Raw genomic sequence first — 288,358 nt, forward strand, 5'->3', positions numbered from 1 at the left:
TCATGCACAAGAAGTTTCGAGCCACTGTTATGGTGTTAGCTGTTGTGAGCAACAAAGCACATGTCAAAGACATGCCAGATAGTTTTTATGAGGAGTTTTTCCATGACAGACCTACACTCAGAGGTTTCCCATTATGTGCCGAGGAACGAACACATTAGTAACTTTTTTTCCCTCATCTGAGTCCGGGATTTCAAATCTGTGCACTTCCGATTTGTAGTCACGCATTAGATACTGCCTATAAATATCAATAGATTTTTTCATGCTTTTTCTACTTAATTGGCGCGATAACCACCTGCGCGATTTTAACAAAGCGCGCCAGTCGTTTCTTTCTCGTGCCAACCGGCGCCAGTTGGACACTCCTAGTGAAGCCTAGTACTTCTCACCTGGTCTTTCTAACGCAGAGGAGACCTTCCTCTTCCTCTGCTACCACCAGCTGATACCGTATCAATTACTTTCAGAGCCGGAGCGTTTGTATCCATTCGGATGACATGACCCAGCCAACGTAGCCGCTGGATCTTTATTTGCTGCGCTATGTCTATGTCGTCGTAAAGCTCATACAGCTCATCGTTCCATCGCCTGCGATATTCGCCGTTGCCAACGTGCAAAAGTCCAAAAATCTTGCGCAGAATCTTTCTCTCAAACTCTCCAAGATCCGCTTCATCGGATGTTGTTATCCTCCAAGCTTCTGCGCCATACGTTAGGACGGACATGATGAGAGCTATGTAGAGTGTTAGTTTTGTTCGTCGAGAAGGGACTTTACTACTCAGTTGCCTACTTGTCCAAAGTAGCACTTGTTGGCAAGAGGGAGAATCTCTCTCTTGGATTTCAAGGCTGACATTATTATTGTATAACATTGACAGTGTTAATGCTAGTTCCTAAGTATACGAAGTCTCTTACAACCTCGAAATTATAACTGTCAACAGTGACGTGGGTGCCGATAAGCGAGTGCGCCGACTGTTTGTTTGAAGACAGGAGGTACTTCGTTTTGTCCTCGTTCACCACCAAACCCATTCGCTTTGCCTCTTTATCCAGTTTGGAGAAGGCAGAACTAACAGCGCGGTTGTTAAGGCCGATGATATCAATATCATCGGCATACACCAACAATTGTACGCTCTTATAAAATATTGTGCCTGAGAGATTAAGTTTTCCGGCTCGTACGATGCTCTCCAACATCAGGTTAAATAAGTCACACGACAGCGAGTCATACGTTTCATCTAATTTTCGAAGCACTTTTTTCACTCAAACTAAGATAATTCTGAACGAATAATTTGAAAGCTTAAACTATTTCTTCATTAACTATGCATAATTGGTGCTGACACCCTTTTCTTGGGTGTTTAAACTGCTTCTTCAGGCATCGAAAATCGTTGGTCTTGAATTTTATTTATAATCTGCGAAAATTTATTAAGAAATCAGTTTCATAATTTGAGTGCTCAAAAATTCACTGGCATGAGTCAATTTGTTAGAATCAGAATCATGTTTTATTTTAAGCCTATGGATATACAGAAAATGCCAGGAAAAAAAGAACTGCACCAGCTCAAGGCCATCAGCTGCGATTTGTGAGAGTTTTCCTTGATGTGGTAGATTTTAGCTCGTCTTCTGCAAATGGTTTCCCTTATTTTTCCAAACACTTTTGACAAGAAAGCAACTGAGCGTTGAGGCCACGCACTGTATATAGCCCATCCCTTTGAAATCCTCGCATATACGAGAAAAAAATATGAGTTTTGAAGGCCTTCACGGCAACAAACGACTGTATTTAATATGTCTAGATCACAGACCCAGTAGAAAACAGTCGCCGCCACGCGAGTTAATGAAAACTTTGCATTTCTTATCCAGTAAGTTCAATGTTTTGCGTGCTGTATGACAAGTGGCATCTCCTTATTGAAACTAAATATTTCTATCCCTACTTTCCATGAAAAGTTTTTTATCATCGTCTGTTATCGATTGCCATTGATAGTACGCCCTGTACTTTGCGTAGCTTCGAAGAATTCAACCGTCAACTATAAAATCCACATCAAAAACAAAGACTTTCACGGATTGAATAGACACCTGAAAAATCTCGCGTCGATTTCCTTTCGCTCCAAATCAGAAAATTTTGTTTGTTCACCGGATACTCCGCAGCCGAATTGTGCCTGCTCATTTCACACGTATTCACACACTCGTCCAATCAGTTGTTCCAATCAGACGGCAACGAAGCAACGTGAGCGGAGACTGTGTTGCTTTTTTTCGTATATCACCAACGCAATCTCAGTTTCTTTGTAAACTAATCAATGTGGTGATCACAGTGACGTTAGCCAATCAGCTGATTCTTTCAAATTCGCTGAGAACCACTTGACGCTCTGCTCTTGACCACACCTACGGAATTCATTTCTCCATCAATCGAATGAGCCTCTTTCCAAACTATGTAATAGAGCATTAATTTTGCTTTTGAATTTTTACCATTTCAAGAAGTTTTTGAAGTGTTTAGCATTTCATGGTTAAATCTCGAGTTTAAATAAGTCTTTGGGCCAAATTTGACACCTGTAGCCAATTTAACCGCTGTACATATACTTCCAAAATTTCAGCTCACCTATTGAGAAATCCTGCATTACTTATATTTTATTTCCAAATTGTTTTATGTTTAGTTTTAATGGATTTTCTTCGACTTGCTCCTCACGCTTTCAACTTATCCTATAATTACTTGAATTGAAATTTTTATTCACAATTTTGTTTTATAATCTGTAGATAATGCAAACTGGTTTGCAAGCCAAATTTGTATGTTACTTCTCATTGGACCCCTTGCATTATCTGTTTTTATGGCCAAAAAAAACTAAAAATTTGAACGCACAAAATTTTAATATCTGCTTGCGGGTCTGCTGGATATATCGAAGTTCCCGAGACACTAGTGAAACTCTGAATTGATAATGTACGCGGGCGACAGCCCTTATTGGCATATTTACGATACGATTGTGTTGATCGCCTGAAAATTTATTTTTTTAATTTAGTTCGAACTTTGTTGCTTTATTTTCTTCCAAACCCAGGTTTTTTCTTTTTGTACGAGCTTCTACTTTTGTTAGTCTTATCTCTTTAATAATTTATTTTTATGAATGGTTTTATTCAAATGACCGAAAAATAGTGAAAACAAATCGTTTCACTTAATCACGCAATTTTCGGCGCTCTGTAGCCGAGCAAATTTCCCTACTAGAATGCTCTTCAGCTGAATGATAGCTTGAGTAATACCGTTACTTTTCTGTGAATTTGTTTGGTTAGCGCTCTGCTTTTTGCAAGTGCAATTCCAACTGCAATAAGTCAACATTTCACCGAAACGACTTCGAATATTAGTCACGAGGCGCCCAATTATCGGGTATTCCATACATAACCTCTCCGTATGCACTCTTTAGTAAACTAAAAATGTCGTAACTGTTGAGCTGCTCACTACCTTTTTTTCAAAATTCAAAACACCTGATCTAGCAGGCGATCTCAGCATACTAATTGACCACAGCGTAGCTAGCTGTGAAAAGTAATTCTTGGAATTTGGGTAAAAAACTATTCATGAGCATGATTTTTAAGCAAAAAAAGAAAAATTCGAGTGTATCCAAGGAGTAAATTTTGTGTTTCGTTCGCATATCGAGCCGCCAAAAAATTGTACACTTCCAAGAATCTGAATGTCATGCATCCAGGCTAAAAATAACAGTTACGTTTGAAATTTCATTTCAAAAAGTCAGTAGACAGAAACTTGTCTATTTAATTTTGTATATAGCAAGCGATGCGAAGTTCTAAAGTTTTTAAAGGATATGCATGTTTTTGGTTTTAAGAAATGTCAATCATTTTATCCAAAATAACAGTTAAGTTTAAACTTGTATTTTGCCGGTCAAATTTCAACTTTGATTTTTGCCCAAAAAGATAGAAGTCAGATTTTAGCTTTTACTTTTGACAGGAGAAATAAAAGCTTGGTTTCAACTTTGTGTTTTTACTGAAAACATATTGGTGAAAAGTAACAATTTTTTATTGACTGCCTTGAAAGAAAGCATAACAGTTACGGTCCTAGAATACTAATGTGGGCAAAAAGTAAGGTGAATTTATTTGTCAAACTTCGCGGGATTAAAATTTCATGAGTTGGCATCACTGTTAATAACATCTGGGCCAACTTTCATGAGAATGTCATTATCAGTAATATATTTGCGCTTGTGTTTACCAAACGACCAAGAGTGCATTTTTCGATTTTTACAATGTCTGATTTGATTGAGCAGAGAAGTGCCATCAAATTTTGTTTGGGGAATGAAATTTCGGCTGCGGAAACGTGTAGCATGTTGCAGAAGGCATTTGGTGATTCGACCATGTCGCAGAAAAATGTTTATAAGTGGCACAAAGACTTCAAAGAGGGTTGAGAACGTGTTGATGACTTGAAGCACTGCGGGCGACCATCGACGTCAACAGATGACCAACACGTCAATAAAGTGAAGGAGTTAGTGCTCAAAAACCGTCGGTTGACTGTTAAAGACCTTACTGATATGATCGGAATATCAGAAGGATCTGTGAAGACCATTTTGAAAGACCATTTGGGCCTACGAAAAGTCAAATCTCGTTTGGTACCGAACACTCTCAATTTCTTGGAAAAAAGTCGTCGCGTTGATGTGTGTGAAACAATGCTTTCGGACTATCAGAACAAGCTCAAATGCATCATTACGGGAGATGAGACTTGGATTTATGCTTACGACCCTGAAACAACCGACCAATCAAGCGAATATCGTGCTAAAGGCGAGGTCAGACCGAAAAGAGCACGTCAAAGTCGTTCAAAAATAAAGGTCATAATGACAATTTTTTTTCGATTTTCGTGGTGTGGTGCACTGTGAATTCCTTCGTCTAAAAAGACCAGAATTATGGGCCAACAACTCTTGGTTTTTGCATCACGATAATGCACCGTCTCACACTGCACTCGTTTACAATCAAATTCACCTTACTTTTTGCCCACACGCTAACCATTATATTTTATTTTTATATTTTTATACTTTTTTTCCTGTGGTCCGTTACTTTAATATAATATATATTATTTTATTTTATTTTACTTAATTCTTTTCTGTTTTTTCATTTCATTTAAGTTTTTTTATTATATTACATTTTACTTTTTTTTACTTCATTTTACAAGGTTTTATTTTATTTGAACAAATTTTTTTTTATTATTGTATATTTTCTTTTATTTCATTTTATTTTTTTTATTTTTTATTATAATTTGCTATTTTTTTTTTATTTGAGTTTAAGCCATCAGAGCCGGAGATTACACGTCTCCGTGAAAATTGTCAAGGGATTGTGCTCTGGTGAAGCGCAGTCGAAGTTCTACGATCAGGCGTCTAGTATGGCCGATTTCTGCATGTCTTCTTTTTTATTTTTATTTTGCCTTTGATATCATTTTATTTATTTATTATTTATTTTATTTTACACTATCTTATTTTCTTTTGTTTCTTCTTTTATTCCATTTTGTTATTTTCATTTATTTTATTTCACTTAATTTTATTATATTTTGATTTTTTCTTTAGTATCATTTTCTTTTTTATTTTTTGTTTCATTTTATTTTGTTTTATTTTATTCAATTTCAATTATTTTATTTTATTTTTATTTATTAACATATTATTTTATTTTACTTAATATTTAATTTTTTATTTCATTTTGCTTTATTTAACTCAATTTTTTTAATTTTTTTTTTTTATTTAATTTAATTTCAAGTAATTTAATTTTATTTTTGTAATCATTTTCTTTCTATTATACATTGTTTTATTTAATTTTATATTATGATATTTCCTCTTACTTCATTTTTTGTTATATGCTTTTATGTAATTACTTTATTTTACTTAATTTAATTTATTGTTTTATTTTTATATTTTGTAATTTTATTTAATTTAATTTCAATATACTTCAATATACAATATATGTATTGTATTTAATTGAATTTTATTAAATTTTTGTATATGGTTTTATTTCACTTTCTTTTATTTAATTTTATTTTTTATTATATTCGGTTATTTTTTTCATGTTGTAATATTTTTAATTTTAATTTGTTTTTTTTTTGGGTTATACGTTATTGTATTTTATTACATATTATTTTATTTTATAGTATTTCACTTAAATTCATTTAGTTTATTTTATTTTATTTCCATACCTTTTTTCTTGCTTTTCCTTAATTTATTGTAATTCAAATTTTTTACTTTATATTTTTTATATTACTTTAAGTTTCCTCTTCTGTTAAGTACTCCTCTCTCAGACACCCTTAAATTGCGCATTGAAGAGTTATCATTTATGTATGTATGCATTATGAAGCATTCAACCCTCTCAACTCGATATCAAAACGATATTTTATTTAGATGCAGTCCTAAATATCATTTCACTTGGCCAACTGTCGCCCCGCTTCGTAATTTCACCACCTGCGCAAGGCACTCACATTACTTCTGCTCGTGAAATAATCGAAACGCCAACTTGGCCGGGAGAACACAAGCAAACTTGCACGCTCTCTGCCATATTTAGAATTTCCCCCGACAGGGCAATTTGAATATTTTCGTTTTCGTTGCACGCTTGAACTAATAAATTCACCATTTAGTTTGCTCAGGCAGCTTTGTAAGTAACTTCAGAATTGGAAAAAGGAAAAACAGTTCGGTTGTGAATAAATATATTTTTATTAATTTTACGTTTACAAAAAAGTTTTTTAGTCTATATTTCCTATAATTGGTTTTTGCAATTTTGAAATTGAAATTTTTTTTACGATTTGCAAGGCGTCTGTAAAGCACGAACAACTGATAGCAGTCAACAAGAACAACAGAACCCAAATAGGCAAGCGGACTGAACAGTTAACGAGCCACGACGAAGAAGAATTAGAGAAATGAGTGAATTCGATGGTAAGAAATTCTATGGATTCTCGCTGCACAATGATCCAGTGCTGAGTACGACAACAAGAAATTTTGAATTCAAGGTAAATTCCTCCGAAGTTAATTTTAGGTTAGAAATGTCACAACGAATACGCGCTAATGATTCCCTTTTTATTTTTCACATGCATCATAAATCATAATTGCACTTCTGTTTTTCAAACTACTTCCGCTCAGTATACACGCGCTGAACATTTAGAGCGCGTCATACAGAAGGTGCAACACAGCGAACCGGAGCATGAACGGCATCGCAAGAAGGACTTATTCAATCGGCTGTCTAGGCCAAAGAAAATAACAACGAATACCGAGGTGAGTACACCATACCGACGCGACCCGGATGTCGAGACACATGTTTCACGCTCTGATGCGGCTGGGCGTGTGCGCAATTTGAGTGACAATGAAATCAACCAGCTGATCACTAAAGTAAAGAGTTACGGTGACCTTCGTAAGCATACTTTGACCGATACCTGTGCAAGAAGTAAGGATCCTATAAAGACAATGAGGTCGACATCGATATCGAAAGGCTTATTGCGGCCAAACGGATTTCCTTTTGGCGGTGACATTAGCGACACTTATAATGCTTGCGGGGGCACAATTCGCATGGACGATTACAGCTTTGAGGATGAAAACAGTTGTGATGGAGAAATGTTGGGTACGGATTCCACCTCCGAGGATCAAACACCCTCTAATCCATTCGATATGCCACATGAGTCGCTATTTGAAACACACACCATGCATTTGCCACATGTGCGACGTGAACTTCACAGCAAGCTGCCCGATGTGCCAGAGGAAGATGAAATATTCTCATCGAAAACAGTAATGCCGATTATCGTTGAGGAGTTTCGGCAACCGCAACCCAGATGGGTGGAAGTTTGTGAGACAGTGGCAAAGGAGACCATTGAGGTGGGTGAAATCAAAACACCGCTGGACACCGAAGCTGATAAGCTAGCACAGCAACAGTCCACCTCCGAAAATAACGAGCGTTTACCAACCAATGTCACCTATACGAGGCATTCACTTAAGTTACAGTTGCCGCTTCAGATCAGCGCGCCGGAAATGATGCTGCCAAACCAACCACCATCGCCTAGTTTGCCAGCCGTAGCACTCACCTATGGGCAAAGCAGCTTCGAAGACAACCCACCGACGTACAATGTGGTGGAGGACAGTGATCTCGAGTATGAGATGATTGGACGCGCGGAATATACAAAACTATGCGGTCCACGTCCAAGAACCGAGGAGTTGACATATAATTCGAATAATAGCGGAGGCCTGGCGGAGTTTGTCGAAGTCGAAGGCGAAGTATATTACCTAAACCGACATAAATCAAAGATACTAAACTCTATAATTTTGAAAAATTGTATCGATATTTTTTATAGAAGGAAACTCCCTGCATCAATTTAAGTTTTCTGAAGAACGTTTCCCCAATACGTTACTCCGACTTGACCGATGAGCGAGAGGAGGATAGAACCACCGAATTAAATCAACCAGTGAGAAAAATTATGAAAATTAATTGATGTTTTAAACAATTTACCCTCCCTTTCAGATGAAAGTGTACATCAAGAAACGCGCCATTAAATCTGCTTCCCCACCGCCAGTTAAAGAGGCAACGACATCGGACAAAAAGGAAGCAAAGAAAAAAATCATACAACCAAGGAAGAAGTCGATCAATGAGCCAAAACCAAGTCCACGCAAAAATTCGTCAGCCCGGGCTGTTGATTCCTCGCCAGTGACCGAAAAGTCGCCACGTACGCCACGTACGCCACGATTAAGCGGCAGACGATCTGCATCGATAACCCCAAAACAACCCAAAGATCGCAGCCGTCAAACTCTCAATTCCAACGAGTTGCGTGCTATGAAAAATATTATACTAACCAAATCAATTGAGGATCTGAAAATGGAAAAGATGGCAATATTTGCGAAAATGACCAGTATGCAGGAACGCATCATCGAAACATTGGACAAGTTGCGGTAAGGTTAGATAAAATGTAGAAAAATGTTAGTTTGGCGAGACTAAGGTATTTTAAGTCTTGTGTGGGGGAAAATTTAAGCGTAATACCTCTATTTTCAAAAGTCATACAAACATTTGGTAAAAGACACGGCAGTAGACCAATAACGCAGATGGACGTTAGCGGCTCTATCCGGATAGGGTATTGGTTTTAAGCACGCGTTTTTGCCCAAGCCATCATAAGATGTCAGGAACACCTTTCTTAATGTTATCGCAATCGATGAAAATGAATCTAGTACTACTTTAGGAAATGTTAATCGTTGGTCTTAACCTCAAACAGCACACCCAAAAAATCAATTTATATTGTCGTACATTTAAACAAATAATCAGAAGTTGGCGGAAAAAAAATTAATTTTATTATAATTCCGGTCAATGAAGATAAATCTGATATTTTATTCGATGGAAAATGTTGTCCGTTGAACCTAACCTCAAAAACCACACCTGCAGACAGCTGGTTGGACTGATGATGGCCACTTTCTGTGGGCAAAGCACATGGAAAAGGTTGGCATCTCAGACAGTGCCTTCTGCCCTGCTTGTGAAGAAGGGGATGCGACGGCGGACAACTTCCTGTGCGTCTGCCCCGCCTGGGCTCGAATCAGGTTTGAGGTCTTTGACACTGATGTGTGAAAAATATTAATCTACATCATCGTAAATTTAACCAAATCTCTATAAGACGACGAGCAAAATTTTCGTGCAATTTCGGTCGGTAAAGACGAATCTTATATTTCATTCGATAGAAAATGTTGACCGTTGACCTCAATCTAAAAAAAAAAACGCCGAGAAGCTTGTTTATATTACCTTACATTTATTCAAATCATCATGAGATGGCTTGGAAACCTTGTTTTTATATTTTTATTTTGATCAATGAATATACATCAGATAGTTTATTCAATGGAAAATGTTATCCGTTAACCCTAACCTGAAAAAAAAATACATAGAAATTATTTTATCGTACCACACCCAAATTATCATAAGACGATGGGTACAACTTCTTTTTGTGTAATTTCAATCGGTATAGCTGAATCCAATATTTCGTTCGAAGGAAAATGTTGTGCGTTGACCTCAACCTCAAACAAACACCGCCTGGAAATATGTTTATCTGATTTTACATTTACTGTAATCATAACAAGATAAAAAGATAATTTTGTTTTATAAAATTTCTTATATTTCATTCATCGGAAATTTTGTGCATTGACCCTAACCTCAAAAAATAAAAAAATACACCGAGAAAATAATTTATATTGTCACATATTTACCCAAATCATCATAAGACGATGGCAAGGCTTACTTTTGTATAATTTTGATAAATGGACGGGATGTATGTTCATATTCATGGAAATTGTTATGTTCATTGAAATTGGTACGCCTTGACGCTAGCCTCAAAAGAATTAAAATTCCAAGCCAGTTAATCACAATCGCCCATTGCCGGGTCTGCCAATTTTACAAAAGAACTTTGCCAATGCTTGTTACAAGAACGGTAGTTAAGTAGATGAAATGGTTGAAGTACCACTCTGGCACTCCTCAAGTAGCACAAAAGGCCCGTTTTGATACCATTAAGAGACCTCCAACAGGGAGATATCTACAGCCAGCCAAAGCTGTGGATGTAATAGAGAATACTGATAGGATTTAGGTTGGCGCACTGTCTCAGGCTGTTGAACGAAGGAGCACCCAGTGACCTTAATCGTCTAGCTGCCAAACCTGGACATTTATAGAGAAAGTGCTCAATAGTTTCCTTCTCTGAAAGGTCGTCACAGCTTCTGCAAAAGGGGTTAAATGGTAAACCTAGCTTTTCCGCGTGTGTGCCGATCGTCCAATGACCGGTAAACACAGCTGCGAGTTTGGAAATTGAACGGCTTGGAGTACCCAGGACTTTATAAGGCCTCCATTTATGGTATTGAAGCCAAAAATTTTCGAAATAATACGAAAATAATAAATAATACGAAGAAACGGAGCTCCATCCAAATAAATTGCGCAATTCTCCTTTAACAGCAGTCATTGAGATGCCGAGGGTAAGAGGTCTTTGAGATACAAAATGTAGCCCTTTTCCTGGCAAGCGCATCAGCAATTTCAATTCCCTCTATGTGTCTATGTCCTGGAACCCAGATCAGAGAAATGTTTCCTACACAACCAAAAGATTTTATCTCCTCCTTACAGGAGTTTACTAACTTCGTTCTGCACCGTGGCGTCATCAGAGCCTTGATCGTGGCTTGACTATCGAAGAAAATGTTCGCTTAGAGAAAACCCCGGCTCCAACTCCCGATTCCGTCTTGGAGCCGTCAATGAAGACCGAGGTACCAGCTTCGCTGCAGATTTTCCGCTCGTCCCAATCCTGCCTACTTGGAAAGATTACTCTGGCGCGATCCACAAACTCCAGTTTGCGGATAGAGAGATCTGTACGAAGTTCAGAGAAATACGGTGGTAACTGCCTAAAAACTACAAGAAAACTCTGACACACATTTTTTCGCAACTTTTCAAATAAACAAATAAGAAGTAAGAAATTTGTCAATCTCTACCGCTATAGCTGCCGCCGCTCAATAACAAACATAGACAAAGAGTACCTAATAAAGATATCCCAAAGCGCGTAGGGTTAACACCAGGATAAGATGGCTTTATTCGTATCGTATCTTTTGTATTGTGTCTATTTTTTTTCTGTATAGCCAAGTGATCCTACAAAGCATTTGTATTGCCAATTTCTATTTCTGTTTTCTCTTTTTCCAGTATAAGTTTACTGGAGCTCTATGTGCCGGATAGTCACTACGATAAGACCAGACGTCAGAAGAATGCCTTCGAGTTTTCTGTAAGATTCTCACGCAATTTTCTGTATCCCTTGAAAGGAATGGTAAGCCATTTAGTCTTTTTCTTATTTCCATTTTTTTCCTCAATATTCGTTCTGTTATTTATCCACAGATCGAAGATCTTCGCTTGGTTTCGGTGGAACAACTGTGCAGTGTCTCGTCGAATGAGTCCACACAACGTGTGCTCAACATTTTTTCGCTCATCCACCAGTCATTACAGACTTACTACAAGCAGCTGCGTTACTTTTTGCTCGATCAGGTGCCACAAAAATTGAATACGCTCATTGAGTTGGCAGCCACAACAGTCAACATTTGTCTGGAGAAGCAAATTTTCGATCGGAATGATGCGATTATTGAGTGTTTGCAAGATCGGTGCACAAAGTTTTTGGGCTTTCTGGAGGACATGCATGAGCAGCGATTTCTCACCGCACGCGATAATTATCGTAAAGCAAGCTTTGAAAAGGTGTTTTAAGCCAAACTTTCTCAAATGACAATTATTGAAATATGAATTAATATTTACTTAAATAATGTATTTCACTCCATACTCCCACCCACACACACACACAACTTCCAGACCGCCTCCAATTATAGCCTGAAAATGTTTATGAATGACCTGAATATGTACGAGCCGAAACTGGTGCCGAAGAATCACTACAATTATCGTCGTAAGCCGAAACAGCGTCGCGTACTCAAACCCAGCGCAACCAATTTGAAGGCGAAGATTAGCAGGGAAACCGCTGTCACTCCTAAGACATCTCACATGGTCATCACAAAACCGGATGGTGATCAAATTTCTACGCATATCAAAGAATTGGCTAGCAGCTCGGTAAATTGTCTTTGCCTGCTTAGTTCACTAACTGTTCGCTAAATTTCGTGCATCTTCCCTCCACCACCAAGGTTCTCATCCATAGTATGGCCGACGAAGCAGCACCACCTGCGGAGCCTAGTGTGGATACTGAAGAATTGCCCCACTTGAATAAGGCTCTTGTCGAGGCTTTGCGAACTGTTACCAAAGAACAAATACGTCAAGTGCTTCAGCCCATCATGCAGACGCTGGGTTCGGTGCTCGAGAAGAAGGTAAGTGCACAAAATCAGTGACGATGCTACGCTCCTGGGCCATTTCCCTCCTAAGTAGTTGATTGTATTGCCGCACAAACTCCACGTGAACTCCTCTATTCTAGAAATTTAAACTAGAGCGCTTAATGCCACGTCCATCATCTCCAACAACAACGGTGAAATATACATTTGAGTTGGATCAGTCAAGCGCCACGGCAAAGAAATAAGTAACGGAAACTGAATTGTAGTAACCAAACAAAAAAAAACAGAAACAAAATTATAAAAATGTGAAAAAATTGCAAAGTAATTCAAGTGAGGTATCAAAATTTTTAGAAAAAAATTCCAAAAAGTGATATTTAACAAATATAAAAACGGCGTTAGTGAGATCGACTACCCTATATGGTGGAGAGTGAATCGTTGCATAAAAATTGGCTCGGAAAACGGTTGCTGTAGCAGTTTATTGTAAAATTATGTAGCAAAGGGTTGTTGTTACCCCGTTTGCGCACAGCCCAGTCTTGAGAGTTGTTTTTGTTTTGCTTAAATATCTAAAAAAAATTAGGAAATGTCTGAATAAACGAAATCGAATGTGTCAAAAGTAATTTTTTGAAATATAATTTAAATCAACACTTTAAGAGGCGAATACGAGGGTCAAGGAGAATTCATATACGGTGACATCGGTAGTACAAAAACAATATTTGCTTGCATTTGCGTATAAGTCCCGAATTACATAGGGAAACATTTTGTTCGTGGGAGTAGGACGTACAGGAAAGAGAGAGGGGTTTTGAATACTCGTCACGCTTTGTACTTCTTATTCGTATTTGAATGTTGCGTGTGACCGATGTCTCTGTGTGTAAATCGAGACTAAACAATCGAAATCATGCGGAAGGATGAAAGAAAACTGCATATAACATAATAACGATGTCCAGTAGTCGACTGAGGGATTGATGAAAACAAGTTTTTCTTAAAATCAGTTGGGCATACATATCTATAAGTACTTAGTACTCAAGCTTAGAGTTCCGTTATAAAAAAATTGAAGTGCAGCTAAATAGGCTTTCAGCTGTCTCCATCTCAGACATCGGTGCCTTCTTGACCCTTGTTGAAGGGAAACTGCACAACTTCTTTGTTAAAAAGTACTTAAAGTGCTGGGTATTCCTCGCTTTTCAATTTCCAAACTATTAGCAGAATCCTTCTCTCAAACACTCCAAGCGTCGCTTCATCGAATGTTGTCATCGTCCACGCTTCTGCGCCATACGTTAGGACGGGCATGATGAGAGCCTTGTAGAGTGTTAGTTTTGTTCGTCGAGAAAGGACTTTACTACTCAGTTGCCTTCTTAGTCCAAAGTGGCACTTGTTGGCAAGAGAAATTCTACGTTGGATTTCCAGGCTGACATTGTTATCAACATGGTTTACAAATCGTACACTGGTATTACGAAAATCGACACTCTGTGAAAAGTGTTCATCGCGCGCTGAGGCCAACTTATGGTGGGCATAACCGTTCAACGACGAGGCCCATTTTTGGCTTAATGGCTACTTGTATAAGCAAAATTGCCATATTTGAGCTGAAGAACAATCTGAAGCTATTCAGGAACAGCCACTACATCCATTGAAACCAATCGTTTGGTGCGGCCTATAGGCTGAAGGAATCATCGGCCACATATTTCTCCAAAGACGAGGCTGGCGCTAATGTAACAATGAATGGCGAACGCTATCGCGCCATGATAAACGACTTTTTGGTGCCGATGCCGAAAATTGAACCCGTGATCTCCACAAGGTTTCGTTCCAACAAGACGGCGGACAGCGCTACTTGCCATATCACCCGTGGAACAATGGATTTACTGCGTCGTCGTTTCGATGAGCAATTTATCTCTCGCCTCGGACAAGTGGACTGGCCACCAAAATCGTGGCCACCAAATCACTCCTTCGGATTTTTATTTGTGGGGTATTTAAAGTTTGAATGCTTTGTGGATAAATCAGCTTCGACTCGGGCATTGGAAGCCAACATTACCAAAGTTATTCACGAGATACCGACCGAAGTCCTCCAGTGAGTCGCGAGTCATTCAAAATTGGTGTTTACGGAGGGCCGAATTACGGCGCAGTTGCGACTAACATTTGAAAGGGATTATCTTTAAAAAATAGAGATCAGGAATAGTTCCACACAAAAATAATAAAGATTTCTCAATCAATTTGAATTTTCGTTGTTCCATTTCAATTTAAAATCTGATACATTCAGTCTGCTCGCAAACAGCTGGGCTTCATGTAAGCTTGAACAACTAGCAATTGCAGCACGCAGACATTAATTAAGTCCATTGTACTATCTTTTAATTTTCTTTAAATCTACCCGTTCTCCGAAGAAATCTGAGTAGATCTTGTGGTGCCAAGGAGCCAATATGGTCGCTTCTTAACACATCAGTGCCAAAGACCTCAAACCTGATTCGAGCGAAGGCGGGGCAGACACACAGTCTCATCCTCCTCTTCACAAGCTGGGCAGAGTACACTGTCTGAGATGCCCAACCTTTCCATGTGCTTCGCCCACAGAAAGTGGCCCGTCATCAGTCCAACCAGCCGTCTGCACTCCCTTCTGCTTAATGACAGGAGGTTTTGCGTCAGTCGATCGGACATGACAGGTGACATCAGTTTTGTCCATCTGCAGCCTCCCTCAGCCTGCCAAGCTCGCTTGTGGGTTGTAGTAACCCATTTGCTAACCGTGGCTTTGATGGCTGCAGAAGGGAGTGGCAAAACGGGCTCTGAGTCAAAGAGAAGTTGGCCTCAGAGCCCATCTTAGCTAAGGAGTTAGAGGTCTCGATACCCGCGTGTCCCGGGACCCAGGCTGTTATGTAATAGGAGTAGTATGTCTCATAGCTCAGTCTGGATTTACAGGACTCGACTACCCCTGATGTGGTTGGGAGCTGTCTAAAGCCATGAGCGCTGCTTGGCTGTCGCTGCAGACACATATAGGTCTGCCTCTCCATCTGTTTTCCTCAACAAAGTTCAGCGCTTCTTGAACAGCATACACCTCCGCTTGAAACACAGATGCATGCATTCCAAGAACAAAGTGCAGTTTTGTGAGCGCCTGGTGATTTTTCTAGCCATGTTATGTCCTAAAGTGCTTCAGGGAGTTAATGATTGCACGCCGATTAAAGGAACTTCTTAGGCTAACGAGGTTACAACGCGCTGCAATGAGCAGAGTCTTCTTAAGCAGATCCCTGTGCGATAGTTGTTAGGAAGTCGGCGGCGTGAAATGATGTCGTCTGCTGCCCTGCTTTCGGCTGAAATTCAATTACGTATACCCACAGCTTCGATATTTCCTTGATATTTTAGCTGCATGCTCGAGAATGCGAAATGCTGCTGGATTAGCCGCTCTTGATCGCCAATAAATCAGTCGAGTTGATCCGGCTGTGGGAATGTAATGAATTTTATTTTTTTACCGCAATCAAAATATTTCCAACAAACGAAAAAATTTGTATCCTTCATTTCTGTGGTTTTGATTTAAAAAAGTTGCGTAAACATTTATTTGTTCTTTCAATTTCAAATTATTCTGCAAATGCTACTTCGTAATTTATTTATATGATGAAAGCGTAAAAATTTGTTCGAACTTAAAATTGCTATTGTATTATGTTGTTGGTTTTATTATTTTTATATAATATTATTATTATTAATTCTTTATATAGAAATACATATTACATTTTCAAAAATAATTTATAAGTATACATTAAAAGTTTTAATTACATTAATTTTGGAATGTTAGGAAATATTGTTCACAGGCGACCTACACACACACACACATACATGCATGTGCGTATTGTATGTGTGTCATAGACTTCGGCATTCGCAGTTGTTTTCCAAAAGCATTTGATCAGCGCAGTAGTTTCATAAATTTTCGTAATGTTTTGCGAAAACTTATAAAACCAGGTGAAGATGCCAAAGGCGTTCTTGAAGACAGCTTGCGAAATATTTTCTATATCCATTTCCTACTTTGAGTTTTCAAGTTATCCACATGGCTGTAGTGTTTTTTCTGCGTTTTGTAATTTGTGTAGTGGATTTTAGTTGTCAATTTTTTCCTGATATCCAAATTTGACTCTTTCGGATTTATGTACATTTACTTTCTGTCGGCAAATTTTCAAAATTTTAATTCACAATTTTAATTTGCATTCAAAAAGCGAGAAGGAGAGTCTACCAAAGGACACATTTTTTTTCTTTATCAAAACATTATACATTAAATTTTTACTTCATTTTTTTTTTTTTTTTGTTTTTTGTTAGTAGCAGATAGTTGAGAAGAAAATGAAAATCGCGAAAATGCAAAATAAAAAGTTCTGTTACTTAGCAGATTAAACCATTGAAATTTACATAATTTTTAATGCATATTTTGTAGAAAAAATAATCAAAGTAATAAAAAACAATTAAGCTTAATTTTTTTCTTTATCGAAGAAACGAAGCAAAATAGAAGGAAAAAAATTCTTTAAACGAATCAAACGCAAATAGAATCTTAAATAATAAATTTGCCTGCAGTAATTAAAAAAAATGTCAGTACGTTAACGGTCGATCGCTTTTGCTTGAGGGTTTTAAGAGCAGCAAAGAAGGCCAAAACTACTCCGAGAGTAGTCCAAAATGTCACACAGCAGCTTTTTAGTCTGTCCGGCAGTTAGTCGTCAGTCGGGCGTGTACAACGTTCAGTGAGGTGATTTGTGTGTCGGCGTATATGGACTATAGGGTGTGTAAAATGTGGATTGTGTGGATCGTGTCTGAATATTAAAGTGTTGATTATCTGAATAATGCTATTGTGTAAATCTGCGATGGTCTTTCTCAGCTTTCTTGTTGTTTTTTTTTCACGGTTAGTGGCGCAATAGCGAACACAATTAGCCGAAAAGTATTTGTAAAATTTTGAATTATTTTCGACTAAGTTAACATTTTTGCAATTACGAAGAATTAGAAGTACTTTTTAGCTGCTCAAATTATTTGCTATGCTTGCTTTGTAAAAGGTATTATTTAACTTGTATCCCTTTTTTGTTATTTGAGTTGCTTTTTATAACTAAATTTTCAGGTAATTATTCGCTGCGCTCCCCTCTCCTCGCATATCCATTGTTCATCGCATTCACATTACTTATTACTTCTGCTTCTTTGCTTGCTTGCTTGTTTCTTTCTAGGCTGAGCACTCCGTGCAAACTGGTTTGTTCTCTTCAACTGCGAATATACTCGCTGTGATTGGATTGGCGCATTTCTGTAATGCGAAAAACAAATAGTGAATTAGAGAAATATGTAGCTCTTAAATTACTCTTCTTTCGAAGTGATCGCGCTCACCTTGCATTTGAAGCAGTCCCGATGCCATTTGGCATCTAACGCCACAATGGCATTCTCTGTGATCGGTTTGGCGCAGCCAGCGCAACGGGCTGCAAACAATTCCTCAAAGTCCGTTTTACAGTAGGCGCGTCCGTCACGCTCGTAGAAGGAGGTGCCCACTAGGGGCTTCTGGCACGGTCCGCCACACACAAAGCAATCCTCATGCCAAGTTTGGCCGAGCGCCTTAATCGTGCGCTGGAAAGAAAATAAGGATATTATTTTATCAGATATTTATATAAATCTTGGAATTAGTATCGTTAGATTCTATTTTCCCTACTCTTTTTTTTATGTTCTTGGTAAAATTAGGAAATATTTTTTCACGGGAATATGCATTTAATGGGAGTCTTGCATTACCTCAGAAAGTTCTGCTAATATGCAGCTGCATGAGCCTCAATAATTCCAAGGCCCATACATTAAAGGTGATGGCACTAAACCAACAACAACGTTTTGTACATTGGAATGTTACGAAAAAAGCAAGTAGAAAAGAAAAAGGAAAGTACGAACTAAGTTGCACAGCGAAATGCAGTTGGAGCTAAAAGCATACGACGACAATGCCAAGAATGATAGAAACAAGACTGTGCCCATCAGAGAGTGCGTGACGTCGCATTAGCTGAGTTGTGCAGTGCTGCCAACCACTTGCTCTTCGCAATAAATTTAGTGCTTTTTTATGCCTAAAATGCGAAAATTTTTAAGTTTGGTGTTTGTTTCTTTTTTTTTAATTTAAAGCTACCGAAACTAAATTAAAAAAAAAAACTTTGTTATTAAACAAAATAATGTTAAAATAGGTCTCGCTGGGAAGATTTTAGTGTAAATGAAAATTTGTTGGTTGAAGTGCAAATTATTTTTTGCTCCTTCTAAGGTAATGCAAGAATATTAAATGTCCCTCTCTCAACTCTTCTTAACATATAAAACCTTTTTAAACATTTTACAAAGCGTTTGAATTTTCTGGATGCGAATTAAAACCATAGAGGCGTAATCGTTCCTTCCGGTCCTCAATCTTTAGTGAGACATAGGGCATCAAGAAATGTATTCGTAGTAAAAATAAGCAACAAAACCCAGAAAATACTGAAAAAACCATAACGACATTTTTACAAAAAGAGTACTTTATCTTGTCACATAACCTCAAATATAGCAAAAAAGTCGTTCCCTTAACAAAAGTTTCTTTTAACAAAAACACTCATAAATTAAATTGTACATAACCATAACACATTTATTTAAAAAAAAACGCACATTTTAAAGAAAATTTGTCACGCATACAAAATTCTTTAAGTAATTCAATAAAAATTTGGTATTTTATTTTCTTTAAATGGGCACATTAGTGCGTTTTTATATCCAAAGCTAGGCAACACTGCAGTAGCGCGAGAGAGATTTTACTGCTGAAAGCTGAAGAACACCAACAACAACTGCAATCGCGGGCAATGCGACCAGATGTTAAAAAAAAAGTAAAACTAAATAAAACTGAGTGAATTGTTGAACTAATCACGGAAATCGACTTTGTTGCTTCGAAGTTGAGTGGCGAAAATGCGTGCGACGATGATGAAGAAGATGTCGATAATCAGCGTCGAATCATTATGTCTGGGGATTCAATATCAACCGCAGCTCATGAAGAAATCACGACATCCGAACCATCGACAAGCACTGCGGTTTCGGTCAAAGACCTCCGCCTTGCATTGACATCGGTAGGTCCGCTGAAACTTGGCACGCCAGTTAAGAAGTCAAACCGTGGTCGCAAGCCAATGAAATCAGCCGTCTTGACATCGCCAGAATGTGTAACCGAAATACGTGAAAAGGCTTAGAAGAAACAGGAGAGATTATCGGAGAAAGGCGACACACCAGCAGCAAAGAAACGAAAAAGCACACCAGCAACAAAGAAACTAAAAGGCCGTGGAAAACCAAAGACTCCTCTGAAGAAAATACCGTCTTCTACTGAAACCGACGATGAGGAAGACATTGATTTCTGCATAATTTGCATGGAAAATATGCCCAAGAAGGAGAACCGCCGAAACACGGCCCATTGCATCGCCTGTGATCGAGGTGTTCACTTGAGTTGCGCCGGAGAGAACCCCAATGCATTTACGTGTGTTCAATGCGGTCCACAATAATATTTCTTGTCAAATTTCAATTTATTTTGTAAATTAAGTCTTATTTTTTCATTTTCATTCTCAAATAAAAGTTTTCGAACAATAATTTAAATTTTCTATTAATTTACGAACTGTCCAATAATTCCCCGAGATTTTTGAAAATCGCGAAAATCGATATTTTGCGCTAACTGATATTAACTGTACAATATCATACCATTTGATCAAGTTGTCATACCAAAATGAAGGTTATTTCTCGTACTTTAAAACTAAGTTTTCGCATTTTTAGAAAAAAATTTTTTTTGCGAGTTTTCGTACAAAATGAAAGTGTGTCCAATAATACCCCGACTTCCCCTATATTTTACAAATTTATAAACATTACATTTTAATTAGAATAAATGGGCTAGAAAAATGTCATGAAGAAAGAACTAAAACGCCGAAACTAAATAACAAAAAAATGCTAAATCAAGTTACGAAAATGGTAATCTGGCCATACTGGTGCTAAAACCACGTAACACATTGTCAAATTCGCTGAGCGCAAAGCCATCTCATTATTCTTTGCATCATGCGATGATGCGATTGGAACGACTTTTCATAATTTCATTTTATGCTGACACCCAAATATTCATGGCGAAAGAAAAAAAAACAAATCAGCTAGTCTACCTAGAGAAAAAGCTTGCAACTATCACTTCATTTCAAAATAGATCTGGCTTTGCCATCAAAAAACGAGGACCCGCGGTTCTTACCAGTACGCAAGGTTCCTTATATTTCTAACTCTGATTTGCTGATGAGATTTTTGAAAGTTCCCTGAAAAATACTGTCCTAGCAAAGCAGCAAATCGATCGAAGCGTTGCTAAGTGCATTCGTATCTGCTTACTCGGTACTCTCACTGGTTCACTATAGGTATTTGAATATTCCCTATGATCAGAAAGTACCGGGAATGTTTAAATAAAATAAAACAGAGTTAAAATTCAGGCAAATTTATTTTATCTCCTTCAAAATATGACTCGTCTGAAGCAACACACATGCACCCCTGGTAGGCCGACGAAGGGATGGCATTCAGCTGCTTCCTCGTATTCTCTTTGATCTCCTCTATCGATTGAAATCTCCTTCCACGAAGTGGTAATTTCAACTTGCGACACAAAAGGAAGTCGCGCGGGGCCATATCAGGTGAATGCAGTGCTTACAAGATGGTATTTACTTGGTGTTTGGTCAAACAATCCAGCACAATTTGGGCTCGGTGCGTTGGCGCGTTATCATCTTACAAAATCCAAGAATTATTTACCCACATTTGCGGCTGTTTGCGGCGTACAGCATCTTTCAAACGCTTCAAAATGGATAAATAATATTCTTTATTGACTGTCTGGCCCAATGGAGGATACTCATTGTGGACTACGCCTTGTCAATCGAAGAAAACATTAAATTAAACATTCCCGGTACTTTTTTATTATTGAGTAACTCGAAAAGTTATGGGAATCCTAATATGAAACTACCAGGCATGACGAGGAATTTTAAGCATAAGTTCATAAGTATCAGTTATTAATGAAAAAAATATTAAAAACCCTGACTGGAGTGTTTTACAAAAATTAAAGAAAAAACGCAATGCTTCCCCAAAAATTTTGAAAAAAAAATTAAAAAAAAATAAAATATTGTAAAAAAAAACAATTAAAATAAAAAAAATTTGTAAATAAAACACAAAAATGTCATGAATGAAATGAGCTTTACTTTTCCCTCTATAAGCTAAGCAGATTTCTCTTATCAGCTTTCATCATGGCGTTTCTCCACCCACCTCTTTATAGTCGAAGAAGAAACGGCTGTCGCGTCAATCATCGTACAGGAAAATTCTTACCTCCTCATATTTCTTTTATTTCATAACGAAAGTGATCGCTAAGCGAAACTATTTCCAAATTGTTCTGAAAAATTTCCCCGCTCTATGCAATCTTGTTTGGCATTTCAATGGGCTTGCATCACCACTCAGCTGAGCTTACAAAAAAACAGAACAGAAAACAAACTTACACTACTATCGGTTAACAAATGCTAATTGAATGGCACACATTGGAATGTGTGTATGTATTATATGTATTTATGGATATAAATGTATGTGTGTGTATTATATCGGACCTACTCCCTCAGCCATCAATTAAAGCAGTGTTGACGTAAATCACGCGCTTACTCAGCTTTGATTTCGATAGTAGGTAAATGAAACCCCCCTTTAGCCAACAACTGACAATTCAATCTTTTAAATTACGTTTACGTTCGTGCGAGACTAGCGCGCCCACGTAAATATAACCGAATCTTCCGCCTACACAACCACTTCGACTATGCAGGCACTCAAACGAATTATTTGTATGCCTGTGGCGCATGAGCGCGTGCTGCTGGCCATGTGGTCATTGCAGTGAGTCTGCGCGAAATCAGCGAATATGGAAATTTGTATATGTACGTATGTATGTGTGTCCGAATGTATGACTACGCACAAGGTGGAGCGAAGCTTGATTTTTAATAACTTTTTTACTCATCTTTATTCTGGCCTCTACAATGGAGCACATTGGTTGTTTGTTTTGAAATTGCAATTTGAATAGGTGGAGCCAAGAAGCACCAAGAGATTTGGTGACTCCTAAAACACTCAGGCTAAAAAGACCATTGTATTTATAGCTCTGGAAAGTGGGTAGATATTCAAGGAGGGAAGGGAAAAGTATCAGAGAAAGAGATAGAAAAGAATAGAGACAGAAACAAAGACAGAGGTAGTTAGTCTTGTGAAAATTTTCCAGATTCTTTGGTAAATCTGTAAATAGAATTCTTTGGTAAATCTGTTTTAGAGAACGAATATTACTCATTCCCTCGAAATCGGAACTCAAAATTCGTAGCCTTGCTCTAGTAAAGGCAGAACACTCACAAAGAAAGTACTCAGTGCTATCCGCCTCCCTCAAGCAAGACAGGCACATCGGCTCCTCAATGATTCCAATGTTGGCCATATGCTGACCCCATGGGTTGTGTCCTGTAATAATACCGACCATCAACCGAATTGATGAAATCCTTCCGATTTTTAGTAGAAAGTTTGACAGTTTTCTGTTCGGACTTGTAACAAAACACTTTTCAGTTCTGCAGCTGTGTAATGTGTATGTAAATGGCATACATAATCGCTGATCCCATTCATGATTCCTACGGAACTTTGTCAGAAACTGTTGTGGTTCTTGTAGCGGTTCACTGGGCGCTGCCAGTGCGATGTAGACACCGATCGTCATCGACTAACTCATCTCACGGTAGGCCCAAGAAGCGTGCTGCTTCGACAGGGTGCAGAGAGATAAGAGTGTTAGGTGAGTGTCTGTGTCATATGATTGACGTATGACGCCATTTGCCAAAATTATAATTCTTCCGATAGGATGATTAATTTGCGCCACCTTGTATACTCGGTATATATTGATCGCAGGCGTAGTTTGTAACACAAGTGACACTTTTTATTCTATTTTTTTTTCTTTCTGTTTGTATTTGTTCTTTGCTATTCCATTTCAAATATTTGCATGATTACGCGCGCACATCAACGGACACGAAACAACAGCGCTGATGACAAACGCAACCCAAACCGCTGCGAAATCAGCATTTGAGTAAAGAATTTGATATGGAAGATGCTGCCCTTGATCGGCTGTATTGAAATCATTACGAAATAGGCAGCGAATCTGCAGGAGGCCGGCGGTTGTTTGCTGTGGCGCGACGTGGTGCGATATGCGAACCGCAACTGCGTCACTTCGCATGAGTCGTCGAATGCGTTGCAAACTACATACATACATGCATACATACGTGTACGAGTAAAGAATTATTCGTTTCGTACTACTTTGTATTCCTCAATGGAAGTGTATAACCTGCAGGAAAAACAAATGCTAAATTTCATACGCTTTTTATATCATTCTGATGATAGATTTTCTAGGCAAATCTGTTAAAGGTGGTATCCCAGGCGAATTGAGTATCTACGGTGACGCCATTAAAAAACAGTTACTTCATTTTTTGTGATTTTGACAAGTCTGACGTCAGCTTAGTGCGCAACACAAAACAAACAAAAGTAGGAAAAATTTCGTGTTTGTGAAAATTCAGCGAATCGCTTGGTAGTTTTGTGATTTGTGAGATTTAAACTGATCAAACTATTGAAAACGAAGTGCCGCGTGTTAAATTGTGAAAGCACAAATTAATATAAAACCTGTAAAACTGCATTTACGTTTTTATGCGGAAGACGCCGTGGCAAGAAAGTACAGGGGGCGCCATCTTTTGTGTCGGTATGTAAACGCTGAATAACTTTGTCATTTACCAATCGATGGACTTCAACATATTATACATATTTTCGATACGTCAATTCAGTACAATTTCAACTATGGAAATTGATTGACAAGGTGATGACAAACGCAGAAACAAGATCGCAGTTTGTGATTGCTAATAAAGGTGGCCACTTAACTGATATAGTATTCAAAAAATACTTTTAATAAATTCTAAAAAACCAAACCAAATAAAATGTTTTCATACCGACATAAAAGATGGCGCACGCCGACGAGATCGAGGACAAAATAAACAGAGACCTGCTGGATCGGACAGTGTTTATACAGACATTAAACGACATTCACCGGGAGACTGTTACCACTTTCATAAGCTCCGCCCAGTAAATGCCGTAATCGGAGTCCAACCACCACCTACGGCAGATGAAGAGCTGCAGCTTCCTCGGAGACCCTCGTAACACTGGCACAATTACGTTCTGGATACTGCAGCAGGTTAAACTCTTACTTATCCAGAATTGACCCCGACATACATAACTTATGTCCGGCAAGTGAAGGCACCCCGCACGACATTAACGACCGATGATATACTCTACACTGACGGGGCTTCTCTTACTGCTACAACAACAACATTGCGCACTCTGTATGTGTGTGCGGGATGCGCAATCGTTATTCTATCATTCTTGGGTGGTATCGGTAAATCAGCTGACTTGTGTTTTTTTTTTCTTTCGCCGCGTTCATGTGGGTGTCAGCCTTCTTTACTAATACTTTGCTTTGTTTTCTACTTTACCAATACTTTGCTTTGGCAATCAAACGTACAAAGCATTGTTGTTGGTCTAGTGCCACCACCTTTAATGAATGCGCCTTGTAGATTTTCCACATACTAAATCCGGTTATTTGAAGTAGTTTTTAACTGAAGTGAAGTTTCTTTCAACAAATAATACGAGGTCTGGCTATTAAAAACGGTTCCGGGGCTGCCAAACACACAGAATGATATCCAAGAGGCATGACGTGACAAAAATCGACTTCAATTATTGTTCTCATTTAATCTCTACCGCATATTTTCTAAAGAACTCGCGTCTAAATACTCTTTAAGAAATTTTTGATCTTAGGGTAACCTTTGATTCCACTTTTGGGTTTCTTAGGTATTTGTATTTTGTATCCTAGACTGGCCTTCTTTCCGCGTCTTGCTTCCGATTTTACGCATCCATACACTTTAAAGTAATTATTTACTCGCACAGTCTAGGCTGCATTATGCCGTGTTTATTTGGAGTTCGTATCATCGGTGCCACAGATCAATGGACTTCAACGCTTCTTCGTTTTGCACTCAGATCTTTAAACTTCGCAGATCCGATTCCTTCACACAACGCAAGGTGTTCGTTATATATATATTGGTTTTTGGGTGTTTGTATACTTTCACCCTGCTTTGTTATCGATATTAGAAATGGCTCGCTTTTACTCTTACAGCCCATTCATCACATACCTTTAAAAAATCTTCGGAGTAATGATTTATTCTTCCTAGAGCGGATTAGTTCTGGTTATGCCTAGAATGCACCTTTTATTAGAAAATTGAAAGGTTAGATTAGGTTAGCCTGGTTGGAATTGAGCCACGCATAGACCGTTCCCTAGTGATACCAGATGGAGACCGACCTCTATGAGTACTGAAAGTAGACATCGTGTAGGATGTCAACGTTTTTGGCGAATCTAAGCAGAGCTGGGAGATCCGCTTTTGAGACGTCCTCCAGACCCTCCCAGGCATTTTAAGGACGTTTTAATAATGCCGGGCAAACGCACAGAAGGTGTTCTAAAATTTCCTCAACATCCTACTCCATTTGTCCGTGTTAGCAGTCACTATCTTGTACGCATGTGCAGGCAGTAGAATGACGGAGTTTAACCAGATTTCTAGTTCATGGAATTTTGATTTATCGTTATTTAAATATCATTTCTAATTATCACTCAACTAGTTTTTAAAATAGTTTTCTGTAGTGTGTACGAAAGCTTGTATTCCTGGATTTACTAAATGAATAAATAATACATCCTACCAACATCTTATAATAATAACAATTTTTTTTTGTCGAAAAATTATACTTAGTTTTTTTCGACATTTTGCATTTTTGTTGACCTTTTTATTTCGGCTATATACGATTACGACATTTTTCGCTTGGGTGAGGTATCATCTCAAGGTTTTTAAGATTTTTTAAATTTCGACATTTTTAATTTTAACGCATCCTATATGCCCCCACACTTGTCGAATAGGAAATGTAGTAGAACTAATTAGGCACCACAAACTCATTCTAGCATTGAGTGCCTATTTTTTAAGCTTATTGTTTTTTTTTGTATAAATAAATTTTATATATGTAGCAAAAATAATATATAATATAAATTTTCCCTGCTGGGTTGCTGCGAAATATCTGTATGTGTTTACATATTCAATGGAGGTTAGCTCGCATTCTTCACGCTCTTGACTGCTGTTTGGCTATGCCTCAATAATAAATTCTAATTAAACTTAAACACATTAAAGCGCAGAATATTTGTATATTCTTATTATATTTTTTTCATTGTATTTACTTCTCAAATACGTGCATTTTTCCCATTGTTTTGCCGGTGTGAGTCACTACTTCACTTGCTACTCCGCTCGAAGCCTGTAAATTTTTATTGCACAAAACTTTAGTCGGAGCTTTGTAGAGTAAATAAAATTATTTATAATTGTATTTGTAGGCGAATTAATTTACAATTTAGTGTTAACTGCGTTACTTGAACTCATAATTCATGTTTCAATGAGACAAAAGAAATTAAAGTCTAAGCGAAAATCCTATTCGATAATTAACTCTTCGATTAGTCAAGAAAGTCATAGTGAATATATATAAATTTAAAACCACCAGTCACAGATATTTTATTTCAGAGTATGAATACATATTAACGAATTAACTTAATATGTTTAATGGTGCTCACACTCACCAACGTAAACGTACGCCTGTACGCCCGTATCAGCTGACACGCTGAAAGAATGATCTGCGATACTACGGAAGGGAACGATGGTGAGAATTCATTTGCATGGGGCTCTCATTAGTTTAGTCGTGTCAGCTGATACGGGCGTACGTTTACGTTGGTGAGTGTGAGTACCATAACACGCTCGACCATGCAGAATGTAAGGAACGTATCTAGTAATAGTTCAGAACAAACCGTCGCGAGAGTTCGCCACACTGAACGGACATCGGCAAGGTATTGGGCTCTCATGTCTCCTCATTAATATTGCACTTGAAAAGGTTATCAGAAACTCTGCCGTGGACACAAAGGGGACTATTTTGTTTAAATCGGTTCAATTGCTGGCTTACGCGGACGACATCGACATAATCGCATCCACGCTGTAGAGTTTGAAAGAAGCATTCGCAAGTATTGAAAGAGCAGCAAAATGTATAGGTTTAGAAGTAAACGAAGCCAAAACTAAAGCGCTAGTTTCAACTACATCGGAATCCGTCAGACACAATGTGGATCAAATACTAAAAATCGGTGACTATGGTTTCGAAGTAGGGATTAGTTCGGATTACCCACCTCAGCAAATACTCTTCGGTAAATGCCATAGACAGAGAAGAAGGAGGCGCCCGCCGCTTAGATGGATTGATGATGTAGAAGAAGACGCAGGCTTATTGGTATTTCGGACATGGAGGACACAGGCTTTGCGCAATTTATGTGGAACAAATTTAGTATTCAATGTCAATTTATTTTGTGTTTTTCCGACAGACAACCATTTGGGACTTTGGTGTATATTATTTAATAAATAACACAACCGGAAATAAGTCGCTCCCATGACAGTCGGTTCTACGTAAGCGGAACGACCCGGATTTATATATGCGGCAAATGACTGTCACTTCAGAAACATTCCCCGTATATGCATGGGGTATGTTTATGCTGCTACAACAACAGAAACAACTGCGAATCAGTAATCGTTCGTAATCCACAAATACTCATCCCCAACTCGGCAGATTATGAGTAGGAATTTCTTAATAAAAACGAGCAATTTATTGCCGATCGCGTCAGCGACTTTTCATGTCTCAGAAGACTTATTTGATGCTCGTGTTGAAGATCCTTAGTTTAGTGTTTCGGGATATAACATTGGGGTCCCAGAGTTTCTTTAGCTTGAAGAAGTCTGTGGGAGCCACGTCAGCATCTGCACCGCCATCCTGCGATATCACACTGCCCAGATAATTGAACCGTTCAGCGTGATAAACGGTTCACTAAACAGGCTTAGTTTACTGGGGCGGCAACCCATGTCGGGAAAAACGCGAGTCATTCCGATAACGTAGAACCAGCTGCCATGGGAATGTTCAACGTCATCAATTACTATAGTGTCGGCACCCAAATGGATGACTAGAGGTTCTGAAAACGTCGGTTCCATGCGCATGAGTTTTGTCTTGGACACGTTTACTTTCAGCCCCACCAGTCTTGCATTTTCGACGAGCTTTTCCAATTTTTTCTTTGTTCCGTACAGTGAATGGGAGAAGACATATATCATCCGCGTAGTCCAGGTCACTCAGTTTTTGACAGGGATTCCAGCAGGAGCTTCAACATCGCTTAATCATCTCTAAAATGTTGTTGCTTTCACTTACAAAATGTTTCACTTGGCCAACAGAGAAGTGATGAATTGAATGCAGCAGTTGCATTTCCTGGACTTATCCTGGACCCATTCGCTAAATCTATCAAGAATTAGTGCTGTCAAAATCGCAAAGATACCTTGGAATTCTTCCAAAGATGCTTAGTGAATACTTCCCTTCGCTCACGCGAGTTTCATCAATTTGATTGTGTAGAACGGCCAATGGAGCTATAGCTCAGGTGCACATACAACTCAGCCAAAAATGTTGAACTTTACGGCCCTGAATGTTCACATAACTACTGCGGAGCTCTTCTTAATGGCAACGATCGGTCTATAAAGGAAGCTCAGGCTGCTAGCAGTAAGAGGGTGCTCATAAAATTAATTGAAAATAAAGTATTTCATAATTTGGTTGAGAATTGCAGGTATGTGGCTAGGTGAGTGAAATAATAAGCAAATAGCCACAATTGCTTAAACGTTGATTGTTGAAAATAGCAGCCAAAAGTCAAATTTAATCTAAAAATTATTCTAATCGGGGTGAAATATTTTGTTTGAGGCATCAGTTAGATAAAGCCAGAAAGAAAGGGTATTAAAAAGCTGTATTGACATAATTCAGTACTACAAAGTCAAGCCTATGAGTGACATTGTATGACCCTGATATAAAAAATGTTTACTCTTTTCAATTCACTATAAAATAAAAAAAAAAAAATAAAATAAGATAAAATAAAATAACATAAAATAAAATTAAATTAAATTCCTAAATTAAATTAAATTAAATTAAATAATAATTAAATTAAATTAAACTAAATTAAATTAAATTAAAATTAAATTTAATAACATTTCTAGCGCAGTGGTGAACAAGAACTTTTAGAAAATGGTTAATGCAAGAATAATAAAGTTTTCACCGTAACAGTTTATGCTTATACCTTGTTGGCATTTTCAGTTTGCAAACCCTTTTTTCTCAACAAATCGTTTAAAATTAGCACTTAATACCCACGTCTCGAAGGGGCTTTAAAATTTATCACAAAAATTGTTTTGAGTTAGATTTTTCTTGACACATAAAAACCTCTGCATACATTTGTGCATATGTACGTTCTTACGTCAATAAATAAATTCTTAAGCCTTATGATTTTATTGTAAAGGTCACCACTATTGGCACTGCCCACTCATCGAGTAAATAAGTAGAAAAAACGTACACAAATTAAGACAGACTTGTTTGTAAGTATCCATAAAATACAATAAAAGGAAATTCTAACGAGCTCATTATTTTTATATTCGCATCCAACCAACTGTAATGACTTACAACATATGGTTGTATGGTTGATGCCATGTCTCAACTTGCATTGTCGTCAGCAACGCAATGAGATTTTTATACGGCCCACGCAGCTAACTGTATAAGTGAGCATTTCAAATATATCAGGTGTATTCCGGAGTAAACCGGAATATTTTTATTTTAATAAATATGTTAGAAAATATTTTATTTATAGTAATAATGACTTAAATTTAAAAAAAAAAAAAAAAAACCATTCCCACCGCTTCAGCAATATGTGAGTGCCCACAAAACAAATTGTTCGTCTTTTAAGGAAGTTGAGTCAAGTATGACCTCACATAATATCAATAAGCATCGGTCCATCAAGATATTAACAGCAACAAAATTTTTGACGATTTATTAATTTAATTTTTTATATAAAAGCATAGATCCTTACTACCTCAAAAACCACATAACGCAAAGTTTCAAATTTTTGTAAAATATTTTATAAAATTAAAAAAAAAAATCAGCGAAAAACAAAACAATAATAAAAATTGCAAGCTTTAAGTTAGAATTTTTATAAAAAAAATTATTTATTTTTATTTTTTAAAATTGAATCGGGTACAAAACTACATGCTCAGAATTTTTAATTTTTCTTTTTTTTTAACAAATTTAATAAAAATACCTTTTATAAGCATTTTTTTAAATAAATTTTATAAAAGTTTTTTTAAATAAATTTTATAAATCAGCGAAAAACAAAACAATTATACAAATGTCAAGCTTTAAGTTAGAATATTTATTAAAAACATTTTTTATTTTTATTTTTATAAAATTGAATAGGCTACAAAGCTACATGCTCAGAATTTTTAATTTTTCTTTTTTTTAATAAATTTTATAAAAAAAAATTTTATTTTTAATTTTATAAAATTGTTTAGGATTTTTGATAATTTTTTTTGTTGACGATACTTCCTTCATATAATGAATTTTCTTCAATATAACGAGTGCTCGACTCTTTTTATAAGGAGCAAATGCCCAATGCGAAAAAAATAGTTGTGAAAAATCAACGCGATTTTTGAGCAACTTGAAGAAGCTTGTACTTTATTACTTCTAAATTCAATGTGCTTTAAAACTGCATAATCGATATTATATTAAAAAAAAAATCAGATTGAAGATCTTAAAGGCTACACTTTCTTATTTGGATGTTAGGCGAAGAGGGAGAGGGTGTTGTACCCGTTCCCATGACAGTCGATTCTACGCTACCGGATTTATATCAAGGACTGTCACTTCAGCACCATATATGTATGGGGAATGTTTATGCTGCAGGGCGTTTTACCGCCCAGGAAATATATTTGAATATATTAAAGCAGAAGTGTAAACAGTTAGCAAAGAAAAGGGGCATTATGCTCAGCTTTAAACTGTGCCAAGATAATCCCTAAGCTCTATAATTGGTCAAAAGTTATTGCTACCTCTCCCCAATCAACTGATCTAAGCCCTATAGAAGACTTGTGGGTGTACGACAGAGACCAGTTTCTTCTCCCAGGGAACTAAAAGAAAGGAAGAATGGGGAAAATTAGGCCGGATTATGACTTCTATCTAATGAAAAAAAAAAAAATTTTTAAATTTTACTTAAAACTAATTCAATTCAAAATTAAAGTTGCCCCCTGTATATATATTTCAAAAACAAAAAGCGCCACAGTCAAACATTATACAATAATTTCACTATTCACTATCCATGAAGGTGAACTTCACTCATTTTAAAAACCACAAAAGTTCTATCGAACTTAGTTTTTTTATTTTTCGCAGCAAAAAAGTGTCTGTTCTTTATTTCTTTCTTAAAATATTAGCATTTACTCAATTTAAATTTACTATTCATAAAAAAGTATATTTTAAGCTTTTTGAAAAAAGTGCAGAATAACGACTCTTCAGCGGTGAAAAAATTAAAAAGTTGGCGTAACCCGTCTGCGTGAGAGTGTTGGGGTCCGTTGACCTTCGGAAAATGAACACGCTCAGGATCATATCCTTCAATCAATATAATTTTTATTTCTATTACTGCAGTTCAATGGAACATAATTCTTTCTCTTAAACCATAGCAACCGCAAAAATTGCATGACACCGTCAGCTATCGTAGATTTAAGGTAAAAACAAAATAAAAAAATAAAAATTGATTTTCTCAACACTAAAAACAGTTAGGTATCATAACTGGTCTTCGATTCATCACTTCTCTGCTCGCCATATTTGGGCGCTGCTCACTTAAGGAAAAATTTGCATGTGAAAGCAGCTATAAAGCTATCGAGCAGAATTTGCTACTAGCCAGCTCCTTTCCAGTGCTTTATGCTTTATGCCAGTTGCATCATCCATTCAAATCGAACGCGCTTATACTCTATTGTTCTTAAATGCAGGGTAAAAAAGCAACTTTACGTTTAGAAAACAAATCAAGTTTCATAGGACATAACTTCTTTTGGGCTTTTATTATGAGAAGTGTAAGCTGTCATTTGCTTTTCGTTTCATCACACACGTTGAATCCTGTTACCCTTTGTGATTGGCGCTTATATTCTTTGTTGGTTTTTTGTAAGCTGTAATTTGTTTTTGGTTTCATCGAAAACGTTGAATCCTGTTGCCCTTTGTGATTGGAGGTTATATTCTTTGTTGGTTCTCCTCCAATATCATCAGAAATACGCTAAGAGGATTGCCATCGCCTGCTTATGACATGGCTAGAAGTCCATGGATTAAAGCTGGCCACAAAAAAAACAGAGCTTCTAACCAACCAGAAGTATATATACAAATACTCGATGCCACTTTATCGACAAAAAGCGTGGTCAAATACCTAGGAATGTAATTAGATACAAGGCTAATTTACTGGGCGCACATAAATCATGCTGCCACAAGAGCTGACAAAGTAAGCGGCATGTTAAGTAAGCTCATAGCAAACCTTGGAGATCCAACACAGAACAAGCGAAAACTTTTAATGGACTCGAGGAACTCGATTCGGACAGATTCGCTAAGAGTGCAATGCCGGCGGAAAATTCTTTAATCCGTGCAACGCACCTGCGCTCTCAGAGTGGCTTCTTCATACAGAACAGTATCTGAAGCAGCGGTTTTAGTTATCAGCGGAACAGCACAAGAGCAAAAACGGAGATGGTTGGCAAAAATCTCAGTACCACCCTTCTCCGATATCAGAGTTCAAACGCTCACATTTTGGCAGGCAAGATGGCACTCTGAACGGTACGGTAGATAGACAGCGAGACTAATACCCGTTCTAAAAAAATGGGTAGAAAGAAAGCACGGTGAGGTTAACTATTACCTCACACAGTTTTTGTCCGGACAAGGGTCCTTTCGCAAGAATTATATTTGTGGCGAATGCGAAAAGTGAGCCTACCAAACTGCATGTGTGGAGATACTGGAGAGTATGATGATGTGGAGCACACCTTCGTTAAATACGAGAGGTGGAACATAGACAGAACAGGTCTGCAACGAGCTATTGGTGTATTTACACCTAAAGAAATAATCGAGAAAATGATAATGCACGAAGGAAAATGGAATATCGTCGCAAAAACGTAAAATCTAAAGTTATGCTGAAGAGCATTGAGCATAGGTTTCTCAAAACATGCGACCATGCACGCAGGGTGGGTAAGTAAGTGTGCTTCTTAGAACGCCGTCTTGGCCCTCTACCTCGAAGCAATGCGGAAGCAGTCCCGGGGTGGAGGGAAAAATCCAAGGGAAGAGGAAGAATATTTTTAGTGGAATCACCACTACACACGTAGTAGTGACGGTTACTATGTATATGGTGCGAAGGCATTTTTAACCCAACCTCACCGCAAAAAAAACCGTTTGCTTATGGATGATCGCAAATACAAGAAAATTTTTTTTTAATTTTGCTGTTTACTGATCGCAGGGTCCACACTATTACCCCTTCAAATATTTAACATTGCGTTTTAAGCATTCTGCTACGCATATATTTCATTGAAACCACTTCTTCTTGAGTTTATTAAGCAGAAAAAAATTTGAGTGTCGAAGTTTCTACTAACTCAAGCGATACTTTTTAACCAATTTTGTTTCTATTTTTACTTCCTTTTTTCTTTCTGAATTTTTTCTTTCACACTTCAGCCAAATCTTCATTGCCGTTTTCTACTTTTCGCACCCCTTCGTCAATAAAGTAACTTTCAATTTCAATTTATTGTCTTTCAAGCTTCACTTCAGCTTCATTCGAAACTCTTCACTGCTGTCATTCCACTTCAATTCACTTAAATCTTATTAATCGTATAACTTCATAATTAAGTTTCTTAGCTGTTTTGCCTTTTGTTTGTTTTATTTTTCTTGCTTAACTGCGTTGCGTCAGACAGTTTGTCTTTCGATTTTATTTGTATATGAATACGTATATGCATACATATGTACATAAATATTCATTTATAATTTTTAATAAATCTTGCACACTTATGTTTTCTATCTTTGATTTTTTGCCTTAAAATATTTAATAAATATTGTTTATGTATGTAGGTATGTATGTACCTGCAGTGGCACGATTTTAACATCACTTCATATGACTTACTTTTTTATAAGCATTTTTTGACCTACCCATTGCTTGTTCATTGTGAAAGAGTTTGTGACGAAGAAAGGCACTCTACCCTAACTGTCACCATCTCCACCCTATAGCCTCGACGATATCGCTCGCTACGAATGCCTCTTATGCCCCACGCTGAGGTCGCACTTCAAGAGAGGTCAACATGGCAAGCGGGCTGACCGTGAATGTGTCTACAATCATTGAAGCGGCATTGGAATCGTCGTGTAGAGTTTGCGCGAGATTATTGTGAAGGTGGATACTCAAATTTTGTGAGCGTAACTTAATTTGCTTGGCTTTTGTTGACAAATGGCCGAAGTTAATTGGCAAACCTTGTAAATATGTATGCATGGATTTTTGACATTAAGACTTATACCTAAAACCGCTATATGCAGTTGCTATGAGAAAGGAGTTGCCTATCATGAAAGCGCAAGAATGTGTGTGCGTGTGTGTTTGTAGCTCATGTCCACCACTGCGCCGCCATACATACATACACACATATGTATGTATGTATTCTAATATTATGTAGTAGGTGCATAAGTGCTCATGTTTGCGTGTTAAGACTTTTATTTATTTTTCAAATTTCATATTTTCGTATTATTATTTATTTGGTCATTCCATTTGCTTTACTTATAAGTATTCAAGTGATTTTATGGCACTTCACGGATGATGGCACTTGTGCGCATGCGCAACTTTTTTATTTAGTCTCTATGAGCACCACATTTTGTTGGTACCGTTTGGACTTTCGAAGTCATTTCTCATCAAATTTACTTTCTTCTCAAGTGTTGTACAAGAAAAAGTGGTAGGAGCGTATTTTGCATATAACGTGGGCTTGAAAGTTTTTATTTTATTGGGAATTTTTGTTTAACACACGTAATTTTTTTAATAAAAAAAGAGACAAAGAGAAGTGTTACAGTCACACGAAATAACTAATAAGGAAATATTTTTTTTTTCAAATCTGTAAAAACAAATTTTTTCGCCATTCTAGGGCATTAATTTACGCCCACGCTAATACATAGTATGTATGTATGCATGTATGTATAGGAGCTTAGCAAATCACGTTGACAAATATGCTTCGAATATGGCTAAATATTTATTTTTATACTTCGTTGATTGTATTAGAGACGAATTTGAGATTAATGATGCTATAAAGATGAAAAGTTGCGAGAATACTCAGAATACTCAATTAATTACCCCTTGGGAAGTCACACAAGAACTCCGTCAAGCAAAAAGGCTTTTAAAACCTTTTGCCTACAGTTAGGAATTTCATAGCTTGAGTAAAGTATATCAGGTCAGTCCATAAATTCGTGCGTTTTTTAAAGATGGTTTTAAAATTAATAAAAAAGATGTTTAAAGTATTTATTAATCAATAATATATTTTCCTTCATCATTAACAAAGTCTTCCCACGTTTAGGCAAATTTTTAATTCCCTGCTCAAAAAATTGTTTGTCCTTGGAGCCAAAATACACTTCGATATCTCTTTTTACAGCTTCTTTTGAGGAGTAGTTCTTGTTACTCATATGGGATTGAGGTCCACGGAAAAGGTGATAATCACAAGGTGCAAAATCCGGAGAGTATGATGGATGCGGCATTAGCTCCCATCCGAGCTCGTTCAGCTTGCCTGATGTTTGCCTTGCGGTATGAGGTTTTGCGTTGTCGTGGTGAAACAAAACTTTGCGTCTATTCACTAGAGACGGTCGATTTTTGTTAAGTGCCTCATTCAGATTTGATAGCTGATGGAAATAATAATCAGCAGTTATCGTCTGATTTGGTTCCAGAAGTTCATAATAAACAATACCGGCCATATCCCACCAAATAGACAGGAGAATCTTCTTGGGGTGAAGGCCATTTCTAGGGGTCGATTCTGGTGTTTCATCTTTATCTAACCATTGTCGTTTGCAAACAGGATTATTGTAAAGGACCCATTTTTCATTACCAGTAACGATACGGTCCAAAAAACTTTCATTTTCAAGCCGTTGAAGCAGCTGAGAACACACATTCACTCCCTGCTGAAGGTTGGAGACGGAAAGTCTATGCGGAACCCATTTTCCCAGCTTTGAATCCTTTCCGAACTGAACCAGGTGCCTGTTAACTGTTCCATGCGATGAATTTAACCTCTGAGCTATCATATCGACTGTCAAATTTAGCTCAGCTTCCACGAGTTCGAACAAGGCGTCGGAGTTCCTCTCCGTCGTCATCCTCCACGTCGCAGTTACCACTTCGGAATTTTGAAAACCACTTTTGCGCAGTCTTACACTCACGGCATCCTCTCCGTGAACAGTGTTTATTTCTGCAGCAGCAGTTGCTACATTTTTACCACTTTTATAAAAAAAAAATACAAAATATGCCGTTCGAATATTCCATTTTATTTTTTAACAACACAACACAATATATCAAAGAAAATATAAATAGTTCCGTTATATTCGAAAAATTTTTTGTATGCAAAAATCGTACAAAAGTGAAATTCTGGGTAAAATACGTACGAAGTTATGGACTGACCTGATATATTATATATATTGAGAAGGCTCGCACCAAATTTCAAGTAAATCGGTTAAGTAAAACCTGAAAAATCAAGGTAAACATTTTGAAATAAAGAGTGGTTAAGGTTGAAGGGCCGGTGTTGATTTTGAATAAATACATTTTTTAAGAAGTTATTGTCATTTCTCTTTATTTTGATAATATTGATGGCTCAATTACGCATGCATGAAAATATTGGTCAAATGGCCACCGCGGCCTCGACGGCACACCTCCATCCGATGGTCCAAATTTTCGATGGCGCTGAGGCATAATTGAGGTTCTATGCCGTTAATGTGCCGAATTATCTCATCCTTCAGCTCTTGAATTGTTGCTGGGTTATCAACGTGCACCTTTACACGTTTTGTGATGCTACCAGTATCATTGTAACGAGTAATGGTGTGATAAACAAAAACTTTATTTACTTTAAGGTGCTCGAGCTCACGAACAATCGCTGGTTGTGATTTTCTAGCCAAATATAATGCAACCGCATTATTACGTTTTAAATCCTTTACAGATTTCCTCTTTTCGCGTTTACTCTCGGCAAAATGTTTCGCGCGCTTGTAAACAACACTCTGGACTGTAATTTAGCCAGCTAACAGACAGCTGATGGCCGTGCATCAGATGCGCGAGCGGTCTGAAGTTAGTTACACTTGAAGTGCCGGACCCTGTAGACTACTTCTTGTGTGGTTATTTCAAGTCATTATGAGTAACCCAGACTCTCTTCATGCTTCAAAAGCTTATATTTAACTCGCTTTTCATGACATACACCCCATTTAGTAGAAAAGCTATTGAAAATAGGATTCGTTCCTGCAATTCGAGCCGTGAAGGCTTTTTGAATTGTGTTGCATTCAAAACTCAATTCTATAGATTTTCTTCACATTGAATAAAAATCTTTTAAATTTGCTCACAAATTATTAAAATTTCCACAAAGGAAATGGTATCACGCTTAATGAAAAACCCTTTACAAAACAATGAGTCAAACTTGCGTAAAGCCGCATGCCACTCGGTCTAATAAACTTAATTGTGTGATTGAAGCGCTTAATCTCATAAATCGTGCAGTGCGAGCACTTATTTAATTTGAACTTTTCCATAACAAATTAACTTGAAGAATTTTTACTTAAAACCTTTGGCTTGCGCTTTGTTTCGCTGTTTCGCCATGAAGCAGTGAACGATATTATTCTGTGTACTCATCAACGTTGAGGTAATTAAGGTCAAAAGGTGAGCGGGGAACAGAATGTGAATCTAGATTTTAAGTGAAGCAAATTGGTTAATTAATTGACTAATTGAATATAAAGCAAAAAACCAGTTTATGTAATATATTTATATGCATATGCTCTGCATATTTCAATTTATAAAGATTTTGAAAAAAATATCGATATGCTGCTTCACTGTTCCCACTTCAACTGCACTCAGCGCAAGAATTCTAACGAACACTGAGTACTACCAAATTTTTCATCCATTATTGAGTTATTGGAAGCTAAAAATAGTAAATTCACTAATTCATGAAACTGAAAAACAACTGTGCTAAAAAAAGTGTGCCCCCACGTTATATGACTGAGTATGTCCGAGTTCTTAATGCTTGATCAAAAAGTTACTGAAACAACAGTCAGGTGACGTTCTAAGTCAACTGATTTGAGTTCAGTTTTTTTTTTTTATTGTTAGTTTGCCACATCTGTGTTTAACATTCCTACCATTCTTGGGTAAATCTACCTTTGCACGTGTTTTCATATAATTTCAAAAATGGATTGGAATTTGCAACATTTGTATTAAATTTTGCGTTGAAAATGGACTCAATGGTGTGAAAGCCTTATTAGAAATGTTGGAAAACTGTTTCGGTAATGATACTCTAAAGAAAAGTGATACTCTACGAGTCGCATGAACGCTTAATAACATATCGTGAGTCCATCAACGAACGTAGTGACAAGTCGTCGACATCGAAAACTGATGAAAACATCAATAGAAAGAGAGAAAGGAAAGATGATAAATAACCGCAAATTAACCATCAAATAGCTGGCAGAGGATTTGCACATTTGAACATTGCTCTCGGATCCATTCAGGACATTGTAGTGGGTGTGATTTAGGTTTGCGCCGTGTTGCTGCAACGTTGGTCTCAAAGGAGCTAAATTCCATGGAAAAAGGGACCGCTTTGGCATCACCAAAGACATGATTTCAAAGACCAAAGACATGATTTCAAAATCCGACACAAAATTCATCAAAAGCATCATTATTGGAGACTGGAGACGAGACGTGAGTTTGAGAGTACGACACGCAATCCACACTTCAGGCATCAGGAGAGTGAGTGAAGAGCTCCGAATGAGCCATGACCAAAAAACCACGTCGTTTTCAGTAAAAAAAAATCATTGCTCACAAGTTTTACAACGGTATTGTAGACTAGGAATTTTTGGCAGAAGGTCAGACAGTTTGAGTATCAGACCTTGGGCGTTGTGAGACGTTTACATGAAGCATTTCGCCAAAAAGAAAGGATTTGTGGGAAAACAACTCATGTACTTTGCATCACGATAATGTACGGTCACAGTGCCGTTATTAGCCGTAAATTTTTGACCAAGAACGAAATGAATACCATCCAACAGCAATCGAAATCGCCTGATATGGTTCCTAGAGATTTTTTTTAAATTTACACAAAGTTTTAAACTTCTATTTGTATAATTTTTGTAACAGAATGAATTATATTTTAATATAAAAATGATTAGAACTAAATGAGAAACAAACAAAGTGCCCAAACATGAAAATAAGTCCCTGATAACTCATAAATCTAAAGATAAACTGTGAATGCTCACGGACATTCTCACAGACATCTGCATAGTATTGGGATATGGTCAACTGACTCTTGTTGCTTGTGCGACCAATCCCAGAGGCTCCAATACACCTTCTCCTTAAGTGTAGCGCTATAGCGCGGAGAAGTTTGAGACATCTCGGCCGATTGCAGTCAGAAGAAAGGCACGTACGATCAGTCCAACTCAGCTCTATCTTAAGTTTAGTAAGGAACAGGGTCTGGATAAGATACTGTGATGAGTAGAGAGCACAAAAGACCATGAGATTGAAGTGCAAACCTCAAATTGAATCTAATCCAAGTCCCTAAAAAAAATACAATTGTGCGTACACTTCTGTTAGGTGTTTGGCCGATTTCCTCCTAGTATTTGTGACGCGCGTCTTAATATTTTTCCACAAATGCTGACATCTACAGTTTTAAGCTGACTCCGAACGGCAATGGTTTTTTATGAGAAGCTTTTTCATTGCAGAAATATGGCGACCTAAAAAAAACTTTTTCTAAATATCATTTTGCTGTTTCATGCACGTAGATTCGAACCTACACACTATTGAATAGTAGTAACACACCTATTACTATAGTTTTTAACGCAGCGTATGTAAATTACAGTACACATTTTCCATTTTACAGTCGAATTTTGTAAAAAATATTTTCGCGGTGCATTTTAGCCCAATATATCCGTCTATTCTGAGTATTTTTTACCCTATCTCAAAACAGAGACAAAAACACCGTTCTAACGAAGAGTTAGAGAGATAAAATGTTCCACAAAATTGTTCTCCGTTATTTTTTACATAGAACTTCTGAACACATCATGTCTCTAAAATGTAAGGATGATATAGTTCCCCATACCGCTTTACCACACCAATGAACTATGTTCTTCTTTCTATAGAAATTCAGTTTCCTTGCTCTTTTTTACTCACCTCCAATATGGGTTGCTTACAGCCATGACATGTGCCTGAGTAGTTTTTCAGAAAGCATTTAGAACAAACCGGTTCGCCGTCTTGTATATTGAATGTGGCCTCCTCGATGGGTGTGTTGCAATCCTTGCAAGCAAAGTGCTCTGGATGCCAGGTCTTACCGAGCGCTGTTATGATGCGCTTTGTAATAACTTCGTTGCATTTGTGACAAACCGATTCCGACTGAAAAGAAATGTAGAGCGAAAACACAAATATCAATGAAGATGAAAGGTTACAAAAACAATTGCAAAATAGTACTCGTAATGTTGAAAGTGATAACGAAAAATGATCTTGAAAACTGTGTCTCTTCACACACGTACATATGTATGTATGTATGTATGCGAATATGATAATTCTTTGTTTTTATTTGCATTTCTATTTGTGCTTTTCCTTTGTGTAATGAATTTTTAATTGCCATACAACGGCAAAGGACAAGTCCATAAAAAACCAACCGAACCATCTACGTCCAACCAAGCGAATTAAGTATAAGAAGCACGTCAACTGATTGTAAATATGACACGGCATTCGATATGAATTTATTGAATTATGTATATTAATTAAAATGTGCAGGCGTTTGTGCATGTGGGTACATATAGACATGCATGTATGTATATGTTTTTATTGTTTGAAGTGGCATTCCATCATTTTTATTTTTAAAATTTATAGCAAAAATTCTTTATTGCCTCTGTTCTGTATTGATTTATTTTCATACGACTATAAATATGCACACATACATATGTATGTATGTATGTATGTATGTAAATTGTAAATTTGTTCATCAATATTTTCTGTTACAAACTTTGCTCCATCGTCGCATAGTTAGTCAAAATCGAAGTTTTGCACGAATTATGTCAATGCGTCAATTAGTCTGCCATTTAGGGGATTGAATGCTTCGTTGGGCTATAAAGTATGATGGGCGGCCGCTATTATGTATGTACGCCACGTACGGTCTATGTAGTAATTAATTTTTTGTAAAACAAATTTTAAGTGTCTGAATTTTGGCTCTTAACAATCGCCATTAATTCTTTTTTATTACAATTGTTGGTAACACTTTGAGTGTGACATCAGTGTGCTGCCATTTTCGACCCCCACTTCTACTCCTACAGTATATGTAGTGTACAGTTTTAGTCAGGCAGCTATAAACAAGACTCAAAATTAGACTCATTTGAATTACGACTACGTTCTTAAAAAATAAATGCTTCTCATTATTCGTAACTATCATTGCCATCGTAAAATAATCGGCGCTGGTATTTATGTTTGTATGTTTTTATGTGCATACACACTTACAACTGTAGACATATAAATGAATTATTGTTTTGTCAATATTTTTTGCTACCCTACATGGGGGGCCTGTCATCAAGTTGTGCATTTTTTCTGATGACGTCACGCCACTTACACTCGTATTGACATAGTTTCACATACTGGCACATACTTATAAATACTTAATATTCGTTAGCTTATTCTTTAATATTGAAAACATTTTACTTCGGCTTATTTTAAATATTTGTTGATTTCCAAAAACATATTTGAAGGCACAAAGTTATTTCTCACGCAGTGAAGGTCGAGTAGCTAATAATAATAATAATAGTATTAATTATAATAGGCGTGACGCTTACACTCTTCGTTGGGTGTTTGGCCGAGCTCCTTCTCGTATTCATTGTGTGTGTTCTGATGTTTCCACAAAATGCAGGGGCCTACAGTTTCAAGCCGAATCCGAAAGGCAGAGATTTTTTTTATGAGACGCTTTTTCATGACAAAAATACTCTCGGAGGTTTGCCATTGTCTGCCGAGGGGCGACCGCTATTAGAATAATAAATTGTTTCTATCATATGGTGTTTCACGCCCAGAGTTGTGAACCGGTACACAACTGAATGGTAGTCACGCACCAACCCATTCGACCACGCCAGCCGAGTGGGGTACGGTACACTAGACAGGGCTACTTTACTGGGGCGGCAGCCCTTGGTCGGAAAAAATTCGAGTCATTCCGGTAACGTAGAACCAGCTGCCATGGGAATGGGCCTACCTTTAGATGAGTTAGACGTACCTGCTACAACAACAACAACAACAACAACAACCAGGACAGCCGGCTAAGCTGCCGATGTGATAATCTTGCAATAGCGCCTGTTCCCTTAGGGGAATTCATTTATTCACCTGCACACCACAAAAAGCAGGAGGAGTTCGGCCAAACACCTAACAGAAGTGTACTTGTATGCGCAATTATATATTTTATTTTATTTGAAATAATTTCTAAAAAGAAATTTTACTATTTGAAAAGGTAAAAAATTGGTTTGTTAAGCCAGCCAGGGTCCTCATCATAAGCCCAACGATTGCGATACTCCCGCCCAACCGACAAGAGAGGAGTAGAGTAGTCCGCAAGACTTATGGGTTATATTTGTTTTGGCGCTGAGCCAAAAAAGGTATGAGTTTGTTAAGCGTTGAGATCTAAAATTGTGAAAAGCGATCTCGATATATGAAAAGTGCTTGAACGAGAGAAATTTATTTGTTTTTTGAAGAAAAAACAGTTTGGCGGCATTATTAAAGGCGGAAAGTGTTAAGTTATAATACGAGGGTCGCTGTTTGTATATCTGGTCTAGCAATAAAAAATTGAATATTGGAAGCGCTTTTATTGCTTTTCAAAATATTTTCATGATGATCAATACATTTTTGCTTTCCTTTGAAACAATTTTCGAATCACTTTATCCAGTTCCGTTTCTAGAGCGTTTTTTTAATTTCGCGTGATTCAAAGCACTTTTTTACCTTCTCATCAAGCTTAAATTCAGGCTACCGGACCGTTGTAGTATTTCCTAAACGGAGGTAGCCGCAATCGTAGAATCAATGGATTGGTTGCTTATTTCTGTAATTACTGTAAAGGACGTAAATATCAACGCCGACAGCCAAACGCTTCTCTCTCGATTGCGTCCGAATACTTCGATGTTAGGCTCATCTCGGTTCCCGGTCGCAGCGTCATAGAGTGAAACTGCTGGGCTGATGAGCTGGCTAGAAAGGAGACCCTGAAGACGGTTTCTTCGCAATACGAGTGGCTGGGGCTCCCTTGAGAACCTGTGGTCTACTTCAGGAAAAATGGGACTCGCTTCAATTCAACGAGCGCTGGGTTAGTGCGCAAACGTGCACAGTCGCAAGATTATTCTGGCCACGGGTAGATTTGGGGCGCTCGAGGGGACTTTTAAGACTAACAAAGCCGCAGCTCTCGAATTTGATAGGTATCCTTACCAGACACTGCCCGTAAGGTATCCATGCGGTGAGACTTGGAATTGCTTCAAGTCCTTTATGCAGTAGCTGTCTGGCGGCTGAGGTGGAATCATCTCAGCACCTCATTTTCAACTGGCAAGTAATGGACCTATGCAAGTGGCATGCATTCGAATGAATGATAGTTAAAAGGAAAATTTACTTAAGATTTGATAAAAAACATTACGAAAAATTTTGGCACTTCAAAGGAATGTGCAACGTAAAATTGCCTCCCGAATGGAGGCAACAACACTTCTTATCTCTTAACCAAATATTGATTAATTTATCATTCAAGCTGTCAACCTAACTAACACTTTTGAACTTCACAAAGTTGCAAAGAAAGTGAAAACCCATTAATTAAAAAAAAAAACAATAAAGTGATAAAGCGCACAATGGCAGAACAAGAAAATTGATATGTCGAAGTGGGTTAGTGGGTGGGGTGTATACACAAACATATTTAGTAGAAGGTGTGGATGTGGGGTAAATATGAATTCATATATGGTACAGTGCGTTTCATAGTTATAGCACAAAGACTTTTTGATAAATTATTTGTTTGTTATTTAATTTTAATTATATTTTTTTTAATATAGTTAATTTTACTACAAAAGCCATAAAAATCCAAGTTACAATCCTTGCGAAAATTAAAAAAAAATACACCAAATTTTGCTCAAAGTTTCGGACTTTTTACCACGAGTTTTTAAAAAAAATTCGGGTACGTAGCTTTATAAACTATTGAATTTTGGTATAATAAAGTGCAAGCTTCAAGTAGTTAAAAAAACGCGTTGATTTTTGAAATTTTTTCTGCTACCGGTACGTGTTTTCTTCCGTCCAAAAAATATGTGGAGTAGGCGTTAAATAGAGAAAATGCACAATACCGCGACCCAAAAAATTTTCCAAAATTAGTGCACCAAAATTTAATGAACTATAAAATTGCAATCTTGAAATTCTCTCAGGCCTTCAGCGTAAAAAGTTTGAAATGTTGATGAAAATTTGTCTAACAAAACACGAAACTTTGCTTTAAATGTTTTTCTTTTTTTTGTGTGAATTGTGTTTTTATAAAAGAATAATTGAAATTATAAAGTAAATAAATAAATTGTCAAAACTTGTCAAAATAGCATTTTGTTTGGACGTTGACTGCATGTACATACAGTTGCGGTCAGAATCTTAGTAGTACTTATGGTTCATTATATTATATTTAAGTGGCCACGTTTTTTTTATCACAACAATTTTTCGCCGTTAGATTAAGGAGGTATTCTGGCCTAGAAATTCGAAAAAAATGGATTATTTTTTTGCATATTTTCAAAGTTTAGACCTTCAAAAATATGTCCTTCAACGGATTTTTCAAAATTCGAATTATTTTCGGAGATACAGCGGATTTTGTGACGTGGCGTCTAAGCCGGCCGAGTGGAGCGAATCGCACAATGATCGACAGATGTTACCAGACGACTTGAGGACTCGTTCTTTTCAGAAAATCTTTTGTATCCCACACAACCTTTATTTATTCTATACATATATATATACTTTATATGTACTTCTATAATATATACCTGGAAATATATCGCCGATTAATCCAAAGTGAGTAGTAAATATTATGATCAAAGTTATTCTATTGGAATTGTTGCTCAAACTTAAAACGCGATTTTCTCAAAACTACTTTCTTTGAGATGGTCGTCGTGATATCTCAAGTTTTACTTGACCGATCGCTTTGAAGTTTAATAAGAATTTTTTATTATACATCTGTCTATCGCGCCTGCTTCGGATTTTGAAAAATTTAAGTTTGAAGTATTTTTTAAAAATTTGAAAACGTAAAAAAGAGGGTAAAAAAATTTTTGTTTTTTCAAGTTGACGCCATTTTGTGATTTTTTTTTTTTATTGATTTGGCGTAATACGATAGCGACAAGAATTTTTTAAACACCATAAAAAAAGGATAGTGAAAATGTTTTCTCCATTTTTTTTATCTTAGTTTTGAAAATACCTAAAATTAAGGCGCCTGGAGTAGAAGTCGTCTTCAAATGCAATCACTTGTTGAACTTAACCTGTTGGTTTCCCTAATTTTGCATGAAATTTTAGTTACAACGTCTTTTTAGTCAGTCAAAATCTTAGTAGTGCATGAAAAAATGTGTGAGAAATTAATATTATCGCGACTATTTTTGTAAAAATTAAAAACAAAAAATGGTGAGATAAGTTTATTTAATTAATATTCTGTAGCTAATGGCCAAATTTTTATTATCCCTCATTCAGTAATGTCCAGAAGGAAAAATTGCACACCCGAGAAACGCGCCCTCATAAAAAAATTGATTGCTGTCGGAAGAACTTATGTGGATGTGCAAAATATCATTGGTTGCTCACCCACAATGGTAGGTACGTAATGCCATAAAGTACAAGCCAAGTGGCAAAAAGCGTGGAAGAAAGCTAGCAATGTCGGCAAGAGAAGTTAAGTCTATCGTTAGATACTCAAAGCAGTTTCCATTTGCGGCTGCTACTGAGATAAAAGATGCCTTAAATGTGTATTCGAGCATTGAGACTGTTCGTCGGCATTTGCGTGAGCACCACCTGGGTGCCCACAGTCCAAGAAAAGTGCCGTTGTTGACAGAAACGCATGTAGAGAAGAGACTTCGATTCGCAAAAGAACATATAAACTGACCTTCGACCAAATGGCGCAACATTGTATGATCGGATGAGTCGAAGATTGTCTTGTATGATGGGAAGGGATCGCGTCAATATGTAAGACGACCACCTAACACCGAATACCAGCCAAAGTATACAACAAAAACAATAAAGCATGGTGGTTATACCATTATGGTCTGGGCATGCTTTTCTTGCATAGGCGTGAGACCCATTCATTGGGTTAAGGAAATGATGACTGGCTCTTCATATGTTGATATACTCAAGGACATCATGCTGCCATATGCCAGAGACGAAATGCCGCTTGTTCGGACGTTCCAGCAAGACAACGACCCCAAACACACGTGCAAATTTGCTAAAAGATGGTTTGAGGAGAGTCAGATCAACGTAATGGAATGGCCGCCACAGTCACCAGACATAAACCCCATTGAAAATTTGTGGGTTGATGTCAAGGAGGCAGTAGCCCAATGCAAACCACCATCTACATAATACGCAACTATGGGAAGCTGTAAAGAGCGCATGGGAGTCGATTTCGATTGAAAGATGCCAAAAACTTGTTGACTCAATGCAACGGCGTTGTGCTGCAATTCTAAAGAGTAAGGGTCATGCAACAAAATACTAAACAAAATCCCATGTAAAAATAAAAATAAAATCACCGTCATATAAAAGGTTTGTCAAAATTTTTTGTTACCATACAATTTGTTACACTACTAAGTTTTTGACCGCTCAAATTCGCTGCAGTTTTTATAAATATAATTTTACCTTACCTAATAAGTCAAACATGGGTTTTTGTTTTTGGGATTTGAGGGAAATATTAAAATTTTTTTTATAAAAGCGATTACACGCACTTCTTTAACCCATTCCATTTTACGTTTGTGCACTACTATGATTTTGACGGCAGCTGTATGTATGCATGTAAATGTAAATTTTTGCATCCGCATTTCTCCACATGCGCTGACTATCAATTAGGATTCATTGTCATTGCTTTAAATAAGGAAACAGAGTACATTAAATTACATAAAAAATATCGAAAAGTGAGGCTCACCATCACCTACACCGATTACACCATCAGTACGATGACGTTATTTGTTTTCTATCAACTGGTAGCTACATATCAGCCAACCATAATGCAAAAAAGATATACTTTTAATCAACTAACAAACAAATAATTGGCAAACAGATAAACAAAGGCACACAGGCACATGCACAGACATACAATCGGAGCACGCAAAAAAGAACAAAGTTCTGTTAAAATCAATATCGGTGTGCATTACAGTTACAAATGTATAACCTTATCGCTGTGGCGACAAAATTCCATCTAAAACCATACAACAGTGACGCATTGATAAAAAAAATATCCGTAAAAAAAAATAATTTCGTATTGTATAAAAATAGCAAAGAACAAAACCACCCAAACAACCGGCAAGCTGGCAACGGGAAGTGGGGCGCCACTGTTAGAACAATAACACATTTTTTTATTTAACTGCTTGAAAATTAACGCATATTTCAAATGCTGTCGTTTTATTTGTGATTTATATCGTTGCATTCCATAAAAGTGATTCCGAGAATCCTTAGTGACTGTGGCACAGAACGTGATTTTCTGCTCATTGAAATGCTAGATATTTTTTTTTATTTTTATTGAAAAGTTGACTTATAGGTTTACGCAGCTAGACGAGTATTCGAAATTTCCGAAAAGTATGAACAAATTTTTTATTCACGTATCCATAGGGTGAGTTGTGTTGCTCCGATAGGCTCCTTACCGTGGAGGTATGGGTTGTAGTAGCGGTTGGTAGTGTCAGCCTATTGCCCCCCTGATAGCCGTTGAGGCATCAGACGCCTGTTGGCGGGAGCAACACGTAGCCACATACCGTGTGGACCACTCCATATGAAACTTAAGGCCTGAACAGGTCTTGAGGTAGCTCCACCCGGTGCACTTATTACACCTAACCGAGGTGGAGTTCAGGTGGAGCCGTTTATGGCATACGCAGCAATAGAATACATCTGGTTCATGGTTGGGCTCAATACCAGCCCCGAGGAGGAGTATTTGGAGCAAGATTGTTGCGAGGAGTTTCGCCTGTGACGTAAGAGGTGGGGTGATATATTGTTCATTAGACAGGGATAGTTTACTGAGGCGGCAACCCTTGGTCAGGAAAAACCCGAGTCATTCCAGTAACGCAGAACCTGCTGCAATTGGTCACAAAAGCTGATGGAAGAGTATTCTGCGTGGAGCTCCCCATGAAGCTCAAATTCAGGCTACCGGACCGCTGTAGTGTTTTCTAAGCGGAGGTAAGCGCAATCAAAGAAGAAGTGGATTACTCACGAACTTACGTACCAGCGATCGAATGGGAATTACTGAGAGAGAGCAAGGCATTTACTTTGACGGACTAGCGACAATTAGGGTCCTGTACTCGTTGTAGGTGCGTTCGGAATTAGTAGGGAAATGCCTGACTTCTCTCTCGACTGCAAAAGAATATTTGGATATTAGGCTCAGTTGGGTTCCCGGCGACAGTGCCACAGAGGGAAACTGCTGGGCTGATGACGTAACTAGACAGGGGACCCTAGAAACGTTTCCGCCGCAAAATGAGAGGATTAGGGTTCTCTCCAAAGCCTGCTGTTTGCTTCTGGAAAGATGGGCTAAGTCATGCACTAAGACGTGCAAAGTCTCGAAATGTTTGTGGCTATGTATTAATTGGGGACGCTCAAAAGAACTTCTAAGGCTAATAAAGCCGCAGCTCTTCAATTTTGTGGGCATCCTTACCGGACATTAGGTATCCATGCGGCGAGACTTATTATTGTTTCAAGTGCCTTCTGCATTAGCTCTCCAGAGGATGAGGTTTAATCCTCTCAGCACCTTCTCCTCAACTGTCTTGCTCTCGCTGGGATAAGATTGAGTCATCTGGGATCTCACTTCTTTGCTACAACTGCGTACATAGCAGGCTTAGTTATCACACACTTGCTGAATTTCATCAGTAGCTTGAAGCGGTTAACGCAATTTTAGTTAGCCACCGTTTGCTCGTCATCCTCCTCTAATCCAAAGCCCACTCTTCCTTTTTCCACTCTGTTCTGTTCTCCTCGCTCTGTTTTCCGCTGTTTGGCATCACAATGGGCACATTTAATTCTTTGTCTATGTGGTATCTTACACCGACAGACATTTAACTTTACCTAAGCCACTTAAAACTGTTAAGCTTACTTCAAAACTCAAATGTAGGGATTTCATCCTTGTGATTTCATCCTTGGCAGAAGTAAACTTTGACCCACGAACCCCCCTAAAAAAATCAGGCTTAAACATCAAAAACGGCATTTGACAGTTGTTATTTATTGAGCCACTTCAGAAAATCCGTTGGCGGAACCTGTTATTTTGCGAAAGGTTTGTTTTTGTTATACAGTGTTATTCATCGACCGGCGGAGTAAAAAAAAACTAAGATGACCCGAAGGTGAACGGGCTTTTCAGAAAGAAATAAATTAAAATCCATATTCATAACCGATTCAATAGTCTAATCAAATCTGGTTCTAACAAAATGCAAAAAAAAAAACAAAGGCACAAAACAAATTATTAACAAATTGAATGATGAATGACAAAATATCCACTTGCTTAATCCACTTGTGTGGCAGCAAACACACACTCACATATCAAATTAAATATACAAGTAAATACTGACACTGACATCTTCACTATGTGATTTGCATATCTATAGAATATATGTTAATGGCTTACCACTTAGAAGCACAAATTACATGAGTAGGTATGTATATACGAGTAGGTAAGAATATACGAGTGTGGATCAATTAATCCATCAAATTGTAGAGAAGCAAAACTTTATTTGGCAAAAACCAACCTTTAATTCTTCAGATTGTTCTCTTTTGGCTCGATACTCTCCATTCAACGTTTCTCCAACTTTTTTGATCGCGTCTAAATAATACGATTTTCAAGGCCATCATTCGACCCAAAACTCTTCATATCTGGAAACTGGGAAAAGTCGGAAAGTCTAAATCTAAATAGTATTAGAAGAGAAATCTTTTCTTTCACAAATGCGGCAATTTTTGCTTCAAAACAGTTCCAAACTGATCCAAAGATCTTAATTTTACATTTTTCAAGACAATAGATTAGAACAACTGCATACATATCCCTAGAACCTGTTGTCATAACCTTGAACGACGCTGTATTGACTGTTCTTTGGTACCTGCTCTATAGTAATGGTAATGGTTGTACGGGTTAGGCTAAGGCTTTTATGCACTGCGACCAGATTGATGTATTATGTTCCCCTAATTAATTACAATTATTTAGTATACCGAGGAATCTAACCAGCTCCTTAGGTAGGTCTTCCTCGTCTAGTATCTAGGTACGAGCCCAGGATTCTGTGTCTCCTATGGCCTAATGCCTTACAGTTGGTGATTAAGTGCTCCATAGACTCCTCTTCATCATAGCAAAAACTGCATGATCTTGTACTAGATAACCCTATTGTGACCTGTACGTGCTCCACAGAGTAATCTGAGGCCCTTTTTATCTAGAGTTAGAGCAGATTTTGCATTGAAGTTCAAAATCTTTTTGGAGTCATTAAAGCTGCTTGTGCCGTTCCAGTGTTCCCTGATTTTTGTTTGGCTCCATTTTTTGGTTTGCTGTTTTATATTTTTAGCGCTGTTTTAGCTTCCTCTTTTATATAAATAGCCCTTCTGTCCCTTTTTTGGCATAAACGTCTGTGCTCTATAGTAAGGAACCTTATTACCTAAGTCAACAGTTACATAACAGAGCAAAAACTCAAGCGCATTGAGGGAGAAACATTTACGGTTAGCTTGTTTACGTTCAAATACCTAGTTGTACATAACAGGAATCACTGATGACTTATGAGAAACTGGTAGGCTTTTCAAATTTACACACAGAGACAATCGAATAACATATCGTAAATTTTATCGAATGTTTCCGGTGTAGTATGGTGACCACAATTAGGCTATCATCATCTAACGGTAGGCGCAGGAAACTTGCTGTTTTTACACGTTGGGTTCAGAGGGAGAGGGGTGTTAGATGAGTGGGTTTAATGGGGCATGCGAAAAGGTGGTCAATGTCGTGTGGTCTCTGGGCCTTCACATGCAGGACATTTGTTTAGTATGTCGGGGTGAATTCTAGATAGGTATGAGTTTAACCTGCTACAATATCCAGAACGTAATTGTGCCGCGGGTCTCACGGGGAATCTGGAGCTCTTCATCTGCTGTAGCTGGTGGTTAGACTCCGATGACGACATTCAGAGGTCGGGAGTTTAGAAAGGTGGTAACTGTCTCCCGATGAATGTCGTTTATTGCCTTCTGTACACTGTCTTGTCCAGTAATTGTCGGTCTGTTTTGTCCTGGATCTTGTCGGGTTAATTGAAGAGGTGCCTCCTGACGTACCTGGAAGGCGGCTCAGGCTCAGGCAGGTGTCTGTATGGGTGGGACCTACGGTAACACCCTAACAGAAACTACTAGCTGAGCAGTTTGTTGTGCTTCCTCACGGGGAGCATCTGAGCCTCGTCGTGTAGATGTTTAAGTGGAGACATCAGTAGACATCTCGTCGCAGTCCGAATGGCCGTGTTTTGTCAAGTCTGAAGCTTCGTTCACTGCAAATCACTAGTTTCAAGCGACCAGACAGGTCCAGCATAGTTTAGAACCGATCGGTTGTCGATTGTCTTAAATATCGATAGCAACATTTCTTTGTCTTTGCCCCAAGTGCTGCCGACAAGCGATTTGAGAACCTTCTTGCGATTTTGGGCTTTAGAGGAAATAGCGGTTGTATGCGTAGAGAAGGAGAGCAAACTGTCGCAGGTTACACCCAAAATTTTGAGATTGTTAAGAGTCGGAATTGATGTGTCGTCGGCTTTTACTTTCAGTTGCAGTTCGACCTCCTTTGTCCAGGTGATGAAAAGGTTCGGCGGGGACTTCGTTGTAGGTTCCTCGCAGTGAAAAAGCGAGAAAGGCAGGCAAGGTAGTCATTTACTTCTGGCACAGGCTATCAATGTCAGGCCATCAATTTACATTCCCATTGTAGCCGGTCCTACGTTACCGGAATGCCTCGGGTTTTTCTCAACCAAGAACTGCCGCCCCAGTAAACTAGTCCTGCCTAGTGTACCATACAGTACCCTCAGAACAATCGGAATTATGTACTAACTATAGTATGGCCGCACTAATATTGAGAAAATAAGTGGTAAATGGTTCCAGTTGATGGTGAAGAGTTTTCATAATATTTTTCAATCTTGATTTAGTTTTTGGTAATTTTCGCTTTTTTTTATGAGGGTTGGCGTTTACATATTGCGCCCCACCTGGAGAACACAGTACAATATTAAAGAGAATAACTTTATTGTTTTTCAAAATATTCTTCTTGGATGTCAATATTTCTATATTCGCTTGAACCAATTGCAAAGCACCTTTAGCACTCAGAAGTGGAAACTTTCAAAACGATCTATTTAAAGGCTTCAACAGCTTTTTCAGGCGTTGAAAAACGATGATCTCGCATTTTATTTGTGATGTTTGGGAACAAAAAGAAATCATTAGGTGTCAAATCAGGGCTATACGGCGGATAACCCATTAATTCGAACTTTTGAGGGCTCAAACAGTCTCTTTTGTGAGCCGAGACGTGAGAGCTTGCATCGTCTTGGAAATGATGATTCGACTTCCGCGGTTGGCTTTCCTTAATTCTCTGAAAACTTCTGGCAAACAAATGGCTGAATGTTTCAAGTTTCTCTGATAGTGCTTGTACATTTGCTAAATTATGAGATTTTCTGAAAAAAACAGTTGACCATTTGCTTTGAGATACTTCTTCTGCGAAAAACTTTTGTTCGATTGCCATAAGTTCGTCTTAGAACACCCATACTGTAGTTTGCTACTTTGTTTCTGGCTCATACGCATAGATCCCAGATTTGTCAGCAGTTACGATGTCATAGTCATGCCTTAGGGTGCGACCAGAGTGAACGCTGATGCCGAGCGGAGTCGAGCCGAGCTTATTGACGCTTATTTTCATGCGAGAAGAAAATTTGTATATAACACAGTGAATGCGAGAATCAGCGCTGAAATTCTGTTTATTCCATGTGTTTTGCTCTTATGTCATTTAATTTTGTTGTTCATTTGTGTTTATAAAATTGCTGTACACGGTAATGGATTCATCTGATGACGAGTATTTTGCTTCTCCTAGTGTGATTAATGCAATTATTAACACAAAAGAGTTTGGAAAACATCAACAATCCAAAAAAGCGAGCAAAACGCTTTGAAACTGTTTTCTCGTACTCATCGGCTTTGCTCTCTGCTCTTGTCGGCGCTCACTGTGTTATACACAAGCTTATTTGTATTGACTTGTATGTAATCAGTTTTATCGCACTGACAATATTTATCGCACTGACAATCTCGGCTCGGCTTTCAGCGATCACTCTGGTCGCACCCTTATACTACCGTGGCTGAATTTTTTCAACAGTTCCAACAATAACATGAATCGACACGAGTCTTTTTTTTGGACCAGAAATCTTCTTGACGAACGTTGATGCAGTATTTAATATTGATTGTATGCTGCATCAACCAACGGACGCGGATACGCTTATCTCGCGATATGCCACATGAAGATCTTGCGTTATCAGTTAAGGTACAACATCGCTTTTTTCTGGCATAACAACCATTTGTGGCCGGCCTTCACGAAGTTCATCCTGCAGCGAGCATGACCCAGTTCGAACTCATTGTACCAGCATTGCACAGTGACAAAGTGTGGTGCTTCAACGCCAAAAGTTGAAGTAAGTTAATCAATACACTCCTGTATCGATAATCCACGTCGGAAGTCGTAATAAATCATAGCACGAAATTTTTCACGAGTTGCAAAGGCAAACGTATATATGTGATAAGCTGTAGTTTGATGTTTTTAGATAGAAAAGTTTGGTATTTTATACATACCTACTTTATTTGTTCTTTTTTTAATGAATCGAAAAAGTCATTTCGCTAAAAAGCTGAATTAACTCATGAAAAATTTCTCTCTCAACTCTATTATAATAATTGCACGTTCATACGAGTATATGTATGTATGCGCGAAGAAGTCAGTTTCAACTACCATTCAACCGATTAGTTAAAAAATTACGGTGTATTATTCGGAAAATACTTCTCGATAAGCAAAATGTTTGTTTTGATATGGTAAATCCACTTGTTCTAATTTTTAGTAATTTATTAGTAACTTAATATTTCAGTGACCTAATATTTCGGTCAAATTTCGTTGTTGTTGTTCTTGTTGTTGTTTTTCTTGTAGCAGCAATACTAAATGTAAAATTTCGTCTTCTTCCACTGTTGTCTCCAATATCATACATACACCCCACCTATATAAATACAAGTGTGATTTAATTTTAACAGCGCGAAATGCGTTGTCGTTGTAACAGCATAAAAATTACCCACACATGTTTGCTGATTGCTGCTGAGGTGACAGCCTTTGGCCGAATATAAAACCACTCCGTTAATGTTGGAACGAGAGAGGTTAATTCGTCGTTAACTCAAATTGTGTTAGAATTATTATACATTTAACAGTGTGGATAAATCTCCCCTCCAACTCTCTCCGCATGCTTCTACGTTAGTACCGGCCTTGAAATTCGCATTTAAAACATCTAGTAATTACTTAAAAACAAATTTTTTTTTTTTGGTCGTTTTCTGTCAACCAACATTTCATGATCTTCGTGCTTAGCAGTGAGCAGTAAAATGAGTGTTAATTTTCTTTCAAACTTTAACTTATAACTTTATCTTTTAACTAATATGTTAGATAAATAATAAAATGTGCACATCGTCATCATATACACGCATATGTGCACTTCCTTTACGCAAACATATCTATAAGTATATACTCTAATAGTACTCGCTAACTCGGTTGCTGCAATCCATCTAATACACACCACATATTGTTTACCTCACTTAGCTATTATAGAAAAAATGTGCAAATGTGCTACAAATTTTCTTTTTTTGCAAAAATATGTATTTTATTGCTAGCAACGCAGTCATTTCCAACATATGCATGTGCGTCTCTATGTTCTACATACAGTAGCTTAAAGCCAAAGTCGAACGTCACTGAAAATATTTTTCCTCGCTAAAAAAATAGGTGAATTGGGAAAGTAGATAAAAATTTCATATATATGTATGAATAAAAACTTCGCAAAGGTTTTCAGCATCATCAAAGAAGAATTGTTAAGGAAATTGATACATAGCTAAACTCGGACAAGGACTTTTTCTTGGTTGAAAAGTAAAACATTTTCAAAGGCTGGTTCTTCGGGTGAAAAAAATTATTTTTTATATTTTCATGACTTCATGGATCGTTTTGGGCAGAACCCCGATAGAGACGAACGGGATGAAATGAGATTTGCCAAAAAATTAAGATAGTTGAAAAACTAATAATGTTTGCGGAAACCCCGTATATGTATGCTGCTACAACAACAACAACCACTCTTTCCGTTTCTTCTCTTCGGTGCCCATACATTCAAGTGACCTCTTATCAAGATCAGCCCGTCTAACCCAACTTAGTTCAGCTTTGGCATATTAAGAAAAGAATTTATTGGTCAACTTTATGGAACGCAGTCTTGTTAATACTCATTCAGTGCTTCCAATAAGAGAAGGCGTTGCTTTTTCTTTTTGTTATATTGGTACACTATTGATATGAACGTATGTGAAGTCTCGTTTCAATCTATCAATTCATTCTTTGTTTACAAGCCATTTAGTACCGAGGTGTCACAGTACTTTCTACAATGGAAAAAATCGAGTATTCTACAGTGATTGAATTTTTATTTTTGGAAGGAGTAAAAGGAATGGAAATTTATGACTGAATATTGAAAGTGTATAAACACTTTTCGCCATCAGTCAGTACAGTAAAAAGATAGGTTGTTGAATTGAAATGTGGTCGTTCAAGCCTTGAAGATTATCCACGTCAAGGACGTACAAAAACAGCAACAACACCAGAAGTCGAAGAAAAAATACCGGATATCGAATTGGAAAATCGTCGAGTGACTGAAGGAAATTTAGTAGCAACCCTAGGCACCTCAGTGGACAGTATAAGCAATATTTTGACTGAAGTATTGGCTTTCAGAAAGCTGTGCGCACAATGGGTGCCGCATTCGCTAGCAGTGGAACAAAAACATATTCGAATACGACTTTCTCAGCAACACTATGGATGAGCTTTGGGTCTATTACCATGATTCTAAGTCAAATCAAGAGGCTTAAGAGTGGTGTATACCTGGTTATTCAGCTCCGAAACGAGTTTCTGGACAAATCGGTCAAGATGGTGTTAGCATCAGTTTCTTGGAATGCGAAAGGAATTTTCTTTGAGGATAACTTGCAAACTGGTAAAACAATAAGTTCTGAATACTATTGTAACCTTTTTGAAAAGCTGAAGGAAAAAATTCGTAAAAAACAGACTCAGTTTGCAAAAGAAAAAAAATTACTTTGCCTTCAGGACAATGCACCCTGCCACAAGAGCATTTGTCGTTCCCACAACAGTCGGTTCTACGTAACCGGACCGACCCGGATTTATATCCGGCCAAGGACTGGCACTTCAGCAGCATTCACAGTATATACATTAGGCCGGGTCGATTTGTGGGGAGGCAAAAAAATCGCCCATTGCTCTGTGAAAATCATATTCTAGGGATCAAAATAAGAAACTTTGCCGAAGGAACCATACCTCTAAAACGAATTGTGATGTCCCCCAATTTGGGTCAAACTTTTTAGTTTCTTTTCTCATGTAAAGGCCAAAAATGGTGATATTTTGAAATGATTGTATGGGGCACCCCCCAAGGGAGTTCCAGGGGGTGTGCCACTGGCATAGGTGGATCGGCCGTCCAAAGTTAGTGGGGGTCGGTCATACATTTGGACTCGATTGGAGCACTCTAAATGGGTCAAAGTGGGATTTTTCGTTCGACCCAAATTGGGGGCCATCAAAATTCGTTTTAGAGGTATGGTTCCTTCGGCAAAGTTTCTTATTTTGATCCCTAGAATACGATTTTCACAGAGCAATAAGCGATTTTTAAATCGGCTCGCCCTAATACACATATATGGGAATTGTTTATGCTGCTACAACAACAACAACAAGAAAAAGAACATTTTGACAATGGCTAAAATGCCTGAATTAAAGTTCAATTGTTGGAGCATCCACCGCATTCACCAGATTTGACTCTCATCTGTTTCCAGACCTAAACAAATTCCTGCGTGAAAGCGTTTTTCAGCAAATGATGCGGTCATAACACCTGTGGAAGTGCATTTTGCAGCCCATCCAAATTCTTCAGTAATGGAATTCATAAATTGGAAGCTCGGTGGAATGTTCATGTACTGAATAATAAAGTGCATTTGAAACCATTTTCTTATCGAACCGCAAAACTTATTGAACTAGTTTTTTTTTATTCTTATTATTCCACCAGAATAAGAATTAACCGCTGTTCTCTTTACGAGATGGTTTCTATTAATGGTTTCTAGTTCACGAAGGGTAGAACGCTGTTTCCTTCCCATTGCTGTTCTGCAAATGCTTTTCCTGTCTTTTCTGAGAGTGTGCCCGATCCATCGCCATTTACGACCACTTATCACCCTTTGTATTGGATCTTGCTCGGTGATCTGCCACCAGTCCGTATTTCTGACTTTTCATAGTGTTCGGCCAAAAAACTTTACATATTACATTTGTGAAGCTTTATAGATTCGGCGTAATGCTTCTCGACACCGGCCACGTTTCACTGCCATATAAAAGTGTGGATTTTACGCATGAGTTGATTTTTAGTTTTCTGGCTGAAACCGTCCAAAGGCTGACCTAGCTTTATGCAGACGGTTTTCTGCGTCTTCTTCAACTCCACCATTCGTTGAAATTATGCTACCGAGATAACAGAAACTTTCAGCATACTGCACCGCTTCTCCCTCGATTACAATATTGTGGGGATTTGTATTATTGATTCGCATTACTACCGTTTTCTTGCTGTTTATTTCCAGACCAACGTTTCTAATTTGGCTTGCATGTCGGAATGCCTGTGTGAAAACAGGCATAGTCGAGGTCATGTAGTTGGCAGGATAGCGTCCAAGTGATGCCTTGGCTCCTTTTTTCAACATATCGCATCACTTCGTCAAGTGTGACCGCGAAAAGAAGTGGCGACAGTGGGCAGCGCTGGTCCACGCCGGATGTTGTTCTAAATATTGTGGAGAACTGTTAGCTCTGCAGTACAGTAGTAGAGTGGCTTTATAATCTGCACAATTTTTGTAGGAACTCCTTTTTTTCTAGGGAAGACCATGTGGCAGTGCGCTTGATGGTATGAAAAGCCTTCTGGAAATCAATGAACGCGATATAAAGTGAGGTGTTCCATTCAAAAGATTGTTCAATTATTTATCCTCAGAGTATTCGCTTGATCTACGCAACTTCGGTTGGGACGGAAGCCTGCTTTGCTTGTTCATCGCCTAATAACATTTCGACCTGTTGAAGTCTGTCCAATAGTTGCGACTATTTTATAAATAGTGTTGAACAATTGCCGCTTTCCCGAAGGTCGCCTTTTTTCACCAACCTATAGCATAAATATTTTCTTATAATGATTTTTTTTTTTTTTAATTTATTGATAGCTTCAGAAAGTGTAATGAAACACTTTCATATGCATTAAAGAACTATTTAAGTATTTATAAACTTTCTTTAATTCAGCTGCTCCACTTTGGTTTGGATCCACTGTTGTAGGTATGTCAAAATTGCGGTTGTAGCTTTAGAAGCTATAGACATTTCCTCACTTCACGCTGCCCGCCCAGCCATCGCCCAATGCCTTTGAAACTATTCTACTAAATGCTGTTGTACACAATCATCGCACACTTTATTTATTATTATTTTTTGCCTTATTTTTATTGCAGTTAGATCATCGCCAGAGTTAGCAAAGAAACATACACAGAGGCAAATAGATGTATAAGTAATATACATAAAATAAGAATTAAGAGAAAATAAGAAATATAAAAAAATGGACTCGTAGAAGAGTAAATGGAAGACAACAAACAAATAAACCAAATGAACAAACACCGGTTATGAAATTTTGCTTAGCAATCAAATTTTGGAAAAGAAAACAACAACAGTGTTGTGTCCGAGTGTGGTTTTAATTTATTTTCTTTTTTCTAAATGCGCCTCTGCTGCTATTTTTTTTGTTTTTTTTTTTTGGTCTACCACTTTGAGTGCTCCAATAAAGTTGAAAGTCGAATTGAATAAATCATGTGCCAATACATGGATCATTCGCTGCTAATCGTAGATATCAGACAAAATGAAAAGAAAGCAAATTTACGAATTTGAGTTCAAATGTAGGTGCAGATATATACATACGTATAGGCACTACCACAGACACAAAAGAGTAAATTTTTATAATATTCTACAATAGATCAAAAAAGTGACGAGTAATAGAGAACTACAGTAGTGTGCTAAAATAAATGTATGACGTTGTCTACGCAAGCAGCGGCAACGGGGAATACGAGCAACGCTCCCACGATAGTTTATTCCACGTTACCGGAATGAACGGGCTTTATTTTCGGCCAAGGACAACCGCTCCCGCAGCATTCCGTAAACCTTTATTAGACATTATTCTGATATTACAACAACAAGGAGCGCGCATGCCTGGAAAAGAAGGATGTTATATGAAAGGTGCTCTAATGAAATAAGGTTTGTGAAGAATAATGGGGCTTTCGTTCCTAGGAAAACATTTTGCCCTTCCCCGGTGTACAAATTGTTCAATGTTGAGCTCAACCCTGCAAAAAGGCTTGTTGGACCTATTCAATCCGCGAATGTGTATGTATACTCGTATATCTTTGACTGGCACACGCATTTCTAAATACGAACGCTTTTAAGCAGTCAGCGGATTTTCAGGGCAACCAACTCTCTTAACAAAGTTTCAGGAAGGTAGAAAATTTGCCTCCTTTGAATTGGTTGACAGTGGCATTTTTAGAACTCAACTCAGAACTTTCTCGCCGGATACACTTATTTTAGAATCGAACATGAAAAAGTAGGGGGTAATCAAAATGCAAAATTTTTCAAATTGTTCGCAGAAACGAAGTGGTCATACGAAAAAGTGTTGCCAAGTGTTTTAAAGTAGGAAGTAAAAGATTACATTCTGATGCTCTACAGGACTACATTAAAAAATACTACCTTATAGGTACAGTTGCGAGCATAACTGAATGCATAATTATAACTATTTTTCTTTTTGTCCTATTAAAAATGTTTTAAGGGCTAAAAGTTTTTTTTTTTTGGTTTTTTCGTTTTGTTGAATTGTTTTATCACCTTTTATCCAAAGCTATACAAATTTAACTTTCGAACTTTATACCAAATTAAAAAAAATTCAATAAATTTCATCTAAATTTTACACATTTAATATGATTTTTTAGAAAAATTCATACCAAAAAATTCATTTTTATATGGAATAAAGTTTAAAAAAGCTTCTAGAAAATCCAAGCGAATTTTAGCTGCTTAAAATTTCATGGATCATTTTGGTTTTTTTTTTTTGTTTTCCTTGTCCACTCCTACAGGGAGCATAGGGCCTCGACAAGACTCTTCCATCGTACACGGTTTTGTACAGTTGTTTTTTCATCGTCCCACGAGATGTCGGCATCTACTAGTTCGCGCCACATCAACCTTCTGCAAGTGTTTTTTGGTCGACCGCGACCTCTGCTCCCTTACGAATTCCAGTTCAGTGCCATTTTCGTGATGCTATCTGTTGGTTTTCTCAATGTGTGACCTATCCATCGCCACTTCTGCGTTTAATTTGCCTAAGGATGGGTTCCTCGTTCGTTAATCTCCACAGTGCGTCGTTACTGATGATGTTTGGCCAGAATATTCTTCAGATGATGCGGAGGCATTTGTTGGTGAAGAATTGTAGCCTCTGGTGATGGTGTTAGAGACCAGCCATGTTTCGCTTCCGTACAACAACGGACTTCACGCATGAGCGGAATATTCCTAGTTTAGTGCGCCTCTAAATTTGGGAACTCCCCGATAGTGTATGAATTCGCCCGAATACCGCCCTTGCTTTGTTTAGCCTGCAGTTGACATCTTCATCTGCTCCACCATCTACCGTGATGATACAGCCGAGGTAGCAGAAGCGTTCGACAAACTCCACCGGGTATCCGTCAACCAATATCTATCTTGCGTTATTGTGGTTAACTCTCATAGCTTTGGTTTTGGCGATGTTGACCTCCAGTCCGACTGTTGACCTCCAGTCCGACAGAGAGTTTGTGAGAAAGGAGGTAGATGTCATCGGCGAAGTCCCGCTCCTCAAGATGTCTGGTAAAACTCTATACGATGCCTTTTTTGTGCAGGATCAGTTGACTCATAACTTCATCAAGGACGATGCCGAAGAGAAGGGGCGACAGGGGACAACCTTGCCTTACGCCTGCGTTGGTAGTGAATGGATCGCTGATATCGCCTTTGTGAAGTACTGCCAGTTCGGTGTTCTCGCAGAGGACTTTGACGAGGCGGACTATCTTGGCGGGAACTCTCTTTCTACTCAGTACCAGCCATATTGCGTCTCGTTTGATAGTGTCGAACGCCTTCTTATAGTCTACGAATAGCATGTAAAGCAGGAATCGCCACTCAACTGATTGTTCTATATTACTATAATCCGAAGTGTGTTGGCTTGATCAACACAGCTTCGGTGAAGGCGAAAACCAGCTTGCTCGTCTCTTAAGGTAGTTCGATATCTTTGAGCTTGCTTTGTATGATTACGGCTACAGTTTTGTAGATGGTGTTAAATAACATTATTCCTCGCCAGTTGCCGCAGTCACGTAGGTCGCCTTTCTTGAGCAGCTTCACGATGATGCCTTTTGTCCAGAACGGAGGAAGCTTTGCATTGCTCCAGACGGCGGTGATGTTGGGATGAAGAATTTTAGGAATTCCTGTTCCTATTCTTAACGACGACAACTGTTGAATTCACCTCACTAAGCTGAAGTGTGTGTACTGCCACAACAACTATGACAAAAACGTGAAACAGTATTATCTCCGCCAAAGACGCGACATTTCTATCTTAATGAGTCTTTCCAGGACTTCTTAAAAACAATTTTTTTAACCTTTGGAGAATTTAAGTTACCCAAATTAGGGAATTAGAGTTCACCCAAATAGCATTACTATTGGACGCTTGGTTCCTCCGATGTGCCTCTCTACACTCTCGTGGAGAACGGCTACCACTGTAATCTAACCTACCCCACCCAAGCTATGTTGGGTGGCATAAACTTTTATGTACTTTTAAACTCCAAATTATTTTTGGGAAGTAAAGCTAGGTTAATAGGAGAATAAAGGTTACTTTTTACTAAACTTATCAACTACTCAACTTGTCGCACACAACACGCAAACCAAACCAATCTCAGCCGTCACCATTGAATTTTCAACATTAAAGCTACAATTAGAAATAAAGCAGCAAAACATAACACGAAATCATAAAAACTTTTTCATTTAACTTTTGAATGAACTATCGAGGTGCCTAAGTAGACAACATTATTAGCAGTAAAGCACTCAGACATGAATAAAAAGTAACTAACCTAGTTGGCGTACCCTTTACAGTGACTGCACTAGTTATAAATCATCCGAATGAAATATTTTATGAGATTTTTATTTCTCAATTCAATAGCTGGCATTGAAACCTAACACAAACAATCGCTTTAAAGAACTAAATCTTAAAATGACAGTTAGAATGACACACCGTCACTGTGGAGTTAATCTGTGCACCTGTGTACAACCCCACCCCCTTGCGCAACACCATCAAGGAAAATGAAAAATCAAGGGAATTTTTTAGCAACTTTAAACTTACATTTTATTGCAGTAAGATTTAATAAGCTATAAAAGTGCATACCAAAAATCTTTTTAGATATTCTAAATACAAACCGTAGAATTGGGATGGGAAGTTTGTGGTATTTTTTTTTTTTTTAATTTTTGGAATACATCTTAAATCGGATTTATGTACATATATGGTTTTTTTAAACAATGAGCTATACTTTTATATAAAAAATATGAATATTAGAATACAGAAAAAGCATAGTCTAAATGGGCAATGGCACCAATGGCAAACCTCCCATTGCATTTCTACCATGAAAAAGCTCCTCATAAAAAAATATCTGCCCTTTGAAATCTGCTTAAAACTGTAGGCCGCTCCCATCTTTTTAATGAGTTAGTGCGTTGGAAGTTACATCCCTAACTGACTTCCAGTGAAAGCTTGGTGGCATTCGGTTCAGTGGAAGCGAAGTTATTGCGTCTAAAGTGTCAGTCTGTTTGTGTCATCGATACAAAAATGAGTTTCGAACAAAGAGCTAATATCAAATTTTGTTTTAAAATCGGTACAACGATTACCGAAACATTTGAATTGATGGAAAAGTTTGTGGCGATGATTCCCTATCTCGTGCCAGAGTTCATGACTGGTATACACGTTTCAGAGATGGTTGTGAGGACATAAATGGCAATGAATATACGGATAGCCTAAAATCAGTAATCACCGAAAACTCCATCGAAATGAACTGAAATCGTGATTAAAATTCATGGAATTGGAGCTGAATATCTCCAAAACATCGATTTATCGGATTTTAACTGATCATTTGGGCTAACGAAAGGTCTATGCACGTTCCATTCCGCACAAGTTAACTGAGGACCAAAAATTCTTCAGAATTCAACATTTGAAAGACCGAATTAAAGAGGCGAGAAAAGACGAGAAATTCCTTTACAACAGTGTAACTGGTGATGAAGCGTGGTGTTTCTAACAAGAGCCTGAAACAAAACACTAAGCGTCAAAGTGCCGAATGGAAGGCCCCAGACGAGCCTCCACCCAAAAATTCCCGTTTGGAGAAGTCAAAAATCAAGCCGATGCTCATTTTATTTTACGATTCCAAGGGAATTGTTCAGAAGGAGTTCGTGCCAACGGGCCAAGCCGTCAAGGCAAATTTTCTATCTTGCTATTTTGAAGCGTTTATTGCATCGCATTCGTCGAATTCGCTCTGAATACCGCGAAGGAGGAAGCTGGCGCTTATTGCATAAAAATGTCTGATATTTTTACTAGAAATCCCATTTTAACCATCAATCACTCATCGTATTCGCCTGATATGGCTCCCTGTCACTTCTAGCTATTCGGAAAATTGCATTTGGTCATGACAGAAAAACGTTTTGCGTCCATAGAAGCCATCCAAAAGGCTTGTATCGACATCCTGAAGGACATTCCGGTCAATGACCTTAAACACCCTTTCGAAAAGCTTTTAGATCGCACAAAATAGTGTATTATCAGAAATTATCAGACCAAAGCTCCTTTTGTTTCTATTTTAGCTCAGTCTTGTTTAAACTAGCCCTGTTTAGTGTACCGTACCCCATAACTTGATTTGACAGCTGAGCAACTGGCTGGCAAACTGTGTTGACATTTCTGTTCAGTAAGGTTTGGCAAGTCATCATAAATCGTTTAACATCAAAGTAAGGCTTCCAAATTATGAAAATTTACTTTGAAAAAAAATCTTCAGATAACGTCGTTATCATTGAAAATTATTTTGCATGCTATTAGTCCATAAAATTTAAAAGACAAAAAAAATTAATTTTTTATTTTATTTTTATTTTAAAATTTGAAAGGCCTTACAATAATTTTGAATGTTTCAAAATTGATATTCGATATTTTCGTTATCGCTTTCATCGTCACTGCTTTCATCGCCATTTATTATTTATTTTTTTAGGCTTTCCATTTATTTATTAAATTTAGGCTTTTCTATGTCAAATTGTCTCAATAAATAAAATTTGTGATTTTATCGACATTTTGTTTAACATCAAAAATGCCTGAATGAAACGAGGAAACCAAAATTGCACGTAATAACTTTTGCAGTATCGGCACTATAAACACCATTCACAATTCCAGCGGCCTGGCTTGAATTTGCGCCTTTTCGCCTTTAACAAAGAAAAATTGTAAAATATACCGCATTATCTCTTTGTTGACTTCCATTGTTAGCACCCTGTAACTCACAACTGGATGAAACAAATTAAAAGCAGCAAAAGAATTTGTTTAATGTGAAATGTCACCTTGACCACGAGTGAATTCAAAATTGTTTGATTGATACGTTACGAGATATCGATCACTACTGTCATCTACAGAGGAAATAATGGATTTATTTTTCCCCAAACGAATACTAAGTGCAGGTATGCAGGTATGCAGGTAGGTGGGTATGCATGTATATGTGTTCGACTTTATTAATTCTATACGTCAACCAATTACAACAATAGCCAGATTATTTCTACCATCACTTATCGTTTTCGCCAAAATTCGCAGAATAAAATTTTATTGATCAGAATTCAATTTACGGTACGTCATCGATATTTAACATGTTTGATATGTATGTGCATATTATAGATAAAGTTGTTTGTGTACAGGGTGTATTTCATGGACAAGATCGACATTTTTTGAATGATTTTCAAATGAAATAGAGTTTTGTATACTTTTTTTTCAATTTAAATTTTTCAAAATGTCATCTCTCAAATTTCGTGGGCATCCTCACGGGGCACTGTCCGCGAAGTATACATGCCGTGAGACTCGGAATTACTTCAAGTCCTTTTTGCGTCAGCTGTATGGAGGATGAGGTGGAATCATCTCAGCACCTGCTCCTTAGCTGCCTAGCCTTCGCGGGACTAAGATTCAAGCGTCTTGGTTCTCACTTCTTTTCTGCGCCTACTGATATAGAAGATGTTGATAACAAAAATCTGATGAACTTCATCAGCAGCATAATGAGGTTAACACAACCGCAGACTAGTCGCCGTTCGTAGTCCACAAACACTCACCACTCCCCATCCCTTCCTTTTCTCCCCTTCTTTCCTTCACCCTCCTGCAATGGTATCACAAAGGTTGAACCAAACTTTTTCGTCCAAGTGGGCCCTACTCTCTGGGCAACCATCACTACCTAAGTAGAGTATCCCTATACCAATATTTTTGTATACAAACTCACTACAAATTGCTAGCTAGTTTTAAATATTTTGTAATTTTCGTGATCAGCGACGGGACCGATGGGACACTAAACCGAGTGGCAAATTAACCGCAAAACTTATTACATCAATTAATAAATGTGTGAAGTGAACTACTTCTTAACTCAGTTACTCTCGGGCCACGGATACTTCCGGAGATACCTATACCGCATGGGCAAGATAACCGATTCCAAGTGCCTATACTGCGAACCACTGAGCGTTGACGCTGAACACACCTTTTTTTTTCAGTTGTAACAGATGGCTCGCGGAAAAAAATGCTCTGAGGGAACAGATTGGCGACATTGCACCGAGCAGCATACCCAGCAAAATGCTCGAACGCGAGGGCAGCTGGAACGCGGAGAGAATTGGAACGTGAATAGAATTGGTCCTTCATGGATGCCGTTCTGGACGCTCCCGAAGTAATATAGAAAGCTGTTACGGGAAGAGTGTCTCCCGAGAAGGAGAGGAGGGATCGTTTTAGTGGACACACCACACGACGCAGTCGTTCCCAGGACAGTCGGTTCTACGTTACCGGAATGACCCGGATTTATATCCGGCCAAGGACTGTCACTTCAGCAACATTCCTCAAATATGTATGTATGAGAATGTTTATACTGATACAACAACAACAACAACAACAACGCAGTAGACGACGGTCGCTGTAAGTGCGAAGGAATTTTGAGCCCTACCTCACCCACCAAAAAAAAATGTATATATTTTGTAACTAGTCACCAATTAAATAAAATGACCAAAACTTTTGCCCCAAAAAAATTTTAAAATTCGCGGAGTGTTTGCAATGAAAGATGCCTGAACATTCAACAATGCTCTGGATAACCATTTCTCTGTTAATGCCAACTTTTATGGTATACCTTGGTTCAATTCTCGACCAGTCTTAACTTTAACTCCCAGCGAAGGAAATCTCTTGAAAAAAATTTCTTCACATATGAAATTATTAATTTATTTAATTATAGATACCAAGAAACTCACAACGGCATTATTTAAATAAAATGATTGAATCTATGCAAAAGAAGTACAAATGTCATTGAAATCGAAATTGCAACTAAACAAAATCAAACTGGCTCATAAAAAGCACCCTTTAAACACTTCGCTACATATGTACATACATATATACATATACATATATGCATATGTTATGAGGCGCTTTTAGTGTGAGAATTCAAGATAAGAAATAAAAATAAAAATAATAAATGCAACCGTTGGCTGCTCTACAAATACAGCAACGTGTTTATCATCAATTAACAAAACATTACTAAAAACTAAAATCGCTTGTTTAGATCGAAAAATGTTAAACTGAATTATTAAGAAAAATTAATTTTTAACGCATAATGAAAAATTCTCTAAAATTACGGATATGAGAAAGATCAGCTGAATCTCAGCTTACTTCTAACTGAGTTGTAATTAAAATAAGATGACCAAAGAACTATACAAAAGCACAAAGACGCGCCTAGATGTTGTTTTAAAATAAAGTATGTAAAAATTTGGACTATTTATTTAACAATTTTTATTCAAAAAACAGCTCCTAACAATTATATGTGAAAAATGGCATCATTTAAATGCCTAAACATAAAATGCGTCAAACAGTGAATTCCCGAATGCCTAATTGTTAAGAACGTCGGGATATCTGCGTTGAAGATTAAAGGTTCTTCAGCAACATTTTGCGCTACAGCAGCATAAAGCGTCCAATTTTTTAGTCTGCTAGTCTATCTGCCTTTTTCTATCATCGACAGAACCATTTCTTGACATTTTTCTCCCATTCTTTCAATTGGCAACTTATTCGGACGATTCACGTCACGATTTCTCCTGCTAACCGGCACCAGTTGGACACACCAAGTGAAGCCAAGTCCTTCTCCACCTAATCTTTCCAGCGCAAAGGAGGCCTTCCTCTTCCTCTGCCCCCACCAGCTGCTACCGCAACAAATACTTTCAAAGCTGGGGCGTTTGTGACCATTCGGACGACATGACCCATGACCCAGCGTAGCCGCGAGATCTTTATTCGCTGCGCTATGTCTATGTCGTCTTTAAGCTCATACAGCTCATCGTTCCATGGCCTGCGATATTCGGTGTTGCTAACGGGCAAAACTTCGACACTAGAGAACAAAAAAGAAAGCTAAATTAAGTTAATGGAAATCTGGTCACACTTATGTGTCCTGCACTGGGTGACGTCACGAAACTCAGCTGATATTGTCAAGCTCGCTGAGAGCAAAGTAACGGTACCACGTTAGGCGTCACATCACTAACCTCTCCATCGAGATGCATGTATGCTCTCTTTTGACGCTGACTGTTCATGCATATTAGATTGGTGGAGTAGATGTATTAAAACTGCAAAAGCCCGCATTAATGTACAAATCGCGCCAAGTACATAGTTTACCCAAAAAACTGAACAAATATTTTCTTCTTCGTAAAACAGCAAAGTTGTTCTTATTTGCTATTTGAAACAAATCAATAAAGCAGCAATTTTCGAAATAATTTTAGTTCTTTTTTTTTAAATTTCATACCTTTATATTGTACTTTTCGCTTTATTCTTTTAACCGAATTGCGTCACTACTTTTCGCAAATATTGGTCAATTTTAGAAATTCCGCTCAACTTGAAATTAAGTGATTTAAATATTTATTTTCTCTTATTTGTGACTCTTTTTTCTTTGCTTTAACTTTTTCTTTGTTTGCATATTGGCATTCGAGTGTTAATTTATTTAACACTTTAAGCCGATAATCAACTATTGGTCAAAATTGCGAGTTTGCGTTGTGTTGCCAAGCGGTTGACAGTCAAAGGTAAATGGATTGGCGTGAAAAATTGACCTAACATGATTTCTTCAAAAAGATTTATGTTAAAATAAAAATATTTAATTCAATTGGAAGCGGTTATAGCTGATAAAATCTATCATTAAACCACATAAAAGGCTTAGTTTGAATGTATTTGAAAGGAGCCGCTGATCAATTGTGGGCTTATTACAATTCAAAAGGGCTTTCAGAAAGGGCCGATCAAATTGAAGCATTTTTTATGAGTTCTTTAACGCAGCGTATTTCTGAAGCAATATTTCGCGAACTATTTTCTCTGCAAATGCCTGCCCTCAATAAAGTATCGAGAATGATACAACTTACCAGAGGTCCGTGGCAATCAGTTTAAACAGCTTAAAACTTCCCGCTTTGGTCGAGTATTTCCTGAGTAGCAACTAAACTCTTATGTGAAAGTGAGTGATTTATGAGAAGGCGAGCAGTAGTGTGACCTCTCCGATCAGTTTGGTTGGAAAAAAACCACTGAGTGTGCATTGTTTGCATCGTCCAGCAGATAAAAGCCTTGAAGAAACGACTTTTATAGCTTACGACCTCCCAAGTAATAACTAACAAAAAATTCGGCATGACAAGTAAAAATTGATTGGCCACACTTTACGGAAACCCCAATGAAGACATCTCCAAAGCGGCTCTAGACTGGAGTCCACACGAAAGTTACAGATGTGGCTGGCCATCGAGCACGCGAAGGTAAATAGTTGAAGCAGAAGCGCTACAAGCAGGACGCTCTTGACGGCAAGTGAAGTTCCCAGTTTTAAATAAATCCAATTTCAAATTATTTATTGAAGCCCTATGCTTCATCTAAGAACGGCAGGAAAATATGTATGTATGTACATATATATATTACCAGTGAATATACAAAGTGACGTTGCTCAATACCAGTGAGTGATCGTAAGCGATGGGAGAATGTGCTGTATGAACTTTTCCACCGAGAGCCGAATGGAGCAAAGGGAAGGTGATTGGAAGATACGATATCGAAATCTAAGCCGATGGTTATAAGATGAACTGTGGTGTGAGAGCTGGCTTCCATTCGCAGCCGCTCAACCTATCTCGGTCAATTCGTCTTCCTGATTATGCTAGCATGTTCCAGGCAGAACTGTTAGCGATCAGAGAAGCATGCAAATCACTAAAACTCTACAAGAAAGTTGGGGCAAGAGTAGCTATCTTCTCAGACAGTCAAGCAGCTATAAAGGCCTTAGACTTCAACTCCATTTCATCCAAACTAGTCTTACAGTGTAGAGAAGAGCTTGAAATGCTTAGTTATTGGCTTGAAATCAGTCTGATATGGGTTTCCGGTAACATGAACATACGGGGTAATGAGATAGCGGATGAGCTAGCAAGAAAAGGCTCGACACTACAAATAGCAGAGGCGGTAGCAGTCTCCATCCCACTCAACACAATAAAAGCATCCATTGCTTCACACTATCATGCTTTAGCCGAAAGAAGATGGAAGCAACTAACTACATATGTTACAACAAAAAACACATGGTCGTCATACAAAACCCAAAGGACGAATGATCTGTTAGGATGCTCCCGGCCAAACATCTCACGCATCACTGCAACCCTTACAGGCCATTGGAAAGTAGGAGATCATGCAGCTAGACCCAACCTACTCTTCAATCCTATCTGCAGAAGCTGTCAAGCGGAAGTAGCGAAGGAAAGTCTTTTCCACTACTTATGTGAATGTCCAGGGCTAGATAGGGCACGACTCCGATCCTTCGGAAAGCCTTTCTTGCAGCAAATTAATAAAATCTCAGACATCGAGATAAAGAATTTGCTGCTATACTTGGACCTCACTAAATGTACCTGACTTAGAAACAAAAAAAACAAAAACGAACATCGTTAAACGAGGTCTTTAATTAGGGTTATTTCAGTGGAAATACTCAACCACTTCAACAACAACAACAAATATACGACGACATAGACTCAGTGCAGCGAATAAGCATCCAGCGGCTTCCTTGGCTGGACCATGTCATCCAAATGAATAAAAGCGCTCCGGCTTTGAAAGTATTCGATGCGGTACCAGCTGGTGATAGCAGAGAAAGAGAAAGCCTCAAAAGCTTGGCTTCACTTGGAGTTTACAACTGCTGTCGTATAGAAGGAGAAAGAAACGACTGGCGCGCTTTGTTAAACTCGGTCAAAATCGCGTAAGCGACTATCGCACCTATCAAGAAGAAGAAGAAATGACACAAGCACCGAAAGATTCACGAGCTACGAATAAAGCACCTGAAATGTTGGATCAACTAAAGCGAACGTATGCACCTTCTATCGCTGTTATCACTCCAGTACGGGAGCTTTTATGGAAATATACAACATGTAGCACCGCTAAAGCTGTCATGAGATCGCAAAAAACATTGATGTGGAATTCGTGGTGGAGGAAAGACTCTGATTTGTCGTGATATTACAAGAGATTTTTATTTCTTCTAACTCTAATAATTTTCACGTTTTCTCAGCCCGTAGAATGAAATAGCAGTTGAAGCTCTGTAAAACTCTGCTCATTCTTAACCTTACTAATGTTAATCTAAAAATGTGCATCACCAAATTATTATAGACTATTTAAATGGGTCACTTAAATCTCGACTGTGGTACAGCTTCCTATCTAACCTTTAGTGCATAACTTGAGTGTTCTTCCACAAAATGGTCCAGAGTGTTACCTCGCATACATATAAACTAGGTCTAAGGTACATATCAAGTTGATAATGAGTTAACTGTTTTGCTATAAAACTTGGGTACAATATCAGAGGAATATTTTGGAAGAAACTGCATGGCTGAAGAGTTGGCTAGCCAGAGCACCTTTCAGATAGCCTCTCCGTTCAGAGAGATAGTCTGAGCACTCTTGGATATCTATGCTGTGGATGAGTGAGACTTGAGATGCCTTAACGTTTACCCTTTTATTTATCTAGTTACGCCCCTGGCTGTGCCTTGAGTATCTTCTAAAAATGTTTACTTTTATAATACGACTGTCACTGTTAACATAACATTTGCTGCTATGCATTAACTCTGTTCGTTTGTTAGTTAACACACTTTGATTATAATGGAAATTTCAAGGGAATTTGCTGGTTTAAATCGTATGTTGGACTGTAGTTAATTATGGACTACCGTTAATGCACATTAGAATTAGGCTATCAGCCTTTACACAGAAATTTGACAGAGTAAACTACAGGAAAATGTTAAAAACGTGCATTTAGTTAAACTGACTGATTTGGTAGATATTTCTGTAGAAAATTCAATACCTTTAAATATAAGCACCCTTTATTTGTTTATGAAACCTCTTGGCGTATAAGCAACTATCACCGCTACTTTTCCATAAAATCACTCATACGACCCGGCATCTCGCTGTTATCCTCAAGCTACATATTATACCCAGAAAAAGGGTTGAATTACCTTAAATAAAGAGCCTTTAGTAAGCAATGCTTCAACTTTTAATTTTTATTTTAGAAATTTTTCATACAGAAAAGGATACAGAAGGATATGGAAAAAACTTCAAACGATTTCTATGGTCTTTACATCTTTTTTGAATTAATATTTTCACATATTTTTAATGCAGCTGGCCTTATCACATGCACATCTGCGCACTTTTAAAAATCAGCCTATCTAACTTTAGCTGGTTTGGCCTTGTGTTAATAATATTAATATTTTACGGAAAAATTTTATATTTTTTGCTATGAACGACTGCTGTAAAATGATATACCCGCTAAAGTAAGAAGCCGACCGCTCAATGTTTCAGTTTAACAGTTTATTAGCGATTGATTTTAGGTAAAGCATTATTGCCGTATTTACTTAAGTAGAAAAGTACTGAAATTGAAATTTGAAAAGGTCGAGCCAAGGAGCACCAGAAGATTTGTTGGCGCCTAAAACACTCAGGCTGAAAAGCCCATTGTATTTAAAGCTAGTCAAAGAGGGAAGGAGAAAAGTATCAGAGAAAGAGATGGGAAAGAATATAGATAGAGATAGAGATAGTTAGTCCTGTGATAATTTTCCAGAAAGAGGGTAGATAGTCAAGGAGGGAAGGAGCAAAGTATCAGAGAAAGAGATAGGAAAGGTAGTTAGTACTATGAGAATTTTCCAGATTCCAAATTTGTTAATATCCTCCAGTTTTAGAGAACAAATATTACACATTCTCACGACATCGGAACCCAAAACTCGTAGCCGTTCTCTAGCAAAAGCAGGACACTCACAGAGACAGTGCTCAGTGCTATCCGTCTCCTCCAAGCAAGACAGGCACACTGGGTCCTTAATGATTCCAAAGGTGGTTATATGCTAACTCCATGGGTTGTGTCCTGAAATAATACCGACCATCAACCGAAAGCCTTTCTTTCCAAGTTTTAGTAGAAAGTTTGACAGTTTTCTACTCGGACTTGTCACGAAACACTTTGCAGTTCTGCAACGTTCTAGACCGGACCATCGCTCTTTCGTTTCCTTGAAGAGCGGAGGCTTCAAGGAAGAAAAGTACTAAGCTCGAAAGTTTAAAATATACAAGCCTTGCCATGCTTTCTTGTGTAAATTTAAAAAATACTAAATGAAATATTACATTAACACGCAACAATTTAGCGCATTTCATGCAGAAAGCGCTAAGTCGACTTAAGCTGTTTTGTAAAAAATTGCATATAAAACGATTGTTTTGCTGTATAGATAAGTATTTGATGTTTCATAAATTTCTTTTTTTTGTTTTTTTTTGCAAAAAAACTCAAATTAATTCAGTCATTAAATTTCAGCAAATAATCAGCAGGTCTATTCACATGCAAATTGCGAAAAAAAAGCGTAAAAGGTCAGCAAAAGAAAGACACAATTCGCAATTACCAAAGAAACCATAAGTTTAACAATTGAATTAAAAAGTAAAAATGCTTTCTATAAACTTGTTTTCACATCAACACTGTGAGAAATTTGATTTCAAAAGAAAAGATTGAGATTGCTTTGAAAATCACATTGATTTTTTCTTCCCCCAGTGCCGTTGAAAAGTTACTTAAGCTATTAACTTTCGCACCACTGTACAAATAACTGTAAATTGCAAACATATTCACCCATATATTTATTACTCACCATTTTGGTCGTTGATTTGTTTATTTCTTCTTCAATTATGTTGACTGCAGCTTTTGACGCAAACTCTTTTATGATCTTGACCTGTTCGTTTTTTTGTTGTTTTAATATGCTGTTGCCCCTTTACACACAACGCACAATTTTCTTGTTTTTCCTCTCCTATCGACTCGCGTATTCGCGTATCTCCAAACAAAACGAAACAAACTTACAGCGCAAGAATTACTTGTTGAGTATTTCGTTGTTTGTTGCTTTTGTTGCCGTTGCTAATATTCCTACTTTATGCTGCCGGTTGTTGTTGTTTTTGATGGTTATGCAAAATTGTTGCTTTTTATTGCTTTCTCAGCTATATTGGTAAATTGTAAGTTTCATTCGAAATTAACTGCAGACGATTTCGATGCGTTTCCTATTGCAAATTTGTATTTTTTACGCTCTTCGTGTAAAAAGAATTTTTATATTAGTTTTTTTTTTTTTTTTTGTATAGATTTAAGATTTCTAAGTTTTATTTTTTCGTTATAATGAAGTACGAAATTGTTTTGTTGACTTTTTTTCATAGAATGCTTCTAAAACGATTGAAGAACTACTCAATGCTTTCAACAAAAATTTAATTTCTCTGGCAGAAGGTGATAATGGGAAGAAAACCAGTACCGAAAAATACAGTGCCAACAGGGACAAAGTGCGTGAGGAGGAAGGTGAGTATATTTAGATGTATTTAAACAAGAATCAATGGTAGAATAACACCAGTAGAGATACTCTGCTTTTACATACGAAGATGTACATACATACATATGTATATATGTGTATGTATATAAGAATGTGTATAGTCTATACATCAGCGCACACAGGCAGCCCATACAATTATTTGCCCTATAAAACGATTTATCGGGTGGTAACCTCTTTCTGCAATACGACAGTACTCACATACCTGCATACAGTGACTTACGAACTATTCGTGCAAACTTACATCTTTCATGCTGCTCGTTTCTGTGTGCACAAAACACGACTCACGATTAAGTGAAAATACCGAAATACCAAACATATGTCCTGCATGTGAAGACACCCCGCACGACACTAACCACCCTTTTACATGCCCTTTAAAACCTGCTCATCTAATACCCCTCTCCCTCTGGACCCAACCTGTCGTAACAGCATGTTTCCTGGGCCTACCTTTAGATGAGCCAGACGAAGACGACCGGTGATACACCCTACACTGACGGGGTTTCTATTACTGTTAAAACAACACCAACAACAACATTAAATGAAAATGGGCTGGCCTCATGGCATTTACAAATTATTTAATAACATTAATGAACTTCATAAAAACGGTGCGTTAGTGCTACTTGGGGAGTGCCGGAGTGATACGTCAACTGTTTCATTATGAACTTGAAAAAATTAATGCTATGGATTTATCTACCAGATTATAAAAAAATATTCTCGCAATATTTCTGTTTTGTATTTGTTATCATTGTAAGTTCTCAAACCCCTTCCAAGACGGCGCAAAATTAATCACCCTATCGGAAGATTTATAATTTTTGCAAATAAAGGGTTTTCCAATAGCAGGTGTTATTTTGAATATCCCCCGAAATTTCGGTAGATGTCACTTTTGAAGCTGTCATTTTTTGATATTTGACAAGTAGAAACTACGCCATTAATCAAAATGGAACGATACACGCCTTAACAACGCACTGAAATTATTAAACTTCACTATAAAAATTGTGAAAATTTGGCAGAGACGGTTCGTAAAACACGAACATTTTTGGGTCATGGTGAAGCAACTTGTCAGACCGCAATACAGAAATTGGTGAACAAATTCGAGTTGTTGGGATAAGTTAGTGATGTGAAGAATAAAGCCCGTGCACGTCGCTCAAGAACAGCCGAAAATATTGCTGTTGTAGCTGAAAGTGTTGAAGAAAACCCAGGTTTGTCCATTCTTCGTCGTTCGTTGGAATTAGGCATCCCACAAACGTCATTACATCCATATTTTGCATAAAGATTTGGGTCTTAAGGCTTATAAAGTCCAGTTAACACAAGAACTCAAGCCGGCCGATCATCAACAACGTCGGTCTTTGCTGATTGGGACGTTGAAATGCAGGACGTTGCAATTCCATCGAAAAATCATCTTGAGTGATGCGGCCCATTTCCACCTCGGTAGCTTCGGCAACAAGCAAAATTGTCGTATCTGGTGCGCAGAAAATCCAAGACTTATTGTCGAAAAGCCTCTCAACGTGTGACTGTTTGGTGCAATTTATGGTTAAGCGGAGTCATTGGACTTTACTTTTTCGAAAATGAAGCTGGAGCAACAGTTGCGCTATCACGAGATGATTAACGATTCTGAATGGTATTGATCTGGACAACATTTATTTTCAACAAGACGGCGCTACGTGCCACACAAGCAACGAAACCATTGATCTTTTATCAAAGTAACACCTCTTATTGGAAAAACCTTTAGTATTCGTAAGTCAATCATATTTGGCAGTAGTGAACTTAATAGCTGCAGTATATAAACAGCCAAGCAATGGAGTGCGTAAATGTCAAAATAAAGATTTCCATCATTCAAAAACTTTTTTTTTTTATTTATTTGTTCAAACAATAATAATCACTCCCTTCTACCGAATGGCCATCATTTTGGGTGGATAGAAATGAAAATGAAAGAAACAAATTACTTATACAACCCCGGTCATTATTATGAATTGATAAAGTGTAGAACAAGAAATACATTTTCGATAAAACGAAAGTCGAAGCCGGGTTATATTTGAACGAAATCACTAGAAGTCGCAACCACAAGAAGAGTAATAGGGCTCACACTCACCAACGTAAACGTACGCCTGTGTGCCCGTATCAGCTGACACGATGAAACAACGATCTACGATACTACGGAATGGAACGGTTGAGAATTAAATTACATGGCGCTCTCATTAGTTTCATCGTGTCAGTTGATACAGGCGTACGTTTACGTTACTCAGTGTGAGCACCATAAAAAATACCGTGGGCGCATCTGTCTCTGAGGTTGGTCACTCCAGAACTTTAGTGCTAAGACTTCTTAACTATTGCATGGCCCTGTTGTAGAAAATGTGGCTTTGAAAGGCATTTCCTTTTCAACGAAGATCAACAAGTCAACAGTCTCAAGAATCTGGATGTATTTTTTCAATCCAATCAAGCAATACTTTTTTTATTGATTAAGTTTTAAGTGGCAATGCAATTCTCGCCAAGCTCGTGCGATTTTTTATTTTTTACAACCAGAATTTTTTTAGGCGCAGAAACTCGCCGTTAATTTCATGGCTTCAAGCAAATATTTGCTGGCAATAAATATTTCGTGAATGCGAAATTCCAAGGCGTATCTATAAAAGCTGGTGTGATTATTTGAGAGGAATTGATTATTTGTTGATGATAGACTGTTCACTAGATAGGGCTAGTTTACTGGGGCGGCAGCCCTTGGTCAGGAAAACCCCGAGTCATTCCGGTATCGTAGAACCGGCTGCCATGGGAATGAAATGGTTCGTTCTCATCATTGTATCTGATTCTTCCATCAGCTTTCCTTACTGGTCCAAATATCCTTCTTAGGATTTTACGCTCAAAGCGGAGAAGGTAGCTCCTTATGTTATATGTCAGTATCCATGCTTCTCAGCCATATGTTGCTACTGGTCTTATTAGCGTCCCGTAGATTTGTAGCTTACACGACCTCGATAGTAATTTATTTTTGAGAAGTTTCAGGTGAGCAAAATAATTTCTATTAGCAACTTCTAGTCTATCATTCACGCCGATTAGGGGGTCAGTAGTGCTGCTAAGGTTTACACCCAGGCATTTGAGTCTCTCCACTTTGTGAAAAATATATGGGCGACCTCCTGGTTGCCATATCGTGTGACGCTTAAAGACCCAACGAAATATTTTGTCGTATCGACATTAACTTCAAGGCCGACTAACTTTGCTTTAGTTATCAGCTCCAGCGTACAGTCAGTAACTGCGCGTTGGTTTCTCGTAACGATAGCTTTTGTAAGTCACTGTATGTAAAAATTCCCATTTGTAAATACATACATATGTAGATATGTTAGTTGTGTCGAATATTATTCCTGCGTGCTACTATTAAATGTGTCTGAAGGTTTTAATAATTCCTAATGAAACGCCAGTGTGGCGACAACAAATTATTGGCTGAGTGCTAATGGTTTTCCATTTTGTGGATCTGCATGCAAATGTTCAAGTTTACAAGTAAATGGTACACTTACATACATACATATGAACATGGGGACAACCTTGGTAGTTAACCCTCAGCGTTTACTATTAGAGTGAGATGAATGAGAATGGGTGAGTTTCTAAATTGAATTTAGGCAAATAAAATAAAAGCTAACAACGAAAATTTCTCAGCACAATATTTACGAAATGAATTGCAAAAGATGAGGCGAGGCGGAAGGCAGAAGTGTCTACATTTATTTTAATTTTAGGCTTCAAAAATACTTAAGTGTATCCCAAGTGATGGTAGCCTCCATCAAAAAAGCAATCAATGGGTTGTAAGCAAACACTTTAAAAGGTGAAGGAGAATCCTAGACCCATTAATAGTGCGCTCGAAATTAGTCAGAGAAAGCCTGATATGCTTTTTGATAGTATCTGGTTATTTCGTTATCCGAGTGATGTAAGTGAACACAAACTGCATGGCCAATGAGCTGACTAGACAGGCCACTCATTAAAAGTTTTTTTTTCAGCAAAAAGAAGTTATTTTACCGCTTTAGTGTTACATTTAGATCGCTTTTGGACAGCTCAGGAAATGTTAAGCGAATATCCTTGACAAATATCGTTTTAAGATCCTTTTAGCCATAAGTGTCGATGAGAAACTTTCTGAGACTAAGCAGACCGCAACCAGTGGTGCAGATCAAACTAGAATTATGTTCCATATGAATCCATGGGGTTAGAGTGCAAGAATGATAGAATACAAGACTATGCCCATCAGAGAGTTGTGACGTGACACTGATGCAGTTGCCTGAGGAAAATAATTAAATCGAGCAAGAATGCAAGAAGATGAAGATGAAATTACACAAACATCACGCGAATAAATCGCACAAGTGTGACGTCACATACACAACGATTCTGTCACTCAGAGCGGAATAACAGCACTTGATGTATGCCATTTTTGTATGCTGTAATTCGTGGTTAAAGTCAAAATAATTGCAAGTCTCTACTGCGAGAATTGTATGGAGCAAAAGGAGACCGAATCACCTCAGTTTATTCTTCTCAGCTGCCTTGTTTATGTGTGTCAAAGCTTCAGGCCTCTGTCTCTCACTTTATATATTACTTTGAGGAACTTTAAGGAGTTTATAGTAGAGGAGCCTATGGAACTTTATTGAAATCACGCAGCTTTAGACCACTGGTTTTCGCCATATGCATTCTCCCCTAAGGGAATGCAGCCTTCAACTATTTGCGGCCGCCATCTTAATCTAATTTAACCTAACCCTGCTGCATACTCATACGGATTTTTAGCCAGAATACACCAATGAGCTATTCCATGTCAAGCGATCCAAGTATTTTGGACATTGTCGTCGATTTTTTTTTAAATTGCTTTATTTATAGGTTTGAAGTAAAAACTAAAAACTATAATTTTGAAATTTATTCAGTGTTGAAAATCTTGGAATACAATTTTTTTAAGTTTTTTTAAATTTTTATAAATTTGTATTTCTCAATTTTTTAAATGAAAAAAAAACTTTTTTGGAAAAAATCATTATTCTTTTTACATTATTTTTGAGAAAAAAAATGTCATAATTTTATCACAGTTTTTGAGAGAAACATTTTTTATTTTTTTAATTTTTTTATTAGCGAGATTATGCTCAGTAATCCCTGCATTTCATAGAGATCCATATGTATATCTTAAAAAGATTTAGTTTTGAGATTTTTTCAGTGTTGTAAATTTTGGAATACGAGTTTTAAAGTGAAATATTTTCGTCTTTTTTTTTATATTTTCCTTCTTCTTTTTTTAATTAAAAAAAAACAAATTTCCGGAGAAAAAAATTGCAAAAAATTGGGAAAAAAACTGTTTCTCAAAAATTATAAAACAAAAACAAATTCTCAAAAACTAAAAAAAACACTTTTTCGGAAAAATCATTAGGTTTTAAGAAAAAAGTTGTTTGCCATTTTTATGTTTTTTATTAATTTCCGACACTATGCTCAGTAATCCCTTCAAATTTCATAGAGAGTTCCACATATTCTAAAAAAAATTTTAGTTTTCAGATTTATTTAGTGCTGAAAATTTTGGAATAGGAGCTTTTAAAGTGAAATATCTTCGAATTTTTTTTAATATTTTTACAAATTATTTTTTCCTCATCATTTTTTAATTAAAGAAAAAACAAATTTTCGGGAAAAAGAATTGCAAAAAAATGGCAAAAAGAAATTTTTTTCTTAAAAATTAAAAAAAAAAACATTTTTTGGGAAAAATCATTTTTTGTTTTTTTGAGAAACAAAAATTGTTTTCATAATGTTTTCATAGGTTTAGAGAAAAAATGGGTTTGCCATTTGTTCTATTAATAGCTGAAATTGCTCTCAGTAATCCCTGAAAATTTCATAGAGAGATCCACATATCTTAAAAAAAATTTTAAATAGTTTAGAGATTTATTCGGAGTTGAAAATTTTGGAGTAGGAGTTTTCAAAAGAAATATCTTCCGATTTGTTTTTTAATATTTTTACAATTTTTTTTTCTTGGCAAAAAAATTTTTTCTCAAAAATTATTAAACAATACAAAACTTTTCGCAAAAATATGGCAAAAAAATAGTTTGTTCAAAAATTATAAAACAAAAAAACACTCTTTCGGAAAAAATCAAAATTTTTTGTTTTAGCTTTTGTTTTTGAGAAAAAAAAAAACTTTCCGAAAATTTTCGAATGGGAGTTTTTAAATTGAAATATCTTCGGGTTATTTTCTTATTAATTTTTTATTAAAAAAAAAAACCGGAAAAAATGGGCAAAAAAAATTTTATTTTCAAAAATTTTAAAACGAAAAACAAACTTTGCAAAAAAGTGGCAAAAAAATATTTTGCTCAACTATTATAAAACAAAAAAAAACGCTTTCTGAAAAAATCATCATTTTTTGTTTTTGTTTTTGAGAAAAAAAACTTTCCGAAAATTTTGGAATAGGAGTTTTTAAATTGAAATATTTTCGGATATTTTTCTTCTTCATTTTTTAATAAAAAAAAAAACAAATTTTCGGTAAAAAATTGCAAAAAAATGGGCAAAAAAAATTTTTCTCAAAAATTATCAAACAAAAACAAATTCTCAAAACTTAAAATAAAAAAAATCGGGAAAACACCATATCAGATCGCAACTATAAATTCTATTTTCATAATTTTTGAGAAAAAAAAATTTTTTTTGCCATTTTTTTCTTTATTTTTTATTAATAGCTGAGACTAAGCCATAATCCATGCAAATTTCATAAAGAGATCCTCATAACTTTTCGATTTATATTCGAGTACGTGCAGCAAATCAGTGCAAAATGTTGCTCTAGCGTAGCGCTACAAAGTGTTGGGTAGAAAACTTCCACCGATTCAACTAAAATTTCCATAATTGCTAAAAGTTAGTGCCCTCTTAATGTTTATATAGAATAAAATTTCTTAGGGGATGTTTAAAGTAACTACTGCATACATATCTACATATGTGTAAGCATATAAAACTAGCTACATATGTATGTATATGTAAATGCCCATGCACATATTTACTTTTACATATATAAATACTCATATATCACTTTGATTGCCACCCCACTCGGTGCCCTGTGGCAAAGTACGAATTGCGTTTCAAAGAACTTGAATAACAGAAAAAAACTAGTCGGTAATATTAGAAAGCTAGTCAATGTCGCGAAAGCCGCAAAAGCCACCCGCTAAGAACGCACAACAGCTACGTACACACATTCGTATGTATGTGTGTGCATACAAATATTACTACGACTGTATGAATGCTGACACAACAATAGCAAGAAAAAAATAACAACTATGAGTAACAACAATGAATGAATTATTGATTTGAATGCTCTTAAAAATAATTTTCAGTTTTTGTGTTTGTACTGCAGCAAAGTTATTGGCCGCCAAGAATTTGTTCTTTATTGATTAATTTTTAGTTTAAGAATTTGAGACTGAAACTTTTTTACTTGAAGTTGAATTTTTGAACTTTGTTTTTCTTGTTAAAGGTTTTTTGGGCAAATACGCGCTTTTTCTCAATCATTTGTAATATTCTTTATAACATCAACAGTTTTTCTTTATAACAGTATGTTCTATATACAAAAGTCAGCAAATCCATTCTGATTTCACTATTTTCGGAACCTTTGAACAGGAATATACTTAGGTGTAGAATTTATAGATGCGCTCTGGACTAGACCGCAATAAAATTTAAAAAAATTTAAAAAAGTGATTAAGAGTAGCATACAACACAATGGCCGCTTGAAAATTTAAAAAATTAAAAAAACTGTACTTTTAACATTTCCTCTTCCAACGAAAAACATGGGCATACAACATTCTCAGGGGTCGTCAACCTTATGAGTCGGAAGTGTCAAAAATTACAATTTACAAAATTTTAAAGTTTTTAAAGAGCCATTAATAAATAGTACTTTCAGCAATAAATCGTCTCACTGTCGCAATCTGGAAGCTTATTCCATGCGTCGAACACAGGTGTTAGGGGTAGAGTCAGAATTTTCAAAATATTGGATTTTTTCCATTTTCTTAAAGTATAATATCTTAAAAATATTGGGTGAAAATTTGAAATGAATCCGGCAAATACTCGCATGTGTCTCGCGAGCCTCAGATTGCCGATCCCTGGCTTCGTATAAGCTGCTTATTTTGAAAGTAGTGGAAGTTCATATCTTAAATAAATGGATTTCTATAATCATCTATTATAAATAAATACCATATAAACACAGAAAATAAATTTATATTTATTTATTTATTTATTCATTTTTTTATTTATTTATTTATTTACATAAAAAATAGTTATAAATGATTATATTACACAACTAGCAGCAGCGGCTATCGGCTATTATTTTTAGGCTTGTCATCCGAATTGCGCGGTAAAGAATGATAGAATGCAAGATTGCCATGACGACAGTATAACAAAAATAAAAAAATATGAGGAAGAATAAGGGAAAGTGAGTGGAATATAGAATGAATTGTCCGCACATACCTCTGCACGTGCATACATTTGCTTACAAAAGGTTTGTTTATTTTTCGCTCTATCGTCAAATTCGCCAAAAATAAAGTAGCGCTTTTCGGTTTCTGTATTCTCTACATCGTGGTCCACAATTTGTGGGGCCTAAGTCTGCAAACAACATATGGTTTAGCAGACATGCACTCTGTGGACTGCCAAGTGCGGACCGCTATTTGATGCTTTCTGTCCACAGTGGAAACAAATAGAATAGAAGAAGAAGAATATCAGGTACGCACAAACCCACTTGCCTATGTCGGATAGTTGTACAGAGAATTTAGATCTTTTTTTTTTTTTGTTTGTTAAAAAATGTTCTCTTTTTATGGTTGAACAAAATGTATGCATGCAAGGGTCTTTCGAAAATGACGGCTGGATGGTAGTGGTGAATAATTCCAAGTACCTTTTTACCTTTTGGTACCTTTTTTATGTCATCTTTGACATTTGTCAAGTAGCCAGATGTGCAATTTAACGCGATAGAAAGAGGCAATAATTTTATTATCAGTTATTATGAAAATGGTCGATCTTTAGCAACAACGCATCGCAAAATTCTTGATTCTTTTGGTGGAAATAATCGTCCGAATGGTTCGGCAATTCAAAGATTGGTGAAAAAATTTCAAGAAACTGGTTCTGTCGAGAAAGAACTGGTAAACCAAAAAGTAGGCATTCTGTTGAGAATATTGCTGTACCGCACAGTGTTGCGGAACAAACTTTTAATCCTTCAAAATCGATATCTCGACATTAGGCATTCATGAATCAGCTGCTTGACGGATTTTGCCAGTAGACGTGTCCATGATGAACATTTAAATGCTGCCATTTTTCACATATAATTGTTAAGAGCCGTTTTTTGAATAAAAAATAGTGAAACCTAAAAGAATATACATTTTTTTACGTGTTTATTTTAACACTCCGTATGAAACCCTTTTTAAAACCTTCCGTTGGGCACCCGGATTTGGTATTTTCTCATTTTTTTTAAGTTATATTCATAAATCTATAGAAAATTAAATTTTAGGAAGCTACCTGGAAGCTCAAGTCGTTAGCTGATACTGAAACATGTTAAATTCACGTCCAATGTCAAAAAGACCCGCATGCCTAACGGAGAGTTAAAAAAACTTCTAGGCACGTCTTATAAAAGACCCTTTACATAGAATATACAATATGTACAGTGAGTTACAAGCATTTTTTTACGACTACTTTAAAATATTATGTATAACTAGAGAACTTTGGCCTCGCTTTGAGCCATGTTCTGCCCAAAAAACAAAAATAGTGCGGTTTCAGCAAAAGAGAGTCGAACTTTGGTCAAATATTCATTTAAATATTTGTATATTTTTTTTGTTAAAAAAGTGCTATATACTTTAAGTTTTTGTAACATTTTTTGAACACTGTCTATCTATGTACATACAAAAACGCAAAAAAAAAACATTTTATTACCATTGAAAGTTTGTAATCGGAAGCAATCGTTTTTTTTTTACTTTTTGAGGTCACTGTGCGTTTTGCTTTTTGTAAGTGTTATCAAAATATGTATGGAATTCAATGCCGAAAATTACACAGTCCTGCGAGGGTGAGTTTCTAGAATGGCTGTACTTGTTTCTTGTAGTTTTTTATGCGCTGAAAACGAATCTGACCTTCAAAATGCTCCATCACGTCAGGATTTTTGGTAAATGAAGCCTTAAAGGTCAAAAAATGGCCATTTTAGCCATTTTTGATAATTTTTTTTGGGATAGAAAAATTTTTTTTTAAATTTTCGATGAAAAGGTCGCATAGTACAACTCTTTAGCTTTAAAACCCATTTTTTTAAATTATTGTACGATGTTTTAAAAAAAAGTTATGACATTTTGAAATTAACAGTTTCAGTTACGCATACGTTGGGTATAACGTCTATTGGCGTAACTGAAACTGTTAATTTCAAAATGTCATAACTTTTTTTTAAAAATCGTACAATAATTTAAAAAAATGGGGTTTAAAGCTAAAGAGTTGTGCTATGCGACCTTTTCATCGAAAATTGAAAAAAAATTTTTCTATCCCAAAAAAAATTATCAAAAATGGCTAAAATGGCCATTTTTTGACCTTTTAGGCTTCATTTACCAAAAATCCTGATGTGATGGAGCATTTTGAAGGTCAGATTCGTTTTCAGCGCATAAAAAACTACAAGAAACAAGTACAGCTATTCTAGAAACTGAAAAAAGTTAAATTTCGCAGGCCTGTGTTATGAATGAACTGGACGCTTTAAATTCCAAATTTTTAAATATAGAAATACCATATTTCAACTTTAGCTCTCAACTTTCTGCTCTGCGCTTTTTCAAGTACTAACTAACTACAAGTTGGCGCAAAATTAATAATCCAATTTTGTTTTTCAAAATGATTTTGAGTGATAGAAATCTCTCTTGTGACTTTAACGCGCTCCATTACGTCTATCTCTGTTTACTGCAGCTGTCTAGTTCACAAATGCCAAATACTCTCCGTACTCGTACTCTGCTTTATATTAAGTTTTAAATTTGTATATTCTACTTAATAACAAATAATAATAATGATAGGTAGTAGAAACAACTGCATACTCAAAGCTTGGAATGATCCTAAAAATGTTTACTAAAGGCCGAAAACCATTTTTTATAGGTTGAAGCAAATAACTGACAGTAACTTTACATTTATAACGTTTGTTTACATACGTAAAGTGATTCACAAGTCGTCATAAGTGTCGTATTGTCATATGTCCAAAAGTTTTTAACGGTTAAGTAAATATTTACAGGACTTCAAACCACAACCAACTACTTTTTAATGGTGTGAAAATTCATTATTTGCCTTTATGATAACTTCCGAACATCTGAAATATATTTGTAGCCGTTTAAAGTTTTTGGCATACAAAAAAACGACACTTACTATACATTTGTGAATACCCTATATTTGTATGTATGTCAACAGACAGTTCATACACCGATTAACATTTCTCGCTACCACAATGCCATCTGTTCTGTTTGCAAATACAAAGCACCAACTATAAAAGTTTACATTTTTTCTCCTTATTATTCCTTTGTGTTCCACAACAAAGTGCACAGAAACCAACTCCCTTTTAGTGAAAAAAAAACCTTTTTCAATAGGAAATAAATCAAGCAAGAGGAAACTAACAGAGTTTTATAGATTTGATTTTATTTTTAGTGTTTTTATTTTTTATTTTAATTTTTATTTTTAATTTTTTTCATAATTTTTTTAATTTATTTTTTTTTTCCTATTTTTTTTTTATATTTTTATTTATATTCTTAATTTTTTTACTTTCGTTTTTAATATTTTATTTTTTTTTTTAATTTTATTTAGTTTATTTTTTATAATTTAATTTTTTTAATTTTATTTTCATTTATTGTAATATATAATTTTTTATTATTTTTTATTTCAATTGTTTTTTTAATTTTTAATTTAATTGTATTTATTTATTTTATTTTATTTTTTATTTTATTTATTTTTTACTTTTTTTCTACTTTTTTTTATTTTATTTATTTATTTTTTTCTATTTTATTTATTTTTATTCTTTATTTGTTTATTTCTGTTTTTATTTTTATTTTTATTTTTTTATTTTAATTTTTTTTCTATTTTATTTATTTACTTGTTTTTTTATTTATTTATTTTTTTTTAATTTTGTATTATTTTTTGTTTTAATTTTTTTTATTTTATTTATTTATTTATTTTTCTTTTATTTTTATTTTTTATTTTAATTTTTTTGTTTATTTTTTTAATAGTTTTTTTATTATTACTTTTAGTTTTTATTTATTTACTTTTGTTTTTGTATTTTTTTTTATATATTTTTTTTTGTTTTGTATTTTTTATTATTTTTTTATTATTTTCATTTTTTTATATTTATATGTATTGTTTTTTGTATTTTTTTATTTAAAAAAATTTTTGTTTTTAACATTTTTTTTTTTAGTTTTTGCTAATGGCATTGTAAGTCAATCATATTTGAACTAAACAGCTGCAGTACGCAAACAAAGATCTTTTCTCACTCAATATTATTTTGGTTAGTAAAAGTTATTGAAAGACAAAATTGGATGTTACATTTTTTGCCACCTTGTATATATTTTACTCTATTCTACTTATAGCTGGAAGGATTTGATTTTTCTTGTTCTATTCTCATATGAAATACGAAGCATTTGTCCAGGGCGTCAGCATTATTTTTTTTTTTTTTTGTTTTGGTATATGAGAAATTTATAGAAACAAAATGCATGGAAAATATTTCCGAATAGCGCATTGTAACTTCATCGGGTGCGATCTGCATATAGATTTTATATTTGCACCTCCCCAAATGCGAAGAGCAGTAATTTGTGTTAGTTTTTTTAATTTTTATTAAGCCATTGAATAGCCTCATTTCCCAAACAAGAAATATTGTTTCTTATATAGTATACATACTCTTGTGCTCAAAATAATAGGACGAAGTCGTGATTTGACTGCGTTAGTGATCAGAAGTGTTTCTCTGCACCTGTGCAAATAAGCAACAACAGTACCGTTAACTCGTATTTTATTTCACTTTGCTTGCATTCGCACAGTGTTTGCCTGCATTTTTCTTTGTTATATTTTGTTTTTCTCTCTAAAAACAATTGCTGCTGAAGTAACCAACAACAAAGGCACCGTTGGTGCTAAAAAAAAACAAAAATAAGAATGCTTGACGACAACAACGATTATCCAGACATACAATGGCAAAGCGTACCGATGGTAAAAAAACGACCGTATGGAGGTTCACCTCTAATGAAGAAAAGACCAGCTCTAGCCGATGCAACTGGACCATCCAGTAGTGCTAACCGGTTTGACCTGCTAAGAGATGACAACAACCTTGACAATGAAAATCATAAAAATGCACCTGCAATGGAAATTAATGATGGTGAAAACAATAATACGGAAGGGGAAATCTCTGTTAAGCCGCCGCCAATATTTTTGTCTGATGTCAATGATATAAGTGGCATGATGTCTTATATTTTTAAGTGTATTCCGAAAGACAGTTTCAGCTATAAAACTCAAAGAGATGGACACGTAAGGGTTATAGTTAAATCCGTGAATACCTATAGACAATTAGTAGATTACTTAAGAAAAGATAAAATTAAGTTTCACATTTATCAATTAAAGCAAGACAGGGCCTTTAGGGTAGTTGTTAAAAACTTGCATTACTCTACACCAACTGAATTCATTAAGAATGAAATTGAAGAGCTAGGTCACCAGGTAAGAAACGTTAGTGCAATTAAGAGTCGTATAACCAAGGAGCCCCTAAATATGTTCTTTATTGATCTGGAGCCAAACAACAAAAATTCTGATATATATCAAATTAAGTATATTGGTAATGCTGTTGTCAAAGTGGAACAGCCAAGAAAAGTGAATGATATAGTTCAATGCTTTCGATGCCAGGAATTCGGGCACACCAAGTCCTATTGTACAAAAAGCTACAAATGCGTGAAATGCTCTCTAGATCATCCTACTAATGACTGCCCTAAAAATAAAGAGTTACCTGCAAAATGTGCTAATTGTTTTGAAGCTCATGCTGCTAGTTACAAAGGCTGCAGAGTGTATCAAGAACTGGTAGCACGTAATGATAGACCGATACGTAATAATCCACAGCATGTAAATAGAAACTTTATTCAACCAACTAAGCCTCACAACATAAACCAACATGAGAGCCAGCCCACATACGCTCAAGTGCTTCAAGGCAACCATGGGACAAGGCACGACAATCCACTTGAAAGAATTGAGGCCTTGCTTGCCAAGCAATTCGAATTAACCAACAATCTTTTAAATATGATAACTCTTTTAATTAACCAACTATGCAAATAGATTTACGTATTGCAATATGGAATGCCAATGGTCTTTCCAACCATAAAGATGAAATACAAGTATTTTTGAAAGCAAACAATATTGATATTATATTAATTTCGGAAACACATTTTACTAACAGATCTTTTTTTAAAATACACGGTTATGATCTGATTAGTGCAAATCACCCAGACAACAAAGCAGATGGAGGATCAGCAATAATAATAAAAAGCAGTATCAGGTACAGGGTTATGGACAGTGTTGACAGCAACGCTATACAAGCCGCTTGCATCCAGGTGAAGTGTTTGCACTTTGATTTAAGTTTATCAGCCGTGTATTTTCCACCAAGATTTTCTATAAATCCCAGGGAATACTGGGACTTTTTCCAGAAACTTGGGACAAGATTTATTGCTGGTGGTGATTACAATGCCAAACATCCCTGGTGGGGGTCAAGACTAATTAACCCAAAAGGCAGGCAACTTTATAAGTGCATTACTGATAATAATTTCTCCACGCTGTCTACAGGTAAACCAACTTACTGGCCTTTCGATCCTAGGAAGATTCCTGACCTACTAGACTTCATTGTATACTCAGGTATACCCCAACACCAAATAAGTATAGCTGAAAGCTTTGACCTGAGTTCGGATCACTCGCCATTCATTGTAACATACAGCTCCGTGTCAGTAAAATGCAATTTTCCTTACAAGGTTATTACGTCGAAGACAGATATTACTGCGTTCAAAAACTGGCTTGAAAATAAAACTGATATAAATATGCCCCTAAAAACTGGCACAGAAATAGACTTAGCTGTCGAAATGTTGACCAACAACATACACGAAGCTGGATTTTTGTTTGCGCCACCTCCAAAAGAAAGGGCAAGAAGTAGCGAATTTATATCTTTAGAAATCAGACGAATAATCAAACATAAGCGAGCTCTGAGGAAAAAATGGCAAAGAAGCCAAAATCCTTTGGACAAAACAATGTTCAATAAGGCAAGAAACGATCTTAAGAAACGAATGGCTGAATTAAGAAATGAATCGACAGCTGATTTTCTAAAAAATCTTGATCCCTTTTCAAATGATTATGAATACACCCTATGGAGAGCTACGCGATATCTAAAGCGTCCTAGTAGAAGAAATGTCGCTATTAAAGACAGCAATGGAGTTTGGTGCAGGTCAAATGAAGAAAAAGTGGAGGCATTTGCGCAACACCTTTCTACAGTGTTCCAACCTAATCGCGATTGTGATGGAATACAAGACGAAGAAATTTTTAATTTCTTAGATGTGCCATGCCAAATGAGTTTTCCAATAAGCCGTATTAGCACAACAGAAGTAGAGATAGGGATTAAAAACATCAATAACAAAAAATCACCAGGATATGACAAAATAGATGGAAAAACTTTAAAAAATCTGCCCCAGAAGTGTCTTCAACTATTAACGACTATATACAATGCTATGCTGAGATTTGACCATTACCCAACGCAGTGGAAATGTGCGGAAGTTATCATGATAAATAAGCCCAATAAACCTGAAAACATTATGTCTTCATACAGACCGATAAGTTTGCTGGTAACATTCTCTAAAGTATTTGAAAGAATACTTCTAAGAAGAATGCTGCCAGTACTGGACAAGCATAATATAATACCGGAACACCAGTTTGGGTTTAGAAGAGGTCATGGAACAGTAGAGCAATGCCACCGAGTCATCAATCATATTACAGAGGCACTGGAAAGTAAAAAATATTGTACAACAGTTTTTCTTGACATACAACAGGCATTTGATCGAGTTTGGCACCCGGGAATTTTATATAAAATTAAGAAAATACTTCCCGCCCCATACTCCTTTTTACTGAAATCATATTTAACTAACCGAAAGTATTATGTTGTAAATCAAGGCGTAACATCTAATATATACTCCATAAATGCTGGTGTGCCGCAAGGCAGTGTGCTAGGTCCGGTTCTGTACACAATATTCACTGCCGATTTGCCAGTGTTGGCAGATGTAAGCATTGCAACGTATGCTGATGACACAGCTATAATTGCAACATCGCTGACCCCAGAAGGAGCGTCGCTGAATGTACAGAAAGAGCTTTATGAAGTACAGAAATGGATGCACAAATGGAGGATTAGAGTCAAGCCCCAAAAATCTACACAGGTAACGTTCACTCTTAGAAAAGGAGACTGTCCTCCTGTTAATCTTTGTGGTACTCAAATACCACAAAATACGACTGTGAAGTATCTTGGTGTACATCTTGACAGAAGGTTGACCTGGAGATCACATATAAACTCTAAAGTGAAGCAACTTAACCAAAAAACGAAAAAGATGTATTGGCTTTTTAGTAAAAAATCGCAGCTAAGCCTGGAAAATAAAGTAAGAATCTATAATGCAATCTTAAAACCGATTTGGACTTACGCTTTACAACTCTGGGGAACAGCAAGTCACTCCAATGTGGAAATAGTCCAACGTTACCAGTCAAAAACTCTGAGACTAATAACAGGTGCTCCTTGGTTTGTGAAAAATGAGGAGATACATAAAGACCTCAATATTTCTTATGTTAAAGAAGAGATAAAAAAATATAGCAAAAAGTATATTAATCGGCTCGACAATCATTGTAATACCCTAGCTATAAATCTGTTAGATAATAGTCAAAGTATACGACGACTAAAACGCTTCCATATACTAGATTTATCAAATAAATAATATAAAATATCCCAACATAAAATGGCATATAATGGTTAGTCTCAGTGGAGACTAAACCATTTCTGTTAAGTACCTAGGTTAAGATTACAAATATTATAACATTTGCTTATTGTCGTCAAGATAGATTGCAAATAAAAGTATACATACAAAAAAAAAAAAAAAAAAAAAAAAAAAAAACATAATAGGACTACGACGAATTAGGAAGTTTTAACTATTTTTTTTATAAAATTTTGTATAGTAAAGTTTTTAAATAGTATAGTGAGTTCTACAACAAAAACTATATAGCTCATATAACCAAAACCATAAACAAACCCAAACTTTGATAAAAATTCAGAAAACTTAAGCGTATTTAAGAGTTTTTAGAAATATTCTGAGTATGCAGTTTTATAGCCCATTAAATTTAGTATATCAAGATTGGCCCTGTACGAAAGAGTACGCCTGAACTTCCTATAATGGTTGACGGGTGCCCGATAGAATTTGTCGAAATTTTCTGCTACGCCGGCTGTATTCTCACGACAGACGGCGGTCAGATAAAGATCTCAACTGCAGGCTAAACAAAGCAAGGGCGGCATTCAGGCGAATGCATACAGTATGGAGGAGTTCGCTAATCTACAGGCGCTCTAAAATGCGAACTACCAGCTCATGTGAGAAGTCAGTATTGTTATACGGAAGTGAAACATGCCTGGTCTCCCACACCATTACACAGAGGCTACAATTTTTCGCCAACAAACGCCTCCGCATCATCTGCAAAATATTCAAAAGCAAAAAATGCCGTAGGATAGGTCACACGCTTAGAAAATGGCACTGGACTGGAACCCGCAAGGGAGCAGAGGTTGCGGTCGGCCAAAGAATACTTGGAGAAGGTCGATGTTGGTATCAACATCATATCCAAAACACAGTCATCAAAAACCAGCGCAATTTTTGAGTGGCTTAAAACTTACATTTTTTTATAATATACTAAAATGGAATTGGTAATAAAACTGCATAGCAAGCAGTTTTCTACAAGTTTTTATTAAAAAGTGAAAAATTTTTAATTTTTTTAAATTTGTGAAATTTTTGTGAATTTTGTATAAATTTTTAAGTTTTGGGTTGTATGGTTTTAGTTGTAGAATGCATTTTTCTTTTATAAAAACTGTAAAAAAACACGAAAGAAATAAGTGAAACTTGGTTGTTGTTGTTGTGCCAGCATAAAACATTCCCCATATTCACATACGGGGAATGCTGCTGGAGCGACAGTCCATGACCGGATATAAATCCGGGTCGTTCCGGTTACGTAGAACCGATTGTCGTGGCACCGAAGTAGAACTTGATAATTCGTCGCGCTGCTATTATTTTGAGACAAGTGTATGTATGTCAATATAAATCACATACTAGTCGAATTTCTTGCTTAAAGGCCTGCTGATTCGACTAGCAGTCAACGAACAACCAAACAAATTCTATTTCAATTATCCGATACTCAATGTCAGATAATTTTTGCATAGAAGTTAAATAAGACAACAAATATATTTTTTGCGCTAAAAAAGAAAAAGTTGGTCATTAAAGGGTGAAATTTTTTAAGTTTTATTATTCATCAAAATTTTTTTATTTTATCCTTTAAAATTGGCTCCAGAAATCTCTAAAAATCAATTTGTTGTTTTTTTTTTAGTTTAAGATCTTCAGAGATTTCGCATTTTTTTTTTTTTTTGAGCTTTACATTTAAATTTCCATTTTTGTTACATTTGTTTTTTGTGTTTTTATTTAAATTGTTTGAGGTTTCGCATTCTTATTTTGAACTTCACATTTACATTTTCATTTTTGTCACATTTTGTTTTTTTTTTTTTTTTTTTTTTTAGTAAAACTATTATTTTGCTTAAAAATTAATAGTTTCTACAGTTTTCGTTTGCTTCGTTTCGATCTCGCATATCAACACACAATTTGAAGCAATTAACCGAAAAATCATTTTAAATTTGTATGCGTTTTTTCTTCTCTTTGTGCACAATGCCTCTTGATTGAATTAAGTACATAAATAAATATTCTTTATTGACATATGCACATACATATTTACGCGCATTTGCATACGCATATACATATACAATTTACTGATACATATGTATGTATGTATGAAAATCACTCCATTACACTAATTGCTATAAAAATATTTAGTGACCAAACGCACTTTCCCGTAATACATACAATTCAAATTGATTTTTTCATTTTTAATTTCTAATATTTTTGTTTTTGTTGATGCGTTGTCATTTATTCATATGCAATTGTTTTATTTGTTACTCTTTTGCATATACACCTACATACATATACAAATGAAATGAATGTACGCCACAAAACCCGCTCAATTTATTATATTTACTACTCCTCGTAACCTTAATTGAATTGCGAACGCGAACTCACATACGATTGCGACTATAGAGTTGAAAGCGGCAAAGCAGACTGAACGACAACAGCATAACCAGCACCGCCACTCAAGCAATGAATCGGCCAAACGCCACGAAGCTGTTGCTGCTTTCTTGGACGAAGTGCCCACGGCGAGTGCCTTCGAAACGGTTATCTGTGATATTGATGTAGACGATGATGATGATAATTATTACGATGACGATGAGTTTGAGAACGGCGACTATGTCGACGATTGTGCCGATGATGATGATGGTAATGATGATGATATAGGCAAAGCTAGAGACGCATCAAACTACCTCATTGAACCAAGAGTGATCATCGAGCCCATCAAAGCCACCCAGTTAACCGGCTACTTCCGCGATGAATGTGCCGGTAAGAGAAATAATAACACTAACAACAATACAGCGAGTAACAGTGATATTGTTGTTTTCGATAACTTCAAATTGAGCTACGAATGCGGCGGCGATGTAGCTAGTGAGAGCGGTTCAGATTTTGTGAGCTTCGAGGAGAACTCTAGTAATTTTGATGTTGGAATTGCAATAAAACCGGACAATAATAAAGTGAACGACCAGCAGGAAGTCAGGTATTATAGCAACAAAAAGGAACAACAACAGCACAAGAAAGAGCAGCAGCAATTGAAGAAATTTGAACAGAACGAGCAAAGTAGTGCGAACAAGCAGGGTAATCCCAGCAAACTAGAGCAACAACTACAGCAGCAACAAGTAGAGGAGCGCCAATATCAAAAGAGTCTGCGCGAGCGCACCGAAAACTACGATACACACATCCAACAACAGCAGCAACTGTTGCTACAACAGGCATACGAGCAGGAGAAGTTAGAGCGACACCTGAAAAAGCGCAAAGGCAACCCTATCAACAATCAAAAGACCGAGCAGATTCTAAAACAGTCGCGCAATCCACAAAAACAACTGCAACAGCAGCTGGAAGAGCACCAACAGTGTATTGCCGAGCAACAGCAACAACAACAACACATCCCTCAAAATCAACTGCAGCCGCATAGAAAGCTTGAGCAGAAGCAACAACTTATGCTGCAGGAGCAGCAAATGCAATACCAACAACAGCAACAATTCGAACAAAAGCAAACTCAGTTGGCGACTCCGAAGCCACTAACACGAAAACAGCTGCAATTGCAAGCACTGCAACCAGCGAGAGTTGCGCACGCTGCGCGTCACAGTGCACGCGCCAGCTCTTCCCTGCCACCCTCCTCTCGTCTATCTGCTCTAATCGACACAAGCCGCGGACGTATGACTGCGCGCCCAAACTATCTTACCAGCAGTCAGCAAATGGCCACGCAAGGCGAAAGAGGCGTTAAGATATTGAAAAAACGTCGCAATCCACTTAACCCGCCACCGCCGCCACCTTCGGTCACACCTACGAATTCGGCGCGCTCACCGCGCAACGCTGACCGACTCGGCGAGCCATCGCTTAGAGCATCACTCACAGAGATAGATATGCTGGCCGCTGGTGGTGATGCTGGCGCATCCATGCCACCAAATTGCTCAAACTCGGAAATGCTGAAGGTGGGCTCAAAATTGAAGTCAGATTTTTTTGAAATGATGTCGCCGCACGCGAAAGCAATTTACATTGGCAACAACGAAGAACAGCGTTTAGCGAAACCGCAGAATCAATCCAAGTCGCAGACGAAAAAGCCCGAGACTTTAGCAAATCGTGATCTAGTTGAAGCGCTCACCAATTGCCTTTTTAATTACAACAACTCCATGGGCCAGAAATTTTGCGAGAAAGAAGGCAAAGAGGTTGGAGAGGGAATTCCTGTAGTAGACTTATCAACGTGAGTATTATTTAAACTTTTTAATCAAAAAATGCATTATATTGATCAAGTTCATGATGTCTCTTTTTATGAGGTAAATAAACAAAATAAGTAACAAACCAGCTCATAGACAATGAGAGTTAAAGCCAGTAACATCAGAAGGATGGGCGGCTGTTTAAATGCCATGATAAATGCATTTAGCCAAAAGTAGGTGTGGCACTACATATTTTTTACAGATTTTACTTGCGTCGTATTTCTCTTCTTGGGTTCATCTTAATCTTCTTGATTGGCGCGATAACCGCTTAAGCTATTCTGGCCGCGTTTAATAAAGCGCGCCAGTCATTTCTTTCTATCTGACACCACTTAGATACACCCCAAGTGAAGCCAAGTCCTTCTCCACCTGATCTGTTCAACGCAGAGGAGGCTTCCTCTTCCTCTGGAAACCACCAGCTGGTGCCAGATCGAAAACTTTCAGAACCGGACCGTTTGTGTCCATTGGGACTGCACTATTTATTCGTAAATCTCATACAACTCATTGTTCAATCGCCTGCAATACTCACCGTCGCCAAAGTTTCAAAAGTCTTCAGCAGAATCTTTCTCTCAAGCACTCCAAGGGCGCTGCTATAACAACAACAACTCAAGAATGGCGTCGGGCAATGGCATCGTTGGCTTGTGCTCCAAAGTGAACATCTACCTCACCGACCTTTCTCGCTTTTTCACTGCGAGCAATCTCCAACTTTCCCCCACTAAGTCCACGGCGACCCTCTTTACCACCTGGACACAAAGGAGGTCAAACTGCCTCTCAAGGTAAAATTCGATGGCATACCAATTCCAACTGTAAACAATCCCAAAATTTTGGGTGTAACCTTTGGCAGTTTGCTCTCCTTTTCTGCGCACACAACCGCAATTGCCACTAAAGTCCAAAATAGCAACAAGGTCCTCAAATCGCTTGCTGGCAGCACTTCAAAACCTTCACAATGAAGCACAGATGCTCCCAGTAATCCAGTAACAAACTGCTCAGCAAGCAGTTCCTGTTAGGGTGATACCGCAGATTTTATCCCTGCAGACACCTTCTGTAGCCAGAACCGCCTCCCAGGCACGTCAGGAGACTCATATTAAACTACGCCGACGAGATCCGGAACAAAACTAACAGACATCTACTAGATCAGACAGTGTTTAGACCGTTACCATCTTCTTAAGCTCCCGTCCACCGAATGCCGTAGTCGGAGTCCAACCACCACCTACAGCAGATGAAGAACTCCAGCTTCCCCGTGAGACCCGCGTAACACTGGCACTATTACGTTCTGGATATTGGAGCAGGTTAAACTCCTACTTATCCAGAATTGACCCCGATAAACTAAACAAATGTCCGGCATGTGAAGCATCTAACACCCCTCTCCCTCTGGACCCAACCTGTCGATAAGGCCTACCTTTAGATAAGCCAGACGAAGACGACCGGTGATATATCCTACACTGTCGGAGCTTGTATTACTGCTACAACAAAGACTTATGAAGTATTGTTCGTAAAGACAGGATGTGCTCGATCCTAAATAAATGAAGTCTCTTATTTTATATCTTCCCATAAAATGAAAGCCTTGTTAAATTTAAAACCTAAAATTTTCCTTGAACTATTGGAGTTATTCCAGTGTAACGATATATAGCCTTACTCGCTAACGGCGAATCTTACTCGATAACTTTGTTGCAAATTTTTCGTGAACTTTATCGAACAGAGAGATAGCGAGCAGAGAAGTGCCGAATAGAAGAGGCCTAGTCTAAAAGCTATATCCACAACCCTTATTAGGGTTGCTGCGCAGGGATGCATTTTATCCGGGAGAGGTACTAAATTCTGCTTTTCAAAATTCTTTTGAATGAAAATTCTGTACAAATCAAAAAAAAAATTCTGTCCAGCCTAAATTCTTTTGGTTCAATATTCTGTATTTACAATTCTGTATGATCAAAATGATGGAGAACTGAAATTCTGTATATTAAAATTCTGGAATCAAAATTATTTTCGATCAAAATGCTGTAAAAATATGACCAAATAAGCAGATAACCTGATAAGCACGCTTACCTGAATAGCACATTTATTTTATGAATAATGGAATTTTGATTTTTTAGAAACAATAGTATATATACATACATACGTCAATTAAAGAAAAATTCAAAACAAAAGTTATTACATTATAATGGCGAAACAATTATTATATTATTAAATTTTTAGCAATTCGCTTTAGAAAAGAAACATACCTTAATATAAGCCTTTTTTTTGTTATTCTTTTAATGCTGTTGTTTGCTTTTACAGCCTTCTTCGTTTGACTAATTTTGTGACCATTTTGAATTTTAGCTAGTTGTGCTTTCGCACAAACCAGTTCGGTTTTTAGATCATTAATTACTTTGTACAACCCTGAGTTTCGTTTCCCAACAATAACTTTTAGCCGTCGATGCCAAGCCTCAATACTGTTTTGCGTTCTGGGGAAAGCGATATTAGACTCATCGTGCACTGACCAAAATTTTGGTGGGTATTTTGGTATACAATGAAAGAATGGGAATTGATTAAAACAGTTAGGTATTTGAACGAAGTATACAGAAAATATTGCAATTATTCTACAATATTTTTAGCACGGTTGCTCAAATTTCATTAACATTCTTACTGAAGCTATAAATACATACAAACATATGTACATTTGCTTTATGTAAATCTGTTTTGATAATACCGGAAACCATATGGGTCAAGACAAGTCATGTATTGGCAGTATTTTGTTTTGCAAAACTCTATATTGAAATATCGGAAGAGCATATGGAAAAATAAAAAAAGTGCGCCCTTTTTTTATTTATCCATATGCTCTTCCGATTTTTCAATACAGAATTTTGCAATACAGAATTTTGACAATACATAATTTTAATTTACAAAATTTAAAATTACAGTGTTCCGCAATACAGAATTTTAACATTACAGAATTTTGCATTACCGATTTTTGAATACAGAATATTGAATACAGAATTTTAAATACAGAATTTTAAATACAGAATTTTTAACCAAAATCATATTGTACCCAACCCTTTTATCCTACATATATCGTAATTACAATATCAAAATTATACAGTTTTATGGCTGTTACTGATTCGCCGTATCATACATTTGTACACACTGTAATTTTCGCTTCCATACCTATTCAGATGCATCTGCTCTCGTGTTTCCCTGCATCAGTGGCTTCTTTATTTTCTGACTCATTAACTGTAAATACCCGTGTTGGTAATTAGCATTGAAGGGCTAGTCCCTTGTCACCTCTGAAGCGATGCTAATTACTGAATTGCGTAGTAATTGTTTTTGTTTTTTTTTTCGATAAGAAATAAAATGCAAACTGAACATTTAAATGCATTTGTACCTGTAACAAAAAAAAATTAATTAATGCAGTGACAATAAAATTTTTAACATTATTATAATTAATTTTAGGTTTCAATTTTACAGTAAAGAACTCCATGTAGATACGAGAGTGGATCAATAAATCGCAGAAAAATTAAAAGACCAAAACTTTATTCGTCACCAAAAAAAAACATTTATTTTCCCACATAGTCTCCTTTTGGCTCGATACATTTCATGAAGCGCTTCTTCAATTTGTTGAATCCCTCGAAATCAAACGATTTCTCCAGACACGCTCTCAGAAAGTGTTTGTTTCTTCGACGATTTCTTCATCCGAACCAAATCTTTTATCATCGAATCCTTTCTTATACACAGTTAGAAGGCCGAAAAAAAGCGAATTTTCATTTTCCAGAATTTTTCTGAGAACACTTTTAAATTTATTGATCTAAAAAATTTTACACATATTTAATTATCTTATAACTGTATTTTGAGATTTTGTATTAGTAAAAATATTTATTTGGAAAGGAGATACAGCTGATCCCCGCCAGATCAAAAAAGACGTTTTGTGGTGACCAATGTATCTCTCAACTGGATTCTCTGAAATTAAAAAACCAAAAAGATTTCGTTAAAGTAATGTTAAATCTAGCAATTAATCGAAGAAATACGCGAAATACATTTTTTTGACAACATGGCAGTTTCTAAAAAAAAATCCATTATAGGCCAAAATAATAGGCCTGAAAGCTGTTCAATTTTGCGCTATCCCGACAAATACATTTATGCTTGACATGGATAATATTTGACTGGTACTATTTATTACTGGGTGAGAGAGCAATTCGTAACCCAATTTACGCGATTTCTCCCGAATTTCGCAACCTTTCTCCTGCCAAATGCTCGGATTTTTGTTTAAAATTACCACAAAGCGATCCATCAGCTCAACAGAAATGCGCCGGTTATCATTTAAACCGTTTTAAACCACGAGCAACTCAAAAAACATTTCGTCATGACCTTGTCAGTCAACAGACTTACTAGTACCTCCCTCAGGCCCCTTCAGTTTCGATTCACCACGAGAAGTATACTGTCTCGACCGTTCCCAGGCGTCTCGATGAAATGATGGTGTGAAACCCCGTTCGGAATATCGCCGATCACTCTTTTGAAGTTGTCAATTGAAGTTTGTGTTTATTGTCAATTGTAAGCAAACACGACATCCAATTTAGGAATATTCAGCGAAAGTCCATATAATGTTGGGGGTTTTTTTAGCTGCGTAAGAACTACCGATAGCGATCACTATGGTTTGACCGCTGAGAATGGCCAACTGTGTTGATATTTGTATTCAGTAACGTTTAGCAAGTCATCATCAATCGTTTAATACCCGAACAACGCTTCCAAATCGTAGAAATTTGCTTTGAAAAAAATAAATCTGTTCACGAAGTTCATAGAGCATGCCCCCATACCAGTGTTCTAGTCATATTTCTTTTGAAATGAGGAAGGAGCTACCGCTACGGTTAGTGGCGAGTGGTCATGCTGATCAGCTAAACATCAACCGCTTTTGGTTCCACCAACTTGCCATAAAGCGCGCTTGTTAACCGATTTATTGCAAAATCAATTTGGTGACAACTTTCTTTCCAGAAGCGATCCCTTTCACTGGCGTCCTCGTTCGTGCAATTTAACGCCTCCGGACTATTTTTTATGGGGCTGTGTTTAGTAATTGGCTTATGCCGACACACCAGCAACTCTTGAAGCACTGAAAGTCAACTTTCAAGCCACCATAGGCGCCATACGACCAGATTTATTGGAAAAAGTAGTCAAAAATTGGACTGATCGAATGGGCTCATATTAAAAAATCATTAATAAAAAAAATCATTCCAACAATATTTCTGTTTTGTATTATCATTTTAAGTTCTCAAGCTCATAAAAAAAACGATATATATAACTGACGCTTACACCCTTTGTTGGGTATTTTAACAGAGCTCTCGCTTCTAATTGTGGTGCGCGTCTTAATGTTCTTCCACAGATGAAGAGAGACCTACAGTTCTATGCCGCCTCCGAAGGGCAGATGGTTTGTTATGAGGAGATTTTCTATCGCAGAAATATACTCGGAGTTGCTCATTACCTACCGAGGGACGACCGCTGTGAGAAAAGTTTTTCCGAGCTTTCGAATATGGAACCTACTGAATATACCATGAATTTTATTGACCATTTCTAATGTGATGACCTCAGCTCGGGAACCGGAACGTTCGGAGACATTTGTGCTAATACGGCCGTAACAAAATTGACTAATCGAGTAGTGGATGGTTCTAATCGATGGTGAAGGTTTCCAACTATACCTTCCATTTTTTTGTTTGCTTGAGTCAAGGGGAGTTCATACAAGATGGTAAAAGGTCTTTCAAAAGTGACGCCTGGAGGTCAGTAGTGAATAATCCCTAAACTGTACCTCATTTTTATGTCATCTTTGAAATTTGTCAAGTAGGCATATGACCGATTTTACACGACAACGCGTTAAAATTATTGAAACTTATTATAAAAATGGTCGAACTTTAAGAACAACATGTCCCGAGACTCATTTTTTTTTAGGTTGATGAACGAATTTCAAGAATCTGGTTCTTGATTGAAGTTCTTTGTTTTTTTCTCATTTTTACGTAAATGCCGGTAGACGTCAAACGAAACTCTTTGATTGATGAACTAAAAAATTAGGCCTCCTGACAAGAAAAACGCCGGGCTTGTAACGCAAACGCCATCTGTTCCAATTTCCATGCACTTATTAACCAGCCCTCGTATATGTACATATATATTTATATGTGCGTATGTGTGTGTGAAAAACATTTCCGAAGGTTGAAGCCTATTAGTCACATCACATTTCTAACCTCTACCTTCCTTCAACCCTGACTTTTCGCCCCCTTTGACTACTCGTCTTTTCTCTCCGATTCGGTAATAATAAATTGTTACAAATAAGTAAACAAAACAAATTTTATGAAAATGCGAACGCTGATATGTCAAGCTGAGGGAGCCGCTCACAACAAGCGAGAACACAGCAGAGTGAGTGAGAATTGCCACTGCACCAACTAAACATCGCCCGCCCGCACGCACTCCGCCTTTCAGCGGCCATCACTCGCGGAAAATGATGTCATCAAGCACACAATGCCGCAGCATTGCTACCGGTCGCTTATCGCTCATTTGAAAGCTATTGAATAGCTGTTGACTGCTGTCAGTCAGTCAGTCAGTGTTAGCCGGCTCGGTGTTTGGGCATAGGTACACGCGTCTGCCCCTCCAGCGCGAGCTAACTCCAGCCGTTAAGTGCTAGTGCGTCTGCTGATGTTATGCGTAGAGTGCAAATAGTGGTCGCAGTCGTAATGGAAGCGATCTAGCAGCACAATTTTAAGTTAGATTCTCACTTATGTATGTATGTATGTATTTATGTAGATTTAGTGCGTTCACTTGCCTGATTACCTACATACGTACATATATAAATCTACTATATAAGCTCATCTACCCACCTTTTGTTCAAGTCTGATTCAGCTGAGCTCCAAGTAGGGCCGCACAATTGGACTTCACGCAGATTTCATACCTATTTATAAATATGCAATACATATTGACATAAATATAAGTACGCAGCTTTTAGAGACTACCAAGCATAAGTTTAGCCTTTTAATATTTTTTTTTTATCAACTTTTTGCATATTCACAATTTTTTTTAATTAGCTATACTTATGAACATAGGTACATACATACCTACGTACTATAGTGGTTGATGATTTATGGTTCAACTTGCGCGATGACATAAGGTGCGGTTAGGTAGTAGTAAATTCAGTAGAAATATTCCAATGGGTCATCAAAGTTGAAACAGAAATTTGTGGTGAGATTATAAAATTACCAGCCACTTCTACTTCTATCAGCAATGAGTGATCATAGTCGCTTTGCTAAAGCCCGATTAGAGTCGGTGAGTCAATGAAGAATTTGGCAGCTTAGATAATTTGCTGTCACCGTTTCGGCCATAATGGAAATGAGAGTTATATCGGGGTCGATTCTGGATAAGTAGGAGTTTAACCTGCTATAGTATCCAGAACGTAGTTGTGCCAAGGTTAAGCAATTCAATTATTTGGGATTGCTTCTATCGGTTCATCAATTGCTGTAGATACTCGTAAAAGAATTAAAGCGGCCAACAAGGCGTATTAGGCAAATACAATATTAAATTGTTCAGATCAAAGGTTTTACCACGAACGCAGAAAATCAAAATGAATAAAACTTTGATCCGTCCGATTCTTACTTATGGTGCTGAAATCTGGACATTGAAAGTTAATGATATAAACCAGCTATTATGATTTGAAAGCATTATGGGAATATGAGAAACATTATGAGCAAATTCTGCGGTCCTATTCACATTGAAGAAGGCACTTTTCGTATCCGTTACAACAACGAAATTGGAAATGGGATCGCCACATGAAATAATTAAAAAAAGTGTTTACTTTACGTCTAATAGGAGGAAGGAAAAGAGCCGACAAAAAAAGATATGGCTTGATGACTTCGAAACAGACTTGAAAGTGATGAACATTCGTAATTGGAAAAATGTAGCAAAAGAGAAAATGAACTGGAGGGAGATTGTTCATGAAGGGGGTATTCTAGTCTAAAGGCCCGAATTTCGAGCATTTTTTGACGATGAATAAAAAAAAGCTATTGATATTTTTACGATACATTTTTTTATCATTTATTTATTCATATATTAGGAGCACACAAAATAAATTTGAAAAAAAAAATGAATTTTCATGGAGTTATGCGTCCTTGAAGTGGAAGGGGGGAAAAAAGGCAGTGTCCCCGTCGTCACGATTTCTACCCTTGTGGTCATCTGAAAAAAAAAAAAATACAAATTCTTAATTAATATGAATGTCATTATCGTATGAACCAGAAAAAACGGAAAAAAAATTTTTTCCATAAAATGGCGGCTATTCAAAAAATTCAGGTCGATTTTTCTCTTACTTTTAAGCTTTCTCGAATTGTTTACACATATTAAAAAATTGAAATTTCCAGTTTTTCGAGCTTCATACGATAGAGATATATTTAAGGAATATTCATGACAAATTTCAAGGAAATCGGTTGATTAGAACTTGAGATATCGTGCCGACCGTATCGAACGAAGTAGTTTCGAGAAAAACACTTTTGAAGTTCGGTGTCCGCTCAAACCAGTCAAGCTGTCGCGTCACTAAAATAGTAGTAGCTTCGAAAATAATTCGAATTTTGAAAAATCCTTTTAGGGAGATATTTTTGAATAGTTAAACTATCAAATTTTGAAAAAAAAAAATTTTCGATTTTTTCAAATTTCTAGACTAGAATACCCCCTGAAGCTATGATCCACCACCGACTGTGAAGCTAAGAAGAAGAGTGTACCGTTGTAAACATACAATCAACCAAACGGTATTGAATTTTTTTTATTATTGCTTTAGTAGATATCATCATAATCATCTTGTTCTTATAATTTTTTCGTGCGGTGTATGATTAACGTATGACGCCATTTACAAAAACTATAAATCTTCCGATGGGGTGACTAATTTTGCGTCACGAACACGTGCTTATATGGCAGAAAGGTTTTTGTTATAGAATTAACTATATTTAAAAAAAATTTACGGAAAATATTTTGCATGAAAAGTAAATATTCGCATTATTATGAAAATAAGATAAAATGATTTAATTGCGTGTATGTATGCATGTACACTAATTTATATATGGAACCACAATCCATTAAGTCAATCCAAAAAGCGTACCATGCAAGATTATTAGGAGCAAACAATCCCTTCATACTTCTCACTTCTACCACCTTTTATGGCCCGCCGGATATCTTACGCGCCATCCAGCAACCAATGTAGAAGGCACCAGCCCATATTCAACAAAAATGTGTGTAGATAGGACAATAACTGCATGGATTCACAAAAAATCAGGGTCACATTTAAAATACTTTCGCCTATCACGAATAAACAACTCAGCTTCGCATGTGAAAAATAGAGTTCAACTGTGAAGTAGCGGAGCAGAGGCAGCACGTGCAGCGAAGAAATTCCCAACAATATTAAATGCAATAAATATTGATCAAACAACTCTATTTTGAGCTGGAAAATTCTTACGAATATATAAAAACATTTTTGGGCAAAAAGCTGGGGATGTATTTGGAAATGAGTAGAAGTGAGAAAAAGTGCCCGTTATTCCTTTTTGTAATTGAGTTTCCTTGCAATTAAACTTCTGTTATATAATATTTGGACTAATGACTAAGTTAATCTAATCAAGGTATTTTTGTATTTAATAATCTAAAAATGCAGTACTTATTACAGTCTATGAAAAACAGATTATATATACACATATATAATTAATTGGCGGTTACACCCTTTTTGGGTGTTTGGCCGACTTCCTCCTTCCATTTGTGGCGAGCGTCTTGATGTTGTTCCGCAAATGGAGGGACCTACAGTTTTAAGCTGACTCCGAACGGCAGATATTTTTTATGAGAAGCTTTTTCATGGCAGAAATACACTCAGAAGTTTGCCACTGCCTGCCGAGATGTAAGCGCTATTAGAAAAAAACGTTTTCTTCATTTTGGTGTTACACGGCGATTCGAACCTACGTTCTCCGAATTCTGAATGGTAGTCATGCACCAACCCATTCGGCTACGGCGGTTGCCAAGAAAACAGATTAATGCTAAATAATTCAATCAAAAATAAATTCAGCTAATAATTTTTGGTTTCATTGTAATGAATGAAATAAAATGTAACATTTCTTATAATTTACAGAGAATGTATATTTGATGGTGTTGCAATCTGGTAACTGACAGCGTATCGCAAACGTTTTGAAATACCAGCGCTATTTGTGTTGTTTACAGTAACTTAAAAGATTCATCTCGGTCCAAAAATGGAATTAAATCGTGAACAATTTCGTGCGATTATTTTTTACAACTTTCGACGTGGATTAACTCAGCAACATTGCATTCATGAACTTAATTCATTTCTTTGGCGATGAAGCTCCATCAAGGACCAATGTTTATCGATGGTTTGACGAATTCAATCGTGGTCGTAGTTCACTCCAAGACGAATTTCGTGAAGGTCGTCCAAAATCAGTTGTTGTTCCGAAAACCATTGATGCTGTGCACGAACTGATATTGCAAGATCGTTATGTAACCTATCGTGAGATTGAGACAAGCTTAGGCATTAGTGGGACGAGCATACATTTAATATTGCATAAACATTTGACTGTCAAAAAAATTTGTTCGCGTTGGATCCCACACAATTTGTCAATCGCTCAAAAAAAGGCTCGTGTCGATTGGTCGAAGGAAATGCTCAAAAAATACGATCGCGGGGCTTCGAAACACGTCTATGACATCGTGACAGGTCATTAATAATGGATTTACGCGTATGAGCCCGAAAGTGAACAGCAGTCGACTGTATGGGTGTTTCAAGATGAGCCAAATCCAACCAACGGTGTTCGCGCACGAAGCACTTCCAAGCAAATGGTCGCCTGTTTTTTCGGAAAAACTGGACATGTCGCAACCACACCACTAGAACCACGCAGAACAGTAAATTCTGAGTGGTACACAACCATTTGTTTACCAGTTATCTTCCAAGAAATTAGGCAAACCAAGCGCCAAAGACGGATCACTCTTCACCAGGACAATGCTGGCTCTCACACATCGGCTCAAACAACTGCATTTTTGAGCACCCAAAACATCGAATTAATAGGTCATCCGCCGTATAGTCCTAACTTGGCACCGAATGACTTCTTTTTATTTCCGTATGTAAAAAACAAACTAGAGGTCAACGTTTTTCGACTCCTGAAGAAGCGGTTGCGGCATTCAGAATGCATGTTTCGGACATACCTCATTCAGAGTGGCAAAAGTGCTTCGACAATTGGTTCAAACGCATGCAAAAGTGTATAGATCTTCATGGAGAATATTTTGAAAAACAATAAAGTGATTTTCGATGATTAAAATTTGTTTTTGTTTTCTAATCCCGACATATAAAAGGCACCCCTCGTAATACTTAGAATTTAGTTCAACAATTCATTTAGTAAGCATTTGAAGTGATACTGTTTTGAAGAAAAATCTAGGTCTATATGATTTGAAAGCGAATTAAATTCTCTCAATGTTCTAGAAGTCTGATCATGGGACGCATAATTAGTTCCAATCATCCCTAACCAGAAAATATCATGATTTCGTGAGCTTCGTTAAGTAATATTGAAATTGATTTTCTCGAGTAGCAACATGAAATTAATCGGCCCACTTATCAAATCAAAAACATAAGTAAGGGAGAGAATAGTACGTGGACGGTTCAATAAGTACCCGTGTTTGATTACAGAGGGCGTTCATGAGAGAAGTTGGTATTAGCATCGTATGCTGACATCTATCGAAATACGACGAAACAAATTTCAGACTGATTGAAAAGTTAGCTTGGATTTGGCAGCTATTCGAATAATATGTGTTTCGTGATTTTCGCTAAGATGGAAGAAAAACAGTATCGTTCGGTAACTCACTTTTTTTTTTTTGGATGGGAAAAAATGCGAGGAAATAAAAGTAAAGTTGGATGCTGTCTATGGGGATGCTTCGCCATCTGTGGTCATCACAGTTAGATATTGGTTCAACGAATTTAAACGAGGGCGAACATCCGTTTTTGATCAGGAGCGACCAAAACGCCCGGCAGACGTAGTTACCGAGGAAATCATTCCAAAATTCCACGACATGATTCTCGCTAATCGACGAACAAAAGTGCGCGAAGTAACAGAGGCCAAAGGTGTGTCAACAGCAATTAATATTTTACTTGATAAGTTGGCGAGGAAAAAATTGTCGGCCCGATGGATGACGCATTTTCTCACAAGCAACAATAAGCGGGTGTGGGGCTGTTAACTTCGCAGCAGTGTTTGGATCAATTTAAGCGAGATCCGAAGGAATTTTGCAGTCGCGTTGTCACCGTTAATGAAACCTGGATTCATCATTATACACCAGAAACGAAACAACAATCAAAGCTCCCAGTGAATTAGAAAAAGGAAGAACGATCACTGGGCATTACTAAGTGAATTATTGGACCGCTTTCACAAAAAATTGAAGAAGACACGGCCGAATTTGGTGAAAAAGAAAGTGCTGTTCCACCACGATAATGCACCAGCTCATTCATCTGGAGTTGTGACCGTCAAACTGAATTTCATTATGAATTGTTGCCGCACCTTCCGTATGCACCCGATCTGACCCCCTGTGACTTTTTCTTGTTCCCTAACATGAAGAAACGGCACACGTCACTGTTGACAGTTATGATTACGAACTTGTAAAATACTTCGTTTGTTTAGAAACCAGCATTAACATCGATAGTAATGTCAGCCTTGAAATCCAACGAAGAATCTCTCTTGCCAATCAGGGCTACTTTGGACTAAATAGGCAATTGAGTAGTAAAGTCCTCTCTCGACGAACAAAACTAACACTCTACAAGGCTCTCATCATGCCCATCCTAACGTATGGCGCAGAAGCGCGGACGATGGCAATATCCGATGAAGCGACGCTTGGAGTGTTTGAAAGAAAGATTCTGCGCAAAATTTTTGGACTTTTGCACGTTGGCAACGGCGAATAACGCAGGCGATGGAATGAGGAGCTGTATGAGCTTTACGACGACATAGACAATAAAGATCCGCTCCGGTTCTGAAAATATTCGACACGGTACCAGCTGATGGTAGCAGAGGAAGACCAAGGCCTCCTCTGCGTTGAAAAGATCAGGTGGAGTACAACTTGGCTTAACTTGGGGTGTCCAACTGGCGCCGGTTAGCATGAGAAAGAAACGACTGGCGCACTTTGTTAAACTCGGCGGCCGCAGTCGGATGGGTTGGTGCGTGTCTGACATTCGCGGGTGCGTATGAAACAGCAAAATTATAGAAAAAGGTTTTCTAATAGGGCCGCCCTTCGGCAGGCAATGGTAAACCTCGGAGTATGTTTCTGTCATGAAAAAGCTCCTCATAAAAATATCAGCCGTTCGGAGTCGGCTTCAAACTGTAGGTCCCTCCATTTGTGAAGCAACATCAAGACGCACAAAAAAAACAGGAGGAGGTGCTCGGCCAAACACCTAACAGAAGTGTACGCGCGAAATATTTATTTATTATTATTCCATTCAATGTTTATTTTGTTGTTTTCCAATAAATTGTAAATACTATATTATTAACATTAAGTTGAGTTCAAGGCGGAGTTTAAATAGAACACAAATTTTTATATTATTTTGTTTATTCTTATTTTTATATAATATTAATTTATTTATTATTATGCAGTCATGTCGGATCTATCTTATCATATCTCATCACATTCTATCTTATCCATCCTTTTCTACCTTATCCTATTATTTTATGTCTCTCATTGTCTATTCTATCTTATCGTTTTTCAACCCATCCCATCCTCCCTTTCCATGCAGTTTTATCTACCATTTCTTTCCCTATCCTCTCGTACTCGTATCTCCGATTCTATTATATCGCATACTTTCGCAACGCTCATCGCTTGACTAAATTGTATACTTCTTTCCATCTGAAATTTCTTCTTATTTTCTCGAACTTTTTTCCCTTTTTTAGTCCCGTCACCCTGTACACTGGCGAATCCCCCTATGAGAAAGTGGAACTAAAGAAAACACAGCCACGTCTGAAAAAGAAAAAACGTTTGGGATATGAAAAGGAGCAAACACTCGACGAATGCATAGCGGAAATCTCTGCTGCAGATGAACAAGACGCTGGTGATGCCAACCATAAGTCGCCAACAGTCACACAGCATAATAAAGTGGACTCTAACTACTTTGAGCCGATCGTTTCGCCCTGTACCCTCTGGAATTCCGATCCTGAGCCTACCACTCAAAAGAAAGATCTGCATATTGAGGAGCTGATTGCCGAACGTGATCATTTCCTAAGTCTGTGCAGCAAAAATCGTTTCTATGCGAACCCCAATTTCAATCAGCCATGGATCGTCTTCTCGAAGTATGTGAAATGGCATTAAGATATTGAGAAGCTCTATGTTTCTAAATATAAATAATAAAAATGTATATATTTATTCTCTATGCAGACTTGCCAACAGACTCTCTAACGATATCATCGCAGTAATCGAGAAGGATTTTAGTATCGGTGTTTCAAAGTTTGTGCAGGATTTTCTGGACAACGAGATAAAGATTTAAGACCTGCGATGCATTCTACGGCTGTTGCTTTTCATTTGCGAAATTTTCTTTCTTTTTATAGCATCTCTATATATTTTTGAATAACTTTCGTTGTGATGTTATACTTTTGTGTGTATGTGTTTGTATAGTCACATAATTTCCAATTGTTGCAGTAAAATTGTGGAGCAATTTTTGGCAGATTTTATAGGGTTAATACTTAGTCATACATGTAGCCGATTTTTTCTAGTGTGTCAAAGGTCAAAGTAGGAAAAATGTTATGGGTACTTTACTGCCTTGTCCTTTGACACTCTTCCAGAAAAGTCTAATTGAACTAAGATCAATGGAAGAATAGTAGCACTGCCAAGATAGTTCGTGTAAAAATTTTCAACATATAGAATCGGTATTGAACTTTGTACTAAATTTTAAATATCGGTTGGATAACTTACGAAATAAAATTAAAAAAAAAGTTTTAAACTTGAGTTTAAGAAACGGCTTGGATGTGGGAAATATGGTTTACAGAGTCTGGCACTCGAAGTGTAACCAACTTTGGACCGCTCGCGCAGCCATCAGCTATCTGTTAGTTGGCTAAATGACAGTCTAGAGTATTGTTTACAAGCGCACGGAAGCATTTTGCCAACAGTAAACGCGAAAAGAGAAGATCAGTAATGGATTTCAAACGGGAAAGTGTAATTGCATAATATTTGGCTTGAAAATCACAACCGGCGATTGTTCGTGAGCTCGAGCACCTTAAAGTAAATAAAGTTTTTCTTTATCGCACCATTACTCGTTTCACTGATACTGGTGGCATTGCGAAACGTCATGGAGGTGGTCATCAAAAGACTGCAACGTCACGTGAAATAGTTCAAAAGTGAAGAAGCGACTTGAGTTAAATCACCAACGAAGTGCCAATCAAATGGCGAAAGAACTGAAAATATCTGACTGTAGCATCCGCCGCATACCGGAATATGATCCAAAAGGCGCATGTTCTCACACCAAAGCCGCAACGAGTCAAGCTTCGCTTGGCCGAAAACAGTCAATTTCCAAAAATTGTGTTTTTTGTCAAGACAATTTTTCAAATTAAGCAATTCGTAAACTCCCAAAACGATAGGATTTATTTGACCGACCGTTAAACGAGAATTTGAGTCATCGATTGACCACCAGGGGGCCACACCCGCCACAGGTAAAGGTTTGGGCCGCTGTAACCGCATAAATCCGCTGTAATCGCGTATAGGTAAATGCGAAATCTTATCGGGAAAGTATTCTGGAGATTGCTTTGAAGCCGTGGGCAGACAAACATTTCGGTGGCAGACCATGGACATTTGAACAGGACTCGACACCGTCTCACAAAGCTCGAGTGAACCAAGAATGGCTAAAAAACAACGTTCCGAACTTCATAACGTCCACACAATGGAACTCAACTTCACCAGACGCGAATCCAATGAATTATTCTCTTTGGGCCATTTTTGAGAACAAGATTCGAACTAAAAGATTCACCAGTCTCGAGGCACTGAAAAAGCCATTGTCCGCGAGTGGGTCAAAATACCTGCAAGGCACATTCGGACAGCTTGTGATTCGTTTCTGGACCGTCTCAAGGCCATAGTCAAGGTAAAAGGTGGTCATATCGAGCAAAAGTAAATGCATTCTTAATTTTGTTTTATTTTCACACATTTTTTTCTTTGAATTGACAAAAAGTCATTTTCCAAACTAAATTGATGGCAGGACCCTGTATACCTTATTGAAGTAAAACTAGCTGCTCTCGGACCCCTCAAATTTCCATTGTGAGATACTGAATAGAGGAATTTCTGGATATTTTTAAGTGAACCGCTCGTTTGGCGGACTTAGTCGAACTTTCTTACGAGATGCTGCATAGATTCTAGCAAAAGTGGCCCACTAATACTAGGGTACTTTGTGCCCAATAATGAAGACTGTAAAATAAAAGGTGATCAGATTGGTGGTACTTTTTCCAAAAGGGGGTTTTTGACAGATCCCGCGTGGCTACTGTCAAAGTAAGCACATCATTTTTTTCAGTATTCATTGTCATTTCATCATGGAAAGACTTATGCCTCAACAACGTTTACAAATCGTGCAATTGTATTACGAAAATCGACGGTTTGTGAAAAGTGTTCATCGCGCGCTCAGGCCAACTTATGGTGTTCAGCGATGATGCCCATTTTCGGCTACGTCAAGAAGCAAAATTGCCGTAAAGCAACCGTCTGGTGTGCTCTATGGGCTGAAGAAATCATCGGCCACATATTTCTTCAAAGACGAGGCTGACGCCAATGTAACAATGAATGGCGAACGCTATCGCGCCATGACAAACGACCCTTTTATGGCGGAAATTGAAGCCCGTGATCTCCACAACATTTGGTTCCAACAAGACGGCGTTACTTTCCACATATCCGGTGAAACAATGGATTTACTGCGTCGTCGTTTCGGTGAGCAATTTATCTCACGTCTCGGACCAGTGGATTGGCCACCAAGATCGTGTGATATCAATGTGATTTGTGGGGATATTGTTTTTCAAAATATTTTTCTTGAAAGTCAATACACTTCTGCATTCACTTGAACCAATTTTAAAAGCACTTTAACCACTCAGAAGTGGATACCTCCAAAACGAGCTGATGTTTCTTATGAGAGCATTGTCAAATTCGATCATACTTCGTGAAATACATTCACGTGTGCGTCTTGATGTTGTGCCACAAAGGAGAACCTACAGTTTTAAGCCAACTCCGAACGGCAAATGATTATTATAAGGAGGCGAACGAACTTTTTCTATCATTTGGTGTTTCAGGCACAGAGATTCACGCACGTATAAAGAAGAAGGTATGCCGTCAATAGTGGAAAATAACATCAGGCAAATAATCACCACGACCACGCTTACAGGACAATATACTTTTCATGAAATTTTCCATAACCGAATTGCAAAGTGGCTGCCCTATGTCCTCGATAGCCTCACGAATTCCATCTTCGATGTCTTGAATAGACCCTGAGCTGTTGGCGTATACCTTCTCTTTCAAGTGGCCGCAAAGAAAAAAGTCACAAGGTGTTAAATCGCAAGATCTCGTTGGTCAATTGTGGTCACCTCTTCGAGAGATAAGACGGTCCGGAAACTTATCCCGTAAAAGATCAATGGTTTCGTTGCTTGTTTGGCATGTAGCGTCGTTTTGTTGAAAATAAACGTTGTCCAGATCAATACCATCCAATTCCGGCCAAAAATAATCGTTAATCATCTCTCCTGTTTAACACCTAACACCTGTTATTGGAAAACCCTTTATTTAGTTTGTAATATTTTGCAAACATACTTTTGTTGAATAATTTTTAAATTATAAAAATTAAATGTTGTCTTTTTTAATCGCTATTTTTATTTTGGTTTAACTTGTTGTTTTTCTTGTTTTACAAATTGATTTTCGTTCCCACTTTTTATGGTAACCAACACAATCTCAGTTTTGTCGTAAAAAAACCGCTGTCACATCCTCTGTTGCGTCAGCAACCCGGCAGATTCCTTTAAAATCGCAATGGCGCGCATGGGCAATGGCGCAACAACGCCAGCGCCATCTGTACTGTCAGTGGACAACCACAGCTCTACTAACTCAAACTATCGCAAATTTTTTTTTTCGCAAACGTCTATCGCATAACATAACATAACATAACATAACATAACATAACATAACATAACATAACATAACATAACATAACATAACATAACATAACATAACATAACATAACATAACATAACATAACATAACATAACATAACATAACACAACACAACACAACACAACACAACACAACACAACACAACACAACACAACACAACACAACACAACACAATACAACACAACATAACATAACATAACATAACATAACATAACACAACACAACATAACATAACACAACATAACATAACATAACATAACGTAACATAACATAACATAACATAACATAACATAACATAACATAATATAACATAACATAACATAACATAACATAACATAACATAACATAGCATAACATAACATATCATAAAGCATTCACCAACAGCTTTCATTTGATACCCATATTGTACATACACGTCCGAAGGTTACCCGGGTCCACGTTTTGACCTATATCTCGAGACCCTATCTACCAATAGGTATTCAAACTACACGGAAATCATCTTCAATACCTACTTAACAATGTGTGTAAGTTTGGTTTAATTCGGTTCAAAGACACGGCGGGTCCACGTTTTGGCATATATTTCGAGACCCTAGTCATCAATAGGTATGAAAATTACCCCGTATTAAAGCACTTATCAACAACTTTCATTTGATATCCATATTGTACAAACACATTCTAGGGTCCACGTTTTGGTCTCTATCTCGAGACCCTAGTCACGGAGCGGATGGAAATACTCTGAACTAAAGCATTCACCAACAGCTTCCATTCGATACCCATATTGTACATACACATCCGAAGGTTACCCGGGTCCACGTTTTGACCTATATCTCGAGACCCTATCTACCAATAGGTATCCAAACTATACGGAAACCATCTTCAATACCTCCTTAACAATGTGTGTAAGTTTGGTTTAATTCGGCGCAAAGACACGGCGGGTCCACGTTTTGGCATATATTTCCAGACCCTAGTCATCAATAGGTATGAAAATTACCCCGTATTAAAGCACTTATCAACAGCTTTCATTTGATACCCATATTGTACATACACAACCAAAGGTTACCCGGGTCCACGTTTTGTTCTATATCTCGAGACCCCAGTCACGGAGCGGCATGAAAAATACTCTGTACTAAAGCATTCACCAACAGCTTCAATTTGATATCCATATTGTACAAACACATTCTAGGGTCCACGTTTTGGTCTCTATCTCGAGACCCTAGTCACGGAGCGGATGGAAATACTCTGAACTAAAGCATTCACCAACAGCTTCCATTCGATACCCATATTGTACATACACATCCGAAGGTTACCCGGGTCCACGTTTTGACCTATATCTCGAGACCCTATATACCAATAGGTATCCAAACTATACGGAAACCATCTTCAATACCTCCTTAACAATGTGTGTAAGTTTGGTTTAATTCGGCGCAAAGACACGGCGGGTCCACGTTTTGGCATATATTTCCAGACCCTAGTCATCAATAGGTATCAAAATTACCCCGTATTAAAGCACTTATCAACAGCTTTCATTTGATACCCATATTGTACATCCACATCCGAAGGTTACCCGGGTCCACGTTTTGACCTATATCTCGAGCCCTATTTCCAAAATAAAATATAATCCATGTTACTCGTGGATGATGTAGCTTTCGAATGGTGAAAGAATTTTTAAAATCGGTCCAGTAGTTTTGAGCCTATTCATTACAAACAAACAAAGTTTTCCTCTTTATAAGATTAGTATAGACAACATATCTTATAAGGTATATGGTAAATATTAAAATACATTTTTTCCTTCATATATAATAAAAAAATTAATAATTATAACATTAAAACAACAGGTATTATTAACAAACTTGGTTTTATTTTAAATTCTTCAAGTGAATCAAATTAATAATAACCAATAAGAAGGCATATGCAAATACAAATACGTGAATTTATATATGTACATATGCGCATATACATACATATATACGCTCACTTAAGTAGGAGAGAGCAAGATGTCGAACGTTGCCGTTCGTTTGCTTTGTTTGCTTTGTCGTTCGTTCCGCGCTTTCGCTTGCAGTTCATGCAATGCAATGAGCAAGGTAACGACAAATGAGCAAGGTAACACTAATGAGTAAGGTAACACTAATGAGCAAGGTAACACTAAAGAGCAAGGTAACACTAATGAGCAAGTAACACTAAAGAGCAAGGTAACACTAATGAGCAAGGTAACACTAAAGAGCAAGGTAACACTAATGAGCAAGGTAACACTAAAGAGCAAGGTAACACTAATGAGCAAGTAACACTAAAGAGCAAGGTAACACTAATGAGCAAGGTAACACTAAAGAGCAAGGTAACACTAATGAGCAAGGTAACTACATATGAGCAAGGTAACGACACATTTTTTCGTGCGTACAGCCTGTTAAATCGAATTATAAGACGTTATCACGTCAAAAATTGTGTTTTATTCAAAATCAACACCGGCCCTTGAAACTTAACGACTTATAAGTAAACCTATCTCTACTAATCGGCCATTTTGACCTGGACGTCTGTTGAATAAAATATTTATTATTTAGATTTACTGGGTTTTTTATCATACCTATATTAATTTTTTATTTTCTATTTACAGAAATTGTATACATTTTATGATAAATTTAACTAAACGTTATTTCAATTTTAACTTTTATTAGCACACTTTAGGCAAACTGAAATTTTTTTAATGCGCATTTCAGACAAACATACATATTTTATGCAACCAACAACGCTTTTTTTCTCGTTGCAATTTAACAGCATTTTCTTGTAGAGTTTTCAGTTTTATCTGCCATCAGTAGTTCATTCAGGTTTCCTGTTTCCTGGGGAATGAATCTTGATATCCAGTAGAAAGTTGTTCTGCTATTGCTCCAGTAAGTTATTTGTACAGAATCGAAAAATTAATTCCAGCCATTTCGAGAATATTAAAAAATACTTGTAGAGGTCATCTCCGAGATCCCGACTTAGCAGTGTATTTTTTTAACATTTGGTCCATTATATCCCCAGCCATTTTAGCGTGGTTGTAAAATAAAATGGTTTCAGCAAGCTTTTTTTCATTTTTTGGTTGATGCGTAACTGCCGCTCGGAATTCAGAGAGAACGTAGGTTCGAATCTCGGTGAAACATCAAAATGAAGAAAAAGTTGTTTCTAATTGTGGTCACCCCTCGGCAGGCAAAGGCACACCTCCGAGTGTATTTCTGCCATGAGAAGAATCCCGGTCAGAGTCGGCTTCAAACTGTAGGTGTAGTATGCAATTAATAGATTTGTAACATAAACTTGAAAATTTAGGCAATTCATCTTTTTTTAGTTTGGCAATTTTCGGTCATTCCTTTTTATTTAAACGAATAGTTTCAATTAAAGTCGTATTTTGTTCTTAAGTTTTGAAGCGAGTGATTTGCTTGTAAAAAAATATCAGTTGTCCTAACCCCAACCAGTAAATGACTCAATTAGTTTTAGGACAACAAACTCACCAAAAGACATTGATGCTGGTTTAATTTCTTGTTTGCCTAAGTATGGAGACGTATTTATAATAAAGGGTTTTCCAATAACAGATGTTACAGGTGAATGGATTGCGCTATCGAGAGATGATTAACGATTTTTTATGACCGGAATTGGATGGAATCGATCTGGACAACGTTTATTTCCAACAAGACGGCGCTACGTGCCACACAAGCAACGAAACCATTGATCTTTTACGCGAAAAGTTTCCGGACCGTGTTATCTCTCGAAGAGGTGATCACAATTGGCCACCGAGATCTTGTGATTTGATACCTTGTGACTTTTTCTTTGGAGCCACGTGAAAGAGAAGGTCTACGCTAACAGCCCAGGGTAGATTCAGGACCTCAAAGATGGAATTCGTGAGACTATCGAGGATAGAGGGCAGCCACTTTGCAATTCGGTTATGCAAAATTTCATGAAAAGGATATTGTCCTGTAAGCGTGGTCGTGGTGATTATTTGCCTGATGTTATTTTCCACTATTGACGGCATACCTGCCTCTTTATAATGAAATAAACATCCGATCATTTATATTAAAAAAAAAGCATTTTTCTTTGAATATCAAAATAACACATCTTATTGGAAAACCCTATATATTTAATTGCCAAATCCTTTGCGATCCCAAAATTACTCGGTTTATGTGGCATATACAGGGAAATTCGCATTTGGCTTTAGTGGAAAATAATTATTCATATTTTGTTCTGGCATATAGCAGTTTGGACAATTTTTAATGGCAGGATTCCAAACGTTTGAGATCAGAGCAAATTTGTCGCTTTTCCATCTTTAGCTTCGTTCGTTTTTCATATTAGTAAAAGAAAGGTCATTTTTACCGGTTGGAATATGTAGGTATACCAAATACCTATCAAGGATGATGGATATCAGGTTTGCTGTTGTTGTAGCAGCATAAACATTCCCCATGCATACATACGGTGAATGCTGCTGGAGTGACAATCTTTGGCCGGATATAAATCCGGGTCGTTTCGGTAACCTAGAACCGACTGTCGTGGGAACGTGTGGTCGTCAGGTATGGTGAAAAAAAATTTTTTTGAGGGGAACTTTAGATTCTACGTTTTACGTTTTGTGTTTCACAAAATTTAGCTGTTTAGCTTTAGCTTAGTGAAACACAAAACGAGTGACATCGGCGAATCTGTCAAATTCGCTCAGAGCCGAATAACGGTCTGCTAGGTAGTACCTCTAAACATCTTTTCATCTTGTATTCCTCTTTCAGCAAAAATAATATAAATAAATAGAAATATATTATTTACAATAATTATCGGATATAAATAAATAGTACAATATTTTTCAGATTACTACATCAAACATTAGATTTTAAATTAATGGAGCAAATTTAGTTGATAATTTTTAAGCCGGTAATTTCTCGGCTTCCTTCATTCCTAAAAATCAAACAATGATTTCAAACAATCACAACATGTTGGCCCTTTTGATGGTATTTTCAAAATTGCGATGACATGATAAACATCACAAGAATAATTGAGTATAGAGATGTTAAGTTAAAACAGAAACGTCAAGTGTACACCGCAAATTTTACTGTTAAAACATATCCGGCTGACCGAATTTCTCGTCATCGCTGTCTTAACATCTACTGACGTTTCTTTACTTAACCACCAAATTTTCAATTTACCGCGCCACTTTCAGGCGCGTATGCAGCGATCTGATTTGCTTGATGCCATTTTGAAAATTAAATATTAAAAGAGTAAGGTATCTAAATAAGAAAACGGGACGAAGTCAAAACAGAAATTTGACATATATTAAAACACATTTAGTAGCAGACGTAGATGTAGGTTAATGGCATTACTCCCTTAACTGCAGTGTACACACTCAATGGTGATAAAATAAGGGAGGTGGATGACATCAAAGACCTCGGTGTCACGATTGACACCAAACTAACTTTCCACAAGCACATAGACGGAATAACTCAGAGAGCTTTTAAGATACTCGGATTTATAACTAGGAATAGTAAGGACTTCAAGAACCCCTACTCCCTGATTTGTCTTTTCAAAACCCTAGTTCTTCCAATACTGGAGTACAGAATATTAACATGGTCTCCATACACTGAAGCAGGCATTACATTGAAAGAGTGCAGCGTAAGCTTTGTAAGACCTTAGCTTTCCGGCATTCATCATCAACCGTTTCAGCTACAGAAGATATCTACATTCGGTACAACATCAACAGTCTGCGGTCTCGCCGTCGCATAAACGATCTGGCGTTCTTCTATAAAGTGGTAAATGGTATTATTGAAGCCCCGGAAGTACGCAGCTCCTTCGAGCTTGCCCCGGCTGGTCTCACTTTTAGGAATAGTCGTCTACTGAGAACAGGCGCTACCTACAAAAGCTACGTCTATCACGGCCCGTGCAATAGAATAGCCATGAGCGTCAACTCACTTCATGGTGTTCTCGATTTCTATGGTGGAACCTACGATACTTTTTTGCGAAAAGCCAAAAATATCATCCTATAGTAATACCCTGATTTTTCTCAAGAACCCTCTGTCCCATAATCTTTATCATTGTATTTCTTACCAGCCCTCTATAAATTCTGATTCTGTACTCTCTTTTTTATTTGTATGTATATTACCGATTGGCGTTTGTTTAATAATAAATAAATAATTACTTGGTACTAGCGGATATCTTTTGTTTTCTAATCATTTACTTTATTTGTTAAAGTTTTTTCTAATAGTATTTCTGCCATGAAAAATCAACTCGTAAAAAATCATTTGCCGTTCGGAGTCGGCTTAAAACTGTAGGTTCCTCTGTTTGTGTAACAACATCAAGACGCACGCAGCAAATAGAAGAAGGAGCTCGGTGTAAAACTTAACAGAAGTGTGCGCGTCAATTATTTTTGCTTTTATATATATGTTTTAGGTATGGTAGGTATGGCTTACGTCATGATATGCTTTGTTTGTATGTATTGGTATGTTTACATTCGTATGTTTACATTTGCTTGCTAATTTTGACATGATGCTTGCACCAAACGCAACAACAAATACATGTAGGGTTTTACTTATATGTGTTTGCTGTCACCTGTAATAAATTCGCCTTCATAAGATTTAAAAAATGACAAACAACTTTTCTAGCTGTCTGGCAATACTGCAAACAAAAAATAATTCTGCGTGCGTCCTTTCTGCAATAAGCTAACGCGTTTCGGCTATTTTTTACGTTCTTGAAAATATTTATTTCAGAACAACATACTTTCAGCCGCATAAATACTATAAAACATAGAAAGAACCGGTTGAATAATACTATATTACAGGCGTTTATCTGCTAAAAATGCTTTGCGTGTGAGAAGAGAAACAAATTCAACCAAAATGGACGCTGTTGTGTTACACTCGGATATTGCACGGCTTGTGCTAGGTAAGTTTCATGGATTTGCCAATTGGGCGGCTTAGAAAGTGCTCACAATTATTTCCCTTTATTCTGTGCTAGGCTATTTGAAACGACAGAATTTGGAGCGCACATCCCGATTGTTTTGTAAAACTTCGCCACATCTGAAGCAGGAATTTTCAGCGTATAAAAAAGGTTTTATACCACACAGCTTCTGTCCAGACTTGGAAGATATAATATGCGAATATGTAAATATTTCGCGCACTGGTAAGAACAGTCTTAACAAATTCATATAAATATTTTTTATTTATTGAATGATGTTTGTTGCAGTCGATCGAGTTGTGACTTCGTTGCCAGACAGTCTGCGCTTGCAGTTGTTTGAAAGCAAATTGTCGGAAAAAGTTAAATTTCTGCTAGAACGCGCATTGGAATCATTTCTAAAATTCGATCAAAGTGAAAATGCCACACTAAAACAAAGCGATGCTAAGCATAGTTCAGTGGCCACCACTAGCTTACACTCGGATAAAGAGAATACTGCTAAAAAGCACATCAAACGAAAAAGAAAACGGTTGGTGTTAAAACAACAAGCAATGTTACAAGTTGTATACAATTTTATTATTTATTTAGTGCATCAATGGTATACTCTCCCGATGAGCAAAAAAGTTCAGTCGCATTGGCAAGCAAATCTGTGAAAAAGCGCCGTATCCTCGAACCTTTTTGCTACCTCAGTGCGAAGCAGCTTAATTTGAAGAGAAAACGTCTTATTCATATAACCTCAACAGCAGACGAGCAAACACAGACGGACGATGAAATCGAGCAAGAGAGTTCCGATGAAGAGGGCAATGAAGTCGAGGATGAGGATGCCAATGAGCAGTTGGATAATGACTCAGATCTTTCACAAATGGAAAACCCGACCAAAGAATCAACACCAAAACAACTTTCGATCAAAGGAAAATTTCTAACGCCATCTGTTCCGGTAACATCCATAAATGCTCGTATACAGTTAGAAAAGTTACTACATTTTTATTGTTCGCTTTCATAGGAATTGTCTCAAGCCATACTGGATAATCCACATTTCCGAATGAAATTAGTGGATAACATCAATCAAGCTCTCAACAATTCTACAAACAATGAATCACAAACAGTATTAGCCAACATCAATACCGCATCTGCTAGCGCAACAACAAACGCTGCTCCATTAACGGAGGAGCAACAAATTATTAATTCCAATGAAATGTTAGATCAAATGGTAAAGGACATATTGAAGGCCACTGAGAAAGATCCCGCCTTTGATGCAATTGTCGAAAATGTTGTTGGTGGTAAGCACGAAATCAATTTATGTAACACAACATTCTTATGTGTAATATTGTGTGTGTTACAGCATCCATGCAACCGAGCATTGCTTCAGCAGGTGTACAATGCAATATCGATAGCAATGCGCTGCCACAAGCTCTACTTCAAGCATCAACTGGACAACAACAACAAACTGCTATGGTTGGACAACAACAACAGTTTACGCTTGTGCATCAGCAGCCGCAACAACACCATCAACAGCTGGCTATACCCTGTTTATCTGCTGTATCGAATGACATCGCAGGTCCAACTACAGCTCCACGTACGCCGCTTATTATACGCACTGCTGTTGCAGCAGCTAGCTCGTCATTGAGCGCTGGCAGCGGTGCCGGTGAATCACAAGTGATTTCCTCGCTTGCGACGAATAATGCTTTTGGTTCGGTGATCGATCCGAATTTTTCCATATCGAAGCTGATAGTTTTGAATCCCAATGATAGTGCCCAAAAGCACCTACCTCCTTCTGACCAGGGTATTGGCAATACCACTGCTGATAATTTGTTTAGCCAATTGAATAGTGGAGTCGAGGTGACAGATGAAACGGTATTTAAATGTTAATTACAAATTTAAATGTGATTAAATTACTTTACTACATTTTGGACAGGTTTTTTTGGATACCAACACTGGCCAGTTAACTATTCCGGTATTCTTAACCGACGAGGGTTTGCTGGCCAATTTTCCGTTTCTCTGTAACAATGAGGCGGTAACGCAACAGCTTCAGTCGGACAATATCTGCAACTTGGATAGCTCCCGTATTGAAATTCCTTTACCAGAGCCCATTGTAGTTTCAGCAGGTCAGCTACCACCGAACTCTGTCATTGTTACAAGCGCGCAGAAAGCAACGGCCATAGAAGAGCAACACCTACTAACCGAACAACAGTCGCGCACTGTCTGCAAGAAATCCAAGGAAGGGCCAACACCCACTTCGGCAAATGTGCATTCAAATGCGGACGGAGAGACGCCTTCCACCAGTGGTATAATTAACACAAAAGCGTTTAAGAGCCTTTCGACTCCGCGCAAGCGTACGTCGCATGTTCGCACGCTTTCATTTTCACCAAAAATAGAAACAAATTTTTCTAGTTCGTTGCGTCGCAATGTGCTACGAGGCGGTACTGTACTTCCTAAATCGAACGCAGGGGATGAAGAAGAATTGACTAACGCTGCAAGAGTACCAGATAAACCAATAATAAAAAATGTGGAAATACTGCCCCGTTTAGAGGGCTCAGTCGATGTGAGCGCAAGCGAGAGCAGCAACAGCTGTAGTGTGCCCCCTTTGTTTGTCAACGAGGAGAGCAGCAACCAAACCATTATTAAAACTGAATTGTCCCTAAAAGAAAATAAAGGAGCTTCTGTAATGGATAACATGTCAAAGACTGAGAGTAATACCAACTCGACGGTCAATGATCATCCAGACACGCCAAAGCGCAAACAGATACGTAGAACGGCAGTAAGGGCATGCAAGCGCCGACTTTCAAAAGCCTCTGATGACAAAGACAAGCCAAATTCAATAATCCAATTAGAGGAAAATGAAACAAAAGAGAAAGTAACTGAGGGAGAGCATTTAGCTAAAGAGCAGAGACAAACAAAATTTAATGAAGATAAGATGATGGAGGAATGGGTGCGTTTGCGCAAAGCCAGTACCAGTGATCTCGACTCTCGCTTGCGGCAACTGAATGCCGAACACTTTGCCGCGATCCCCAGGACAGCGCGCCGAAGGAAAAATACGCCAGAAAAAAGGCGTAGCATGCGACGCAAGAAAAATGTTCTGTCAAAACGTATGCGCAAAAAGGCGGCGCTTGCTAAGTTGGAATTCGAGAAAAACAAGGAAGAGAGTGTGGTTGCCAGTGACAACGAAGACTGCACAAAAACAAGTAATGAAGGTGATCATGTGACTCAACCCGAAATTAAGGTGAAAGAAAAAGCAGTACAATCAAAGAACGGCCAAGAAAAAAAGCGCGCGAGTAAGGATAAATCAATGGAGTTCAATATTAAAATTCCCACACCGCAAAAAGATAAGCGCGAAGCTTTAATGAAAACGAAGAGCGATCGCTCGGAGCACGCCACCGCAAATTTGACCAGAACTTCAGCCAATGATGCAGTCGATAATACAACAGTCAAAACGTCCATTAAGCGAGCAGATGAGCATGAGACTAAGGAACGCTTGGAACATGAGCGGGATCGACGCACTGCCAATATTGCGTGTCTGCTAGAGACACCCTTTAAGGTGCCTTCTACGTTGGGTGAGGTGCCACCGACTCCCGGTATTCCTGCGCTCTCTTTAGACACGCCTGCATCGAAGCTAGCAGATGTGCCACTTTCAACGTCATATCTTTTTGGTTCCTTGACCAAAAGTGAGCTAGAAACTCCACAATTAAGCGCTATAACACCAGGGTTTCGTTTCACACCATTCGGTTCGGATGTAACACCACGCACTAATGCCCCCGCTACAGATTATTCTTCTGGTGGTTCGTATTACAAGCCTGATGAATCAGATGACTTGGATCGTAAATTTGATAAGCTTTTGCGAGATTCAGCGCAAAAGCAGAAGCAAGAAGAGGAGGAAAATGCAAAGAAACTGGAACAGCACTCCAATGCAACAGAGGTTAAAAATGCACTATTTGAAGAGCAAAGACGCTCGCCGGAACTGGACACGGAGCAACAGGAAGCGGCCATTTGCGTGGAAATACCCGCTGAGAAGCTAAGAGTGGAACCGATTGTACTGAAGCGAGTTAAATCATTTGGTGCTGAAAATATGGATAATGGCGAAGGCGGCGCAGCGCCCTTAAATGTCGATCCACATTACACACTCGTTTCCGAGTTGCCTGAAATATGTGCCGAAGAGGAGTCGTCCAGCTCATCGACCACATTTTCCAGTTCGTCCTCGTCGTCATCGGACAGTTCATCAACCAGCTCGAGCTCGTCGTCAAATTCGAATACAACATCACATAATGGGGACGGTGTAGAAAATGACGAAGAACAGAAAGAAACGACTGATGACTTAAAACTATCACTCGATAATCTTTCTTCCATAAGCAGCACGGAGGATGAGGAATGGCAGAAACTGGCCGTAACAGAGGAGGAGAATTCACAGTTGGTGAGCAATGATGGTGAAGTACGCTATCCTGTACGCAGTTGGCTGACACCGAGTAAAGTTGACAACCAGGCTACTGCCGACGCCCAAGAACAAGCGATAGCGACAAAAATTAAAGTTACCGTTCCATTGAAATCTGCTGAGAAACGGAATCGATTGGAGGATGATCTTCAGCAGAAGCGCGAACGTATGATGGAGAAACTAAAGAAAGACTCAAATCAGCAACGAGCAAAGCAATTGAATCTGCCGTCAACAACGTCAAGTGGTATTACAGCAGCGCTGAGTGCAACACGGAAGATTGCAGCGATGCGGGAGAAAACTAAGTGTCAACCAACAAAGGCATCTACGTCGATGACAGTATCAACAAAATCGGAACCAAAGACCGCTAAGCCAGTGGTGGCGGAAAAGCGAACAGTTGAAATGCTGACTGCGCTTGAGTTGTCCGCGAGAAAACCTCAACAAGTCGCCGCAGACGAGTCCAAGACCCGGGCAACTGCTGTTGTAACGCCGCCATTGAGCGCTGTTGATGACAACGCCACCTCTACGCTTTTCTCCAGCCCTACAAAACCCACAACTACAACGTTTGAAATAACCGAGAAAACTGAGCGATTACCGTTAAAAAAATGTATTTCGAAAGTGAAAGCCAAGCAAAGGCAATGTGTGCAAATTGAAGCGTTGCCGGCTGTAAAATCTGCGCGTTCATCCTGCATTGGACGCAAAAAAATTGTGCGCAAGCCACTTGGCTTCAAGGGTACACTTGCGACCGATGTAGTTGAGGAAGTCGGTCAGATCGAGGATGCGAAATCGCCACTTAAAATGGCAGCGAAAAGTACAGACGAAGACAATGAAAGTGAAAAGGACGCCAGCGTTAGTCCGGTGCCCAAAATTAAAATTAAAACACCAATTGGCACGGCTACCGTTAAGGGCAGTAAGCTGCGCGTTTCGCCGCGTTTTCAAGGCAACAAAAACGCTAAAGCAAAGAGCAAAGACGTAGACGATGATAAAGAAGTTCAAACTAAACCTTTGAAAACAACGAAAACTGTGAAGACGAGGGCACCTACTGCTAAGAAGTTGCTGGCTGCGTGCATTAAAGTCACACCTGTGCGGAAAAGAATAACGAAAGGTAAAAACGCGACACGAAAAGATGAATCGAAATCAGTTAGATTGGACGACGCGCAAGCTCAGCTTGCGCAGAAGGACACACCCAAAGCCCCAAGTGTAGAAGACACGAAAACAGATGCAGTGCCAGAAAAAATGCGCGCTGAAGAGACTAAGCCGGATAAGCAGGATCACGGTGCGAACGCTAAGGAGGAAAAACTACAAAAGAAAAAGGGCGCAGATAGAATTAAGGAAGAAAAACAAAAACAGGTGGTTAAAACACACAAAGCATTGTCCAGGGAGCCTTTGGCCAAAGATGTAGAACAGCATAAACCTTCAGATGTTCCAATAGTTAACGAAGTTACCGAAGGAAATGAAGCGACAAAAGCAAAAGATGCAAAGCTGCTTAAATCACAAATTCCTTTGCCGACAGAAATAACAGCGGCAACGGAGAAAACTCAAATTACTGACAAAGTAGAAAAAACTGTTGCCGTTAAAAAGGATGATATGCAGAAACTCAAAACTAGAGCCACAGAGAGCGGCAAAAGCGTTACCGATGCCCCAATGGATAAACCAACTGAACCAGAAAGCCAAGGGATGCTAAAAACTCTAACAGCTGACAGACCAAAGTTGAATGATGAAAAAGTTGGCGAAAAGAAAATTGAAGCTCAGAAAAAATCAACTGAGAAAGAAGTGGTGAGGAAAGAGAACGAACAGCAAGAGAACGCACGCAAAACGGAACTTGCTGAAACGGCTTCGTCAACACGCACTGCAACGCCAACATCAACAACCACAAATGTGGGCACTAAAACAACTGAAAGCTCAGAGGACGATCCCTTAGAAGGTTGTGAGCTGACCACTGTTACTGATGAGGATCCAGTTCGCTACATATCTCTCACCTATGCTGGGCCTGATGGGCCACCCCGGGATCCGTTGCCACGGCGAGACTTTTCGAATTTCAAAATGGTAGTTGCTTTCGATGAAGATGAGAAACACATTTGGCGCATCACAGATGAGCTAATGCTATTCCACGCATCCCCCGCAACGCAGCAAATTCGAAATATACCAAAAAAACGCAAAGTGCGTATAAATACGTGCGGTAGTGATCTGGATAATGTACCCACTGTGGGGGTAGTACATAGCACGACAACCACGCTGGCAAGTACCAGTACCTCGACGACGGCGAGCATGACAACTGTTAGCAGCAGTCGCAGTGCTAATAATGCCAATGCCGGTTCAAGGGAGGCTAAACCGGTAGCGACTTCCACGCCCACTTCTGCACCAGCCACCAGCAGTACACAAGAATCCAAAAAGCTAATATCGTAAGTGGAAATATTCGAATTTCACTCTTGTTTTTTTTTTCTATCAAATTAATTTGCAGAAAAGTAACAATGAATACCGCTGCCGCTTCCAGCAAAGCGTTGACTAAGGCTTCCACAACGCCGTTATCAACAAAAACAACAGCAAATAGTACAGCTGGTCAAACAGAAGTTCTGCAAATGGACGACATTGAATCGCTACTTTCGCATTTGCATGGCAGTGCAAATTAACGGATTTCGCGACTGAGTACATTCTGAAACTTAAATTTTAATAAAATTTGATACATGCTAATAGTGTGCGCATAAATGACCATATGTGTGTATGTAAGGGATTATAACGCAATAATATGTAACTTACCTACTTAATTACTTAATTATTTATAGATTTTAAGTATACTGTGACTATGAGGCAACAATCCCCATTCGTATTTACTATTCGTCTATTCGTTTCCTGTGAGAAATGTATCATGTATTGTATAATCTCTTATGTTTGTCAGAACAAATGAACTTCGATGTAAAAAATAATGCAAAATAATTTATAAGCTTAAAATGAGGTCGCTTAGAATTATATTTAATTTTAGTTCTTATTGAGGACACGTTTTTTTTTTTTGCTTTAAACAAATCCGAGTAAACTCGTGAAAAGCATGCAAAATAAATGAATACACGTGAATAAATTTATTCAATATGTAATGTAAAGCTGAACACGGCTAGATGGCATTAGCAGACGATCGTTGCTTTTTTCAATCGATATCGGAGGTCCTTGGAGCAGCTTTAAATAGGAACTTTGCCTTTTGGAAAGTGAATATAAATAGTTTATCGTACGCCGTTCACTAGAGAGGGTAAACAACCCCATTATTTTATGTGTAACCTTCGACAGTTTGCTCTCCTTCTCAGCGCACACAACCCCAATTGCCACTAAAGTCCAAAACCGCAACAAGGTCCTCAAATCGCTTGCTGGCAGCACTTGGGACAAAGACAAAGAACTGTTGCTATCGACATTTAAGGTAATTGGTCGGCCGGCTCTGAACTATGCACCGCCTGTCTGGTCGCCTGGAACTAGTAACACGTAGTGGATAAAGCTACAGACATGCCAAAGTACTGTCATTCGGACAGCAACCGGGTGCCTCCTGATGTCCCAGGTTCAACACCTATACAACGAGGAACAAATGCTTCCAGTAATGGAGCATAACAAACTGCTCAGCAAGCAATTCCTGCTGGGATGTTACCCCAGCAGACACCTGCTTGAGCCTGAGCCGCCTCCCAGACACCTCAGGAGACATCTCTTAAACTACGCTGACGAAATCCAGGACAAAACTGCCCGTAATCTACTGGACCTGACAGTGTTTAGACAGTCAATAAACGACATTCACCGGGAGTCCGTCACCACCTTCTTAAGCTCCCGTCCTGTGAATGCCGTAATCGGAGTCCAACCACCACCTATAGCAGATGAAGAGCTCCAGCTTCCTCGTGAGACACGTGTAGCACTGGCACAATTACGTTCTGGATATTGTAGCAGGTTAAACTCGTACTTATCCAGAATCGACCCCGACATACCAAACATATAATATGTCGGGCATGTGAAGGCACCCCGCACGACACTAACCACCTTTTCACATGCCCCCTTAAATCGACTCATCTAACACCCCTCTCCCTCTGGACCTAATCCGTCGAAACAGCCTGTTTCCTGGGCCTACCTTTAGATGAGCTAGACGAATATGACCGGTGATATGCCCGACACTGGCGGGGCCGTTCTTACTGTTAACAAACAAGCAATCAAAACAAGTTTATCGTACTTCTAAAAATATGCATATTTACTACTTAGGTATGATGACGTTCTCAGTACAGTCAGGATTTACGCTACCGGAACGGTCTTGATTTATATGCGACCAAGATCGATTGTCACTCTAGCAACATTCCTAAAAAACAAAAAAATGAACAGTTATTTGTAGTCTGGTGAGTAAAAGCTATTAAAAAAAGGTTTGTGAAATGTAACGGAACATAGGAATTTTATAGGTGCTGCTGTGCAGGTGTGTTGTAGCAGCATAAACATTCCCCATACTTACATACGGGGAATGCTGCTGGAGTGACAGACTTTGGTAGAACCGACGATTTTATATGTGCTCGGCCTTCTCTGTTGTCACAACAAATTTGGCATTACCTTTCGGAATTCACGTTAAGGGGTTAGGGGTAGTCAGAATTATTTAATTCAATTTTTTTTGTCATTTTCATAAAGTATGTATGTATAATTTGCGCGTACACCCTTTTTGGGTGTTTGGCCGAGCTCTTCCTTCTATTTGTGGTGTGCGACTTGATGTTGTTCCACAGTTTCAAGCCGACTCCGCCCTGCAGATATTTCTTTTTTGAGGAGCTTTTTCGTGGCAGAAATACACTCGGATGCTTGCCAATGTCTGCCGAGGGACGACCGCTATTAGAAAAATGTTTTTCTTAATTTTGGTGTTTCACCGAGATTGGAACCCACTTTCTCTCTGTGAATTCCGAATGGTTGTCATGCACCAACCCATTCGGCTACGGCGGCCGCCGTATCTTAATAATATATAATATCTTAAAAATATTGTGAGAAAATTTGAAGTGAATCCGACAAATACTTTCCGAGTTATTCAACAATTAACAAAGGGCGCTCGATAGCAAAACTTTGAATCCGTTTTTCTCAAAACTGTGTTTTTTGAACTTGTTCTGATTTCAATAAAATTTATACTGCTTTTCAAAAACATGAAAAACTCGTGTTTGATCGAAAAAACTTTTTTTTTTTAATTTCGATTTTTTTTAAACAATTGACGGTTATTTCTCGAAAATCTGAAAAATATTTCCTGAAAAAAAAGCTTCGATCATTAATAAAACTAATTTCTCTTGTTCGACTGATTTTAGAGGAATCTCCAAGGACTTGTGATGATCACCGCAAGCGACTTCTGGAGAAACGGGATCCACACAAACAGCGATAAATTTTACAATTATTAATTCTTTTTTGTTGTTGAAATTTTGCTAAAGTAAAGTCGAAACATTATGTATTAATGCTGTTTTTATTTTTGTAAAATAAAGCAAATGACTCTGACTACCCCTAACCCCATAAAGCTGGAACCCTTTCACAATGAACCTACCGTGCGAGTGTGTGGCATGGTGAAACGATTTTTCTATCATCCTTGGGTCTGTAGAATTTTACAGGTTACCATAATTCGTTCATGGCTTACATGAAAATTCTTTCGTTTTTTATAAGTAAAACTTTTTGTTTTTAAATTTTCAAGTTATAAATAAATAATGAAAATGCAACCCTACGTGACCCCAATCGCTACATTGCCTTGCATGACATTCATTTATCATTATTGCCTGTATTGCCAGTAGCTTGTTTTTATAATAATTGAAAGATTTTGAAACAAGCGCATCAAAATCAATTGGAGTATGCAAACACTAAATTTTTGAGTACTTAATTTCAAATACATAAGCTTTATGTAAATAAATTTTAAATTATTTTGCAATATTTTTCGTCCCTTCTGTTTTCACTCACTTTCTTGCACTAAAAGTATGGCAACATTCCGCGTCTCGTTTGACTGTCAAATTGGATTGCTTCGCTGTTTGCGCTGACAGGACGCAAGGAGTTAGCTGTCGCAGTCGTTGTGGTTTTGTGCAATGGCCTTCGTATTCAGAGGACAAATAAAATCCAATTGGAACGTAGTGCAATAATCAGTGTAATTTTTTAACGCGGAAATTAAGAACTCCATTGTGATCTAGAATTTCTGTGCGTGTTTTGGAAAATTTTTGTGAAATATAATTTGTATTTGAGAATCTGGAATTTGTTACTTCGAATGTGGCCATCCTTGGCGACAAGTCTAAATGAAATTCAAAGATCAAATTGGCTGATGTGGGTGAAATAGTCGTCGCCGCCGCCGCTTTTCTAGTTGCTGTTTCTGATTTCATTGACTCGTACGTTGAAGTACGCCCAAAAACAATAACAAAACACAACAGAAATATTGTATAAAACAAGAATATATTGAAGTATGCAGCAACAAATGTGAGCATATAGTGGTAATACACCACATTCAAATTATTATTAATTAAATGAAATGTGCAAATGCATGATGTGCGACCGCGAGCAAATAGTGTTATTACTATAGAGAAAAGGCAATAATTGTTTACGTGATGATTTGTTGAAAGAGTAGTCGAGACCGTGCAATAATTCCATAGCATACATATACTCGTGCATGTGTACGTATAACCGCGTGTATTTTTGTGCGTCCATACTTATGTATGACTATTTGTAATGAATACATACATATGTGCTCATATGGCTGGCTGTCAATGCTGGCGCGTTTAAAAAGCAAATAAGAATTGTATCACTTCGATATTTGTTGAACGAATTTAAAGTGTTTCCATATATACTAATATATTTCCATATAAAGTCTCCTTAGTATCCGCTATAGTTGAATTGAGCTACATATAGTATATACATATGTATGTCGCAAATCTTTATAAACTCCAGCGCGCATCTGTGAACAAAGACCCACCATATCTATAATCCCAGCAATAAAATTTAGAAAAAGTGCACGCGTTTATCAGCCTGCCAGTGCAGGAAGTAGTGGTGGAGCAAACAGTTATAAACATTATTCAATTTAATCTACAGTGAACCCAGCAACGTATCCATGGCAAACAACAGCAATAGTAGTGGTGGTGGTGTCAGTGGCGGCGTCTTAGGGGCTGCCGGCGGTGGTAGTGCTGGCGGCAACAATGATTTGTGGCGCGAGTGTGTTGCTTGGCTGACGCGTTGTAAAATCATACCACCAGATCACAAAGCGAACTGGCCAGACTCAGAAATACGCGTCCTTGCGTTGACGCTACGTGATGGTGTTTTGCTTTGCAATTTGGTCATTTATTTGGATAGTAATAGCATGGATCCGCGCGATTTTAATCGCAAACCGCAAATGGCGCAGGTGAGTTAACTTTACACTTACTATTTGTATGTATATGTATATGCAAGTACCATATATCAAAAGCAATATGAATGACCACAGTTATAAATACTCTTATACTTAATTTTTTTCTGTTATAGAACAGACTAGTCAGATTATATGGCGCCCGCTCTCAAGGAAAAGCAAAAACATCCATTGAATTATGCATGTTTTGCTTGCGAATAACCTTGCATTTTCAGATAACTGTAAGCAAAGAGATTCCTTTTTATACGCGTGTTGTTGTGCTATACATAGGGAGCATACGAAATTTCTCAATAATATTTTTTGTTCCTTTCTTTCGCCTTGGTTTATTTTCATACATAGATAGGTACGTATGTATTTGCTTGCATATTCACAGTTCACTCGTTGTTCTTCCGAACAACTATTTCAGCTCATTAAATAACTGATAAAAGGTGGGCTAATCAGTTGACAAGGCGCTAGTTAGTAGTTAGTAATTATCTCTTCACTTGGGTTATCAACCGTTTGTAACCAAATTTTATATTTGAAATACATATGTAAGAGCGAGGTTGTTTCTAAAGCCAGTTTTTAATAAAGCACGTAAGTAAATATCTGACGAAATAGATCCAAATCATTGAAACTTGAGCAAAAATATTAGTTTGGGGAAAAAAGAAATCCATTATTTTTGCGTAACATTTTTGCGCAAATGGTGTACAACTATTTTATGGTCGATCTGTGTGGCTCCTGGGCGATGCTACGACTCCTAACATACCGATCAACTTGGAATATTTCAGTGATTTTATCGTCATTTTCTGAATGCCTGAACAGAACCTACGAAATTAAATTGCTCATAATTAGCTGTTGCAGCATGGGCACCATAAACACCATTCAAGCGGCCTGGCTTGCATTTTCGCATATTCGTCTTTATCAAAGAAAAACTGTAAAATATACCGAATTTTCTCTTTGTTCACTTCCATTGTTAACACCCTGTAACTCACAACTGAATGGAACAAAAAGAAAAAAAAACAGCAAAATAATTTTTTTAGTGTGAACTGTCACCTTGAAAACGAGCATAAATTCTAAATTGTTTGGTCGATATCAAGGCGTATTCATTAAAGGTGGGGGCACTAAACCAACAACAAAGTTTTGTACGTTTGATTATCAAAGCAAAGTATTGGCAAAGTAAAACACAAATAATGAATTCGCCTTTTTTCATTCTGGGCTGACAGCCACATGGACACGGCGAAAGAAAAACAAAAAAGAATAAGTCAGCTGATTTACCTATACCAGCTTTAATAGATTCACCTTGACCGATACTTTACGAGATAACGTTCACTACAGCCATCTACCGAGAAAACTTTTTCCCCAAACTAATATAATAATTTTGTTTTGTGTTTAGATCTTAAATAGCTTTTAAAAATTTACAAGCAATTCAAAGTACATATTTGTTAATTCAGGTTTCTAGAATATTTATTGAACGTTTTTCATATTTTGTTCATATAATTTGTGTATACATTTTTTGTTAGTTGACAAAAAATCTTTACATTTTCGCAACACTTTTTACAGACCGATTTTGAAATTGCATTTGGTACTTTGTGCGACTTCTCCTCTATCGCCACAATAATTTCAACACCTTCACGCGAGCTTTCACACTTACAAACGATGTTTTTGGTATTAATGTTGCCTTTGGGTAAATGGTAAAAAATGAGATATGTGAACCGGTTCATTTTCGTAGCGAAGGAGCCTCGAGTTGCCACGAGCCTCATAAAAAAATCATCCGCCTTTCGGAGGCGGCACTGAACTGTAGGTCACTTCATTGGAAAAACATCAAGACGCTTATCACAAATCAAAGAAAGAGTTCGGCAAAACGTCCAAAATGGGTGTAAGCGCCAAAATGTTACTCTTTATGTACAGTTTTGCCTGAGAGCAAGGGTTCTAATTGAATAAAACTGTGGCAATCAAAGGAAGCAGTTAACTAAATCCTGATGTGGGATGGACTTTCTAGTTTTTTTGATGCGTTTTGACTCGTCTGAGAATCGGGCTTCCGAGGTTCCTTGTTAGTTGTGTTTACGAAAAACACCGCACCTTCGACACGATTTTTGCCTTAACTCATCTGCCATACATCGATCCGAGTAAAGCATTAATATCGGCTACTATCCTTCGATTAAAATTTTCGAAGGTTCTTTGCTGCTTTCGACAGTCCGAGAAATAAAATAGATGGGCGACCAGATCGACGCAATTCATCAACCACAACCGTAGTCATAGGCAAATTAAAGAAATGATTTTAACAATTAAAATTGTGTTTTATAATAAACACCATTCTATCCCTATCGGTGTAACTTAAGCCTAATGTGATCGCCAAATTTCTTTGATGGGAGTACCAGCTAGTCCAAGCAACTGATTTATTGTGTTATGTAGTATAACTTTCTACTGATCTTAACTCTACTGATACCGGAAATCTTTCCTTTCCTTTTTATGATATCTTGCCGATATTTACGACGACTTGCGAATGCCGCTACTGTAGCGACATCAACCGCAAAGGATTAAAACGCATTTAAAAAAAAAAAAAAGTGAATTTTAACTTTAAAATGAGGGGAACGTAATTTTGAATTGCTAAAATAAAGTTCTAAGTTGCTTCATTATTATTTTTTGCTTCTCTATTTCCAAAAATCTACTGACACAGGTTGAAGTAATTAAAATACTCGAATTTTTTTATATTACCGAGCAAATTTTTTCTTCTCTTCTCACATGAATTGCTTTATTCTCCCTCATTTTAGTTAGAAACTCAAGGACGATAGAATAGAAGCAAGGATGAGAGTTTAGAAGTACGGTGGAGAGAACTCAGAAGGCGGGGCTAACATTTGACCGTTACAAGGCTCTCAGCGATTTTAAAGGAATCAGCTGATTTGCTGACGTAACAGGGAGAGTAAACTGAAATTTTGTTGGTGACATAAGAATAACATCAACACAGTCTCTACTCATGTTATTTCATTGTCGTTTGAACAAGTAATGATTGAAAGAGCGTAAGAATGCGTGTGAAAAGAGCGGGCACAACTATGCTACCAGATCCCCTATAACGTGGCAGCCGAAGTCAATCTCACAATTTTACCTCGGATGATCAAACATTGTACTCTAACACCCATGAATTAACGGTCTGATGTTGGCCACGCCTTCTGAATTCTTTCCGCCGTGTATCTATTGTTATTGTAGATGCTTTCCATTTCAATTCAACCGGGCTATTCGGGTCATGTTCTTCGATTTCGATGTAACTTAAATATGTTGCTCTCTGGTCGAAATAATGAGACACGTATTTTTTTGTTCGCCCGAAAAAATTTTTTTTCAAGAGTTATCGGCAATTTTGTTTTTCGCCTCAAACTCGATTTTTTTTAATTATATAAGAAAACATTTTTTTTAAATGCCCATAACTTAGTCAAAAATGAACCGATTTTAATAATTCTGGGTTCAAAATGATCGTAATTACTTACACAAGCGACTTCATGTAGAAACAATTGCAAAAAAGTAGTTGAAAATTTTTTATTTAGCAAAAAAGAAAAAAAATTTAAATTTTTTCAAAATTCAATATTTCAAAAAGTGTATTTTTTTTTTTTTATAACTTTTTCCAAATCAAAAAAACATCTCAAACTTTAATTGAGCTGCATGCCTAGTAGCTAAAATGAGTTGTTTTTGAGTAATGAATTTTTGAGTAAACACCCTGTTTCGCACTTTTTGTTTTTTTGCAAAAAAAAAATTTTCAACTACTTTTTTGCAACTATTTCTACATGAAATCACTCGTGTAAGTAATGACGATCATTTTGAACCCAGAATTATTAAAATCGGTTCATTTTTGACTAAGTTATGGGCATTTAAAAAAAATTGTTTCTTATATAATTAAAAAAAATCGAGTTTGAGGCGAAAAACAAAATTGCCGATAACTCTTGAAAAAAATTTTTTTCGGGCGAACAAAAAAATACGTGTCTCATTATTTTGACCAGAGAGCAACATATTTAAGTTACATCGAAATCGAAGAACATGACCCGAATAGCCCGGTTGAATTGAAATGGAAATCATCTGTATCTATATTATTGATTGATAAGAAAATTAACCGTCACAAACTTTGTTGTTGGCTGGTTGTTCACCAAGAATCCAATTGGTGCTTCTGCACCATTTTCTTGCCACATCCTCGCTACCAACAAGTTATACGATTATTTCTTCACAACTATATCCAGTTTGTGCGGTTGAGACCCTTATAAGATTGTTTACGTCGATGCTGGCCAGCTCTTCGAGGCTTTCAAAAAGCGCTTTGCCAAGGCTTAACATTCTTGTCTTTCATAGGGCAGGGCATTCACTGCATTCATTTTTCTCCGGTTGATTACAACTATGAAAATATGTATTGAAAGGGATGCCCATTTGAGCTGCCTGCTCTTCTATGAGCCAGAAGTCAGTTATCACTGCCGTGAGTCTGCAGGCATCCCCTCGTTTCATATTTGTCAATGTTGACGTTTGTTTGTGGTTGTGGGTGCGCCAGTCTGCTGACTTTGCAGGTTCTCTGATTCCTCCATCTACAATTCGCAATTCGTGGATATTTTGAGGAGATTGCATTCTTGATTGCGCTCATGGGTGCTAATACCGATTCTGCAAGAATGTTATTCATGGCAGATCCCCTCTTACCAGTTCGTTCGTTTTTTCGTTTCCTTCAATGTTCCGATGTCCCGGGATCCAGATCACAGATTTCACAACTGATGGCGTCAATGCAGCAAATACATAAACAAACCTTTGCTTACAAGTTACTTCTTTGTGAATATTCAATGAATGACTTTGTGAATATTGTGATTTTAAATAAATGCAATTTTTAAATTAAACGAAATGATAAAAATGAAGTAAATATTAAATTGTGAAAGTTGTGAAAGCAACAATTATACCACGTCATGGCAAATGGAAAGGTGCAATCTTATTTCTAGCATTCTTGATCACCAGCCATCAATCCAAATTAAGAGCTTAAGCGAAAATTCTCTCCCGAAGAGAAAAAAGTTACCGAACGGAAAATTTGTCTCCACTTACTTGCAGAAGCCGGTAGAAGAAGACATATCGAGATGTTTACAAATTTTCATGTTGTCCAAAAAAATTTTTACGTTTAATTTTACGTTCAATAACTTTTTTTGTTGATACATTTTCCATTTTATTGTTTATGTCTAAAAACTGTAAATTGCAAACAAAATACAGATCCTACAAACTATACGAGGGTGGTTCTATAAGTACCTGCGTTAGAAATGAAGAAACCATTTTTTCAAAAAATTTTTTATTTCAACATAGTCTCCTTTTAGAAAGATACACTTCTCTCAACGCTCCGGCCATCTTTTAACCCCTCCAGAAAATGGGATGAAACTGCTGGTGGGTTATCGTGGTGGAACAGCACCTTCTTTTTCGCCAAATGCGGCCGTGTCTTCTTAAATTTTTTGTGAAAGCGATCCAATAACTCACTGTAGTATTGTCCAGTGATCGTTCTTTCTTTTTCTAAAAAATCCATGAGAATGACGCCGTTCGCGTCGCAAAAAATGGTCGCTATGACCTTTCCGACCGATGGGACTGTCTTCGCCTTCTTTGGATCAGATTCACCGAGAGAAATCCATTGTTTTGATTGTTGCTTAGTTTCTGGTGTGTAATGATGAATTCAGGTTTCATCAACGGTGACAACTCGACGCAAAAATTCCTTCGGATCTCGCTTATATTGCTTCAAACACTGCTGCGAAGTTAACAACCGCATCCGCTTGTTTTTGTTTGTGAGCAAATGCGGCACCGATCGGGCCGACAATTTTGTCACCGCCAACTTATCATGTAAAATATTAATTGCCGTTCCGGTTGAGACACCTATGACCTCTGCTACTTTGCGACTTTCGATTGTTGATCAGCGACAATCTTGTGAAATTTTGGAATGATTTCTCGGGTAACCACGTCTGCCGGGCGTCCTGGTCGCTTCTCATCAAAAACGGATGTTCGCCCTCGTTTAAATTCGTTGAAACAACATCTAACTGTGGTCATAGATGGCGAAGCGTACCCATAGACAGTATCCAACTTTGCTTTTATCTCCTCGCATTTTTCCCATCCAAAAAAAGAAAGCGAATTACCGAACGGTACTACTCTTTTTCCATCTTAGCGAAAATCACAAAACATGTCTTACTCGAATAGCTGCCAAATCCAAACTAACCCATCAATCAGTCTGAAATGTTTTTTGTCGTCGTTTGATAGATGGCGGCACAGGATGCTAACGCCAACTTCCTTCAGGAACGCCCTCTGTCATCTGTTTGAGGGGTACTTAGGTTGTTGTTGTTGTTGTTTTAACAGCATAGTTAGCCCTGTCAGTGTGGGTATATCATCTGTCGTCTTCGTCTAGCTCATCTAGGGGTAGGCCCAGGAAACATGCTGTTTCGACGGGTTGGGTCCAGAGGGAGAGGGGGGTTAGATGAGTCTGATTAAGGGGGCATGTGAAGAGGTGGTTAGTGTCGTGCGGGGTACCTTCACATGCCGGACATGTGTTTGGTATGTCGGGGTCAATTCTGGATAAGTAGGAGTTTAACCTGCTACAATATCCAGAACGTAATTGTGCCAATGTTACACGAGTCTCACGGGGAAGCTGGAGCTCTTCATCTGCAATGGGTGGTGGTTGGACTCCGATTACGGCATTCACGGGACGGGAGTTCATGAAGGTGGTAACGGACTCCCGGTGAATGTCGTTTATTGACTGTCTGAATACTGTCCGGTCCAGTAGGTCTCGGTCAGGTTTGTCCTGGAGTTCGTCAGCGTAGTCGAGGAGGTGTCTCCTGACGTGCCTGGGAGGCGGCTCAGGCTCAAGCAGGTGTCTGCAGGGGTGAAACCTGCGGTAACACCCCAGCAGGAACTGCTTGCTGAGCAGTTTGTTGTGCTCCGCGACTGGGAGCATTTGTGCCTCGTTGTGCAGGTGTTGTATGGGTGACATCAGGAGGCACCCGGTCGCTGTCCGAATGGCGGTATTCTGACATGTCTGAAGCTTTATCCACTGCGAATCACTAGTGCCAGGCGACCAGACAGGCGCAGCATAGTTTAGAACCGGCCGGCCAATTGCCTTAAATGTCGAAAGCAACAGTTCTTTGTCCTTGCCCCAAGTGCTGCCGGCCAGCGATTTGAGGACCTTGTTGCGATTTTGGACTTTAGTGGCAATTGCGGTTGTGTGCGCAGAGAAGGAGAGCAAGCTGTCAAAGGTTACACCCAAAATTTTGGGGTTATTCACAGTCGGAATTGGTGTGTCGTCGACTTTTACCTTAAGGGACAGCTTGACCTCCTTTGTCCAGGTGGTGAAAAGGGTCGCCGTGGACTTAGTGGGGGAAAGTTGGAGATTCCTCGCAGTGAAAAAGCGAGAAAGGTCGGTGAGGTAGTTGTTCACTTTGGAACACAGGCCATCGATGTCATTGCCCGACGCCATTATCGTGCAGTCGTCAGCGTATGAGATCAGGGAAACTCCCGCTGGTGGTTGGGGGAGCTTCGAGATGTAGAAGTTAAAAAGCAAGGGTGAAAGGACACCACCCTGCGGTACGCCTTGCTTAATCTTCCTCTGCTTTGACATTTGATCTCGAAAAATCACTGACGAGTGCCGACCGCTCAGGTAGTTCGCGGACCACCTCTTCAGCCCTGGCGGGAGTGTCGACTGATAAATATCATCTAGTAGCGTGGAATGGCTGACTGTATCGAAAGCCTTCTTTATGTCCAACGCTACTAGGACAGTCCTCTCGCAGGGGCGGTTTTGGTTAAGCCCGCGATTTATCTGGGCGTTTATGGAGGTGAGTGCCGTGGTGGTGCTGTGCACTCGTCGGAATCCGTGCTGATGTGGGGCTGGGGCCAGGTGGGTCGTGAAGAGTGGGAGTAGGAGGGCTTCAAGTGTCTTCACTACTGGGGAAAGGAGAGTTATCGGCCGATAAGACTCCCCTTGGTTGGCGGGTTTCCCAGGTTTCAATAGTGGGACCACTCTCCCTGCTTTCCACTTGTCAGGGATGATGAGAGTGGCCAGAGACAAATTGAAGACCCTTGTGAGGTATCCTACTCCCAGGGGTCCCAGATGCTTCAGCATCAGCGCGTTAAGTCCGTTAGGGCCAATGGCTTTCGAAGATTTCGACTTGTTGATGGCCCCCTGAACCTCATCACCGGAGAAAGTAAGTGGCGCACTGTCGTTCGTCAGTTTGTGCAGCCTTCTGGTAACACGACGTTTGGTTCTGTCGCCCGGAGGATGCAGTGTAAACAGCCGGCTAAAATAGCTCGCGCATCTCTTCGGGTCCGACGAAGTACAACCGTTGAAGGTGATAGCCACCTTGTCGTTGTGTTTCGTCGGGTTCGACAAGGACCTAACGGTGGACCAGAGCTTACTCACTCCGGAGGTGAGGTTACAAGTCTTCAGGTGCTCAACCCATTTAGTCCGCTTATGTTGATTTACCAGTTGCCGGATCTCCAAATTGAGATCCCTTATGCGGGGATCCCCGGGATCGGCCTGGCGTAGGTGGTCACGCTCGTTTGCTAAACTGGCTGCTTCTGCTGGGAAGTGGGGACGGATGTCCTTATAACATCCAGCTGGGATGAAGCGAGCCGCAGCAGCTGTGAGCACCTTGCGGAATGCGCGTTCGCCGACGCGCACATCAGTGGGGATGGGAAGAGCGGCGAAGGTGTCCTCGGTGAATTCCGTGAAGCCGGCCCAATTAGCTTTTATAAAGTTAAAATAGGACCGGTGATTCGCGGAAACGAAATCGGCAGGTCTCTCGATCGAGACGATAATGGGCAAGTGGTCTGATGCAAGCGATAGCATAGGTCGCCACGTTATGCTATTTATCAGACCCGCGCTAGCTATTGTTAGGTCAGGCGAGCTGCTACAATTGCCCACTACCCTGGTGGGGGCGTCGTCGTTCACTGTGCTGAATGTCGAGTCGTCTATCTGCTCTGCCAATTGCTGTCCCCTACGATCATTTGGCAGGCTTGAATGCCAAAGATCGTGATGCGCATTGAAGTCACCTACAACCAATCGGTTTTCACCTCTGATGAGCGCACCTATATCAGGGTGATATCCTGCCGGGCAGCAGGTGACAGGGGGTATGTATATATTAAAAATTTCGAGCTCGGAATCGCCTGACCGGACAGCTATGCCTTGACATTCTAAGGTGCTGTCCCTGGGGTCGATTCCTTCATCGATAAGACGATACTGCACAGTGTGGTGGACTATAAACGCTAGGCCACCACCGTTGTCTCGCTCGCGATCGTGTCTGTGCACGTTATAGCCATCCCTTGTGATCAGAGATGACCTAGCGTGCAACTTTGTTTCTTGGACCGCAGCTATCTTGATACTGTGCCGGTTCATAAAGTCGACTATCTCGTCGACCTTACTCGTAAGTCCGTTGCAGTTAAACTGGAGAAGCTTGAAGCTTCTCGGTGAGGTCAGTGTAATCAGGGGGGTGAGGGACGCGTGGGGTTGTCTACGTTGGACCTGCTGTGCAATCCACTGTGGTTGTTGCGGCCTGATGGTGGTGGGCGGCCGCGCCTCCGGGGGAGGTTGTGGGTGCAGAGCTCTGCAGCAGGGGGCAACGTAGGCAGTTGTCCACTCACGGGTGGTGCGCAGGCCGGAACATCTCCGAAAATGGCACCAGCCACTGCAGGAATTGCATTGGACTGATACCAGATTCCGAGGTATTACGGTCTGACACACGGAACAGACTGTACGGGGGACCAGGAGCTGCTGGTTTGTCCCCGCACTGGGGTTGGAGCAGGAAGGGATAGGAGGGGTTAAAGGGGAGTTGTGTTGCTCCGATAGGCTCCTCACCGTGGAGGTGTGGGTTGTGGTGGCGGTTGGTAGTGCCGGCCTATCAGGGGGTGTGGTAGCCGTGGAGGCATCAGACGCCTGTTGGCGGGAGCAACACGTGGCCACATACCGTGTGGACCACTCCCTGTGCGACTTAAGGCCTGAGCAGGTCTTAAGGTGGCTCCACCCGTTGCACTTATTGCACCTAACCGAGGTGGAGTTCGGGTGGAGCCGTTGATGGCAGACGCAGCAGTAGAATACCTCTGGCCCAGGGTTGGATTCGACTCCAGCCCTGAGGAGAAGTATTTGGAGCAGGTTAGCTGCGAGAGTTTGCTCCTGTGACGTAAGGGGTGGGGTGATATACGATACACTAGACAGGGCTAGTGTACTGGGGCGGCAGCCCTTGGTCGGGAATAAAAACCCGAGTCATTCCGGTAACGTAGAACCGGCTGCCATGGGAACGTACTTAGGTATTTAACCGCTCTTGTAAATTTGCTTGTTTACAAAAAGTTCAGTTCGATTCTGTCAATTAATCACGGATGTATCAACTGAAAATATTCATTATGGCAATAGATACCTCAAGCACCTTTTAGTGAAATACATACATACATATGTAAATATTTTAAAAAACAAATGCCTTATAGAGACAAAAAAGAGATCATTAATTCTTTAACAAATCTTACTGTGACCAAGGCATTGCTACTACATAAATATTCAAGTCATTTGTTTAAAAAATCTGCCAAAAATATATCAACTCTTTCCGAGAGATACTTTCATCGAAATACATACATCTGCTTTCTCATTCTTTCACATGTCTTTCAAGTTTTATCTTCTTCCTAAACCATTTTGACAGCATATCACAAACAATGCTGATTAAACCTCACGCGTCATTTATTATGCAAAGAGAGCAAGCCCAGCACACAAACAGCTCAATTTCGGTTTCACTTTTGCTTCCCATTTGTTTTATTCCATGGAATAATTTCCATAACAAACAAACACAAACGCTCAACACGTACTCGTATGCATCTATGAACATGAAAATGTATAGTGAAGCGCCGAAATGCCAAGAGCAATTAGAATAGGATAAAGCCTTTAGTTTGTTATCAACAGCTATGCCTTTCACTATTTGTATGCAAAATTAACTTCCTTCCGCTTATCAACAATGATACGTACAGTGGCTACTGCAGAGAAGGCTGTTATAGTTATTTTCATCGTTGTTGTTTCTACTGGTGTACATGTGTATGTATGAATTGCATTGCCAGACCGGTTTTTGCTACTAGTCTTGTTGTTGGCTGTTAAAATGCTGCTTTTGAGTGCTCTTGTTATTGGTGCTAGGTAGCCTGCTTTTCTCTGCTTTTTTGGTGTTTACTGTATAAGTTTTCTATAGAAAAACTAATATGTCTAGAATTATTGTGAAATTTATGTATGTACAATGCGCAGAACCCTGCAGTAAATTTACTGCTTTCAGAATAACGCAGCGATGTTTTCAAATGTTGGTTATCATACTCCAAATGTAATTAAGTTGAAGCTGCGAGCAGTTGACTTGCTTTATTAACTTTAGAATCTTTATTTTTTCGTAGTAACCCTCGGACAAGTCCATACACGTCAATGTTTTTTCCGATATTCGAAACAGTTGTCAAACTTCATGTGTCAAATGGCCTTCACTTTGTGCATCGATTTGCACGGAGAGATGATTAACGATTTTTTATGGCCGGGATTGGATGGTACGTTTCACACAAGCAACGAAACCATTGATCTTTTACGGGGTCTAAATTCATACACTTGCTCCATAAATATTTGGTTTGATTACTGCTGAGTGATAGGTCTTGGCCGGATATAAATCCAGGTCGGGCTGGTAAACTAGAACCGACTGTCGTGGTAACCAGCTAGTCGAGTCAAAATGGTCGCTAACAGTGAAAGTCACGTGCAACAGCTAAGAAGCCAACGCAAGTTACCTCACCAGAATCTGGTCTAAGGGTCTTGTGAAATTGTTTGAATTCATCTCTTCTTCTTCTTGATTGGCTGGATAACCGCTTACACAATTTTGGCCGAGTTTAAGGGGGGAGCCTGGTTTATGAGGTCTAAAAATTGCATCTCTTTGCGATTTTTTTTTAAGGAAAAAATTAATTTAGCACTGCAAAGCTTTTTCTATCTTTTAATCTACATTTAAAATGTATAAAAAAATTTTGTACTGGTTAAAATAAGTTGAAAAAAATGTTTAACATAGAAATTACTAGAGCGCTGCAACGCTGGAGTTTCCAACTGGCGTTCAATATACAGCTCGTAATTATTATCTAAAGCAAAAAATTCAAATGGATTTCTAATTATCATGATTTTTTATTCTAGATGAACTAAGAAAACTGAGAGAAATTCCAAAATTTCAACTTTTTGGAGGTTTTAAAGAAAAAAATGGCTTTCTATAAAAAAAAAAATTCACTTCAACTTGGTATAAAAATCTTGAACATTTTTTTTTTTTAATCTATTTTGTTGATTCAAGTAGAAGAGAATTTAATACTGAAGGGAACACGCTATGATTCACTTCAAAAGGTTCATTAGTTTTTTTTCATTCATGTACGCCAATTCAAAGAAATCATAAAAATGAAAAGTCGAGAAAAGAAGATAAGCTTTGTACTATAGCTGTCCGGTCACAGCGTAACTACCTAACGTTCGCCTACCTTTGGCTTTATATCTACGGAAATATTGAGAATTAGGCTCTGTAACTTTGTGTGAATATTCTGAAATATATTTATTAGGAATCGCTTAAAACGAAAAAAAAAAATTGATTTTTTTGACAAACCAGGCTCCCCCCTAACAAAACGCGCCAGTCGTTTCTTTCTCGTGCAAACCGGTGCCGGTTGGTCGCACCAAGTGAAACCAAGTCCTTCTCCACCTGATCTGATATACCTATGCTACCACCAGCTGGTACCACAGGAAATACTTTCAGAGCTGCAGCGTTTGTATCCATTCGGACGACATGGCCCAGCCAACGAAGCCGCTGGATCTTTATTCGCTGCACTATTTCTATGTCGCAGTTCTTACAGCTCATAGTTCTATCGCCTGCGATATTCGCCGTTGTCAACGTGCAAACTTCCAAAAATCTTCCGCAGAATTCTTCTCTCAAACAATCCAAGGGACGCTTCATCGGATATTGTCATCGTCCACGCTTCTGCGCCATACGTTAGGACGATCATGATGAAAGCCTTATAGAGTGACCTTATACTCAATTTATATGAATTTAGTAGTCAATTGCCTACTTAGTCCAAAGTAGCACTCCGTTGGATGTCAAGGCTGGCATTGTTATCGGTGTTAATGCTGGTTGCTAGCTAAGCGATCTTACAACATCGAAATGATAGCTGCGAACAGTGACTTGAATTCATCTCTACGAACACCAATATTTGGATTTCTCTGACGAGTGGTTTATTAGATGATGATTTTCGCCGACTACATACAACTTTTCAAAACTTTCTCTGCCTTTTTGGTATCCTTTCTACCACTTGCAGCCATTTCTTCTGACAAAGCCTGCCCACCGAAGGCATTCTGTAATGTTTATGTAGCAGATCAAAATTTAATTCAACTTCATTTCTCCAAATAATGAGACATTCAAAAAATCGCCAAACTCATTTGCATTTATTTGAAAAACACATGGAATCAGTAGATACATTGGGTAGTTGAAAAAGCCTTTTCGTATTTCTAATCAAACTTCAACTCATTTTTTTTTTATATTTATAATGAACTTTATTAAACCAAATATGTACCATTTTGGTCGACCACCTTTTGCAATTTTTCTTCTAGAGACATTATTCCATCAGTGAAAAACTTTTGTGGTTTCTCGGCGAAAAACTGCGACAAGTAATTTTCACAGGCTTCTCTTGAAGCCAACTTTACTCTATTAAGGGAGTTCTGCATTGACCGAAACAAATTGGTAGTCCGATGGTGCAAGGTCAGGGCTATATAGTGGATGCATCAAAACTTCCCAGCCAAGCTCTCCCAGTTTTTGCCGAGTCATCAAAGATGTGTGTGGCCTAGCGTTGTCCTGATGGAAGACGACGCCTTTTCTGCTGATCAGTTCTGGCCGTTTTTTTCCATTGCTTCCTTTAATCTCATCAGTTGTTGACAGTAAAGTGTAGAATCAATCGTTCGAGCAGGCTGGAGCAGCTCATAGTGGATGATTCCTTTCCAATCTCACCAAACACACAGCATAACCTTTCGAGGCGTCAATCCTGGCTTTGCGACCATTTGTTGAGCTTCACCACCCTTGCACCATGATCTTTTTTTCGCACATTACTGTCGTATTTGATCCACTTTTCGTCTCCTGTTACCATTCGCTTCCGAAATGGTTCGATTTCATTTCGTTTCAGCAAAGAATCGCAGATGTTAATTCGGTTCATTAAATTTTTCACAGACAATTCATGTGGTACCCAAACATCGAGCTTCTTTTTGTAACCAGCCTTTTTTAAATGGTTCAAAACCGTTTGATGATGAATGTTTAGTGCCTTGGCGATGCCATGGCAGCTTATGTGACGGTCCTGGTCAATCTTTTCCATAATTTCATCGACTTTTTCAACGATAGGTCGGGCGGAGCGAGGTGCATCTTTCACATCGAAATTTCCAGAAAGGAAGCGAGCGAACCATTGTTGTGCTACACGAACTGATACAGCATCGTCTCCGTAAACTTCACAAATTTCATTGGTGGCTTGCGTGACATTCTTCCCTTTTTTATACAAAAATTTCAAAATACCTATAGCGCATTTCTTCATTATTTTCACTCATTTTTGAACAGCTATAACTTTTTTTTAATTTCTCCGAATTTAATTTTTTTTTGTTAAATGAAGCTTAAAATGTCACCTTTCTAACACCATATGATATGACACAATGTGATGCACTGGAGATACATGACTCCAACGACATCTATTGACAAAATACGAAAAGACTTTTTCGACTACTCAATAATTACATTAAATATCTTTGAGATGAGCATTCATCCAGTAATGCATTCATTATCTTTGAAGCTCTGCATATTTTTTCACGATCACCGTAAGCGAACGTTAACTCTTTTGTATCAGTCATAAAGTGAGTAATAATGAGCTAGTCCGTGCATGAAATGTTGCGTCAAATTTCCATACTGTTCCCTGCATGCATATCCATACAAAAAATTAGAAATGCATGTTGATACACATATGTACCTATGTACACATGCACACGCGCTCTCGTATACTATAAAGCAAGGTGGATTTAATAAGGTGACAGCATTCACCCAGCTGAATTTTTCGCCGTAGGTATGGCTTACGTCAAAATGATATGCTTTGTTTGTATGTATTGGTATGTTTACATTTGCTTGCTGATTTTGACATGATGCTTGCACCAAACGCAACAACAAATACATGTAGGGTTTTACTTATATGTGTTTGCTGTCACCTGTAATAAATTCGCCTTGCTATAAAGTATTTGGGTGGCAAACAAAAGTATTCGGAGAGGAATTCCACATTGAGCCCGGAAGGCACGCGCAGTGTATGAAATGTGGCTTACGCATACATGCACGTACATATTTGTATAAATATATGTGCATACAACTGGACATATTCTGGTTTATATTTAATTGGTTTTTCCTTATTTTTGCACATTTAAGGATATTGTTGGTGGACTTGAATGAACATACAACATGCGCAAATACATAATTACATATGCATGTTTGTTTGGTTCATTTGATACTTACATACATATGAATGAATATTTGATTCGAGCACGAGTTGCTACATTGGAATACAATTTCACACTTGAATGCAAATGTTATAAAAATTTGGGTTTAGTGTGAATACAAATTATTGACATGTGTAAACATATATGTACATATTTATGTGTGTATAAGCTTGTATGCATATGCACGCCATTTTAAATATTAATTTGAAATGTGAGTAGCTGCAATTTTTTCTCTTTATTTCTGAGAATTAATTCAGTAAAAATACTTTTATAGATGAGGAACACAAATTCTATAAAATTTTTTTTTAGTAAAAACATAATTTCCAATTAATTATGTGCTTTTGAGTTTCAAATTGCATTTCAATGCTAATGAACGATTCGAAACTGAAGTTCACTAAAATCAGATGAGCAGAAAAAGTATTTATACTCAGGAATGCAAGGAATTCACACTGCTTGTATCTGTAAAACAGCTCATGACATCAACGTCAGAATTGTTCTAATGACAGTTCAATATATTGTTTATAAGCCATCAAAAGCATTTGCCTCTCAGTTTTGTTGAATTTTTTTTCTCTGATGGAATTCCAACGTAATAGTGTGATTGCGTTATATTTGGCTGGAAAATCACAACCAGCCATTGTTCGTGAGCTCGGTGACCTCAAAGTGAATAAAATGTTTGTGTATCGCACTATAAAACGTTACAATGATACTGGTAGCTATGGAGGTGGACCAAAAAAAAACCGCAACAACGCCAGAAATGGTTCGGAAAGTGAAGGCTCGACTTGAACGAAACCCGCGCGAAGTAGAAGAAAAATGGCCAAAGAACTGAAAACATTGCAAGACAGCATTCCACGCATATTGAAAAATTACCTCAAGGTCAAGGCTTACAAGTTCCAAAAAGCACACGATCTTTTACCCCAGTAAAAAAAAATTCGATGCGAAAGAGCAAACGAGTTGTTGCGCTTGCACGAACGGGGCGAATTTCCTAACATTGTGTTTTCTGATGAAAAAAATGTCGCAATTGAGCAGTTCATAAACACTCAAAACGATCGTGTTTACTTGTCCGAACGCTCATACGAGAATTTGAGCCTACGTATGGCCACTCGAAGCAATTTCCCACCGCAAGTAATGGTTTGGGCGCCAGTGACTGCTGATGGACGCTCTCCAATCGTTTTTATCGAGCCTGGTGTCAAAGTGAATGCGACTTATTATCGGGAAAATGTTTTAGAAGCTGCTTTAGAGCCGTGGATACGCAAACATTTCGGTCGTAGACCATGGACGTTCCAACAGGACTTGGCACCGTCTCATAAAGCTCGTGTGAACCAAGAATGGTTAAAAAATCATGCTCCTCACTTCATTTCGTCCACACAATGGCTTTCCAATTCGCCAGACGCAAATCCGATGGACTATTCCATCTGGTCCATTGTGGAGAGCAAGGTGAGGAAAAAAGCGATTATACGAGAATAGGCCAAAATATCTCAAGATCACATTCGTGCAGCATGCAACTCATTTTTTGACCATTTGAAGGCTATAGTCAAGGCAAAAGGTGGTCATATCGAGCTAAAGTGAATATATTATATGTTAAATTGGACCGACCATTCATACGAAAATTTGAGTCATCGATTGGCCACCAGGAAGCAGATTCGTTTCTGGACCGTCTCAAGGCCATATTCAAAGCAAAAGGTGATATCGAGCAAAAGTAAATTGATTCTTAATTTTGTAATGTTTTCACACATTTTTTACATTGAATTGAATAAAGGTAATTTTGCAAACTAAATCTATGACCTTTTTAATAAGACCTTTATTATGGCCCTGTAAATAAGACCCCAGCATTTTGGAAGGCCGCAATTATTGCCGACGAGGTAAAAATAAACTTATTTGGACCATATGGCAGATTTGGCAGATGGCGCGAGGTTCCCCAATATTTGTGAGCCACTCTAAAACAAGGCGGTGACGACGTTGGGGTTCGGTCATGCATGTCATCAAATGGAGTTGGGAATTTGACTTTTATCGAAGAAACAATGAGCAACTTTGTTTATTTGAAACTTCCGCAAGAAATTTTGGTTCAAAGCGCTTGGTTCAAAGTTTTTACAAATTCAATTGGCATGTAGAAAATAATGAGATTTTTAGTTGCGAATTCAACACAGTCCAGCTTACGAATAACCTTGTGTTGAGCCAAAATTCGAAGCTCGTTTGGAAAGTCCGAGCAAAAATAAAAACTACTTAATTGTTTGGGGTCAACTTTTTTTTATATTTTTAACTTTTAGGCTTATACACTTCGTCCAACGCTGTTCTCTTTGTTGATCCCTTTTGAATAATAGAATTTGTTCAAGACTGAAAAACCGCCATTCACTTCTGCAATCACCTCCTCGATTGAATAAAATCTTTTTACCGCCAGCCATTTCATCAAGTTGGGGAACAAATAGTAGTCCGAGGCAGCCAAATCTTCAGACTAGGGGGGATGTGAAACAAGATGGAACCCTATTTCCATTCATTTTGCGCACAGCTGCTGGTCCGTTGTCGTAATGGAAAAGGAAAATCACGCGACATCCTCGATTCTAACGAATGCCAAACACAAAGAAATGGACCGATCTGGCTAAAACGTGGTGTGCGTTCTTCCAAGCGATGCTACTAACTAAACATAACCACGATACGCGCCGTAATGCCATCTCTGACGGAAATTTCATAGAACCCTCGTATTTAAGTGAAATTCATAAAATTAGAGAACGACCAGTCTTTAGCTTCTGTTTCGACGTTGTTCAGCCACAAAATTTTAGTGCGATTTCATTTCGGCTTCGACCAAAAAAGAACTGAACTTTGTTCAAACTTCTTCTTCTTCGCTACGGTAAATTTTTTCCTTAAAAAATATATACAATTTTTTTTTTTTTAACTTTTTTGAAGCACTTGATATCAACATTTTTTTAATTGCTTTGAAATATCAGCTGCTGCTCCTTCAACGAGTGTGGCTGTGGCTAGTGAGCAATTGTGCAGTGCTCTATACTAATAGACCAAGAATGATAGAGAAACAGATTGCGCCTTTGGAATTCGCCGTGTCGTAAGATGAATAAACAAGCAAGACGAAGGGGAATTTTTTGTTTGTGAAGAAGAAGAGTAGGCGAAAGCAATAGAAGCAACCAAAGACAAGAAATTATACGCGCTCACACATACTGTCTTGCCACGGCGTCTTCCGCATAAAAACGCCACCGTAGATATTCAATTTGTTTTTTTTTTTTGCTATTTTTATTTAACATAAGTAAATGTTATGAACAGAAAATAATGTGATTGAGACTTATGTATCTCTTTTACTTTATTACTTTTTTTTTTATCACTCCTTGTTTATTCTTTCCTTTCAAGTGTTCGATTCGGCTTCGGCTAAAATTGGCCGAAGTTTGGTTCGGTCTAAAAAATCAATGTTCGGTCGTTTTCCACCTAAATTACTATACACCGAATTTTGTGATTCGGTGGGGAAAACAGCTACTTAATTAAGTAAAACACCCTGCTTATTGTGGAGAGTAAAACGCTATCAGTTTGTGTGGCTGTATTTTTATGGTACCCGTGAGATATTGTACAGCCTATGATTTTTGTTATCTCCCAATAGAACAGCCTGGTGAAAAAAAATTCAGAAGGTGTAGCCAACAGCAGACTGGCAGACGCATTCCCATGGCAGCCGGTTCTACGTTACCGGAATGACTCGGGTTTTTCCCGATCAAGGGCTGCCGCCCCAGTACACTAGCCCTGTCTAGTGTATCGTATATCACCCCACCCCTTACGTCACAGGAGCAAACTCTCGCAGCTAACCTGCTCCAAATACTTCTCCTCAGGGCTGGAGTCGAATCCAACCCTGGGCCAGAGGTATTCTACTGCTGCGTCTGCCATCAACGGCTCCACCCGAACTCCACCTCGGTTAGGTGCAATAAGTGCAACGGGTGGAGCCACCTTAAGACCTGCTCAGGCCTTAAGTCGCACAGGGAGTGGTCCACACGGTATGTGGCCACGTGTTGCTCCCGCCAACAGGCGTCTGATGCCTCCACGGCTACCACACCCCCTGATAGGCCGGCACTACCAACCGCCACCACAACCCACACCTCCCCGGTGAGGAGCCTATCGGAGCAACACAACTCCCCTTTAACCCCTCCTATCCCTTCCTGCTCCAACCCCAGTGCGGGGACAAACCAGCAGCTCCTGGTCCCCCGTACAGTCTGTTCCGTGTGTCAGACCGTAATACCTCGGAATCTGGTATCAGTCCAATGCAATTCCTGCAGTGGCTGGTGCCATTTTCGGAGATGTTCCGGCCTGCGCACCACCCGTGAGTGGACAACTGCCTACGTTGCCCCCTGCTGCAGAGCTCTGCACCCACAACCTCCCCCGGAGGCGCGGCCGCCCACCACCATCAGGCCGCAACAACCACAGTGGATTGCACAGCAGGTCCAACGTAGACAACCCCACGCGTCCCTCACCCCCCTGATTACACTGACCTCACCGAGAAGCTTCAAGCTTCTCCAGTTTAACTGCAACGGACTTACGAGTAAGGTCGACGAGATAGTCGACTTTATGAACTGGCACAGTATCAAGATAGCTGCGGTCCAAGAAACAAAGTTGCACGCTAGGTCATCTCTGATCACCAGGGATGGCTATAACGTGCACAGACACGATCGCGAGCGAGACAACGGTGGTGGCCTAGCGTTTATAGTCCACCACACTGTGCAGTATCGTCTTATCGATGAAGGAATCGACCCCAGGGACAGCACCTTAGAATGTCAAGGCATAGCTGTCCGGTCAGGCGATTCCGAGCTCGAAATTTTTAATATATACATACCCCCTGTCACCTGCTGCCCGGCAGGATATCACCCTGATATAGGTGCGCTCATCAGAGGTGAAAACCGATTGGTTGTAGGTGACTTTAATGCGCATCACGATCTTTGGCATTCAAGCCTGCCAAATGATCGTAGGGGACAGCAATTGGCAGAGCAGATAGACGACTCGACATTCAGCACAGTGAACGACGACGCCCCCACCAGGGTAGTGGGCAATTGTAGCAGCTCGCCTGACCTAACAATAGCTAGCGCGGGTCTGATAAATAGCATAACGTGGCGACCTATGCTATCGCTTGCATCAGACCACTTGCCCATTATCGTCTCGATCGAGAGACCTGCCGATTTCGTTTCCGCGAATCACCGGTCCTATTTTAACTTTATAAAAGCTAATTGGGCCGGCTTCACGGAATTCACCGAGGACACCTTCGCCGCTCTTCCCATCCCCACTGATGTGCGCGTCGGCGAACGCGCATTCCGCAAGGTGCTCACAGCTGCTGCGGCTCGCTTCATCCCAGCTGGATGTTACAAGGACATCCGTCCTCACTTCCCAGCAGAAGCAGCCAGTTTAGCAAACGAGCGTGACCACCTACGCCAGGCCGATCCCGGGGATCCCCGCATAAGGGATCTCAATTTGGAGATCCGGCAACTGGTAAATCAACATAAGCGGACTAAATGGGTTGAGCACCTGAAGACTTGTAACCTCACCTCCGGAGTGAGTAAGCTCTGGTCCACCGTTAGGTCCCTGTCGAACCCGACGAAACACAACGACAAGGTGGCTATCACCTTCAACGGTTGTACTTCGTCGGACCCGAAGAGATGCGCGAGCTATTTTAGCCGGCTGTTTACACTGCATCCTCCGGGCGACAGAACCAAACGTCGTGTTACCAGAAGGCTGCACAAACTGACGAACGACAGTGCGCCACTTACTTTCTCCGGTGATGAGGTTCAGGGGGCCATCAACAAGTCGAAATCTTCGAAAGCCATTGGCCCTGACGGACTTAACGCGCTGATGCTGAAGCATCTGGGACCCCTGGGAGTAGGATACCTCACAAGGGTCTTCAATTTGTCTCTGGCCACTCTCATCATCCCTGACAAGTGGAAAGCAGGGAGAGTGGTCCCACTATTGAAACCTGGGAAACCCGCCAACCAAGGGGAGTCTTATCGGCCGATAACTCTCCTTTCCCCAGTAGTGAAGACACTTGAAGCCCTCCTACTCCCACTCTTCACGACCCACCTGGCCCCAGCCCCACATCAGCACGGATTCCGACGAGTGCACAGCACCACCACGGCACTCACCGCCATAAACGCCCAGATAAATCGCGGGCTTAACCAAAACCGCCCCTGCGAGAGGACTGTCCTAGTAGCGTTGGACCTAAAGAAGGCTTTCGATACAGTCAGCCATTCCACGCTACTAGATGATATTTATCAGTCGACACTCCCGCCAGGGCTGAAGAGGTGGTCCGCGAACTACCTGAGCGGTCGGCACTCGTCAGTGATTTTTCGAGATCAAATGTCAAAGCAGAGGAAGATTAAGCAAGGCGTACCGCAGGGTGGTGTCCTTTCACCCTTGCTTTTTAACTTCTACATCTCGAAGCTCCCCCAACCACCAGCGGGAGTTTCCCTGATCTCATACGCTGACGATTGCACGATAATGGCGTCGGGCAATGACATCGATGGCCTGTGTTCCAAAGTGAACAACTACCTCACCGACCTTTCTCGCTTTTTCACTGCGAGGAATCTCCAACTTTCCCCCACCAAGTCCACGGCGACCCTTTTCACCACCTGGACAAAGGAGGTCACGCTGCCCCTTAAGGTAAAAGTCGACGACACACCAATTCCGACTGTGAATAACCCCAAAATTTTGGGTGTAACCTTTGACAGCTTGCTCTCCTTCTCTGCGCACACAACCGCAATTGCCACTAAAGTCCAAAATCGCAACAAGGTCCTCAAATCGCTGGCCGGCAGCACTTGGGGCAAGGACAAAGAACTGTTGCTTTCGACATTTAAGGCAATTGGCCGGCCGGTTCTAAACTATGCTGCGCCTGTCTGGTCGCCTGGTACTAGTGATTCGCAGTGGATAAAGCTTCAGACATGTCAGAATACCGCCATTCGGACAGCGACCGGGTGCCTCCTGATGTCACCCATACAACACCTGCACAACGAGGCACAAATGCTCCCAGTCGCGGAGCACAACAAATTGCTCAGCAAGCAGTTCCTGCTGGGGTGTTACCGCAGGTTTCACCCCTGCAGACACCTGCTTGAGCTCGAGCCGCCTCCCAGGCACGTCAGGAGACACCTCCTCGACTACGCTGACGAACTCCAGGACAAAACTGACCGAGACCTACTGGACCGGACAGTATTCAGACAGTCAATAAACGACATTCACCGGGAGTCCGTTACCACCTTCATGAACTCCCGTCCCGTGAATGCCGTAATCGGAGTCCAACCACCACCCATCGCAGATGAAGAGCTCCAGCTTCCCCGTGAGACTCGTGTAACATTGGCACAATTACGTTCTGGATATTGTAGCAGGTTAAACTCGTACTTATCCAGAATTGACCCCGACATACCAAACACATGTCCGGCATGTGAAGGTACCCCGCACGACACTAACCACCTCTTCACATGCCCCCTTAATCAGACTCATCTAACCCCCCTCTCCCTCTGGACCCAACCCGTCGAAACAGCATGTTTCCTGGGCCTACCCCTAGATGAGCTAGACGAAGACGACAGATGATATACCTACACTGACAGGGCTAACTATGATGTTAAAACAACAACAACCGGCTATAAGCGAATTTAAACGAGTCAGCTGATTTGCTAACGCCACTTGAGATGTGACGGCGGTTTGTCTACGAAAAAACAGATTGTGTTGGTGATATACGAAAAAAATCCGTCTGAACCACGACTGACTGGACAATGGTAAATATAGTAAGACGAGTATTTTGCGCGCCGATTTTCTGCTATCGATGCTTGGCTTTCCTGGACTCTTCCATTGGGGCGATGGTTTCGATGTCATAGCCATATACCCGTGATTCGTTACCAGTTATGACCCTTTTAAGCAAACGTCATTCAACAATTCCTGAACGATGCTCATGTGACGTTGTTTTTGGTGGTTTGTTCAGCAATTTTGGAACGATCTTCGCTGCAACACGCTCCATGCCAAAAATTTCCGAAAAGATTGCATGGAATGAGCCAACCGATATACCGACACCTTCAGCAACTTCTCTTATTGTGATTCGACGAATTTTCATAACAATTTTCTTCACTTTCTCAAACTTTAATCGGTTGTTGATGTGCTGGGGCGTCCAGAGCGAGCTTCCATGAAAAGCTTGTACCACTTGTAAATATTTTTTTGACTCAGAGTATTCTCGCCGTATGCCACTGCCAACATTTCAAGTGTTTTTAAGCACTTAATTCGATTTTTTACACAAAATTTGATGCAACTTCTTTGATTCATTTTTTTCGATAGCAGAAAATCGCCGAACACGCAAAACGCTTGTCTTATTTATGCCCCTCACAAACAAACTAAATATGCCATATTGCTAAAACCGTCAACATACAGGGTGGCGCACGAATCGTGCTACAAAAACAAAAGTAATAACTTTTTTTCTAATCAATGTATTTAACTTTTTGTTTTTTTATTGTATAGATAATTCAATTTTATTTTATGTAACTAATTAGTTTTGAAAATAATCATTCACGCATATGCGACACCTGATGAGAAAATTGTTCATTGCGCACTGAAGGGTTGAAGTCGGGATCGCCTCAATTATTGTTGTGATGGACTGCTTCAATTCAGTCAAATTACTTGGTTTTGTTTTATACACCTCTTGTTTGAGATAACCCCATAAAAAAAAATCTGGTGCAGTGAGGTCAGGTGACCTTGGGGGCCAGCGGAAAGTGGAATTTCTGGATATCAATTTATTTCTAAATTTTCGTTGGAGCTCCTCTATAACCGGTCTGGCTATATGTGCAGTTGCTCCATCTTGCTGGAACCAAATGCTGTTAAAAGAGATACGCCTTCGCCGCAGTTCTGGATAAAAAAACTCCTTCAACATGTTTAAATAACGGTCCCCATTTACAGTCGCTGTTACACCGTTTTCTTCGAAGAAGTATGGCCCGACAATGCACCTTGATGAAACTGCGCACCACACTGTGACTCGTTCTGGGTGCAGTTCCATCTCATGGAGTATTTGCGGATTTGATTGACTCCATATACGGCAATTTTGCTTGTTTACATTGCCGTTTAGATCAAAATGGGCCTCATCAGACATAAACAAGCAATTTATGAAGTTGTTGTCTTCTTCGGCCATTTCAATAATTTTTTGGCAAAATTCCAGGCGAATAGGCAAATCCAGAGGGTTTAATTTGCTTGTGATTTGAACTTTGTACGGAAACAAGTTTAAGTCATCATGAACTATCCGCTGCAATGACCGTCTGCTAACTCCAATTTGCGCCGACAAGTTACGAGTCGAAACTCTTGGATTTGCCTGAATTGACGATGCTACAGCCGCGATTGTGGCTTCGACCCGAACATGGGGATCTCGATGGTACGGTCTGCGTGCGATGCTTCCAGATTCAGCAAACATGTTCACCAGCCTCATAATGGTCCATCTGCTCGGGGGAGTGCCGCCAAACTCCCGCCTAAATTCCCTTTGGACGGAAATGATGGACTGCAAAGCATGGTACCGCTGCACTATCCAAATCCTCTTTTCGGTGTCCCAAGCCTCCATTTTTTGTAAATCTAAATACTAATCTGCAAAATAAAAAAAATAAAAAGCCGATTACTCACACAAAAAAAAAGTTATTACGTTTTGTTTTTGTAGCACGATTCGTGCGCCACCCTGTATCTTCGAGACGAGTGTATGAACAGAAATAAATAAGAATCGATAGTAGAATGTACGTAGCCCGCGAAATTTGAAAATTCACCTTATTTTTTTAACAAACCTCGTACGTGCGAGCAGAATTCTGCTGCTGAGTGCCCTATGGCGTGGTAGCCGAAGTTCCGCTCACAATATTCTTTCAATGGCCAAACCTGGTAATATATCATCAAGTGATAGGACACGCCTTCTTTCTCCGAAATAAATGCACTCACTTTTCTTACTCAGCATACAGATGAAGAAACGTAGTTAATTAAATCGAATTACCGGGCGGTAGCCTTAGTAAGTGGCGACTTCCCTGTTATAATATATGTAATTACATATTTGTAATTTTATAAATAAGTAAATAATTCTTGTTAGTGCCTGCTTGACAAAAGTTTAGTGGCGTGCAACAGGAAAATCATAGATATCCAAACAAATGATGTGTACCCAGAAAAATGCAGAGTCGTGAAGTCCATGACAGCTGGCCTATAATGATAGCCTATTGTTGGCTTTCGTTAGCTGCTGCTCAATAGGGCAAGACATTTTCAGTTTTCTCTTTCTTTAGTATTTTCGTCATCATGCAACTTGAGTTCCACACCCATCACGATAAAGTGGTGCTACAATGTGCCCGCCTTGGGCGTGATAAAGAAATTTTTTGTAAATGTTTAGCATTGCCTCACAAATGGACAGAATTTTTCTGAATAAGTGACGCTAAGCGATAATAACTACGTAACTAAGGGAGTATCGAAGAAACGGTAATGATAAGAATTTGTTTGCATGCGTGCATGTGGAGAAATATAGGTACATACTTACATGCATACATACGAACGCTGCCTGAAGCGTGCGGCACAACAAATCTATAACAACAAAGCTATAATAAGCATTGCTTTCGCTTTTTCAACGCAAATCAGCAAGTAATTGACATTAAATATGTAATATATGAAACATATTTTTTATGTGGAGGCAAAGCTCAACAGTAGAACGCTTTTATCTTCATCTCGGACCGCATAAAACATTTGTTTTCTATATATCGATGCTAGGTAGGGTTCGAACTCAAATGGTTAATATGACTGGATATGATTTGCAGGACTTAGATTGCCCTCAGAGAGGGCTATGACTTGTCTGAGTTTCTTTGAAGACGTTGTATTGGAGTTTCCGGAGGTGGGTCCCAAAAACGACAGGAGTCAATGGGCCATCACCCAAGCCTATTCAGGTGGCTGCGCAATTCCCGTGCGCATTCTCAGATTGTCCTTAAGGAGGGTTATGAATTGCCCGCATCTCTTTTAATTATATCGCAGATAAAAGTGGTTAGCCTCAATCAGTGATCAGTTCCAATATATTTAACATATGCGCTTTATAAAAGGAAGGACTGGCAGACCAGAGTCATATCAGATGATAGTGGTAACCATATTTATACTGACGACTCAAAGGTGGACAAAATGAAGAGCAAAATGTCTGCTCGGATTCAACAAATCAACTATCAGCGTACTCACAGTCAACGAGTCACTGCGCTATTTGCACCCTAGCCAGTAGAATGGGTGTACCTCACAATGATTTCTGCAGGAGTTGTGGAGATAAAGAAGAAATTGAGTCGGTACAGCACCTCATATGTGAATGAGGTGCCAAATATCTTGGCGATTATTTCTTCGAAGTTCTGGGAAATTTGCTAAATGTCTCACTGGAGCGAACAGTAATCTTCTTAAAAATATCCAAGTGGTATAAGCAACTTAGTTAGGGCATGAAAATCAAATGGACTTATCACAATGGGCCTTAGGGGCCACTGATCAACCTGGCTGACCTAACCTAACCTAGCATATGTGTCAAGTTTCGTTCAGATGTCTTGATTTTAACTCGAGCTATTCTCATTGTACTCTCACTCTCATCATCTTGCACAGTTCGGTATACATACTTGTGTATCAGCAGCTATCGCGTTTTCTTTACGTTGTTACAGTATTCGTCAGCTTTTTGCTTTATAATTTTGTGCTTTCATTCATTATTTTCCTTGGTAACTTTTTTCTCACCAAATGCCGCGATATAAATAATTACAACAGTCTCAAACCTCTCTTAGTTACGAGTATTAAGTTCATACTGTTTGAAGTTGCTTTTACCATTAACGATTCCGATTAGTCAGGGGATGGGAAAAAAATTTTCCAGACGAGGCGCGTAAAATAGCGGTCCCAAATTTTCCGTATTGCCAACATCTACTGCGCCCGCTAATTCGCTCTTCACACTTTTGGCCGCACGCGTAATCGTCTTGTTTGGTTTTTATAATTTGCAGCATAATTTACACGGTGTCCAACTTGTGTGCGAGCGTGTACATGGAGCGTCGACCCGCAACGCCCAACATGCCGGCCTTGCTAATGTTACTCATACGCCCCAGCTGTCTTTACTTTAACACCGAATTTTCGCCGGCTTTCCTGTTGTTTGCTTGTTGGCTGGTTTGTTTTTATTCTTTTTTTTTTGTGGCGCTACTGCTTATTTCGCTATTAACTCGCCGCCTGATTGTATTACAAAATTTTTAATTAGACCTTTTGTGGCCCAGCCGTCAGCAACCACAACATTGCAACACAACCGCAATACAGGCCCGCCCAAACTTACCGACATACATACAAACACACATTTCAGGATGCAAATGAGATCTGGGTCAGACAGTCGCAGTCGTATAGGCTTTCCTTTACAGCATTAACAAAACGCTTTGGCACCTACGATATTTCAAATCCAGCTGGAGCTTAAGGGATCTACTTGCGTTTCTCCTTTTAGTTTCTTTTGTTTTTGTTTCACGCTTTGCGTGCTCTGCTTTTGTTAGCTAATTAAAATGTGGATTCTAGAGAGACTCTCGATGGCTGGAGGGGGTGTTTATGGCATACTTTTTGTTGTATATTTCTGGTAGTATATGTTCTTCTAACCAGCGTTGGTGAATTATCTTCTTAATTTGGTCATTTAATTGTGATTGGTAATCCAGTTAAAGTGAAATGAAATTTATATGTCACGTATTAGTTTCATGGAACCAGTGTGAATAAAAATATTAAATCTTTAATTTAATTATTGTGCGCAGTCTAATTTTTATAAAATTTAATATCTTAAACTAAAGTGATTTGCGGTACGCGTCGACTTCTCTTGCAACTAAGTTCAAATGCAATAGTATTTTCCGGTCACATACAGGGTTTGATTGCAAAGTAATGAGTCTTATTTTTTTAAGCAGTTTTATTAAACCTTTTGGCTTATACAACTAATATTCTTTAAAATAGGACCTTTGAGCGTCGATACACCGCTGGTAGCGGTCCTTCCAGTGCAGGAAACATTTTTTAAACTCATCCGCCGGAATCGCGTTCAATTCGGCTGTCACAGTTTTTTGGATCGCCTCGATGGAGTCGAAACGCCGAAAGAAGAACTCCGGAGGGGACAGGTCTGGGCTGTAGGGCGGGTGGGAAAGCACCGGAACCCCCATCTTGGCCAATGCAGAGGTGCAGAGGAAGGCGGTGTGCGCCGGCGCATTGTCGTGATGAAGGGTCTAATTGTTAACGAGGTCGGGCCGAACCCGGGCGACGCAGTTTTTCAGCCTAAGGAGCACTTCTTTGTAAAATGCCGCGTTTACAGTGCTTCCTGGAGGTACAAACTCCTTGTGGACGATGCCTCGAGAGTCGAAAAAGATGATCAGCATGGTTTTTACCTTGGATTTCGATATGCGCGCCTTCTTGGGTCGTGGCGACTGGCTCGTGTGCCGTTTTACCTGTGCACTGGACAGAGATTGGTCCCCGTAAGCCTCCTTGAGTAGTCCAATGGTTTCGGTACTCGTTTTGTTTAACTTTACGCAAAATTTGATCGAGTAACGTTGCTCCAACGATGGCTGCATTTTCGCCACTGCAAAATCCTAACACACTTTTAAAACAGCTTTCACGCGCGGAGCGATGTTGACTGCACCGTTGTTGCCAGCGAACTGGGACCGATTTCTAGTGGAAGGTCCAACGATCATTTTCCCCCACCAGCCAATTTGGTTGATCGCTTGGCAGACACTCCGCGCGGGAAGGCTCATTACTTTTCAATCAAACCCTGTATGATGTTAAATTAATATTTTGTAGGAATTAAATGTTGTAAGAATCGCATGGCTGTTGTAGACCGGGCACTTTTGAGGAAATTTATTCCTATAGATAAATAAATAACCTGCGAGTACTTCTTTGGTTAACTCAGGATTCTTCGTCGCAGTGTGTAACCTACATTTTTTCATGAGAGTCTAGTAACGTCATCATAGCATCATAGTATACGGGGTGACCTATTGCTGCCGTTACAATTCCCCTCCACGCCACTCGATCGTCAGCTTTTCGTTTGATATCAGATACGCGCGTAGCTCCAAACTCGCCTTCAATGTCATCTCTCCATCGTTTTCTCGACCGACCTCTTCTTTTGTCGCCATGTCGATTTATTTCGAAGATCTATTTTATAGCTCTATCGTTGCTCATTCGTAGAATGTGACCGTAGCATCGAATCCTTTACGCTTTGGTGTACCTGATTACATTTGCACCCCTGATAAGTGTGTCTAACTCGTTGTAGTACCAAATGCGGTAAGTTTCGCCTTCAAGTCGGAGAGGCTCAAATATTTTTCTTAGAATCTTCCCTGGGGACCGGCAATGATCTTTCCCCTTGGCAAGTTCCGGTACCTGGAGTCCGTTGTAACACTTTTCGCGGGTTCGACAGCAATACAGTTAAAAGATAAATGTAACCTGAATGAATGTAGTCAAATACTTTTTTTGTGATCTTTATTGAAGCATTCTAAGCAAAAGTGTGTCTGGAATTTACACATGCCACAAAATGTAACAACTTTTTTTTTGTTAATTTCTTAGATCCAAATAATCTTGAATTTTCATCAAACCAACCAGAACAGTATTTTCGAACTTTATGGACGTCTCCTTCTTCCTTTTTCTGTAATTTATGAACAATTTTTACTTCCCGAAGTGGAATTTGTTCATTCACTCGCTGTGTCAGTCCATTTACCAATTGTTTCCGAAATTCCGTAACTGATATTTTTTGTCTGGTTACTTCTTGAAAGAGGAACAGGAAATTGATCGCTGATAATATTACATTATCGCATACTAGAGAGCGACTGGCCGAAGGAATAGGTCAGAAATATCAGCGACGTGCTCAAAAATCATTTTCTTCCATAAAAATTATTGCCTCTAATCAAGTGAACCGGACTGTGTATTGGTAGTTTTTTTTTTACCTTGTTCACTCCTCTCGGGAGCATAGAGCCTCGACAAGACTCAGTCTTTGCGTTGGTTTCATTAATCTATTTTGATTTCTGACAGGGAAGGTGATTAGCCTGCCGCTACCAGTCCTAAATAGTGGGAATGTCCACCTGTCGTTGCTTTGGAAGAACGCCTTCTTACTGCTTGGAGCGCCATCTGTATTTCACATTTTTATAGCAGAAGGATCGCACAGCTGGTTAAGTACTTCGCGAAATATGGTGTGTCTGTTCTATTATCGCGATTGCCCGCTTCCTCTTGCTGGCGCCATTGATACAATGTGTAACTGTGTGTTTTCCTTTGTTTTTGCTTGTTTTAGCAGCCACAACGCAAGTAATGCGATGACCATTGGGCGGGAGTAAGGATGGGAAGGATAAGTGTTTGGGGTTGAGGAATGAACTTTTTTTTTTTTTCTTTGAGGAAGAGGGAAAGTAGGTAAGCTAGAGCACTTACGCTAGACTATCGGGGCCGCGTGTATGTTGGTCTAAAAAGTGTTTAATTTTGATATTTTTGAATTTGAATTTGTGAATTGATCTTTTATATAAAAACTTTTTCAAAATTAAAAGAAAATACAAGCGATTCTTTGTAAAGTGACATGGATTGTATTATGGACATGGTCTTAAATTTTTCTGAAAATTGGTTTATTTATAGGCTTGAGTGTTATAAGAAATAAATTGAAAACATTTTGAATTTTTTTTATAAATTTGAAGTTTCATCAATGTTGAAAATTTTTAAAATGATTAATTTTGCACCACTTTGTTGTAATACATACCTAAACTTCATTCTTCTTGCTGTTTTAAAAAACTTAAAAAAAAATAATAGTTAAACTTGCTGTTAAATAGTTAATTGATGACTTCACATATAATATAAAATCTGTGTAAATATGGCATGGATATATATTATTAAATTTTTCAACATCTGTTTTTGTTATTGTCAATGCATGTAAAATTCTTCTAATAAAAATTATTTTTTTTTTTTGACGTTCATCATTTATTTGTCCTTGTCCACTCGCCGACGTGAGCTAATTGAAATTTATTATTCGTATGGCGTACATACCCTTCCCTTTGGCTGTCGGATAGAATAACTCTCCACTTTTTCTGCATAGGCCATCTGCTGCTTTTGCCAAACACTGCATTAATAGCTGCTCAATCAATTAGCAACTTTTCCTATTTTGTATGCTGATGCTCTCAACTGCAGATTCAAAAGGTTTTGTTTACCATTAACTACAATATATTTAAAATACTTGGAACTGCAAAACTTTTTGTATCTCTGCATCTCTGTGATTTTGCGGTGGTGCAATCCTTTTTTAAATGCTGTTTTTTCTTCGACAGAAAGTAATTTCATTGTTAGAGGGAAAAAACTTATTTGTTATTTTTTTAGCAGAATTAAATTAATTTTGTGGTCTAATAACGCGATTGCTGCAAATTTCCATTCAATTGATACAAAATTTGTTTTTGCTACAAATTTGTTTTTACCACCGCGCATGGCAACTAGTTTTAATGGCTTTTATTTCATCGAAATATGAAATTGCTCCAATTAGTTAAAACTCGTTTATGTTCGTTATGCCGTCAGCTTTAGCCTGTGAGTAATAGCTTTGTATAATTATTGAATTACTTGAATGGCGATAAAGTGTTTAAAATGCAAATACTTGGTACGCTGTTAGCTGCTTCTGGTCTGAGAGAAAGAGTGAAATTTAAGTGCTTTAATTACTCTATTTACTTATTTATGGGCATTAGCTGAAAGTAAGTGAATTGTCTGTGAAGTTTCGGGTTGATGCGAATTCTTTCAAAAACTTTCATCACACTCAGGCCAGAGAGAAAATCTGCTTCAGCTGTCTATTAGAAAAATGACAGAAAGTGTTTGGATTTTCTTTCAGACCCTGATACATCAATTATACTTGCCCTAACCACTATTAATTCGTACACCTACAATTCCTTCTCATATACTACACTCCGTTGCAAAATTATAAACGCACCACTATGTTTTTTATAAAAATTTAGTTCATGCAACAACAAAACATATAACGCAAAGTTTCAAAATCATCAAAATTTTCAACTTTTTAACAAGAATTAAAAAAATTTTCTGGGTGTACCTACAATTGAATGCAAATAGGAAGGATTGGATCGAGGGGAAAATCTGCATCGAAGTTTGCCCTTCTGTTTTGACTGACGGTTCCAAGATGGAATCGGTAGTCGGGGCAGGGGTTTTCTCTAAATCAGCCAATTTATCTATCCTTTAATCTGCCGAATACAGCTAGTGTCTTTGCGATCCTGCAGGGCAGGCAAAATGCTTAGGGAACGCGGGAGCGAGGGAGATATTAACATTTCCTCCGATAGTCAAGCCGCGATCAAGGCTCTGACGACGCCATGATGCAGAACGAAACTAGTAAACACCTGTAAGAAGGAGATCAAATCTCTTGGGTATGCAGGTAAAATTTTGCAGATCTGGGTTCCAGGGCATAGGAACGTAGAGGGAAATACAATTGCTGATGAGCTTCTCAGGAAGGGGACTGAATTGGCCTCAGAGATCTCCTACCCGGGCATCGCCATCCCCCTGACAGTTGTTAAAGGGGAACTGCACAAATTATTTCTCAGGAAAGCGCAGAAAAGATGGCTATGTGCTATTTCGAAAACTCTGTAGCCCCAGTACAATATACGGAGGACTCAGAAAGTCCTCGAGACTCCTCGCCATTCAATTTCCAAACTTGTAGCTGTGTTTACCGGTCACTGGAAGATCGGTACACCGCGGAAAAGCTAGGGTTACCATTTAACCCCCGCTGCAGAAGCTGTGGGGACCTTTCAGAGAAGTAGACGGTTGAGTACTTTCTCCGTAAATATCCGGGTTTGGCAACTAGATTAAGATAACTGGTTGCTCCTTTCTTCGACAGCCTGGGGCAGTGTGCCAACCTAAATCCCATCAATTTCCTCCATTACATCAACAGCTCTGGCTGGGAGGCTGTAGATATCTGCATTTTGGAGGTCTCATAATGGTATCAAAACGGAGTGCTACTTGAGCAGTGCTAGACTGTTACTTCAACCATTTCACCTACCTACCTACAATTGAATAGGCTATTGAATTATAGTGTAATAAAGTGCAAGTTTCAAGTGACTACAGAATACCGGTGAATTTTGAGACTTTTTTTGTTATGACCATGCTAGGCTTTTTCTTCCATTTACTCGTAAAAAAATTCCATTACGATTTTATATGGAAGAAAAGGCGTGATATTTCAGCGAAAAAAATTGTCAAGAATCAAAAGCAAGGGGCATAGATGCCAGTCTACCATATTTAGTGCATATTTAAAACTTAATATATGCTCATTTTTTTACCGAAATTCCGGGAAAGTTTCCGATGAAATCCGAATCGCTTTAACCAAATTTTTCTCATTCTCATTGTAAGATTTATTTACTAAATTAATAAATTTCTTATTTATTTATTATAAAGAAAAGTACGCTTACCGGAAGAGAGTAATCAAAAGAGCAAGCTGAATGGTTGTTTGAAGTGCCATCAGCATAGATATGAAATAAGTTTTCTACAAGTATTGTTTCAATAAAATTGGACGGGTATTAAAGATACAAACGGTGGGTAAAGAGGGATTGACAGTCAAGAAAGTTTTGTCATGTATTTAGTGGAATTGTAAGGCAATCATCCACTAAAAGCTACTCCCATCCGGGCTAAAACTCAACTCGGACCTCTATTATCCTATATTATCTCTATGAACAGATTTAATTAGGCTATCAGTCAGAAGCGATCAGAATTGGTGATTAAAAAGAGTGTTCCATCAAGACAACATAGGACCGCACATATCATTAACGATGAGCCAGAAGCTCCGCGAACATCCGGAAGTGCCTTTTATGTTTTGCACCTTTGCAACACGAAAAGTTTGGTATAATTTAAGCATAAACTTACATAACACTTTTTCACTTACGAGCTTTACTTGCTCTTTTTCCAGTGAGTTGAAAAATTTATCTCGCCCTAAAGATGAAATTAACTCGTGAAAATTTTCGTGCGATGATTTATTACAATTTCCGACGTGAATTATCGGGGCAACGACTTTTTGGCTTCAATGCAGGGCGTCAATTGATAATATATTACAAAATCTTTATTGACATATCGGGAGTTAGGGCATCCTTGTGCATTAGTGGCACCAGCATACATTCAATATTGCATGAACATTTGGTGGCCAAGAAGATTTGTGCATTGTCAATTCGTGTAAAGAAATGTTGAAGAAATTCAGCCGCGGTGGAAGGAAGTCTATTCAAAGGAAGTCTATCGTAAGAGTTGATGACTTTTGAATCCACGCACATGAGCCAGAAACAAAACAGCAATCGATAGTATGGGGGTTTAATTCAACAAAAGTTGTTCGCGGAGGAAGCACCTCAAATCAAATGAGCGTCTGTTTTTCGGAAACAGTGATAATGTTGCAACTTTATCTATAGAGAAATTTAAAGCAGTCAATTTTGTGTGGTACACAACCATTTGTTTGCCAGAAGTTTTCAGAGAATTAAGGGAAAGCAACCACCGAAGACGAATCATCCTTCATCAAGGAAATGCAAGCATATCGGCTCACACAAGAGAGTCTTACCGTCTTGATTTGACAACCTAATGATTTCTTTTTGTTCCCTAATACTAAAATATAAAAACAAAAACGCAAGGCCAACATTTTTCAACGTTTAAAGCCTTTAAACGACTCGTTCTGAGTGGCTAAAGTGTTTTAAAAAGAGGTTCAAGCGAATACAGAAGTATATAGACCTCCAAGAAGAATATCTTGAGGAACAAGCCAATTTTCATTATTATTTTGCTGTGTTAGCACTATTGGGCAGCCGCCGTAGCCGAAGGGCTTTGTGCGTGACTACCATTCGGGACGTAGGTCCAAATCTTCGTGCATAAAACAGCAAAATTCTAGAAAGAGTTTTTGAAATGAAACTTCTTAGGCGTCGATGGACGAGCGAGAATGGAGAGTAAAATTTCAAGGACATGCAACGTTTTGGGCATTTTCGTTCCGCGAGAGAGAAAAAAAATATAACGTAGAGGAAAAGGAGAGAGAGAGCTACACCTTATATATATCTTAGATTACACTTTATTTTTCTTGAGTTTTTCCTTGTGGTTGCTAGTTTCTAGTGAGAAATTAATCTGCCTACTTTATGGTGGTTGTTTGTTTGTGTAAACTTATAGGAAAAATATTTTTGGTGCCTACTTTTTGGCGTTATATTTCCTTGGTGTCTACTGTTTGCGGCGTGTTTTGGTCCCAGTTTTTTTGGGTTTTTTGTGCCTACTTTTTGGCGCTTATTTCCGTTTCCTGACTAGTGCTTGTGCGTACTATAAAGAGCTATCCATTCCGGCGTCGGATTTTCTGGTATTGCCTTTCGGTAATTTGTGTCGTTGCTGCGGTCCTGGAATCGCTGCGTTTGTGCGGGTGATAAACGCTCGGAGTAGTGCGCGTTGTTGCCACGGTTTGGGTCCGACGTTTACCTACACCGGGCGACCCTTCTTCATGTTTTGTAAATTTTGTCTATTTGTATTCTCTGCAAATGTTGTGAATTTATTTAGATATATATTCTTTCTCTCTCTCTCTCTCTCTTTCATTCTCTCTCGGGTCTCTCCCTCTTTCTTTGTCTGCCTTGAAAGTTTGCACTTCTGTTATGTGTACTACGCTACACGCACTTTTTGTTTTCTAATGTAGGTCGCCCCTCGGCATGCAATGGCAGATCTCCAAGTGTATTTCTGCCATGAAAAGCTACTCCTAAAAATCATTTGCTATTCAGAGTCGACTTATAAATAATAAAAAATTAAACAAAACGGTCTAAATCAGATAACAACCTTTGTTAAATTCTTAGTCGAAATAAAGTGAAAAAATAATTACAACTTTTACTCCTTGGAACTTGTCTTACACACACATTTACTTAAAATGCGCACCAATAATTCTGCACGCAATGTACGAGTACTATATCTATGTATGTATGTATTTGCGTAGTTTTAAAATATTCTGATACTTTATCTAAAGAATTTGCAATCAAACCATTTTCTTGAAACTTTTTATTCAGCACAAAATCTCGTGCGTTGCGCCAGTGAATTAATAAAATGTTTCTGCCCTACAATGGATGACATGCAGGTGGCATTTTCATGGGCATGCGATACACCCACACAAGGGCACTCGAATTGAATGGCATTAAAGTCGCTGACGGTGGAACTTTTGCTTTTGATACTGCCACTGCTATTGCTGCAGCTGTTGTTGCTGTTGCTGTATTTGGTGTGGGTGTTGGTGACACTTTTTTTTTTCTATTCACACTTAAACTACTTAACTTTTGCCGATGCTGCTGCGTCAAATTGCTTGTAAAACTCAACCCCGTCATTTGCTCGTTTTTGTATTTATTTAAATACTCGCAAATACTCTGCATTGTCAGTTGGTTTGTTGGCTGGAACTTGCTGCAAGGTCACAAAAGTATTGCAGATTACCGTTTTGTGCAACTGTATTTGTATGCTGGCATATGTGTTCGTGGGAAATATAGAATATAGAAACTTTTAAATTGGATGCACTTTTCTATTATTTTGCGAAAAGTAAAATCTGCAGTGGAATTTTACGATTTAGAGGGTATTAGGAAGAAGAAAGCTTTTGTAAAGTATTCTGAAGTGTTGTAAAGTAGATCCTCTTCGACTAAGTACCAAAAAATGTACTGAAATAAGACAGCTTTAGAGGTTTATATATTCGTTATGTGACATTTCTATGATTTCCTATGAAGAACATAGAAACATTGAGGGAAATGAAAGGGTTGATGAGCTTGCCAGGCAGTGGTCGACTGAACTGATTTCAGAGATCTCCAGCTCGGTCATCAGCATCCTCCCTGACTGTTGTTAAAGGGGAATTGCACAACTCATTTCACAGATCAGATGGAGCTCCATTTATTCGTGTGGTATTTGGAAAATCCTATGGCCCCAATATAATAAACGCAGGATGACGTGAAGTCCGCAGGAGTTCAATTTCAAAGCTTGCAGCGGTGCTTACCGGTCACTGGGCGATCGGCACTCACTCAGAAAAGCTGAGTTTACCTTTTCATCCTCATTTAATGTAGTAGCTTGGGGGCCTTGCAGAGAAGGAGACTTTTGGGCATTTTCTCTGAAAATGTACGGGTGTGGTAGCCAAATGATTAAGATCACTGGGTGCTCCTTTCTTCGACAACCTGAGGCAGTGCTGCAACCTAAATCCCATCAACCTTCTTCGTTGCGTCGACGGCTCTGGCTGGTTGTAGCTATCTACCCATTGGAGGTCTCAAAATTGTATAAAAACGGCGCTTCAGTGCTGCTTGGGGAGTGCCTGAATGGTTCTTCAACCCACAATTTCACCTATCTACTTGTGTGAAGTTATGTACACCGATTGTAGAAACTAAATTTTTTTAAACTAGATTCCAATCTGTGGGAATCCCTTTAAAATAAATTTCAATTAAGGTTATTGTTCAAGATTTGAAAAGCAACTGACGCAAATTGTTCATTCAGTGCGCGAGAAAGATAATCGCCAAGAATCCAAGGATGATTGAATATAAGGTACTGTCTTTCGAATTCGCTGTATCGTCAGGCTCCATGAATAAACAAACAAAATGAAAGAGAATTACTTGTTTGGGAAAAGGAAGAGTAGGCAAAAGCAATGTAAACTGCGAAATTCAAGAGCATACCCGTGTTTTTTTTTTTTTGTTTTTTTACAAGAAAAATACGAAATAATTGAAATAATAAAATGATTCTAGTATGGGCGATAGCCATTGATGTAGTGAACAACAATTAAGAGATAAATGAGTTTAAAGTTTGAGACACAGGAGCGCGCGGACCGCTCTCGACCTAGCTAATGGGCTGTAGAAGCTATAATATTGGAAATTTCCGCATGCTATTTTTACGATTATTATTATTAAGATGAAAACAACGATTTTTTGAAATTTCTAGACCACCGGGTCCCCTTAATAATAAAGTGGGTAACGATTTGACAAAAATTCGAACCATTTCAATTTTGTTTAAACTTATAATTATTTGAAGATCTTCCATTCATGATTATACAAGTAGGTCTGTGCGGTATAAATACATATTTCCCGGAACTGCCCATCGCTTTCTTTCTTTCAAACGGGCGTTTGACGAATTCGTATAAAAATACCAGTCGCCGTAGCGGAAAGTTCGCCGCTACTTTTCGCTGCCACTTTTTGTTACTTTGCTGGCGCTTCTCAATCGTAAATAAAAGAGCTATTTTTTACACTTTGGCCACGTTTTTCCCAAAAACCTGCAGCTGAATTTGTGCCTGCCGATTCGTATTCAGCACAAAAAAGTTTATTAAGCAAGAAATTAAAAGAAAAAGAAAAACCTTGCAGTTCTCATCGGCTTTTACTTTGTCAAGTCCACTGGAGTCACTTAGTTGAGAAATTAAATATTCCGGTTGATATCCATCCGTGGTGTGCGTTGATTAGTACTGCATTTTATGTAGTACTTACCAGAAAGTTTTTCTTTAATGCTCAACAGCAGTGTTATTGTTTGGCTATTGGTGAGTTTGTGCCACTTAATTTTCTAAGCGGATGCGCTCGAATGCTTCCTGAATGCGTCTGAAATAAATATTTGATTTTTGTTAATTTACTTTCTTATACTTTCTTATCTCTGTTTTTTATGTGTTTGTGTTGCTTCGATGTGTTCGTGACATTCACTTGTATTTACAAGTTTTGTCAGTCCCAAAAATGAAAAATGTCTTATCGTTTCTTGATTGATTTCTGGTTGCCACGTGCAGGGTTCATCTATGCGGAAAGTGAAATGCTTGAACACTTCAAAATAAAGTTCTTGACATAAAATTAAAGTTAATTTTCTTTTAGGTTTTACCTTAATTTATTTTTTCGTCGTTTTGCAGCTGATAGAATTTTCTGCACGCGGCTGGGACAAAAACGACAGCTACCAATACCTTTGGGTTGATGCTGCACCACCTTCCCAACTTCGGTATTTAGTGCCGAGCAACAGAATATGCCCTTATCATTCAGCAGTGTGACCTGGCGTTTTTTTGTGGTGTAAGAAGTAGCCACGAAGTTCCTCGTTTTTTCCTATTTTCATTTTTTCAATTTTTTAAATTTCTGATAAGCAGTTTTCAGATATCATTTGGCAGTTACTGTCTGAGTAGAATTTAACGAAATAGCAGCAACTATTTTTGCTATTAGATCATCACTTTTGTTGCTGAAATTAGCTGCCTGGCTTTCGCAGGTGGATTTGCTTCCTTCGGGCTCCATACCATAGACTGCTATTTCCGTTTTCGGGTCATACTTAAAAATCAAGCTTCGTCACCTATTCGCATCATATTACAGTTGCTAAACTCTCTATTTTCGAATTTTCTTAAAAAATATTGAGCAAAATTTACTCTAGCCTCGTTTTGGCTCTTGTTCGAAATTCGTGAAACCCATCGAACAAATTTCTTTGTGTTTTGAAAATCACTATGCAATATTCGGAATACTGCCATAGAATGCAAGCTTAATTCACTACATATCATTTCCTGTATCATTCGTAGGTCTGCGCTAATTTTTCGGTTCACCAGTTCCACATTTATCTCGTCGGTCGACGCTTTTGGCTGCTCTTCTCCAGGCTCGTCCTCCACAGAAAAATGTCCAGTGTGGAATCTTTGATACCACTTACAAATAGTCTTAAGAGATGAAGTGTGCGTTTTATATGCCGTTTGGAACTCATTGAAAATTTCGACAGTATTGAGTAACGAATTTCCTGCTGCGTCGGTGGCGAAATTTCTACTGGCATTACATCACTTATTTAACGTTTGACGTTAATAGAGACGCGAATTCAGATCGTTTTTTGTGAAATATTTAAATAAAACATCGTACGACTATAACAAAACGAATGGCATTTTTAAATTTATCTGCAAAATATAAAATACCATCGGCTTACCGCGCTATTGTGAGTTCCTTCGTTCGTCTTTGACCGCCCATTTTTTCCTTTATGTTTTCCTTTCCTGCGCAAACATTTTTATCAGGGCATCAGGTGAAGACAATCCGATATTTCAATCCCATTTTGTTGTTTCTACTCTACGCACCTTCGGCTTCGATGTTTGAGATCGTTGTCTTTTTGTAAAATCCATTAATGAACTGAAGAGCTTTGTTGGACTGACTGCCCAAGAAAGGTGTCATAAATTTGTTCTATGACTTGCAGTGTCTCTACTCTTTGCAGTTCGTTAAACTCCATTTGAAAGTAAGCAGTTTTCTGTTGCTAATCCAACAAGAGGCCTTTTATGTTCTCTTTTGTGGGATAGCATAAAAACGATGCCATTCGAATTTCACAAGCATTTATACATCTTGCATTCAGTTGCTTGATTTCCTGCCTTATCTTTTCTAAAAATATATGCATATCGTTTTCTTCTACAACGTGGAGCAAAATTAATAATTGCTATTCACTAAAAATTTGAAAAAAAAAAAAAATGTTTGAAATTATTGTTAGTTTTTTGTGTATTTTTTATTTATTGTTTTGTATATTTTTTATTATATTTATTTTTAGTTTATTTTTTCTTTTGTTAATTTTTTTTATATTTTTATTTATTTTTTCTTTTGTTACCTTTTTTTTTTGTTTTTTGTACTTTTTATTTTTTGATTTGTTTTTTTTTTGTGTATTTTTATTGTTTTGTGTATTTTTTATTTTTTTATATATTTTGTGTATTTTTTATTGTATTTATTTTTTGTTATTTTTTTTTTTTCTTAATTTTATTTATAAATTTTTATTAATTTTTATTTATTTTTTTTTTGTTTTTTTCATAAGTCACTATATGAAATTGATGTAGATATTAAACGAAAAAGGTTATACAAAATCAGCGAGAATGTGGAACCACTTCAAACTTGTACTTTATTGTATTGTACAAAAATTTTATAGGAGTAAAAAATGTATGTCGATTTTTTTATTCTAATTACGAAACTCGACATTTTGATGCCATTTTGTCGAGTTTTTATAAATCTGGTGCAAAGTTTGAAACTTTGGTTTAAATGATATATTTTGTAGGCATAACTGGTCAAAATGTTGTAGTACTACAAGGTGGCGCAAAATTAATCAATATTTTTTTTTGAATAACTTTACTACAGTCTGTTACATAAGAGCGTGTCCACTGTTACACATAGATAAAAAAATCAGAGCGTCCTGTTTCTCTTTCTATGACATAGAGGGCACCTCAGTCCTTCATGCTTTTTGTAAAAATTCAGCTGTCTTGCAAATTTAGTCTTCAATTGAGTGGTTTTTCGAAATGAGTGCTGTTTTCGCCTCTCGCTTTGCGGCAATTTTTCTATGTTTGCATGAAAAAGGACCCAAACTAACGCAAACTGCTACTGCGAAATATATGGGAAAGTCGAAGCAGTTCGTTAGCAAGCGGATAAATCGCTATAAAAAAACGATAATGTTGATGAGTTTTCTGATCGCGGAAGTGCAAGCAAAGTCTCAAAAAAAAGACGAAAAAAAGATTCTGACATTGTTCTCGAAGGATCCAACTATGACTTTACGTGGAGCTGCTGTGAAATTGAAAGCAAAAGGTGTTGACATATCTTACGAAACGATTTGCAGGCACTTGCTTGAGTGGAATGGGCGAAGGAAAACTTGGACCGCGATTGGAGCAACGTAATGTTTTCTGATTAATCCTCCTTCTGGGCATTTAAGTGCACCAAACACGCCTCGGCAGCCTCCACCAGAAGGATGCTTCAACGGACTGTTAAACACCCCGTCAAGGTCCATGTTTGGGGGTGCTTCTCAAACAAAGATTTCGGTACTTTGTTCTTATTTACCGAGAATTTAAATGCCGAAAAAATAAATAAATAAATAAATGCCGAGAATAAAATGCCGGATAAAATATATCAAAAGGCTTTGTTACCATCTGCTAATCAATGGTATATCAAGAAAAATGAAAGCTGGATCCTTCAAGAGGACAACGATCCGAAACATCGTAGTCGAGCGTGTAGCGAGTGGAAGGCGCAAAACGGAGTTGTCTCTTTAGATTGGCCATCTCAGTCACCGGATGCAAATTCCATAGAAAATGTGTGGGCTCTGATGAAAATGAAGCTTCGCAGACGCAAGCCAAGTAATTTAGATCAACTTTCTCAACAAATTCGGAAAATTTTGAGGTCTTTTCCGGGAGAATATGCAGAAAAACTAGTGGAAAGTATGCCCCTACGGTGCCAGGCCATAATTGACAATGCAGGAGATTAGACTTGCTACTGAGGTATTTGCATTGAACATTGACGACCAAATTATCAATAAATTTGTGAATTTTCGCGAAATCAATTCTTATTATTTAACAGTGGCCACGCTCTTATGAACAGACTGTAAATAAAAATAAAATGATTTTGAGTAATGGTGATCTTTATTGTGACCTCTCTCCCTGTCTAGTTCACAACTGTCAAATTTGATTGACGTACGACGCCATTTATAAAAATTATAAATCTTTCGATAGGATGATCAATTTTGCGCCACCTTGTATAGTTTTTTTCGCGTTCTGTATTTGGAAAAGTGATGGAATAAAAAATTGATCGAAAGCTTCCAAGACGTTTTCAAGCATATCCAGTCCGCTCCGGCAGAGATTTCTGTTAATCTCTTTGTTCTACCCTGCATTTGTTTCACTTGGCCAAGTTTACCTGAACCACTTATTGGCTCAGCGAAATTAAAGAATCTTAACATCTGCCACTCTTATAACCTGTGAGTGTGCATTACAGAGAACTTTGCTGCATTACAGAGAACTTTGCTGCATTACAGAGAACTTTGCACGTTTTGCCTCCGTCGACATTGTCATCGTACTCGGACGGAAAGTTTGCGCGTCACTCTTCATTAATCCAATGTTTTTATATTTACTTGTGGATTTGAGTTACTTTATTTTCTGGGTGGACGCACTCGATTCCTCACTACTGCTTCCCGCTAATGGCTTTTGCAGGAGTAGGGAAGGAGTACTTGTTGTATTTCTGGCATCTAACTTTAGTAAAGTGTTCGGTATTCTATTCATTTATTTACATTATACTGCTATGCTTGTCTAGGGTTCGCATTCATCGCTCCAAAAAGCGAACAAGGAAAGCAAATTCCAATACATTTCTTTGTGTTCGCTGTTTGATTTTGGGTGTTATGTGCAAACTTCAATTATTCGGAAAGTGAAATGTATAAAAATAGATTCATAATACTTCGTTTATTTTTTTCTTCTTTCGTGGTTTTCCTTAAGTGAAAAAGTTGCTATTCAACCCATATTTTTTCTTTCCTATCTTTATTTATTTACCTCATCTGTTAAGTTTTTTTTTGTTTTTGCTTCAGTTTTTTCGTCGTCGGGCTCTACCAGCCACTTAAATCAATTACTATTTACCTGATGATCCTTCAAGCTGCTTGGCGTAAAATTTATTGCCTTTCTTCTGTGTTGCATGCAGCCATTTCAACCTACACACATAGGTATTATCCTCAATTCATTAACGGCGCAAACAACTGCACATAACTGTGTAGATATGTAACCCTACTTTTGCCGAGATTTTCCGACTTAACTAAAACTTTCAACAGGTTACTTGTGTATTTCTGTTGTGTGCGTATTTGTAAGTGAGAATTCTTAAGTGTTTGTGTTTTTGCTTTCTCACAAAACAATTCGCACTACTTTTATCCCTCTAAATACTAATATAATATTCGTTAATTTGATTTTCTCCACTCGATAACTATTTTGTGCTGTCACTTACCTTGCCGAAAGTGCTGATTAATTTTGGTGTTTTTCTAATTTAGAGCTGTGGGTAAAATATTGAGTCGCTCTTACAGATTTTCAATGAATCAAGGAATAAATAAAGGAATAAATAAATTCAATGAATCGAGGAAAACAATACAAATTATAAAAAATTTACAATATATCAGGTCAGTCCATAAGTTCGTGCGTTTTTTTAAGGTTTTACAATTAATAAAAAAGATGTTTAAAGTATTTATTAATCAATAATATATTTTCCTTCATTATTTACAATGTTTTCCCAATGTTTAGGCAAATTTTTAATTCCCTGTTCAAAAAATTGTTTGTCTTTGGAGCCAAAATACGCTTCGATATCCCTTTTTATAGCTTCTTTTGAGGAGTAGTTCTTGTTACTCATATGGGATTGAAGTCCACGGAAAAGGACAGGAGAATCTTCTTGGGGTGAAGTCCATCTCTAGGGAAACCTTTTCAAACTGAACCAGGTGCCTGTGAACTGTTCCATGCGATGAATTTAACCTCGGAGCTATCATATCGACTGTCCAATTTGTCTCAGCTTCCACGAGTTCGAGCAAGACGTCGGAGTTAAAGACTTCAGGACGACCAGCGCGCGGGGCATCCTCCACGTCGCAGTTACCACTTCGGAATTTTGAAAACCACTTTTGCGCAGTCCTTACACTTACGGTATCCTCTCCGTGAACAATATTTATTTCTGCAGCAGCAGTTGTTGCATTTTTACCACTTTTATAAAAATATACAAAATATGCCTCTTATACGCGTTCGAAAATTCAATTTTATTTTTTAACAGCACGTGATTCTATCCGCGATTAAAATCCCTTGTTGAATGTACAATATATCAAAGAAAATATTAATAGTTCCGTTATATTCCGCGAATCATTTTTTGTATGCAAAAATCGTACAAAAGTGAAATTATGGGTAAAATACGCACGAACTTATGGACTGACCTGATAACAGAATTTATGTGCTGATAGATGTAATGTGTATGTATGGTTGAAAAAATTATCTTTCGCGTACGCCTCAGTGCACATCAGCACTGAATCACGAATGAAATCATTGGCAAGTTTTAAAATAAAATTCAGCAGAAAGAATCACTCTTATTTTACCAATTTATTTATATGAATAAGGCGAATTAGTAAAATGTGAGTATTAAATTCAATAAAAATGTTATTTTGTTTTTCCAAAGAAGTTCGCTTGTATGCGATTGGAAAAAAGTTTGCGTTGAAACTAACTTATGAATCTTGTTCTTGGAGGACCGGCCGCACAACACTTCAGCTCTTTTGACATCTACAATTTTTAACAATTCTGTTATTTAAAACTTAAAGCAAATCTATAATGTAAACTAAAATTCTATATTATAGCATCCAACAGTTTCACTTGCAAAGTGCCAGCTATTTCCAAAGAATTAAAGAGGTCTCTCTGCTGTCTTTCTCTGACTCAAAAATATTATTACCGCACTCCCAATAGAATTCATTTTATTCACAAGAAAAGAAACACAAAAATGCAAAATAAAGGTAAATAAATAATTGTTTATGCTAAAATTTGTTCGTTTACTTCGTGCCAGCTGGTGGTGGCACATCAAATTTGGCATTTGAGTTTTGGTAGCACATTTTTTGTGCTCAGTTGAATTCAGTGATAAGGCTATACATTTTTTATAGACTCGCATTATGTGAGAGAGTTAGAAGAATTTAATTGAATAAGTGCTCATTAAAATTCAATTGCGATATGACTATCCATTTGGCCATTAACACTAACACTAAAATCAGTCTAAGAGGTGCAGCGAGATAATTTTATGCCAAAAAATCTCTAATCAGGTATAGGCATCTTAGTATCGTAGCATATTAATACCACTACTAATATATGTATGTAGAGAGTAAAAGTGTAAAAATAAAAGTGATGCCAAAATTCTAAAAAAATATACAGCCATGGACAGATAAATAGCACAAACTTATATCTTAAGCTAAGTTTTTAGTACGAACTCTGCTCCGATCAAATAAATTTGTTTGTTTACGTTTATTACCTTTATTGAGCTTACGTTCCTGCGAGGAGGTTACCGTTTTTTTTTCGATGGAATTTATTGCGATCTATTTTATTTATAATTATTTCTGTTTTGAAGTGGGCACAAAAGTAACACATTTTAACTTGCGCAGTGGAGTGTAAAACTATAATATTTTTTCAGCGATTTTTAGTATAATTTTTTGTTTCTTAAGTAAAATTTTAAAGGAATTACTAAAAATGGGACGTGGAAAACATTGCACGCCGGAGAAAAGAGCTCTTATATTCCGTATGAGTCAAAACGGAAAAAGCTATGCAGAAATAGCTGACATGATTATGTGCTCTCGGAAAATGGTTTATAATGCTCTTTTAGTTAAGAAAGCTTCATCCTATCTAAGCAAAAAATCGGAAAGAAAACCAAAGCCGCGGAAAACTAATGTTAATGTGGATAGAGCTATAATACGCAAGAGCAAAGCAGATCCTTTTAAGTCGGCACGGCAAATAATGCTTGAAATAAACCAAGAATCTGGTCTACAGGTGTCCAGAAAGCTTGTAGGAAGTAGACTTAACGAAGCCCAGCTGTGTGGCCGCATAAGCAGAAAAAAACCACTCCTCTCAAAAAGACATATGAAACACCGACTTGCCTTTGCAAAAGCCCACAAAGACAAATCTATTCACTTTTGGAAAAACGTATTTTGGACCGTCGAAACCAAAATAAATAGGATGGAACCAGATGGGAAAACTATTGTACGTCGTCCAAAAAATCAAGCGCTAAATTCTAGGTTCACAAAAGAGACGATGAAACACGGCTACAGAAGCATTATGCTTTGGGGAGCTTTTTCCTGGTATGGTGTTGGGCTGATTGTTCGCGTGGTTGGTAAAATGGATAGATTTCAGTATCTGGATATTCTCCAGAATAAAATGGAGCCATTTGCGTTTGAGTTTATGCCATAAAATTGGGCATTTATTTAGAGCAATGATCCAAAGCATACTGCAAAGACAGTGAAGCAATGGCTCAGAAGAAAACAAATTATTGTACTGGATTGGCCGGCGCAGAGCCCTGATCTCATTCCAATAGAAAATTTGTGGAATGACGTTAAGCTCAAAATCTCTAACAAAAATTTTAAAAATTTTGATGATTTGTGGGCCATAGTTTTGAAGGCTTGGTACTCGATCCCAAAGGAAAGATGCCACAAGCTTGTAGAAAGCATGGAGTGACGGCTTGAAAATAATAGGGGAAACAGTACGGAATTCTATGCTACGGAAAGAAGTCTCACAATAGGGACGTAGCCATTTGAACAAAACCTTTCGCTTCACATCTGCTGATCAGAGTTATTTTAGATTTTAAACTTAAAATCAACTTGAAAATAATGATCGGAAATATTCTCCGAAACCTAGTGTATTATTATGTACACCTGCACTCAAAATAATCGGTGTTACGAATTACCAAGTTTTAACATTTTTTTTATGTTTTTGTAGAAGTATTGTGCGCATTCTGCAACAAAAACGACAACAATACTCTGTGCTCTGGTGATTTAGCCAATTAACTAACGTGCGAGCGGTCTGAAGTTGGCTAGACTTCGAGTGCCGGACCCTGTATAAACATTGTAGATTATCAACTTAAACGCTATTTAAAACGAACTTTTATGTGGAATTCCTAACTGGCTATGGAGAAGAGAAGGCACACGCGGTTTTTTTGTAGAAAATTTGGCAGTTGATTCTATTTATGTATACTCTACACTCCTAATCATTGTAACTGAAGAGCCACCTGCCAAGCCAACGCAAATTGTTTCGCTATTTAATTAAAAATCAAGCTCACCATGGCACCGCCTAGCCTTGACTTGCACTGGTTAATTTTTCGCTACCACACACATCTCTACATGCCCTGCAGGAATACTCTGAACTAGTTAGACAAATTTCTGATACGGAACTAGCGTCATCCCGGCAATTGGGAACCACTGCGTTGCTAATGTTGCGAGTAGTGACATCTGTCTTCAGAGTGTGTGGGGCAGTGTTAAAACAGGCAATTGGTCGATATGAATTTTATTACTTGTAATTGAAGTACAAAATTTAAAATGTTTTAACCTAACAAAAATTTACTATTACCTTTATATATATTAGAATTTTACGGCAGGGACGGCGGGGACAGCGTTTAATTTCTCATAGATATAACTCGGCACCATGGAAAACGGGGCGCAGAACATACTTATGGTTAAATTAGAGGTGCCATACCATAACACTCTAAACGATATTTCCTGTCTGCCGTACCATTTCCTGTCTGTTCTTCTTCTTCTTGATTCGCGCGATAACCGCTTACGCGATTTTGGCCGAGTTTAACAAAGCGCGCCAGTCGTTTCTTTCTCGTGCTAACCGGCACCAATTGGACACACCCTTCCTCTTCCTCTACTACTACCAGCTGGTACCGCATCGAATACTTTCAGAGCCGGAGCGTTTTTATCCATTCGGACGACATGACCCAGCCAACGTAGCCGCTGGATCTTTATTCGCTGCGCTATGTCTATGTCATCGTAAAGCTCATACAGCTCATTGTTCCATCGCCTGCGATATTCGCCGTTGCCAATGTGCAAAGGTCCAAAAATCTTACGCAGAATCTTTCTCTCGAACACTCCAAGCGTCGCTTCATCGGATGTTGTCATCGTCCAAGCTTCTGCGCCATACGTTAGGACGGGCATGATGAGAGTCTTGTAGAGTGTTAGTTTTGTCCGTCGAGAGAGGACTTAACTGCTCAATTGCCTATTTAGTCCATAGTAGCACTTGTTGGCAAGAGAGATTCTACGTTGGATTTCAAGGCTGACATTGTTATCGGTGTTAATGCTGGTTCCTAAATAAACGAAGTCTTTTACAACCTCGAAATCATAACTGTCAACAGTGACGTGGGAGCCGATACGCAAGTGCGCCGACTCTTTGTTTGATGAGAGGAGGTACTTCGTTTTGTCTTCGTTCACCACCAGACCCATTCGCTTTACCTCTTTATCCAGTATGGAGAAGGCAGAACTAACAGCGCTGTTGTTAAGGCTGATGATATCGATATCATCGGCATATGCCAACAATTGTACGCTCTTATAGAAAATTGTGCCTGAGCGATTAAGTTCTGCGGCTCGTACGATCCTCTTCAACATCAGGTTAAAGAAGTCACACGACAGCGAGTCACCCTGTCTGAAACCTCGTTTGGTATCAAACGGCTCCGAGAGGTCCTTCCCAATTCTGACGGCGCTGTCTGTTACTATACTCATAAACAGATGATATTGACTTATGCAATCATTTAATTGTTCATTTCGAAAGCGCTGGAACTAAAGAAAAGATACCAACAGGAGCATTATATGCCAAAGGAGGACACGGAAGCGCAGAAGACGATGGCGCACCTAATCCATTAATATGGATGGATTTGTCATACAAACATGGGCAGCTTCACACCAAGTCATTTATTAAAAATGTTCGAAATAAATAAAAACAATGAACATGAAAAGAAGCTGGAAGGTGAAAATTGCAAATTAAAAAAGTGAACTGAACGCGAAAAATAAGGTCACAAAATCAGCTAATCCGCAACCAGCTGTTTATGGTTATGGTGAAAAACCACAATTCGGTTGATATCTATGGGTACAGTTATGGCTATGGTTGTATGGTATGGAACCGAGGATGATAGATTACCAGGTTTGTCCTTGAGCTATGGTGAAAAAAAATTATGAGACTATTTCGGTTGCCACGCGTTCGGGGATTCGGTAGCAGGGCAGTATTCTGCCTCGTTTCACATGTATACACACACTCGTCCATTCAGTCGTTCAGACGGCAACGAAGCAGCTTAACCGAAGATGATTTTTTTCGTATATCACCAACACAGTCTCAGTTTTATCGTAAACAAACCGCTGACATGACCTCGGTTACGTCAACCAATCAGCTAAGTCTTACCAATTCGCTGAGAGCCGGTTAACGATCTGACCACACTTTCTGAATTTTTTTCATTATGGTATGGAACCACTAATCGAATGCAGTGCTGCCCATAACGTTGTTTGGAACAGCTGATTTATATGCTTATAGTTATGGCACCTCTTATTTACCCATTACTCTCATCTCTTGCATTTAGCACCACTTCCCAAACTTTCGCTAAATGGATGCAGCGGAAACCAAATTACACTTCCCAGGTCATGGTCCCGCTCGTTTCACCAATTGATTATATGAATGATTTTAAATTCACTAGAAGCACAACGCAGGTGGCACTGGTGAATTTCCCTGCAGGGTACAAGTGTACTTACGGAGCTGCCCACCTTCATGTATGCAAATGCAAAATCTAGCAAAAAAAATATCTTTGCATGAATGTGCGCGTTCACGCTCACTGCGTTTAGGGTGTGTGTGTGTGCGTGCAGCATAATTAGAAGCTTGGCACATCGTATACGGCAAAGAATCTGTTCACCTGGAACTCTGTAATACCTTCGGGAGTCACGTATTTGCCACTAATGTGACTTGTTGATGTGTGTAATTAGCTTAATAGTGGCTACGTTGCATAAATTATGAGGATTCTAGGTTTATGTAGAAATACGTTCATAACCTCCGCGCGTGTTCTCATCAAACCCCATCTCCTTCGTAACGAACTGGTATGTTTTTAATTCAAGTTGGAACCATCACTAGTCCGCGTTATCTTTTTTTCATATAAACCACTGATGATTTTTAGCCGGCGAACCAATAGGAAGAGGCGTCCTTTCACGTCCTGCATTGGTGGTTCCAAATGTTGTGCGTTTTAATTAGTCCACATTGCATTAATTTGTCAATACTTTTGCTCTAATAGACCTGCCAGCAAGATATATCGCGCGCAGTGCGGCAATAAGGTTGTACACTTTAAGTAAGTGGTCAAATACAGACTACGGCCACGGCAAAATTCTGGTTGGCATGTCGGAGCTTCCCGAACTAGTGGACTATGCACTCCCGCGTACACTTGCCATTACAACGTTCATGACCCTCCTATCCTCAAGAGAAGAGTGGGATTGAGACGATGTAGGACAGTGCGAGTCAATCCATTTATGCACAGATGGTTCAAAGCTCGTGGGCAGTGTAGGCAGAGGGTATATTCTGAACATCTGGGGATCTCCTTTGATTTTCAGTTTCCCGACTACGGTGGTATCTTTCAGGCTGAACTGGTGGCAAGTAATGCGATACCCGGAGATGATATCTAGATTTTCACTGATAGCCAGGCGGCGATAAAATCCCTCACAAAGCAGTCGACAACCTCAAAGGTAGCCATGAAATGCCGCACATCTCTTAACGGAAAGGCTGAGTCATTTTACCTAAAGTTAACAGGGGTTTCTGACCATTGCGACGTTGAGGGTAACTGCAGAGCCGCTGAACTAGCGAGATTCGGCTCTAAATTGGCCGATGAGTACACAGACATTGGCATGGGTCTACCCTTACAAACACCTATGCTGCTGATATCTAAGGAAATCGTAAGAGCAGTGAATGAAAAATGGGGTAATGAAACCGCCTCAATGCTAAACGCACAAAATCTCTGCTAAGCCAAAATAAGCACAGTCTAATTCGGTTATTACGGGGCACTGCTTAATAGGTATGCACGCCCAGAGAATGGACGTGTGAGCACATGACTTCTACAGAAGTTGTCTAGATGAGAAAAAGGAAGAGACGATCTAGCTTTTTCTACGCTATTGTCGTGCTGTTCCAGATGTAGATTTACCATTTAATGTAGAGAATTCCTTAATTACTTGGAAGTCCTCCGTAGAGTGGAAATCAGGTGTTTGTTTTTAACTTTGAAAAGTTCACTGGTTTTAGGAGCTATAAGAGCAAGTTTCCCGCGCGGCATCACAATGAGTCTTGAGTGTGTCACACAGTGGACAACCGCTTCAACCTAACCTAACTTTTTCTCTAACGGGAATTCATTGAATAATGGTCTAAAAAACTGTTGCTTTGAAAATTGGTGAAAATAAATTCGTGTAGAGGACTTCCACCGTTCCGAATATGAATCGAATCGGACCATAAATAGAAATATTATATTTGGAAAATAATATTTTCCGTAAAAAACATAATCTATGTTATATTTCGCTCTAAAAAGTTGTTCACCTATCAGTGAAAGTCGCACCGCATTAAGTTCATTTGTTACGGTGGCTATCACATTTAGACAGACCAGCAGACATTCACCCAAACTTCATGAGGCATTTAAGAGGCGGATTGCTTAGTGAAATTTGGCGTTAAATTAAAATTCATGAGCAGAACCCTTTGCCCACATGAAAGAAGTTACAAACGAATGGGGAGACAATACATCAATACCGCATTGGATGGAAAGTCCAGCACAGAGGCAGGCAAAACAATTTATCCTTCCTTCTAGAGAGCATTAAGCGGCTCCTCCACCTGTATAGAGAGGACTTACCAACACTCACTGGATACTATGCGGAACATTCTAGTCTCCGTTATCCTTTCAGGTAACTAGGGCTAGTAGTTAGAAGCAAGCGCCTGCCATATCTGTGAGCTGGACAATGAAAACCCAGAAAAACATCCACTCTGCGAGTGCGTAGCTCTTGCAAGGTGAAGTCTCGCACAGCTGTGTAGTGTGGCTCAAAATCCATTGGTGATATGGAAAAAAACCCTAAGAAGGTGCTTAAATTCGCGATCAAGACAATAGATCACATTAGAGGTCGCAGTGCACTGTGTCCCAAGAAAAACCAACTAATCTACTCGCTTCACAAAGGCACTAATCAAGGGGTTCTTGCGTGGAGATACCTATAAGCGACATAGTTGTGATAAAATAACCCCTCTGAGTACACCTTGTGCGCTTATGTTTCTTCGCCCCATTCGCCCACAGAAACTATGTAATTTTTCTTGATTCACGCTTCACGGCTCAGCGAATTCTGGCAACACATGCAACACTCACAAAATGAAACATTAACATTCCATTTGCGTTCGCCCAAAAGTGCTGCGATATAACGGTGTGCATTCCTCTATACATGTCGTTTGTATGTATGTGGCGATCTCCATGTGGGGCTGTATGCCCTCCATAATTGAAATAGACTGGCCATAATTATTCATTAATCACTTAACTTTGCGCACAAAAACTTTACTGTTTGCTTTTCTTCACTTTTCGTCTGCTTTTGTCTACTTTTTTCACATTTTCTAGATTTATGTATTTTTTAGTTTTGCTCTCACCGACGCTTTCTGGCTACTTATACATATTTCTAAGCCAAAACTGATTTACACTCCCTGCAGCCTACATACATTGCATGTGTGTGCGTGCATTCAGAACATTTACTGCCCCATTAAGCCTCACTCCTCCATTATCGCATGTGTCACTTGTTATGTCACGCTAATACATTTGCAATGTTTGCTTTAATTCTTTGCGAAGTACTGCTATTGAAATTGTTTTGTGGTTATGGTTTCTAGACGCGTTTGTGCTGGTGGTCGCACATCCTTCTGATTATGGGCACGCGTCCGTTATGCTCAGTACTAACTGGTTTGTGCGATGGCTCGTTGCCATATATTGGCCAATAAGAGAATTTTATATGGCGTGCATAATCATAAATTTTACGTCATTGACGTTACTGCTGTTGCGGCTTGCTCAAGGCCAATTCACGGTGACAATGGTGCCTGGTGAAATGGAGGAAAGTGTGTGGAACAGCTACTACGGAGACATATCATTCATAATATTTCAGATTATAGTAAACGCCAGAGCATGTCTAGTTCGGTTTGTGTATAATACCCATAGTACGAGGGTTCCATTTATATTTTGTGCCCAATAATGAAAACACAGTAAAATAACAGTAAAAATGGCTTTATTGTTTTTCAAAATATTTATCTTGGATGTCAATACTTCTGCACAAAAACTTTACCACTGATCAAGTGCACAGAGTTACTCGCATCATTGAAAACGCTTTTAAGGAAAAACAGGTGGGTTCTGCTGTCTTTCTGGACGTGTCTAAGGCCTTTGACAAAGTTGGCCACGATGGGCTCCGCAACAAAATAAATGCGCTTCTACCAACACAATACGATAATATTCTAAAATCGTACCTTTCGGATCGTTTTTTCCGAATAAAATACGAGGACACATATTCCGAACTTAAGGACATAAAAGCTGGCGTCCCACACCGCACCGTCCTGGGGTCCATTCTCTATATTCTTTTTTACATCTGATTTGCCTAATGACACAAATTGCTCCACAGCAACTTTTGCTGACGACACAACCATCTTGTCGGTTGGAGAAACTCAGATTAACTCAATCGAAAAACTTCAAATTTATTTAAATAAAACCTCCGAGTGGTCCACTTAATGCCGCATAAAACTATGGTAAATGAAACAAAATCGGTCCATTTAAACTTCACACAGAAGAAAATCAAGTATCTGCCACTACACATAAACAATCCAGTACCATAACACCGTCAAATACTTAGGTATACTAGATACCAAGCTTAGATGGAATGCTCATGTTAAAAAAAAAGAAGAGTTAGAAATCAGATTAAAAATTTGTACTGGCTTATGGGCAACCAATCAGCCTTATCCAGATACAAAAAAATTCTTTTATGTAAGTACGTACTTTAACCAATTTGGGTCTAGGTTATCCAGCTATGGGACTGCTCAAGCTCAACCAAAATAAAATACATACAAAGATTCCAAAATAAGGTACTAAGATGCGTTGTTAATGCACCTTGGTACGTCGGCCACACCGATATCGCACGCGACCTTGGCATCTAAGCTAAGTCTCATGTGGAAAGACTACGCCACCATATACAGTACCTGGCCATTGAATTATGACCGATGATAAAAATTACATATTTATGGCTTTGAGATCGAATAAAAAGCAAAAGGTTTTAATGTATTTCAAAAAGTTTACATATGTGTTTTTATTAAAAGCTTCTTGACATTTTTTCTTTAAAAATATTTATTTTAAACTAATATTTCGTGGTTCCTCCCCTTGCTGTTAAGACGGCCGCAATTCGATGAGGCATACTGGCTACGCACTGTGTTATCTTCGTCTTAAGATTTTGGTCATTATACCACACATCTTTGATGTTTTCCTTAAGCTGTTGTGTTTTGGTATTATTCCGCTGGTATGCTGCCGATTTGAGGTATGCCCAACAATTTCCGATGGGGTAAGGGTCCGGGGAATTACCAGGCCAAGGCAAAACCATTATTTCCATTGAATTCAGACAATTCATGCTCATCCTGGATGTGTCACATGAAGCTCCATCTTGCATAAAGGTGTATTTGTCTCGGACACTTCAGTGTTTCTAAATATGACATCAAAACGTTTTCCAGCACCTCCACGTACTGGACGGAGCCCATTGTTCTCTCAACAAAATGTGGCGGACATGGTCCCTCTGAGGTTATACATCCGCAAACCATACCACTGGGGGGTGTTTGACCCTTGGAAGCACACAATCTTCAGAATATCGTTCTCCGGCTCTTCTGCGAACAAAATTTGCTGTTTTTGTGACCGCTTCCAATCGGCATTCATCGCTGAAGATGATCTGTAAGAAGATAAACACAACCACAAAAAAATGTGAATATTCACATCTTCTTACTACTGCTATTTGGCAAAGGAAAAAATGTTTTTTTAAACTTACTTTTTTCCAATATTACGCGTCGAAGTCTCTGTGAAGTTGTGCCCAAAGTTTCTGTCGATTTCGCATACAGGGTGTCAATTTTGTCTTTTTTGTTGGTCGTCTGCGAAAAAGTCCATTTTCGTATAAGCGTCATTGTAACGTTCTTTCCGAAATATTTACTCCAGATTCCTCTCTTAAAATCATCCGATTTGAAGTATTTCTGCTCCAGAGAACTGTTTGGACGATTGTGCGATCCTGCCTGGTTGAGGTGATGCGTTCTCGGCGACAATTTTGGCGATTGTTTGAAGTTACCGCTAAAACGTTGTTGGTATTTTTCAACTTTTTGGCAACATTTACGACAGACGCCTTGGATATTCCAACGGTTCTTGCTATGTCTGCATGGCTCAGGTTCTTGGCTTTCAAAAGAACTGCAATTTGTTGCTTTTGTCCCGATGTCAAATCCGACTTTCGGCCCATTTTCTAAAAAAAACTGGTTAAATTGAAAAAAAGGATAATTCACGTGACAAATTCAAAAGATATGTATATTTTGTACTCACTGTTGTTATATTTTAGATATATGAACATTCACTATTCAATTCTTTCACTTTTCAGACGATCTTAGTTAGTTTTTTTATGCTCCTCACACAAGTACGAATTAATTCGCACTGGCGCTTGTACACTTAACTTTTCATTTATAAGCACAGAAACTGATCCTTTTCTAATAGTCGCAGGCGAATTGACCGGAGATTCTTCAAAATATCTAAGAACAGGATAAAAACCCCTTAAGACCCTTTTTTATTTGGAAAAGCCCAAATTAGATTGAAAATTTTACCTGATATTTGAGGTTTTCAGAAAAAATGCCATTGGTCATAATTCAATGGCCAGGGACTGTAAATAGAGAAGCCGCAGCCCTAACTGACTCCGGTAAATGGAAAGAGCTGAAACAAAAAAAACCGCACCAGCTCACGCAGTGGCCCACATCTCTGCAAGTCTTGTGCAGGGCATTATTAAATTGAGTTGTATTGCACAAAATTAAATCCAAATTGCTCCTTAGTTTGAAATTTCTTAACTAGTTGCAATGTAAAACAACAACAACTTCAGCATTCACTTAAACCAATTTTCAGAGCACTTTTGGAACTTCGAAGAGGATACCTCTAAAACGAGCTGTTTAAAGGCACCAACTTCAGGCATTGAAAAAGGTTAAGCTCCCATTTTATTTTTGATGTTCGGCAACAAGAATAAATCATTAGCTGCCAAATCAGGGCTGCAAGGCGGTTTGATGGCTCACTAATTCAATCTTTGGGCGCTCAAAAACTCTCTTGTCTAAACTGATAGGGGAGAGCTTGCATTGTCTTGCAGCAGAATGATTCGTCTACGGTGGTTGGGTTTCCTTAATTCTCCGAAAACTTCTGGTAAAAAAGTGGTTGTGTACCTTTCAGAAGTTTCGAGGTTCCCCGTTGGTGCTTGTACAGTTGTGACATGTGATTGGTGCAGTTGTGATATGGTGAAATTTTCCGAAAAACAGGCGACCATTTCTTTTGCGTTGCCTCTTCCGCGAAGGTGTTTTGCTGAATTACAGGTAAGCTCGTCGTGGAACACCCATATTGTTAATTGCTGTGTTGTTTCCGGTTCATATGGATGGATCAAAGATTTGCCACCAGCTAGAATGTCATATATGTATGTATGTATTTGCTTTAAACTACCGCGACTGAATTTCTTCAACATTTCTTTACACCAATCGACACGAGTCCATTTCTGGGTAATTATCAAATTATGCGGTTTCCAACGAGAGAGTTGGTGAATCACTGCTAGGTCCAGCGAAAAAAGTATTCATGCTTCAAAGGTGCACAACATAACCTTTGGATCAGAAGCGTGTCAACTATTATGAATTCCTTAAACCATGTGAAACCATCACTGGCGATTGTTACCGACTGTAGCTTATGCGTTTGAATCGAGCTCTCAAAAAAAAAGCGGCCGGAATGGGACGATAGACATGACAAACTGATTTTGCTGCATGGCAACGCCAGGCCACACGTTGCTAAATCGGTCCAGAAATATTTAAAGAGACTGATTTGGGAAATCTTGCCTCACTCGCCGTATTCCCTAGACATTGCACCTTCGGACTACCATCTGTTCCGATCAATGCAGTCAGCCCTTATTGTAGAACGGGTCACTTCTTACGAGAGCATCGCAAACTGGCTCAACGAATGGATCAAGTCAAAAGAACTCGAATTTTTCGTCAGAGGAATGCCTTATGCTGCCCTAAAGATGGAGTAAAGTTGTAGCTTCTAATGGCACACACTTCACATAATATCGTGTATTATTTAATTGTTTAAATAATTTGTAATTTCGGCTAAGAAAGGACGGAAACTTATTCCCATACCCAATAAAAAATCAAATTGATGAGTCTTCTGCTAGGCAGTACTGATTTGACACTCAATGAATTCCTGTTACTCCTGCAGATTAGAAATAAAATGCGAGTTCAACATTTTTCGTTAAACGTCTTCTTAAAAAAGAAGAGAAATAGTTAAAATATTGAGCTGCTATCGTTCTGTGGCTGTAAATATTAATACGAAACTCGAAAGTTAACAAAGTTCCTTTTGCTTCTGAATACTTTAGCACCCATAAAGGTGAATATTTTCCTCTGTACGGTGCGTAACTGTCATTCGGAATACAAAGAGAACGTAGGTTCGAATCTCGGTGAAAGACCAAATGCAGGAAAAGTTTTTTCTAATAGCGGTCACCTCTCGGCAGGCAATGGCAAACCTCCGATTGTACTTCTACCATGAAAAGCTCCTCATAAAAAAAATATATGCCGTTCGGAGTCGGCATGAAACAGTAGGTCCCTCCATTTGTGGAACAACATCAAGACGCGCACCACAAATAGGAGGAGAAGCCCGGCCAAACACCCAAAAAAGTGTACGCGTCAATTACATACACACAACAACTTGAGCGTAAACTTTCAGCTGTAACAATTTAAAATATAAATCCTCTTATTTAAGCTTGAACACTTCTTTTAACCTTGCATTATCCTTTCAAGCAATTTAAAGCAATTACTTACAGCTTTCATTCTCACTTGATTAAAATGGTTTATTTTACAAACATATACATAAATAAGCAGTTTACACTTTTGCACATCTGCACATGAGAGCAAACGCCAGCAGGGGTTATGCAAGGAGTGGCGGCGAGGTGACGTAACGCAGATGTATATGTGGGTGTACGTAATCAGAATTTAAAATGTAGTATCTTACTTTCACTAAAGTTTTGTTTTACATTTGTGTTTTGAGCGTGATGAATTATCTCGTAAACTTTTTTGTGTTGTTTTTTTTTTATACAAATAAACATCAACGACGTCAATCGCTAAAGTTTCCTTCACATGCAGCCTTCATTTATTGTCGCACACTTGACATCGAAAAGCCAAAACTGTAATCTGTTAAATATCATATATGCCAAAATGTATGCTACAAACTTATACTTACTCATACTCTCATGCACTAATACACTCATCTACTCATTTAACTTTTATACCAATGCAGGCATTCGTGGTGTGATCGCCTACATGCGTGCTTTCTACACACACTGTTACTGGTGTGGCTATAAAAGGGTGTTTGCTCGTAAAATACACATTACAATCACAAACCTTTGCTCTCACGTCTGCAAGTACATATACCACACTACATACATACTCGTATAATAAGAGTATTACACACTTACATGAAGCATGCAAGTTTAAAGCACTTTTTCCGTCGGTTGAGTGTTTATGCTCTTACGTCATGTGTGCTGTGTGGACTTTTACGCAAATTGAGGGTTTTCAATTCATACTTTGCTTACTAGTGTTTTTTAATTTTGCTCTACTTCTGACGCTGTGAAAAGTGTGGTACCACTTATGACTTTCTGCAGGCGAAAAAATACGTCAAACGCCATATGCAATTTTTTTTATTTAACGCTGATTAGCTTATTCAATAATTTGTTTAGCACTTTGTAGCATTTTAATTTTTCTTACTCTATACATTTTTGTATGCTTGAAAATGCGGTTTTGCGAGCATCTGACGCCCACAAGTACATGTAAGTCAGCAAAACATTAATTTTCTAAACTTGTGATTGCCAATTGGAATACAAACACACTATGCTTCCTATCTACTCGTGGCCTTGAACCCAGGAATTGCACATTTCGGAAGCATGCCACGAGTTAAATGGATATTTGTGTCCGAATGTGTAAGCAAAAATGTTTGCTGCTCAAGTGAAATGCGCTGAGAAATTAGGAAAGTCTGAACCAGTGGCAATCCGGACAGCCAGAATCACAAGGACCTGCGGATAACTGAAGTGCTCGGATTATGGATGATACTTGAAGAATTCCGTTTTATTGATGAAATTAAGCTTTCATAAAAATTAGAAAGCAATACTACATATTTAATTTACAGTTTGTTTTTTAATATTCATTTGTGTATTACAAGGATTTAATTTTTTAGCGTGATAAGTATCAAGCTTTAACCATTTTGAGCGTATACATTTCAGCAAATCTTATTGAATCACAATTTTTTGATTGTCGCTTAGTCTGAAAATCCTCATTATATTTCGAGATGTCACCAAATAACGGAATGGGATTAAGAAAAAGTTAAAACGTTCGCGCCGATATTAAGAAATTTTGATCCAGATGCTAGGTTAGGTTAGGTTTGGCAGCCGCATCGCACATAGAGACAACGATGCCACTTAGATCACGAAATGGGTCCGTTGTGAGCCGCAGGGGCTGAGCTACATTTCCTTCTCCATATTGAACTATCCTGAGCTTTTTACAAAGCGTAAAAGGTTGTTGATACCTAAAGTGTATAGATTATCTATATTCGTTTAGAAGTAGGATTTTAAAAATGGGTTCTGGCTTCTGGCTAGAGTTGGGCATGTGCATAAAAGGTGTTGAATTGTTTCCAACTCCTCCTGATTTCTGCAGCTACGACAGAAATCATACGTATAAACGCCTAATCTCCTTGCATGATTTCCTATGAGACAATTTCCTGTGAGAGCTCCTACTAATGTCCTGATTTGAAGTCTACTCAGTTTTATAATCTTGGACAGACGTAAATTTAGCCTTGACCTTGTTTGCCTAACAATTTCACAGGTGTTAACGCTAATCCATCTTTGATTTGCAGAACTGATTAGTGTGTCCTTAATGAGAAGCTTACAAATTCAGATGTTAACAGTTTTTTTTTTTTCGAACGAAAAGAAGAGTTCATTGGACGTGGACAAGCGTGACTTCTTAATGCTCAAAACGAAAGGACATTTTTTCGGAGGAAATTTCAAGAGATGCAACTTGCAGTGACAAGGATATGAAAAAACCAGAAATAATCGTCGAATGCTGCAGACTACCCTGTGTCAAGCCCCGGCGAAGTCGATCAAGCCTCTGTCTGTTACCGGATGTTTCGTAGTGCAGGCTGAATTTTCCGATTGTGGGACCAAATACTCCCTCTTTGCCATCCTGGTATTGAAGTCGCCAAGCTCGATTTTCATGTTGTGGCGGGGGCAGCACTCTTAGGAACGTTCCAGGCACTGATAGCAGTAATCTATGGACCCACCATCCTCTTCCGTCGGGGCGTGCGAGATGTTGAAAAATTTCGCTTTGAAGCGAGACGCTCGTCCACCGGAGTGAACGGCAGTACTGGGTGCCGAAGTCTTTCTCCCACAACAGATCCAAAACCGAATTTGCGCTCCTTTACATGGCAGCTTTAGTAGACGTCGCAAGGTTCTATGTTTTTGTTGCCTTGCCCCGTCCATCGCATCTTTTGAATGACAGTGATGTCAGCCTTTATTTTTACGAGCACATCAACCAGCTGTGACTCTTCTCCATTAAGGAACCGGGGTTCCCAGATGCATGCCCTGAAATCGTAATCCTTAGTTCATTCGCAGTGGTCGTCCTCAGTATAGGCAGTTCTCATTCGAGACTTTTTCGTTTTCATCGGAGGTATTTTTACATTGCAGCGCGCAACGTGCAGATATACTAGGCTGTTTCACCTTCTCACATTAGCTCGCTCCTAAACGGGTGTTCCGAAGATACCCTGAGAATACTTGGGTGAAACCCCGACGTTGTCAGCTGTTGGACCATATGCAGAAGAATCGTCCTGGCCACTTCCAATGGAAAGGGGATCAGAGACTTTCTTTGTTTTTCACAGATTGTATAAACTCTTAGTGTTTCTAAAACTTTTTGCATATTGAGGACATTTTCTGTGCAAGAAAAAATGCTTTAAAATATCTACAGATCGACGTGACGAGGGTTACTATTTACATTTCTGGCTAAACAATGGGATCATGAACCTTGGCAGAACGTTGAGAACCGTTGAAAACGGCTTTATTGCTTCACAAAATATTCTCCCAGATAACCCAAACACTTTTGCAGTAATCTGTACACATTTTTGAAACACTTTATTTAGTCGCGCTTCCAGGGCATTTTTTGAATTGTGTGGGATCCAACGTGCACACATATTTTTTACCACAAGGTGGTCATGTAAAATCTTGTTGACGCTTGTCATACTAATTTCCAGAGATGCCTCAGTCTCACGGTATGTAATATGACGATTTTATTCATTTCACGCACAACTTCGATATTTTCTGACACAACAATTGATTTTGCACGATCTTCCTGGTATTCGTCAATTATATTTGACAATTCTTCTTCTACTTGATTGGCGTGATAGCCGCTTGTACGATTTTCTTCTTATTCTTAATTGGAACGATAACCGCTTACGCGATTTTGGTCGAGTTTAACAAAGCGCGCCAGTCGTTTTTTTCTTGTGCTAACCGGCGCCAGTTGGGCACAGCAAGTGAGGCCAAGTCCTTCTCCACTTGATCTTTTCAACGTAGAGGAGACCTTCCTCTTCGACTGCTACCGCCAACTGGTACCGCATCGAATATTTTCAAAGCCGGAGCGTTTGTATCCATACGGACGACATGACCCAGCCAACGAAGCCGCTCGATCTTTATTCGCTGCACTATGTCTATGTCGTCGTAAAGCTCATACAGCTCATCGTTCCATAGCCTATGATACTCACCATCGCCAACGTGTAAAGGTCCAAAAATCTTACACAGAATCTTTCCCTAAACCACTCCAAGGAACTTCTATCGGATGTTGTCATCGTTAGGACCCCCTTGTAGGGGGTTAGTTTTGCTCGTCGAGAGAGGATATTAGTACTCAATTGCCTACTTAGTCCAAAGTAGCTCTTGTTGGCAAGAGAGATTCTCAGTTGGATTTCAAGGCTCACCTTGTTATCGGTGTTAATGCTGGTTCCTAAATAAACAAAGTCTCTTACAACCTTGAAATCATAACTTTCAATAGAGACGTGAGTGCCGAGTGCTCCGACTGTTTGTTTGTTGACAGGAGGTAATTTGTTTTGTCCTCGTTCACCACCAGATCCGTTCGTTTTGTGTCTTTTTCCAGCTTGGAAAACGCAGAACTAACAGCGCGGTTCTTAAGGCCGATGATGTCAATATCATCTAGGCTCTTAAAAAAATATTTCACTCCTGTGACCTAAAGGGTGTTTTTTTTAGAGGTTAGGTTTTCAAGATGAAATAAAACGTATATAATTTAATGTTATGGCCAAGAATTTAGCTTTATTATAAAGATAAGGGTTTGCCATTATGTTTTAAAAATGATTTCGGGCAAGTGGCCGCCGCGGCTGGCTCGAATAAATTCCAGCCGAGAGGCCCAATTTTCGACCACTTTTTGCAGCAATTGGGGCCGTATGTCAGCAATAACGCGCCGAATATTCTCTTCCAAAACGTCAATCGTCTCGGGCTTATCTGCGTAGACAAGCGACTTCACATATCCCCACAAGAAATAGTCCAGCGGTGTTATATCGCACGATCTTGGAGGTCACGCCACAGGTCCACGGCGCGAGATAATGCGCTCACCAAAAGTTCCCTTCAATAAATCGATTGTTGCGTTGGCTGTATGGCATGTTGGAACCAAAGGTCGTCCACATCAACATCGTCCAATTCAGGCACGAAAAAGTCATTAATCATGGCTCTATAGCGCTCTCCATTGACTGTAACATTATGGCCGGCTTCATTTTTAAAGAAATATGGACCAATGATTCCCTCTGCCCATAGAGCACACCAAACAGTGACTTTTTGAGGATGTAACGGCGTCTCAGCAATGGCTTGTGGATTATGTTCACTCCAAATGCGACAATTTTGCTTATTGACATACCCATTCAACCAAAAGTGAGCTTCATCGCTGAACAAAATTTTCTTGTGAAAATCGGGATCGGTGGCCATCTCGTTTTGGGCCCAAATTTGCACGATTTGCAAACGTTGTTCAGGTGTAAGTCTATTCATTATGAAATGGCAAACCAAACTGAGCATAAATCAAGTGACAGCTGTCAAAAAGACCATCTACGAAAAAAGTAGTGCCAACTTGAAAACCTAACCTCTAAAAAAAACACCCTTTAGCTTTCCATTACTCACAATCATTTACACAATTACAATTATTTTTATTTATCAAAAACAGTACTCAGAAAGAAAATTGGAAGATTCATTTGCGCACCCTTTTATAATTGAGTGAAGGTAGCAATTTTAACTCCTTTTCAGCTGCTGATACACAAACCGAAGTTGTTTGAGTGAAATTTTATTATTCTAATTTCGAACAGGAAAAATGTTTGCTTTTTGTTCAAGAAGCACAAGTACAATCGACGTCAGAATTTGCCCGTATCCAGTCTCGTGTAACAACAATATTCGTAAAGCCATCTGGTATACTGCTTCCACAACCATTAACACCAAAAGATGCCACTCCTATAATCACTCCATTGCAAGCCGCCGGACCGCCAGAATCGCCACCACAAACCCCATTACCAACACTCTTGTCAAGACATCTCATTGAATCCGCCAGTGTGTTCATACGTTTGACGCACGTATCATGATTGAGCGCAAGCACTGTATTATACTGTAACGTTGTGGCCAGACCACCACTCGACACACCACCCCACCCTGTTATTATGACTGACGAGTTTTCGGGTACTTCGACGCTGGCAAGTAGTATTGGTTTTATTTCATCGGTGAAATCAAGCGATTGATTGAGTCTCAGCAAAGCTATATCGTTGTTGAATGAACTATATTCAGGATGTATTTTCACCTCAGCAACTTGTGTCACCACACCGCCTGAGTTGAACGTCACAGTGCCGGCACGTACCGAGAAGTTCGAGGCGGAATAACTGTAGAGTAGAGTGTTTAAAGTAAAGAGATAGAAAAATGCAAAGGCTGTTATAGGATATTTACCCGCTCACACAGTGAGCTGCCGTCACAACATAATTTCTTGAGATGATCGCGCCACCGCAAACGACGATATAGCCATCACCATTGCGTGTCACCAACACTTGGTAAGGAAATTGTCCTTCAGCAGCGTCTTGGCCACCATAAATGCGGCTTTCAGGAGACAGAAACGGGACAGCGACGCTGGTGCCATTCGTTGCAGCAGTGCAGCCTGTTGCCGCTACTGCAGCAATGATACAAATTACGAGTGGAAAATTCTTAATTTCCATGTCTGCTTTGGTGCATCGTCAAGAACAATGTAAGTGTTCGCCCCTTTTTTGGCTCGTTTTATACTAGGCGCTTTTTTCTAATTAGTGCTAGTAAATCAATTTTTGAAAAGTCATTAAAAAATAATTTACACCCATGCGCCGTCTCAGTTGCTCATTTGATTAGATAACCAGTTTACAAAGTTTGCTAAGAAGCAAGGTAAGTTTTTTACTTAATTCTATAATGACCTGGGATATCATTGCTTATATTAGGTAAGATTAGATAACTTGCTTGCAAAATTAGCTAAGAAGGAAAGTCGATGGCCTAGATACTACTTTTTTCCAATAGAGAAAGTACATAAGCAAGGCCATTCTCGGCTAATTTTGGCTTTCAATCGCATTAATTGCCCCACTGATAGCGCTGGATGGTGATATCGCTTAAATGCAAAATTAAATAAAGCGATCAATGAAATATCAAAAATATTGATCCCGCGATAAGTAACACAGATAGCAGGCCGCTCTTCTGGTGAATTTAGCTGAGCACAACTGAATTCCAATTCCAAGGCGTTCTGCACAGGAAGTGCTCGAGTTTTATCAACTCCTCTTGTTGTTGTCGTTGTTGTTGTTGACGTGCTTGAGTATTTCCTCTGAAATTTTTTTTTGTTTTTGGTTTTTTGTTGTCCTAAGTCAAATGCATTTAGTGAAGTATATCAGTCAAGTATATCAGCAAATTCTTTATCTCGATGTCTGAGATCTCATTAATTTGCTGCAAGAAAGGCTTACCGAAGGAGGGTAGTCGTGCCCTAGCTAACCCTGGACATTCACATAAGTAGTGGAAAAGACTTTCCTTCGCACCTTCCGCTTGACAGCTCCTGCAGATAGGATTGATGGGTAGATTGAGTCTAGCTGCATGATCTCCTACTTTCCAATGGCCTGTAAGGGTTGCAGTGATGCGTGAGATGCTTGGCCGAGAACATCCTAACAGATCATTCGTCCTTTGGATTTTGTATGACGACCATGTGTTTTTTGTTGTAACATATGTAGTTAGTTGCTTCCATCTTCTTTCGGCTAAAGCATGATAGTGTGAAGCAATGGATGCTTTTAATGTGTTGAGTGGGGGTGGAGACTGCCACCGCCTCTGCTATTTCTAGTGTCGAGCCTTTTTTTGCTAGCTCATCCGCTATCTCATTACCCCGTATGTTCCTGTGACCGGGAACCCATATCAGAGTGATTTCAAGCCAATGACTAAACATTTCCAGCTCCTCTCTACACTGTAAGACTAGTTTGGATGAAATGGAGTTGGAGTCCAAGGCCTTTATAGCTGCTTGACTGTCTGAGAAGATAGCTACTCTTGCACCAACTTCCTTGTAGAGTTTTAGTGATTTGCATGCTTCTCTGATCGCTAACAGTTCTGCCTGGAACACGCTGGCATAGTCAGGAAGATGAATTGACTGAGATAGATTGAGCGGCTCCGAATGGAAACCAGCTTCCACGCCACAGTTCATCTTAGAACCGTCGATATAGATTTCGATATCGAATCTTCCAATCACCTTCCCTTTGCTCCATTCGACTCTCGGTGAAAAACGTACTGTGAAGCCTTTCTTGAAGTTTAGATCGGGGACTGTGTAGTCTGATCTGTTTTTGAGCAGCGAGGGTCCCTGTAGGGGGATCTTGCTGTGACCGTACGACCTTGTTGTCCAGAGCTATTGTTTTAATGTCTAAGTCTAATGGTAGCAGATGAGTTAGTACATTGAGCGCTTCAGTAGGACTTGTGCTAAGCGCTCCTGTAGTTAAGATACACGCTGTTCTTGGTATCTTGTTCAGCTTAGTTTTGTTGTATTTCTTTTCTGTTGCAGACCACCAAACTAGTGCCGCATATGTTAGTATTGGCCTTCCAATGGTTGTATAGGACCAATTGGATAGTTTTGGTTGGATACCTCATTTTTTACCCAACATTCTCTTACACGTGTAAAGTGCTATATTCGCTTTCTTTACCCTGTGCTCTATGTTGGGTTGAGTTTGGGATTTATGATAACACCTAGGTATTTTGCGTGTTGGGTTAGCGTGAGACTGACGCCGTTTAGTTTTGGGAGATTAAAGTTTGGTACCTTGGTTTTCTTGGTGAATAGCATCAGTTCAGTTTTTCTCGGGTTTACACTTAAATCACAGTCCGTGGCCCAATTGCTGAGTAATACCAGAGCTCCTTCCATAATCTCACTGATTGTGGTTGGAATCATTCCTGAAGCCATAAGCACTATGTCGTCCGCGTACGCCACTACTTTAATTCCCATTCGGTTGAAATTGGTAAGAATATTGTTAGCGACTAGTAACCACAGCAGATGGGATAAGACTCCTCCCTGAGGGGTTCCTCTGTTGACAGAGCGTTTTACCGCGCCGCTGCCTACCTCACCAATGATTATTCTAGTTTTAAGCATGTTCTCTATCCATTCGTTGAGACCTAATAGGACTATGAATAAGTTCGTGCGGTTTTTTTTCGAAATTTGAAACTTTATTGACGTAAAATGGTTACAAATTTAATATTCAAAATATTGTCCATCGCTTACTACTACTTTTTCCCATCTTTCTGGCAATTCACGGATTCCCTTTGTGAAAAATTCGGTCGGTTTTGCCGCAATCCACGAATCGATCCATTTTTTGACTTCATCGTAATTACGGAAGTGCTGGTCAGCCAGGCCATGTTGCATCGATCGGAAGAGATAGTAATCGGATGGCGCAAGGTCTGGACTATACAGCGGGTGGGGTAGGACATCCCATTTGAGCGTTTCTAAGTATGTTTTGACCACTTGTGCAACATGTGGCCGAGCATTGTCATGTTGCAAAATAACTTTGTCGTGTCTATCGGCGTATTGCGGCCGTTTTTCTCGCAGTGCTCGGCTCAAACGCATCAATTGTCGTCGGTAGACATCCCCCGTAATCGTTTCATTCGGTTTCAGTAGCTCATAATACACAACACCCAGCTGGTCCCACCAGATACACAGCATAACCTTCAGGCCATGAATATTCTGCGCCGACGTCGATGTTGAAGCATGGCCAGGGTATCCATACGTTGCCCGACGTTTTGGATTGTCGTAATGGACCCACTTTTCATCGCCAGTCACAATTCGATGCAAAAAACCCTTTCTTTTGTGCCGTTGAAGCAGTTGTTCGCATGCCATAAAACGGCGTTCAACGTCTCTTGGCTTCAATTCATACGGCACCCAATGGCCTACCTTTCGGATCATTCCCATGGCTTTTAAACGTTTGGAAATGGTTGATTGATCAACTCCCAAAGTTTTTGCAACCTCTTCTTGCGTTTGAGCCGGATCTTGATCGAGCAATTCCTCCAATTCGGTATCCATGAACTTTGGCGGCGCACCCTCGCGTTCTTCGTCTTCCAAGCCAAAATCACCACTTTTAAAGCGTGCAAACCACTTCTAGCACGTTCGCTCAGATAGAGCATGCTCACCATAAACTTCCACCAAGATACGATGACTTTCGGCTGCTTTTTTCTTCATATTAAAATAATGAAGAAGAATTCCCCGCAAAAACACATTATTTGGCACGAAATTCGACATTTTCAAGTGTGGTAAAAATATTGTTGTTTACGCTTCAAATAAAAAACTTATACTGACGTTTGTGCCTTACGACAGTAGCTCTCCAATGAATGTTTGGAAATGTGGATCGATGGAATAATAATCAAGTTACGCCATCTGTTGTAAAACCGCACGAACTTATAAATAGACCTATTATGTCTATGCCTAACATATTAAGAGCCTCGATTATGGATCTTGTGCTAACATTGTTGAACGCCCCCTCTATGTCGATTAGTGAGTATTGTTTGTATTCTATGCTCCTCTCAATCGCACTTACAACCTCATGGAGAGCTGTCTCTGTGGATTTTCCTTTGAGGTAGGCATGTTGAGATGGTGAAATCGTTGTATCTGTAATCTTCTCCCTGAGATATACATCCGACAATCGCTCGAGAGTTTTGAGAAGAAAGGAAGATAAGCTGATGGGTCTGAAATCTTTCGCTGTAACATGACCGCGTCTACCAGCTTTAGGAATAAAAATCACCTTAACCCTCCTCCAGCTTTTTGAAATATGTTGTTGTCAGTACAATAAAGTTACCGGTGGTCTTCGTACAACTCACCAAACGGCAGACCCAAGAAACGTGCTGTTTCTATAGTTTGGGTCCATAGAGAGAGGGGTGTTAGATAAGTAGGTTTGATGGGGCGTGTGAAAAGGTAGTTAGTGTCGTGCGGTGTGCCTTCACATGCTGGACATATGTTGGGTATGTCGGGCTCGATTCTGGATAGGTAGGAGTTTAACCTGATATCCAGAACGTAATTGTGCCAAAGTTACGCGGGACTCTCGGGGTAGCCGAAGCTCTTTGGTTCGGTTGGGGGTTGGACTCCGATGACGACATTCAGAGGTCGGGAGTTTACGAAGGTGGCAAGTGTCTCCCGATGAATGTCTTTCAGTGTTTGTCTGTATACTGTTCGGTGCAGTAGTTGTAAATGAGTTTCGTCCTGGATCTCGTCAGAGTAGTTGAAGAGGTGCCTCCTGACGTGCTTGGGAGGTGGCTCAGGTTCTAACAAGTGTCTGCAGGGGTGATACCTTCGGTAGCACTCAGGGAGAAACTGCTTGCTGAGCATTTTATTGTTGGGCTCCTTGACAGGGAGCATTGATACCTCTTTGTGTAGGTGTTGCAGGGGGGACATCAGGAAGTATTCTATGGCGGAAAAGGAGAGTAAACTATCAAAGGTGGCACCTCAAATTTTGTGGTTGTTTACTGTCGATATTAGTGTGCCATAGACTTTGACCTTTAACAGTAGTTTGACCTTCGTTCAGGTGGTAAAGAAGCTCATTGTGGATTTAGTGGGGAAAGTTGGAGACTTCTCGAGTGCCAGCTGCTTAGCTGTGCTTTTCTTATTCGTATTTCGTAGTATAGAGAGTTTGATGGGCTCCTCCTCCAGTCACCGAAATCTCGAGTTCAATACAAGTGATATGGTAAAATTTTCCGCCGCATTTTCTATCGTCCAGTACCTGATGCTTAAGCATTTTCGTCTCTCACATTCGTTGGCCACCGATAATGCTTCAATATAATTTGCGCTGTTCCCCATCCCGCTGCCGGCAGCCTTGATAGTGATAACGTTGTTTCTTTTTATGACATTTTTTTCAAGCTGGCAATCGAGCGAAATATGGTTCGGAGCAGAAAAGGTCGTTTTGTTTGTTTGTATTGCAACTTGCTTTGGGTTGCTCGAAGTGGAATAATTCGCGCTCGTTGCCACAACACTCGTTGTAAAACACTGAAGACGTGACTGTCATAACGCAATCGGCTTGATTTCGATTTTTTTTTTGTTAGAGTTTGACCAGTTGTCGATATTCGATCATACATTTGATTAAATAGTCTTTTCAGTACTTCAATTCACTGCTGTTTTCTAAATGCCCCAATGCCATCTTGAGCGACTCACTGGAATGTAAGTTGATAAGAATTCCACTTCAAACGTCACTGCCATAATGATAATGGCAATAGTGCTTGTTTGGAATACGAAGACCTTCCTCAACATTAACGTTAATCAAATTAGTCCTTCGCAGATCAAATCGATAACCGATTCAAATTCGATGAAGTGTTCTTAATATATTGTAATTCACATATTTTGTATAGGTATGTATATTAGGGTGCCTCAATAATAAAACATTGCAGTTTTTGCACCGGGACTTAACCATTTTTTATATTTTAAGACCTCTGCCAAAATATTTCGGAAAAAGATTTACGTGAGCTGGGCCGATTTGAAAGTACCTACAAAAACGATATTTATTTTTATAAAAACAATACTTGTTTTAAATAAATTTTTTCCCAAAAATCACCTCCGATTATAGAAAAGTTTAAACTTAAGGCTTAGTTTTCGAAAATTTTGGATATTTTCAGGAATTTTTTTACAATAAAAACCAAACTGAAACACGATATTTAAATTTTTTAGGCTTTTTATTTAACTTCTTTTACATACAAAAATGGGGAAAAAATGTTTTTTTTTATTAATTTTAATAATTTAAAAAGTGGCGCTGAAGTTGATCCTCCAAAAATCATAAAAGTGATTAAACAGTATAACTGTAGCTATGCCCCGGACTAGAATAAAAAAAAAAAAAAAAATTGACAAAAAGGCGCGGTTTGGAATCGGTTTTTTTTTTCAGTTTTTTAATAAAAGAATACGAAATAATTAAAATAAAAATATAATTCCAGTACGGGCGATAGCCATTGATATTGTGAACAACATATTATTCGGTCGAATAGTGTTTTTTTTTTGACAACATCAGGCCGAAAAAAGTCGTTTCAATATAAATGAGTATAAAGTGGGAGGTACAGGAGCTCACGGACAGTTCCCTACTTAGTTAATGGGCTATAGAAGCTATAATATTGGGAATTTCCACATGAACATTTAACAGTATATTCTTAATTCTATACTTTCGAAAAAACAAAAAATCGATTTTTTGAAATTTCTAGAGTCCCCTTAAAAGGTCTGCATTTAAATGTTTACAAATTTTAGCGACAGAAACAAATGAATGAGATTTTTGATGCTATTTTTGAAAAAAAAAAAAAAAAAACCTATTTTCTGGTAGATACAAATGGAAATTAATTGCCAAAAGAACAGGTGTTCTAAAAGTATTTTTATATAAAAATAAATATAAATTGTAAATTTATAAAATTTAAGCATGTTTATTTCGCATTCTTAGTTTTTAATATTTACTGCCTCCGTGAATATATTTAATCATCTCTAAACGAACTGACGAAAGATGAACGAATTGTAATGCAGAGGTGGCGATTGCCTTCTGCATCTATTTGGCTACTTTTATTGTAATTTTGCGGTGGCGATGGCCTGCTACCTACTTCCTAGTTTACAGAAATGTTAATTACGTCTATCAAAAGCATTGCAAGTAGATTAGGTTGGGATTGCTGGTGTATACCAAGTGGTTGACGATTCGTCAGGCCATGACCGGGCCCTAGTACTGGGCGGTTATATTATTCTTATATCTGCTTTGAATATGAAAAATATGTTACAGAAAGTATCTTAAGCAACTGATTAAAGAAAAAACGGCCAGAATGACTGAAGAGAGGTGTGATAAATTGAGTTTCCTACAAAACGGTTGGCTTACGCGACTGTGAAGTGTTATGACAGCGCCATATATAGGCGACATCCTCGTTACTATTATAGATATATGCAGCCATTTCTAGATAGCGTCTTAATTCTTATAAAAGTATCAATATTTAACTTTATAATGGGACAACCTCTAAAAATGAACATTTTTTCGTGGACTGAATACGCAAACTATTGAATTATTTATTTGAAATCAAGATGTAAATTCAAATTCGAAAATAATTCAATGCTTCCTGCTTAGTAATGAAAACTATGAATAACTAATGTGTAGCTAAACTATTACATAACGTATATAAAATATACCAAATGCGATTAAAGAACGTGCCGAAGAAAATATGACAAATACCCTGCAGGAAATATACCATTTGGGCACTAGAATACTACCAGTTCACACTATTCAGCTCAATTAGTTTGTGCTCTATCTTTTTTCCATTTTAGCAAAAGATATTCTTAACACGTGAATATCCTACAAAAAATTCGAGTCCAACATGTTAAAAACACGCATTTTAAATTATTCTATTTTATAAGAAAATTTATAACTAATGGGTTATTCAATAGGTGCGCTTCAACTTTTTTCCGATAGGGAGGGCGAACGATGCAATATTTTTTATTTTTCATATTTTTTATTTCATCATGGAACGCTACACACTTGAGCAACGATTGCAAATCGTGCAAATTTTTTATGAAAATAATCGTTCTGTTGCTGCTACTTTAAGAGCATTACGCCCATTTTACGGTCCATTTAACAAGCAGTCCCGTTTTGGGGTTATGTGAAGTCATTGGTCTACAGTAACAAGCCGGCGACGATTTGTGAGCTCAGAGCCAATATTGAACGCGAAATTGCTGGAATTTCGGCCGATTTATGCAAAAGAGTGGTCGAAAATTGGGTTCAACGATTGGACTTCGTAAAACGTGCACGCGGTGGTCATGCAAAAGAAATCGAATTTCATACTTAAATGTACAGCTGTCCACAAAATAATAGGAGTGCCGATATGAAAAATATAAGTGAGTGCACAATTTTTTTTATCGCTAACGCAAGTGACACCGATTCATAACGGTACACCTAACGGGTCACTAGTATTGAAATGTGAATCGAAATTTATTATTGATTTCCCTATTTTAAAACTGTAATTCATTTTGTTGTAGAAGGTTGTTATTGCGCTACACAAAATAATAGGAGTGCGAACTTTGTTTCTTAAAATATCGATAAACTAGCAAACATATTTACAAAAATCGAAAAGTAAGAAGGTTACTAGTAATTTCGAAGAATTATTGTTAATATTTGGGTTGATTTATTTTGTCTTAGTGGGTAGAGGAAAGCATTGTACGGAAGAGAAGCGAGCTTTAATCAAAAGTCTCAAGAACAGCGGAAAAACGTACAAGGAAATTCAAAATATACTTGGATGTTCTGCACAAATGATAGCAAACGCCTTGTATTATAAAACAAAAGCTGAAAAACGCGGGCGAAAACAAAAACTTTCCTCTAAGGACGATCGCAACATCATACGCACCTGGAAAGGTAACTCATTTGTTTCCGCAAGGAAAATACGCGACGATCTTGATTTACCAGTTAGTGCTGAAACTGTACGCAGACATTTGGTCAATCATAATTTATACGCAAGAAGTCCCCGGAAAGTGCCCCTTCTAAAAAAGAAGCATGTGCAAGCCCGTATAGAGTTTGCACAGGAGCATAAATCTTGGCCGGCTAGTAAATGGCGAAATATTTTGTGGTCAGATGAAATTAAAATCGAGTTGTTTGGCAGTTCAGGCTCCAGAAAGTATGTTCGACGCCCACCCAATATGGAATATAATCCTCGATTCACAACAAAAACAGTGAAGCATGGTGGCGCTAAGGTCATGGTATGGGGTAGCTTTTCGTATGGCGCCGTAGATCCAATATATTTAATCGAAGGCATTATGGATCAAAAGGTTTATGTGAGGATATTAGAAGAAGTTATACTACCATATGCCACATGTAATATGCCACTAAAATGGATATTTCAGCAGGATAATGATCCTAAGCACACGAGTAAGTCAGCGAAAGAATGGTTCAGAGTCAATGGGATTGAGCTTATGCGCTAGCCTGCTCAGTCTCCCGGCCTCAACCCAGTAGAAAATCTATGGACCGATATTAAAAAATGTGTTGATCAACAAAAACCAACCAATTCGAAAGATTTATGGAAGGTGGTAAAAGAGGTATGGGAAAGAATGCCAATTAAGCGTTGTCAGGATCTCATCGACTCAATGCCACGAAGGTGCAAAGCAGTGTTAAGAAATCGAGGATATACCACGAAGTATTAATGTCTTTAAATAGTTTTGAAGAGCTTTAAGACCATTTAGTGTTAAAAGTTTAGAGAAACTAAGTATTATACAAATCACTCCTATTTTTATGTGGAAGCAATTTTTTATATATCTTTACCTGAATTAAATTTTAAGTTTATGTATACGTTTAATTGAAATGTTTTAACTACGAATATATGTATATAGCTCATGTGATTAATGTTACGCTAAAAGTTTTGAAATAAAACCATTTTATTCTAAAAAAATGAACTTTGAACATTTTTCATGTCGGCACTCCTATTATTTTGTGGACAGCTGTATATGTTCAAACTCGATAATACAAAAAAAAATTAGTTAAAAAAGTCAAACCGTTTGTGTTTTATTCAAAAAAGTTCAAAAGTTGAAGCGCTCTTACTGAAAAACCTTATATTTATAAGCAAATCCTAAAAAAATTAAAACAAATTCTTAAATAAACAAGTCCTTGAGGCAGTTACCGCCTAGGTAGGTAAAACGTTTGAAGCACCTGTCTGGCACTCACATAAAATCACTAAAACTCCCTTTTGATACCGTTTTGAGACCTCCAATGGCAGAATGAATGATGAAATTTACGTTGGCAGACTGCCTCAGGCTGTCGAAGAAAGTAGCACCCAGTGACCTTAATTATTTGGCTAAACCAAATACGGACATTTACAGAGAGAGAAAGTCTCATCTGTCTTCTTCTCTGAAAGGTCCCCACAGTTTCTGCAATGGGTATTAAATGGAAAACCCAGCTTTTCTGAGTGAGTGCCGATCGTCCGATGTCCGATAAACACATCTACGAGTTTGGAAATTGAATGACGTGGAGTTTTTGGAGGACTTTCTGAGTTCTGCGGCTCTTGTACTATGTCCCAGGGCTTTCGAAATAGCATACGAAGAAACGTTGCTCCATCTGATCTGTGCTTTCCTGAGAAATAAGTTGTGGATCCTCTCCTTTAACAAAAGTAAGAGGATGCCGATGACCGGATGTTGATATCAAGGAATAACATACATTGACTAATTTAGAGAAAACCCCTGCACTGACTTCCGATTCTATCTAGGAGTTGGTAGTGAAGGCAGAGGTAACAGCCTCGGTACAGATTTCCCCCCTACCGCCTATAGACGGACCAATGCGTCTTTAATTTGAGTCCAATGAGTCTTTAACTTTCTAACGAACTTTCTAAAACCAACTAATTTGAAGACAAATTGATCATACCCAACTAGAATGTTTCCTATTCCCTACCGGGTATATCCGTCTACACCTACACATACTCGTATACTATATACATCCACAAAGGACGTGCCATTAAATTTTCTCTTCAGTTATCTACAAGTGCCGACGTTCTTCTTAAGCACATAGATGGTCGGATAAGTGCAAACGTACTTGTACACACACACGCTCATACAAAAGTATTTGTACACTCTAGATAGCAAATTTTAGCTTGACACTCAACACCTTGGACGCCACTGTAAGGGTTGTTTTCTATAGACTTCGTTTGGTGCCGCCGTCACCACTTGGCTAAAGTCAAAGTTACCACAAGCCATTAAGGCATAAAAGTGCTCAGCAAGTCATCGAAGAATTGAAGCTTTGTGCTCCTAAATGTTTATGCATATATGTATTTATATATGACTTGCATGGTAGTAAGTATGGAGATGATGGCACGAGTGCAAGTGCTTTTTCACTTTTAAGTTTTTCAGGGTTAAGCAGGCTGCAATGACGAAAAGAAAGTGGCCACTAGGATGGCATCCACTGGATATTGTTCCAAAGTGTTGGTCTCCGTTAGAAGTGAAAATATTTGATACTAGCTTTAACCCGCGGCCCCGCTCGCGTAGGAGTAGTTTTGAGGAATTTAGGACATGTATACAATATAAAAGAATTACAAACAATAATTTCATAGAAAATAATTTTTTATTAATAACCATAATATTACAATACCCGGCATCCGTTGCTATGCCTCGTTGAATAAAATCAAAACAACCAATCAGAAAAATAGCAAACTTATTTTTTTTAATTTTCTATCTCAAACCTTTTTGAACTTTGCATTTGGATCATAGTTGAACAGCTTATGCGGTGTAACGACCGAAATTTCGACGTTTTTTCATGAATCTGTTTTGAAAAGAAAATAAAATGCGATCGTTTTTACATGTTTTTATTGGTGTTTTGAAGTATATAAAAAACAATTTTACAGTTAATTTTATATTAATTTGTTTAAAATTTTTGACGTCAAAGTGGTTCGTCAGGTTCGGGGAAACACACAGCCTTCCAAAGTCATCTGAAATAAAAAATTCAAAGAGATTATTATTCTGTAGACTTTATTTTAGATCCCGAACCTAAAATATACATAAAAATAAAAAAAACAAAAACAAAATGGCGGATTTGTGAAAAAAGTTCTCAAAATCTAAATTTTTTTCTTCATAAATTGTTTAAATTAAATAGTTTATTATTAAAAAATTAAATGTTTTAAAGGTCCGGGATCTAGATATGTGTGTCTAGAATAACGGGTCAAATTTTTAGCCAAATCGGTTGAATAGTTTTGAGTCAGTGATTCCCCGAAATTTCGAAAACATGGTTTTGAGAAAAACTCGTTTAAAGTTTCGACAACAGAAAGAGGTGACGGTCAGAGCAACTGCTGCTGGCGTGTCACACGCTTTCATACACACTACGGCGCGCTCTCTTATTTTAGCTATAACTTTAAAAATAATTAAAATTTCTGTCTGAAATTTTTATAGTATATTTTTAAGATGTTTTTTTCCGAAAAAATGTAAAAAAAAAATCGATTTTTTGAACGCGTCACACCGGGCTACTACCATAAATAGTGGGAAATAGGAAAAACTAGAATTTTTTTTATATTAAATTTAAGCAAATATTCGATTATTAGTAACGAATGAGAGTGGTGAGGCGGCCTGGGGGCTGTGGGAAGGGAGTTCCATCATGAAAACATGCCTATAACCTTCATTGGGTGGAAATATAAATGTATAAAAATTTTTACGTCATTTGGTGTTGTCGTTTCGTAGTGATGCGCGGACAACGTACATACATTCACCTTTATAGTATAGAAGAAGAAAATATATATTTTTTTCCAATGATGAATTTCACATGACGAAAAACTGAGAAAAAACGGCAGATGATTCTGGTGGTTAAAAAAAGTTCATACTGCTTCGAAGTGAACGGTTTCTTATTAAAATGAGTTTTAAGCTTATTTAGTAGTTTGTTGAATATCAGCTAAGTTTTTCTGCATAGCGCTCCACGAACCCTCTAGAAGTTGCCCAAGCTCAGCACTCTTTACAGGCATTTGCTTTTGATCAATCGAAATAAAAATGTCGGGATTGTGATTTCCTCTCCAATAAAGCAATGTTGTTGGCATCAAACCACTGGGCTCGTGTATTCAGGGTAATTATCTCGTTTAAAGCCCTATCTTAGCGTCATATTTTCATCAGCGAAGGTAGCAAAGTATTCCGCTCAAATGACTCTCGCTGCTATAAAGTAGGCCATTTTGACAGCATCGAGCAATGTGTTGATTATAAATCTAAGCCGCATTTGCTTTTAATTCACTTAGAAAAAGTCTTCGACAGCATAAATCAGGAAGCCATCTGGTCTGTTCTGCGAAGGCGAGGTATTCCCGATAAGCTAATTGCCCTGATAAGGGAGAATTAGAGAGACTTTAGCTGCTATGTCCTGCACAAAGGATTATTTTCTGAGATATTCAAAGTTCTGAGCGGTGTTGCGCGGCAAGGATGCATATTGTTTGTTCTTGTCCTCGAGGACATCACGTGCGCTGCTTTCAGTAATGAAAAGTATCTGGCATACGCGGATGATATCTGCTTACTGGTTTATAAACTTTGCGACCTGAAACTGCTTACTCAAGCCATGCAGGAGAACCTTCAAGGTACCGGCCTCGAGATCAACGCTATAAACACCAATGCGCTGCTTCTCAATGATGTCACATCAGAATTAGTTGTAGTGGGCGCACAACAGCTACATTGGCTGCATGGTTACCACCGAAGGCAGCTCTGAGGTAGATGTTGAGTGTAGTATTTCAAAACTATTTCACCATTTGGCATTCGCGCGCCTTCGTGGCAAAATAACAACCTTCATACTAATCACGGACGCCTGCAAATGCTTGCCAATCGCTGGCTGCTGTGTGTTTTTTATGCATTTTTTGGTCCCGTATAATATACCACTTGTTAAAAAACAAATAACTAGCTTGACGTGGTGACTGAAATTTGAAAAAAAGTGGCAGTGGATAGGATATACACTTAGAAAAAGTGATGACCTCCTACCCGGTCATCGGCATCCCCCAGACTGCCCACTCTGAAGTCGCAGAAAAGATGGAGCTCCATTTCTTGATGTGCTATTTTGAAAACCCTGTGACCCCAGTACAATATATGGAGAACTCAGAGATTCCTCCAGCGACACCACGCCATTCAATTTCCCAACTCATAGCTGTGTTTACCGGCCATTAGACGATCGGTCCATACACAGAAGAGCATTACCATTTAAACCCCATTGGAGCAGCTGGGGGGACCTTTCAGAGAGAGAGACTTATAAGCACTTTCTCTGAAAATTGGCAGCTAGACGAATAAGGTCACTGGGTGCTCCTTTTTCGACAGCCTGGGGAGGTGCGCGTACCATTACAACAACAGCTCTGGTTGGCTGTAGTTATCTGCCTGTTGGAAGAGTGCCAGAGTGGAACTTCAACCATTTCACCTACCTACCCACCTATTTATTTATTTTATTTCAATTTCTATATCCAATAACTTGTAAAATAGTGTTTGTCTACGCACATCTCACATTGTTTGAGGGTAATTTTAAACCACTTTTTCATACTCTATAAAAACTCTAACAAGTTGCCGCATATCTCCTTTCTATTATTATGTCATACTCAGTATTCGCTTACATCACATTCAGAGCACTCACCAATTCATACAAGTCTTGTGTACAAATAGGATGAGGCACTTTTGCCTAACGACCTTGAAAAGCTACTTAAGATATTTGCAACAGCCCAGCGTTCATTTCCAGCCAAGCAGAATTTTGTGGCTTCCTGTAACAGTAGTAGCAATAGGAAACAAGAAAAAAAAACGTGGGTACAGCTTCAACTTTCTGCTCTCCATTTATATAGGGTTGCGGGCAATGAAATGTGAACACCTAAGAAAACATGTTTTAATTGTTTCTTCGGGCGACTTCATCTCCTTGACTAAATACAAGCTAGTGCGGAGATACAAAATAGAATTATAAATGTGCATCAGTCTTTTTGCTTCATATCAAAAAATGGATTTAGAGTCACACAATCTAAATGTGCTAGTCTTTGTCTTGCGAGAGCTAAATACTCGCAGTGGCGTTTCACCAGTTCACAGAAAAGTTAGCCGCTGGTTTCTACTAGTTCTAGTTCCGTGAAATGATAACAAAGATTACAATACCCCATTTGGTATAAGTATACAATGAGAGCTTGTAAGTTCTTTTCCATCCAGGTCTAGGAGCCTACTTCATTCTCTTCTAGCTGGAAGCATTAACTGTTTTGCCTTTCTCTATAAAAGACTTTGTCGGACTAATGAGGACTAATATTTTTCACAGCTGCTGAGCACATCTGCATGAAATTATCTACCGGATTATAAAAACAAAAAGCAATTCCAACAGTATTTCTCTTTGGTATTATCATTTTAAGTTCTGAAGCTCTTAAAAAACACCCAATACTTCGAGAGCTTAATACATCTTCTATATTTATTGTTATATCCCTCTAAAGCCTTTTTTGCCTGATGCAGTCTTGAGGGTGCAGTCCAATGAAGTTCTCTTAGCAGTCCCTTTTCTTCTCTCAGCTCTTTTTTATGATATGTGATCCTCTGCAGAGAAAAGTTTCAGTTCTTTTCATGTTATTGCTGCGCCTTCTTTTGCCATTTTATTTTCATCCTTTCTTGTTTCTCTTTATTCCTCAGAGCAGGTAGTTAGTATTATTTGTGAGGAAGGCATATAGCTTGTCTAAGCCCTCAGGAACCAATGAGGATTCTATTAAACAAGATGATGGACCTTTGAGACCGGCTCGTGGCGTTATGTTGCTAGGTACCGCCTCTACGTACATACCCTTTTACAATTACCCAAGTCTCTCAGTGCTTGAAAAAAGGCAACGCTGTGAGAAAACACTTCCTAATATTTAATGCACGCAGTAGAGATCGAACCGCACTGAGCTTCTGCCTACGTCACACACCTACACATTGTCGGCCGCGACGGCCTCTTTATTTTTAAAAAAAATCTTCAATATCAGACTTGCTGAATGTATATTTGGCTTTAGTCTCTCGAATATTCGTTTTCAATTTCAGTTTATCTTTTCAATTTGTAGGCTGGCCATCCACACTTTATTACCCGTAACTGTATGTGTAATGTATGTAAGTATTATTGTGCCAAGTGAGGCATTACTGGCATCAGCATTCAGTGTTTGTTTTTTATCAAAATCATTTCGCCAGCAAGACTGAGTTATGCTCATTGTTTTGGTATGTATGCATGTGTGCCTTGTATGCATGTGGAAGCCAACGCAGTGACACTTTCTCGAGTATTTTACGATTTTCGCACTAGAATCCTTGTGTACAGATACGCACACAGACATACATACATCGATTTTATGTCAGCATCGCATGCTGAGTTGCGGTTATTTAAACCCACCATAGACAATATTGCGGGATTGGCAACACAGCATCTGCTGCGCGTCCTCAATTCCCTTAAACAACTCCCACATCGACTTAATTTATTTGCAATGACTTCTGTTTAAAACCTTGTTGTTTTTTTTCATAATCCACATGCATTGCTTTTTTTACTTTGCACAGCAAACGCGGACTAGGATATGAAATAAGCGAGAGGTTTTTATATTACTTAATAATTCAAAATTCTTCAGGATTTTACTTTTGCAATTGCATTTGCGCTAGCCTTGCGTGGGTATCGTTAAATATTTTTTATTACCACAATTCACTGGTATCTCATCTCCAGTGGTATTAGCATCGATGATGTGGTGCTCTTCGCTATTTTCATTTCCATGCTTACATTTAGAAAGCGATGCTGGGCGCCTGTGTGTGCAATATTTGAGACTCTAACCTTCCTTCCACTTTACCACTCTAATCTTCCTGTTGATTCACTGGCACATTAATCGCCTAAGTGCAATAATGCTCTCCTCGCCAGTAGATTCTTCCTTCATGGGCTTATGTGCTGGCGACAAGAAAATACCAATTCAGCTTCAACTGAATTTTTCATTGGTGGAGCACCAGTTTATTTATCTTTCGGAGCACCTTTTCTGGAATCCGTTTTCATGGTGTGTATGAAGACACAGAAGGGTTCTTGTTTCGCGAAAGAGCACTTTACCTGCTCGGTAGAATTGGTGTGAGCTTGATCTCAGAGATAGAGTTTGAATTCGCATAGAGAAATGAAAAAGACATAATTGGTGATGATTAATTTTCAATGGCGACTTACTTATATGTACAGGAATTGTTGGTATTTAAAACTATCTGATTGTTGAAGGTTTAGAAGGCGGTCTAAAGCCGTCCGTCGCGGTCTATACTTTCATGGAGTCAATATACTCGTCTTCCTCGATGGATAATAATTTTGCCAAATTTCAACTTTTTCTACACTTCGCAACTAAAGGTTGATTTTTTAAGAGCTATAGGAAAGTTTTTCGAAAAAACACGTAAAATTCAGAAAAATGCATGAAATTTTTATTTAAATCGATAGTCCATATAATTTAATGTTTGAAGATTATTTCATGCAAATGTTGACCGCGACTGCCGTTCAATTGGTCCATCCGCTTAGTCCTATTTTGGCAAACTCTTTGGAATGTTTCGGCCGGTATCTCACATATACATAAATGTTTTAATGTTGCTTTCCAATGCGTTAATTGCAGCAACTTTAACATAGCCCCACAAAAAATAATCTAAAAGCGTTATATCGCACGATCTGGGAGGCCAATTGACAGGTCTCGAACGTGAAATAAAATGTTCACCGAACTCGCCCTTCAACAAGTCCATTGTTACGCGGGCTGTGTGGCATGTGGCACCGTCTTGCTGAAACCACATGTCATGCAAGTCAAGCTCTTGCATTTTGTGCAAACAAAAGTTGGATATCATTTCACGGTAGCGCTCACCATTCACAATTACGTTACGATTTGCAGCATCTTTGAAGAAGTACGGTCCAATGATGCCTCCAGCCCATAAACCGCACCAAACTGTGACCTTTTCTGAATACATTGGTAGGTCTTGCAATTCTTCTGGGTGATCTTCACTCCAAAATCGCCAGTTCTGCTTATTTACGTACCCATTGATCCAAAAATGAGCTTCTTCGCGGAACACAATTTTTCGATAAAAAGGTGGATCTTCGTCCAACTTTCCAAGAGCCCGTTCACCAAAAATTCTGCGTTGCGGTAGGTCGTTCGGCTTCAATTCTTGCACCAGCTGTATTTTGAAAGGCAAAAAGGAAATTTTCCATGTTGTTGAGTAACAGAGGCCCAATTGCTGCGAACGGCGACGAATCGATAATTGATGGTCATCATTAACACTGGCCGATGGCGCTGCAATATTTTCTTCAGTTCGCACTCTACGTAAGCGTTGTTGGTGGTTGGATGTCCAGTAATGTAAATTTGGTTCTAAATTTAGTCACAATAGCTCGAATAGTCGCTTCAGTGGGTCGATTAAACTGACCATAAAATGGAAGAAGCGCGCGATAAACTTTCTTAACAGGACACGCATTTTTATAATAAAATTCAATGATTTGCAAGCGTTGTTCGTTTGTAAGACGACTGATGGTTAAATTATAAACTAAACTGAAGATGTTTGACAGTGAAACAAAACACGAAACGTGCGTCAGCTGTTTAAACCAACTGTTTAAAAAGATAATAGCTAAAAAATCACTCGTTAGTTTCCGTAAAACAAAACGAAAATATACAATTTTTCAGTATTTTTCTATTAATATGTCGTATTGATAATTAAGTAAAACTATTGTATTTTCACCGTGAAAAAATTTTTTTTCAATACTTTATTAATTCATGCAGTAAAGGGCTAAAACCTTCTGCAAGGCGTCAAGATTTTTGTATGATTTTATGGCGCAAGAAAATCTTCGAAATCATGCATTTTGTGCTAAGTTTTACTTTATTGAAAGTTCTTTCAGAAGTTCGATAGCTTTACCACGCAGCTTGTGCCCGACTGCGACATGACCCGATAGGCCGCGTATCTTCTTTGTTACCACTTCAATTTTAATGTTCAATGTTCAGTATTTTCTTCCTTAGTATGCAGTCTGTTGATCCTGCTATTTGCGACTTGGTACCTTTGTACGTGACTTTCTCATTTTCAACCCTTAACTAGGCATCTCTTAAAGTTCAGATAATAAATTCGCCATACGAGTATAAGCTTCCACCTCCATTCTGCATAAATTTAAAAGTTTTTGTGCTGTGGTGTTTTTTTTTGTGTTTTTATTTTTTTTTTGTTTTTGTTAATTTTTTTGTGTTTGTTCTATTGACTTTGTCCTTGTACTGCACCAGTTCGCGTGAACTTTGTAACTTCTCACTTACCCACTTCTACCTTCAGTTTGATTCGCAATCTCGCATCTCTTTCAATTTGATTAATTATTGCTGCGTGAAATTAAACGCCATTGAAAACTTTCTCTATACTAATAAATTCAATAGCTTCTTGCGAAATTTTCAATGTATTTACATGCATATTTAATTTCATAAATTTACATTTATATTCAATTTCATTTGTATTCAATTTCAGTTTTTATGCTGCAAAAATATAAAACTTTTTCTGGATGTTTGCCGCAATCATTTTGGACTACGCGATTCTGATCTCTTTGAGCCTACAATGCTGTACGATTTGATTAATTTCCATCGAGTGCTGATAACACTTTCCAAATTATCGCAATGCCGCAAAGTACAACAACTGCATCCGGACCTAATGTGAGTAGTAAATAAAAAAATTATGCACAAAAATTTTATCAAATATTGTAGAATGTAAGAAAATTAAATTAAGACATCATTTGTACGCTGCCTTCAAAAAAATATTACGAAGCCAGAAAAGATTTGCTGAAATGAAACGTGGTCGTACAAGCCTTGAAGACGATCCACGTCAAGGACGTACAAAAACAGCAATAACACCAGAAATCGTGGAAAAAATACAGGATATCGTATTGGAAAATTCGCGAGTGACTGAAAGAAATTTAGTAGAAGCCCTAGGCATCTCATTGGGCAGTGTAAGCAATATTTTAACTGAAGCATTAGGTTTCAGGAAGCTTTGCGCACAATGGATGCCGCATTCGCCAACAATGGAACAAAAACATATTCGAATGTGACTTTTGCAGCAACATTTAAAGGGTTTTCGAAATGATAAAGGGGATCTTGTGCGTCGCTTCATTACTATGGATGAGACTTGGGACTATCACCATGATCCTAAATCCAAACAAGATGCTGAAGCGTGGTGTAAACCTGGTACTTCTGAAAAGAGTTCGTGTCCAACAATCGGCGAAGAAGGTCAGTTTTTTGGGATGCGAAATGAATTTTGTTTGTGTATTACTTGTAAAGTGGTAAAACAATAAATTCTGAATATTATTTAAATTTAAAATTAGACCAGCTGAAGAAAAAAATCGTGAAAAAATACCCAGTTTGTAAAGGAAAATAATTCTTTTCCATAAGGATAATGTACCGTGCCACAAGAGCATATTGGCAATGGCTAAAATCCATGAATTAAAGTTCGAATTGTTGGAGCATCCACCGTACTCACCAGATTAGGCCCTAGCGAGTGACATCTGTTTCCAGACACAAAAAAATTCATGTATGGAAAACATTTTTCGTCAATTGATGAGGTCATAACATAACAGAGTTTCTCACTTCAGAGATGGAATTTATATATTGGATTCCCGTTGGAACAGGTGGTTTGATGTTCAGGGAGACTATACTGGATAATCAAGTGTATTTCAAACCATAAAATTGAGTGTTTCTTATCGAACCGCAAAACTTATTGAACAATCTAGTAATAGTTAAAAAAAAGTTATATTCAGAATCGTTTTTTATATGTCGAATAATCGCCAATTATTTGCCCTAGTTTTGTTTTTGTTTTTTATGGGGTTAGGGGTAGTCAGCATGATGGAAAGAATAATGAGATGGCGCCTATCGTGGTCCCGTTACTTTGCTCTCAGCGAATTTGACAACGAGTTACGTGATTTTAGCTCCAGTCTGACCAGATTACCATTTTCGTAACTTAATTTAGAATTTTTTTTGTTATTTAGTCTCGAAGTTTTAGTTCTTTCTTCACAACATTTTTCTAGCCTGTTCTAAATAAAATGTAATGTTTATAATTTTGTAAAATATACATTTTTTAATAATTAGTTAAATAATTCACTAAGTTTTATTAAGCTTTACTTTTTTTAACATCTGGTAGCATTGCCCCCAATTGCAGTTGTTGTTGGTGTTCTTCTGCTTTGGGCAGTCAAATCTCTCTCTCGCTACTGCAGTGTTACCTAGCTTTGGATATAAAAACGCACTCAAATGCCCATTTAAAAAAAATAAAATACCAAATTTATATTGAACTACGTAAAGAACTTTGTATGCGTGACCAATTATCTTTAAAATGTGCGTTTTTTTAAACAAATGTGTTATGGTTTTGTACAATTTAATTTATGAGTTTTTTTGTTAAGCGAGACTCTTTTGTTAATGGAACGACTCCTTTGCTATATTTGAGGTTATGTAACTAGATAAGGTACTCTTTTTGTAAAAATGTCAGTATGGTACAATATCTTTAGTATTTTCAGGTATTTTGTGGCTTATTTTTACAATAAATAATGTATAATAATACAGTTTTTTTAACTTAAAGTTTCGGTAGCTTTAAATAAAAAAAAAAACACGAAACTTCAAAATTTTCGCATTTTGAGTACAAAAAAGCACTAAATTTATTGCGAAGAGCAAATGGTTGGCAATACTGCACAACTTGGAAAAACGTGACGTCACGCACTCTCTGATGGGCGCAGTCTTCTTTCTATCATTCTTGGGTAGTCAGAATTTTCATAAATTTGTTTTTTTTTTCTTAAAGTATAATATCTTAAAAAATATTGTGTGAAAATTTGAAGTGAATCCGACAAATACTTTTGGAATTATTCAATAATTAAGCAGCTGAAGCTAAACAAAGCGGCCGGCGAAGATGGCATACATCCTGAACTAATAACAGCCGACCCGCCGTCTGGAGCAATGAAAAGCTGCCTCCGTCCTGGACAAAAGGTATTATGGTGAAGCTGCCCAAGAAAGGCGACCTGCGTGATTGCGGCAACTGGCGAGGAATAACCCTACTTAACACAATCTACAAAATTGTAGTCGTAATCATGCAAAGCAGGCTCAAAGATATCGAATGCTCCTTAAGAGATGAGCAAGCTGGTTTCGCCCTCACCGAAGCTGTGTTGACCAAGCCACCACACTTCGGATTATAGGAATGCACACATTATAGGGGAAATCGCAAACCTCAAGGCGCACTAAACTAGGAATATTCGGCTCATGCGTGAAGGCCGCATTGTTGTACGAAAGCGAAATACCAGCCATGTTTCGCCAGATCACACAGATACTAGAATCGTTCATCAACAAATGCCTCCACATCATCTGCAGAATATTATGGCCAAACACCATCAGTAACGACGCACTGTGGAGATTAACAAACGAGGAACCCATTCTTAGGCAAATCAAACGCAGAAAGTGGCGATGGATAGGTCACACACTGAGAAAACCACCAGATAGCATCACGAGAATGACACTTGACTGGAACCCGCAAGGGAGCAGAGGTCGCGGTCGACCCAAAAACATTTGGAGAAGGTCTATGTTGCGCGAACTAGCAGATACCGAAATCTCATGGGACAGTGCAAAAACAACAGCACACAACCGTGTACGATGGAAGAGTCTTGTCGAGGCCCTATGCTCCCGAGAGGAGTGAACAAGGAAAGCAAAAAGAAATGTTTTAATTGGTGATCACTGTAACTTAAAAACCGCTTGGTAGATTTCGATTAAATTCATACTGTTTTTGAAAAACATAAAAAACTCGTGCCTGATCAAAAAATTTTTTTTTTAATTTCGATTTTTTTTTAAATAATTAATTGTCGGGTTTTTCTCGAAAACCTGAAAAAATTTCCTGAGGCCGCCACATTGTTAAGTTTGAAAAAAACAGCTTCGATCAGGCACAAGATTATCTACTAATAAAACTAATTTTTCTTGTCCTATTGATTTTAGATGAATCTCTAAGGACTTGTGATGATCACTTTTACAATTAATAATTTTTTAAAATTTGCTAAGGTCAAGTCGAAACATGATGTATTAATGCTATTGTTTTTGTAATATAAAGCAATTGACTAGAAAAAAAATTATTGAAATTTTTTTTATTATTTTTTTCGGGCCCCTGACTACCCCTAACCCCTTAAGGTATAAAGCGTGAATGAGCGGTAGTGATAAATAAATAATATAGTTACTTTGCTTTTATAATTCAATTCCTAAATTTTATTTTAGCTCCAACTATTTAGCACATTTGTCAAGGCTAATTAATTAATGTTGTATCATTCTTTGTTTTTGCAGAGGCTTCAATATTCAACTATCGCCCAGTGAACGCTCCCACTCCGATGAGGCCATTTACAAGGATCTGCACTCGACGTAAGCAAATTAACGCTAATCTATTTTTAGCTGTAAAATTATTCCATTAATACAATCCTTCAATGTTAGTGAGTCGAATAAATGCGAAACGCTCACTCACTTGACATATTTGTGGTTTCTAGTTTTGCCAGTGGGGATTATGCTAGTGGTATGAGGAAAAGGAGAGCGGTACCGCAGTTAGCTGAAAATATTTTTAGTACATACAAAATGTTTTCTCGCTAAAAATAAATCGAAACGTACTTTTGACTAAGCCCGCATTAACGCTTACACCTACTTACCATAAAATACGAAGAATTTGAATACATTTCTGCGCATAATTAGCTTTTATAATATTTTCTACCATCTATTCTATTTTCTGCCTACTTTCGCACACAACAATCGATCATGCAATCAATCAAACGGTCAACCAACACAATAAATATTCAATCAACTAACTACACGTCCAAAAAACGTACACATATTGCATACTATGTATGTGTGAGTGTATCAATTGGGTTTTTTGTTGCGTCCAGTGAACAGAAAAAGAATAACAGCATTGACGGACCAGCTGAGAATTTTGATCGCATTTCGTACAGTGGCTCACTCTCCATTGACGATGAGAATAGCGACATAACGATCGAGAATGGAACTGAAGATACCGAGGATTTTGAAGAGGATATGATTTCAAATTTATTCGCCCTCGACGATGAACAGCAATCCGTCAGCATTACTAGCTTTGTCCCGTCGAATACGCACACCCGCAGTGCCACAGTGAGCAGCTTTAGTGGCCTAAGTAGTCGTGGTTATGCTGACGGCGCCTCTGTCGGCGGCGACAGCTTAAGCGCTGTCAGTGCAACGAGTAGCAGCCAATCGAGCTCAACGGACAACCAAAGTTTACAGCGTTTAATGGCAACAACATGGAGTTATCAGGCAACTGCCATAGAAGTGTGTGGCCATGAATATCTCAATGATATTTACTTTGAGGAGGATGAAAAAGTTTACGAGGACTTATGCTACGTCACGTTCTCGTCGAGTACATCTAAGGTGTGCACTACAGCGTTTTGTTGTTTGGCTTCCTTTCCTTCAAATACTCTTAATGTAGAGTTGCATAAATGCATACTTTATATGTGTATACAAATGTATGTAGGTAAAGGGCGGACCATCGGCTGGATATATTTTTCAATAATTTTCGGATTCATTAAAAATATTCAAATAATTGTGGCATATAAAATTCCATACAAATGGCTGACAGGGCTGCTCTTGCAGTAGGCCGTCCTGTCAACCAAGTTTTCGAACTATGTTCATGCGAATTAGTCGGCTAATTCTTCTTCTTAATTCGCGCTATAACTGCTTACGCGATTTTGGCCGAGTTTAACAAAGCGCGCCAGTCGCTTCTTTCTCGTGCTAACCGGCGCCAGTTGGATACACCAAGTTAAGCCAAGTTCTTCTGCACCTGATATTTTCAACGCAAAGGAGGCTTTCCTCTTTCTCTGCTACCATCAGCTGGTACCGCATCGAATACTTTCAGAGCCGGAGCGTAGATCTGACTGTCAGTTGACCCAGTCAACAAAGCCGCTAGATCTTTATTCGCTGCTCTATGTCTATGTCGTCGTAAAGCTCATCGTTCCATCACCTGCGATATTCGCCGTTGCCAACGTGCAAAGATCCAAAAATCTTGCGCAGAATTTTTCTCTCAAACACTCCAAGCGTCGCTTCATCGGATGTTGTCATCGCCCAAGCTTCTTCGCTATACATTAGGACGAGCATGATGATAGCCTTGTAGAGTGTTAGTTTTGTCCGTCGAGAAAGGACTGTACTGCTCAGTTGCCTACTTAGTCCAAAGTAGCACTTGTTGGCAAGAGAGATTCTACGTTTAATTTCAAGGCTGACATTGTTATCGGTGTTAATGCTGGTTCCTAAGTATACGAAGTCCTTTACAACCTCGAAATCATTACTGTCAACAGTGACGTGGGTGCCGATACGCGAGTGCGCCGACTGGTTGTTTGAAGACAGGCCATCATTAGTCGGCTAATAGTCGTCTAAATCCCTGTCTCGTTTCTGGTTCATTTGTAGAACAACCGACCTTTAACGACTACCTATAAAATTCGTAAAACCGCGTTATAATCACAACTCCGAGTCGGCCAATTGACATCGCCAATATGTCTAATTACCCGCGAGGCGAATTCATATAAGTTGTTGACCCCTTGATCAAAATTGTAGCTGGTGACTGCTGATACTCTGACGGGTATCTGCAAGCAAATAGTATTCGATTTGCACAAGAAAACTCGCAAAATATTAATAATTTAGAAAGAAGTTGTTTTTTTGTTTGTAACAATGAGCTTCAACGAGTTGCTTCACAAATATAGCAAACGATAAGATTTCACTACAAAATTAATTTTATTGTAACCACAAAATGTCAACTGAAAACCATCCCGTCACATTAGTGTGTTCCATCTCCGTTGCAATTGTGTTTAACCGACCGAATTTTCCGACGGAAGTAAATCAGCTGATCACCACCCGTCAGCCCGTTACGGGCTTGAAGTTACTGGATCATCGTTCTGGCGATTTCGTGGTTTGAATGCCAAAATAAAGCCAAAGTGAATGTATGAAAGGTGGTATCAGTAAATCAGCTGACTTGTGTTTTTTCTTTCGCCATGTCCATGTGACTGTCAGCTCAGAATAAAACAAGGCGAATTCATGCTTCGTTTTCTACTTTGCCAATACTTTGCTTTGGCAATCAAACGTACAAAACATTTTTGTTGGTCTAGTGCCATTCTTTAATGAATGCGCCTTGAGTAAAGTGATATTTTTTGTTTCTCTTGTTGCTTTGTCGGTTTTTGTGCATTCCAATTGAAATTTTGATATTCAACTATTGCTATCACCTTGTCTCAATTCGCCTTGATTGCCCGATTACTGTAGGTAGTGCCCGAAGTATCAATTATTTGTTGACCTATGCGGCATATTGCGCCATTCTGCTGAAACCAAGTAGTTTTCGAGTTCATATCGTAAATTTTAACTCATAGGAAGTCGATAAATTTAGCTCCGTAGCGGTCAGTATTTTCGAAAAATTTCCAATATTGCCACCACTCCAAAATCCGCAGCAAATTGTCACACTCGTCAGATGCATTGACTTTCTTGGCAATCATTTGCGGCTTTTGCGTTTGCCAGATGCCATAGTTTTAGGTAAAACATCGCTCATCTTGATTGCAAATTCCAATTAAATTGTGTTCCTGCCACATTTGTGAACACAAAATAGCTGCCAAGTGTTTTGAAAATAAATTGGTCGTTGGTCCACCCTTTATTTTACATACAAAATATTCACACTGCATTTACTTATGTATGCATACCTGTAGTGGCTCGTTTAACTCAATTATTGTTGTAGTTACTTTGTTTTCATTACATACTCTCTGTTTTTATGGTGCAACATTTTCATTGTGTTGCATGAATACTCTTGAACTGCTTCAGAGCCACGTACGAACCTCGTCTCTTATCGTTCGGATACGAAAATGTGCGTGCCTCTGCTTTTATATGCCAGTTTTATATTTTATATCGAAAAAACACTCCGCGCTGTGTATCTGGTATCTTTAGAACACTTCTAAACGCTTTGCTGTTGAGAATGCAAATGAAGTGTATTTTACTTTTTTGTAACGTAGAAAATATCATTTATGAATTAATTGCGACTCTGAATCTTTCGTTCATTCCTTTTGCATTTGTTTGTTGTTTCTTTTTATTTGAAGTAATTTAATATACATTATGCGCCTTCATACGTAAAAGAGCTGGTGTATTTATGTAGATGTGTCATATTATATTTGCACGATACTTAGCTTGAATTTCAGTTCGTTGAACAATTTTTTTATCAAAATTAAATTTTTTACTCCATTAAGAAATTCCTAAATTAGCCAAACCAATACCCTCATTTTATTATTTGAAATACTGAAGCCAACGGCCATTCGTCAATTTTTATAAATTTTCTGAAAATTGGATTAGTGGCCTTTGTACGAAAAATACGAAGAATGAATGAAGTGACAAGGGTATGAAATTATTTTTCTTTTGGGGTGGTGCTCGGGCTCAAAACACGCTGTGGGCCCGAAACACCAAAATTAGCGAAATGTTTTTGTTTCTAATAGTAGCGGCAGATAATGGCAAACTTCTGATTGTGTAACTATACGACCAGCATCAAGACGCACCAATTATACACGGTGAAGTCCAAAATAAACTGGCGTCATAAAAATGTTTTTAATGAGTTAGTGCCTTGGAAGTTATGTTATATCTGCAGCTGACTTCTAATGAAAGCTTGGTGACATGTGTTTCGAACAGAGAGCTAATATGAAATTTTGTTTTAAAATCGGTAAAACGTTTACCGAAGCATTTGAATTGATGAAAAAAGTTCGTGGTGATGATTGTCTATCTCGTGCCAGAGTTCATGAGTGGTTTACAAGTTTCAGAGATGGTTGTGAGGACATAAATGACAATGAACATGAACAGCGTCGAAATTCATGAAATCGGATCGATTTATCGCATTTTAACTGATCACTTCGGCTTACGAAAGGTTTGTGCACGTTTCATTCCGCACAAGTAAAATGAGGACCAAAAATTGCTCAGAATTCAACATTCGAAAGGCCTCATTAAAGAGGCGAGAAAAGACGAGAACTTCCTTTACAATATTGTAACTGGTCATGAAATGTGGTGTTTTCAATATGAATCTGAAACTAAGCGTGAAAGTGCCGAAATGAAGGCCCCCGGCGAGCCACGATTCCAAAGGAATTGTTCACAAGGAGTTCGTGCCAACGGGCCAAACTGTCAATGCGATTTTCTATCTTGGCGTTTTGAAACGTTTGTTGCATCGCATTCGCCGAATCCAACCTGAATACCGCGAAGGAGGAAGCAGGCGCTTATTGCATGGAAATTAACCATCTCATTCATCCACTTTTGTGACTGATTTTTGGACTAAAAATCCCATTTTAACCATCAATCACTCACGGTATTCGCCTGATATGGCTTCCTGTGACTTCTACTAATTCGGAAAATTGCATTTGGCCATGAAAGGAAAACGTTTTAAGTCCGTAGAGTCCATCCAAAAAGCTTGTACCGACATCCTGAAGGACTTTTCCGGTGAATGACCTGAAACACTCTTTCGAAAAGTTGTTAGATCGCGCAAAACAGTGTATCGAGGGCAGAGGGGACTGTTTTAAATAAACAAACTCCGAGTTATCAGAACAACGCTCCTATCGTTTCAATTTTAGCACAGTCTTGTTTATTTTGAGCTTAACCTTGCAAATGTATATATTTTTCATTTTTGGATCTTTTCTCAAATCTTTCAATAAGTTTATTTATACCATACAAAGCAAATTTTTTTTAGGACTTCATTATCTTTAGTAAGTAAGGGAGAATGGGGAGTTTTGAGACGGGTTTTGTTTTTGGACCCGTATTACTCAAAATCGTAATATTCTGCATATGTCAACGATGGAATCTTTAGTCAATGAATACTGGAAGCTATTGGTATAGCCTATTTAGCAAAACTACAATTTTCCTTAAAATTAAAATTGTATATAATAATATAAAATATAATATATTACAAAATACAAAAATGTGGGGAGTTGTGAGACACCATGGTTTAAATCAATAAAAATGACTTATTTTAGTTGTTAGTTCTTTATTAAGATGAAAAATAAAAAGAAAAGACAATTGTTATAGAAAAGTGTATAAAAAATGCAATGCCATCAATCTGATGATTCGCAGTGAGAACATGTATAATAACCAGTTCGTAAATTGACCCACTTTAGGTGCACAGCTCGATCGCACACATTGCAATGAATGGAGTTTTTTCTGCTTAACTTTTTCGGCATTTGCAGAAAAATTTCATGATATGTATACAAACAATGTATGAATATTGCGAGGTACTTATGAAAGATGCTTTAAAACGTCGAAAAAAACGGTGTCTCACAACTCCCCACATTTGTTGTCTTACAACTCCCCAAATCGTTTTTTTTATAAATGGCCGCGTAGTCATAAACACATCGAACGTTCATGCCCAAGTGAATGTGTAAATTCAAAGCTAATAGGACAATTAATAATTTGTATATATTGACATTTGCAATTTGCTATAACAACTGATCGAATGTATCGCAAAACAAATGATGAAAAAAACTTACCGAGACATTCCAAAACACAGTAACTGGAGAGACGCGTCGAATGCGTGTAAATATGACCAATGCTAGCTGAAAAGTGAGATCGCATCGAGAACACTTGTTGACACTTAAAATCGAATGTAAACAAATGAATAATGCCGAAAGGTAACAATGTCTCACAACTCCCTATGTCTCACAATTCCCCATTCTCCCCTATGCTTTTCCCCGAAGCTCTTTGGCCTCTACATTCATGCTCCAATTTAGTTTCTTGTCGAGAATTACACCTAAATATTTGGCGCTATCTCCTTCTCCTAACCTTACACCATTTAATGTTTAGATTAATTCTCTAAATCTGCCAATTTATCTATCTCCTTTAAACTGCCAAATACTGCTAGTGTTTTACAACCAGAAGTCTTTGCAGGCATGCAAAATGCTTACGGAACGCGGTAGCGAGGGAGATATTAACATTTTCTCCGATAGTCAAGCCGCGATCAAGGCTCTGACGACGCCATGGTGCAGAACGAAACTAGTAAACTCCTGTAAGAAGGAGATCAAATCTCTTGCGTGTGCAGGTAAAATTTCTCTGATCTGGGTTACAGGACATAGGAACGTAGAGGGAAATGAAAATTGGTGATGAGCTTCCCAAGAAGGGGACTAAATTGGCATCAGACACCTCCTACTCGGGCATTGCCATTCCCCTGACAGTTGTTAAAGGGGAACTGCACAAATTATTTCTCAGGAAAGCGCAGAAAAGATGGCGCTCCATTTCTTCAAATGCTATTTCGAAAACCCTTTGGCCCCACTACAATAGATATAGGACTCATAGATATAGGAATGCACTTTGAGCAGCGGTGGAAATAACGTAAAAATCAATGGGAAGTAAGTGCAAAACAACACTCAGGACAAGTTCTATATACATGCTCCGGCGATGCCAATACAAGCAATCCTTTGCACCCTCCCCAGTTTAGTCATATTATAGCCCTTCCGAAGAGCTTCCCCCCGACCAGGCAGTCATGCGTTAAAATTGGCAGAACCATTACGTTGTACATCCAAAGCACGACCTGTGGCTTGAGTCCCCCTTTTTTTGCCACGCACAGATTTGCAGGAATAATAAGCCATTTTGGCCTTCTCGGTCATAGTCATTGGACTTTGCATATCAGATGTGCAAGGTCGTCTGTGTTTCAGTGTTGTTTGAGTGGGATACGATACACTAGATAGGGCTAGTTTACTGGGGCGGCAGCCCTTGGTCGGGAAAAACCTGAGTTATTCCGGTAACGTAGAACCGGCTGTCATGGGAATCGTGTTCTTTGAGTCAACTTGGTTGGTTTGGTGTTCTCCACCAGCGATGATATCGTTTTGCTCCATACGTCAATTTTCTTAACGATTGTCTGATGGACTATTTTTCACATCAGCACTTTAAAAGCTTCTCAATCCCAATAAGTGGTCCTAACCGTGAGTGTTCAAAATTTCTTCTGGCTGTGTGATTAAGAACAAGTGATTCTAAAGCGGCTGTTGTAGACAAACAGACCTGAACATGCCTCATATCTGAAGCTAAGATGTTAACCCCACTTTTTCGGAACTTCAGTTGTTGTTGTGGTAGCAGGGTAAACATACGCCATACGCCGGGTTGTTGTTGTTGTTGTAGCAGTATCTTCGTCCTGTCAGTGTAGTGTAATCACCGGTCGTCTTCGTCTAGCTCATCTAACGGTAGGCCCAGGAAACTTGGTGTTTCGACGGGTTGGGTCCAGAGGGAGAGAGGTGTTAGATGAGTGGGTTTGATGGGGCATGTGAAAAGGGGGTTAGTGTCGTGCGGGGTGCCTTCACATACCGGGCATATGTTTAGTATGTCGGGGTCGATTCTGGATAAGTAGGAGTTTAACCTGCTACAGTATCCAGAACGTAGTTGTGCCAAGGTTACGCGGGACTCTCGGGGTAGCTGGAGCTCTTCGTCTGCAATAGGTGGTGGTTGGACGGTAAACTAGCCCTGTCTAGTGTACCGTATCCCACCGACTTATGGTCTAGACTTTTGCTTAAAAACAATCGGCTGCAAATTTGTTTCTCTATTCATCAGACTCACAAAGCCTGCATCTTCCCAATACAACGAAATTTGTATTTCCTCAACTGAAACTAGACAAAACATCAACTAAGAGGATGTCTATACTTCCCCTCGTAACGAGGGCTCGGAAAACTTTCACGCGCCATCGTATTCAGCACATAACCTCTTCGGTACTTGGTTTCGCCCAATTTTCCATTTGAGAACTTTTCTATTTTCGCGAACTCGTTCGTTTTGTTAAATGATTACCGCCCTTTACTCGCTGATCTGAAGCGCAGGCTTATATCGTCAAGTTTTCGTTGCCACGATGTGGAATCTTCCTTTGCACCTCTGCATTGGGCAAGATGGGGGTTCCGGTGCTTCTCCACCCTCCCTATAGCCTAGACCTGTCCCCTCCGGACTTCTTCTTGTTCCCGCGCCTGAAAAGAAAGCTGAAGGGGAAGCGTTTCGACTCCATCGAGGCGATGAAAAAATCTGTGACAGCCGAATTGAAAGCGATTCCGGTGGATGAGTTTAAAAAATGCTTCCTGCAGTGGAAGGACCGCTACCAGCGGTGTATTGACGCTCAAGGGTCCTATTTTGAAGAATATTAGTTGTATAAGAGAAAAGGTTTAATAAAACTGCTTAAAAAAAATAAGGTTCATTACTTTTCAATCAAACCCTGTAAAGTGTTTCGTTTCAATATAGTGTTTATTTGGTTATTTCAGTTTTATATAGTAGTCGGTACATTCGAACATATGAAAATACTACTATTCTTCCAGTCACAATTCTCAAATTCTCATTACATTTCACCAAGGCGAATCTATCAAAGGTGGTAGGAATAGGCCAGCTGATATTTTTCTTTCTTGCGCCGTGCACGTGCGGATGTCAGCATAAAAATTCAATTTTTGTTATTTAAAAATTGCATTTCGCAATGAATTTAAATTCAAAAGTTATTATGAAAATTTTAAAATAATTTCAACTCGACAAATAAATTGCTTTTATTTTTCTCTTTTGCCTTCATAAATAAATCACTTCTTTATCTTTTCACTTTGACGTGCCTTTTTATTGTGCAAAATGTTGTTGTTGGCCTAGTGCCACCACCTCTAATGAATTCGCCTTGCATTTTACATTACAAATTCTCTCAAATTTTAATTTACTCAATGTTCTGGTTGTTCATCTTTTGAAATTTCCGCATTTATTTCTTTAGCCGCAGTAGTGGTAAATTGCATTTCCTCCGTGTCGGTTGAAGATTCATTATCTTCATCAACACTAGCATCATCATCATCATCATCGTTCTCACTCTTGAATAGCTGATTTGCCAGCATAGTTCCTTGCATTACAGTGCCCATAATAGGACCTACATTGATGTTCGGATACTCTGCCTTAACTATCTGCCCGAATACATTTAATATTGCATCGAAGCGTCGCTCTATGCGCCTATTAAAACGACGCTTATGTCGATAGTAACGGTCCTTTTCACTGAGTTGTCGCTCGGTTAGACGCTTTTGATAATTCCTCATGCGACCACCAGATGTGCTGGGCATTTGCTGCTGCGCGTTCGTATCAATAAAAATTTGTTGTTGTACTGGCTCAGCAGTCCTTTCGATATCGCTTTGTGGTTCCATTTTCATTTCTACAATTTGTTCACCTGCTACATGCAGTCTCACCTGTTCCATGCCTTCGGTTACGCCATTGCATGTTATAGGCTGTTCAACGAGCATCGATTCTTGAGTGTCATTGCTTACGTCTGCAAAATAATTCAAGGGGAGCCCATTTTTCTTCGTATAAAAATCATGATCGGTGTTTGGTTGCGTTTTAAGCGCGTTGTTATCATTCGAATTGTTGTATTCATCATTCGTATCACTGCTGAAAACGTTGAGGCCATCTTCAGAGGAATTTGAACTATGATTGTCCTGTAGTTCGTCACGTGCTGATAGCGGTAGTGGTAATCGTACAGTTATTGGTAGGGCGTACGAATGCAAATTGGTGGTTTTGTGCGACATAAAACGGTGTATCGGTTCAAAGAATTCCCATTCCTGTGTAACTTTTTCGATCTCTTCAGCATCGTGCGTGCCATTTGGTATTACATCCAGACGATTTTGCTGCGAAAAGAAAAAGCGTGACCGTTCGAGTATTGCATGTGTAGGTACACATAATTAAGTGAGCCATAACTACCTTGTATTGTTTGTATTTGTTGACCATATTCGACCATTGCTTGCGCACAAAAAACACATTGTAATCATCTAACTTGGCCAAACTCACAATTTTCCTACAAATTATAAGTGCACATAAAGTAAAAAATGTGATTGAGTATGTATGTATGTATGCACATGTCACTACTCACTTCCACGGCGCTACACTGGCGGTGGGTTTATTCGTGAAAAGCTCATCATGGTTGATGCGTGTCTCTACAAGTTGTCGCTTCTGATCAGTTGACCCTGCAATTGCATTGTGAAATTGACAATTATTGAGATTTCTTTTGAAAGTATTCATTTCTCGGCTTACATTTTTTCGCCACCTTTCTTTTCGCGTAAGAGTGTAATTCCATCGTCAACTTTCGCGGTTTACATTCTTCTTAAACTTATAATGCTACACTTGGGCCAAACTTCTTGTTGATTGTATTTAAACTTGTATATTTTTGCAGACTTCTCTGCTAACTGCAATTTATTGCCAGAACTGCACCCAAAGATAACCCGCATGCATTTTTTGACATTACATTACATCTTCTTCCTCGTTCTCAGCAGCTGAGCCACATACCGTGAATTTACGTACTCTGCTTACTTTTTACTGTGAATAGCTGCGCATTGGGTGCGTGTCTGTGCTATGGTCGCCAACTATTCACAAATGTTTTTTGGCACGTTGAAGAAAATACAGAGTGATTGAAAAGAATATAATAAATAGACAAATTATGAATAGTATTCGCATGGGAATAGTGAAAAATATATTCGAAATCATTAAAATATATATCTAAACTCCTAGACCAAAGATCATTAAGCATTATTAAAACGTGCTCCATCTAAATCTTACTGGCTCTTATCGCAGTTTGATAGCAAATTTTAAACAAAAATAAAATACACTTCTCTTTATTTTAGTGGCAACTTTGTTAATTAAAATAAAGGGGTTTTCAATAAGGGCGGGTATGCAGAATGTCAATCGTGCCGTTTGCTGTGTGGCACGTAGCGTCGTCCTGCTGGAACCACATGACGTCCAGGTCCATATGGTTTAATATGGGCCATAAGAAGTTGGTTATCATCGTTGTGTAGCGCTCGCTGTTGACGGTGACCGCCTCACCAACGTCGTTTTCAAAAAAGTACGGACCAATGAAGCCGCCGGCCCAAAATCCACACCAAACGGTAACTTTTTGAGGATGCATTATCACCTGGTGAACCTCGTGTGGATTGGTGTCGTCCCATATACGGCAATTTTGTTTGTTAACACAGCCATTCGTCCAAAAATGCGCCTCGTCACTAAAGATGATTTTTCGCCCAAAACTGAAGTTCTCTTCCAAACGATTCGAAGCCCAGTCAGCGAACAAACGGCGTTGCCTGTGGTCATCAACTTTGAGCTCCTGGGTCAGTTGGATCTTGTACGGGTGTAGGCCCAAGTTCCGACGCAAAGTCGCCAAGTTGAAGTCTGTGAAAGGCCAAGTTCTTGTGCACGGCGAGGAATAGACTGCCTCGGGTTCTGCTGTACACTTTCACGGACCGCGGCAATGTTCTCGGCTGATCTTGCGTTCCTTGAACGTACGGGTGTTGGCTGATTGTTTACTGACCCGGTCGTCTCAAATTTGACTTTGAAGGGCCACCACGTTTATCTCAAATTTGACTTTGAAGGGCCATCACGTTTATCGAAAAATGGGCGCAATGCGCGCACCGTTTGCGTTAATGAACACTCATTTTGATAATAAAGTTTTATCATTTGAACGTGCTGTTCAATAGTGTAACTTGCTATGATGATTTGGCATAAGCAACTGAATAATAAACAAAAGATTTGACAGAGGTCACCAAAACAAAATGGCTGCCACAGGGCGTCAAAATCGACCCGCGCCAATTGAAAAACCCTTTATTTACTTTTAACCTCAGAAAATTAGTGTTTGACAGGCAGTAAGCGCCTAGTAAATTTAAATTCTTCTTTCATAGCGTTACAACGCGGGGTGAACGCGTCAAAGCTTCCTTCAAAATGCTCCTCCACAGCGGTCTATCTTGAGCTGTTGCTTCGTAGTTACGTATTCCCAGCTTCTTAAGATAGTGTTCCACTGCGTCTATCCAACAGTTCCTCGGTCTGCCTTTGGCCTTCACGCCCATTAGCTTTCCTGTCAAGGCTTTCTTGAACGGTACAGTCAACAGGCATACGGATCACATGACCTAACCATCTTATGCGCTGCGCTTTAACAAAACGCACAGCTGTCTCGTTCTGAGTTAGATCGTTCAGTTCCGCGTGCAATCGGATTCTATAGGTACCATCATCCATTCTTATTGGGCCAATGATCTTTCTTAAAATTTTTCTTTCCATGCGAGCACAATCATCAACCTTAAGAGTCCATACCTCACAACCATATGTTAGGATTGGTCGAATAAGAGTCTTGTACATAGTGAACTTTGTAGCTTTAGACAAAAGTCGGGACTGGAACAAGTTAAGGTGGGCGTAATACGCTTTACTGGCGGCGTTGATGCGATCCCTGACGGCGGAAGTTGAATCACCGCTACATGCGAACATAACTCCTAGGTACTTAAAATGCTGCACTGCTTCAAAAGTATAGGCTCCCACATGGAAATTTGACATCTGTACAGGCCGCCTCGATTTCAACAGATATTTGGTTTTGCCCTCGTTTACAAAAAGCCCAATATCGTTTGCAATTTTGTTAATTTTTAAGAAAATTTCTTTTAAGTCATTCCTATTGCTTGAGAGAATAGTGATGTCATCTGCGTAAGTGCATATTTGGGTTGTTTTAGTTATCAAGGTACCACCTTTGTTGATTTCCCTTACGACAAGTGCACCTTGTTTTACACCTGTTTCAATAAGGAACGACTCCGTGAGCTTCCCTTGAATGAACACTTTTGCTTGTGTATTTGTGAGCGTTGCGCTAATGAGCCTTATTAGTTTGGCAGGTATTCCAAGAATAAGCAATATGTGCTGGATCCTATCTCTTTTAACACTGTCGAAGGCTTGTTTCAAATCGATGAACAGGCAGTGAACATCTAGCCTGTATTCATAGTGTTTTTCAAACATTTGGCTAAGAACAAAACTTTGGCCGATTGTAGACTTGCCTCTACGAAATCCGCATTGGTAGTCTTCAATTATTCTTTGAGCAAATTCATCGATTCGTTCGTAGAGAACATTTGTAAAGAGCTTGTAGGCCGTGCTAAGCAGTGAGATACCACGATAATTATCGCATACTCTCTTGTCACCTTTTTGTGTACTGGGAAGATTATGCATCCTAGCCAATCAGATGGTATGGATTCTTTTTCTTTTTTTTGTGAATTTAAATTGCTTTATCCAAAGTCCAAAGGATTAGACTAGAAAGTGTGATTTACGAAGGACAGAATGTCAACCCTGGACAAATCGCTGTTCGAGAGTCTCGAACAACTATCTGGCTTAGATGTCAACAATCTAATACCGCACAGACTGAATATAGTCATGCTGTAAATAACCGTTAAACAAGTTGGTAACGAAGAGATGGCAACAGAATGGTGCGGAAGTGCTAGTTGGATTCTGGATGAATCACCACTTCAACCAACCAATGCAAAGGTGAGGCCAATATCAAACCGCTAATCGGCTCTCAGCAAAATTTATGAATCAGCTGACGCAATAAGGCGGCGAAAGCGGTTTGTTAAGAACAGAGGTTGGCAAAAATTGTGATTGTATTGGTCATATACGGAAAAATCAAACGCAGCCAGTGCCCATGTTACTTCATTATCGTCTGAACAACGGTTGTCGTCGGGAAAAGCATAAGAATACGTGTGAAACGACTGGACACAATTCTGCTGACAAATTCCCTATGACGTAGCAGCCAAAGTTGCTCCCAGTGAGTTGTTTCGGACGGCTAAATCATTGTATTCTACCCTTCGTGAGCATGACTTTGGGATCATTTTTAGGAAAGATCTGCTTTATCGCTACTAGTTCAGCCTGAAATATGGTGGCCAGATACTTTGCTCGCTAATTTGGATTTACAATTTTTTAAGAGAATCGGGATATTTATTTCGGTATTTCATTCACATGGCACAACTGGTGTGATTTTCAATAGATTTATAAAAAAAAATTAAATAACAATGGCAATGAGAGACTTTCCCCCACATAGAGTTCTAATAAAGAAAATAATAGAGTAAAAGTAAATAACAACAGTCGCACCTTTCTCAATAGCTTAGACAGACGGCGGCGTTAATCGGGATTACCGGCGCAGTTAATTCTGACTAAAATTGCATGTGACAGACGTTTGCTACGCGGATTAGTGAACAGCTGATTTGCTTATTGGTTAGTTTTGCCAGTAAAAGACGGACCGCAAGCAAGAAATACGGGTATTAGCTCCCTAATGCTAAGAAATAACTATTTATTTAAAAAATCTTAAATTGCCTTTGTCAAGGTTAGGTTAGGTTGTGGTGGCAGTCGGCCCGTATGACCAACTCACTTAGACCTCACAGGTCCGTTGTGATACCACTGTGCGACACTGGAACCTTGTTTATTTACTTTCGTGAAAGCATTTTGAGGCTCTTATGAAGCGCAGGATTGGTCTAATCCCCGCTCCAGATAGTTCTGTAAGAGAATTGAAAAAGTATTTACCTAGACAACCTGCTCTGATTTTAGCTAAGGCTGGACAATTGCAAAGGAAGTGCTCTACTGTTTCTTCCTCCTGCTCATCTCTGCAGCTTCTACAATATTCATGGGAGAATACTCGTAGTCTCAAGGAATGCCTTCCAAATAGCCAGTGACCGGTGACACAAGCCACGACCTTCGAGATATCTTCTCTTGAGAGGCTAAGCAATTCCTGTGTTCTTTTCTTGTTTATTTGCGGCCATAGTAGCCTGGCTATTACGCATGTATCTTCTTCCCATGACCTATTGGCCTATTGGATAATGTTGTTTTTTACTATTAATTTACTCGTGGCCAAAGGTATTCCAATGGTACTTTTATCATGGAACAGTTGAAGAGCAGTACCTTTTCTGGCTAGCTCATCAGCTCTACAGTTTCCCTCAATATCTCTGTGTCCCAGAACCCAAATGAGGCTGACCTTGAATACGATGCTAATATCATTTAGGGCTGCTCGGCATTCCTGTGCAACCTTTGATCTTAGTATAGCCGCATTCATTGATTTAATAGCCGCTTGGGTATCCGAGAATATGTTTATAGTCGTTTTTGTTACGGCATGCAAATTTAGGTATGTAGCCACTTCTTTTATAGCTAGAACCTCTTGCCTTTGTCAAACTGCTCCGAAATTTCAAAACAATTAATGTAATTTTAAACGTGTTAGTGCAAACTAGTATTGCGTCCAGTCTTTCTTGTTTTTCTCTTTAGAAGTTTCATTATTTTTCATTCATTCATTAATTTTTCGGCAATGTTACCATCAAAAGTTCTCCTAATCTGCTTAAGGGAACAGATACCTGTAAACGGCCATATTTTCCCTGATTTTCATAAAAAATTTTTAAATGAGGAAGCCAAAATAATTTTTTTCAAAATTGGCATACAGTTTATTTATACATTAGAAAAATATAAACATTTTTTTTTATTTGAATCATTTAAAATGGCGGATGTACACTCAATTCTTCCAGGAAGGTCGCAGCGGGGCTCTCAATCGGCGGGCATTGTATCATCGGCGTCAGTGCCTTAATAAAAAAAAAAAAAATTTTTTTGTTTACTAATGTCATAATTTCTATATGAATTAAACAAAAATGGAAAGAAAAAAATTCGCCGAATAAAAAACTTCAAAAAAAAAAAATTAATTTTGGGGCGAATTTTCGTACTATTTTTGCTTCGAAAAATAATTTTTTAGAAAAATGTTCGAAAACTTGTATTCACATAGAAAGTAATATTATAAAAAAGAGGTGTGAGAGAGAGATCGGTCAATACCTTTTCGAGTTATCGTGTACGCCAATTCGAAAAATGTAGTTTAGAGAAAAACGCGTCTAAAGTCGGCAACGTAACGCAAAAAATAAAGTCGTCACGGTTGACGATCTATAATATAAGAAATACTGAAGTTTACGTTCAAAAATTTCGTTGCCTACATATTCTTAAAGGAATATATTAACATTTTATGAAAAAAAAAAAAAAGATTTTTTTTCGAAAGTTTACAAATTATGCGAATTAAGTCTAGTTGTCAATCCGCATTAGTTGCACTCACTACCTGAGATAATTCCGAATTAAGTCGTTAATCCCGATTACCACCACCGTCTGTCTAGGCTATAAACTACTTTAAAGCCATTTCTAGGGGATTAATGTGAGACTGTTTCAATTTTTTTATCGGCGACATTTTTCGTTATATTATTTTTTACTTTCAATGCAATTTAATTGACCCCCTTAATGCTTGTAGTTTATTTCGTATAGCTGTTCCTCGTCCGTGCTTAATGTTGCATGATTAGTTACAGAAAACTCATTTCTTAGCAGTTTCTATATGTTTTTATTTTTTTTGGTAAATTAATTAGAGTTCACTGAGAACTAATTTTAGTTTTCGCTTGGGTCGTATTTTTACTGTAGCTGGAACTGCTTTAAATTAAAAACAGTTGACGTAAATAATTTAAAACATTTGAAAAATATATTTTATTTATTTAGATTTGTTTTATAAAGATTTTGGATTTATTTTATAAAAAAATTTTATAAACCAAAAAAATACAATATTTAAAACAAAATTTTTACATACATTACTTTTACATATACTTTTGCTCATATTTTATTATTATTTTTATCTTTTTTTTGTTGTTTTTACTTTTGCCACTTGATTTTTGAAAAACAAAATTGGATTGGATTACTTGATTTGATTGGTTTGATGCTGAATTGTAACGAATTGATGGACGACAGTACCACCGACAATAATGCATGTCACAATGATCATATAAACACCAAAGAAGAGGAGGTCTACCAAGACTTGTGTGCTTTACAAAGGTCCAGTAGAAGTCAGGTACTGATTTGACGTTTATTACACTTTCTTTATTCTTTATTGCAATTTTTTTTGTGTAATTATTAAAATATGATTTTTTAATTAAAACTTTAAATTCAAAATATACTTACAAATATAATTACTAAATATATCGCATGAATTTTGTTCATTCGTTGCCTGCATTTATTCAGTAAAACCAAAGAAAACAAATTTTTTTCCAAATTTTACTAATTAATAACTTTTTCTTTAAACAAATCGTACTCAGATCTCTTCGGCGACCAGTTTTGAGCAACGCGATTATGTCATACGCGAACTGATCGATACCGAATCGAATTATTTAGATGTACTGAATGCGTTAAAGGCAAAATTTATGGCGCCACTCGAACGTTACCTTAACCCAGAAGAGATTAGGCAAATATTTCCACGCATACGTGTGAGTCCTGAACGCCTTGTATTTATTTATTTTATTATGTGTGTTAATCTTCCTTTAACTTACCTTTTCAGGAACTGGCTGACATACATACAAAGTTTCTCGAAAAACTGCGCGATTCTCTATTGCCCAATACCAAACTGAAAATGAGCCAGGTATTTTTGGAGTTTCGTGAACCATTTCTACTCTACGGCGATTACTGTTCATGTCTGTTGGGAGCCATCGATGCGTTGGCTGATGTATGCAAGAAGAATCAGATTATAGAGCAACTTGTGCAGGTGAGGCTTTCTGCTTTGATATATTTCGGCGAAAATAATTTTATTATTTTTTGTAATATATAATTTTGTTTAGCAATGCGAGCGAGAATATAATGTGGGTAAATTGCAACTGCGCGATATTCTTTCCGTGCCTATGCAGCGAATTCTCAAGTACCATCTACTATTAGATAAGCTAGTCAAAGAAACCTCACCGGTGAGTAAAATTAACTTAGATTAAGTTAATGTTGCGGTCGCCGTAGCCGAATGGGTTGGTGGGTGACTACCATTCGGAATTCGAAGATCTTAGGTTCGGATCTCCGTGAAACACCAAAAAGAAAAGAAGACGTTTTTTCTAATAGCGGCAATGGCAAACTTCTCATAAAAGTGTCAGCCGTTTCTCAAATGGAAGGACCTACAGTTTTATTTTATTTTTTATTTTATTTATTTATTTATTGTCTTTGAATGGATACATTCTTACAGACTATATTAAGCTAATGTACAATAGTTTATTAGTTACTAAGAAAAGAACGATTTAAGATGATTGACTAAGATGCCATACGGCCATGTAAAATCAGCACCAGAAGAATTGAAAAACATATTTAAATCTGAACATGCCCTAGGAATCGGAGCATTTATCCCATAGTTGGTTCTCGAGAAGCCAATTTTAAAGGTTTCGTACTGTCGGAGCCTCATATTGGGTATATTAAATTGAATTTTACTTAAGAGGGAAGGACAATCAATAGATCCAGAAATAATACGAATAATAAATGAGCACGATAGAATAGACCGTCTGCTATCAAGTGGTTTTAAGTCAATTAGTAAACATCGAGAGCGGTACGATGGTACAGGTTCAGAAAAGTTTAAAGATCGGAGCGCAAAACGAAGAAAGACTTTCTGCACTCTCTCAATCCGATTAGACAGACCTATTTGGTACGGTCTCCAAATAATAGCGGCATACTCTAATCTTGATCTAACAAAAGCACAATACAATGTTTTGAGAGTGTGTGGGTTGGTAAATGCAGAACAATTTCGGCGAACGAATGCTAGCATCGCATATGATCGTCTTATGACGTGGTTAACATGGCTGGTGAAATTCAGCTTAGAGTCGAAAATAACGCCTAAGTCTTTAATTTCCTCAACGGATTGCAAAGGTAAGCCAGCAATATTATACGAAGTATGCAAAGTGTTGTTTGATTTAGCATATTTTACGTGAAAGCATTTGCTAATATTTAGTGACAGATGGTTTAAATAGCACCAGTTCCGGACATTGTGCAAGTCGGTTTGCAACTTTTCAGAGTCCCTAACACTGTTAATCACCGCAAATATTTTAAGATCATCAGCATACAACAAGTGTTCTGCAAACGAAAAGCAAGAACCAATATCGTTAATAAAAAGTATAAAGAGGAGGGGTCCTAGAATACTTCCCTGTGGGACACCGGAGGATGCAATAAATGCACGGGATGTCGTATTATCGACGGCTACAACGCAGTGTCTGTTGGACAAATATGATTTGATCCAAGACAAAAAAGTGGAGTGTATACCCAATGATGCAAGCTTCGACAAGAGTATTCGGTGCGATACTTTGTCAAACGCTTTAGAGAAGTCTGTATAAATTGCATCAACTTGAGATCTGTTCTGGAAGGCTGAAATGCAGTAATCATTGAAAATAGACAAGTTAGTGACAGTGGAGCGACTTGCAACGAAACCATGTTGGTTGGTAGATATTAGGCCTTTGACAGCAAAATATAACTTATCATTTACTGTTATCTCAAAAAGTTTTGAGACAGACGAAAGCTTCGAAATCGGTCTGTAATTGCTAACATCGTTTTTATTTCCACTCTTAAATATAGGCGTAATGGAAGTAAATTTCCAGTCGTCAACAAAGATACCAGAGGACAACGATTTATTGAATATAATTGTAAGAGGCTCAGCGAGACACAAGCAATTCTTCAGCAAAATGCCCGAAAGGCCATCCGAGTCAGTTTTCGTTGTAGACTTAAGCTTCGTAATACCCGACTCCGAATGGCAGATATTTTTATGAAGAGCTTTTTCTTATATAAAGGGTTTTCCAATAAGAGGTGTTATTTTGATATTCAAAGAAAAATGCTATTTTTTAATATAAATGATCGGATGTTAATTTCATTATAAACAGGAAGGTATGCTGTTAATAGTGGAAAATAAAATCAGGCAAATGACCACCACGATCACGCTTACAGGACAATATCCTTTTCATGAAATTTTCCATAACCGAATTGCAAAGTGGTCCTATGTCCTCAATAGCCTCACGAATTCCATCTTTGAGGTCTTCAATCGACGCTGGGCTGCTGGCGTAGACCTTGTCTTTCACGTGGCCCCAACGGTAAAAGTCACAAGGTGTTAAATCACAAGATCTCGGTGGCCAATTGTGACCACCTCTTCGAGAGATAACACGGCCCGGAAACTTTACCCGTAAAAGATCAATGGTTTCGTTGCTTGTGTGGCACTTAGCACCGTCTTGTTGAAAATAAACGTTGCCCAGATCAATACCATCCAATTCCGGCCATAAAAAATCGTTAATCATCTCTCGATGGCGCAATCCATTCATCAATTACACCTGTTATTGGAAACGCCTTTATAAATACCATCTAATCTCTTTACATTCCATAGACTTTATGACCTTGTTTTTTGCACACCCCTTATTTTTATTCAAAATACAAATTCCAATCATTGCAGGTGCACGAAGATTATCGCGCATTAGAGCGTGCCAAAGAGGCAATGATTGACGTGTCTCAATATATCAACGAAGTGAAACGCGATTCTGATCACTTAGTGATCATACAGAAAGTTAAAGTGAGTTCAACAGCAATTTTTTCACAAACATGCTTTTGAATTTTAAAATATTTTTATATGCTATTGGTTTTTGCTTACAGGACAGCATAGTCGATTTGCATCTCTTACCAAATGGTAGCAACGATCTCCTACAATATGGCCGTCTGCTGTTGGACGGTGAATTGCATATAAAAGCGCATGAAGATCAGAAGACGAAGTTACGCTATGCATTCGTTTTCGATAAAATACTGATTCTGGTAAAGCCATTGCATGCAAAGATGGGCGACATGCAGTATACATATCGCGATTCGCATTACCTCTCTGATTATCGGGTGGAACAGAGTCATACGCGGCGTACCTTGGGTAGGGATACACGTTTCAAGTGCCAGCTACTGTTGGCGCGCAAATCTGGCAAAACAGCTTTTACGCTCTATTTGAAATCGGAACCGGAACGAGATAAATGGCGCAAAGCGCTCACTGAGGCGATGTAAGTTGGATGTAAAATTAATATTTTTGTCGATTTAATTAATTCTTTTGAATTTTTTTTACGATCAAGGGAGAACTTGGACCCACCTGGTTGTCGCAATACAGACCACAAAATGGAAATTTTCACATTTGATGTACCCACAACATGCCGGCATTGTTCAAAGTTTCTAAAAGGCCGAATACATCAGGTGAATGGTTATTCAAATAATAGGATTAACCTGTATCTAAAAAGTTTTTATAATTTTTCTAAAAAATTAAAATTATCTTTTCTTTTAATTTTTTTTTAATTTTCTAAAAGTTTTGCATTTATTTTCTAAAACTTTTCCATTATTTCTGTAAAACTATTATTGTTATTATTATTTTTCTGAAATTTGTTAATTTTTTCATTATTTTGCTTTTCTTTTAATTTTCTCAATTTTCTAAATTTTGTTTTCGTTTTTTTTCTAAAATATTTTAATTTCTAAAAAAATGTCTTTCTTTTTCTAAAATTTGTTCATTAATTTTCTTAAATTTTCTTTGTTAATATTTTCTTTATTTAAAATTTTTTTCCATTATTTTTCTAAAATTGTTTCATTTTTTTTTCTAAAATATTTTCATAATTTTTCTAAAATATTTTCATTATTTTTCTAAAATATTTTCATTATTTTTCTAAAATATTTTTATTATTTTGCTATAATTACTTCATTATTATTTGGTGTTTTTTTTAATTTTTCTCATTATTTTTCTAAAATTTCTTCATTATTTAAACAAATTTTTTTTTAATTGTTTCATAATGTTTTTTTAATTTTTTCATTGTTTTTTTAATTTTTTCATTTGTTTTTCTAAAATATTTTCATTTTTTTTCTAAAACGTTTTCATTAATTTTCTAAAATATTTTCATTCTTTTTTTTTTAGTTTTTTCATTATTTATTTATTTTAATTTTTCTCACTATTTTTTTCTAAATATTTTCATTATTTTACTGAAATTTGTTTATTATTATTTTTTTTTAATTTTTTCATTATATTTTTAAAATATTTCTATTATTTTTCTAAGATTTTTCATTATTTTTCTAAAATCTTTTAATTTTTTTTTAATTTTGTTATTATTCTTCTTTTTTTTAATTTTTCACATTTTTTCATTATTTTTCTAAAATCCTTTCATTATTTTTCTAAACATTATCCATAATTTTTCAACAATTTTTTCATTATATTTCGAATATTATTTTTCTAAATTTTTTTTGTTAATATTTTCATTAATTTTTTGTTAATATTTTTATTGTTTTTTTTTTTTAATATTTTCATTATTGTTCTAAAATATTTCCATAACTTTTTTATAATTTTATCATTTTTTTTTTTAATTTTTCTCATTATTTTTCTTAATTTTTTTCCATTATTTTTCTGAAATATTTTCATTATTTTACTAAAATTTGATATCATTTTTCTAAATTTGTCTCATTATTTTTCTAAGATTTTTCATTATTTTTCTAAAATCTTTTACTTTTTTTTAATTTTGTTATTATTCTTCTTTTTTTTAATTTTTCACATTTTTTCATTATTTTTCTAAAATCCTTTCATTATTTTTCTAAACATTATCCATAATTTTTCAACAATTTTTTCATTATATTTCGAATATTATTTTTCTAAATTTTTTTTGTTAATATTTTCATTAATTTTTTGTTAATATTTTTATTGTTTTTTTTTAATATTTTCATTATTGTTCTAAAATATTTCCATAACTTTTTTATAATATTATCATTTTTTTTTTTAATTTTTCTCATTATTTTTCTTAATTTTTTTTCCATTATTTTTCTGAAATATTTTCATTATTTTACTAAAATTTGATATCATTTTTCTAAATTTGTCTCATTATTTTTCTAAAATATTTCCATTATTTTTCTAAAATTTGTTCAATATTTTTCTAGAATCTTTTAATTTTTTCATGACTTTTTTTTAATTCTTTTCATTATTTTTCTAAAATTCTTTCATTATTTTTCTAAAAATTTTCCATTATTTTTTAAAAAATTCTGTCATTATATTTCGAACATTTTTTCATTATTTTTCTAAAATTTTCTAGGGGTATCGTTGCAAAGTATGTGAAATTGCTGTGCACAAAGGTTGTATATCGTCAACAGGCCGTTGCAAGCAAAATCCTCTCAGCATACCGCCTCCAGTTTGCGATCGTCAGCTCGCAGGGTTTAATTGGTAAGAAAAAGAAAATACGGTTTTGTAATTCTTTTTTGGGTACAAATATTGAATGTATATTTTTATTTAAAAATAAGGGAGTAAATCCACTTTTCCAGGAAACACTTTTAATAAAAATACTTATCGGCATGTTTTCAATTAAACTTTGGACCTTTTCCTATTTTTTACCTCTGTGATGAAATGCAAGGCAAACTTCAAATTTAACCTTTCCAGCTGTATCGGTTCACAATATTTTTGGATCCTAATTAACCATTTGGTACCCGACTATGAAGTGGTCATGAAGTGCATCACAATGGCAGATGAGATTTAGGCATAGTTTTACGATCCATTTACTGACTAATCCAGCGAACGTGCGGAAGAGAGAAAAAATTGTAGTAAGGTTAGGTTGCCTGGTTGGCAATAAACCACACATAGACCTTTTGGTCCGAAACGATACCAGATGGAGACCGACCTCTATGAATATTGAAAGTAGACATAATGCAGGATGTCAGCGCTTTTGACGAATCTAAGCAGATCTGGAGATCCGCTTTTGAGACGTCCTCCAGACCCCAATTGCACTAAATTCGCTTAAAAATGCAGGTCATATAGACAATTTTTTTCGATTACACAGTCACAAAAAACAGTGTCTAACTATGGGTACGGTCTAGTTTTAGGGTCACCGGGTTCGGCCATTATCGAAAAAAACATCTATTAACTCTCTGTTGGGCACCCGAGTCTGGCCGGGACTGGCCTTTTCGAAATTGGGCGTGAATTTAACATATTTCTATTATAGCTAACGACTTAAGCTTCCTAAAATTTAATTTTCTATTGATTTATAGATATAACCTTTTCAAAATGATCTTCGAACAGAACGGAAAAAGGCCATTCAGGGTGTCCAGCCGAAAGTTTTAAAAAAGGTGTCCAATGGCGGGTTAGTATCGTTAAACCTGATAATCCCAAACGGTTTTTAGGCTAAAGCCTAAATTTTTAATATCTAACCCTGTTAGCGCGTCACAAAGAATGCGGCGGTCGTTTGAGACCAGATTTGTTTCCAGATAATGGGTCGTCTCACACAGCATTCATTGTTCGTACACAATCACTGCACTTCCACAATTGCCCTATTCGTCTGATGTAGCTCCGTGTGATTTCCGGCTATACGCTAAAATAAAAATACCCCTGAGAGATGTGCTTAAAAAATATGCGATGTAAATCGTTGCTTGAACTAGAGCCCGTAATCGGGTGTAAAAACTGATTTGAATAAATCCCTTGCATAAGAATATTTTGGCGAAGAGGGGACTACTTTTAAAGGGACTAAATGTATTTGGAAGCAGCATAATTAATAAAAAATAATCATAAACAAAATCACCTTTCTTTTGACTTACACAAACGTCGTATGTCTATAGCCAATTCAAATATTTTTAGGTTTGTCGGCACAATGGATCGCGAAACGGCTGCTTCCCGCTTGGAAAACCGTCGTGTCGGCACTTATTTGCTGCGTGTGCGACCTCAAGGTGCATCCAATTCGCACGAGACTATGTATGCGCTGAGCTTAAAGTGAGTCGCTCTATACTGGATTAGTGTTGATTGATTTATTTAACATTTTGTTTTTTTTTTTTCGATATTTTTTCAGAACCGATGATCACATCATTAAGCACATGAAAATCAACCAAAAAACCGAAGGCGATTCAATACTCTACTGCCTCTCGTCGAGACGTCATTTTAAAACAATTGTCGAATTAGTTTCGTACTATGAACGCAACGATTTGGGTGAAAATTTTGCAGGGTAAGTAGATGTGGAATTACGAACAAATTTCTCAACTTTTCACTGAAGCTCTTCTCAATAGGAGTAAGACTCTAGAATAGTTCCCCTAAGAACCTTACAATGCCCTTAATTTATTCAATTTTTTTTTTTCTGATTTAAATAATTTTTCCTATGTCTTTTTAGTTTAAATCAATTGCTGCAGTGGCCTTATCGCGAAGTGATTGCCACCGCCGTTTATGATTTTGATCCAAATGGCATAAATCAGTTGCAGCTTAAGACTGGCTGTCAACTTCTGGTTATTGGTAAGGATGGCGATAGTAAAGGCTGGTGGCGTGGAAAGATTGGCGATACGGTAGGCTTCAACACAAATTTTTGATTTTATACGTAGATAGTAAATATTTAGTTTAGAATAACATTCTGTAGTTTTTGGTTAACAATACAAGCGGAAAATAATTTAAAATACGATACGGATTGAAGAATTTATGAAAAATTCAGTTATTCTACGATATGATTCACATCGTAAGCCCACCATTTTATTTGCGCTGGTGATAAAATTTATCCGATTCATGGAGTTAAAATTAAAAAAAAAAACAAAAAAAATAATAATAATTAAATAATTAAAGAAAGAAGACAAAGTGAATCTCCGGTGGTGACGGCAGGGTTAACTTTTGGCATTACGAGCATTAAATAAGACTACCACAAACTGTAGAACCTAATCAAAATTGAGCAAGCATAAATAGATTGGAGGTAATACTTTTTAAATATTTTTTTTAACCCTCGTTGAGCACCTGGGTCTGGCTGGACTTTTTCGACTTTGGACGTTAATTTAACATATTTCTATTACAGATAACGACTTGAGCTTCCAGACAGCTTTGTAAAATTTAGTATCTTTTAAAAAAGAATCCTCGAATATAATGAAAAAAGAAGAGACCCAGTGCCCAACAGAAGGTTTTAAAAAAAGTGTCTAACGGAGGATTGAGCATTTCTCTAAAGATTTTTTTATTTGGACGTAAATAATGCTTTTGATAGAAAATAGTATAAAAGCTTAGCGTTGGAAATTCCATTTATAATATTCATTTTAATTTTTGGAGTGATTGTGATAAAATACTCGTATTAATAAATTTTTCTAAATTTTAATATAAATTATTTGTTTTGTGGCTTTACCTGGTTTTAGATGGATTCGATGATATTTAGACAATGTCAAGGTGTTGCAACCTCAAAAATTTAGCCGAAAAATATTCCAAATTCGATATTAAGTACTTAAGCCTTTAAGCATTCACGCACTTAGTTAATCATCAACTTAAATAGTTAAGCATACGATTAAAAATCACTTAAGCCTAAATTTAAGCACTTAAATGTTTATGACAAAATCCCTCCGAAAGTAATCACTCAGTTACACTGTACGACAAAACAAAACTTTTCCCAAAATATCGGAGTTCCGGTAATGGATTCTGTAGAGGGCATAAAAGAAAAAATGCGTAAAATGTAGGGATATCAACTAGTTTCGTATGCCAATCAGAATGTTTAAAGATGGGAACGTTGACCCAAACCTTTTAAAGAATGATTAATAATCATTCGGTAGTGCTCGGGCTCGAACCCCACTGCTTCATCCGATTAATTCCGAATAATCAAATAATTATAAATAATCAGATAATTTTTTTTTTAATTTTTTTTATATTTTTTTTTTATTTTTTTTTTTTATTTTTTTTATTTTTTTTTATTATTATAATCTTAATAATTAATTACTTTATGTAATATATTATATTACAAACGACGAAATAGCAGCTAAAAGAGTTGGTTTAGCTGTGAACTAGCAAAAGATCAATTACATGGTTCTGTCTGGAAATGAGAAAAGAAGACATGTGCCGTGTTTTGATATAAACGAATATATTTTTAACGGCGTAAATAAATTTTAATGCCTAGGCGTCCTAGTAACAAACGACAACAGCACAACTGTATGCAAGAGTGTTTATTTATTCAAAATAATCCCTTCTGGTCTCGACACACTGTTTTGCGCGATCTAAAAGCTTTTCGAAAGAGTGTTTCATTCAGGTCACTGACCGGAATGCCCTTCAGGATGCCGGTACAAGCCTTTTGGATGGACTCTACGGACGCAAAACGTTTTCCTTTCATGGCCAAACTCAATTTTCCGAATAGGTAGAAGTCACAGGAAGCCATATTAAGCGAATACGGTGAGTGATTGATGGATAAATGCGATTTCTAGTCAAAAACTCAGTGGCAAAAGTAAATCGATGAGATGGTTCATTTCCATGCAATAAGCGCCAGCTTCCTCCTTCGCGGTATTCAGGGCGAATTCGACGAATGCGATGCACCAAATGCTTCAAAACGCCTAGATGGAAAATCGCATTGACGGTTTGGCCCGTTCGCACGAACTCCTTGTGGACAATTCCCCTGGAATCGTAAAAACAAATGACCATCGACTTGATTTTTGAATTCTCCAAACGCTCGGTGGTGGCTCGTCTGGGGTTTTCCATTCGACACTTTGACGCTTAGTTTCAGGTTCATGTTGGAAACACCACGTTTTATCACCAGTTACAATGTTGTAAAGGAAGCTCTCGACTTTGCTCGCCTCTTTAATGAGGGCTTTCGAATGTTGAATTCTGAGCAATTTTTGCTCCTCAGTTAACTTGTGCGGAATGAAACGTGCACAAACCTTTCGTAAGCCCAAACGATCAGTTAACATGCGATAAATATTCCACTCCGATTCCATGAATTTCAACGATGATTTCCGTTGTTCATATTTGATAAACTTACGAACAACTTCGATGGAGTTTTCGGTGATTACTGATTTTGGGCGGCCCGTATGTTCATTGTCATTTATGTCCTTGTTGTTGTTGTAGCATCATAAACATTCCCCATACTTGCATACGGGTAATACTGCTGTAGTGACAGTCCTTGGCCGGATATAAATCCGCGTCGTTTCGGTAACGTAGAACCGACTGTCGTCGAAACGTCCTCACATCTCATTTATGTCCTCACATCTCTGAAACGTGTAAACCACTCATGACCTCTGGCACGAGATAGACAATCCACCGTAAACTGTTTTCATCAATTCAAATGCTTCGATAAACTTTTTACCGATTTTAAAACAAAATTTGATATTAGCTATTTGTTCGAAACTCATTTTTGTATCGATGACGCAGACATACTGACACTTTAGACGCAATAACTTCGATTCCACTGAACCGAACGTCACCAAGCTTTCATTAGAAGTCAGCTGGGGATGTAACTTCCAAACATTTTTATGACGCCAGTCTTGTTTATTTTGGACTTCACCTTGTAGAAGTATTTGAGAGGAAAGTACTGCGGAAAATCTTCGACCCGAAGCGCAACGAGAGAGGCGAGTACATGCTGCGAAGCAACTCGGAACTGTTCAGTCTAATGAACGCAGAATAGTAAAACTCTTAAAATCGCAGAGGATGCGATAGCTGGGACACGTCATAAGAATGGAAAGTACTAGCGCGCCCAAAAAACCATTACGGACTACGCATATGTCGATAGGCGGAGAGAAAAAGGGTAAGACCGCGAAAAAGATGGCTAGACGTCGTCCAAGATGATCTGAAAACAATTAGAGCGAGAAACTGGCTGTCACTAGCAAAGAGAAGCCTGAAAGAGAATATTGGAGCAAGCCAAAACTCACCCCGGGTTGTAGCGCGGACTGATAGTGATTAGTACATTGTGTAAAATAAGTACCCGGAATTAAAAAAAAAAACAAATTTTTTCATATTATTCATCATTATTTGTTGGATCGCCTTCAAAATAGGCTCCTTTTGAGCCGATACAAATATTCCAACGAACATCCCAGTCATCCATGGCCCGCTGGTAGGCCGGCGCCGGGATGGCCTTCAGCTCCTTTAGCGAATTTTTTTTAATGTCTTCAATCGACTCAAAACGCCTTCCCCGAAGTGGCAATTTTAGTTTTGGGAAGAGAAAAAAGTCACAGGGTGCGAGATCTGGCGAATACGGTGGCTGTTCGATAGTATTTATTAAGTTTTTGGTCTTGTATTCGCGTACAATCAAGGCTCGGTGCGATGGCGCGTTGTCGTCGTGCAGAATCCACGAATTGTCCTTCCACAATTCGGGCCGTTTACGGCGAATGGCTTCACGTAAACGCCTTAAAACGGATAAATAATATTCCTTATTAACCGTTTGGCCCTCTGGAAGGAACTCAGAGTGCACCACGCCTTGGTAATCAAAGAAAACCGTGAGCATAACCTTCACTTTTGACCGGCTTTGGCGTGGTTTTTTTGGATACGGCTCGTTCTCGAAGCGCCATTCAGACGATTGCTAACTGGTTTGCATATCGTACTCGTAGACCCATGTCTCATCACCAGTTATTATGCGTTTCATGAACGTAGGGTCCGTATTAGCTCGGGAAACCATGTCTTCAGAGACCTCCTTCCGATGCTCTTTTTGCAAAAATCCATAGTAAAATTCGCCAAGTAAACAAAAGATCAACTCACTTTGACTGCAGAATAAAACACACTAAGTAATAGATCCCGTTCTAATAAGGCTTGTGCATTCAAGGACATGTGTACCAACATGAAAAAACCAAATTTGAAGTGTCAGGTATTCCCGGGAGAGTTTAAATTATAAATTCCGGGTACTTATTTTACACAATGTATATTATTCCCATATTAATTATTAATTACTGGGTTATGTAAGAAAATTAAAATTAAAAGAGACAAAAAAGGTAATCACTACTTGGCTCGGCTCAGCTTTGTCCTCCATAAAAGAAAAATTTAGTTCTAAAATTTCAAATCGCCGATACACGCATATTGTTTTTTTTTTTGTCCACTCTACTAGAATCCATTGTCGGAACCTTGTTAGTTTTGTTTGTTTGTCGTAAAGTGTCATTTATGTGCGTGAGTTTACGAAACTTTTTTCCCACATATTTTTAGGTCGGCTACTTCCCTAAGGAGTACGTTCAAGAGCATCCTCCGATTAGCGACGAACTTTGATATTACAATTATGTAATTTATGTTGGGAACTCACTGGACCAACATTCAATTGCATCGGATATTTCAAGTTTAGTGGACGATAATCTGTCGATCAACGCTAGCTCTAGAGCTATGGCGCCTATTGCCGAGAACGAATCACTCTGCTCTGGCGAAGAGTGTTAAACAAAAAGCAAAAAGCGAAAGCGAAGAAATAAAAAGAATATAAAAGTGTTTAGAGTTGAAAAAGGATAAGGGAATGCCTTGAACAAAAGTCACATTTCATGTATCATGTATAAGTAGCAGTGGCAAAAGTGCATGTACAAAAACAACTATAGCATAATAATCTTATTAATAATTGTGCCAATAGCTTTTTTATACAATTTTAATTGCGTATTTTATACAATATTATTATATTTATGATGCATGTCATGTATTTATGTATGTGTGTAGGTATACTTTAACAAATTTTTGTTAAATGTTTTTCAATTGCATTATTGTGTAGTTTTAAGATAGTAAAAACATATTTTTTATTCAAATTTAAGAGACAAATGTGCGTGACTATACTTTTAACTAGTTTATCTTACTTAGGTTTTTATGAAATTTTAACTAGTTTTATACAAAACATAAATATTTATAAACAAAAAAAAAAAAAAAACACAAGTTCAAAATTTCAAATAAGTAACTGAGCCAGTTATTATCGTAAAATCGTACGCATCAAGTAAATAAGCTTTAAATCGTTATGTAAGTTTATATAGGGGCAACGATACACACTAAATATGTACTAAATAATTATAAATACATTTTACTATACATATGTATGTGCGTAGCTACAGCTGAATAGTGGGGGAATAGAAACTTGAAATGAATGCAAAATATTTAGATATACATAATTGCATACATATACAATACCTAGCGCATAATTGTACGAATCTGCAATTGCATTTCAAGCATATTTTTGTTTTATCAGAAATAAAACAAAGTTTTGAGGAAAACGTGTACAATGTATGTATAATACATACATACAATTAATATAATATATAATGTTTTGAATGCATCTGCACCACAAATAACCGAAGATCTATTTACAATATATATATACTTACATAAGCATATACAAATATATGAAATAGGTACATATACTTAGCGTATAATCAGCGTTAAAATGCATAGAAACTCATAAGTAGCCACACAGCAAACATCAAAGGCAGCCAGGCTTCGGGCAACAAATCAGTAACGCAGCGTTCGAGACACTTGTTGAGCCTTAGCATGTCTTTTCTAGATACAAATTAGTTGGTGTTAGTTTTTTTTTCAATTCCGGGTAAGCTCAGATTGATTCGACTACTCAGAGTCAACATTTTCAAACCTTCAGCGGTATAAACACTTCTTAAGGGGTGGGGTAATCAGAGGCCCGAAAAAATGACTTTTTCAATAACTTTTGTTTTTTTTTTTACAAAAATAAAAACATAACATATGTCCACTAAACATTGAGACTAACTTCTGGCATAAACCATTTGAAAACAAACAATTGAATTAAAAATTATTTTTATTTGGTACTTCAGTCGATTGGTTATACAGTTAAGGAAAAAACTCTACATACACCCCCTTAGTTTGTATTTCTAAGATATTCGTAAGGTAAATTAATAAAGCGTTTGCATTAATATTTAAAGGACCAAAAACAAAGTTTATTTACATAACAAAAAGCTAATTCAAAAGCATAACAATAACAGAAATAACAAAAATAATAAAAATTCATGAGAAAAAAGTCTACATACAGTGTTAAGAATCGAATAGAATATTTGATTTCTTTTAAATAAATAAAAGAGAACAATATATTTTTAATATTTTGTAGGACCACCCTGGGCTCCAATAACCGCCTGAAGACGACGTGGCATAGACATCACCAAATTCTCCGTAATACTGCGCACAATTTCCGACCACGCCCGAGTTAGGGCAGTTTTCAGTGTTTCACGACTTCTGATATCATATTTGCGAGCAGATTTTTCCAAAACGTCCCAAATATGTTCAATCGGGTTAAGGTCTGGTGACTGGGGAGGTGTTTTGAGCTGTCTTGGTGCATGATAAAGAAGCCAGTCTCGAACAATATGCGCAGTATGCTTGGGGTCGTTGTCTTGTTGGAAAATCCATTGGTTTCCCAGGCCCAAGCTTTCCACAGATGGCTTCAGATTTTGTTCCAATATTGTCTTATACTGATATCTATCCATAACGCCTTCAATAAAAACCAATCGACCAACTCCAGATGCCGCCATAGCTCCCCACACTATAACACTACCCCCACCATGTTTCACAGTAGGTATAATATTTTTGGGATCAAGTGCAGTATTCGGTTTTCGCCAAACCTTGTTTCGGCCGTCATTCCCGAAAATATTATACTTACTTTCATCAGTAAATATAACTTTCTTCCAAAAATCCACTCCTTTCTGTAAATGTGCCTTAGCAAAATCCAGGCGAAGTTGACGATTCTTGGCTGAAATAAATGGCTTTTTGCGTGCTGTTCTACTTTTAAAGCCGTTATCATGCAAAGCGTTTATTACTGTTCTTGATGAAACAGTAATATTCGAACATCTTGCAAGGTATTCGGCTAGTTTTAGGGCACTTATTTTTGGATCTTTGTGGACTTCTTTAAGGACTCTACTGACATCGCGTCTTGAAAGCTTCTTCGGCCTTCCAGATCTTGGCTTGTTTTCGGTACTGTTGGTTTTTTTATAGTTTTTGACAATAGTTTGCACTGTAGAGCGTCTTAATTTTACTATTTCAGCAATTTCCCCGTAAGATTTGTTTTCTTTTCGAAGAATAACCACCAAATTTCGAACTGATTGCTGAATTTCTTTTCTATTTGCCATTTTTAAAGTTAAAACGTGTTTTACAAATCGCCTTCTGAATTTAAATAATTGTAATGTTTAGCAAATGATAATTGTAATGTTTAATGATAAAGCAAATCAAGAAAACTAACGGGTTTTTTCCCTTTAAGTTCTTCATTTTCATATGTATTTTAAGAGTTGCCAAGGCTGTATGTAGACTTTTTTCCCACCGATTTCTATGTTTATCGCCAATAGTTTATAAGTTACCAATATTTTCAAACTTTTTTTCTTTCAACATTCTTAACTATTAATGCCGTAAACATTCACATTAAAATTATGTTGAATATTATCACTAGTTCTCTAAAAGTTGAAAATAGTCGGGTGTATGTAGAGTCTTTTCCTTAACTGTACATCAAAAATACATTTAGATTACACTAAATGGATCATTGTCTTCGATTTTCCGTAGAGTAGAGCGAATGTCCCGATTTAAGTTTTGGACGGTGCTTATATCGATTTCTTTCAAATTTCGCTTGATTCGATTGATCAACTGTTGCTCGTTTCGTGCCTCCCAGCCCTTTTCGTATCCGTTTGAGAACTTCCCAGAATTTTTCTATTGGACGTGCCTGTGTTACATTTGGAGGATTATTCTTTTTTGGCACAAATGGTATTTTTTGCTCAATTAACCAATCCAATGTTTTTTTTTTTGCATAATGCCAGATTGCAAGGTCTGGCAAAAACATGATAACGTTGCTATTGTGATATTTATCGATGATTTTCTTCAGTTTTGGCAAGCATTGGCCGATATAAACGTCAGCATTGATTGCTTTGGCTTTGTTTTTGCGAATCAATGGTTCTGAAACACCCTTCGAAGAAATGGCCACCCACACTAGCACCTTCAGCTCAAATTTTGATTTGCTGGCATATTTAACCTCGTTTGGTGTTGTTTCGATGTTGTCAGTGTAAAAACCGTAGTTGCTACTCAATTCATGATGAGAAAATGTGAAGTACGATTCATCATTCGCAAAGTGTTTACGACGAAGTGCACGGCAGCAAATTGGTATTTTTTTCGAATTGTTTCGCTGTATATTTTGGTGCTCGCTTACCTTTACGATAAATTGCATAGTTTTTCTTCAAAATCTTGTGAACGCCAGACTTTGAAATGCCAAATTTTCGTACTAATTTGCGTGTTAATTGACCAACCTTGTTTTTGGCACTTTTTCGTTGTTGCGGCACTTACTTTTGGTGGGCGACTCGGTATAACCTTATTTTCCGGTTCTTTTCCATTTCGGCAATCTTCCAAACACGAAAAATAGTCGCACGAGAGATTAGCTTTTCTTCAAATACCTTCAGAATTTCACTTGTACTGAGTCGTCCAAACAGATTTGCGACAGATTTACGTAAATCCAGCTTGTACGGAATGTTGAATGGAAACTTTCGCGTAATATGAGTTTGATAGTTAAGTATAAGCACATTTGGGCATGACAAGTGCAGGAACCACATCCGTGTGTTTCTTTATGCACTCAAATACCTTCTGCTCAAATATGAACGAGACGTTATCAATAAAACGGTCCGCGGATGACATATGGTAAAAATAATTTTTTTGTTTTTTGGTAGGACTGTTATAAGCTTACATGACAAATTTCAGCGTGATATGTCACATAGTTTGTTTTCTGTGCTACTGTAAACAAGTCAAGCTCGAGTGTGTTCTTCGAATTCTCTTTTATGACTTCAATTGTCTCAAAATGTTTTCCACGGAGCGGCAACTTGAGCTTGGGAAACAGGAAAAAGTCACATGGAGCCATATCAGGCGAATACGGTGCTTGCGGAACGATATTAACATTATTTTTGTTCAAATAATCGCGAACAAGACGTGATGTGTGAGTTGGTGCATTATCGTGATGCAAGATCCATGACTTGTTGTCCCACAATTCCTTCCTTTTAAGACGAATGTTCTCGCGTAAACGCTTTAAAACGTCTAAATAATATTCAGCGTTAACCGATCGGCTTTGCGGAAGGAACTCCGAGTGCACCACACCTTCGTAATCGCAAAAAACAGTCAGCATAACCTTAATTTTTGAGCGACTTTGGCGTGGTTTTTTGGGTTGATGTACGGCCCTCTTTGAACGATTTGTACCACTGGAAAACACGTGCACGCGATAGAGCAGAGTCCCCATAGGTTGTCTGCAACATTTTTAAGGCGTCTGAAGCCGAAATTTTGTTGGAATAACAAAATTTCAAACAAATTCTTTGAATTTCCATCGTTAAATTCGAAAAACACACTCGAGCTTGACTTGTTTACAGTAGCACACAAAACAAACTATGTGACATATCACGCTGAAATTTGCCATTTAAGCTTATAACAGTCCTACCAAAAAACAAAAAAATTATTTTTGCCATATTTCATCCGCGGACCGTTTTATTGATAACGTCTCGTTCATATTTGAGCAGAAGGTATATGTCTGAATTTAGTTTCAATGCTTAGTGGACATATGTTAGTATTAATACATCATGTTTCGACTTGGCTCTAGCAAAATTTAAAAAATAAAATAAAAAATTAATAATTGTAAAAGTTATCGCTGTTTGTGTGGAGCCCGTTTCTCCAGAAGTCTCTTGCGGTGATTCATCTAAAATCAATCGTACAAGAGTAATTAGTTTTATTTAAAAGATAATATTGTGCCTGATCGAAGCTTGTTTGTTAACGATATGGCGGCTTCAGGAAATATTTTTCAGATTTTCGAAAAAAAACCGACAATTAATTGTTAAAAAAAAAATCGAAATTTTTTAGAGAAAAAAAAATCCTTTGATCAGGCATGTGTTTTTTATGTTTTTCAAAAGCAGTATAAATTTTATTGTTTTTAAGTTACAGTGATCACCAGTTAAAAAACATTGTTTTGAGAAAAAAGCATTTGAAGTTTTGCGAACGCTCCGAGCGCTCTTTGTTAAAAGCTGAATAACTCGAAAACTATTTGTCGGATTCACCTCAAACTTACACATAACATTTTTAAGATATTATACTTAAAAAATCCAATTTTTTGAAAATTCTGACTACTCCTAACCACCCTTAAGTCTTAGGATATATTTTGTGGATTCAAATTAGGGTCCCAATCCTTCTTTCATTGCTTTTTTTTGTTTTTATTTTTCAATTTCGGGTAAGCTCGGATTGATTTTGGTAATTTCGACCACTCAGAGTCAACATTTTCAAACCTAAACGTTTCAGGTTTCGACTCTAGATCAAGTCATTCGAATTACACTTACGGTAAAAATAAACCGATTTGGAGTTCACCAATTGAAGTAATATTATATTTTTAGTATATAAATTAGGTCCATTTTCATTTGACTGCTAGTGGGCAGTTAGAAATTTTCTCTTGCGACAAGTTGTAATCGTAGCCTAGGACAACAGTAGTGAAGATAGTTGCTAGTGAGTTGATCGGAGCTGCCTTTGATGTTTGATTAATTAATTTTAAAATTACTTATGCCAGCGCAATTATTGAGATATATGGAATATAGTAAATACACACATATATATATTGCAATTTAACTTATTCTGATTGAAAACAAACACACACATGCACACACAAGTGTATTAATATGAAATTGAGCCGTACCTAAGAGTGCAACTCTCGAAATTTAGATAGCAGGGGATATATGTATTATGCACACCTGAGACGTAAATATATGTATGTATATGTAGGTATACAAATGATCAAACATACATACACACATGTATAAGCCATTTTAAAATTGTAATTGTAATACTTAACATTTATGATATTTGTATAGGGTCACACATACATACATAGACGTATATCTAAAATTGCCACACTCAACAAAATTTACGATACTAAAAATATGTTGTCGATACGCAAGTAAGCAGCATATAATTGCTTTTTTAACAAAACATTCTAATATCGTATTTTACTTGAGCATATTTTCTCAAGCATTTACATACATAAAAATAGTAGTTTGAAGGAAAGACAATTTGTGTAGCCAAAAATTATGCGTTTGAAGAGAACAGTGAGCAATTTGTGAAATGTGTAACTTTGAAGCTTCCTCATAAGTAATAATTCAAAAAAAAAAACTAAAGAATGAAGAATGAGAAATGTTAGCGCGTCGAAAAGACGTCTCTATTTGAATGAAAAATATATGAGGGCTACTTTTCAAGAAAACGGGTGGTTTAACCTACTTTGTAAAGGCTGATCGGTGAAGGTACTCACATTTTCGCGAAATTCTTGTTGTAGTTGCCGTTGAGAGGCTCCTGATGAGGTGCCAGGTGTGCAGTCTCCTTGGATCATTCTGGTAAATATTGATTGTAGGTTCCCTTGAATGGTTTCCAAAACCTCGATTGGTATTTGCTCTCTTGGTCGTAGATAAGGCTTCTCGTTGTTTGATGATATTCTCATTCGAAAAAATATTGCATCCAAAAAGTTGTATTTGCACGTTGAATTCCATTTAAAGTTGCATTAATAGTACAATTGTTTGTATGGTTGCATAGAATTGTGAGTTAAATGCGGAAGGTAATTCCTACCAACCGCGTTGGATCAATAAAAACCCCTTTTAAATGTTTGTGTTAAATTTCGCCGTTAAGTTCCGAACTTTGGTGTAGTACCACAAGCGTTGGTTACACGTGGTGGAATGTGCGGTTAAGTTAGTATGCAGGTGCAGGTGAAATTTAGGTTATGGTCGATGCACGCACGCTTTTATGAAAATGTTCTTTGTTCGGGGTCACCAATTTGGGTTTTTCTAATTTATACGTCGCGGAACTTTTATTTTAGTTTCAATTGTTTTCCTCTTATTTTTAATATAGTTATCACTTATTAAAAACATTCGTTGCGAAAAAAGACCCAAACCGAAAAAGTAATAATTCAAAAAAAAAAAAAAAAAAAAAAAAAAAAAACGTATACACGCTGCTTTTGTTGTATCAACAATCCTTACGCCCAGCATACACGCTGCGATTGTTGTATCAACGCGTTGTACAGTGCGTACATGCAATTGCAGGCAATGCCCCACACGTTAATAAGAAAATAATACTTAATCCGTTATCTTGTCCTTCACCTTTGTACAGTCTGTTTAACAAAAGCGTGACCGCCATAACTTGGAAACTAAATAAAGGGTGATTTTTTAAGAGCTATAGAAAAGTTTTTCAAAAAAACACGTAAAATTCAGAAAAATGCATGAAATTTTTTATTTAAATCGATAGTACAGCCCATATAATTTAATGTTTGAAGATTATTTCATGCAAATGTTGACCGCGACTGCGCTTTAAATGGCCCATCCGCTTAGTCCAATTTTCGCATACTCTTTCCAATGCTTGGGCCGGTATCTCACATATAAATGCTTTAATGTTGTCTTTCAATGCATTAATTGAAGCAGGCTTGTCTGAATAGACATGAACTTTAACATAGCCCCACAAAAAAAATCTCAAGGCGTTATATCGCACGATCTGGGTGGCCAATTGACAGGTCCCGAACGTGAAATAAAATGTTCACCAAACTCGCCGCTCAACAAGTCCATTGTTACGCGTGCTGTGTGGCATGTGGCACCGTCTTGCTGAAACCACATGTCATGCAAGTCAAGCTCTTGCATTTTTTTTTTCAAAAAAAAGTTGGATATCATTTTACGGTAGCGCTCACCATTCACAATTACGTTACGATTTGCAGCATCTTTGAAGAGGTACGGTCCAATGATACCTCCAGCCCATAAACCGCACCAAACTGTGACCTTTTCTGGATACATTGGTAGCTCTTGCAATTCTTTCAGGCTGATCTTCACTCCAAAATCGACAATTCTGCTTATTTACGTACCCATTGATCCAAAAATGAGCTTCGTCGCTGAACACAATTTTTCGATAAAAAAGTGAATCTTCGGCCAACTTTCCAAGAACCCATTCACCAAAAATTCTTCGTTGCGGTAGGTCGTTCGGCTTCATTTCTTGCACCAGCTGTATTTTGAAAGGCTTCACCCCTAAAGCCCTCCTTGATCGTCTGGGCTTTACTAGGATCTGGTGCGATGCCCCCATCGGATAGCAAATGGCCAAGAAACTTGAGTTGCTTTACCTTCCACACACATTTCGCTTCATTCAGTAGGAGATTGTGGTTTTTGAATACGTCTACCACTTTTTTGACGGCTTCATCGTGTCCCTGCTCTGTTCTACCGAATATGATGATATCATCTATGTAATTTAGTGCGTTTTTGCACGAGCATAAAAGCTTTTCTATCACGCGTTGAAATATTTCAGGAGCTGAGTTTATTCCAAACATCAGTCTTTTGTACTGAAAGACGCCCTTGTGTGAGATAAACGTCGTGATGTGGCGGCTGGACTTGCCCAACTCTAACTGGTGGTTTGCCCATTTCAGGTCAATTCTTGAAAAGAATTTGGCTCCTCTTAGTTTGGTCATAAATACCTCAAAAGTGGGGAGTGGATAATTCTCGCGTAATACGGCTTGCTTTGCCCTGCGCATATCGATGCACTGTCTCATTTCGCCACTTTCTTTGACGACGATCACTATTGGTGAAATCCACAATGTGGGTCCCGACACCGGCTCGATTATATCCAGTGCAAGCATATGGTCTATTTTATCTTCGACCTTCTTCTCCAACGCCACAGGGACTCGTCGCATTGCCTGTTGTACCGGCTTAACATCTGGATTTATTGATAATTTAATTTCCACCCCAAACATCTTTGGGAAAGGTTCTACTCTATCCACCCGATTTACGTTTGTTCCCAGTCTCAGCACTCCTGGCTTCGTTGCCGTGTCGCGCCCTAATAGTGACTGATTCCTATTGGTGCTTCGAATACCCGCAGGACACTAAGTGTTTGGTTCGACGCATAAGCTTTGAAATGAGTGGACGAGTCTTTTCGTTCATTCCATAGAACTGCTGCATTGTTCTTTAACGATTTAAAATCATTTTTACTAACCAAGTTGAATCGCGTACCCGAGTCAATAATCATTGGTATGCCACAACCCCCAATGTCACATCTCAGGTTTTCATCATCAGATGCGTCATTTGTAATCTTGAAGCAATTCAGCTCTCGAACTTCTTCTTCCGGTTCGCTTTCTTCCTCTACATTACGCACCCTAAACGACCCTGATGACCGCTTTTTGGGTGAACTATGTCCACTGCTGTTGTGTTTTCGCTTTTTGGTCTTAAATTTTCTTGCGAAATGTCCCACCAGACCACATTTGTTGCATTTTATTAATCTCGCTGGACATTTTAAGTCCTTATTCCCGTGACCTTTTTGACCGCATCTCATACACTCGTCCAACTCATGTCTCCCTCCGGATGTTTTGGCTGAAATTCTGTTGACTTTTTCTTCGCTTGGTTTTGTGAACATTGACCCTGATTGCTTACTGATTTGCTCGTAGATTTGACAAGACTCGATTATTTCATTCAGACTTTGTTCCTTTTCGAGCAGTTTCCTTTTAAGGTCAACAGGGGCCCAAGAGTCAATAATTTTGTCTTTCACGCAAATTTCGATAATTTCCGACGCAGTTTTCCCAAACTCGCACTTAGACACTTGATTTCTAAGCCGCAACAAGTATTTATTAAAATTCTCGCCGTCGCTAGGGGACAGATTAAGGAACAGGTGCCTCTCGAAAGTCGAGTTACGCTTTGGTGAAAAATATTCATCCAGCTTGTCTACCAGTACTTTGAAAACATTTGTCTTCCGCACCACTGACAAAATTCAATTCGTCACCTTTCGTGTCTGCTCTAGACAAAATTTAATTCGCCACTTACAGTCTGAAATCAGGTAATTAGATCGCCTTTGATTATTTCTGATATGCACAATTGAATGTGCTAATTTAGGTTTATTTACTCTACCTTCGACTTGTTACTTTCGGTTATCGTATCTATTTATCAATAGCACAATTTAATGTGTCTCAGTTTTAGCGATATATCTGTTATGAAACATTTTCTCGTTACCAATACTGCAACTTCAGCGAGTACGTATTCGTCTGAACAAAATCCACAAAAGAAAATGGCTGACACTGCCGCCACTTCCAATTGTGAAAATCTAATTTTTTTTTTACATATATAAGTTACTCATTTTTAAAAATTTTAAGGTTGCATTTTTGTCTAATGAGCGTAACGCCGTGGATAGACTTTACCGCAAATGGGTTTTCCACCTGCTTTATTCCTTTCAATCCTGGGAGGGGCTTGATGTAGCTCCTGGACGCCCCAGTGTCGACAAGGAACTTGATCTCTTTCCCTCCTAGTGACCTTGAAATCCAAGGAAGGAGGGATTTTGCCCTAAAAAACTAACCTCATCGGTTTCTATATTTTCTGTCACCTGCTCCGCTTCGTTATTGTATGTGGATTCGTTCTGCGACTCCCACTCATCGGTAAGATGGTTTACGCGCTGCATTTTAGGTCCTGTGTATCGTCCCGAGTTCGCCGCGCGTTTTTGTATGTTCCCCTGTGGCCTACCGCATTGTTCTTGACTGGGATTACTAGTTGTATTTTTAAATTGAGATATGGAAGGATCTACTTCCATAGGTTCCACGCGTCTTTGGCTTGAATAATTACCATTGGTAAATGGTTTCTGGGTATTTCCGTAATTCTGTGGGCGACTGACATGCTTATTCTGTTGTTTACCTACTGAATAATGCGGATTCTTGTGGCCCACACGATGTTCAAGGTTAGGTGACCTAGGGTTAACAGAATTCTGACTCCCGATTGGTTTTTCTTGAAATCTATTTGCGAAATTCATCGCGAAAGCGTATCGTTCGTTATTAGCATCTACTTCCTGTGCCAGAGCTAAGGCTGACGGGAGGTCTGACGGCCTAGATGCGAACAGGATATCACATAAGGGTTTCCTTAACCCTGAAATAAACACCCTGAGCGCATCCGCCCTATATTTTTCATTAATGGTGTCTGCCACACCACTTTCGTAAGACATTATCGTCTTGTTTGCTAATAAGGTTAGCTTCTTTTCCACTTCATCGTAGAACTCTAAACATGACATTGGGCCCTGTCTTAATGTGGACAGTTCCTGTTCTATCAGATATATCGGACGTTTGTCCGCGTAGGTGAAGTCAAGTCGGAAGATTATGGCACTAAAGTTGAGCACTGTGTTAAAAGAGGAAAGAGCTGATGTCCAAAAAATTCCGGAAGGGATTTTATTGCGTCCAGCGTAATGTCGCAGTTTGTCAAAGGGTTAATTGTTACCCTACTATGCTTCTCTACCTTCGGCTTGTTACCTGATTTTGTAAAGCAAGTAGCTTTCTGTCAAACTCTATTTTTTGTTCACTTAGTGCTCTCCTAACCTCCGCTTTCACTACCTCACTGACTTGTTCCGCGTTCATTGTGGCTTCTCTACTTGTTAAATTTAAATTCCTGAAGAGGTCTTCTAATGCCTCGCTCATCTAATATAACATTCACGAGATTTTGGTCTAACTTTCGCAAGAAAGTGTAAGTTTTTTTTTTTTTTTTTTTTTTTTTTTTTTTTTTTTTTTTTTTTTTTTTTTTTTTTTTTTTTTAGCATTTATTTATTCTCAATTTTCAAGTAATTTTCAGTTTGCACTTTTACTAAATTTATATTCAGCACTTCACTCACCTCATCATCCTTAGAATCTAGTATTTTGTGATTCAAACATGACTTATGACTTCAATAAGCTGCTGGCTTTAGGTTACCGCCGTTCGTTGATTTGCCTTCTTTTACTGCTGATTCCTTAATACCGTTGATTCCTTTAGTATATTGATTTAAGTAAAGTTAACAACGCTCCTTGGTTTGCTTTGTTACTTCACTTTATTTATTAATCACTTTGTCAATACCGCGCGACGCCCCACGTTGGGCGCCAGTTACTCGTTTTTAATTTATTATAATTTTATTTCATTTTCCCAGCTGCCGTCTTGGTCAGCTTTAAGTGTTGAGCCTATCTTAGAACTAACAATTCATTACTTACTATCCTACCACTTAACCTACGACGTCGTGCAGCGCCGGCAAATCATGACGTTAACAGAACTGTAGCGTCGTTGGTGATGACCTTAAGCGGTATCAAATGTCAATACTTTGCTGATACCGTAAAGTGTGCTAGCAACTGTGTTCTGCACTTGTTTACGAAATATTCCTATTTTATTAATATCCGTTCGCATAAAAACCGCTGACGCGATGTCTAGGTGAGAAAGGCAGCCGTGGGAATTAATTTATGACAACTTATATGTTAGACAAAATGAATCTTTATTTTATTTATACGTACCACGAAAAATGTTAGGTTAATACGTAAAATGTAAGATTAAAAAAAATTACTTTATTTAATGTAGATTAATATGCAAAAATGTAAGATTAACAAAAATTCGACCTCCAGCTCCGATGTTCACCAACGTTCTGCCCTCTCACTTGTTTCTGCTTTTTCAATTGTTATAGCTGTAGATACTTCTTTGCCGACCACCCCTTTACCGACTGATATTGTCTGTGCAGACATAAGGGTGACACTTAAATTGAACCATAACTAACATCTTACATTCGACCATCCTGCTCGTCATCTGTCTCAGATGACTCTTCATCGATATCGTCTTGTTCGATGTAACGCCATAGCTTCATGTAGTCGGCACTGGTTGAAGTTTGCTGCGGGCCCTGAAATTCAGCGGCTTTTTTAACGTCATACCTATCGTTTCTTTTCACCTTTACAACTTCGTAGGGACCGATGTACTTGTTCGTCAGCTTCTTTCCCGTTACAAATTGAGTGACTTTGATGGCTACTAAGTCCGACAACTGATAGCCATGCTGCCCCTTGCGCTTCTTATCATAGTTGATTTTATAAGTCTCCTGTGCCTTTTGGATTTGTGCTCTGACTTCTTCACGGATTTTATTACGTTCGTCTTGCAATCCCTGCAGCAACTCCTCCTGTAGAATCTTTAGAAGTTCGGTATCTGTTTCGTTTCTCATCTTTACTCCGAACATAACTTCGAATGGCGTAAATTTTGTAGATGAGTGAATATGTCCATTAATTGCTCGCTGCGCTTGAGATGTGTATTGATACCATTTTGACGGCTCTGCTGCTGACTTTTTTGCTAATACCGAAATAATGACGCGATTGACTCTTTCAACTTGCCCGTTACCTCTCGGAACACCTGTTGTCGTTTCAACGTGCTCGATCTTTGAATTCTCCCAGAGCTCTTTAAAAAGTTTGGACGTAAATGCTGTACCTTTGTCACTAATTATACGCTGCGGACAACCGAAAATTGCTATCCAGGATTCGATATGTTTGACAATTTCTTGTGTGTCTGTAGACTTTGTGGGATATAACCAGGTATATTTTGAGAATAGCAAATATGTATTTATACCGTTTTGATGTGGCATCTAGTGGACCCAAATGGTCGACGTGTAACGTAGAAAGTGGTATGTCTCCCTTATCTATGCAATGTAAAAGACCATCCTGCTTACCCAGCTTTCGGTTCCTCGTAATGCATTCGATGCAGTTTGCGATCACTTGATTAGCTTTCCTTTCAAGGTGTGGTATGTAATAGTCCTGCCTAATTGCGTGAATCGTTTTCTGAGAACCCATATGTCCAAAGTTGTATGCGTTTGTAATGATTTCCTTTTCCATGCTTTTAGGCTTCCATGCTATGCTGATCGACTTGCTTATAGATTAGCTTGTTTTTCATTTTGTAGTCGGCGTACTGCTTATGTTTAAGGATCTCTGCAACTGCTACCAAATGGTCGTCTTTTTGCTGTGCTCTTCGGATTTGTACGTGTACCTCCGATGTTACTCTCATAACAGGGAAACGACTTAAAATGTCAACATGTTTCATTCTGCTAGCTTCACGATGTTCTATAGTAAATGAATAGTCTTGTAGATACATCAACCACTGGACAACCTCGCGTGGTATATCTTTTTTCGTGCTTGTCTGTTTGAACGCCGCGCAGTCAGTTACGAGAGTGAATTCTATGCCCATAAGATAGTGACGCATCTTTTTCGTGGCTAAATGCGCTGCCTTCACTTCCAAAAAATAACTATGCATTTTTTCTTCATGCGACGATGTTTTCTTGCTCCTGTAAAAAACAGGATGCCATTTGTTGTCGTGTTGCTGCAAAAGCGTAGCCCCAAATCCTTTTGGTGATGCATCAACGTGGAGCTGTGTTTTGGCATTCTGCTTATATATCTTTAAAACTGGTTCTGCTGCAAGAGCCGCCTTTAGATTATCGATTGCTTGTATCTGCACGCCTGCTATCTTAAGTTCAGCATCCTTTTTGAGCAACTCTGTCAACGGTCTGGCTAATACGGCATAATTTTTAATGAATTTTCGAAAATATCCAGTCAGCCCAAGGAACGCCTGAACATCTCTTAGATTTTTCGGCAACGGAACATTTTTTACAGCCTTTACTTTCTCTTGTCCGGGCGAGACACGCCCGTCTTCGACTTCGTGGCCTAGAAACATTATTTTAGTTTTTAAAAATTGGCATTTTGACCATTTTATTTCTAAACCATGCTGCTCTGCTCTCTTTCAAACTATTTCCATGTTCGCGAAGCATTGCTCAGCTGTTCCCCCAAAAACAACAATGTCGTCAACGTATATTTCCATAATCCCATTATTTATTAATTGTTGAAAAATATAATTAATGAAGCGCACAAAAACTGCCGGCGAATTACAAAAGCCAAATGGCGCTCTATTGAATTCTTACAGCCCTTCCTTTGTAACGAACGCCGTGTATTTGCGACTGTTTTCATCTATTTCGACGTGGAAAACCCCATTTTTTAGGTCCATCACGGTAAAGTATTTGGCGTTTTGCATTTTTTCAAGGACTTCTTCTACGACTGGTTTTTTTGAGCGTTTTTTGAGCTTAATATTAATTTATTTCTCATTTTTTATTTACCAATTTTGTTCAGTGTTGGTTTTGAAGAAACATAGAAAAAGAAAATATAAAAATATGGAAAAAAATATAATTTTGAAATGTTAATAATGAAAAGTTTTAAGTAGAAAAATAAAATAAATTAAATTAATAATTTGGCCAGCTGCCGTTTAGCAGGCGGCTGTGGATCAACATCACTGCTCTCTCTAATGTCTTGGTCATCGTCATCATCATCAGAGAGATCGATTATTTCGTCCAACAGATATTCTGGATTTTCATCTGTGTCTTCTACTTCTTCCTCTGTTTCCTGGTCTTCCTCTTCTTCAAAGGTGTTTTTATATCACCAACAATTTTCAGCGAGTATCGCATCTGGAGATTTCTTTCCTCTGTACCTGTACCTGTACCATGTTTAAATTGTGCACTCTGACCAAGATATTAGAAGAATCTAGGAATTCAAAATATGCACACTCTATAGTTACCTTATTTCAAATGGAAGCGCAGTTTGGTGATGACGTTCGCCTTGCTCATCATATTCAGTTGGCATCTGTTGAGCGAGTTTTTCAAGATGCTGATGCAAGAGATGAATTTTGTATGACATATTAACCCCAATTTCAACGAAAGCTGCCAACATGTTTGCAACAGATTGCCTGTAGTTTTCTTCGCGTTCTTTACCCAAAAGTCCTTTGATGACTGCTTTCAATGTGAGCCATGCATTTAATTCTCGGTCTGTCAGAACTTGCTCAAAATCTTGACGACTCATTAGTTTCCGTATGCCGGGACCATTAACAACCCCTTCCTGAATTTTGGCCTTACTTAGTCTTGGGGAAAATGTCTTTCAAGCGCTTGAATAATACTGCTGGTCTTTTTGCGATACATTTCAAAAAAATTTTAACAATGCCAAGTTTAATGTGGAGCAACGGCAACAAAATTTTCATTTCAGGAACAAGACTTTCGTGGAGCCTATTGTCATTAGGCCATTTTCGCCCAATTCGACTACTCCAGTTATGTTGTTTGTACTGGTTTCTTCCTTTAATACCTTCTCCGTATCGTTAATCCCAATCGCACAAAAAACACGGATATTTTGGACGGCCAGATGCTGTTAAGCCTGTAATCAAGGAAACTACTTTGAGGTCGCAGCAAATGCGCCATTGGTGTTCGTTATATTTGACTACTTCCAGAATGTCTTTCAATTTATCGAAAGTTTCACTAGTGTCAGTGCTATACGCAATCGGAACAGAAGGCATTCTATTTGTCTTGTGCAAAAGCACAACTTTTAAGCTGATTAGTGAACTATCGATAAAGAGACGCCAATCATCTTTTTTATAGGTTAACCCTATCGCCTCCATTAACTTTTCAATATCGTTGCAATAAGCGAAATTTTTTGCATCATTGACATTGAAGAACTTTTGTAACTCTTTTTGGCGTTTTCCATATGCTGTTACTTTTGTACCTTTCGTCAGCAAATTATTTCCTTTCAAAAATGAAGCCAGTCGTTCTGATTTTTTCTGAGTCAAACACAAATTTGCAACAATTCCATCCAATTGGTTTTGTGTTATTAGGATTGGGTCCTTTGATGTTTTATAGGATGTACCTTCGCCAGGGTTGAATTCTGAGGAGAAATCCATGGGTGTAGCAGCGGTGGTTGTAGTACTGATACCTGTTTGAAGATCAGTACTTCGGTATGTTGGTACTGGAACGAATTCTGAGTGCGGTAATGGTAATTGGACACTTGACACTGCTACATAAGTTTTATTCTTTGTTTTCCTTCTATTCAAAGTTTTATTGTAGTTGGTACATCCATAGCAATTTTCTTCTTGATGTGGGCTATTATCTGACCACATCATTGGTACACCAAAAGGCATAGCCTTATTCTTTTCACTTTTCCATTGTATAAGACTTGAATAGCAATTAAAGCAAACTTTTTTAGGGGCATAGTTTACGTCATTGATAAACTCTTGCGAGAAATATTGTCTATAGATTTCCAAAAAAGAATCAGTCACATTGCCGCATTTTTCATCGCTTACTATGAAACGTCCACAAATATTACAAAAATGGTTCGTTTTACATGTTGGTTCCGACATTTTTAATACAATATATATTATAGAATGTTTTTTTTTGTTATTTTTATGAAACTGATACACTTAACTTAAATCACTCACAAAATGAAATAGGTTCCAAAAGAATGAATAGCAAATTTTATCACGACCGAGCGAAAATTAAAAAACATCAGCTTCGGCTGAGTTTCGAGTCTTAACTGAATCTTTATTTTTGAAATTACAATAGTTCGCATGCAGATTGTTAAATTTTTTAGTTCTCATGCTGTTGTAATTTGAAAGTTTCCACTCTTGAAATAACAAGTTGTAAATAATAAGGTCTACAAGTCGCAAAACGTGCTTAAATGTCGCTATGCCAGTAGATTATGATCATGGCAAGGGCAAGTAGTAAACAATTTGCTGAAATACCTGTACCGGACTATTTGAACCCCCTCTCCTGTCGGTATGAATATTGTGTGGGTCATAGTATGGGAAATGGAATTTTGTTTTTTTTTCAGTTGTCTGCCGAATTTTGCTAAGAGCACTAGAGCTGGGAATCCATCGATGGTTGCTCCACTCGATATTTTTTCCATCGATGGAAAAAACCATCGATACTATCGATGGTTCCATCGAAAATTTAAACGAGTTATTCAACATATATATTTTGGTGTCGTTTTTCAATATTACAAAGTTTCAAATATTCAAAAAGGGTCAACCAAAAGTATCAGAACTCATGACCTTGTCTATAATCATCGATACGAATTATCTAGCGTATAATTTAACTACTATAAGTTAGCCCTTTATAAATTAATTCCATCGAAAATATATTAAAATGATTTTAGCTTGTAATTTGTGAATGTTCTTTAATATAAAAACAAAATTTATAGTTTCAAGTTAAACTTGAAGATAAAAAAAAGGGTGACTTCTCGTCCTAAGTCCAAAAAACGAAAACAAAAATCTCTCTAAGCAAAAACAAAACAAAAGGCGATTTCCAAACTTAATGCTAATGAGAGGTCCTTATTGTACTATGCAGCGGATAGCTGCTACTCTTAAATACTACAAAACAAAAGGTGATTTCCAAACTTAATGCTAATGAGAGGTTCTTATTTAAAAAAAAAAACAATTCGTTCCAATATCACAGTTATTTTAAAGTAGCCATTGATTTTTGTTAATAAAAACCAATGTGCTCACTTGTTTAGGTTTTAAACATGCTCTCCGTTCCGTCACAATAGCTCCTGTTTTACTAAATGTGCGCTCTGATTCAGCTGAACTTGCTGGTATACACAAGAATTTTATTGCGCATTGTCCAAGTGCAAATAAATGTTCCTTGTTAATCTGTATTGTAGAAAGTACAATTATGAAAGTTGTTAAAAAAACTACACTTAACTTACCTGCCAATATTGGAGCGGATCGCTGTCATGAAGAGCATTGCGCTGCTCCATATATTGGCGAATGGTAATAATTGAGTCCGCCCGTGAACTTTTGTTTTTTTCTTTTATTTTTCCTGCCATGCATTTAAATAAAAATGGAGTCTCCTCATTCCTTGGCAGTGCGTCTGTGGAATTTTTAGATCTCACGTCCTGTATTATATTATGAACCTCTCCCTCCAACATCAACATGGCCTGCTGGGCATTTGACGGATTTTGGAAACCCTCCTTTTTGAAGCGTGGGTCAAGAAGAGTTCCAAGGCGTGGTGCTGATCTATTCTCATATGAGAAGAGCCTTTTTTTTACGTTGCTCTGTAAAAACTCGCAAGTTTCTCTCCCTACAGGTGTTAACATCTGCTCATGGAGCTCTTCCAAACTTTGCGATAAGGCGAAAATTGCAGGAGCAATTAATGAAATTGTAACGCCCTTTGCAGCAGACGCATGTTTTGTGGCTTTTTCGAACGGTTCCAAAAGCGAGCACAAGTCCTTCAAAATCCGAAATTGATCCTCCGACAGTGGAATCGGAGCATTATGGCATCTTAAAAGGGTGCCAGTTAGGGGCTCTCTTGTCCGCAACACTCTCTGAATCATTTGTAATGCGCTGTTCCAGCGAGTAGGGACCTCTTGCAATAGAGAGCAAGGATTTTTGGTGCCTTGGGCATCTTTGAACTTTGCATAAGCAATAGCGCTACTCTTAAAATAGGACACTATTCTTTTTGTGATTTTTAAAACGTTTTGCACATTTTCCAGATTTAAAGCATCTTGCACAAAAAGATTAAGAGTGTGCGCAAAACACGGTAAGTGTTTCTTTTTCAATAATTCGCACGCTTTAATCATAGATGCTGCGTTGTCGGTCACAATGGTGTGCAGTTTGTCGAACACTTTCCACTCATCGCATATTTCACGCAATGTGTTGGCAATATTTAGACTTGAATGGTTTGTCTCATCCATTAGTGGCTTTGTAGATAGCACTGCCGTCTTAAGCTCGAAATTTAAAATAAAGTGACACGTTACAGTTAGATAACTAACATTTGCACGAGATGTCCATGCATCTGTTGTGATAGCGCACGAGTCAACAGAGTCAATAATGCCCTTCAATTTCTCCGTCATACTCTCGTTCATATTTTTAATATGCGTGTCCCGCAGAGTTTTTCGACAGGGCATGACGTATCTAGGGTCCACCACCCTCATCAAGTTTCTAAGTCCAATATCTTCGACAACGCTAAATGGTTGCAAATCCGTTGCGACCATTGCAGCAATGGCTTTGTCAATTGCTTCCTTTTTGGAAGATGTTGGACCGTAAACGTCTGTCCGTGTAAAATATCGCTCTAACTGAGAAGACGTAGTTTCGTTATTAACTTGCTGGGCAAGAGGGTGGGCCCGTTTTAAGTGCTCTAACAAGTTGGACGTGTTTCCGCTTGTCTTATATTCTTTGCCACAATAATGACATTTTGCAAGTTGTTTGGTTTGCAATTTGTCAAAATGTGTCCACACTGCGGAAATACACTTTTTGCGCTTAGGTTCCGGTTCAGATTTTGAACAAGATGGTTCATTTGATGATGTTGGAGAGGTATCATGATCTTTTTCTAAAAAAAAAAAAATTCTTAAAAATTGTCCTGTAATTGTTTCTTTTTAAAATGCTTACGGGATGAGGTCAAAAACTTGTCCATTTTACCAGAGGAACTGCCAGGGTACTCTAATAGAATAAAAGTAGACCTCTATGTAAAGAAAGGCAGAAAAAATTAATAATAACAAAATCTTACTATATATTGCAATTTACTTACACACGTGTTGGAACCAAAAAGAAATTCGATGTATCGACATCGAAAAATTTCCATCGATTTATCGCACTCCATCGGTTCCATCGATAATATCGATGGTGCCATCGATGGTTTTCCCAGCTCTAAAGAGCACTGCGTGCTTCTTTTCTAATACATTATAACCGTTATTTAATCAATAAATATTACACTTAATTAAACTGTTGTTTTAATCATTGAGATTTCAACACAAATGTTTACAAATATTATTTTAATAGCTATTGATTGTTCCTGAAAATTCCCTTTCTTAATTGTATTCTGGGAATTTCCTTTTCCTTAATTATTTTTGGAACATGCTTTCTTCTCCGGAAATCCCCATTTGTAATCCATACTTAGCATTTCCTTTTCTTTAATTGTTTTTGGAATGTTCCTAATTCTTGAAACTTCCCTTTTTAATTACTTCTACCGAAATCGATATTTATTTAATGGTTTTGGGGATTTTTAATTACTATGTGTTTACCAGGAATTTTGGGTTTTTTTTACATTAGTTTTATGTAATGAATGTGTGTATATCGCAAATGTTTACAAATATTATTTTAATAGCTATTGATTGTTCCTGAAAATTCCCTTTCTTAATTGTATTCTGGGAATTTCCTTTTCCTTAATTATTTTTGGAACATGCTTTCTTCTCCGGAAATCCCCATTTGTAATCCATACTTAGCATTTCCTTTTCTTTAATTGTTTTTGGAATGTTCCTAATTCTTGAAACTTCCCTTTTTAATTACTTCTACCGAAATCGATATTTATTTAATGGTTTTGGGGATTTTTAATTACTATGTGTTTACCAGGAATTTTGGGTTTTTTTTACATTAGTTTTATGTAATGAATGTGTGTATATCGCACAAATTTTCGACTGATATTATATTTTTTTCCATGATATTTATGTGATGGATTGAAAACTATATTTTAGATAAGAAAAAAAGCGAAAAACAGTGAGTTGCTTGCATTCGATCGATTCGCTATCTCCAGGCATGTTGAATGCACGAAGTAGATTTTCCAAAACTTTGTCACAATTCGACTTCCAGACGAAAGATCCCTCAAACAATTTCTGCTAACGATCGCTCATGCAAGTCCAATTGAAAAAAATACGACGAAAAAAACCCTCGCAATATCGGCGCGTTGAAACCACGTGGCAGCAATGAGGTCTTCTTTTTCTTAATTGCGTTTATGGATAGCGTGTTAAATTACGTCCAAAAAAATTGCGAGTAAATTACGAGTATATTCCGTTGATTATTTAAAAAATTTATTTTCAAACGTCGTGGTCACCAATATGGATTTATTAGTTGAAATAAAATCCACGGTTTACGTTATGGTGTAAAATATTTTAATATGATTCGGCTTTTGAATAAACTGTTCTAACAATTGCGAATGATGTTGTCTCGTCGCCGGTTGAGAAGAGAAGAAGGTATTTAGAGAGTGCGTGCTAACGACTATTGTCAAATGACGAACTGTCATAAATTAATTGAGCAGCGGTGCTGCCACAAACTTCTCTTATCGCTGTTGTTGCTTACTTATGTATGTAAAAAGTTTTCTTTGGGAGAATTTCTCTTAATTTCTGGAGTTAATTTATTTCAAATATCTTAATGTTCTTTGCGTTTAAAGGTCAGCCAAGGTGACTTTCTTTACAAGTTCATATTATTTGTATTAAGTCTCTATCTATGTATCTCTCAACAATAGTTCGTTTTTGTTTTTGTTTTGTGTTTTCTTCATCAGTTGAAAAATGTTCTCTCTTTTTAGATATCATTTTTAAATCAATGGTGTCTAGTTCTTCCATAACAGATTCGCCTTGCGTATCATCGTTAAAAAGAGATTCCTCTGTAGCATCGTTTAAAACTTGAACTGCTTTTATCATATTTCTTACGTTGTCAGATTTTATGCTGTATGCATAAATGTAATATTATTTTAAAACAGACATATATTTTCTGTAATTCAAATTTTACCTGAAAATTTGTTCCACTTTTATTTCATAATCCATTAAAATTTCTAAAATTTTCTGCTTTATGTATAAGTGAATAAAACTCTTAATCCTTTTATTAATATTAATTAAATTTATTAATCAAATATACTGGTGTCGCTACTTCTCGTTGTACGACCTGCGTAGTCCAATTGCAACCATAATCTAATTGGAAAAACGATCCAACAAGAATAATCATACCGCCTACTCAATCTCCGCTGTTATCCGCAACAGTAATTACTAATTCAATTCCAATAAGAATCCGGTGATCGTTTGCTTGCTCTACCAGAGTAACTCAGAAGTTAAGTTCTCTGACTCTGCTCAACATACCAGCCAAACAACTCTCTCGCTTGCAAGTGTTGGCGATGCTGCTAGGTGTTGGATCATGCCCAACGTTTTTACAATGATTTCAGTTGTATAAAGGCTTGCATCGATTAACTGCAAATTTACACCTAAAATAGATTTATCCATTCTAGTGGCAACATCGATTTTGAGCGACACCAGTTTATCTTTAACTAAAGCCTTTATGTTTTCTTTAATTGACTGCTCTTTGACTTTTACAAAATTTACCACATTGCGCGAGGTTATTGGGTTCATGCCTAGTGAACTATAAATTGGATCCATTATATCCTTAAAGCCTTCACTGTCCAGAAAAAGAAATGGTTTTCCATCCGAAAAGAAACAATGGATTCTTCACTCGTGTGGTATGATATTTCCCTTTTTTTACACTTTCTTGTAATTGGGGGTCCCCGCTCTTGCTCCCGCCTCGCTCTCTTAGCTATCTAACACAGAGTCGTAATAAAGTCCTCACTTAATTACTGTAAGCTAAGGTAACACTTACCGCTGAGGCATGAAAATAGTATTAGTAAGGGCTTTGGTACGTGCCTCAAAACAAAGGCTACAGTATTGCAGCACGTATACTCCCTATTGCGAATGCTAAGCTGTAGTTTTTCTGATGTTCGGTGCTTATTTTCCATACGTGAGGTTGAATACAGAAATAAAAATAATGGAGATTTCTTTAAATATTTTCCTTGATAATTTCGATATTGACGGTAATTTTACTATTGAGAATGGCAAAGAAAAGAATGAAGTAATTGTGCAAACAAAATTTGTATACTGCTGATTTAAAAGACTTTGCGCCCAAGAACGACCGAACTTTGGACGGTTAAAGTGGTATATTTTTGCTGCAGTTGCCGGAATTTCACATCAAACATGATACCCTATGATCAGAAAGTACCGGTAATGTGTAATTAAAACACAGAGTTAAAAATCAGCCAAATTTATTTTATCTCCTTCAAAATATGACCGGTCTGAAGCAACACACATGTGCCAACGTTTAACCAAGTCCTCCATACAACCCTGGTAGGCCGATGAAGGGATGGCCTTTAGCTCCTTTGTCGCATTCTCTTTGATCTCCTGGCTGTAACGCGTCTCATACCCAAAACATCAACCACAATGTGTTGTGCCATTCCATATGAAATGCCAAGTTTACTAGAAATCTCTCTTAAGCTGGTATGACGATTTTCAAGCACGATTTCTTTTAAAGCAGAGTTTGAGTTTTTGTAGTTTATTCTTTGAATGCTTTCAAGTAACTGACAATGAGTTCAAAAAATGGAATGTAATATAATAAGTGGAATGTGGAATGTAGAACAATTCAAGGATGTATTAAAAAGTATTAGTATGCAAAAATATATATATAATACTAAAGACTACGTTGGTAGTGAAAACTCCTTCGTTGCGCCAACAATTTCTTTCACTTTCTTCACGTTTTCATCGGTGTTCGACGTAAAGTCTTTATACCATTCGTATGCTCTTGTTCTTGATAGAGTAGATTCGCCAATGCTTTTTGCAACATTTTCAGTGCATCGATACACGAAATTTCGTTCGCAACACAAAATTTCAAACAAACTCTTTGCTCAAGAAAATTATTATTATTATTATTTATTATTGTAGATATATCAAAATGCTTACATATATCTAAATATAGAGGAGTAGTAGCTCCCAGGGCTTACGACTCTTTCTTTAAGTATATAATACCTGTGTTGATGTAGTTCTATTTATGGAGTTTAAATAATCTTTATTGACTTACATTGTTTCAGAAAGTTATATATTATATTTTGTGAATGTTTTCAGAAGAAGGTTTTTGAAGAAGTGTCGCCAAATATTTTGATCCTGTGGCTTCGGAGATTGGAGCATTCATCTAGTAAGTGGTCGATCGTGGAAAGTGATCCACACCAAGGACATGTGTTTTTGGGTTTCCCTGTGAGGAGGTGTTCGTGTGTCAAGAGGATGTGCCCAATGCGTAACCGTATAAAGGTAGTGGTGTGGCTCCGAGTGTTATTATTTGGAAAGTGGGGGTTTTGTCCTGATGGGTTAACTTTGCTGTACTAGGATGAAAATTCTTTCAATTCTTCTCTTTCTCACTGTAAATATATACTGCAACGGTCCTAATCGAATCGTGTTTTTCAAATGTTGCAAAAGTAAGGCAGGGTTGGAGATGGATTTTTATTGGCGGCCGCATCTGCTGCCTCGTTACCTGGGATCCCAGCATGACCCGGGACCCATAATAAGTTGATCTTTTTATGATGAGTATTTAGTGCTGCTTTAATATTTTGAATTAGACTACTGGAGGTGTTTACGCTTTGGAGTCCACTCAAGCATGATAAACTTCATGACCTTTAGTTTTGTCGCATATTCAATAGCAATTTTGATTGCCAGTGCTTCGGCTGTGAAGACTGAGGTTCCACCGAAAAGCCAACCACCTGATATGATTAACCCTGTGTTGGAAACTAGGGCGAATGTGGCAACATTATTGGTTTTAGATCCATCTGTGTAGATGAAGCTCCAGTTGTCTTGAGTATACTTTTCAAATTGTTCGCGAAATAGAGCTCTGTAAACTTCAGGACTAGTAGTGGCCTTTTTATACTGATGCAAACGTTTGTGGCAGATTTATTAAAGATCCACCAAGGATGATTTTGACACGATTTGCATCGCATGAGATTCGGAATGTATTCTCTAACTTTTACATTGTGCCAACATATGTCGATTTTAGAGGGCAAGTTGTATCGATCGAATGTTAGCGACAGACACGATTTCTTCTTCGTCCACATTGTTGAGGCAGGGTGCATAAACAGTATCTTTCACGTGATTGAGGGTGTTGTGAAGTTTACAAGTAATTTTACATACTCCGGGTAACGTTGTTGTTTTTAAGAAACGTTGAGCGATGGTATTGTTTTTTACCAGTAGCAAAATGGTGCCATCGCGTAGCGCTGAGATTGATGTGATCTCCTTGCTTATAGCGAGGATTGCTTTATGCACTAAAAAGCATAAGTATTAGGCTAAGTTTTTTCCACTGTCAACTGCAGCCAAAACAACAAATTTAGGGTTTTCTTTGAATGTTTGTGGTAGTTCTGGGAAATCGAATGTAATTTTTCCTGTTCTTTTCTTTTCTTTTTCGCTTTGGGTGAATCGGCCAACAAAGAGAAACGATTCCAACGCCTGTAAACAATTCAAAACTGTAAGAAAAACCTTTGGTGTCACAAATGGAGAATATTTTGAAACCCCATTTATGAGGCTTTTTCGGCATATACTGCTTGATATTTGTTTTAGACATTTTCGTGCCGCACATTTGATCGTCGACGCTCAAACGCTGGGACATTGGCACAGAGGAAAATCGAACATTCATACGCTTGATAATAGGTCGAACAAGGTACAAGATATCATAGTCAGCGTGGTCTCTAGATGGTCGTTTCGATCCATCAGCGAAATGTATGTAGCTCCGAATTTCTTCGAATCGATTTCCTGGCATGGCATTTTTTATTGGTTGAAAAGAATGTCTGCCCCAATATGATCGCACATTCGGAAAACGATATATAGACATAAATATCAGTATGCCAATATATTTTCGTATTTCTTGCACTGTGCAGACGAAAGTTGAATTTATTTTCTTCTGACGAGCATAGAGATTGGTTTCGTCACAAATCAGTTCCAATAGCTCTGTATTAAAAAAGTATGCGAAGCAGTCATGAAACAACTCTTCAAGATTCGGGTTATGAAACGTCAACTCTTCAACATTTATCTGAAGGTGATTTTTACGCCACAGTAAGTTTTGAAACTCCTTCATATTGTTTCGAAGATTAGCAACATCGCATTCAAAGTGCGCTGAAGAAGTTGGTATACCCCTTCCCGAAAATTCGTCTGTTCCTGTAATTTCAATTTCTCCTTGTGAAACCGGTACAGACATGCTTTTTAGATTTTCTTGTGGACTAGTACGTACAGCAAGGGAAAGAGAAAGATCAGATACAGAAATGTTGTTTGCTGTTTCTTGTAGAAAGAATCATATTGATTGGGGACCACAAAATCTGGGTCATTCACGTCGTTGTCACTATCGAAATCATCGTCTTCAATTTCCTCATCACTGTTTTCGCAAAAGTCCATAAAGTCGTTGAACTCCTCATCTGACATCTTCGACAGTGATAAAAAATATAAATCAGCATAATATATGAACTTGAAATTCAAAATAACTGAACTTTTTTTTTGAACGCACTGCATATGGCCTCCTGTAGACGGTTGCAGCGTGAAGCACACAGTGGCACAATGTACATAAAAAAAAACTTGGAGATCACTTTATCTCACTCTACACTTCTCTATCTACTTACCAAATATTTTTTTAACTCAATATTCCAATAGGGCACTTCTTAGGAAGTCTCACAAAAACACCATCTCAGAAAAATACTTTTTTCGGTTCTTTGCTCACTTCTTTTAATTCCACTTGCAAAATTTTTGTAATATGAGTACATTTAGCTTTCACGATCAAGGGTAAACTGAAGAATATGAATCGTGTAAGCTGCATGACAAACAAAAAAGCACTTCGTGTTTTTAGTTTATTTTTTTTTGCTTTTAAGTGTTGCCCGCCTGTAGGCGGTTATATGCACTAGAGGGTTAAAGTTGCGATTAATTGATGGTGGAATTTTTAACTTACTTTAAGGCTTCAGCCTCCTTTGAGTGTTTCAACTTTAAGTGCTGCATCATATTTGTTGTGTTGTTGGAGCTCTTTAAAGTTTTGCAGCACAACTTATACCTTAAATCTGTAGAACTCTCCTTTGAAAAATGCTTCCAAACATCACTTCGTATTGGGGGCATTTTCCTTTTTTTCGCTTGAATAAAACCTTGGACAATATAAGTTGTTGAAAAAAATTGTAAAAAGCGCTGCTGATGTGAATTGATTTTATTTTCTAGTGGCGTACATCTTTCGATTATTTTGGAAATAATCGATTAACAAGTAAAGGAAAATAACCGATTAATATTAATTGTTCGATCAATCGTGCCATCACTAGTGATTGTACTACTAATTGTGCTTATTATAGCTTTCGAAGCGCATTCAAAAAGTTTCTCTGCGAGTTTCCGCAAATGGAATCGATACTTTTCTACTGCTTCTAGGGGCTCTGGATCAAAGGGCTCACTTAGTTTTCCGACGATTTATGTATATGTGAGTTGACTTGCCTTTGCCCGACTTATTTTGTCGCACAGAGTGTTGTATAGTATGTCATGTGCCCTATGTACTGCAACGTCATTCGTACTTTTTTTTATTGCCATCACAATCAAATATGTCGACTGCTATCTGCCGCCGGTCTACTTATCGCAACCATGAGCTCTGGTCAACCTCCAGCTCAACCTGTATTGCCACATGTATTACTCGTGGATTTGCAATCGAAGTTGATACTACCTTGTGAGGTTATGTATTCACATCTGAAATCCACATAGAAATTTCCACTAAAATGAGATGGATTTCCGTAAAATATTGTAATCTTTTACTGGATCCCATCTTCAAAACCTTGTTGACAATGTTATAAAACGCCCGGTTTTCACTTTATTTATGGCGATTGATAGAGATTTCTACTTTAAATAAAACGCGTGTTCGCCATTCAAGCAGAAATCAAAGAATCCCCTTTTTATTTAGAGTGGCATTTTTCATCAAATCAGAGAATACAATCTAAGGCTACGTTCACAATAAAATGATGCATGTAAAATATGTTATTCTAATAATACAAGCTTATGCTACGTTTACATTAAAATGGTGCATATAAAAAGTTGTTCCTTTATAATGTGAATAAATATAAGAGCTTGAAGATATGCGGCGAGGCGAAGTAGAACAGCAGGTGATGACCTTTCAATTGTGTAGTTGAAACCGCATTTTGAGCATAGATTATATGCAGTGTTGGTAGGCTTAAAAGTTAATTCGCGCTTAGTTGCATTTATATCAGAAATGTTGTGGTGCGAAAACTCTTAAAATTTCCACCTTAATAAATTTAGTTCTTGAGATAAGAGCGATTTTCTAGCAAAGAGATTTGTTGACTCACTCAAGCAGTTATTGCAGATAAATGCAGTATTCTTGTTTTTGACGAAAATATCAAATGAATCAATAAATTCCAGTTTTGCACTGTTTTTATTAAAGTTTAATTCGTTTTAAGCGACCCGATACGGCGTCTATTTTGGTCTACTATCAGTGCTCGGCGCTGCATGCTTCAGGTCACACTTTGAAGTCTGCTGTTCCTCGATCAGCTCCTTTACTGCATATGTATGTAAGCTTACATATGTACATATCATATGTATGTGTATGTAAATTATACTTAGTTAAATTTCGTTGATCCTCTTTGATTGATCTTAATCCTTATTGCCTTTAGTTGGCTCTCTTTGGTTGATCTTCGAATTAGTGACAAGCCATTTGTTGTGTGGCAAAATTTTTGGTTTTCATTAAATACAATGTAATCGTGATTATTTTCCTGTGTAGGGGTGCGAGCAGAGTGAGCGCTGATGCCGAGCGGAGCCGAGCCGAGCTTATTGACGCTTATTTTGATGCGAGAAGAAAATTTGTATAAATTAATTGTACTCGTTTTTAGTATTTCAATATACTTTATTTTATTTTTGAGCACGACTAAAGTTACATATGTGAATATATGAATGATATGTTAAATGTTAAGCGATACGACTCGCCTTTCGTACGTTCACTTTTGTACTGCTTGATCGCTGACCATCCAACTCCCATTGTCCGCAATTGCTGTTGCCTTTGCAATCTTTAGCGTGCATGTCCCAACAACAATGCCAGCACCCACAACTGGTTTTTGCTAGTCTCACCTTCAACTGACCTATGCTATTCTTGCAAAGGTGATCTTCATAACTGCTGGCACTATGAACAATAGGCAACGGTATGGGCAATTTGTTTCTTTGCTGTTTTATTAGTGCAAAGACATTGCACTTGCATTCCACTATTGGTGTTGCTAGGCGCATTGAAACTTCTACCGCCCAACCCAGCATCCAATCTGATGCGTTGACTTAACCCAGCATACAAATGCAAGTAAAAGGTTGATCGGTCAGAAGGGATACCTTAACTTATATAACACAGTGAATGCGAGAATCAGCGCTGAAATTCTGTTTATTCCATGTGTTTTGCTCTTATGTCATTTAGTTTTGTTGTTCTTTTGTGTTTATAAAATTGCTGTACACGATAATGGATTCATCTGATGAAGAGTATTGTGCTTCTCCTAGTGTGATTAATGCAATTATTAACACAAAAGAGTTTGGAAAACATCCAATTACACTAAAAAAGGAATGAATTTGGTGAATTTTATCATTTATATAATGATTTAAGAAAATATCCAGCTAAATTTCAACAATATACCCGAATGAAAATTGAAACATTTGATTACATTCTGGTGCCAGTAACTTCTTGATAGTGACTCTGAGGTAAAATAATTCTTTAATACTTTGTTTAATTCAATTATATTTCATGTAATAATTTGTATTTATAAAAAACTATTTATGTATCGAGTCAGTGTAATAAATTGGTGTCTCCTTTGCTGTTTGTATTTGGTCCAATAATGGCTCACTTCCAATTTGTATGGAGGCAAATGATGAAGTGGTTGGTTCATTTGTGATTTCAATAATATAATATTACTTACTTGGTACTTTTATTTCTGCTGCAACCGATGCCCACAGTTTTTCCACACAAACACGATTGTGATACAATTTGTTTTTTTTTGGTCCCACAAAGCAGGCCGGGAAAAAATTTCACTTATTATTTGATCGATATCCATTTTTTTTTTATTTTTAAACCATTAAAAAACACAACTGCACTCTAAAAAGTAAACATCAACAATGCAAAAAAGCGCGCAAAACGCTTTGAAACTGATTTCTCGCACTCATCGGCTTTGCTCTCTGCTCTTGTCGGCGTTCACTGTGTTATACACAAGCTTATTTGTATTGACTTGTATGTAATCAGTTTTATCGCACTGACAATCAGCGCTCACTCTGGTCGGCACCTAAGTCTATATTATTAATAACGCTTATGATATGTAGGGCGATGGCATTTTGCGAAAATCCAGCCTCAATAAGAAATTAAGTTGCATTCAGGGAAGGTTCCGATATGGAACTAATGGATCTTCCAACGTTTACCCTGTTGTCTTCTTTCCTCTATAATTGCGATATTGTGGGCCTCATTTAATATTATTTAGAATTTGTGGATCATCCAACTTTTGTCCTGTTGTCTTCTTTCCTCTATAATTGCAATATTTTGTGCCTCATCTAATATTAGCGATATGTCTCCATAATTGGTATCACGAGGAAACAATTTCTTCAAAAAATCGATAGTGGTGCGAGCTGTGTGTGGTGGAGCGTCGTCTTGTTGAAACCAGAACTGCCTCATACGCTTTCGACGAATAATTGGCATCACAATTTTCTTCTATTCTTCTTTTCACAATTGACTTCTTTTGTTGAATGTAAATTTCAACAATTTGGGAGCGCTCTCGTGGCGTGTACTGTTCCATGGTAAAAATCTGCTTGGACTGACACTTCCAACGCGGTATATCATTAACCGTTTGAGTGCTAAGCGATTTTCTTTAATACATACGAAAATTGCGAAGCAAAATTTGGTCTAAGAAAACTGAAATATGATGGCTTTACAAATATAAGCATAGAGAACACAAAAAATTACATATTTCAATAATTTTATTTTTATTTTGTAGACTAAACTATTAGTTATGATTATAAGAAAAACTTATTTACATTTTTTTAATATCATATTTTTTTTTTTTTACAACAAGTTCCGGCATTATTATTCAAATTTTGGCACATTTGTGATTCCCCACACATGTACCATGCACACCTTTTTTGCAAATGTTGCATATTAGCCGGGAACGCTTTGGATTTTTAGATCCTTTTACACTACATACTACACATTTGCGCAATTTATTTTCAAAATATCGATATTGAACGAAAAATAAAAATTGTTTTTAACGGTCTCAACTAATTTATACTTTTATATGACATAAATTTTTTATAAATATCGCAAAATAATATTCAACACGTTCCTAGCCGAACGCCAAATGCACAGTGATGCAATCGTCGCTATAGCAACGCGCCGCAAATTTGGAGTAATTAGTTACCGTCGCTATATCGACGAATCGCACTCAAACGGTTAAGCGATCTGACGTCTCTGTCAAAAGATACAGGGTTGCCAGATGGGTCCGTCGAATATGGGCAACCCTGTATAAGCACATGCACACTGGCAAGGGCCTGTTTACGTACAAGCACATGCCTACAACTACTGTTTGCCTTACAACGCGGCCCTCCTGACACATAAAATCTCCTGATTCTACGAAGTTTCGTTTACACAAATAAAGTTTGTTTACTTCTCAGTATTTTTTTTTTTCGTGACTTTGTTTAAAACCACACCTAGGCTTTAATTTGTAATCAACCAAGTACCTTTATACGGAGTCTGTGTCTGCTGAAAACCCTGCGAACTGGTGTTGAATGTTACAACATAGTCATCTAGGCTAAATTTGCGAGGTTCTCGCCGTGTCATATCTGAATATGTTTTATTGTAACTTTGAGCTTTAATTTGTTCTAATTCTGCCTGTTTTTTGACGTTCTCTATTATCGCTGGAGTCGAACTTTATGCTGGCTCTACCACATTTTCTCTTACGCTATCTACTATCTGCTATCTCTATCTTTCCTCTTTGTCTAACCCCAAACAAAAGTATTTCCTTTTGTAGCATTTGAGGTTGTCTCCACTGTACCGTTGGCAACGTTGGACATATGGACATACTGTTATTTTCTCTGGCGTCGCTCGAACTGTTTTTCGACAAACGGTCCCCAAACGTACCGCTACATATGTATATGTGCTAACACGTTTTGCATGCAAACCGCGCCGTCGTCGTTATTGACTTCCACAACCGTATCACTTTGCCGTTGCTGTGCATTGTCACCGTTGTCCTGATCGTTGTTCTCCACGTTGTCCTCTACGTGACTTCCCTATTTATCGACTGGACACAGTACTTGCGCCTCTGCCGAAAGTTCGCTCAAGCTGGCGGCCAGTGAATAGGGACACGATATCGAATATAAAGCATCGATCATGTACTCATGAGTAGTATCAAAAGAAAAGCATCGTACTCATTAAAATATCGGAACTTAAGTATCGATATTGCAAGGTATCGAGTATTTATTTATTTGCGCCAAATCTATTTTTTAACATTATTTTTAAATATCCCACTCCTCCTCCGTACAATCCCCTAGGAACAGCAGCTTGTCAAGCCTTTTCGGTGAAAGTCGGTTGCGAGTTTTTGTCACAGTACTCCCAGCTTTAGAGAACAAACGTTGAGAGGGCACAGATGTCGCAGGAATTCCCAAATACTTCTTTGCCATATTGTATAGTTTTGGATATACCACTTTCATGTCATCCCATTGTTTTAAAGGGTCGATAGAGAGCGGCGAAACCTGGGCAGAAAGGTACCGACTTAATTCGTCATTATTTGTAACGTTCATTGCAGAACATGATTTTTTATGCAGCTTCTCTGTGTGCGCCAACTTCTTATAGTGACTCCAAAAATCGTATGCTGATTCTATGGAAGAATCACTTTCATTTTCACTCGAGTGAACACTTGAACTGGATGTTATATATTGTCTTAGTAACTTAATTGATTTCGCACAAGCTAACTTGCCTTTAAAAGGGATATTTTTGAATCTCGGATCCAGTAAACAAGAAATTGAAATTAAGTAGCTTTCTTCAATGCATCCGAATCGGCGTTCTATTTGTTTAATCATTTCTTTTTTTACCGCATGTAGTACTGTCATATCATCGTAGTCCTCACCTACAGGCACATATACATCATTAATCTGCGCCTTCAGGCAATTCACAATCGGTATAATTTTGCTTATAGTCACATATCGTTCACCCGACAGCTCTTTGGTAACATATTCTAGTGGTTTCAAAATACTCATCAATGTTTTAATATTTTGAATTTCTAAAGCTGAGAGTGTGGGCGGTGCTTTAACATTCAACATTAAGACTTGATATACTATAGGCGTTAGCTCAATAAATCTCTGGAGCATATAATAAACGGGATTCCACCGTGGCTTTACATCCAAAATCAGTTTAAGAGGTTGAGAGCGAGCTTGCTTTTCTCGTAACGCATCGCTGGCAATTACACTGCTCTTGAAGTATTTTACAATGTCACACACTTTGCTTATTAATAAATTGAAGTCATTAACTGACATTGCAGATTCAGCGATGAGATTTAGTATATGGGCAAAGCAAGGCAAGTGATGGTTTTTCCCAAGAAAAAATGTTGTAGCTGCTGTTATGTTCGCGCCGTTGTCTGTGCTTGTACAAATTTCATTCAATTTTGCAGCTATGTATTCACCAGTATGCCTTTCATCTAGAGCAACGGTGGCTATGCAACGAGACATAAGACTATCATTATGCAAAAAATGAGCAGTAACTCCTAAATAACTGGTAACAGTCATCATCTCGGTCCAAACATCACATGTTAGTGCCACGTGAGCTACATTTTCAAATGTGCTTTGAATTTTAGAATGCATTATATTATAAAAATCATCCAATTGAGCTTTTAGCGTATCAACGCTTGGAATTTTAAATGATGGGCAGGCTTTCTTCATCAATTTGTTAAATCCACGCCCTTTTACGATATCAAATGGTCTTTTGTCGACGCAAATAAAGTAAAGCAACAACTTGCAGAGTTTTGAATGATCTTTTCCGCCATCCGAATACGAAAATTTGCGTTCCATTGATTGTGTAATGGACAGTTGCCTTTTTTTTTTATGTGACTCACATATATTTTCCGCATAGATGTCATTTTCGGCATCAAGTGGTGTATGAGCTTTTACAATGTTTTCCAAAGCAGATTTTTTTGATAAAATTGTTGATGGTTGCGGCTCAGTTTCATGTCTTGATGGACTCAGCAGATCAAGATCTCTTGATAAAGTGGTTTGTTGTTTTCCAGTTTCTGTTGCACTAAAAAAATATAAAACATAACATAATTTGTTTTGTGCACATATGTACCATGAGGCAACAATATACATACATCGCATCGGGGTGGCTCTTTATATGCTTATGCATGTTTGAAGTGTTTCCTGATGATTTGATAGTTTTGAAGCAAGTCTTGCACCTCACCTCGTCGTCGGATAGTTTGGTAAAATATCCCCAAACATTGCTTCGGCTTGGCGGCATTCTTCTAACGACACATATTTCAATAAAGTTCACATTATAATAGCTTTAATACTTACTTTAACTTTAAATCAAATTTACTTAAATGATAATTCACTTTTTCCTGCCGTTTATGAAGTGGCGTCGCAAATTGAGTGGCGTGGTTTACGTACTTCCGCGGAATTTGTTTACTCGATACCGCTCTAGAGATACTTGTTAAGTACAAATATCGAAACAAAAGTATCAAGTATAAAATATCGGTATCAATAACGAATATACTCGATACCAATAAGTATCGATATTTTTTTCGTGTCCCTACCAGTGAAGCCGCCGCTAGTGTTAAAGCCCACAGCGGTGCACCAGGCCTTCAGCTGATTCAGGGAGTACCGATCAGCGTTTATTGAGTTCATTATTTTATTTCAGCTTTGACGTGTCGACGTGTTAAAATACCACTTCTGATATAATACAATATAATAGGATAGATAATATGGTTTGTTCAAATAACCGATAGCACCGTGTTTGTCGCGATAAACCGAATGAATCTTTATTCATACAAAACGGCATCTACTCGTACCAAACGCTACCACCAACAAATCTTAAGGTCTAATTACAACGAAAGCTTAGCGAGTAAGTCTTAAGGGCTAAGTCTTACGCTAATTCTGCCTTACAGAACATTACTTCTTTTACACTGGATGATGCAGTTAAAATTCGGTAAACTGATTTCCTCGTCTTCACGCAACCAAGTCTCATGAAAAACTACCACATTGCATTTTTCCATAACTGGATTCAATACGTCAGTAGCATGAGCACGTAGACTTTGACAATTAAAAGAGTATATCCACAATCCTTCTCGTTGTTGTATAAATTGAATCATTTTGTTGTTCAAGAGTTTCCAAACAATTCATCGACAGCCTTCGAAATTCTGCTTGCAATGTTGTTGTTGTTGATGGTGGTCTCCGGTGTTGTTTTAGAAAAGTTGCCTTTCTTGCAGGGCCAGTGCTTTGATAGGTTGCTGTTGAACAGCCTTTTACTTGTTTAAGCTCGTGCAGTGAAATTAAGAGGAGAATTTCGGCTTTTGCCATCATGTCCTTTTTATTGAATTAAGCTTGTTGCTCAGCAGTCGCTGTGGATGCTAAAATCGTCGCACCGCTAACATAATCCCATAATTCGGCTTTTATTAACACTGCTTGTGCCTGAAGACACCACGTGTCATAATTGCTTTTTGTAAGTGCCTCAATACGATTGTGTGTGGAAGTAGCCATTTTGAGTGTTTATGATGATTACTCAAAACCTTGCTCTGCTACCAATTGTTGGATCGAGTGACCTCTGCCAATAATACATAGAAAACAGGTATGCAAGTTTACCGATATTGGTGTTTATATGAACACTTAGTTTACCGATATCGGTTAAATGAAAAACTT

At 38.0% G+C, this 288,358-nt stretch overlaps 6 protein-coding genes and 1 long non-coding RNA gene across 14 annotated transcripts in view; 3 read left to right on the top strand and 4 right to left on the bottom strand.

Moving 5' to 3' along the window:
* The first annotated feature begins 6,511 nt into the window (after nt 1–6,511).
* LOC128857400 (uncharacterized) lies at nt 6,512–111,432 on the top strand. The gene is made up of 13 exons (XM_054093145.1): nt 6,512–6,582; nt 6,738–6,934; nt 7,065–8,186; nt 8,264–8,374; nt 8,431–8,855; nt 11,611–11,731; nt 11,800–12,150; nt 12,262–12,513; nt 12,585–12,764; nt 75,249–75,384; nt 94,732–96,523; nt 110,420–110,815; nt 110,901–111,432. The coding sequence occupies exons 2-13, from the start codon at nt 6,845–6,847 to the stop codon at nt 111,007–111,009; spliced, it is 5,085 nt and encodes a 1,694-aa protein (XP_053949120.1). The 5' UTR covers nt 6,512–6,582; nt 6,738–6,844; the 3' UTR covers nt 111,010–111,432.
* Nucleotides 17,073–94,736, bottom strand: LOC128857401 (transforming growth factor beta-1-induced transcript 1 protein). Of its 4 annotated transcripts, none has more exons than XM_054093146.1 (5): nt 94,618–94,736; nt 74,699–75,125; nt 41,029–41,247; nt 18,039–18,272; nt 17,073–17,958 (listed from the first exon to the last, which is right to left on the bottom strand). In XM_054093146.1, the coding sequence occupies exons 2-5, from the start codon at nt 74,699–74,701 to the stop codon at nt 17,881–17,883; spliced, it is 534 nt and encodes a 177-aa protein (XP_053949121.1). In that variant the 5' UTR covers nt 74,702–75,125; nt 94,618–94,736; the 3' UTR covers nt 17,073–17,880. The 4 variants fall into 4 exon arrangements, with proteins under 4 accessions (XP_053949121.1, XP_053949124.1, XP_053949123.1 ...); XM_054093149.1 differs by lacking the exon at nt 94,618–94,736 and adding an exon at nt 94,501–94,607 and having other exon boundaries at nt 74,699–75,098; XM_054093148.1 differs by lacking the exon at nt 94,618–94,736 and adding an exon at nt 94,501–94,607.
* A 9,820-nt stretch (nt 111,433–121,252) lies between the features above and the next one.
* On the top strand, nt 121,253–129,065 carry LOC128857402 (serine-rich adhesin for platelets). The gene is made up of 8 exons (XM_054093150.1): nt 121,253–121,517; nt 121,590–121,754; nt 121,818–122,055; nt 122,115–122,463; nt 122,530–122,806; nt 122,869–123,380; nt 123,442–128,348; nt 128,408–129,065. The coding sequence occupies exons 1-8, from the start codon at nt 121,472–121,474 to the stop codon at nt 128,574–128,576; spliced, it is 6,663 nt and encodes a 2,220-aa protein (XP_053949125.1). The 5' UTR covers nt 121,253–121,471; the 3' UTR covers nt 128,577–129,065.
* A 2,859-nt stretch (nt 129,066–131,924) lies between these two features.
* LOC128857403 (protein vav) overlaps nt 131,925–288,358 on the top strand; it is a 167,050-nt gene continuing 10,616 nt past the window's right edge. Inside the window, exons 1-16 of one of the 5 annotated variants that reach the window (XM_054093151.1) lie at nt 131,925–132,563; nt 132,758–133,285; nt 217,606–217,787; nt 221,430–221,504; nt 238,653–238,752; nt 238,997–239,164; nt 239,236–239,439; nt 239,513–239,632; nt 242,131–242,247; nt 242,328–242,713; nt 242,783–242,900; nt 244,766–244,893; nt 246,295–246,426; nt 246,503–246,655; nt 246,818–246,986; nt 251,557–252,008. In XM_054093151.1, coding sequence (XP_053949126.1) covers nt 132,998–133,285; nt 217,606–217,787; nt 221,430–221,504; nt 238,653–238,752; nt 238,997–239,164; nt 239,236–239,439; nt 239,513–239,632; nt 242,131–242,247; nt 242,328–242,713; nt 242,783–242,900; nt 244,766–244,893; nt 246,295–246,426; nt 246,503–246,655; nt 246,818–246,986; nt 251,557–251,616 — 2,400 coding nt within the window. In that variant the 5' untranslated portion in view covers nt 131,925–132,563; nt 132,758–132,997 and the 3' untranslated portion in view covers nt 251,617–252,008. Of the gene's footprint in view, nt 132,564–132,656; nt 133,286–133,702; nt 133,862–217,605; nt 217,788–221,429; nt 221,505–238,652; nt 238,753–238,996; nt 239,165–239,235; nt 239,440–239,512; nt 239,633–242,130; nt 242,248–242,327; nt 242,714–242,782; nt 242,901–244,765; nt 244,894–246,294; nt 246,427–246,502; nt 246,656–246,817; nt 246,987–247,057; nt 247,193–251,556; nt 252,009–288,358 lie in introns of those variants that run through there. The other 4 variants (XM_054093152.1, XM_054093153.1, XM_054093155.1 and 1 more) reach the window with 4 other exon arrangements.
* Nucleotides 132,327–132,827, bottom strand: LOC128857407 (uncharacterized). The gene is made up of 2 exons (XR_008453937.1): nt 132,738–132,827; nt 132,327–132,659 (listed from the first exon to the last, which is right to left on the bottom strand). It is a non-coding gene; the product is annotated as an uncharacterized LOC128857407 (long non-coding RNA).
* Nucleotides 197,373–198,477, bottom strand: LOC128857406 (serine protease SP24D-like). The gene is made up of 2 exons (XM_054093158.1): nt 198,177–198,477; nt 197,373–198,112 (listed from the first exon to the last, which is right to left on the bottom strand). The coding sequence occupies exons 1-2, from the start codon at nt 198,437–198,439 to the stop codon at nt 197,572–197,574; spliced, it is 804 nt and encodes a 267-aa protein (XP_053949133.1). The 5' UTR covers nt 198,440–198,477; the 3' UTR covers nt 197,373–197,571.
* Nucleotides 230,334–232,363, bottom strand: LOC128857405 (uncharacterized). The gene is made up of 4 exons (XM_054093156.1): nt 232,152–232,363; nt 231,991–232,084; nt 231,822–231,915; nt 230,334–231,748 (listed from the first exon to the last, which is right to left on the bottom strand). Exons 1-4 carry the CDS (start codon nt 232,192–232,194, stop codon nt 230,804–230,806), a joined length of 1,176 nt encoding a protein of 391 aa, XP_053949131.1. The 5' UTR covers nt 232,195–232,363; the 3' UTR covers nt 230,334–230,803.

The sequence above is a fragment of the Anastrepha ludens genome, chromosome 3 (genome assembly GCF_028408465.1).
Source record: "Anastrepha ludens isolate Willacy chromosome 3, idAnaLude1.1, whole genome shotgun sequence".
In the NCBI taxonomy this organism is placed as follows: Eukaryota; Metazoa; Arthropoda; class Insecta; order Diptera; family Tephritidae; genus Anastrepha; species Anastrepha ludens.

What these genes read in the sequence shown, in the direction of transcription:
- LOC128857400 (XM_054093145.1), top strand. Translation starts at nt 6,845, where the DNA reads ATGAGTGAATTCGATGGTAAGAAATTCTATGGATTCTCGCTGCACAAT. An exon ending in GTAAAGCAAGCTTTGAAAAG is followed by an intron (nt 12,151 to 12,261) that starts GTGTTTTAAGCC and finishes CACAACTTCCAG; the next exon opens with ACCGCCTCCAATTATAGCCT. An exon ending in AAGAATTGGCTAGCAGCTCG is followed by an intron (nt 12,514 to 12,584) that starts GTAAATTGTCTT and finishes TCCACCACCAAG; the next exon opens with GTTCTCATCCATAGTATGGC.
- LOC128857401 (XM_054093146.1), bottom strand. An exon ending in GTAAGCAACCCATATTGGAG is followed by an intron (nt 18,273 to 41,028) that starts GTGAGTAAAAAA and finishes TTTTCTTTCCAG; the next exon opens with CGCACGATTAAGGCGCTCGG. An exon ending in GGGACTGCTTCAAATGCAAG is followed by an intron (nt 17,959 to 18,038) that starts GTGAGCGCGATC and finishes TTCGCATTACAG; the next exon opens with AAATGCGCCAATCCAATCAC.
- LOC128857402 (XM_054093150.1), top strand. Translation starts at nt 121,472, where the DNA reads ATGGACGCTGTTGTGTTACACTCGGATATTGCACGGCTTGTGCTAG. An exon ending in TGTAAATATTTCGCGCACTG is followed by an intron (nt 121,755 to 121,817) that starts GTAAGAACAGTC and finishes TGTTTGTTGCAG; the next exon opens with TCGATCGAGTTGTGACTTCG. An exon ending in ATCAAACGAAAAAGAAAACG is followed by an intron (nt 122,056 to 122,114) that starts GTTGGTGTTAAA and finishes TTATTTATTTAG; the next exon opens with TGCATCAATGGTATACTCTC.
- LOC128857406 (XM_054093158.1), bottom strand. Translation starts at nt 198,439, where the DNA reads ATGGAAATTAAGAATTTTCCACTCGTAATTTGTATCATTGCTGCAGTA. An exon ending in GCAGCTCACTGTGTGAGCGG is followed by an intron (nt 198,113 to 198,176) that starts GTAAATATCCTA and finishes TCTACTCTACAG; the next exon opens with TTATTCCGCCTCGAACTTCT.
- LOC128857405 (XM_054093156.1), bottom strand. Translation starts at nt 232,194, where the DNA reads ATGGAATTACACTCTTACGCGAAAAGAAAGGTGGCGAAAAAAT. An exon ending in AAGAAAGGTGGCGAAAAAAT is followed by an intron (nt 232,085 to 232,151) that starts GTAAGCCGAGAA and finishes ATGCAATTGCAG; the next exon opens with GGTCAACTGATCAGAAGCGA. An exon ending in ACAAATACAAACAATACAAG is followed by an intron (nt 231,749 to 231,821) that starts GTAGTTATGGCT and finishes TTCTTTTCGCAG; the next exon opens with CAAAATCGTCTGGATGTAAT.